Consider the following 288,358-nt stretch of genomic DNA (forward strand, 5'->3'; position numbering starts at 1 on the left):
TTGGAAATGTTCCTTGGGCATAAAAAGAGAAGAATATAAATTCCCTACCTGTAAGATACAAATTTATATTTATAAATATTTTTATTAGGTATTGTCAGTGAATATGGGAGTTTAGTTAAGAGGCCATTGTATAGACAAAAGACGGTTGCTTGGATAAGGCTGGTGGTAGCAGATGAAATGAATTGGATGGAGTGAGAGTTATTTAGGAAGTCAAATCAATAGGACCTCATGATAAATTGTATAAAGCATGTAAAGAAGTGACAAAGATGACTTCTAGGTCTCTAGAAAAAGGTAGAGGATGGTATAGCAATGGCATTAAGAACATAGGCTCTGAAAAGTCAGGCTGCTTTTGTTGAGGGCTAGCCTTTCCTTAAAAGGTGTATGATTTCAACAAGTTTTTTTTTTTTTTTTTTTTTTTTTTGAGACGGAGTCTCGCTCTGTCGCCCAGGCTGGAGTGCAGTGGCCAGATCTCAGCTTACTGCAAGCTCCGCCTCCCGGGTTTATGCCATTCTCCTGCCTCAGCCTCCTGAGTAGCTGGGACTACAGGCACCCACCACCTCACCTGGCTAGTTTTTTTGTATTTTTTTTTTTTTTTTTTTTTTTGAGACAGAGTCTCGCTCTGTCGCCCAGGCTGGAGCTCAGTGGCCGGATCTCGGCTCACTGCAAGCTCCGCCTCCCGGGTTCACGCCATTCTCCTGCCTCAGCCTCCCGAGTAGCTGGGACTACAGGCGCCCGCCACCTCGCCCGGCTAGTTTTTTGTATTTTTTAGTAGAGACGGGGTTTCACCGTGTTAGCCAGGATGGTCTCCATTTCCTGACCTCGTGATCCGCCCGTCTCGGCCTCCCAAAGTGCTGGGATTACAGGCTTGAGCCACTGCGCCCAGCCTCAATAAGTTATTTTACCTTTCCACTTTCTCACTGCAAATGGAAAATAGTATTATCTGAGGTTTTTGTGAGAATTAAGTGAATTAATGGATTAACACTTACTTTAGTCCCAACACACAGTAAACCCTCAATGACTGGAAGCTATCTTTAGTGAGACAGAAAACATTCGCAGATAATCAAATTTAGAAGAAAAGGTAATGAACTCAGTTTTATATTTCAAAGTTGCATTTGAAACGTATGTGTGGAGGTGGTAGGTAAGTAAACAGTAGGATATTCACATCTGGAACTCAGAAAAAGATGTGGGTTGGAGATACAAACTGCCTCTAGTGAAGCATCTGTGTATAGATGCTAACTACACACAAAAGCCATAGGAGTGGAAGAATTCATGGAAAAAAATTAGTGAGGAGAGGGACTGCTATGGATTGTGTCCCCCGAAGTTCTTGTGTTGGAAAATTAATCTTCAATGCAACAGTGTTGGGAGGTAGGGCCTAATTAGAGAATAGATCATGATGGCTCTGTCCTCATGAATAGATTGTTATCATGGGAGTGGGTTCATTATAATGGAATGGGCTTGTAACAAAAGCACCTTTTCTTGCTCTCTCTCTCATGATGTGATGCCTTCCACCATGTTACGATGCAGTTAAGAAGGCCCTCACTAGATGTGGCCCCTTCATCTGCCAGAATTGTGGGCCAATATATTTCCTTTTTTTTTTTTTCTTTTCAGACAAGAGTCTCTCACTGTCACCCAGGCTGGAGGACAATGGCTTGATTGTAGCTCACTGCACTGCAACTTCCACCTCCTGGGTTTAAGCAATTCTCCTGCCTCAGCCTCCCAAGTAGCTGAGATTACAGGGACATGCCACCACGCCCAGCTAGTTTTTGTTATTTTTAGTAGAGACGGGGTTTCACCATGGTGGTCAGGCTGGTCTCGAACTCCTGACCTCGTGATCTGCCCACCTCGGCCTCCCAAAGTGCTGGGATTACAGACGTGAGCCACCGTTCCCAGCCAACATTTGTGCTTTATAAAGTTTCCGGTACTCTGTTAGAGCAGCACAAAATGGACTAAGAGAGGGGCTACTTTTTAAAAATTATTGAAGTAAAATTCACATGACATAAAACTCACCATTTTAACCATTTTACTGTACAATTCAGTGCCTTCCAATACATTCACAATGTTTGCAAGTATCATCACTACCTAAATCTGAATATTTTCATCACTCAAAAAAGAAACCCATTAAGCAGCAACTCCCCATTTCTACATTTCCTAACCCCTAGCATCCACCAATGTTTTCTGTCTCTATGGTTGTGCCTCTTTTATATGTTTCACATAAATAGAATCATATAAATGTGGCTTTTCCTTTCAGTTAGCATGTTTTCAAGGTTGATCCATGTTGCAACATATACTAGTACATAATTTCTTTTTATGGCTGAGTAGTTTTTCATTGTATGAATATACCACAATTTGTCCATTCATCTATTGATGAACATTTGGGTTGTTTCTACTTATTGGCTATTATAATGCTGCTGTATACATTCATGTAGAAGTTTTTGTTTGAATATTTGTTTTCTATCCTCGAGTATATATTTAGGAGAACTGCTGGGTTATATGTTAATTCTGTTTAAAATTTTGATGAACTGTCAAACTATTTTACAGTGACCACACAATTTTATATTCCCGCCAGCAATTTATGAGCTTTCCAATTTCTCCACATCCTTGCCAACACTTGTCTTTTAATAACAGCGCCCTAGTGAGTATAGAAAGTGGTATCTTGTGGTTTTGATTTGCATTTCCCTTAAGGTGGAAGGTTATGAGGCAAAGCATCTTTTCATGTCCTTGGCCATTAGAATATCTCCCTTGGAGAAATGTCTATTCAAGTCCTTTGCCCATTTTTAACTTGGGTTGTCTTTTAACTGATGACTTCTAAGAGTTACTTGACCTTTACCAGGTATATGGCTTGCAAATATTTTCTCTCACTCAGTGGGTTCTCTTTTCTCTTTCTTGATAGTGTCGTTTGATGTGTAAATTTAAGTTTTAGATTGAAATTTTGATCAAGCCCAATTGTATCTATTTTTCATGTTGCTACTTGAGTTCTTGGTATCATATCTAAGAATCCACTGGCAAATCCCAGGTCATGTAGACTTACCCCAATATTTTCTTCCAATAGTTGTACAGTTTCATTCTTATATTTAGGTATTTTATTTCTTTCGACTTAAAGTTTGCATGTGGTGTAAGGTAAGGGTCCAAATCCATACTACTACATGTGGATACCCAGAATCCTCAGAATTTGTTAAAAATACTATTCCACTCCCCAGTGATCTATGTTGACACCTTTGTCAAAAATCAATTGACCACAGATGTATAGGCTTACTTCTGGGCTCTCAATTCTATTTTATTGGCCTATATATCTATCCTTATGTCAGTACCACTCTTTTGATTATTGTACCTTTGTGATAAATTTCAAAATCACAAAATGTGGGTCTTCTAACTTTGTTCTTTTCCAAGACTGTTTTGGCAGCCTTGTAATTTCTTATGAATTTTAGGATCAACCTGCCCATTTCTACATTAATGGCAGTTGGAATTTTGATAGGAATTTCACTGATTCCGTTGGTCAATTTGGGGGAATACTGCCATTTTCAAAGTCTTCCAATACATAGATATAAAATGCCTACTTTATTTAGGTTTTTTAAAATTTATTTCAGCTATGTTTTGTAGTTTTCAGTATACAAGTCTTACATCTTGTTTATTAGTATTTTATTCTTTTTGATGCTATTGTAAATGAGTTTTCTAAATTTCACTTTGAAATGTTCATTGCAAGGATACAGAAATATAACTATTTTTTTGTATGTTGATCCTGGGCATCGTGTGACATTGAGGTATTAGCTCTAACAGTATTTTTTTGTGGATATCCTTGTAATGTGATTCAGGATTCACTTTTGTTAAGGATCTTTCCATCTATATTCATTAGAAATATTGGACTGGAGTTTTATTTTCTTGTGATGTCTTTCTCTGGATTTGGTACTAGGGTAACACTGGCATGATATAATGAGTTAAGAAGTATTCCCTCTTCCCCTACTTCAAGTGTTTGAGGACTGGCACTCTTATTTTACGTCACCAGTAAAGCCACATGGTCTGATCTTTCCTTTCTTGGAAGTTTTTTTTTTTTTTTTTTTTTTACTGGTTTCCTTTTTTTTTTTTTTAACTAGTATGATTAACAGGTTTAGTTTTTTCTTGAGTCAGTTTTGGTAGTTTGTGTGCTTCTAGGAATTTGTCCATTTCATCTACGTTATCTAATTTGTTAGCATATAATTAATAGTATTTCCTTACAATCCGTTTTATTTCTGTAAGATTGGCAGTAATGTCCCCACTTTATTCCTCATTTTAGTAATCTGAATCTTTTTGTCTTGCTCAGTCTTTTTAAGGGTTTGTGAACGTTATTGTTTCAAACAATCCACTTTTGGTCTTGTGGATTCTATTTTCTACTGCGTATTTCATTTATCTCTGCTCCAGTCTTTATTATTTCCTTCCTTTTGCTAGCTTTGGGTTTGATTTCCTCTTTTCTAGCTCCTGAAGATGGAAGGTTAGGTTGCTGATTCTAGGTTTTTTTTTTTTTTTTTTTTTTTGAGACAGAGTCTCGCTCTGTCTCCCAGGCTGGAACGCAGTGGCGCGATCTGGGCTCACTGCAAGCTCCACTTCCCGGGTTCACGCCATTCTCCGGCCTCCGCCTCCCAAGTAGCTGGGACTACAGGCGCCTGCCACCACACCCAGCTAAGTTTTTGTATTTTTAGTGGAGACGGAGTTTCACCGTGTTAGCCGGGATGGTCTCGATCTCCTGACCTCATGATCTGCCTGCCTTGGCCTCCCAAAGTGCTGGGATTACAGGCGTGAGCCACAGTGCCCGGCCAATTCTAGGTATTTTTTAATGTAGGCATGTGCAGCTATAAAATTTCTTTTGAGCACTGCTTTTGCTGCATTCCATACATTTTAGGGTGCTGCATTTTTGTTTTTATTCATTTCAGAGTATTTTCTAATTTCTCTTATTTAATCTTTGAGCCATTGGTTGTTTAAGGATGTGTTATTTTTAGTTTTATACCATTGTAGTCAGAGAAGACACTTTGTAATTCAATCTTTTAAAACTGAGACTTGTGAACTAACATTATTGTGAAGAATGTTTCATGTGAACCTGAGATAAATTGGAATGTCTTTTTCCACTTGCTACGGTTTGAATGTGTGCCCTCCAAAATTCAGATACTGAAACTTAATGGCCAACATGATGGTATTAAGAGGTGAGACTTTTAAGAGGTGGCTAAGTCTTTTGTTTTTTGAGATGGAATCTCACCCAGGCTGGAGTGCATGGCGTGATCTCTGCTCACTGTAAGCTCCGCCTCCTGGCAGGCGCCCGCCACCATGCCTAGCTAATTTTTTGTATTTTTAGTAGAGACGGGCTTTCACCGTGTTCACCAGGATGATCTCGATCTCCTGACCTCGTGATCTGCCCGCCTCAGCCTCCCAAAGTGCTGGGATTACAGGCATAAGCCACTGCGCCCCGCCAGGAAGAGGTGGATAAGTCTTGAGGGCTCCTCCCCTCATGAATGAGATTAAGTGTCCTGATGAGGAATTTCATTCCTTTTTGCCCTTTTACCTTCTGCCATGTTGAGGATATAACATTCCTCCCCCAAGGCTAGGCACGGTGGCTCATGCCTGTAATTCTAACACTTTGGGAGGCCAAGGCGGGTGGATTGCCCGAGCTCAGGAGTTCAAGACCAGCCTGGGCAACACAGTGAAACCTCATCTCTACTAAAATACAACAAATTAGCCACGTGTGGTGGTGTGCGCCTGTAGTCTCAGCTACTCCAGAGGCTGAAATTGCTTGAACCTGGGAGGTGGAGGTTGTAGTGAGTCAAGATCGCGCCACTGCACTCCAGCTGGACAGAGCAACACTCTGTCTCCAAAAACAAAAACAAAACAACATTCCTTCCCTACAGAGGATGCAGCAATAAGGTGTCATCTTGGAAGCAGAAAGCAGCTCTTAGCAGACAACCAAACCTGCCAATGTCATAATTTTGCATTTCTCAGACTCCAAAACTGTGAGAAAATAAATTTCTACTCTATATAAATTACCCAGTCTCAGGTATTCTGGTATGGCAGCACAAGAAAACTAAGGTACCGGCTGGGCATGGTGGTTCACGCCTGTAATTCCAGCACTTTGGGAGGCCAAGGTGGTGGATCTCCTGAGGTTGGGAGTTCAACACACCAGCCTGGCCAACATGGAGAAACCCCATCTCTACTAAAAAATACAAAATTAGCCAGGTGTGGTGGCGCATGCCTGTAATCCCAGCTACTCAGGAGGCAGGAGAATTGCTTGAACCCAGGAGGCGGAGGTCATGGTGAGCCAAGATCGCACCATTGTACTCCAGCCTGGGCAAAAAGAGTGAAACTCCATCTCACACAAACACACACACAAAAAACAACTCCATCTCACACAAAAAAAGAAAACTAAGGTACCACCCTCTCACTTTCAACATACTTCTTTCTTTAGTTCTAAAGTGAGTCTTTTATAAACATGATATAGTTAGAAGATTTAAAAGACTCCATTCTCCCAATCTCTCCATCTGCTAAATGGAGTTTAAAGCATTCACACTTAATGCAATTATAACAAGGAAGGTCATGGCCACTAGCCATTTGTTTTCCCTGTGTCTTCCTCAATTCCTCCCTTATGTCTTTTTTGTGTTAGGTATTTTCTAGCATACCATTTTTATTCCCTTTTCAAAATTTTTAGTTATTTTCTTAGTAGTTGCTCTAGGGATTACCATTAACTCTTTCATTTATAACAATCTATTTCAAATAAATACCAACTTAGTTTCAATAGTACACAAAATTTTTGCTCCTATACTTCATCCTTTCCTCCTTATCATCATGAATCACCTTTATGCATTGTGCTTTCATTGTCACAGATATAATTATTGTTTTCATTTATATTTACCTATGTATTTAAATCTTTATCAGTGGTTTTAATTTATTCATGTGGATCTGAATTACTGTCTAGTGTCTTCACTTCAGGCTGAAGGATCCGTTTAGTATTTCTTGCAGGGCAGGACTACTAGTGACATACTCTCTCAGGTTTTGCTTATCTGTGAATGTCTTAATTTCTCCTTCACTTTTGAAGGGTAGTTTTGCTGAATACAGAATTCTTGACAGTTTTTTCTTTCAGCACTTTGAATATGTTATCCCACTGCCTCCTGGCCTCTGTGGTTTCTAATGAGGAGTCAGCTATTAATCTTATTGAGAATCCTTCGTACGTGAGGAATTGCTTCTCTCTTGCTGCTTGCAGGATTCTTTGTCATTGACTATTCACAGTTTAATTATGATGTGTCTTGCCGTGGGTCTTTTTGAGTTTACCCTATTTAGGGTTCTTTGAGCCTCTTGAATATCTAGATTCATGTATTTCATCAAATCTGGGACATTTTCTACCATTATTTCTTCAAATATTATTTATGTTCCTTTCTCTCTCTCTTCTCCTTCTGGGACTCCCATTATGCATATACTGGTATGCTTGATAGAGTCCCAGAGGTCTTTTATGCTCTGTTCATTTTTCTTCACTCTTTTTCCTTTCTGCTCCTCAGACTGCATAATCTTAATTGAACTATCTTGAAGCCTGTTAATTCTTTCTTCTGACTTCTCCAGTCTGCTGCTAATAGTGGATTTTTAGTTTTAGTTATAATACTTTTCAATTCCAGAATTTCTATTTGGTTCCTTTCTACAATTTCAATCTCTTGATATTTGATGAGACATTGCTTTCCTAATTTTTTTGTTCTCTGTCCACGGTTTCCTTTAGCTCTTCTAGCATATCTAAAAGAGTTGATGAAAAGTCTTTGTTTTGTACATCCAAAGTCTGTGCTTCTTCAAGGGTAGTTTCTATTAATTTCTTTTTTCCCTGTGTATGGGCCATACTTTTTTGGTTTTTCCTTGCCTTGTAATCTTTGCTAAAAATGTGACATTCTGAATAGTATTATAATGTGGTAACTCTGGAAATCAGATTCTCCTCCCTCCCCATAGTTTGTTGTTGGTACTTGTTATGGTTACTATTGTTTGGTAACTTTTCTGAACTTTACAAAGTCTATATTCATTGCTGTGTGTAACCAGTAGAGCTTCCGTTCTATTAGCTTAATTTGCAGCTAGTGATTCAACAGAGAAACAGATTTCCTTAAATGCCTGAAACCAAGACAAAAAGAAAACGCTCTCAGTCTTCACCAGTGGGCTCTGTGTAAGTGTTGGGGCACACCTTCAACATTCAGCTAAGCAACTTACAAATTCACCTTAGTTTTCACTTCCTATTTTTAGTAGAGCCTGATGGTTAGCCAGAGGTGAGAGTTTAAGGCTCTCTCAAGTCTTTTCTGAGTATTTGCTCACCCTGGGTGTGCATGTGGCCTTTTGGGTTCTCAGGTATATGTGGATGTTTTAAAAGCCTTTATTCTCCAAAATATCTTACTTTCTAGCTTTTCCTCCCAGGCTTTTTGGTGTGGCTATTGCTTGTCTTAGCTATTATTCTTTGCCCCAGATGGCAGAGGATAATAAACTTGCCTTTACAAATTTTTGACAAATGCCTGTAATCACCTTTCTTCCTTAGGAGATTTCCAAGTTAGGTGAACTAAAATAAGTCTCCATAATTCTTTTAAAACAAGGTCCATGGCCAGGCATGATGGCTCATGCCTGTAATCCCAGCACTTTTGGAGGCTGAGGTAGGCGGATCACCTGAGGTCAGGAGTTCAAGACCAGCCTGGTCAACATGGCAAAACCCCGTTTCAACTAAAAATACAAAAATTGGCCGGGCGTGGTGGCAGGCGCTTGTGATCCCAGCTACTCGAGAGGCTGAGGCAGGAGAATCGCTTGAAGCCTGGAGGCGGAGGTTGCAGTGAGCCGAGACTGTGCCACTGCTCTCCAGACTAGGCAACATGAGCAAAACTCCATCTCAAAAAAAAAGGAAAGAAAAAAAGAAAACAAGGTCCATTCTGCTCCCTTTGGCACCAGGAACTGATATCAGAAACGCAGGTCGTTGAACAGATATCAGAAATGCAGGTCGTTGTTTTCAAAGCTGGACAGGGAGGTGGCACCAGGGTAAGTTTAAATGATAGAAAGCGCTCCTGAGACTCAGGATTCACACATCTTTTCTTTTCTTTTTTTTTTTTTGAGACAAGAGTCTCGCTCTGTCACCCAGGCTAGAGTGCAGTGACACGATCTTGGCTCACTGCAACCTCCACCTCCTAAGTTCAAGTGATTCTCCTGCCTCAGCCTTCCGAGTATCTGGGATTACAGGTGCTCGCATCCACATCCAGCTAATTTTTTTGCTGGTCTCAAACTCCTGACCTCAAATGATCCGCTCGCTTTGGCTTCCCAAAGTGCTGGGATTACAGGCATGAGCCACCGCAACCAGCCTCAGCCATCTTTTTAAAAAGATGTTTCTTTGGTTACTGTAAACCTTTGACTAATTTCCAGAATTTATATAAAATTGATTCTGACATTTTTTGCCAATGTATTCACTGGTTTTGTGCAGAAATGCGTTCTTGGAGTTTCCTACTCATCATTTTCAATGACATCACCTCCAAAGGACTGATTCTTGAAGAACTTCAACATTTGGTAGTGAAGTAGACGAAGATGAGCCTGTGAAAAATGAGAGAAGCAGTCAGATAAGGAATAAGAAAATACAAAATGTGTTGTGCCACAGAAGGCGAGAGAAAAGGGCGACGCAAAGAGAGTTGCTATCAAGGTCAAATATTCTGAGATCGAGTAAGAAAAAGAATGAAAAAAAAGTTTGTAAAACATAGGCACAAAGAAGTTGTTTGTGACCTTAACACTATTTCTTTTTTTTTTTTTTTTTTTTTTTTGAGACGGAGTCTCACTCTGCCACGACTTTAACACTATTTCTAAATGAGACAACATTGATATTTTGAGCAGGACAAGTCTTAAATATAAAGGACTGTCCTACGCATTGCTACATGTTTAGCATCTTTGACCTCTGGTAACTAAATATCGGTAGCACCCTTCACCCTTAAGTCATACAGAAAATATAGCAGTGATAATAAAAAAAAATACTGCCATACATTTCCAAATGCCCCCTGGAGACTGAGCACTGCCTCTTGAAGAACCACTGCCTTGGGGAAATCTATTTTGCTAATATTATGGGGGCAGATGTCAAACTATAGTGACTTAAAATGTAAATATGAGAATAAAGAGTGAAACACGTGAGGTACCACAAATAAGACTTAGTGGATGTTTGGCTGAAGTAAGCAGTTAAGAGTATAGGGTCAAGAAAGGGTTTTTAGTGGTAGGATTTAGATATGTTTAAAGACCAGTGGAAATAATCCAGATGAAAGAGAGTTTGAATATTCAAAGGGATAATTGATAATATAAGGTGAACTGAAAGCGGGGGGGGGGGGGGGTGGCAAGAAAGGACAAGTAAAGAAAATGACCTTAGATAAGCTTACTTTCTGCTTTGAAACAGTAACCTTAGGCACTCAGGCAATGCAGTAGCATCCTAACTAGCTTCCCTGCTTCTTTCCTTGCAATATAGACTATTTTCAATATAGTAGCCATGTCATTTTCTGCTCATAACTCTTCAATGGCTTCCCAATTAACTCAGAATAAAAGTCAGTATTCTTATAATGGCCTATAAGATCCTTCACAGTCTGTTCCTCCACCACTCCTTTAACCTCACCTCATTTCCTAATATTTTCCCTCTCAGTCACTACCCTTCAACCACAGAGCTTTCCTTATTATTTCTGAACACATTAGGCACAGTCTTTCCTCAGGACCTTTGCTCTTGCTGTTCCCTTTCCCAGAAACATTCCTTTCCAGATACCTGTACAGCTTGCTACCTCACCACTTTCAAGTCTTTGCTCAAATGCCAGGTGCTCAATAACCACTCTACTTGAAAACATTACTCCTCCATCCAACACTTTATCTTACCCCACTATTCTCTGTAGCACTTATTACTTTCTAAATTACTATGTCATTTGATTTTGGTGATGATGGGGCTGAAGTGGCATCAGTATATTCTATTATTTTATAATCTCCTGCAGCGTGCAACTGCTCAGTGGTGCTCAGAACATGAATGGTTGGGTTAACTCAGGCTGAAGTTTCACCAGACACAGGTAAAGGGTTTAGGGTATGCTTCTCAATATTAGCTGAAATTTAGTATCTATTACCTGGCAGAACTTTAAAAAATGGCCAATCTTGAGTCAGTAATTCTCCCAAGATGTGTTGATTGCATCATTTACATCATCCCTGCCTAGAAGGGTACACCATATGTTGATATGGTGACGTCCTGGAGGTTTTTAATCCCCTTTCCTAGACAGTAATTTCTGTTGCAATTTCTTATTTTTCCTCATAATTGAATGAAAGCTTCATATCACAAATCTGAGACCCCAAAGTATCTCCTTTTAGTTATGTATTATACTTAATTAAAATATAAACTCCATAAGAGAAAAATCCAAGTGACTTTGCTTAACACTATGTTCCTAAGACTTGACACACAGAACTTCAATACTATTTTAAAAAAATGAATAACCACCATTAGTAAAACATGTATGTGCCAGGTACCGCTAAATTATTTACACAATTTTGATTACTTTTCACAAACAGCACTATGTCCCATTAAGCCAAGTTTAGAGACAAAGCAGGATAATCCTCAAGACTAGTAATTTGCCCAAGGTGACGTTGCTAGTCAATAATGTAGCCAGAGCTCTATGTAATGTCATACTGATTCTAAAATCCATGCTTTTAATCACTATAGTAGGCTGAGTTTGTGAGGAAGGCAAGGACAGAGAAAAAAGAGATAGAAATGAAGTACGTGAAAATTTTAGGGAATACATCCTTATTTTATGATGTTTTAGAAATTGCAGCAAAGCTTTTAAAAGTCCCTTTTGGCCGGGCGCGGTGGTTCACGCCTGTAATCCCAGCACTTTGGGAGGCTGAGGTGGATGGATCACAAGGTCAGGACATCGAGACCATCCTGGCCAACATGGTGAAATCCCATCTACTAAAAATACAAAAATTAGCTGGGTGTGGTGGCATGTGCCTGTAGTCCCAGCTACCCAGGAGGCTGAGGCAGGAGAATCGCTTGAACCTGGGAGGCGGAGGTTACAGTGAGCCGAGATCACACCACTGCATTCCAGCCTGGTGACAGAGTCAGACTCTGTCTCAAAAAAAAAAAAAGTCCCTTTTTACAACTAGAGGCTTGATGATTTCACTCTTCGGTTCTTCCTTCAACAGAATCACGTTAAAATCTTGCTCAACCTACATATAACCTATGAGTTGACAGTTTCTCCCCTCTATTGGTTGGTATGTGTTCAATCTACAGTTGAAATACGGGTCTTTTATTCATTTGCAAACTTTCACTCATTTGCAAACTCATTGCTATCATTAGATAGCAGTGTAAATAATCTGGTTTAAGATTTGCTATACATGCAAATTCATGTATATTTTTAAATATTATCTATTACAATATTTTGGCTGTATTAGGAATAATATAGCTTTATTCTCCATCTTATTTATGAGAACAGGACTGGATTTATAATTCTTTTATTCTTTTGCAAAGCAAACAGAAACAGAACCTATGCTTTTTCCTCTTGAGAATTCAATTTTGCTATCTTTGTTGTATGTTTCTGCAGGCAAATATCCTTTCATTCAACAAATATTTATGGTACGTCACATGAAGCATTCATTCTAGTGGGAAACAACTAATAAACAAAATATATTGCAAATGGTTTAAGAAAAATAGATCAGGGTTAAGGGAGCAACATGGTGGTAAGGTGCCATCACGTAGAGTTCTGAATTAAACAAGACAAGACTTAAGCAAAGATCTGAAGAAGCGAGGGTATGAGCCAAGCAGGTACTAAGGGGGAAGAGGATTCCAGGCAAAGGGACAGCGGTGCAAAGGTCCTGAGGCAGAGGCATGCTTGGTATATTGGAGAAACAGGGAGGGAGGGTAGAATGGTGAGAAAAGGAGAAAGTAGGGCTGGGCTTGCTGGCTCACGCCTGTAAATCCCAGCATTTTGGGAGGCTGAGGTGGGTAGATCATGAGGTCAAGAGACAGAGACCATCCTGGCCAACACGGTGAAACCCTGTCTCTACTAAAAATACAAAAATTAGCTGGGTGTAGTGGCAAGCGCCTGTAGTCCCAGCTACTCAGGAGGCTGCGGCAGGATAATTGCTTGAACCTGGGAGGCAGAGGTTGCAGTGAGCCAAGATCATGCCACTGCACATTCCAGCCTGGCAACATAGTGAGAATCAGTCTCAAAAAAAAAAAAAAAAGAGCAAGTAGTCAGTGGATAAGAGGCCAGAGGTAACAGGCAGTTTACATATGGCCTAGTGGATCATGGCTAGAACTTTGGCTTTTATTCTTTTTTTTAAGATTGGAATGATACTGTCTGACTTTTTAAGGGATTACTGCACTGTATGAGATAGCAAACAATGTGGAAGCAGGCAGAGAAGGGGAAGATCAGTTAGAAAGTCTTTGCCACGGTCCAGATGTAATGATGGTGGCTTGGACCAGAGTGAATGTGGTGGAGGTGGGTTACAGAGATCAGATTGTGGATACATTTTGAAGATAACGTTGGCAAAATTTGTTGATAGAGTCAATGTGAGATATAAAAGAAACAAAGATGATTCCAAAGTTTTTAGCCTTCACTCAAAGAATGGAGCTGTCACTTCAAGAGATTGGGAAGATCTCAGCAGGACTTGTTTGGGGTGGAGGAGATGAAGAGTTTGGTTTTGAATACATTAAGTTGGTGACGCCTGTTAGAAACTCAAGCAGTGCTATACAGTAGGCACTTAAGTGTTGGCCTTGTGTTCAGAGGAAAGGTGTGGACTGGAGATTCAAATGTGGGTTTCATCCAGCCAGAGATTTGAATGAGATTGCCTAGGGAGAGAGAACAGAGGAGTGCAGGTTGTGGCATTTGAATCTTGGGCCACTCCAGCATTTAGAGGCTAGAAAAGAAGGAGAAACTGGTAAGAAGTCTAAAGGAACAGCCATTTGGGAAGGAAGAGAAGAAAGAAAATGAAATCCTGGTAGGCAAGATAAGGAACTTTAGGGAGAAGAAAGTTATCAGCTGTTTGGTCAAATACTGCTGACAAATGAGATGAAGACTGAGAAATAAAAATCAGGCTTGAAAACATGGACGCCACAGATGATCTTGAACAGGTTCAGGAGTGTGGGAATGAAGTCTGTGGGTTCAAGAGTAGAAGTGAAGATAAAGTATTTCTGTAAAGGAGAGCAGATCAGACTTTTGGTAATGTGATTTCATTTAGAGACAGAGTCTTTCTTTGTCACCTAGACTGGAGTGCAGTGGCGAGATCTTGGTTCACCACAACCTCCGCCTCCTAGGCTCAAGCGATTCTCCTGCCTCAGCCTCCTGAATAACGGGGATTACAGGCGCACACCACCACACATGGCTTTTATATTTTCAGTAGAGATGGGGTTCACTGTGTTGGCCAGGGTAGTCTCAAACACCAGACCTCAAAATGATCCACCCGACTCGGCCTCCCAAAGTGCTGGGATTACAGGCATGAGCTACCACATCCGGGCTATTTATTTTTTGATACAGGGTCTCCCTCTGTCGTCCAGGCCGAGTACACTGGTGTGATCATGACTCACTGCAGTCTCGAACTCCTGCACTAAAGCGATTGTTCAGCCTCAGCCTCTGGAGTAGCCAGGAATACAGGCAGGCATCACCATCCCTGGCTACTTTTGAGCAAATGGTTTATACCGATTTCAGCAGACATCTAGTTATCAAACGAATTAGTAGTAATTTTGCTACCAGTTTTCAAAAAGTTTCTATGTAATATTTGTTATTTGTTGTACTCCTGATGTTTGTCTTCAATGGATTCACTAAAAATGTGTCAGAAATTGCATGTTAAGATGCTACCGAATTTTTTTGTTTTCAACATTTCAGTCACTGGCAATTTTTTTTTTTTTTTTAGTTACTGGTACTTTCATTAAATAGGCTTTTTATTGGTCTGCACATCTCCACAAACAGCAATAAGCTTTACATCTGGCAGGTGGAGATGACAAATAAGATTATGCAATTAAAGTTTTTTTCCAACCAGTTGTGATTTCAGAGGCTTTCTCCCTACATCATTCCCTCTCTTCATTCTATTAGGTCTAGCAGTATTGTAACTTCTTGGATGCCAAATAAGTCAGTCACTTTTTATTACTGTTTATTTGGAGACGGTCTTGTTTCTTCTATTTGCCTCTTCTGTGTTAATCACATATTTACGTTTATCACAATTCTTTTCATTAAACTAATGTTGCCTTACAAAGAGTTTAGTGCCAAAAAAAAGTCAACCAATCACCCGAATACCACCACTCTCAACTAATGGTTGTTTGGTATACTTGACGTTTCTCCTCTCAATGTGCCTGCAGCAGTACATAAAATCAAATTTGTAGCAATTTCATTTAACACACCTCAGGACTTTATTCACATCCAGAACTTGCACATGAATTTTCTTTCGCCAACGGACTTCAGCGAGGAAAAAACAGAGGGAAAAGTGAGAGCTAAAGAGGGTGGGGGCAAGGCACCGATGGGCATGGAAAACGTTGGAAAGGTGTAAAAAGCCCAGCGCTGTGGCTCACGCCTGTAATCCCATTGGGAGGCGGAGGCGTGAGGATCGCTTCAGGCCAAGGGTTCGAGACCAGCCTGGGTAACACAGCGAGACGCTATCTCCGGAAACACTTTTTTAAAAAAATTAGCCGGGCGTGGTGGTGCATCCCCGTGGTCCCAGCTACTCAGAAGGTGTGCACTGGTGTGATCATGACTCACTGCAGTCTCGAACTCCTGCACTAAAGCGATTGTTCAGCCTCAGCCTCTGGGGAAGCCAGGAATAAAGGCAGGCATCACCATCCCTGGCTACTTTTGAGCAAATGGAAGGATCCCTTGAGCCCCCGAGGTCGAGGCTGCAATGTGCCGTGATCGCGTCACTGCGCTCAGCCTGGACCACAGCGCCAGAGCCTGCCTCAAAAAAAAAGGGGGGGGGGGGAAGGTGGGACAGAGAAACGGTTCAGCGCTGTTCCCAAGGAACTCATCTCCCTAAATCTCCAGTCTCAAGCGCCCCTTTCATTCCCTGCCCCGAGCGGCGCTCCTGGATCCCTGCAGGCATCTCCGCTGAGGGCCGCCCTGGCGCACGGCTTTCTGCCTTGGGCACAGAACTCCTCAGCCCTTCCTTTTAGCCGTTTCTGGCCGGGACCGGACGCACTCCTTCCCGCCTCGGGGCCAGGGTGAGACTTACGTCCAAAGGGCGCCCGGCGAGCTCAAAGCAGCCCCTGCCCCGCGGAGGGCCGGTGGCGCGCGCAGCGTCCGGTGAGGGGCAGCGGCTCGGGCTCGGTTCCGCCTTCCAGCAGCGGCCAGAGGGCACCGGAGCACGCTCCCCGCTCCCTACAGCGAGGCTTCCGCGGCTGCAGCCCAGGCAGCTCTTCGGGAAGCGTCCGCCCGTGGTCTCGCCAGGGGGTTTCCGACTTCCCCGCCCGAGAGCGGAGGGGCGGGGGCAGCGGCCGGAGAGCTCGCCCGAGAACACCCCCTCCCGCGGCGCCTCTGGGCGCACGCGCAGCCGCCGCAGCCTCCCTTATTTAGTCCGCGATGGCTTCCCTCGCGCCCCACCGTCCTCTTCCGGAAGGCGGCTCCCTCCCCGCGCAGCCCGGAGCCCCTGGGATCAGCCTCGAGCAGGCGCCCGAGCGAGACTATCCCTAAAGAGGAACGGCGGTGGCCGGACTCGCGAGTGAAGAAAAGAAGGAAAGCGCTGACGGGTCGCAAGGAGGAGAGCCAGGCCTCAGAGGAGGACAGAGGCCGGAGCCAGCCGAGGTTTGCAGAGGGCGGCGTTCCGGACCCGCGCGGGGCGGGGAGGAAGGCCGAGGGTAGGAGAGGAGGGGCGCGGCGGAAACTGCCGAGGTTTCCCGAAGGCGGCAGCGTCCGAGTTGCCCGGATGTAGTTGGTGGAGCGGCAGCGGCGGCACCAGCGGCGGCGGCGGCGGCGGCGGGAGGAGGAGGAGAAGGACCAGGCGGCGGCAGCAGCGGCGGCGGCGGCGGCGGGGGGAGGAGGGGAGGAGGCGGCGGAGCAGGAGGAGGAGAAGGCGGAGGAGACAGTCGCTCTCCGCGGGGCTGAGCCGGACGCGTCGTCTTGCCCCCCTCCCCCCGGTTCGCGCTGCCGCCGTGTAGTTGGCGCCGCTGCCTCGGCTGAGAGTGAGCGTGGTGTCGACGGAGGGAGATGGCCCGGGAGCGCCGGCGCCAGTAACTGGGAGGTGCTGAGAGTCGCCGAGGGCGCGCCGGGCCCAGGTGCCGGGGCTGCCCGCCGCCCGCCGCCGCCGCCGCCTGCGCGCCCGCCCGCCTCTCGCGGCCGCTCTCCCCCCTCCCCGACACACACTCACAGGCCGGGCATTGATGGTAATGTATGCGAGGAAACAGCAGAGACTCAGTGATGGGTAAATTGTCTTTTCGTTTCGGTCCGGGCGGCGGCGGGGGGCGGCGGCGGGGGGGCTGTTCCTCCTTATCTGGAGCTGGCCCGGCCGCCATTTTTGTTGTTAACCCTGATCCGGATTGGGTTGGGGAGGAGGAGCGGCCGCGCGGGCGGGCGGGCGGGAACTGAGTGTGGCGGGGAGTGGGGGCCCGGCTTTGCGGCGTTTCGCCCTCCCCGGCCCTCCCGGAGGCTCCGGGTTTGCGCCGTGTGCGCGCGGGTCTCGGCGCCGGGGCGCTGGGTAGGTCTCCCGCGGGGAGGGGCGGCGGGGGACCCGTTTTCTTCCTCCCCGGCCCCCCCACCCCCGCCGTGTCTTATGTCGCTGTCTTCTCTTCCTGTTTTTCAGCTGTCACGACCGGAGGGGGGACTCGCAGCCTTACCAGGTACCAGCCGAGGCCGGGGTGGAGGGATTGGAAGGGGCCGAAGGGGGAAGGGAGGGACTGCTACTCGAGCGCAGGCCTCAGAAGTCGATACAGGCCCTTCGGTGCAACACATCCGAAACTAGCACCGCGGGTCCCCTTAAAATTCGAGGTTTGGTTTCATTAGTGCTCTCCTGCAAGGTTTAGTGACTTATTTTGACAGGTGACTGGAGGGAGTTCGCTGATTTAGGAAAAAAGAATCATTTGCAGCCAGAAAGACCTGACTGGATTATTTGCGGGTGAAGGAATCGATGGGATGAGATGATAGGTGACTTCCGAGGCTTATTTATTTATTTATTGTCTTGGGGGAACTGAAAGTTAATGTAAAGATACTAAAATGAAGTGAAGGACTTGGGATAAATAGCTAAATGACTTAAAACTTTTAAGTCGGTTATAGAGTACTGTTCTCTTTTTCTTTTTAATATTTTTGGTATACTTGCGTTACAAGTAAAAGATGGTACTTTTGTTTCTGTAAGAATTGAGGTTTTTGGGTACTTGGATAATCATTCTGATGTAGGTGGTTCTAGGTAGGTGGGTTCCTTTTTGTTACTGTGGTCGTTGCGTGTAAAGTTCTAAGGATTATGATAGAAGTGGCCCCAGTTTTCAGGAGGCAAACCTCATAAATGATTGTTAACCGTCAAATAACTACAGAAACACTTTCTACATCTTAAAGGCCCAGAGAACAGGTTTCTACCTGATAGTTGTGTTATACAGCTGAATTTGAAAACATCCTCCTCTGATGTGTAAAACATCGGATATGTCAAAAATTAAACCTTAGTGAATCTGTCCTCCAAAGCATAGCTAATTACACATTGCAACAGACTAGTACATCATAGTTGTCCTAAGATATGTGTTAGAATAAAGAAGCTAAACCATTATTTTGAGTGCATTATGCTTGGTTAGAAATAGTACTCACATTAGTTTATTTTGGTCAATATTTTTATACCTTAAAATTGTTTCCCACACCTGTGAGAGTAAGGAAGTTAGGTCTGAAATGCCTTATTTGAATCAAAGAATTGGAGAAACCAGTGTGTGGATTTTTTTTTTTTTTTTGTAGGTTTGCGAAAATATGCATGTGCTTATTTATACATGTGCTTGTGTGTATCAGCTGTAGAGCAGAAATTGATTATAGTAGTATTGAATTTCTAGCTTTCTTTTGACTGTCAAAAAATGATTTTAAATATTCCTAGCCAAATTTGTTTTCTTTTTTTTCAGAATCAGTGTGCCAAGGTGGTTTGATCTATTTATAAGATAATGGAGTTTTTTTTTTTCTTTTTAAATGTTTAGTATTATGATTTGTAGCAGGAGTCTTATTGTAACACTTAAGCATTAGGTTTTTTGTCTGAGAAACTTTAAAGAGTAAAGCAGAAAGTGGAAATTTTAATTTTATAAGTTCATAAAATTTGATGATAATGCACCAAAATTTATGTTTAAATTAGTTTAGGGAGTTTAAGGTTTCAATTCTTTCTCTCTTTTTTTGGGGGGGTGATGTTTTACAGGCACTTAAGTATTCATCGAAGAGTCACCCCAGTAGCGGTGATCACAGACATGAAAAGATGCGAGACGCCGCAGATCCTTCACCACCAAATAAAATGTTGCGGAGATCTGATAGTCCTGAAAACAAATACAGTGACAGCACAGGTCACAGTAAGGCCAAAAATGTTCATACTCACAGAGTTAGAGAGAGGGATGGTGGTGAGTATCTTTCTTGTTGAAACTTTGACATATATGTTTAACAATAGCTCTATATAAAACAATAGGCGGCAGAGTATTTCTAGCTTGAAAAAGTTACTGTTCGGTTATGTCATTAAAATATTTTAATCCTATCAATTTTTTTTTTTTTTTTACTCCGAACAAGTTACTGTAGAAATAAGATGCTGATGTGAGCATCTAAAAAGTAGACTCTAAGGCCGGGTGCAGTGGCTCACGCCTGTAATCTCAGCACTTGGGAGGCCAAGGTAGGCAGATTACTTGAGGTCAGGAGTTCGAGACCAGCCTGGCCAACAGGTGAAAATCTGTCTCTTAGTAGAAACAAAAGTTAGTTGGGCGTGGTGGTGGTGGCAGGTGCCTATAGTCCCAGCTACTCAGGAGGCTGAGGCAGGGGAATCACTTGAACCTGATTGGTGGAGGTTGCAGTGAGCCTGAGATGGTGCCACTGCACTCCAGCCTGGGTGACAGAGTGAGACTCCATTACAAAAAAAAGTGGACTTAGGCCGGGCGCGGTGGCTCAAGCCTGTAATCCCAGCACTTTGGGAGGCCGAGACGGGCGGATCACGAGGTCAGGAGATCGAGACTATCCTGGCTAACACGGTGAAACCCCGTCTCTATTAAGAAATACAAAAAACTAGCTGGGCGAGGTGGCGGGCGCCTGTAGTCCCAGCTACTCGGGAGGCTGAGGCCGGAGAATGGCGTGAACCCGGGAGGCGGAGCTTGCAGTGAGCTGAGATCCGGCCACTGCACTCCAGCCTGGGCGACAGAGCGAGACTCCGTCTCAAAAAAAAAAAAAAAAAAAAAAAAAAAAAAACAACAACAACAAAAAGTGGACTTTAGTGTTTGATAACAAGGGAATGTATTTATGAATATAGTTTAAAACATGCTTTGTTAAGGATGGGAAAATGCAGGACGTTTTTCCAAGAAAGGAACTTTGGACTTACAAAGATTTAAGTTTGAGATCCTTATTGTTGCTTCAGTTTATTACTTTTTAAGGTGTTCAAATCTGTTTTCTAATTATGATGATAAATTATGAATTTAAAAACTCAGTATGTTTTTTCAGGACAGTTCCTAGATTTAAAAAATTATTCATTACTTAGAGGATACGTTCTTGCTTTTTGTTGTAAACATTTTTTCAGTATTCTCCAGTTTCGGTGATGTGATTTTGATACCTGGTTCATTGAAATACTCTTTTTAAAAGTTAGTCTGATTTCTTTTGCACAGTCATCTATCTTCAATTATAAGTTTGCCTCAAGCTCTTTGTTGTAGGAGGCTGAGAATAAGTAAACAAAACCAATTCTCAGTAACTATTTTCAGAGAGAATTTGCCCTAAATTTGCTAGAATTACATTTCATGTCAGAAGCATGCATTAAGGAACAAAGCAATTTTAGTAAAGACATCTATATTCTTTCCTACTGTAACATGTTGTTCACGTAGATAATATATCTTAAGTAGATTTACAATATTAAAAGCTTCCAAGAAAACTGAGTAAAGTATTATGTGACTTTTTGCCCCATTGGCAACTAGTTCGTCAATATTTTGCTTACTTTAAAAAAATATCTTGCATCTTCTGGTCCTTTTTGTCCTCCTATGATAGCAGTCAGCTTTATTCATTGTGATCATATATTGAGAAACATTGGCTTCCTCTACATAATTACTGGTTTGAGAAAATTAATACTGGTCAGAAGATTGCACTGGGTTTGAATAATTTGGATGAGAAGAAAGTAGTTCTCTATTGAATGTAGTTATAGCTTAGTGCTATTTATGCAGATAAACCACGTTTTCATCTGTAACAGTAGTAGCAGGTGTATTTGATTATTGAAGTGTTACAAGTTATTGGGGTGCAAAATTAAACTTTTAGAGTTACCAGTTTTGTGGGTATGTTTTCCATAGTGTTATATAAAACCCGAGATGGTACTGTCTATCAACCACTCTTCTATAGCAGATTTCATTTCAAATGTTAGCTCTTGGAGAGGAGGTATTGGTTGTACTATACTGTACTTTATTTTGAAAAATTTGGTGATTGTAACAAAATATGACACCTCATCTTCCAGGTTGGCTCTTATTTTAGTGACTGTGATCCAGTATATTCCCAAATGCAAGAAGTCAGTTTTTCATTCAAAGAAACTTACTTTATAAACGCTTTCAATCATTTCCAGCAAACCTTGCTCAGCCAATTCTTTTACAGGTGAAGTAATCCCAGGAACATTCTGTTGCTTATTCATTCAGCAAACGTGGGGCATTTACTGTGTGCCAACATTTGTGTGGTACTCCTGGGAGTCAAGATGTGATCCTGGCCTTGAAGCTATTCTTAAATGCTTTGACTCTTAAGAGCTAGTGGTGTTTTAGCCACTTACTTTTTCTGTACCTATTGTTTCTTCACTTTGTTTTTTTCACTTTTCTGCGTGTGTGAACTCCAGGTACTTGTTAACTTTTCGTTTTTAAAAATTTACATCTTTCCTGATGTTTCTTTAGCTTCATTTGCAAGAAGCTTGATGTTTTTCTGATCTCATCACTTGCTAAGTTAGGCCCCACTTTCTGATTTTCTTTCTAGCTGCTGCTTGTCTTCTGCAGTCTTCCAGCTAATACTGCAATTCCATTCCTGGCTCTACCATCTCTAACAGACCTGGCTGCCATATTCCTTTATATTATATGGGAGTAATAATATGATATATATCTCCATTCTGGAATTGAGAGCAAATCTTTGATATTAACATTATCTTTTAAAAATGTAAAATGGTGATTTTTTCCTCATTTAATACTGAGATATTTAGTCATCATTTGATTTTTGGTGTTTTATTTTTTCTTTTATTGCTAATGATGTGTTTGGCACTAACTTGTTAAAAGTGTATATGTATGATTTTTGTTGCAGGCATTATAAACTACTTTGGATTTTTATCCAAGAATGAGTTCAGGTGGGTTCAGTGGCTCATGCCTGTAATCTCAGCACTTTGGGAGGCTGAGACAGGCAGATCAACTGAGGTCAGGTTTTGAGACCAGCCTGGCCAACATGGTGAAACCCTGTCTCTACTAGAGATATAAAAATTAGCTGGGCACAGTGACGAGTGCCTGTAATCTCAGCTACTAGGGAGGCTGAGGCGGGAGAATCACTTGAACCCAGGAGGTGGAGGTTGCAGTGAGCTGAGATTGTGTCACTGCACTGCAGCATGGGAGACCGATTGAGACCCTGTCTTTAAAAAAAAAAAAAAAAAAAAAAAGGCAGCCGGGCACTGCTTCATCTCTGTAATCCTGGTTGCTTGGGAGGGTCCTTTGAAGCCAGGAGTTTGAGACTAGCCTTGGCAACATAGTAAGACCCTGTCTCTACTTAAAAAAAAAAAAAAAAATTTTTAATTGGCTGTGTGCGGTGATGCCTGCATGTAGTCCTAGTGCCTGTAATCCCAGTTCCTTGGGAGGCTGATGTGGGATAACTGCTTGAGCCCAGGAGTTTGAGGTTAACAGTGAGCTGTGGTTGTGCCACCACGTTCTCGCCTGGGTTGATAGAGTGAGACCCGTCTCTTTTTAAAAAAAAAAAAAAGAAAGAAAAAAGAATTAATGTATATAAGTTCAATACCATTAGCAAAAATCAAATGCAAGTGAGTTGGGTTGTCTAAGCTCTAAGCATGTAAAAAACTTAAGGTTACAGCAGGTTACCTACTATATTCATTGAACTACAAATTTCTTATTTTTTTATTTGAAGATTTAATGATATTCTTTACTGATAATAACCTATATGCTACGATTTGTAACTTGTATTTTACAAAGCAAGTTAAACAAGTGTGGAACTTGTAAAGTGTTTGTTTTCTTTAGGATTAGGCTTTACTGGCATCACAGCATTTTTCAGTAATTACTAGATTTCTTAGCATCTTGGATTTCATTGAAAAATGCTCGTTCGGAAGTAATGTATGAAAGGACTTTCAGGTATACTATAAAAAATGAGAAACCGGGGATTGTGAGAGTTTTTACTCCCAAAAACCTTATTAGTTAAAATAAGACTTGCTGGCCGGGCGCGGTGGCTCACGCCTGTAATCTCAGCACTTTGGGAGGCCGAGGCGGGCGGATCACAAGGTCAGGAGATCGAGACCATGGTGAAACCCTGTCTCTACTAAAAATACAAAAAATTAGCTGGGCACGGTGGTGGGTGCCTGTAGTCCCAGCTACTGAGGCAGGAGAATAGCATGATCCCGGGAGGCGGAGCTTGCAGTGAGCCAAGATCGCGCCACTGCACTCTAGCCAGGGGGACAGAGCGAGACTCTGTCTCAAAAAAAAAAAAAAAAAAAAGACTTTAACATAACGTGTATAAAGAGTTAGAGAGTTTATCCTTTAGGATTTATTAAAGGAAATAATGTGTATTTTAAATTTAAGAGAGGTTATATGAGAGTATAATTAAAAGGTTTCTTTGTGAAAGTAGTTACTGTTATATACTCTGTGATCTGTCTATAAACATATAATTTTTTGTTTAAAGTAACCAAAAGCAAAAACCTTAAGGTACAATCGTTAGGGTTTTTTTGTTTTTTTTGGTTTTTTTTGGAGACGAGTCATTCAGGCTGGAGTGCAGTGGTGTAATGCCGGCTGGCTGCACCCTCTAACTCCTGGGTTCAAACGATGCTTCTGCCTTAATGTCCCAAGTAGCTGGGATTACAAACATGTGCCATCATGCCAGGCTAATTTTTGTATTTTTGGTAGAAACAGGGTTTCACCATGTTTTCCAGGCTGGTCTCAAACTGCTGGCCTCAAGTGATCTGCCTGCCTCGGCCTCCCAAAGTGCTAGGATTACAGGCGTGAGCCACCGCACCTGGCCCATAGTGAAGTTTTTATCTTGTCATTTAGCTATATCTTTGGAAAAATTTGGAAATGTATTTTCATCTCCCTAACTTTCAAACAAAAGTTACTGTTAACATTTTGAAGAAGTTAGTAGGGATTATTTGGTGATAATTTGTCTTTTTTTTTTAATATAATTAGTAAAGTTTGATTCTTTCACATTGAATAATAGACTGGCAGTTGAGCAACATGGGCTTGTCCTTATTTAGATGACTTTGAAATAGACTTTGCGTTAGTAATGTTAGAATTACTAACATTAGAAATGTATAGAAAGTACTATAGAAATTAACAGTTGCTTTTGATATTCATGTTGACATTGGAAGACAACAGGTAGTATCCTTATTTCACAGTTTTACAAATGAGGGAAAATTTAATAAAATTGAAGAGATAGCGACAGAGCTGCATCTAGAAACTAGTTCTCTAACTTTGGTAACCTTTGTACATTGTCAGAGATGAAACGCTTTTGTATTGAAAGCTTATTTGGTGATGGTTACTATGGCATGAATTAGTTTGAAAGTATTTTTGCTTTTATCCTCCTAATATCTTCATCTATCTTCCCTCAGTGGTTACAACGTGCCAAATTACAGTATGCTGATAAAATGTATTTGTGTAGTTCTAGGCCCAGTTGTCACATTAGTGTTTTATTTTCTTTTTTTTTTTTTTTTTTTTTTTTTGAGACGGAGTCTTGCTGTGTCGCCCAGGCTGGAGTGCAGTGGCGGGATCTCGGCTCACTGCAAGCTCCGCCTCCTGGGTTCACGCCATTCTCCTGCCTCAGCCTCCCGAGTAGCTGGGACTACAGGCGCCCGCTACCTCGCCCGGCTAGTTTTTTTGTATTTTTTTAGTAGAGACGGGGTTTCACCGTGTTAGCCAGGATGGTCTCGATCTCCTGACCTCGTGATCCGCCCATCTCGGCCTCCCAAAGTGCTGGGATTACAGACTTGAGCCACCGCGCCCGGCCTAGTGTTTTATTTTCAAAAATAAGTTTTGACATGGAAGCATGACACAAATTTCACTAGGAAAAGTCCATTTTCTCTTAATCCCTCATATCTAAAGACTTGTTTACAAAGTGGAAATATTGTATGTAATCTAATATACTAATGTTTGGATTTTAATACTATTGACTAATGTTAAGTATTTTTTGTCTAGTAAAAATAGTGACACATGACCTTTCTTCATTGATTTATTCTCAGTGATAATACTTTGCAGAAATGTTTGCACTGGATTTCCATTGGTCAATTTAGAAAACACAGGAAACACTCTGTTTCAAGAGAAGTGGAGTAAGATTGAAGGAGTAGCAGTCTTAATGTTCCAACTCTTCAGCGTTTTTTTTAATTTTAGAAAACTGTCTGTGATGTAAGCATCTGTGCATGTAAATTTTTAAATTTGAACACCAGCACCAAGTCATTTGTCTTATGGCTTCTCATCATCACATTTTAACATTTTTTATATTTTTAGACATGGTTATTATGTATTGTTTATGATTTAATGGTATTTCTATTTTACAATCATAAGTATTTTGGAATGAGTTCACTTAGATCCTTTAAGACAGTCTTAATTGAACTGTTTTCTAGTTGTGCAAGAAGTATTTAAAATTTTTGGTGTAACATACTGAGGGTTTTGGTCTGTAAATCATAGGAAATTTATGTATTTTAATTTGTCTCTATTAAGCATCTGTTACCTTATTCTGTTGTGCAGAATTGTTTGGGGGGTAGTGCATCATTTTGTTAAATGATGCTGGAAAGAGTGAAGATGGAAATAAGCTGGGCATTTGGGATGCTATACCAGGCATTAAATATAACTCATTGTCAATTTAATCATACAAAACCAGTTTTTGTGTGTGGTTTTTTTTTTTTTTTTTTTTTTTTTTTTTTTTTTTTGGAGACAGAGTCTCACTTTGTACCCAGGCTGGAATGCAGTGGCACGATCTCAATCTCACCTCACTGCGACCTCCACCTCCTGACAAAACTAGTTATTTGGGGCTTGTAAATATATCGTGTGAACAGTCCTTTTCAGGATTTGTATGATGCTTTATAATTTTCAGAGGGTTTCTATATTGTTTCTCATCTGACTCCACAGTAGCTCTTTGAAATAGGCTGATCAGTATTATTCCTGTTGTACTGATGAAATTATAAAGTATTTAGCCTACTGTTGTTGAAACTGGAAAGGAAGTCTCTTCACATAAAATTTTATCTCTGCCACATTAGTTAAACTTCAAACTCCAAGTTTAACTAATTCTCACTACTTTATCATTTTAGTTCTGGCTACCAGCTTTTCTCAGCTTGAATTCTGCAAGAGCCCCCTGGTGTTCCTGAGTTCATTTTGCTTTATATAATTGTTTCCCCACACAGTAGCCACAGTGATCCAGTTAAAATGCCAGTCACCTCACATCTCTCTCAAGCTCACGGCCCTCCAGTGACTCCTTGTTTCTTAGCAAGACTTAGATCCTGTGTAATGTGGTGTGTGGGTATTTTTTCAGCCTCTTCTACTATCTTCTTGTTTATGCTACTCTCTCCATACTGGCCCTGCAGTCAGAAGTTTGTTCCTGTCTCGGGGGTTCTGCATATTATGCACCTTTATGTTTCTCCTCCTGTGCTCACTCACTTCAGTAATGTGTTCTCTGCTTAGGTGTCACCCTCTCACAGGGCCTTCTCTGCCCATGCTGAACACCGTGAAACAGTCATTCTCATCATTCTTTCCTTGCCCCGCTTGTTCCTTCCTTGTATGAAGGTGACCTGTTTTGATTTACTTATGGTCATTGTGCTATAACATGACATGGGCATTCCTGAAGGTCACTGTGCTGTGCAAAATTGCACCACACCAATTTATGGGGAAAAGGGGGTTAGGAGCACAGTAACCAAAAACATTGTCAGTGACATATTTTAAAAAGATAAGAACCTAATAAAAATTGTAACCTAGTTTTATACATATAAAATAGTTAAGGAATACTTTAGCACCGCAATAAATGGCACTTTACCTTGACCAAAATCTGACTTCTGTGGAAGTGGCCACTCATTGGAAGGGTTGCAGCTCATGAATTACTGTGAAGTGATGGATGGAAGATACCTGATATGAGACAAAAACTTGTAACATCAAATGTGGATGGACCTGACTCATAATTCATGATGATGTTTGAGCTGTGTGTATCTGTGCCTTGCGAATTCCTGTGCAGCTTGATGTAACTAGTGTTTCCCACAGGTGAAAATACACATGGGTGGGAAATTTGCTGTTTTCTGATACATCAGCTTTCAAACAAATTTGTGTATTTGGAAATAATGTTATAGCAGAGCTGACTGTATTTTAGTTTTTGTTTGCTTGCCTTCTGTGGAATATAAGCTCCACCAGAAGAGGAAGTGAGTTTTAATGTTTTAACCACCTTGTATTCCTGTGACCTACAATGGTGCCTGAAACTTCATAGTATTTCACTAAACGGATAGATAAAAAAAATTTGGATTGTTATAATTTAAGGGAATGAAATTACAGTATTTTGGATTAGTGTTCCTCAGACTTGAATGTGTATACTAAGCACCTGGAGATACTATAGTCAGTAATTCTGGAGTGGGTTCCAAAGATCTGCCTTTTAACAGGATCTCGGGTGATGCCAATGCTTCACTCCAGTCACAGGGTTCTATAGCAGCACTGTCCAGTGAAAATATTGTTAGCCACAAATGCAAACTGTATGTGTAGTTTTCTAGTAGCTTTGCTTAAAAAAAGTAAAAATGCATCAATTTAAGTATATTTGACCTAATATATAAAAAATATTTTAACATGTAATTGATATCTTAAAAACTATTAATGACATACTTTATATTCCCTTTTTTGTATAAGATCTTTGAAATCCAGTGTCTGTATAGTATTTACAGCACATTTCTGTTTGGACAAGCCACATTTCATGTATTTAATTGCCACATGTGAATGGTGGTTGTTGACTTGGACAATGCAGTTCTGAAGAATGTGATCGCCCTGTTGGCCTGTCTGACTTTTACATGTATTTTTATTTCTCTAAAGAAAGTTTTTTGTATGCTTGACTTCTGAAATGCCATATTTATGCAAAGCAAGGTTGGAGTTAATGGGTCCTTGAACTATGTATTCTGTAATCTTTCCAGAATTGGTTTTCTTTGGTTTTTTTTTTTTTTTTTTGTAGTAGTAGTTTTAGGCAGGGTCTCTCTCTGTGAACCCAGGCTGGAGTGCAGCGGCTCAGTCTCGGCTCACTGCAAGCTCACCTCCACAGGTCAAGTGATTTTCCTGCCACCCAAATAGCTGAGATTACAGGTGCACACCGCCGTGCCCAGCTAATTTTTGTATTTTTAGTAGAGACGGGGTTTTGTCGTGTTGGCCAGGCTGGTCTCAAACTCTTGGCCTCATGTAATCCATTCGCCTCAGCCTCCTAAAGTGCTGGGATTACAGGCGTGAGCCACTGAGTCCAGCTTCTTTCCAGATTTTTTGGTAAAATTGTTTCACATTGTGTTCCCTTTTTTTAAGCTTGTATTAATATTTGCATAGTGGATTAAACATTCTTGGTGTTGACTCTCCATCTTAGAGGACTGACTAGAAGAAGTTTTTATTTGGGGCTCAGGGAATATTGATACCTACTTTATATTTCTAGCTAATTAGGAAAATGGTTTTTCAGTTAGGTTTGTGTTTTGGTTCAGCACTCACAGCTAAGTGACCTAACATACTACTTAATTTCTGAGCGTTTGTGTCCATCCCTGTAGGATTCTTGCGGGGTTAAATGAGATTGTGTGTATCTAACGCTTCTAAAGCATTTACTTCAGTGCCCAGACTGTGACAGAGTAGATTATTAGGCTTGCTGTTACTCCTGTGATTAAATTTAGTGTCAGATTAGCAACCTCTAGCTACTTCTAAAGCTGCTGCTGCTTGCTTTGTTTAGAATTAGGAAGAAACATGCTGGACACTTTGCCAGATGAGACCTACATGATGTGGGCTCTGGGAACATTCTAACTTGGAACTTGTCCATCTCCAGGACTTTGTGGTTCAGAGATTTTTGAGGATAGATGTAAGGGTTAAAAAACAGAAAACGGCGAGGCGCGATGGCTCACGCCTGTAATGCCAACACTTTGGGGGGCCAAGGTGGGCAGATCACCTGAGCTCAGGAGTTTGAGACCAGCCTGGGCAACATGGTAAAACCCTGTATCTACTAAAAATACAAAAATTAGCTGGAGCCCCGTGGTGCATACCAGTAATCCCAGCTACTCGAGAAGCTGAGACAGGAGAATCGCTTGAACCCAGGATTGCACCACTGCACTCCAGCCTGGGTGACAGAGTGAGACTGTCTCAAAAAAAAAAAAAAGCCGTGCAGGTTTAGAGTAATGGTTCCCAAATTAGGCTGCTTATTAGGCTCCCTTGAGAAACTTTTAAAGTTATAGCTTCCTTGACTCCATCCCCATTACCCAGAATCAAAGCAATAGTCGATGGAGCCTAGAAAACTGAGTTTTTATGCCCGGCGCGATGGCTCATGCCTGTAATCCTGGCACTTTAGGAGGCCGAGGTAGGCGGATCACCTGAGGCTGGGAGAGACTAGCTTGACCAACATGGAGAAACCCCATCTCTACTAAAAAAATACAAAATTAGCGAGTCATGATGGTGCGTGCCTGTAATCCCAGCTGCTCGGGAGGCTGAGGCAGGAGAATTGCTTGAACCCGTGAGGTGGAGGTTGTGGTGAGCTGAGATTACGCCATTTCGTTGCACCCTGGGTAACAAAAGCAAAACTCGGTCTAAAAAAAGAAAAAGGAAAAACAATTTTAAAATAAAACACTGGGTTAATTTAAATATTTATAAACTGCAGATTTAGGGAGAGTACACAGAAGGGAAGAGGAACTCTGAATCGGACATTAAAGAATGTGAGTTTTATCATTAACAGTCTGATTATTAGATTGGTTATTTGGCAAATCGTGTAATGTGTTCTTGTTTCAAAGAATTCTCTATAGCCTTTTAGATTCACAGATAGGATTTGTAAGTGATTGCTATTAAATAGCTAACTTAATATCCTGTGGCAAGGGCATCTAATGCCTAGCAGTAGAGAAGTTTCTAATTGGACAGGCCAGTGAGATATATTGGGTAGTATCTGGAGCCACTGGTGTTACTTTAGATAATATGTACTTAGGTACTACATTTCCACCATAACCCCTCGTCTCTAGCATAAAGCTGTCCTGAGACACATCAGTGGTAAATTTCATTTAGCTTTTATCTCGGTTTGAAAAATAGCCTTTCCCCAAGTTAGTAAAGTATACTTAGGCCAACCTTAGGTGTTAACAAAAGATTTCTTGAAGTTTACCCTTAGGAGTATTTGCATCTTAAAGGAAAATTAGAATGTGTGTGGTTGATATATTTAGATGGTGCTAGTCTTTCTGTGTAGGTTTTAGTTACTTCTGACTTTGTATGAAAGTGTGCCAAAAGAGCATGACCTACTACTATTGGCATCTTCCGAAAGGTTCTGACCTGTTCTATATTCATAGAACTAATCTTTTCTGGTAGCTGAAAAAGCAATACTAGTGAATTACGATATCCTGGGAATACTTAGGATGAGGAGAGGATCATGATAAAATATTTCTGCATTTAATAATTTGTTCTAACTTCATAGAATTGTGTGCCTGTTGATTGTGAAAAGATTCATTGTAATGGAAGAAAGCTGGAGAAGTTGGGGTACAGAGTGACAGGCTGCTAGAAGTACTGTTCTCTGCTGCCTTCAGCCTTTTCTGTGGTTATTGGGGCTGGTTTCTGTTCTGCTGCCTGCTGGGTCCTTGACAGTCTTCTAAGCATTCATATTTAATATATGCACAGATACCTGAATCGCAGTTATGATACTTTGATTTTTTTAAAATAGTAATTAAGTCCCAAAGTACTACTTTCTAAAACTAAAATAATTTTTTATTTTTGCATAGTTATGAGAGTTCCTTTTTTATATAACTGTTAAATAAATGCCAGTGTTAATTATTTTGGAAAAATAGAATGAAATACTTAGACCGTTAAACTCCCCTTTGAGTTTGACCAATTTTATTTATTTAAACATGTAAATTTTGTAAACTTTGCTGCTTTGTTCATATTGCATAGGTTTTGATGGAAAGTTGAAGAGTCATATCTCATTTTTTATTCAAGCCTAAATGTAATTTCAGTTTTGATTTGTCTTTTTTTTTTTTTTTTAAACCCAGATCTCTTAAGAAGTGTATTTTAAAAATCTAAATGAGTCAGTTTTGTAAATGACTGTTAGGCTTTCTGTTTCTAATTTTCTTGGCTTTTTGGAACTAGGATTGTTACTATCTCTGGATACTTTGTCGGTATTTTTCGGATATTTGAAAATAATGTACTTCCTGTTGGGTACAAAGCTCTCTGTCAGTAGATCAAGCTTTTTAATTATGTAATGAATAATTATTTAGTATGTCTTTTGTGTCTGTATTTGATTTAGGATTTTCTGACAGATAGGATAATTTTCTAGCATAGTTGATTTCATTTCTCATTTTTAAAAGCACTTTTTGCTTTATCTGTTACATATGTTTGCTTAAAGACTTAGGGCTTTTGGCCAGGTGCGGTGGCTCACTCCTGTAATCCCAGCACTTTGGGAGGACAAAGTGGGCAGATCACCTGAGGTCAAGAGTTAGAGATCAGCCTGGCCAACATGGTGAAACCTCGTCTCTACTAAAAATACAAAAGTTAGCTGCATGTGGCGGCATGCACCCAGCTATTTGGGAGGCTGAGGTAGGAGAATCACTTGAGCCCAGGAGGCGGAGGATGCAGTGAGCCTGGATCATGCCACTGCACTCCAGACTGCGCAGCAAGAGTGAGACTCCATCTCAAAAAAAGAAAAAAAAAAGACTTACAACTTTTTTTGTGAATTGTAATCTGAGACTTTGCATATTGGGAAATGTCTTCATTTTGTTTTCAGGTCTGAATAAATTATCTTTTGGCTATATTAAAAAACCATTTATCCTTGAATATTTGTTTTTCCTGAAGATATTTCTAAAATGCTGATTACCGTTCAATGTTAGAAACGCGAAGCTGATATCAAACCTAGTTCTTTTTCATAGATAGATACCCATTGGGATGTATGACTCCTAATTTACTCTACCACCCAGCTTGAAAGTTTAGTTTTTCCTTCTTTATCGTTGGATCTGAAACTTCACAAATCTCACTTTGTAAGTGTAGGCCTTTTTTCATTACTTCTAATTAGTGCGTTTTATTTTTTTAATTATATTTTAATTTTCTTTCTTTTTTCTCGAGAGAGAGTTTCGCTCTTGTTGCCCAAGCTGGAGTGCAATGACGCAATCTTGGCTCACTGCAATCTCTGCCTCCCGGGTTCAAGCGATTTCTCCTGCCTCAGCCTCCCGAGTAGCTGGGATTACAGGCGCACGCCACCACACCTGGCTAATTTTTTGTATTTTTAGTAGAAACGGGGTTTTACCATGTTAGCCAGGCTGGTCTCGAACTCTGTACCTCAGGTGATCCAGCTGCCTCGGCCTTCCAAAGTGCTGAGATTACAGGAGTGAGCCACCACGCCTGGCCAACATTTTAATTTTCTAAAGACCCTGGCCAATACCCTGAATGCTTAGTGCCTTTTTGTCTGACACTATCCGTTGGAGAGTCATCTGCCACACTCTTTTTTTCTTCTCTTTTACTTGTTTCTAACTTTTGTCCTTTTGAAACTCCTGTTAGATGTTTTTTGATTCTATTCTTCTGTCTTGCCTGGTAAATTAGTGAGTGCGGTAGTTAGATAATAATTAAATGTACACTGGACTCTGCGGAGAATCTCTTGGCATCTTGTTTCAACTCCCTGATATTTAAAGCTGTGTTAATTTCATCCACCTATTCCAAGTTTTATTTTGGGTGCTGTGCTTTTAATTTTTCATAGCTTTTTGTGATTTTATGACTGATATACTAGAAATATTCTTGAGAATTTGGATTTTTAGTTTTTTTCATGTTAAATATTTTTTTTCTGGTTTGAGTTTAGTGCATCATATCCATGTTACTGGGTTTCTCAGATGCTTGCTGTTTATAGTTGTCTATTTATATTTGGGAATGCAAGACTAGGTTAACTCTTATCAAATAGAGTATGTGGTTGAAAATGTTTGCTGTCTGAGCTGTCCAGTGTGGTAGCCACCAGCCACATGTATATTGAACATTTGAAATGTGGCTAGTACAGCTAAGAAACTCAATTTTTGTAGTTTTTTTTTGGTTTTGTTTTGTTTTTGAGGCAGAGTCTCATCCTGTCACCCAGGCTGGAGTGCACTGCTATGATCATGGCTCACTGCAGCCTCAAAAAAACTCCTGAGCTCAAGTGATCCTACTGCCACAACCTCCCAGGTAGTTGAGCCTACAGGCGCATGCCGTCACTCCTGGCTAATTTTTGCATTTTTTATAGAGACGGAGTTTTGCCATGTTACCCAGGCTGGTCTTGAGCTCCTGGCTTTAAATGATCATCCTGCCTCAGCCTCCTGAAGTGCTGGGATTATAGGTGTGAGCCACCACATCCAGCCAACTTTTTGATTTTTTATGGCGTTGGCTTTCCTTTCTGTACTGCTGTTTTAATCTCATTCTTGAGCTCTGCGACTGAAAATTTACTATTTGCTGAGGTGTTCTGTCTTTGCTGCTTTCTCAGTTTTCAGACCCTACCTGGGTGTAGCTGTGGGTATCTCATGCTTCTGTTACTCCTTTGATTTCCAGGCCTACATCTCTCTTTTTTGCTTGTTAGACAGCCACCACCTAACGTTCTATAGATAATCTTCCTAAATCTTTTTCTAACTTGACTATTCCCTGTCCTGATTAATGCCTGGAGAGTTGTCCTTGATTCTTTTCTTTTAGGGGCAACTTCCAGAACTCATTGCCCTGTTTTAAAATACTGCAATATCTTGTTTACAGATCTATTGTCTCATTCCTTACCCAAAGCTGAGTAAAAATTAACTACAAATTTAAACATATTACTTTCATTAACCCTGAAAGCCTGAATTTTAGAGGTCTTAATTATGTTGTATTGATGTCAGTTGTCCAAATACGAGTTTTTCTCTCCGCTTCCACATATACTTATCAGATGCATTTTGTTATGTACATAAGAGGCTACTGAAATGAAAAGAACTGTTATGTCCATGCCAGAAAGTTAGCATCTCAGACTAGGTTTTTGGCTTGTGTAAATATAACTTGAAGTTTAAAGAGTTTGAGTTATGGCTGGGCGCAGTGTCTCACACCTGTAGTCCCAGCAGTTTGGGGAGCGAGGCAGGCAGATCCACGAGGTCAGGAGTTCAAGACCAGCCAGCCAAACATGGTTGAAACCCCATCTCTACTAAAAATACAAAAAGTTAATCTGGGTGTGGTGACTGGCACCTGTAATCCCAGCTACGTGGAGACTGATGAGACAGGAGAAGTGCTTGAACCTGGGAGGTGGAGGTTGCAGTGAGCAGAGATCATGCCACTCACTGCACTGCAGCCTGGGCGATAGTGCAAGACTTAGTCTCAAAAAAAAAAAAAATTTTTTTTCATGAGCCACCATTACCCAAAGTCCACATTACTCTTTTCTCAGCCACTCTCTGCCTTGTCTGTAATCTAGTCATGTAAAAGCACTTACCCAGTCCTAGACATTTTTTTTTGTATGCTGTTGTCCCATTGTATGTTTTTATAGCCAAAACTGTCCTCTCTCCACTCCTACCTTACTATTTTTTCCTTTGGCAAACCTCTTACTCCTTCAAGGTCCCACTTTATTTTATGAAGCCTTCCTTGGGCTTATCTTTATTATAGCTCTTTTGTAGAGATTTGTAATTATTTACATATGTTGTTTTCCTGCTACACTGTGAGCTCCTAATAGGCAGCGGTTTGTGTGTGTGTGTGGGCGGGGGGTGTGGTGTATATATACATGCTCAGTAAATGTTAAATGTCTTATATGTCATTTGACATATTGAGAAACAGGTGAGTGGCATTAACCTTCAGAGAACTGGTGTCCCTCAAAGTTTCTTTTTTAAGTGCGTTTAAGAGTAAAATCGTAAGAATTTACTACTACAGAGTTCCTGTAGTGTTGGAATTGAAGTTGCTTTTGTATTATTTGTGGAGGAAGCAAATAGTCTATTCAGGCTTTCAGGAAAGTGTGTAAACGATAAACATGTAAACTTAAAAATCGTGTACATAATTGATATGCTAATTCCAAACCATTATCAGTCCCTTAAGTAGCACTACTGGTTAGTGTCTGTTGCATTTGTATAATCCTATAGAAAGCTGTATGTGATTTGAATACTGAAGTGACATTTTAAATTTTGCAGTTCAGACTCTACCAGTTTTATTGTTCCTTTCCCAAATCGTTTCTCAAACCCTCTTAAATTCATATCTCAATAGGAGATTTTTATGGTTTTTCTTTGTAGTAAATTAGGTAGAATAATGGGGATATTTTGGGGTGGTGTTACTGGTGGTCTGTTTTCCAAATATCCTGTATTTGAATATTAAGTAAGCTTTTTGAAGCTACTTGTACATCCCTAAAACTTCTCAGATGTAGTGCTGTATTTCCTGTATCCTTAAGAATGGCTAATTGTTTTGAACTGGTGATTCATTATGTTGTGATTTTATTTTTAACGTGACTATAGTGATGTAAAGTGACTTTCATCACTTTGTATCGGAAAAAAAAAGAATGCAGCTATTACATGGGCATGCTTTAGCTCTTGAGCTTGTGCATTTTGACAGTAAAACTATGACTTTTACAGGTAAACCTATTGAAAGCATATAGCTATTACAATCCAGCAGTGGCTCAGTTGTAAAGTCTTTTTGGGGTTGAATTCACATCTTGTGGAAAAACCAGGGGCCACATAGCAGATCAGTCTTGGTTTCTCTTCAGTCCCATCTTATTTTTGATTTGAAACAATATAAACCAGCTTGCCTTTTATCTTATTTACTGTTATTTTCACTGAATTATTGTTTTTAATAAACCCATCCCCAATGATTAAAGAATTAGCTTAAGATATTGGAGTGAATGATGTAGGATCTGAAATTGTTTTTCAGAAACAATGTTTTGAGAATTGATGTCATTTTAAACAAGTTAAATGCTTTTATGTTTCCTGTCTACTCTCTGTGTGTGTGTGTGCGCGCGCGCGGGTGTTTTCTGAGATGGAGTCTTGCTCTGTTGCCCAGGCTGGAGTGCAGTGGCACGATCTCTGCTCACTGCAACCTTTGCCTTCCGGGTTCAAGTGATTCTCCTGCCTCACGGCCTCCCTAGGAACTGGGATTACAGGCATGCGCCATGATGCCCAACTAATATTTGTTTTTTTTTTTTTTTTTGAGATAGCTCTGTCACCCAGGCTGGAGTGCAGTGGCGTGATCTCAGCTCACTGCAAGCTCCGCCTCCCAGGTCACGCCTTTTCCTGCCTCAGCCTCCAGAGTAGCTGGGACTACAGGCGCCAGCCACCACGCCCGGCTAATTTTTTTGTATTTTTAGTAGAGACGGGGTTTCACCGTGTTAGCCAGGATGGTCTGGATCTCCTGACCTTGTGATCCGCCCGCCTCGGCCTCCCAAAGTGCTGGGATTACGGGCTTGAGCCACCACATCCAGCCCTTGTATGTGTATTGTAATACTGTTTACTTTTCAAAAATCAGCACATTATTTGTTACTTTTCAATTTTTTTTTCCTCTTAGTATTTATTCTTAGGTATATGTGTGGTTTTTTGAAAAGCCATCTTCTGACTTTAAAAAACTTTAATTTTTGTGGATGCTGCAGTGGTGTATCATTATGGCTTTTCTGCCTAGGCTCAGAATTGATCAGAATCAGGTGGTTAAAATTAGGCTTGTTGGTCAGAGTGGTACTTTATATTTTGGTTTGTTAGCCCTGTTTCTTCCTTATGACATTAGATACTACCCCCTCTTTCTATTTTAATTTTTCTTTTTTTTTTTTTTTTTTTTTTTTTTGAGACAGAGTCTTGCTCTGTCGCCTAGGCTGGAGTGCAGTGATGTGGTCTCGGCTCACTGCACCCTCCACCTTCTGGGTTCACGCCATTCTCCTGCCTCAGCCTCCCAAGTAGCGGGGACTACAGGTGTCCGCCACCACACCTGGCTCATTTTTTATATTGTTAGTAGAGATGGGGTTTCACGGTGTTAGCCAGGATTCTCGATCTCCTGACCTTGTGATCCGCCCACCTCGGCCTCCCAGAGTGCTGGGATTATAGGTGTGAGCCACTGCGCCCAGCCTCTGTTGTAATTCTTTCAATATCATTAATGTTGCTATCAATGGAGGGATTCAAAGAAGCGTATAGAGAGCTTGTGTTTTGTGTAGCTTTACTTCAGAAGACCCTTATTGGTTGGCCTTTGGGTTTTTAATGTAAATGTGAAAGCATCATGTTAAGGAGTTACACCAAATAAAATTTAAAACTGAAAATGTTGAATCATATAGTCAGAACTCTTTGAATATTGACTGGATTCTAATGTGTTTGAGGAAGTTCCTTTTTGGGTTTGGATATTACGTATCATTTAGGATTGTATGCTGCTAGAGAGTATTGTTAACTCGATAACAAGAATTGAAGTGAGAATAAAGGTTTTAGAACAGTCTTGTGGTCTGTATGTTGTCATTTTTATTTTGGTTTTTAGTGTTTTGACAGTGAGCAAATCTTAAAACCACTTGGCTGCTATTTTTTTTTTGTTGTTTTTTTTTGGTCTTCCTTGGGTAAAGAACAAGGTTGAATTTGATAATCTTCAAGGTCCTTTTCAGAATAAATGACTTGAGACCTGTACAGGAGAGCCTTTTGATTTTTGTACTTTAATTTCTGTTTTCAAATATTTGTTCTGTGTCCTGCCAGCCCATGGTAACTTTCTCTGCCAGAGGTAGTGTTTATGGCTTCATTTGTTTGTGTGGAGATGAATGGAATATTTTCCCCAGTGTTCATTTAATATTTTCATCAGTATTTAGAGAAGGATAGAACAGGAAAATAGTTATCTCTGGATTTATTAGGTTTAAATTGAGAAATAAGGTTGAAAATTTTCACAACTATTATAAACAGAAATCTTTTATAGTTTTTGGTGTATATACTGTATGTACTATTTGTCTACAAGTAATTTTTGTTTATGTAAAAAGTAATTTACTTTGTGACCTTGTTAATACAGCTTTCAATTTAGTAAATCTTAAGTTGCCCGCCAGATACAGTATTCATTTTCTACCGCCAGATACAGTATTCATTTTCTGCCGCCAGATACAGTATTCATTTTCTGCTTAAGTCAGGAAATACTCATTTTAACTCTTGAAATAGTAGATACTAAGCGTTTTAAACTTAATCCACTGGGCAAATACAATTTTTATTTCTGGTGGGTTTAATTTTTTTTAATTTAAAATGAATTTCATATTTCAGAAATTCTTGTGTATTTGTATTTGAATGTATGACTTTTTCTTTTTTCCTTAAGACACTTATGGTGTTGAGGAACAAAGGCATTATACGATTTTATAGTGCTATATAAGATTGAGGGAAGAGTTATTAAGTTAAAGTTTTAAGATTAAGGTATATAAGGTAGAGTATAAATGTTAATACAGTCAGCCTTCTATATCCATGGATTCCACATCTGTGGTTTCCCCACCCACAGATAGAAAATATTTGGGGAATAAAAGGGTGGTTGTGTCTTTACTGAACATGTACAGACTTCTTTCTTATTCCTTAAGGAATAGGGTATAAGAACTGTTTACATTGTAATAGGTATCATAAGTATTCTAGAGATTTCTTTTTTTCTTTTGAGGCAGAGTCTTGCTCTGTTAACCATGCTGGAGTGCAGTGGCGCTATTTTGGCTCACTGCAGCCTCCACCTCCCAGGTTCAGACAATTCTGCCTCTGTCTCCCAAGTTGCTGGGACTACAGGCACACATCATCACGCCTGGCTAATTTTTGTAATTTTTGTAAGAGATGGGGTTTCGCCATGTTGGCCAGGTTGGTCTCGAATTCCTGACCTTAAGTGATCAGCCCACCTCTGCCTCCCACAGTGCTGGGATTTGTAGACATAAACCACTGCACCCAGCCTCAGAGGTGATTTTAAGTACACAGGATATGCATAGGTTATATGCAAATACTACACTATTTCATATAAGGAAATTGAGCATCTGGAATTTGGTATCAGTGGGAGCATCTTAGAACCAGTCTCCTGTGGATACTGAGACACGACTGTAACTAAATGTGATTTATTTTTTGTGAAAATGGATTTTTTCAAAATGCAGATATCTACAATCAGTAAATATGTGTAAAGTTGTTTGCTTCTGTTGCTGTGGAATGGAAGGAACTACTGAGGTTTAATAAAACTTAGGAGTTGTACTAACTTAAGTTCATTTTTGTATTTTGGTTTCCTTTACTTTGTTTAGCTCATTATTTTCCCTTATCCTCAATAACCACAAATAGCTCATGAATTTGTTCACTTTTTATAGCTTAGGCCATGATTGTCTCTTGCCCTGAGTTAAGAGTCATACTACCCCACCATTCCCTCCCAGTTCTTTCTCTACATTGCAGTCAGAGTCATCTTTTAAGAAAAGCACATTTGCTCTTTCTTTCTGTAAAAATCCTTTATTGTCTTCCCATCGCCCTTAAAGCACAGACATCGCAGTGGTCAACTCCTATGTCTTTCTACTTTTCCACCCCCCCCTTTGCTGTTTTGTTTAAGATGTTCTTTGAAGACCGTACGAGTTCTGACTTACCTTAGGTACCTCACACATGCTTTTTCTTTCTCGCTGGTCAACTCCTTTTGCCTAGTTAATTCCTTATTTTTCAGGCCTCAACTTATATTAAAGTTACTTCCTCTATCCTCTCAACCCCAGTCTAAGTTACTTAGCACATCTGTTGTCACACATAATAGTTTATGATGATAGTATTTTAGTGTCTGAAATGGAATTGTGTGTTTTCCCCTCCCAAACCTGCTTTTCTCAGGTCTTCTGCATTTTGTTAAATAGAAACTACAGTTTCCCAGTTGCCAGGCCAATAATCTTGAGCCTCCTTCTTAACTGGTCTTTCTACTTTCCAACCTTCTGCTCTTCAGTACCTTTATGTAGGAATGAGCTCAAGTTACTCTTCTGCTCAAAACCCTCTCAGATGTCCTTGCAAGTGGCTCATGAGACCCTACACCTTGTTACTCCTGCCTAGCCCCTTTACCTCTCCAGCCTCATGTCTTTGAGTTAAGCTCTTCACTTAGGTTTACTCATTCACATGAACATTGTAGTTCCTTGAGCATTCCAGGCACATTCCTGCCTTATGTTAGAGAATATATTATTCAGTGATACTTGTTTAAACCACAGTAAGGAAGATTTTCTTTTTTCGGGACGATTGCAGTAGATATAAGAACTGCAACCAGGTCTTGGAGTTGGTGGGAGTGTTGGGCTCAACTCTGAATGCATCATGAGCAAGTGGGAATTCATAGCCAAGGAGTAGTGTAGGAGTTAGTGGATGGAAAATTACTAAGAGGAAACATACAGTGGTAAGGGGGGATTTGGCTAAACCAACTGTTGTGGTTTGAGTGTGTTCCTTAAATTTTTATTTGTTGGAAACTTAATTCCCAGATTCATATGTTGATGGTATTTGAAGGTTGGGCGTTTGGGAAGTAAGATTAGATAAGTCACCAGGATAGGGCCCCCATGATGGCATTGGTGGCTTTGTAAGAAGAGGAAAAGAGACCTGAGTTTGTGTGCACTTGACCTCTCGTCATGTGATTGACTGACACCGTGCTATACGACTTTCCAGCTTCCAGAACCATGAACTAAATGAACTTCTTTAAATTACACAATCTGGTATTCAGTTATAGCGACAGAAAACTAAGACACCAGCCGAGCAGGATTCCTGCTGAATATTTGCCAGGGTGATTAGACATCACCTGGGAGATGGTGGAGGATGAGAACACTGATCAGATATTGAGCATATTTCTTTGAGATACTGATTTCCTTTCCTTCGGATATATATCCAGTTGTAGGTGTGCTGGATCATATGGTAGTTCTATTATTAGTTTTCAAAGAAGCCTTTATGCTGATTTCCATTACTCCCACCAATAGCGTACAAAGGTTCCCTCTTCTGCACCCTCACCAACACTTATCTCTTGTTTTTTCCATAATAGCCATTCTAAGAGGTGTGAGCTAATAGATCATTGCAGTTTTATTTGCATTTCTCTGATGATTAGTGATGCTAAGCACTTTTTAATATACTCGTCAACCATTTGTATGTTTTAAAAATGGCAAATCGAATGTCTTTGCCCATTAAAACTTTTTTTTTTTTTTTTTTTTTAAACCATCAAGCTGGTGAGCTCCTTACAGATTTTGGATACTTAACCCCTTATCAGATACGTGGTTTGCAAATATTTTCTACTGTTCATACGTTGTCTTTTCGTTTTGTTGATTTTTTTCTTTTTTGGCGAAAGAAGCTTTTTAGTGTGATATAGTCACACGTATTTTTGCTTTTGTTGCCTGTACCTTTGGTGTAATATTCAAAAAGTTATTGCCAAGACCAAAGTCAAAGAGCTGTTTCGTCCCCTATGTTTTCTTGTGGGAGTTCTACAGTCTCGGACCTTATATTTTCAGTTGTTATTCATTTTGAGTTACTGATTGTATATGGTGTATGACAAGGATCCAATTTCATTCTTCTGCATGCAGATATCTAGTTTTCCCAGCAGCATTTTTTGAAGAGACTTCCCATTTCCATTTCTCATTGTGTATTGTTGTCACAGATTAGTTGACCGTGGAAGCATGGGTTTATTTTGGCATTCTGTTCTGTTGCATTGTTGTGTGTTTCTGTTTTTATGCCAGAACCATACTTCTTTTTATTATTACCATAGCTTTGTAAGACAGTTTTAAATCAAGAATTGTGATACCTCCAGCTTTGTTCTTTCTCAAAATGCTTAGCTATTTGTGGTCTTTTTATGTTCCATACAAACTTTTGAATTTTTTTTGTGTGTGTGTTAAAAATTTCATTGGAATTTTGATAGGTTTAAGTCACAATTATTTAAGTTGAACAGCCCTTTTCTAATAACTGGTAATGTAGGTGTTTATATCCTGACTCAGGTTCCTGTACCAGATTTTTAAAGATAAATTTGAGTGCCTTGTAATATTGACTAATAAACTGTTAGGCATAATTTAATGCATTGTCAGTGCCAATAAAAATCACCTGTTGAAGCAATGTAATATAAAACTGTCAATATTATACAGTATCATTAGCTATATAAAGGATATGAGATTTTCTTTTGTATAAACAGTCAAAATTGAAAAATAAAGGAATAGCTGTAGGCTGAGTGTGATGGCTTACACCTGTAATCCTAGCATATGGGGAGGCCAAGGTGGGAGAATCACCTGAAGTCAGGTGTTCAAGACCCACCTGAATATAGTGAGACCTTGTCTCTACAAAAAATTTTTAAAATTGGCGTGGTGGGGTGCCCCTGTGGTCTTAGCTATTTGAGAGGCTGAGGCAGGAGGATTGCTTGAGCCTAGGAGGTTGAGGCTGCGTGAGCCATCATTGTGCCACTGCACTCCAGCCGGGGAGACAGAATGAGACCTTGTGTCTTTAGAAAAAGGAATAGCTTTATTAAAATGGTCCTGGAATGTGGAAAAATGTCTCTGGATAGATTTTGATAGATGTTAAGAAAATACTCTTAGGGGTCGGGCTCAGTGCCTCACGCCTGTAATCCCAGCACTTTGGGAGGCCGAGGTGGGCAGATCACGAGGTCAGGAGATCGAGACTATCCTGGCTAACACGGTGAAACCCCGTCTCTACTAAAAATACAAAAAATTAGCCAGACGTGGTGGTGGGCACCTGTAGTCCCAGCGACTAAAGAGGCTGAGGCAAGAGAATTGCTTGAACCCAGGTGGCAGAAGTTGCAGTGAGCCAAGATCGTGCCACTGCATTCCAGCCTGGGTGACAGAGCAAGACTCTGTCTCAAAAAAAAAGAAAATAGTCTGATGGTCATTTGAAACACTTTGAGAAATTCCTTCTGTGTCATCTTTTGGCCTAGCTCTTTCCTTATGAAATAGCTACAAGAAAACTCAATTTTTAGAGAGAAAACTTTGTGAAATTATTTTGCTCCTTTTTTTTTTCTGTTGCCACTTTGTTCAGTAATGTTTAAATTTTAAAGATTTTATTGATGAGAGTGATTTACACTCAGACCTTAAGCAGTTAGGGAGCTCAGCCTGCAGTGTTTGAGGGAAAAGCTTATATAGGGTAAATGCAGAAGCAGAACAAAGAAATTATTTGATTTCTTAATGTTTGAGCAGTTGCCTTACTTGGACTGTCCAAGTGGGAAGTTCAAGACACTGTTAAGTAATACCTGTTTGGCCACCTGTGATTGGCTGAGTGTGTTTCATTTTCATTAGGAAGCCGGGTTTATTTCATTTTAATTTTAATTATTTTGAGTTATGTGTAGCAGTCTATTTGTATAAATATAAATTGTAAAAAACAATTAAGTGAGCCACCTGTGTATGTTCCAGAATTTTCTATTTTTTACTTTGTTCCTCATTGCCTTCATTGTATCAGAGACTAACATCGTGGGTATTAATGAAGGCAACTAAAATAATAGTGAGTTTGCTTTACAATGAATCAATAAAGTCTGGTGCACTCAAGTAATTCCAGGAATCCAAAGGTGGTGCTGTCCTGTAATAAAGATACATTGCAAAGAGTAGAATGTAATTTTTGGGCACTGTAGGTTTTTTACTTGATAACATTGGCAGGCCCTTAGAAGTCAAATATTGCTTTAGGTGTTATTGGAATGTTGGAAAATATCAGAAAATCCTGGAATGACGAATATGTATAGTTCATTTGGTGCAAATCAACCCCGCTCAATTTGTTAATATAAGAAATAGAATGTGTAAAATAAAGCTTTGGAGGTGGGTGTAATATTTTCCATCAGATACTAATGTAGTACATACATATGTCAAGCAGCCTAGTGTGTCAAGTACTGTGGGTATGGTAGACAACAGATCAGTTAAATCTCTGCTCTCGAGAAACCTGATGTATGTGTGTTTAAGTCTGATGTTCTTTTGGGTGCAATAGCATATGAGTTGGTGATAGTGCTGTCTTGTAGAAAAATAAAGCTAAGTAAAGGAAGTAGTAAGATATGCTTGGGAAGTAGGAGTTGCTTTTCTACGTAAAACGAGGAAGCTAAGCCTATGGATATGGGAGTGAGGGAAGTGTGTTCTAGGCAGAGAACAGTAAATGTCCAGGCCTTATGGTGAGAGTGTTTGTTTAAACAAGATTGCTACCAGTGTCTTTCTGGTGGGAAAGTATTAGATGAGTTCAGGGAAGGGGTAACAAGAGTTGACCTAAGAAGAAAATGGAGGCAAAATGAATACAGAGATTTCCTTTGGACCAAGGTTGAGGACTGCAGCCCCAAAAACACTGGGAGGTGCTCCATTGGCATTTGTGACAAGCAGGTTTGTAAAGACAAGGAAACAAGGAGTGGGCTGATACAAAGATGTTTGATGGTAGTTCCCATTGGTTTACAGAAATAACATTGATTATTATTATACATCGTTAATGATAAGGGATAAGTTAAGGTGTCCAGCGTATCAGTGTTAGGTTAATTTATGGCTCCTTGGTGTCAGTCTAGAACCCCCATAGCAGGAAACTTCAAGAGGTGATTACTTAACTTGAGCAGGGAGAGAGACGTGACTTCATGTCAAATATCATTGCCTCTCCGGGCCTGATGAAAGGGTTCACATTCCTCAGATAGATGTTTCTTTTCTTTCTCACAAGGGCTAGATCATGTAAGGTCTTGTAGGCTTTTGGAAAGGATTTTGGTTTTTCCTCTGAATAGAATGACTTGGATTAGGGTAATGACAATAGATGTAATGTGATTCTGGATATATTTTGAAAGAATCAACTGATTGATGAACTGGAAGTTAAGAAGGAAGAATAAGGCTGGGAGTTATGGCTCATGCTTGCAATCCCAGCACTTTGGGAGGCTGACGTGGGAGGACTGCTTGAGCCCAGGAGTTCGAGACCAGGCTGGGCAACATAGTGAGACTCTGTCTCTATGAAAAATAAAATAAAAAATTTAAAAATCAGCCAGGCATGGTGGTATGCACCTGTAGTACCAGCTGCTAGGGGATGGGAGGTACCTGAGGGGCAATCACAGACAGTTTGAGACTAGGAGGTCTAACGAGCTGTCCTGACGCCACTGTACTCCAGCCTGGGCAACACAGCGAGATCCTGTTGGGAGTGGGAGTGTGTGTTGGAGGAAAGATTTTAAGCCGAAGCAGGCATTAGCTGGAATTGTTTATTGGGATGAGGAAAACTATAGACAAAATGTTTGTGGTGTGAGGAGAATCGGGAGTTTTGGTGTTTTTTTTGTTGTCTTATGCCTGAGATTCTGGTTTAGACACCAAACAGATGTTGAGTAGGCAAATAAGTAGGTAGTCCAGAGTTGAAGGCACGGATTTGGGCTGAGGTTATCTGCATGTAAATGGAATTTAAAACCGTGAAACTAGTATATTCCACCCAGACTCTTAAATCGAGTGAAGACCAGGAGCCTGCAGGCTCTGTAAAAGACACATGTAAATATTTTTGGCTTTGCTGCTATAGAGTCTCTTGCAAACGCAGTAGTATTCAAGTTTGCCTATATAGTGTAAAAGCAGCCACAGGCAAGATGAAGTGAAGGGGTGTTGCCAGCTTTGACCAGTAGGCAGATTTTCCTAATTTGTACACTTCTGTAGACAGAGGAAGTTATTAAGGCTTTGGGGTGATCCCTGTGTTACTACGATGTTGAGGAGTCGAGGATATGAGGAGAGACTAGCAAATTTGAGACCGAGGAGTGGCATGTGAGGTAGAAAGAGAATCTAGAGAGTCTACTGAATGCCAGATGAAGAGGATGTCTCAAAAATATGTGAGTGTATACTGTGTCTAGGTCTGCCAGTAGATCAGATAATGTAATAACTGAGAATCTGCAACCTAGAGGGCATTGACATTGATGGAGAGCAGTATCAGTGGATTTGGGGATATTTCAAAATATTTTAGCTTATGTTCTATCTTTTAACATGAAATATTGATGTCCAAGTTACACGAACATACAAGGTGATGATCTGCTACAGCTCTCCAGAACTGGGTACTCGCCACTCAATTACACATAAAGAAAGCTCGTATGTACTACTACCCTTTCTCAGTCGTTTTATTCTCTAACCCTTCTTTTCCTAGAATTGTCCTGATTTTGTTGTTTGTCATTCCCATTAATTTGACTTTCTTGTCTCTATTTTGGATTTATCCAAAATGCAGTTTTACAGATTTTCCTTTGACAAGAATTTAACCCAAAATGAAAAGTTCACTTTTAAATGTTTTGTTTTTTAAAGATGTCATAAACAATTTACATTAGAGCATGTGTGTATTTAATGGAATTTGACCCTGTGGGGAAAAAATAAGGATTATGGAGCTCTGAAGTTTTTTCACTAGGTGGGATAATGGGTGAAATAATATAGGGTCTTTGAAACCAGGGGATCTTTAACCCCTGGGCCACAGACTGGCACCTTTCTGTGGCCTGTTAGTAACCAGGCTTCACAGCAGGAGTTGAGCAAGCATTGCATCCGGAGCTCCATCTCCTGTCAGATCAACCACAGCATTAGATTCTCATAGGAGCATGAGAACCTTATTGTGAACTGTGCATGTGAGGAATCTAGGTTGTATATGCCTTATGAGAATCTAATGCCTTATCTGAGGTGGAATCGTTTTACCCCAAAACCATCAATACCTTCCCGGCCACCCTCTACCCCCATTGAATTGGAATAGTTGGGATGAGAAGCAGGTAGGGTGCAGAGACCAGGAGGTGATTATGATCTATGATATGCTACAGACAGCTGAGATTAGTTCTGTTTTCTAATAGAATTTCTTTTTGAGATGGAGTCGCGCTGTGTCACCCAGGCTGGAGTGCAGTGGCGCCATCTTGGTTCACTGCAACCTTTGCCTCCCGGGTTCAAATGATTCTCTTGCCTCAGCTTCTTGAGTAGTTGGGATTGCAGGTGTGCGCAACCACGTCTGGCTAATTTTTGTATTTTTAGTAGAGTCGGGGTTTCGCCCTGTTAGCTAGGCTGGTCTCAAACTCGGACCTCAAGTAATCCGCCCACTTCAGCCTCCCAAAGTGCTGAGATTACAGGCATCAGCCACCAGGCCCAGCCAGTTTTCTAATAGATTTTCCATGTGTTTTTTTCCAGTTTCTTAAGAGCAGTGACAATATTTGAAGATTTGTTGCAAATACAATGATTGATCTGATCATTTTACAAGCATGATATTTGGTCTGATACGGTGATTGATCTAATATTTTACAACATGATTTTTGGTCTGATATGTGTTGTCCTTGCACGTAGTAGATGCTGAATGATATGGTGATTTAGTAAGTGTTATTGTTTCTGAATTTGAATATATTTTCAGAACATTTTTATGAGATAATAAAGGTAGTAAACATTAACTCATTCTGTGCTTATTTGAAGAGGTTAAACTAATTACACTGAGGCTGTCCTGTAACCAAATATCAGATGTTGTGTAAGTTGTAGTGCATTAATGACAGTGACAGAATGAAAATAATAAAGTTAGCATTAGGGCAAAAACTCTAACCTGTGGTTGTCTTCCCACTTAGTAGCTTTGGGCTTTTTCTTTTTTTTTAAATGCTGTTTTCAGACTGGAAAAATGTATTTTTTACTACGTTCTGCAAAGATTTTCTTGAAGAATAAATGAAATGGTGAAATCTGTGACAATTACTAGTGTGTAATAAAATCAAAAATTTTATTTTGTGTTTTATGTTTGAGTAAAATTCTTTGGAGTTAGGTACAAAGAACTATATTACTCTTTCAGGATGACTCTTATTCATTTTTATTTTATTTTATTTTTAGTAGAGGTGGAGTTTCACCATGTTGGCCAGGGTGGTCTCGAACTCCTGACCTAAAGTGAACTGCCTGCCTCAGCCTCCCAAAGTGCTGGGATTACAGGTGTGAGTCACCACATCTGACCGAGCATTTTAGCATTACTCTTTCCAAGTAATTTGATTCTTTTCCTTCTAGTTGGTAAGTTTAGTAATACCCAGTGTTCCTGTCTTTTCTTAATTTTCACTTAATGGCCCACCTTAGTGATTATGTTCTAGGAGGTAGAACAAGTGAGATTTTGGAGGAAAAACAAAAGAGCTAATAGTTTTCTATTTTAGGAAATATTACTACAATTCTTAAAACGCTATATTTTGTAACAGTAATCAATTAAGTTTGGGAATTTTTATAGTATATTTTGACATATGGTATTTTTAGTCTTTTTAGTTCTTCAACATGTTTTAGATTTATGGCAATTTAATGATAGCAACACAAGAGATTTAGTATGCAGTATTTTATTTTATTTTATTTTATTTTATTTTGAGATGGACTTTCGCTCTGTCACCCGGGCTGGAGTGCAGTGGCACAATCTTGGCTCACTGCAGCCTCTGCCTCCCGGGTTCAAGCAATTCTCCTGCCTCAGCCTCCTGAGTAGCTGGGACTACAGGTGCATGCTGCCTACACCCAGCAAATTTTTTTTTTTTTGTATTTTTAGTAGAGACTGGGTTTCACCATGTTGGCCAGGATGGTCTTGATCTCCTGACCTCGTGATCCACTGCCTTGGCCCCCCAAAGTGCTGGGATTACAGGCGTGAGCCACTGGGCCTGGCCTAGTAGGCAGTATTTTTAATGAGAATTATAGTAAAATACTCTTTGAATAGAGGTTTGTTTTCTGAAACACCATCCAATCTGAAAGTAGAAGAAAAAGACTGGGTGTGGTGGCTCACACCTGTAATTCCAGCACTTCGGGCAACTGAGGTGGGCAGATCCATTGAGCTCAGTTTGAGACCAGCCTGGGCAACTTCATCTCTACTGAAAAATACAAAAATAAGCCAGGCATGGTGGTGTACACCGGTAGTCCCAGCAACTCAGGAGGCTGAGGTGGGAGGAAGGCTTGAGCCTAGGAGGTGGAGGTTGCAGTGAGCCAAGATTGTGCCGCTGCACGATAGAGCCAGACCTTGTTTCAAAAAAAAAAAAAAAACAAACCCTAGGAACAAGAACAATGGGAAGGGAAAATGTCCTGTGGGCAGATAATATTGTTGTAACTAGAAGGCGAAAATGAATTTTTTGGATTAATTTTTGATGCTGACTGAAGTCGTAGAGATGGAAGAAGAGAAGACAGAGAAAAGGCCATGGTGGTTAGAGGAGGAGTGGGAGTGATGAAACACATTAGTGGAGATTAAGGAATGTTAGTGGCGATACTGAGGAGCAGTGACAAAAGAACATCCACTAACAATGTCTTTGTCATTAGGGACAAGGAGAACAAAACCACACTATTCATGCTTGTTAATAGGCAGGAGAGTAGACATAAAAGGGTTATACTTGGATTTAAACTTCACCTATTTATATTTAGCTAGTTTTTTAGGGGAAAAAATCCATTTTGAGATAGTTGTAGATTTTCCTGCAATTACGAAATAATCAGAGAAATTCAATATACCCTTCATCCAGTTTGCCACAGTGGTAACACCTTGCATAGCTATAGTATGACAGCCTCAAAATTGATAGTGATAATCCCCATTGACCCTATTGAGATTTTACTAGATTTGCATGCACTGTGTGTCCGTGTTTGTATTTTGTTCCATGCAGGGTTGAGTTTGTTGTTGTTGTTGCTTGAATAGGTAAAGGCGACTACTGCCACAGTCAAGATACAGAGCAGTTCCATCACAGGAATTCTTTGTGCTACTTTTTTAAAGGCACAGCCAAACCTCCCATAACCGCTAGTAACTATTAATCTGTTCTGTCTCTCTAGTTTTGTCATTTCAGGAATGTGTTATGTATAAATGGTATAGTATTACCCTTTTGAAATGTGCTTTTTTCACTCAGCAAAATTCTGTTGAAAACCATCCAAGTTGTTACACGTTCCTGTTTTACTGCTGATTTGAGTATACCACAGTTTGTTTAACCATACGCCATTGAAGGAAATGTGGATGATTTTCAGATTAAGGCTGTTAGCAGTACAGCTCTTATGACATTCATGTACAGATTCTTGTGTCAGCCTAACTTTTTGTATCTCTGTGATAAATTCCCAAGAGTGCAATTGCAAAATTCATATGACAGGTTAGCTGCTTAACATTTTTTACTTTTGTTCTAAAGAGATAGGGTCTTGCTCTTTTACCCAGGCTGGAGGGTAGTGGCTCAGTCATAACTCACTGCATTCTGAAACTCCTGGGCTCAAGCAATCCTCCTGCCTCAGCCTCTGGAGTAGCTGGGACTACAAGTGTACACCACCCCGCCCAGCTCTGCTTAATGTTCTAGTGACAGTTATAAGCAGAATAATCTTCGCTTATTGTCATCAATTATCAAATAGTATTATTATAAATTGTTACTGTTTTTATCTGTTGTCCTCTCATTAAATTATTTTGTAGGTTATTACACTAATACCTGAACTTTTAAAAGGAATTTGCTAGATGCTAATTTTTAAATGTACCAAATTAGCTTTTCATTTTGCTCATAAAATAATACAAGCAACTCTTTCTGTACAACCTGCACTTTAATTTTGGTCAGTACAGACTATAACAAATACACTTCTTGTTTAATGTATTTCAGGTAATTCATTTTGAGCCTGTCAAACTCTTGAGCTAGTATGTTTACACAGGTTATTTTGCTGCCACTCTGTATTTTCGAGATGTTTAAAAATACTAAAGAGTGTGCAGAAAGCAGTGGCACAATCTAGAATCTGACATTTATACTTATAGTACTGCCATTGTGTTGAAAAAAATTAGAGTAAAATACAGTACCGAAGGTACTTACTTTGCCTTAGACGATATAGGAGATCTGAAGAGGTTGTAGTATATGTTGTAGCTATTGCAGATCTGTGGTTCCTAAACCTGGCTGTCAGAATCACCTGAGAGGTTAAAGATATCTGAAAATCTGCTGATTATTAAAAGTGGTGGTATGGAACTAGGAATCTTAAAAAGCACTTCAGTTTTGTTCGATGCCTAATAAAGCTTGGAAAGTCAGACAAAGCTCCAGGGAAGAATAATTTCTGTCTTACTCTTTTGTTGTCTTATACCAGCTTTGCTATATAGTAAATGTTCAGTAAATTAAATGTTTGTTAAATGATTATTGTGTGTGCACGTTTGTATGTGCATATGCTGGGAGTAGGGTGGGGCAAGTGTTGACTGTTTTTATAAAAAAATAGAAAAAGTGTAAAGAATGTATTTACTGTATAATGTCAGTCCTTGGACACAAAACAAATTAAATTGTCAAAATAAGCACATGGTAATCAGTGGCTGTTGATCTCAGACAGTAAGCAGGTGAGTTTAGCTGGATTTGGGGTACACTGCCAGTCCTCAAAGTACAGCTACTCCATTTGCAAATGTATGTTGATTTTTCTTATGATTGTCTGTATTCTGTAGTTTCCTCTTCCCCAGTGTATTTGAGAATGTCTTCCTATTGCTTTTACTCATGAATGACATCTCAGATTGAAAAATAATTTTCTGGGTCACATCCGATATTTTTCTCTTAGCATAAGACATTACTCCATTGTCTTCTGGCATTAAGTGTTGCTGTGGAAAAGTCCAAGATCAGCCCATTTTTGTTTTGTAAGTGACATGCTTCTGCTGGGTTGCTTTTAGACTTTTTTTTTAATGGGTAAAATTCAGCAGCTCCACCAGGATATGAGGACATGTGTCAGTTTTTTTTGGTTCTTTGTTTTTGCTGGTATGTGGTGAGTCTTTTTCAGTCTGCAGATTCAGATCTTCTTTTATTTCAGGGAAGTTTTGTTTTATTATCCCCTTGAATGTCCCCCCTGTTTTTTTTTCCAGGACCTTCAGTTTTGCATATATTGACTTCATCTTTCATATTGGACATCTTATCTCTAAGTACTTTATATTTTTGTCCGACGTGCTTTGTGGTATTTCTGTGTTCTGTTTCCTTGTGATTGACATTGCTTTCAGCCATGTTATTCTTTTGCTACTTCTAATGTGGTTTTAATTTTTTAAATACTTTCATCTTTTTCCTTAAGTGCCTCTAAATTCCAGCTCCTTTTTTTTTTCCCCCTGTGTGGGGGGGCTTTGTTTGCCTAAAGTTTTTGGTTTCCTGAAATTTCTTTTGAAGTATTTTATGTTGTATACCCCCACTTCCATGTCTGTACAGGCTTTGTGCGTGTGTGTTTTGAGTGGATCATGTGTGTGGATAGTATGAATACTCTCTGATTCTGCTTGTTACTCTTTTGGACACTATTTTAATTGTGCCCTTAAAATTTGGTGTTTGTAATCTGAGACCAGGTTAAGGAAAGAGGTACGAAAGGCATATATTTGGAAGAGAGCAATAAAGTGAGGAGGTTACATATTTACTCTGAAGGTTTACAGTATTTGATGAAGTCTCTTTTCAGAGATTGCACCTGGGGATCCAGGCAAAGATGTAGAGTGGCGGCAGGGCTCCCTTCTGAGAATTCTCTACATCATTGGGCCAAAAAAAGGCAGTTTATTGGTACAGATGACCCTTCTCTCCCACCTCTTCTGCCTGCCGTAAGTTTTCAGAGTATGTAGTCTTGACAAGATTTGGAATTTGTACCTTCCTGCATTTCAGTATGGGCTTTTCTTCTTTTTCTTTCTTTCTTTAAATGGAAATGAGGTCTCGCTTTATTGCCCAAGCTGGAGTGAGTGCAGTGCACCATCATGGCTCACTGCAGCCTTGACCTTCTCGGCTTAAGTGATCCTCTCACTCCAGCCTCCCAAGTAGCTGGGACTAAAGGCAGGTACCACCACACCATTGTAGAGATGGGGGTGTCTCACTATGTTGCCCAAGCTGGTCTCGAACTCCAGGGCTCAAGTGATTCGCCAACCCTGGCCTCCCAAAGCTCTGGGATTACAGGCCTGAGCCACCTCGCTCGGCCTCAGTGTGGATTTAATTTGTCTCTTGAAACCATATGTCAGAGACGGTTTGTTGAGTTACGACTTGCCTTGTTAGATTTGATTACATTTTCTTTTTAGTCCCTTTAGTTTTGATAGGTGTTATAGAGGGCAAATACAGAAACATGTTCTCAAACTGTCATCTTTTTGAAAGTTTACTTTTAATGTAATTTTCAGTGTCAATTTGATGTCTGATTCTTCTGAGTTGTTTGCAAAAATACATTATTCCGGTTGCTGAGTTAATGGCTTTTTAAGTCAGTTGGAAATAGGTCTTTTAAGATAACTTTCATATGATTATTTCAATATTAGATACTGCTAAGTTCTTTTTTTTTTTTTTTTTTTTTTTTTTTTTTGAGATAGAGTCTCGCACTGTCACCCGGGCTGGAGTGCAGTAGCATCATCTTGGCTCGCTGCAGCCTCTGCCTCCCAGGTTCAAGCGATTCTCCTATCTCAGCCTCCTGAGTAGCTAGGATTACAGGCACCTGCCACCACGCGAGGCTAATTTTTATAGAGACGGGGTTTCACTATGTTGGCCAGGTTGGTCTTGAACTCCCGACCTCTTGATCCGCCCACCTCGACCTCCCAAAGTGCTGGGATTACAGGCATGAGCCACTGTGCCCGGCCTAAGTTCTTTTTATATGAGTTGGGAATTCCAACACTCAGATAAATAGTAATTAGAGAACACATATGTCACAGTGATTACTTTCAGTATATGCATTGTACATGTGGAGTATAATGTTGCTGTTAAAAACAATGGTGTAGAGGCACATTTATTGATGAATGAAGAAGTTCCTGGATACTAAATAGAAAAATCCCCACACAAAGTAGCATGATTCTATTTTTGGTTACAATATGTACATACAGAAAAACCATAAGGAAACTTACCTTTTCTAAGTGTTTTTCTGTAGCCTCTTGATACTAATAACTGTTCTTTATAGAAAATCAGATAAAATAATACTGCAGTTTTAAAAAATAATGGTAAAACTAGACTTATGAGAATTTCATTCTTGTTCCTGGTGGTAAATGATTATTGTGCAAAAACTTTTTCATATTGAGGAAACCTTCATCTATTCCTACAATTAGTTGTTAATGCTTTGTTGGAAATCTGTTTGAATTTTATCAGCTGCTCTCATTTGATAGCATATCTTAAAGACATTAACATTTAAGAATTATATTTTTGCCAGTCTGATTATTCAGACATTTTGTATTCCTGTGCTAAGGGGTGTATATAGTTGTGAATTCTCTTATTCTGTTATTTGTCAGCATTTTGCAGTTGATTACTTTTATGATTGAATCTGTTTCTGGTGCGTATATACACTGAGAATTAATCTCTGAATGTTTGAAATCGTTCCTCAATGAACTTCTATAATCTCAGTTTGGCTAGAGCTGTGGTTGGGCACGGAGGTTGGTGGGGAATGGAAAGATTGGGACTGAAGGGAGAGTGAAGAGATGTCTAGAGCATGTTGTCGTAAAATTGGTATGTAGATTGAACATGAACAAGTGTGATTTTTTGGGGCTTCCCCTCCAGTAATCATGGAGATTGTTTTTATTTTTAGTACAGTATCCTTATAGTAAGTAACATTTCCATCTGTTTCTTTTTGTGTATAAAATTGGTTTAGGCAGTGCGGCAATATGTACTTTCCCTTGAATAAACAACCATTTCATAGTTCAACAGCACCAAAAGTGTCCAATATTAGGTTATCAATGGCTCTATCCAAAAATGCACCTCTGGTTGCCTCAGCTCAAAAGCAGGATGACTAAGCACCCAAAACAGATGGAGTTTTAGAATAAATACTGCTTTGTGTACACATGTCTCAGCTAAGACACATGAGCAGCATTGAAATTGTCTTATCTGTAAGGGAGAATTTACTTAAAGTTTTCCTTGAAGTAACTCTGCTGTAATATGCTACCTTTTTTCTCTCTTTAATACCACATATTTTTAGGAAAAATACTATTCCAGTTTATTTTATTTTGTACAGATAAATAGAGTGGAGGCTAGAGTAATTTTAAAGTTACTGATTACCAACTTTTATTCTAAGTATTTTTAGTGGGTATTACAGGTATTGTGTGTTGTCTTAAAACTTTTTTGGTATGCTGTAACAGTTGTATTTAATAGATGATGTTTATATTCTTGGATATGACCCTAAGATTCGTTATCACCAGTCTTTGGCAGCTCATCTGCAGAGCTTCTCTGTATCCCTTATTATTAAATGATGCTGTATGGATCCCAGAGGTTCTAAGAACAGACTGAACTAAGAGTTGATCCTTAATCACCCACTATCCTTGTTGCAATAGGAGCATCTCCACTTTTAAGTATTGGACTTTCATTCATGCATTTATTTTATTTTGGAGTCTACTGTCAGACCTGGGCTCTGTTGTAATTATGAAATTATTGCAATGGTATGTCAGGAAGATCCCTGTGCCCTTCTAGTGGAAGGACAGACAATATAAAATATATAAAAAGGATAATTATGTGATAAGGAAATAGTGATTCAAACAGTAGTGACAGTGAGGTAGGCAGAGTAGTTATTGGTCAGGGAAAGGCTGACATACGAATTAACATCTGACAGATGAACAACCAGCCATATAAGGAAAGAACTCTGTGGCTTTAAATAGTTGGGGAAAAATTAGATAACTGTTTTTCTAGAAAGACTCTTCTTCTTTAGTTGTGGTATCCTTAAAGATACACTTTTTCTTTTCTTTTTTTTTTTGGCGATGGAGTCTTGCTCTGTCACCCAGGCTGGAGTTCAGTGGTGCGATCTCGGCTCACTGCAACCTCCATCTTCTGGGTTCGGATGATTCTCCTGCCTTGGCCTCCCCGAGTAGCTGGGACTATAGACGCTTGCCACCACACCTGGGATTTTGCCATGTTGGCTAGGCTGGTCTTGAACTCCTGACCTCAGATGATCCACCCACCTCGGCCTCCCAAAGTGCTGGAATTACAGGCATGAGCCACCATGCCCAGCCCTTCAATATGTACTTTTAATGTGCTTTTTCGAGATGCCACTAGTACTATTCAGAAGCATCGAAAAATGCTTAAAAGTGAAAAGTAAATACTTTTGGAATTTGTTATTCAGAAGATGAGATCTGTTCTTTCTTTAGTTTAGTATCCAAGGCCCCTTAGTAGTCTAGCATAATAGCTTTACACATACGTTACATCGCAAGTGCAGTAACCATGTTACTGTCAGACTGCTTGTGCTTTGCCCTCTGAATCTTTATCACCATGTACTTTTCCTACTTTTATGCTGTTAATAATAATGTGTCCCTTGACTGAAGGTTGTTGTCTACTGTACCAAGTTGAAATCTCCTGTGTGAGATGATTTTTGTAGCTTGCCGTACTATCTTAATGTAACTGAGACAGATGAAAGCACAGTATGTACTTGAAGATTCCTTTGTGCTCATTTTCACTCCTCCTCAGATTGAGAAGTGAGTTCCATGTGGCTTCCAAAGTTGAAATCCACTTCTTAATTAGGGTCAGGAGGTAAAATTACTTGAAGACACCTGTGTGTGTGCAGGTACCTGCCTCTGTTTCTTTTTGCTTTCTGTTCTTGTAACTCTAATCAGTCAGCTTGGAAAAGGGATAATACTAAGTTTTTAAACTATATTACTTGCTCACCCTTTAGCATCTTATTATAATTTGATAATTTTTTTATAAAACTTACTGTTTTACACTAACTTGTGTTTTTTCTCTCAGAGGAATGCTTTCCTTCTTTAGAATAACTACTTAGCTAATTTAAAAACAAGAAAATGGAGCAATATGGGATGTAGTGTAATTACACTGCATAAAAGTAGCTATTGTCCAGGTGCAGTGGCTCAGGCCTGTAATCCCAGCACTTTGGGAGGCCGAGGAGGGTGGATCACGAGGTCAGGAGTTCAAGACCAGCCTAGCCAAGATGGTGAAACCCCATCTCTACAAAAGTTACAAAAATTAGCTGGGCGTGGTGGCAGGTGCGTGTAATCCCAGCTACTCTAGAGGCTGAGGCAAGAGAACTGCTCTAACCTAGGTGGCAGATTTTGCAGTGGGCCGAGATACTACCACTACACTCTGGGCCTGGGCAACAGAGTGAGACTCCGTCTCAAAAAAAACAAAAAAAGCTCTTAAGGAGAGATGTGTGCTATGATGGGGGCTTGCTTTAAATTGGGTGGTCAAGAAAGGCTTTTCTGAGGATGTAGCATTTAAGCTGAGAAATCAAACACGACCAAGAAATAGAGTGGGAGATAGAGGAGAGGAGATACAGAATGTATAAAGGATCTAAAAATCTTACTTTTGGCTGGGTGTGGTGGCTCACGCCTGTAATCCCAGCACTTTGGGAGGCGGAGACAGGCTGATCACTTGAGGTCAGAAGTTCTAGACCAGCCAGGGTCGCACCATTGCAATCCAGACTTGATGACCAGAGCGAATCTCAGTCTCAAACAAACAAAAAAACACCTTACTCTTGAAATCTTAGCTAATTCCTTAGTGAAAAGTCAGATGGCAGGAGTCAAAAGGAGTTAGTAACATTTGTAAGTATCTCATTTCAGACTTTGTTGTGATTATTGCAGCCCTGTACAGTGTCAGGCAGTATCTTACTTGACAGGTGACCAAAGGTGGGCCCCCACCTAGGTAGAGGCAAAGTCTGAACTGAAGCCCAGATTGCCTGATTGCTAATGTCACTGAAGGGAGTGGCTCTTAACTTGGTTAGACCAGCCATCTCACCTTTTAAAAAATATTTTCTGTGGCTATTTTTTTCTATTTTTAAGGTATTTGTTACTATTATTGTAGGGACAAAATCTCTCCCTATATTGCTCCAGGGTAGTCTGGAATTCCTGGTGATTTTTAAAAATTGAGATGAAATTCACATACCAATTATCATCTCTCCACCCAAAGTTACTCTATACCTGTTAGCAATCACTTTCATTTTTCTTCTCAATGCCCAACTCTCCAGTTACTGATCTGCTTTCTGTCTCTCTAGATTTTTGTTTTCTGGATATGTCATATAAATCGATTACACAGTGTGGTCTTCTGTGACTGGCTTCTTTCACTTAGTGTTTTCAAGGCTCACCCATGTTGTGTTATATATCAGTACTTAGGCTTTCACTTCCTGGGTTAAAATTTTCCTCCAGTAATTCTCAGAGCATGTAAGGTACATTTAAGCCATAAGAGAATGTCAATACAGCTTATTCCAGATTCACAATTGTGCACCACTTTATATTCAAAGCATCCCATGGGATTAGGTGTCGAGAACTGATGAATTAAGGTCTGTGTCTAAGCTAGACAAATTAAAGTCACACGTAAAGTACAGTAGATTGCTTTTTTTGGTGGGGGCATAAGTTTTATTTATGTGTAATTCACATACCATACCATTCAGCCATTTGAAGTGTATAGTTCACTGATTTTTAATATATTCACAATTAGTAGTCACCAGTGTTCCAATACATTACTTACCCTGTAACTGTCATCCCCCAATACTCCCCTCGCCCTCACCTCTAAGAAAGTATTACTGTATTTTCTGTCTTGACAGATTTGTCTGTTCTTAATGTTTTTTTTTTTTTTTAAATTTATTATTATTATACTTTAAGTTGTAGGGTACATGTGCACAACGTGCAGGTTTGCTACATATGTATACTTGTGCCATGTTGGTGTGCTGCACCCATCAACTCGTCATTTACATCAGGTATAACTCCCAATGCAATCCCTCCCCCCTCCCCCCTCCCCATGGTAGGCCCCGGTGTGTGATGTTCCACTTCCCGAGTCCAAGTGATCTCATTGTTCAGTTCCCACCTATGAGTGAGAACATGCGGTGTTTGGTTTTCTGTTCTTGTGATAGTTTGCTAAGAATGATGGTTTCCAGCTGCATCCATGTCCCTACAAAGGACACAAACTTATCCTTTTTTATGGCTGCATAGTATTCCATGGTGTATATGTGCCACATTTTCTTAATCCAATCTGTCACTGATGGACATTTGGGTTGATTCCAAGTCTTTGCTATTGTGAATAGTGCTGCAATAAACATACGTGTGCATGTGTCTTTATAGCAGCATAATTTATAATCCTTTGGGTATATACCCAGTAATGGGATGGCTGGGTCATATGGTACATCTAGTTCTAGATCCTTGAGGAATCGCCATACTGTTTTCCATAATGGTTGAACTAGTTTACAATCCAATGTTTTGAATAAATGGACTCATGCCATATATGATCTTTGGTGACTGGGGTATTTCACTTAGCATATTTTTGAGATTCATTCACGTTGTAGCATGCATTAGTATTCATTTGTTTTTATTGCTAAATGATATTGTATGATTATGCCACGTTTTCTTATCAATTGTAAACACTTGATTTGTTTTTATTTTTGACTGTTAAGAATAATGCATTATTCTTATTATTTATTTATTTATTTATTTATTTATTTTGAGACAGAGTCTCGCTCTGTCCCCCAGGCTGGAGTACAGTGACATGATCTCGGCTCACTACAACCTCTGCCTCCCAGGTTCCAGTGATTCTCCTGCCTCTGCCTCCCGAGTAACTGGGTTTACAGTCACGCGTCACCACACCTGGCTTATTTTTGTATTTTTAGTAGAGGTGGGGTTTCCCCATGTTGGCCAGGCTGGTCTCAAACTCCTGACCTCAGGCAGTCCACCTGCCTTGGCTGCACAAAGTACTGGGCTTACAGGCGTGAGCCACTGCGCACGGCCTGTTGCTGTTTTTGAGACAGTGTGTCACTCTGTTGCCCAGGCTGGAGTGCAGTGGTGCAGTCTCAGCTCACTGCAGCCTCCCCCTCCTGGGTTCAAGTGATTCTCCTGTCTCAGCCTCCTCAGTAGCTGGGACTCCAGGCACACAGCACCACACCTGGCTAATTTTTGGTATTTTTAGTAGAGACGGGGTTTCGCCATGTTGCCCAAGCTGGTCTCGAACTCCTGAGCTCAGGCAATCAACTTGCTTCAGCCTCCCAAAGTGCTAGGATTACAAGTGTGAGCCACTGTGCCTGGCCAAGAATAATGCATTATGAACATTCGTGTACTAGTGTTTGGGCCTATGTTTTCATTTCTTCCGAATATATACGTAGGCATGGAATTGCTGGCTCATGTAACTGATTGGTTGGTTGGTGGTGGTTTTTTTGGTCTCTTTTTCACTGCTTTATTCTTGTTTGCCAGTATAATGCCAGTACATTTTAGGTACACAAGTAGATGTTTGAATGAATGAATGAATGAATGAAAGAAAAAGTTACATTAATGGTGCCTAGAGCTTATTATTTGGTAAACATTGATGTTCTGTTTAACCCAGGAATATAGCACTTATTTGTTATTAGTATTTTGTATATATCTTCAACTAATAGAGGATATCCTGTTTTTAAGTTTTTGTTTGTTTAAGATTTAGTTGGGTACATTTGAAGATTTGTTACTTGGGTATATTGAGTGATGCTGAGGTTTGGGATACGAATGATCCCATCACCCAGGTAGTGAGCATAGTACCCAACAGTTAATTTTTCAACCCTTATCTCCTCCTTTCCTCCCCTTCTAGTAGTCCCGTTTCTGTTGGTTGCTATCTTTATGTCCCTGAGTACCCAGTGTTCTGTTTGTATATATGATATGATTTTGTTCTTTTGTATGGCTACAGATAACTATGCTTAACATTTTCAGGAACTACCAGACTGTTTTCCAAAGTAGCTGCAGTATTTTACTTTCACATTAGCAGTGTGTATGAGAGGGTTCCTTCCAGTTTCTCTGCATCCTCACCAATACTTGTTTTTGCCTGTCCTTTTGGCTATACTTATTCTAGTGGGTGTGAAGTGTTACTTCCCTGCAGGTTTGGTTTGCATTTCCCCAATGGCTAGTGCCATTGTTCGTCTTTGATACACACTTTGATAGTTTGTATGTCATCTTTGAGGAAATGTTTGTTCAGATTTTTTACTCATTCTTAATCAGATTATTTTTATTGAGCTCTGGAGTTCTTACTGGTAGAATTAGATAAAAGTCTTATGGATGTATGATTAGCAACATTCTACATGTTGTCTTTTCACTTTTTGATAGTGTCTTTTCAAACACAGAAGTTTTAATTTTTAAACTCTCGTGTTGCATAATGATGTTTCCATAAATGAAGGACTGTATATGTGAAGGCAATCCCATAATATATTTTTACTGTACCTTCTCTGTGTTTAGATATGCTCAGATACACAAATACTAACAGTGTATTATAGTTGCCTACAGTCTTCAGTACAGTTACAGACTGTATAGGTTTATGGCTTAGGAGCAGTAGGTTGTACCACATAGCCAAGGTGTGTAGTAGACTACACCATCTAGGTTTGCGTCAGTGCACTGTTAGGATGTTTGCAAGACAAAATTGCTTCACATGTTGCTCAGAACGTAACCTTGTCTTTAAGCAACACATAACTGTATGGTAGAAAATCGCCATAGTAATACACACATAATAACGTATATTACCTGCTACTACCTGCACATAGAATGAATGTTATGTGTAATTTTCACAAACTCTTTGTAGCACTGTGCTAAAAATATGTAGCCCCATATATATATATATATATATATGTTTAAGATAAGCTATGGCAGTGCTGTTTTTTAAAGGATGAAATTTGTTCACTGTATCATCTTGTGTTTATGTCCGCCCCTTCAATGGTTGGACCTAACTGTTAACAAAGGAATCTACTTAATGTCATTTGTTTGTGACAGATATAAGGCAGATGTATTATATATATGTAGCATTATTGTCAGTGGTGAGATTTTTCCAGGTAGTGAACATTTTGATAAAAATGTTCCCAAAAATGACGTTATTATAAACTAAAGTTGTATTGATTCGTGTGTAAAAATGAGTTAAGTTTTATACAGTACAATCTGCATAGCAGCTATATTCCTGGAAGATTCAGCATGCTGTGCTAAGCAGATTTTGGTTCTAGACTCAGTTAATTACAAGCAGCTTATTTTCAGACATTAGACAGTTCTTTGGGAGACATGTATAATGTACAGTAGGCATCCCTGGCCCCCTTTCACTAAGTATTAGCGCACCTTCATCTAGAGCAGTGCTTTCCAGTAAGTCAGATACGCAGTTTTAAGTTTTTTTAGTAGCCAATATCTGGAATTTTAATTATATTTATTATTTAACCAAATATAGCTAAAATACTTCATGTAATCAATATAAACATATTAGTGTGATATTTTTCATTTGTTTTTCCCTAAGTCTTGGAATCTAGTATATATTTTACACATACAGAAAATCCCAATTCATATTAGCAATGTTTCAAGTGTTCAATAGCTATGTGTGGCCAGTGACCGTCATTGAATAGCACAAATGTAGAGGGAGTAACTGTACAGCCAACTGTCAAATTGTTGATACTTCTTGTGATCCACTTTTCCCTCCCCCGAGAGACAAAGCCTCGTTAGCTGTAAGTTTTGCTTTTCACCACCAGGTTTCTTGATATACAGTTGGTAAATTGCAGGATGCCATTATTATAAGCTAAAGTTGTATTACTGGTTCATGTGTAAAGATTTTTTTTTGGTCAAGGATAATGCTTAGAACTTCATTTCCATTTCCATGTTCTTACCCCCAAATAGCTGCATTTTTATCCTAATGGGTTTTTTTTTTTTTTGCATTATTATCTCTTGAAAGTAACTGATAACCGTGCTGAGCTGCTTGCCTGTGCTATTCAAGTTATTAGTACTCTGATAATAAAGTTGCATAATTTTGAATGTCTTTGTTCCTATTTTTCCCATAAGACTTTTTATTTTTAATATGCAGTTTTGCAGAATTCAAGATTTTTCAAGGAAAACATTTATCGTGTTATAGCAAAGAATACCGTATAGTACAGATATGTGGCTCTCTTGGTGATCCCTTTTTAAGTACTCTGGCTGCTGGTTAGGAGTGATGAAAGGCCAAGGACCCTGAAAGGTAGTACAGCATTCAAAGTAACAGAGGCGGATCTTTGGAAGGTACTGGAAAAGGCTTAGGAAGAGAGCTGTAGAGTATAATCATCTCTGTAAGTGAAGAGGGTATGATCATCAGTTTATTTTTAGCATATTGCCTTCTCAGGGGAGATTTTTGAGTGTCCTCTACTATTTGACTTTGTAAACCTGTGTTTCCCAAAGTGTGGCCTGGGTGCTAACTACACTAGAGACATCCTGGGAATGCCTGTTAAAAATTCAGGTATTAAGCCAGGCGTGGTGGCTCATGCCTGCAGTCCCAGCACTTTGGGAAACCAAGGCAGGTGGATCACTTGAGGACAGGAGTTCGAGAACAGCCTGGCCAACATAGCGAACGTCTCTACTAAAAATACAAAAATTAGTGGCACGTGGTAGCGTCCACCTGTGGTGCCAGCTACTTGGGAGGCCCTGAGGTGCAAGGGTCTCTTGAGCCCGGGAGGCAGAGGTTACAGTGAGCCAAGATCGTGCCACGGCACTCCATCTTGGGTAACTGAGAGATCCTGTCTCAAAACAAAACAATTTAAAAAAAATTAAAAATGACTGTGAATTAGAATCTCTGAGAAAGACCACCTTGAAATCTATAATTTTTAATATACTAAAGATTCAGATCCACTACTGAGTTTTATTCATTGCTACCTATTTTTGCTTTTGTTTGAAAGCAGTGTGGGATGGTAGATGTCCTTGAATTATTTCATTTAGTATACAGATATGCCTGTTCCTTCCTTAGTGTCTTAAAAAGAATTAAGACTTCTAAGTCTGTGGATCTGGTAATATATTCTGGTGGTTGTCATGGTCTGAATAAGGACATAAGCAATATTTTGCTCCTGAGTAGACTGAAAACTGTTGTTCCACCTTTTCGAAAGCTGATGGCCGTTCCCACTGTCATTTAATTGTATAGAGTTGTATATCCTCCCTCTGCTTTCCCTACTCCTAATGTCCTGGTTCCCTTTTGTAAATGGAAGGGCATTGTAATTGCTTCATGTCCATTTCTTGCTGAGTCAGGTATGTTTTGATCAATTTTTTTGGACCATTTTCTGATTATTCTCCTAGGCCTTCACTCTTTGAAACTATAAGTTATAAGTTGTAGTCCTTCTCACACTTAAATTTTAGCTTCTGAAGTTTTAGAAGATGCCAGATAGGGATTATTCTGTCAGAAATACTGCAGATTTTGTCAGGGAAAGTGTCATTCTCTTGTACCGACCCTTGGACTCTGGTCTGAAACTAGCATCCAGTCATGTTGTTACATCTCCATTTTATAATCTGCCATGGTTAAGCACTGGAAGGGAGAATTTTGCTCACCATTTAAGTTCTTCGAGTTGCAAGCTTAAGTATAGAACCCCTTTATCTGTCCTGCCCTTCTCCCAAAACCGAGTCATTTCCAATAGCATGTTTTCTTAGACTCTTCTAAGACTTAACTTTATCAGTCCTAGCTTTAATTTCTTGAGATTGGTTTAAATGTACAGCATTTAAAAACATTTTTATCCCAGTTATTCACTGATACAGTGTTTCTTGGGTAGATGATTTTTTTTGTCGTTAAATAACGAGCTTTTCCTTGGTAATATACACAGTGCGTAAAGGTACTTGACTGTATAAACAGCGCTACCTCCGTTGCTTCTTTGGGTCAGTGTGTGACCCGATGAAGGAATGGAGGCAATGCTGTTTATACAGTAAAAAGTAACCTTTATGTACTCTCTCACCAGCACTCTCTCACCAGCATGTATATATTATCTTCCTTTGTGTACTTGAATACTCACTGGATTTGGGATTGAAATTCTGAGTTCAAGTTTTATGCATCGGTTCTTCTCTTACTGGATATGTTCAGAAGTCTTACTGTATTCTTTCTCTTAGCCTTAGATTCTGTATTGTAATAAGAGAAATCTAAAACTTGTGGGGTCGCATATAAAAATTCATGTGATATTTTAAGATAGATTTAAAAGGAATTTTGTGTTGTAGCACTTCTTTTCGGTATGGCACTAGAAAATCATAACCACCATTACCCCAGCCCTGGGGAGGATGCACACAATCACTTTGTTGTTCTGCTTGTGTATTACTTCAGTTTGGAATGAGTTAAGTAAAAGTCTCAAATGAAATACCAAAAAAAGTATGTAAGGTAATATAAGCTGAAGCTTTTATTATGAGACAGTTAATTTTGTTTACCTTATTATTGGCATTTTATTCAGGGGCAAATCTGCGCTACCTTCAGGTCCAAAGGGCATCCTTCTGGTTGGAATCTAAAGATGTATTGCCTGCCATGCTTTGTATAAAACCTCTTATGTAAATTTGAAATCTGTTTAAGAATGTTAGTTTATTCTTAGTCTTTTACAAAAATGTCTTTATCTTCTCACCCATTTGAAGTTTTGTTTTTGGTAAGCAGTTTTAGTAAATCTCCATAGAATGTGGAATCTGGTCCCTATCCAAAAAACTCCTGTCTTTGAAAATAATTTCCCCATCAACAACTGATTCTATTTTCTCTTTTAGAGAAGTCTTAGGCCGGTGTGCCTTGATGCTTATAAAGACTTTTGATTATTATGCTGTGCCTTCTGAGGACGCATATACTAGATCTAAAAGTTAGTTGGTAACTTCCATCAGGCTGGTGGAAAGCATACCGTTTCTTTAGAAGTATAATTAATTGGAATGTTTGTCAGTATTTGAGTTTTCATTGACTTTAGGAATAGTTACTAAAGTGGAGTGAATTCCTGGATCTTAACCTCATGAGAGGTCAGTGGACCTCATTTATAATACACCTTATGTTTGTAGAAAACCTGTTATGTGTTTCAGTAAACCTTTAATGTGGCACTTCCATTTCGTAGATTTAAGCATAGAACATACTGTTCAAGAATGTGTGCAAATAAATGTCAGGGTGGGGTATCTAAACCAGGCTTTTTAATGGATTGCTCTGGGGTTTATTTCAGTCAGTAAGATTAGCTTTTTTTCCATCACTGTCGACAAACTTAGGGAAATTTCAGGGAAATCTCAACTCCGCGAGTAGTGCATATATATTCTAGTAATCCATATTACTAGTTCTACTTCTTTCTTATATTCAGTTGTAAATCTGATTTTTAAAAAATCTTTGGAGTTATATCTGAAAAGTAGAAATTTCAGCATAGATCTCATATTTTCTTTAAAACTTGAAGTGTTCATTTTTCTTTGTTACTAAGCATTTTGGGATCCTAAAACCATTTGTGAGGTTTGGTGAGTCTCTTAGACTCTCAGGACTCAACATAGTCATTATTATGACTGTGACTACAGTGGACAGGTGCAAAGAGAAAAGGCACACGGGGCAAAATCTGAAGGAATCCAGGTGTAAGCTTCCAAGAATTCTTGCCTAAGAGAGTCATACAGGATGTACTTAATTCCTCCAGCAACAAATTGACACACTTGTGGAATGTTGTCTACCAGGGAAGCTCACTAGAGATTTAGTGCGCACCGCTTTTACTGGATTTGGTGAGTTATATATGTACTCTTCGCCTTGCATGTACCAAAATTTCAGACACCAGTAGGAAAGCAGCTGTTCAGTACAAAACATACTATATACCCAAACAGCTTAGGTACAATGAACAATTCTTTTTTTTTTTTCCTTTGAAAACAGGTTCTCATTATGTCACCCAGGCTGGTCTTGAATTCCTGGACTCAAGGGATTCCCCTGCCTCTGCCTAGTCTGAGACTACAGGTGCAAGCCACTGTGCTTGGCCTCAGTGAGCACCTCTTTCACATCTTTATCAGTTACGATTGTGAGATCCCTCCGGAAATTTAGCTTCCCACATGTCTGTCAAGGGCCAGCTGTGCCAGAAAGCCTTTCTAAAGATAGCAGTCTCTGGGCTTCTGCTAACTTTTCCTGCATACTCAGTCTTTCCCACCCCCCCCCTTTTTTCTTTTCTTTTTTCTTTCTTTCTTTTTTTTTTTTTTTTTTTGAGACAGAGTCTTGCTCTGTCGCCCAGGCTGGAGTGCAGTGGCACGATCTCAGCTCACTGCAACCTACCCGCCAGGTTCAAATGATTCTCCTGCCTCAGCCTGCCGAGTAGCTGGGACTGCAGGCACATAACCACCACGTCCAGCTAACTTGTATATTTTTAGTAGAGATGGGGTTTTACCATGTTGGTCAGGCTGGTCTCGAAATCCTGGACCTCAGGTAATCCACCCACCTCGGCCTCCCAAAGTGTTCACCTTATTTTTGACTGATTTCTTCTTGATTGTGTTCATTCTTAGAGCTTTTATTGAGAATTTATTTCTTGCTTTCTGTTATTATAAGGGGGTTTTAGGGTGTTCTCTCTATATAAATACAATACTGTACAGCAAGATAAATCAAAATAAGTAGAAGAACCCATCAGGCGTCTCAAGCATCAGGCTTCTTAGGAAATGTCCTCTGTCATACCACCTACCTTGTTCTTAAGTAACCATTGTAGTTAGGTAATTCTCTTTGATAGTGTGTGACGTAATTCTCTTTGATAGCGTGTGACATAACTAGTTTTCTTGGGTCTTTGAATCTGCTTGTAGTTTCCATTGTAAGCAGACCTTTATCTGAGGGTAAATCTTGGCCATTGCCTTTTTTCCTTCCATACTCTTACTTCATCCATGAACTTTTAGTGCTTGCTGCTTACATACAAAGCAGTTAGTCCCTCTCCTACCTTTGACCTGTAACAGAAAACACTTCCCAGTCCACATCTACTTAATCCTTTTCTTCTGAATTCCTAGTTCTATATTTATCTGCGGACCATTTTCACTTGGATATCTAAAACCTTATAGTCATCATCTATCTGAGTTCACCTTTGCTCTTACGAGCATTTAGTTGTTTCTGTTGATTGAAATAATATTCCTAACTCATTTCTACATTTATCCACCCTGGTTCTCACTAATAATTCCTGGACCACTGGAGCATTTAAATTGCTCTCTGCACTTTTTGTTTTTGTTCATAATAGTGTAGCCTCCATGCCACTCCCAGATGACTTATTAAAAAAAAATACCAGTTCGATTATGTTACTTTGTTGCTGAAAAATCTAGAATTATGTGGAATGAAATTGAAATACTAACATTAGACTTCTGTGGTGAACCTTTTTGTGTCATTCGTCAAAGTGTTTTTGCAAGTCTGGTTTTTCTTAAAGCAAGAGAAACTTTTTTCTCTGGTCACTGGCATATACAGATTTTCATAAAACCTGAGTTACTCTTAAGCAATTTTTAGATAGAGTTGGACCTGTTAGGAAAAGACTCTTGATCATCTTTATCATCTTATAAGTGAGCACCTTCCCTAAGACTCTTTAACTTCTTGAAAAAAGTCGATGCTGTTTTATTTGAAAAATTGGCAAAGCTATTAAAAGGCAAATAGGGGAAACTATTAGGAAATTGAAATACAGTTGCAAAAACATGCTGATAACAGTAACTTTTAGTTCTGTATCATTTGAGTTCTTGTGCCTTTTTTCTGTGAACGTTGTACTTCTATTTTTCTCCAATAAAACTTTAAGAAAACCCAGAAGTTGCTACAAATGATAAAGATAAGGTTTTGTTTCTCTCAAAAAGGTTTTGTTATATGCTGTTCCAGGGCATATAAAGCCACTTCTTTAGTAGGTTCACAGATATTTTATATACTATAAAAAGTATGACTATGTATATATTCCTAATGCTTATGTAAGGTGTTCATTTAGAGATACACAATAATGTATGATAGAAAACAGATTAAACATTAAATACAGTTTACTTGTAATTCACTGTATTGTTTATTTTCTTAAGGGACCAGTTACTCTCCACAAGAAAATTCACACAACCACAGTGCTCTTCATAGTTCAAATTCACATTCTTCTAATCCAAGCAATAACCCAAGCAAAACTTCAGATGCAGTAAGTATTATAAACATGTCCAGTATTTTTTCTTTGGAATTTATTGCCAAAACAAAACAAAACCCATGGGAAGTCTTATAAAATCTAATGTCTTTAAAAAAAAAGTTTGAATCACAGTCTTAATGTGTTTACTTGATATTATTATCCTATTTTAAACCAATGAGCCAGTCTTTTTAATGGAACTGAGCGTTGTGAGAAGCTAGTATCTTTGGTATTACTTAATTAGGATTCCTGTACAAAGCAATGTTTTTCCGTTGTGATATCTGAGATAAAAAGAACTTCAGGCTGAAACTTCTTATAAAGTGGTCTAACTTAAGCTTTCTTTCCATAGTGTGTAAACTCCTTATAGGATATATTTATTATCTACTGTGTCTTACACACTCTCCTAGACACTAGGGATACACAGTTACCTGTCCACAAGGGCGTGAAACCCAATGAGGGATTTTAAATATTTTCAGAAGGTTAGGTTAATGACATTAACTTATTTTGAATTTTTTAAGTCGTAGGTTTCAATGAAATTTTTAATTCACCATAGAATAAGGTTTTAATTCACCAGGCATATGCTAAGCTGAATATATTATAGAATGTGGCCCGTCTTAAAGGAAATTTGGGACCTGCGGTAGAGACAGAAAAGTAAACAACAGTGCCTGTTAAAATTGCTTTGGGGTGGCACTCAACACAGGACTCCCAGCTTGGGTGAGGAAGATAGTAAACTATAACTAATGCTTCCCAATAGTCTGACTATAACTTAGGCAGTAAAAGAGCTCTGGAATTCATAGCATACAAAGGAATAGAGCTCCTAACGATGTAGAAGTGTAAAATAGTGTAGCACATTTAGAGAACTTCTGGGATTTTGACGGTGTGGGAAAATGGCAGGAGCTAAATTTACAGAGGCAAGTGGGAGGCATATCATGAGAAGTTCTATGTCATGCCAAGGAATATTAATTAGACATGTATAAGGCAGTGGAGAGGTATTGAAGGATATTATCAGTAAAATAAGATCATATTTGCAATTTAAAAAATTATCTCAGGCAACAGTATGGAAAATACATGATAGGGAAAGAACGAACAATGAGAAGGCTGTCAGAGGTGTAGGTTGAGTCCAACAGATTTTGCTTTGAGTATTTGAGTGATCATCGTGTCTTAATTGACGTTGAAAAACCTTCAGATTGTTTGTTTCTTTTTGAAGCGGTGTGAATAGTACATTTCCATAGAAAATTGAGACATTAGGATAATATTTGGATAAAAATAGATAGTATTAGTGTTCATTTAGAAAATTATACTGTTGGCCAGGCACTTCACTAGTGGCCAGGCACGGTGGCTCACTCCTGTAATCCCAGCACTTGGGAGGCCAAGGCGGGTGGATCACTTGAGGTCAATAGTTCAAGACTAGCCTGGCCAACCTGGTGAAACCCCATCTCTACTATAATTACAAAAATTATCCTGGTGTGGTGGCAAGCACCTGGAATCCCAGCTACTTGGGAGGCTGAGGCAGGAGAATTACTTGAACCTGGGAGGCGGAGGTTGCAGTGAGCCAAGATCACGCCATTGCATTCCAGTCTGGGCGACAGAACAAAACTCTGTCTCAAAAAAGAAAAGAAAATCATGTTGTTGTAACACAGAATTTAATATATGGGATTGGTTAAGCAGATAACTGAAAAAAAAGGAGGAACCCTGAGGTAACACAGTAATCACCACTCAGGGCTATGGAACAACAGGATGAATTTGGGGTTTTAGAACCTAATAGTCTAGAGGAGGAGCCCCACAGAGCTCGTGGTAATACCTCTGAGGGTATGGTGAAGCTAGTTCTAGTGGTGGGATGGTAGCCCAGAGCTGGTAACAACTGTGGCTGATCCTTTCTCCTACCTTTCATTCATCTAATTAATGCTTCTAACAGGAAGGAAGCCACCTGGCTAAATAGAGAGTAATTTGTACCATCCCAGCCCTAGCATCACAGAGTGGACTATCCTAGGGGGTAGGATTGGGACTGAGAAAACAGTCTTGCTAAGTACTTCATGCATACTATCGTCAAACTATTTGTGATGAGGCATTTCCTTTTTCCTTTTTTTTTCCTTCAAGTAGGGGAGGGAGGATTAGGCCGAGTGGGGAGAAAGGGGAGCAAATCATTTTCAGTGAGATGTATATTCAGGATTTTAGAATGAATCTGCCTGTTTTCCTGGAAAACATTCTATTAATTTACAAAGTAACACCTGAAGTTCCACTTGTCATTGACAGTTTAGGTTTGCTATTTGTCTACTCTTACAGCAGCAGCCCTTGTGGGCATTGTTTTTTTCGTAAAACACAAATGCAAACAAAACAAACACCTCATTCAGGGAAGACAGATTTTGATTATTTGGATTTTAGAGCAGTGGGTTTAACCCATTGAAATCAGAAAGAATAAATAGTGGGCATCAGAGAAGCTTGAATGATTCAAATCATAAGGGTGTCAGGGAACTTAATTATGTGAGTGAAAGTTGAAGACCATTACTAGAACAGATAAAATGTTTTGTGTTTCTGGAATCCGGGTTTTGGTTTCTGTTGATTTCACCTGTAGGTACATAATTAACTTACAAGTAGTGGTCTTTTGTATTATAATGTACATAGTGGGAATGACACAAACAGCCCTTACAAACTGTAAATTTAATCTTACTTGAAAAGTTGGCTTTAGAGTTATCTACACAGATACTTGGGTATGTGGGTGAATTTTTTTTTTTTTTTAATCAAGTTAACTATTAAAAGCCAAGTTGAAATTATCTTTTATTTTCAGTATCAGATTAAGGCGTTGACATTTAATGTAAGTCCTATGACAAACATTTATTGTGGGGTGTTTACCACAGAGCCTGACTTCTGGTAAAGATCAGGAAAAGGTTGGTGAATGCCTCCTTCACAATAAAAATCATGGGAATGTTGTTGCAGTGGCTCACAACTGTAATCCCAGCACTTTGGAATGCCAAGGCAGGAGGGTCACTGGAGGCTTGGAGTTTAAAACCAGCCTGGGCAACATAGGAAGCTGCTGTCTCTTTTTTTAAAAAAAAAAAAAAAAAAAGCTAAGTGTGGTGGTGTGTTCCTGTGGTCCCAACTACTTGGAAGGCTGAAGCAAAGCATTGCTTGAGCCCAGAAGGTTGAGGCTGCTGCAGTGAGCTATGATTGCACCACTGCACTTCGAGCCTGGCCGACAGCAAGACCCTGTCTCAAAAAAAAAAAAAAAAAAAAAAAAAAGGTAAAATAAAAAATCATGGTATGACTGGTAGACTAAATTAGTCATGCATATTTGATTTTTGAAAGGGGGCTCTGAATTGTTGAAAAAATACTGCTTATTTTTATTTAAAAACACTGTAATTGAGATTTTCCCTTCTAAATACTCTATGCCAATTTTAATTTGCCGAGATGTGCTTAAGTTCAGTCCTGTATGAGTTTGCATTCATATTCCAGCTCCTTTTGTTATCAACTAAGTATCTGCATACTTTGAAGCTTTTGAGTCTTGAGCCAGGAGAGGTGCTTGTCACTTGTAGTCCTGGCTACTCAGGAGACTGAGGAGGGAAGCTCACTTGAGCCCAGGAGTTAAAAACCAGCCTGGGCAGAGTATAGCAAGACCTCATCTTGGGGAAAAACGGAAAGAAAAAGTTTGAGTCTCATCAATATCTACCATATTAAAAATTAAAACTGTGAAATTTAAATATTTCATTTAAAATATCAATTGTAAACCCATTATATGGTAACATATGTAACATCTTTATGAAAAGTAACTAATTTTTAAAAAAATAGATATTGAACATCTTGGTAATATTTGACTTAATAGAAAAAGACACTTAGAATTTCATAGCTTCCTATCTGCTGCTTCATTCAATCTGTTGTGATACATCCAGTGTTATGTTAAGCCTCTGGGTAAACTTCACTGTATGCTTGTGATAAAATGAGGAAGAAAAAAATCATGTTAGTATTATTATGAAAATAGTTTTGGTCTTGTGAAAGGGTCTTGGGGTTCCCCAAGGTTTCCTGGATAACACTTGGAGAGCTGCTTTAGAGCGTATGTTGGCAACCATCCCAGGCCAAATCTAGAAAACTTTAAATGTTTGCAGGCCTTTTGTTTAAGTTCTCAATGTTAGATATTCTTTTTGTGAAGTTAAGAAATTTGACACCTGCTGTTACACATCAGCATTGTAAAAGTTATCCCATAATTTGAAGGGTTTCTTTTTCCTTAACCGCTTGAGGATGGCAGTGGGGTGGAGAAAATAAAGTTATTGATATGTGATTGTATGCTTTACCCTGGAATTTTGTTAAGTGTAAGACATCAGCTTGAACTAATCTACAATTTGATAGGCAAAATCAATGTAGCGTGGTAGACCAGTGCTCTGATTGTGAACTTTCTGTCCTGGAGGTTGTGCCAGAATGTTAATCACTTACATACAATGTTTAGTTCAGCTGACTTTTTTTTTTTTTCTTAAAGCACAACTTCTGTGAAAGAAACAGTATGTTTATATATTCAAATGCAAACTCCTTATTTCCTCCAGGATAAGTTGGCAAACCATCACTTGGAAGAGCACTGGCCTAGACCATGCTGACCTCTGGTGTCCTCTGTCCTCTAGTCTCAAATCTCATTGTAGCTCTTCAATCCAGTAATTCCACATAACCACTTGGCAAGCAAACCAAGTCTTCCAGATAACATCCGTAGAAGGGATCAGTTGCATAATAATTTATGTATAGGGAGGAGGGGGTGGTAGAGAAGAACTTTCTGAATTTGGCCCTTTGTGATTGGGTTCCTAAAGCTTGATTGTAGGCTTCTGGAAGCTAGTGGGATTGAGAATTAACTCTCCACTGCTTTTTGAGGTGTGGGGGTACAGGGCTGCTTTGCCACCCTCATTATTTTGAGATGTAAACGTGAGCATATAAATATATGACAGAGTCTGTGATCTTTTTCCAACTACCTTGAGAATTATTAGGGGAATTTCCAGAATTTGGTGTTAATTTAGTGGAAATAATAGGCCTTTGGAAACCAGAGTCTTTTGTCCTTTGATAAATCACTATTTTTGTGAGCTATAGACAGCTCTTAAGTTCTCTCAGCTTGTTTCCTAGTTGTTAAAATTAAAGCTGGGCCAAGGGTAAGGCAGTGAATAAGACTTTGTTTCCTCAGGCTTGAAAATTGTATCACAATACAGTGAACCCGGAAGGATAGGCTATGATAGTATAGTACATTATTTCATTTTACTTTTTTCAAGTGGTTTAATATTTTTAAATTTTTTTTATTTTTCTAAATTGACAATTGTACATACTTATGGGATATATGGTGATGTTTCGATACATTCAGTATATTTAATGTTCAAATCAGTAATTTGTGTGTCTGTCGTCTTCAACATTTGTGTTGGGAACACTCAAAATCCTCTTTTCTAGCTATTTGACAAAATATAATCAATGTTGTTTCAGTAAGCTCCTTTGAAAAACTAATTAAGGAATTCAACCAAGGTTCTTGAGATTCTACCAGATTTCCTGGGGCCAATCAGAAACTTAACTAATCTTTGTGAGATTCTTTTCATGGAAACTGGGCCTTTCTGATACTTTCTAATTTCATTATGATGTTACATTGCCTGTAAAAATACCTGGAAGAGACTGTATCTGAGAATGTTTGAAAGACCATTTTTAGTTATGGGAATATGAGTGATACTGCTAATCCTGTATATTACATGAGAACAATATTTTAGTTATGTGTACTTGATCCATCTTGTCGATTTTGAAGGTGAAACAAATTTATAGCTTTTAATTAGCTTTCTGTTTATGTTTACATATTTTGGTTCCTTTTGTCACTGAGTAACAGTTAATACAGGCAAGATTGTTCTCTTTTATACCATATGTAATTACTATTGTGCCTTAGAATTTAGAACTGACGATCTCACACCATCATCTAGTCTAGAGTGCATTCCTCACCCCCATGTTACTGGATTTCAACAGTTAAAATTGTGGGGGATTTTGTCATGCTTTCTAAAATCAAGGTGATGTTAATTTCAGTTTTCTTTGTCTAACAATCTAATTTTTATGCTACTTAATTTTGGTATTTTATGAAGTTCTGTTCTTTGAAGCCTTTCATAAACTAAGGTCTTATAAATACTTATGCAGATAATTGCATTCTAGTTCAGAGTACCTTTATCTCATAAATGTTTTCCTGTATGTGTGCTTTGATGTTCTTGATACTTCATGTGATTACATAGTATTAACATTTTCTAATTGTAAAAAATATATTTTTAAGCCTTATGATTCTGCAGATGACTGGTCTGAGCATATTAGCTCTTCTGGGAAAAAGTACTACTACAATTGTCGAACAGAAGTTTCACAATGGGAAAAACCAAAAGAGTGGCTTGAAAGGTAATTAGCTTTTAATCTAATTAAACGTTATTTCTCTAGCTTGGTTCTACGGGTTAACGTCTTACAGCATTAAACATTCTAATTTAGCTTTTTTGTGGTGCTACCCATCTATACTTTTTAGTTGCAGTGGTTGGTTGCCCCATCATGTTTTCCATAATTTGTCTTTACTTTTAAAAACAAAAACCTGGCCGGGTGCAGTGGCTCGTGCCAGTAATCCCAGCACTTTGGGAGGCCAAGACTGGAGGATTGATTGAGCCCAGGAGTTTGAGGCAAGCCCTGGCAACATAGTGAGACCCTGTCTCTACAAAAAGTTAGCTGTGAGTGGTAGCATGCACTTGTAGTTCCAGCTACTGAGGAGGCTGAGGTGGGAGAATGGCTTCAGCCTAGGAAGCCACAGCTGCAGTGAGCCATGGTGGTGCCACTGCACTCCAACCTGAGCAATAGAGCAAGATACTATCTCCAAAAAAAAAGAAAAATTTTAGGACAGCTAGGCAGCTGTCCACAAAGGCCTTTTGAATAGTCAGTATAGTTAATAAAATACTTACCTACATTTATGCATCTTTAATTTTGATGGAAATATTAATAGCTTAATAAGACCATAATGTTTCTTTCACATGTAGAATTAAAATTGATGAGATTTGGTTATGGCGTTAGTGGTATAATTAATTGGTATAGTTTTGCCATTAGTGAGAAACATTAGTGTTTCTGTTTGCCACGTTCCATCTCCCACACCAGTTAAATTATGACCATGTTCACTGCTTTTGTTTTTTATATAACGTTTGTTAGGCATTTGGCCAGAGCTGTTTATTATGGAAACTCATGCCCTCAATGTAATTTTTATGTGTTTATCTTATTTTTTTTATTTTTAGAGAACAGAGACAAAAAGAAGCAAACAAGATGGCAGTCAACAGCTTCCCAAAAGATAGAGATTACAGAAGAGAGGTGATGCAAGCAACAGCCACTAGTGGGTTTGCCAGTGGAAGTAAGTATTAATTTTTTTCTTTGAAATGTATGTTTGATTTATTCGTATTATTTATTTTTCAAATCTGTGTCCATCGCCATCTACATATGTAAATTAAAATAAATAGAAACATGAAGAGATTCTTTTATGTTGGATTTATTATCCCCTACCCGCCACCATTTTGGTCCCTGAAAAGGGAAAAGATACATGGTAGAGTAGCATACGTATGTGTTTCCTGCTGCGCATTATGGCTATAATGGAGCTGAATTGCAAACAGTAGAATTTTGTTTTAGATTGGTTTCCCCTGATCCTCCCAAACAGGAGCTTCCTCTCCCACCCTACCTGCCTGCCCTTAAGTTGTGTCCTATTAAACTGGACACAGATCTTATCAGGTTTTAGTCTAATAATTGAATCGTAGCCACACACAAGTGACATCAGAGTAGCTACTGTTTTTTGTTTGTTTGTTTATGTTACCAGTGAGTAACTTGTTTATCCTTGTATTTAGAAACAAATTTCACCATGATCATAGATCTGTGTAACATCTCTAGTTTGAATTTGCACACAATTTAAAAATGTCTAATAGAAAACTTAAGCGTTTTTGTTCTAAGGTGGTCTTCATCTATAAATCAAACTGTGGGCATACTTCATTGTTCTTCTGAGGCCAGATTTTGTGCTAGTGGGACAATTTTGTATCCCATACATTTGTTTTGTAATTCATTCTCCAAATTTGAAGCTTTATTAAAGGTACTCTATTTCCACTGGCTTCCCTTACCTTGAATAAAATTTACTCCCGGTGCTGTGGCTCATGCCTGCTGCAATCCCAGCCCTTTGGGAGGCCGAGGCAGGAGGATGGCTTGAGGCCAAGAGTTTGAGACTGGCCTGTGCAACATGGCAAGACCCAGTGTCCACAGAATTAAAAATTAACCACTCAGCTGTAGTCCCAGCCACTTGGGAGGCTGAGGCAAGAAGATGACTTGAGCCTTGGAGTTTGGGTCTTCAGAGAGCTATGATCTTGCCACTGCACTCTAGCCTGGCAACAGAGTCAGACTATGTCTCAAAAAAAAAAAAAAAAATTTAAAAATATTTAACTTATAAAAATATAAGTCACATAGACTTCTCGGATTCGTTTTGCAATTTTGGGAGGAATTTCAAGGTGATGTTTTCTGGGAATTCTTAAACTTCAGCGTTTCAGTTCTGCTCCTGTAACTCAAACCAAAAAGTTGGGGGTGTGTTTGGTCTCAGAGGGATTACTGAGTTTTTGATGGGAGACAATATTTAAGATGAAACAGTAACATCTGCAGGATTAAGTGTGAAATATTAAATTTTTAAATCAGTGAAATTGTATGTAATTTTTTAAATGATATAAAGTACTAAAGTTGGCATATTGAAGAACATTGAATTTTGAGGTGGAAGAATTAGATTCTAGTTCCATTTCTTTTTATATCTTAATTAACTGACTTTTGTCAATTAAAAATGAGAGAGAGGTTTTCCTTTAGACATAAACAAGTTACACCCAGCTTGTGAGTTTTTTGAACATATTGCAGGGTAGGGGATGCATAGAAAATGAGTGACAGATGGCTGAGTGCGGTGGCTCATGCCTGTAATCCCAGCACTTTGGGAGGCCGAGGCAGGCGCATCACGAAGTCAAGAGATCGAGCCCATCCTGGCCAACATGGTGAAACCCCGTCTCTACTAAAATACAAAAATTAGCTGGGTGTGGTGGCGCGCCCTGTAATCCCAGCCACTCAGGAGGCTGAGTCGGGAGAATCGATTGAACCCAGGAGGCGGAGGTTGCTGTGAGCTGAGATTTCACCACTGTACTCTAGCTTGGGCAACAGAGCAAGACTCTGAGTCTACAAAAAAAAAAAGTATTAGATAAGTATAAAAATAGTAACTTGTTTTTCTTCATGATTTCAAAAGTATGCCATGTTTGTAAATAATTAGGTAAAACGTTTAAATTCCATGACCCTGAAACATTTTGGAATATATACTTTTTTCTGTATGCTTATAAATGTGTATACAAATTACATATGTATGTATTTCAAAAATGGGATTCTATATTACTGTTTTTTACCTGTTATTCAGTAATGTATCAGAAATATGTTTTTATGTCTGTTTATAATTCTGCATTTGTTATATTGATTGCATAGGTAAACTTTCATCAATAAATAATCCCCTATCAATGAATACTTGGGAAGTTTTCAGCCTTTCCCTACTATAAACAAGATTATGATTCATAATCTTATGAAACAAGATTATGATTCCCACTTGTCTGATTACTGCCTTCACTTAAATTCCTAGATAGGTAAATGATGAGTCATTGTGTCTGTGCTTGTGTTGAAATGTAGTCATGTATCACACTTTTTTGAGTTTAGGTAGTGTTTGAGAAAGAACCTTAGCTGTGTTGCTTTTTTTGAAGATTGGTCAACTTAGTAATAAAGTCAATAAGCCATTCAAGTGTTTAACTTAGTCTATCAGAAACATGTTGGCAGAGTGTTCCCTTGTGTTGAGTATATTGGTATTTGTGTAGAGTGTGGCTTAAAGCTTGTTCTTGACTACCAATAAAAAAACCTTTAGGGGATGGCAGAGGGGGAAGGATTGGGAAGATTTTTACATGTAAAGAGATAAAATAGGTTTTAATGAGGTTTTTGTTATTGTTTTTGTTTTTTTGCAATATATTAAGTGTTTGTAAAGCACTAAAATATTTTAACAAAGGCTGGGCATGGTGGCTTATGCCTGTAATCCCAGCATTTTGGGAGGCCGAGTCGGGTAGATCATCTGAGGTCGAGTTTGAGACCAGCCTGGCTGATGTGGCGAAACCCCGTCTGTACTAAAAATACAAAAATTAGCTGAGTATGGTGGTGCACACCTGTAGTCCCAGCCACTTGGGAGGCTAAGGCAGGCAGAGATTTCGGTGAGGCGAGATTCGTGCTGTTGCACTACAGCCTAGGTGACAGAGTGAGACTGTCTCAAAAAAAAAAAACAAAAAACATAAAATATTTTATCAAATGTTAATATTCTCCACAACCTGATGCTAAAAATTATATGGATAAAATTTTTGATTTGCTATTAACTGCTACTAATTTTTATTTTTGCGAATCTGTGCTTTATATGTTGATGGCTCTATGTTTAGAGACACCTTTCTCAACAGAAGCACTAATGACGTTTTGGGTGAAGTAATTGTTTGTTATGGAAGGCTTTCCTGTTTTATAGGTTATTGAACACCAAAACTGGCCTCTCCTCACTAGATGCCAGTAGCATACCTCCCCTCTCTCCAGTCAGGACAAGCAAAGCACTGCGCTCTGGGAGGGTGGCAAATAGGCACTGCTTTAACTGTGTTTATTTAGAGTTGTAAGTATAGAAAACTGTTACAGCTATAGCTTCCCCCGTTCCTGTAATGCTGCTGCCCTTTTTGCTTTTTAACTTAAAAATGTTAGAAGTATCATCCTTAATTTCCATTGGAGTACCTATGCTTGATACATTTTGACTAGCCCTATAGAACTGAAAGGAAGTTTTCTTGGTTGAGGAAATAAAAATTGTATACAGGGTTGGGCATGATATTACCCTATTATGTCTGTCCCTAAAGGTTTCTGTCTTAGTAGTATCCTCATTGCACGTAGAAACTGTAGAATAAAATTTTTAAAATTTTATATTCATGCAAGTTGATAGCTTACTGATATATTACTGTCATACAACGGATGTTTGTATTCTGTTCATTTTTGTAGATTTTTATATTGTATCCTTTATAACACTAAATTTTATATATCAAGTCATTGTCAGAAGACCTTGTGCTTTGATGTGATTGTTTTTTTGGGTGGTATTCCGGTACTTTTTGTTGTGGTGTACCATGTAGCGGTTGTGTACTGACAACTTTGAAACTGACTTCTAGTTTGAATGTTCCTCCTTCGTTGTTTTGTCTTGGTCTTTATAATTGGAGGAGCTGTGAATTGGAAAAAACAATGCAATAATCAACAGAGAGGGTATACTTTAGTGAAATTATTGTACATCACATGCTTGGATTTTAGGTCATTTCTCTCCTTGGAGGTTATTTCTCTCCTTGGAGGTTATTTTAGTTCTTTAGTTATTGTTGGGAATATTGTAATTTAGATTGAACACTTCGAATGAACTTTAACATGATCGTTGAAATTTTCCTTCTTTTGTACTGTTTTGAGGAATCATGGTGTTAGAATTTAAATTGTTGATAGATTTTAAACTGTTTTCAGTATTTCTGAGCTTAAAGTATTTTTGTGGCTATTTAAATTGTTGATAGATTTTAAACTGTTTTCAGTATTTCTGAGCTTAAAGTATTTTTGTGGCTTTAAATTGAAAGAGGATTTGTTTTTAATACACCTAGCGATAAGTAGATTGTTCTGACTGTGCTGCGGGTGTTGGACTTCTATTTTCAAATAGCATTATGCATCATGATTTTATTACTAACTCTCTGGTTATTTGTAACATTACTAAAAATACTACAGATTGGTTTACTTACTGTATTCACAGTTCATCATAACTTCAGTCATCTTAAAATGATTTCATTTAAGCCTTCGTATAAACTGCTTTAGAGGCAACTAATTAGCTAATGTAGTATTTAGAAAGACCAGGCTAATAAAGCCTAATATTCCTTTGCAGTCGAACCACTGTGAATAATTCAGTTATTAAAATCTGTGACCCATAGTGTAAAACAATGAAGCATTTATTTTTTCTGCTTTTAAAACAATTTAAAAATTTGTATGACACGGTATTATAACTCCATATGTTGATTTTTTTTTTTTTTGTATGTTTTGTTTGAACTACAGTGTAATTCTAAGGAATCCTTAAAAAATGTGTAGCCCCCTTTGAAGTATGAGTATAGATGAATATTTATAGTTGAGCAAAAACTCCTCTTCTTCCAGTATTGCATATTTACATGCCAGTGGTAAACTGCAGACACTAACTGGGCTTGCAGTTTTATAAAAGAATATGTAAGTACAAGTATGTTGCTGAATTAGCTGATGTTAAAGGTAGGATTCTAATGTAATCTTTTTTCTTCCCCCTTCTGTCATTCCAACATCTGTTTTTTCGAACTGTGAACTAAAGTGGAAGACAAGCATTCCAGTGATGCCAGTAGTTTGCTCCCACAGAATATTTTGTCTCAAACAAGCAGACACAATGACAGAGACTACAGACTGCCAAGAGCAGAGACTCACAGTAGTTCTACGCCAGTACAGCACCCCATCAAACCAGTGGTTCATCCAACTGCTACCCCAAGCACTGTTCCTTCTAGTCCATTTACGCTACAGTCTGATCACCAGCCAAAGAAATCATTTGATGCTAATGGAGCATCTACTTTATCAAAACTGCCTACACCCACATCTTCTGTCCCTGCACAGAAAACAGAAAGAAAAGGTATGCCATTATTACTAGATGCTGCACGTTGAACTATAGTTTCTAAGTTTCTTATATATTACATTATTTCCTTTGGCTTTTATAAGTCTCCGAATTATAAATTTTTAAAAAAGTCTTTTAGAATGTTTCTGTGTAGAGTTAGGTGTAGAGTTAGCAATATTTAGCTTTTTTCTTTAATTTATAATTATCCAGCCTCAGAACTGTTTCTTGCCTCTGGATTCAGGTGCTTAATGTGTAACAATAATGGTTTAAGTAATTTGTTAAAGTCAAATAACTGTCTCTTCAATTTTCTGTTTTTGTGATCATTGTCTTGACAGTTTATAAATCGTCTCAGTTTTCTCTTAATATGAATAGAGATATTTTAAAACTAATTCTGTATAACATTTCATTATTGGTTTCAATTTGCGATTAGAAAATTAAGTTGTGGGCCATAAGATAAGGAGTGTTAATGTCTGAATTGGACCTTAAGTCTGAAGAGTGGAAGTTAAACATTGCAACCCAAATTGTGTTTATCCAACTCAGTGTCAATAATCATAGCATGTTAAAAAAGTTACGGAAAAATTTTAAGAACAGCTACTTGGAAGGTGTGACACAACATAAGCAGTGTGATGAAATTTGCATAGACCATTCACAGTCCGAAACTTGTACTTCATAGTATGTTTTAAGAGTCTAAGGAAATTAAAACGCAGTAAATAAATTGTCACAGGTAAATCCATTAGCAGACCATTAGTAAGTGTTGATGCACTTTTAAATGTCCTGTGGGTTTAGGAGAGGCTTGATACGTTAATTCACATTGATTTAATTTGTTGACAAAGGGCTCAAATAGTTGAATTTCTTTTGTTTCTGATTTCCCCTCTCCTTGAACTACAGTGTGATTTTAAAGAATCCTAAAAAAGAACTTGTAGCCCCCTTAAAATCTAGATTAATATAGATTAATATTTATAGTTGAGCAGAAACTAAACTATCAATACATGTTGTTTGAGATTTTCGTATATTACATGTTATATGTTTGTAATACATGCGTATGTACTATGCATGTTATTTGAATTTTCCTTGTTATTCAGCCATATACTTTATATATCATACAGTACATAATGTGTCAGATTAGTGCTTGTTCCAGATGTCAAATTCGGTCAAGATGGTTTGTACCAACATTTATAAATAATGTGTCAGATTTACCCTGTGACAGAATTAAATTTGCAAAGAGAAATACTGAGAGATGAAATCTGAATTAATGCTATAGTTATTATGTTTTCCATAGGACATTTTGGTTTTTTAAGTTCCTATAATTTTGACAATTTGCTCACAGAAAACTTTTATTTTAAAAATCCTTGTCAGTTAGAATTCTGATGGCCCTTTGAAAGTATTTATCCCATGTCACCTTTGTACATTTAACACTTTTTAACTCCTTTTTGAAATTCCTCCTCTGGCTTCTGTGATACTACCCTCCTTCAGTTGCCTATTTCTGTTCCTTCCTGCTTCTTACATATCAGCATCTCAGCCTTTTTTTCTCTGTTTGGTTCTTTTTCTTGTTCACCATATTCCTTGGTAGTCATTTTGTTACTGTTATGACTACCAAATCTTTAGTTCTAGTTCAGACTTATATGTCTACGTGTAAACTCTCAGTATTTGTTACATATCCTCATATACAATGTGTCCCTAATTTCTCCCTTTCCCACAATTTATTCCTAGATTTGCAGTAATTGACAACACTGTTCTCCCTAACTTTGCCTTATTCTTAAACATTCTCACCCACCCACCCATTGACAAATCTTGGGCTCTCTCTCTTAGCACTCATTGAAATTCAGATTCTCTCTTTTAATTGTAAAAATCTTTCGTGGAGATTTCACTTACTGAAATTCAGATCATCTCTGTTTGTTTATTAATTTGTAAAAATCACTGTGTTGCTTAGACTGGTCTCAAACTTTTGGCCTCAAGCAGTCCTCTGGCCTAGGCCTCCCAACATGCTGGGATTACAGGTGCAAGCCACAGTGCCTGGCCAGGTTCTCTTGAAATATTCTTCTGATTATCTTCTTACCCAGTCTATCCACTTAACAATGGCATCATTATACAATTTAAATTGAATTGTGTCAGCTCCTTGCTTAGAAACTTCTAGTGGTTTTTTAAACATCCAAATGATAAAGTCCATACTTAGTAAGATTATAGCAAGCACTTGACAGGATGGTTGCAGTCTGTTTTGCTAGCTTGATCTCCACCCATTTCACTCTTAATTCTCTAATTCATCTGTTGCAAACTTGGACATTTCTTAGGACTTGCCATTATCTTTCCTGTCCTGAGCTTTTGCTAAATAGAACATGTTCTTTCTTTGATTGCTGTCCTGTTGAATCCAGTACTCTATTGTTACAAAACTTAAACATTGTAATTTCAGTTTTTTCAATTAGATTATATCCCCTTTAGGGCTCAACGTTATGTTTTACTGTATTTCATACTTTATTCATCTTCTAACCCTTCCCTATGCAGTTTGATGCTAATTGTCTTATGTTCATTTTAGTTTATTCCTTAAAACAACACTGTAAGGGAAGGTGGTAATATCTCTGTCTTAGAAATGAAGAGCCTAAACATTACCCCAGTTCAAACATGTAGTGTTAGAGGCAGCTTCTCCACAACCCTGTTCTTTCCTCAAAACCAAATATAATGAAAGACTAACATACAGCACATCTATGTCAGTTCGGACACTCGTAATGTAAAATTTCTGACAGAGTAGATTCAAGTTTAAATTTCACGAAGTGTGTTTGCTAATCATAAGCATTATGTACCTAATTTATATGTAGTATTCTTAAACTTGTAGGAAGAAACTTGATTACCTACCATGGAATTATCTGTTTATATAGGGGAAATTGTGCAGCCTTTCCAAGTACTTCTCCTTGTATGTTAATTGAAGACTGTTACATCCTTAGATAAGTTTTATAGCAACTTTAATCTTTACAGATTGTTTTCCATTTAGTCTGTTTAGATTGTTCATTTAGATTGTTCTCTGTGTTTCTGAAGTGTCTATTTGACATTTTTTTTTTTTTCCTCAACGGGGACATCCATGTTATTTAAATTAAGCTTTCTATTGACTCTTCTCATCAACTTAGTGATTTTACTTGTTTAGGTTTTTCTTAACAATTAAATAATTTATGTTAAACACTGATGGTTCAAATCAGGTTGGCCTGTTGGTCTTAATAGTATAGCTGAGCTGTGTCTAAAGTTGTCAGTGGTGGATGCTGTGTACAAGAGCAGAGTCTTTGTCTTTCTTAACCACTGCTCTATTCCTAGTGCTTGACAGATAATAGGCAGTGTGTAAATGTTTGTTGTAGATGCCTATACAACAGTGTGTAAATGTTGGATGGATGCCTATACAACGTGTGTAATGGATGTTGTATAGGCATCCATGTTGTATGTGTAAATATTTGTCGTAGATGGATGCTATAAGAACAGGTGTTGAGAGTTGGGAGCACTTGCACTGGTCATGGTTTAAAAAAGTATTTGAAGAAAAAGAAGTTTGTGTATGTGTTGTGCATCCGATTAAAGCATACCAGCAATGGATTTAGATCTGTTTGATGCCAATGTGTCATTTGAGAGAAAGAACCTAAGGTGAACTCAAGGTTTGTGCCTGTGTGAGTGGTCAGAAGGGTAGAGAAAGCTGCAGAGCTCTTTACTTTTGCAGAGAACAGTCTTGATGTTAGGTAGAGTGAAACAAGGGAGTGAGGTGACCCCATTTAGGTCTATATTTGTTTGTTAGGGAACATTTGAACATCTATATATGATCACTTTATTGGACAACCATAAAAAGAGAAACTCTGATACACCAAAAAAAAATGTAACACTGAGTTTTATCAGTTGGCTCCCCAGTGGCCATTTTAAACCTGCTCTAACTCTGCCATCCCTTCCAGATTTGTGAAATGACAAAAGAGGACATGGGTCCTTATTGTTTGCTATGACCAAGTTGTCAGGAGAGTTTAATAACCTTATTCAATAAGTTCCTTATTTAGTGATTTAGAATTACGATTTATTAGCAGAGATAAATGTGAAAACAAAACAAAGTAGCCATAGGATTAGACCTATTTAGTAACCTCAAGCTAGCTCTCAGTATGAACATATGTAAATAATCACATACTCACATGCTGGTGCCATATGTAATGGGCAGGACAGACTAGTCATGTTAATATGAGGTGTGAGTCAGTCACTTGAAATAAAATTCCCTTCTGTTTTTATGCTATCTGTAGACTAAATGACAATTGAATGAAGTCAGAAACTTCAGTATGTGTTAAAGCTAGGCTCTTATAGCTGATGTAGATGGTCATTAACTGGCAGTGGTAGCACTCAGTTGATTTGCTTTAAAATAATTTTTAGGGTTACTGCTCATGAAAAGTTACAAAGATTGGCCATAGTTATTCAAATATTTATTGAATAATCGAATACATTGGTGTAGGAATTTAGTCTTAGTCATTAAGTTTAACTAGGTTTAGTCAACTTAATGAAGAAATAACTGATCAAAAGAGTATTAGGAAATATTGTTTGTAATTTGAGGGTAAGGAAAATATGCATCAAGACCCAAATGGATTTGTCTTTTTAAAAATTAATAAATTTGACCACAAATAACACATTTAAAACTTCTTTATGGAAAGTTAATAACAATAAACTAAGGTTGAAAGATAAGTATCAGACAGGAGAAAATACTTGAAACATAGGTAACAAGATATGTTGAAGATACATAAAAAGATACAAAGCATTATGAAAAAGACAATCCAATGGAACAATAGACAAAGACTATGAACAGAAAATAAGAAAAGGGCAATTGCACCAAATACAAAATTCACTGAGAATGGATCAAAGACCTAAAGTTAAGAACTAAAACACTAAGACACTTGGAAGAAAACAAAATCTAAATGGTATTGGAGTTGGCCATGATTTCTTGAAATATAATACCAAAGCACAGGCAACAAAAGAAAAAAACAGGCACATTGGACTTCATCAGTATTAAAAAACTTGCACATCAAAGGGAGTGAAAATGCAATTCATAGAATGAAATAAAATATTTGTAAATCATACATGTTGATAAGGTATGAATGAATATACGTAGAAGTCCAGCTCAACCACATAAAACAACATAGTTCATAAATGGGCAAAGGACTCGAATAAACATTTCTGCAAACAAGACATTCTGGTGGCCAGTAAGCACATGAAGAGATGCTCAACCTCATTAGTCATTAGGGAAATGCAATTCAAAAACCATAATGAAATAACACTTAATACCCGTTAGGAAGACTATTATAATTAGAAAATGGAAATAGGTGTTTCGGAAGATGTGGAAAAATTGAAACCCTTGTACTCTTGGTGAGAATGTAAAATGATGCAGCTACTCTGGAATATAGTTTGTAAGTTCTTCAAAAAGTTAAACATAGGATTATGTGTAGGATCCGGCGATTCCATTTCTAGATACATACCCAAAAGAAAGGCAGAGACTCAAACGTGCTTACATGTGGTTGTTCCTAGTAATTCACAGCAGACAAACATTAGAAATAATCAAGTGTTCATCAGCAGAGTGAAATTCTGATACATGCTACATACAACATGGATGAACCTTAAGAATATTACATGAAATAAGCCAGGAGGAGGAGGACACATTTTATGATTCCACATATACAAGGGTACCTAGAATGGGCAAATTCATACAGACAGAAACTGGAATAGTAGTTACCAGGGACTGTTCGGTGGTGTCCGGGATGGGAGTGGGTGTTAAGTTTCTGTTTGGGAAGACGAAAATGTTCCGGAGACGTATAGTCATGAGATAGCTGCACAGAAATGTGGATGTACTTAATGACATTGCCTTATACTTGTAAAATGGTTAAAATAGTAAGTTTGATGCTGTGTATACTTTACCAGGATAAAAACAATGCAAGAGAAAGATTGCTAGTGCATGTTGAAAATTAAGATTATTGTGAGGATATTTTTCACTCTTGAGACTAGTGACAACAATGGAATGTTTCTGGGAAGCACAGTATGTGTAAGTGGGTCTTGCTAGTATGGGATGTCACTTTAGCAATGTCTGTTGGAAATTGCTATGTATTAACATGAAGATTTTCTCAGTTGAATAAAACAAGTTAAAAAAGGATACTGTCTTCATTATAAAACATCAGTGTATTTATGTACATTTATAAATGCATTGAGATCTAGAAGGATACATGAGTAAAAATACTCATGAATTTAAAAATTAAAGTCACAGATTTAGGTGTTGTCACCTACCTACTTTATGTTTTTTTCCTACTACACTTACATACATCTTCATAATTTGCTCTGTGTCTCCCATGTAACACCACTATTACAAAATAAAGCAGGCTGCCTTTGTAGCAGTAATTTGAGTTTCACGTGTTCCCTTGTCCTGCTCAGTATTAGAGCAACTGTCAAAACACAACAGGAAAGTAATGATTAGAAGTGCACTTATTACCAGTATCATTTTAGATCTTCCGTGTATTGAAAAGGATTTGAGATACCAGAAAAATTCAGCTCAGAAATAAAGTTTGGCTTTATGCTCTTTACAGTAGTTTGCAAGCGTACCTATAAGAAGAGTTGAAGTGATAATTTAAACCCTAGAAAGAGGTTATAGCAACAGATTTTTGTGTGTCTAGTCTTTGGTAAGCTGCCACCCCCCACCCCCCACCCCAGCCGAATTTGGAAATATGAGTGAATTATTTATAATTACAAAGCATTAAGAAGTGTTGTCTCTTAAAGCAAATACCTACAACTTAAAATTGAAGGGTGACATTTATAGCACATACCAAATAATTGGTCAGAGATACACAAGGCACAGAAATATCAAATGGGAGAGTGAAGGAAGGTTTAAAATAGCTTAGGAAGAGATCACAAAATATCCTTTGAAAGATCTTAGGCACACACAAGACAACACTAGAGCTAAAACCAGGTATTCCATTACCAAAGAGTGATTATGAAAGACCATTTAAAGTAGGAGTGTCCAATCTTTTGGCTTCCCTGGGCTGCATTAGAAGAAGAAGAATTGTCTTGGTCCACACATAAAATACGCTAATGAAAGCTGATGAGCTTTTTTAAAAATTGCATGTTTTAAGAAAGTTTACAAATTTGTGTTGAGCCACATTCAAAGCTGTCCTAGGCCTCACGGACGAGCTTGATCTGTAGTCTAGGTTTCCTGAATGCTTGGAAGAGTTTGCATTGAAGCAATGAGAGTCAGGCTGATACTCTTCAAGAGCAGAAGAACGCATTGAACTGAGTTGTGAATGAGAAACACTGCATTCTCTCATGTAAATTCATTTGTGTTTAGCTGTTTTCAAAGATGTGGATTTTGTATTTATGTTCAGTTTGTTGCAAACATGTAAAACATGTTATTAAGCATGTTAGCCTCATATCCTAACAAATTAAGCCTAAAAGGTTTCAGACAAATGAAAGTGTTAATGAAAATTAGGTATTTGTATACTAAAAATACACTAATTTTTAAAAAATTATTCCAAAGTTTTGTTGCCTTTGTGTTTACAAAAGGTGGTTTGAGTTATTTTTATAAGATTATTTAAAATAACTTAAATTTGTCTTTAGTGTTACTTAGCTTTATGAATATAGCATAAAATGAGCTGTTCATCATTTTCTTTGACTGTTACATCGATGGAATCGTAAGGCCTACCTTCCCAGCATTATCAAGTTTTTGTTTGTTTGTTTAGCATTATCAGTTTTGAGGCCAATAAAGATGATTGGCCTAGAAGTTAAATGCAAATGCACGTGTACATGCTCCTGTTACCTGTATTGAAGAATGCTGTCATTAACTGGCATCCAGGCAACAAGTTTATGTTGATGCCATTTTGGTGCCAAGTCCTGTTTTCTACAAGGGCTACAGAGAAGAGTACAACAGGCCGGGCACAGTGGCTCATGCCTGTAATCCCAGCACTTTGGGAGGCCGAGATGAGCAGAGATAGTTGAGGCGAGGAGTTCAAGACCAGCCTGGCCAACATGACACAATCCCATCTCTACTAAAAATACAAAAAATGTGCTGGGTGTGGTGACATGCATCTGTAATCCCAGCTGAGGCAGGAGAATCACTTGAACCTGGGAGGCAGAGATTGCAGTGAGCCAAGATCGCGGCACTGCATTCCAGCCTGGGTGACAGAGAATGACTATATCTCAGAAAAATAAAAAAGTACAACACAGTTCCTCTCCTGAGGAAACTCATGTTCCTAGTACAAAGGAGGGATAATAAATGTTACGTAATAGAGGATACTGAGTAATATGCTAGATTTTGGAGTAAGGGCACTCCGAACCAAAGGGAAGGGGCACCCAACCAACACTTTAAATATAAAACTTCTACCTTTTATAATATTTCAGTGATAAAACTATAAAAACTACCTCTCAGAATAGCATTTTATGTTTGTATTATGAAACTCAGTCCGCTATTAGTATTATTTATGTAGATTGAGGCATGTGACATAAGAAATATGTAAATAACTTGCAACATGCTATGGAAGGACGTTTGTATGTGTGTCTTTGGTTGAGTGAGTGGAGCAATAAAGTGTAAATACAGCATGCTGAAGACCTGCATGCATGGATAAAAGATTTTGCTTCTGTCCTTGATTGTATCCTTATTCAACTCAGTTCCCCACGTTGCACTATATTTTTTCTTTTTTGCTTTGTTTTTCTTTTGTTTTTAAAGTTAAAAGGAACCTTGGAGGTTCTCCAGTCTATTTTTGCATAAACAGCAAGTAGTGCCAGAATCACACATAGAACTTTTACAAGTTGTTAGATATGCCCAGGCTTCCGTTCAGTAGATGTGGCTTGGAGCCCAGGTATCTGTTTCGTTTAGTTTTTTAACTTTAAAAGTGATTCCGATGAGCAGTCTGTTGAGGACTAACACCTTTATTAGAAGGTTTAATAAAACCAAACCTTTTCATAGAGAAGTTCTGGCCTTCAGAGATGTCACTTGCCCAAGAGTCCCATAAATACTAAGTAAGATCAACTGATTTCCACACTACTCACCTATAATTCCCCAAAACTGCAAAAGAAGTTTATTGTTGGGGTAAATAAACTTATTAAATAGAAATTAAGGATGTTTTTGCTATTTTTTGTTGATGATGATGTGTATTTGTTTTTGATTTTGGAGTATTTTCCCTTTTGCTTGTCTTGATGAGCAACACTGAAGGAGTTTTAAGCCCTTCTGTTAATTTTTCATGTCTCGTAGATTTGGTAGCATCAAATAAAGTTGTAAACACCTTGCACTTTCTTCTCCAACTTGTTTCTGTTAAAAGCAGAAGAAAATTTACAGAAATAACAAAGAATGAAGATAATTTCAGGGGGATATTAATACTAGTTTAATTCATGCAATAAGTAGAAATAGTGTATTTCATTATTAATATTAATCAGGATGCCCCCAAATTGTGTGTGAAAGAACCTTTAAGAGGGATGCGATCTGGAGAATACTGCTAATAGGCTCTAATTGATTGCCGCATAAAATACAATAGCTGACAGCAGTGGGTTTTTTTGGTTTTTTTTTTGTTTTTTTTTTGTTTTTTGTTTTTTTGTTTTTTTCTTACTTAAAGACCGGGTCTCACTCCCATTGCCCAGACTAGATAGCAGAGGCTCGATCACGGCTTACTGCAGCCACGACTTCGTGGCTCAGGTGATTCTCCCACCACCACAGGCGCAGGCCACCACACCTGGCTAATTTTTTGTATTTTTAGTAGAGACAGAGTTTTCCCATGTTGCCCAGGCTGGTCTTTGAAATCCTGGGCTCAAGCAATCACCTGCCTCAGCCTCACAAAATGCTGGGATTAGAGGCATGAGCCACCACATCCATCTGACAGCAGAATTTTCACAAGGAAAACTTTTATCGTTTTATTCGAGTTTCTTTATGCTTGTCTATGAATCCAGAACTGCAAAGCTGAAAATAATAGGCAGTCTGCTGGATTCAAGCACCCTCTTTTAAAAGTGTATACCCTTACACAAATAAAAATATCTTAGTCCTTCTGAGTTCATCATGGTTAATCAACACATTTTTGAACTGTACTTAAATCAGCTATAAGATCCACACTTTATAGAGCTATTATCCCTAGTTCTTTTGAGCATTCTAGTAGTGTAAAAAGACTCATAGGCAAGTCTGTTTTCAGTAAGCTTGCTATTACTGTATATATGATCTTGAAAATCTTAAATAGATTGTTTCTAGTTTTGTGCTAAAATAAAGCAAACAATGCTGTTCTGATAGTCTTTGAATATTTCTCCTGATTCACATATATCTGAGTTTCTCTGAGGATGTGTACCTAAAGGGGAATTACTGGGTCATGTAGTGTTTGTCTCTTCAACTTTTCTAAATAATGCCAAATTACTTTCCAGTGTGGTTGTATCAATTTATTATCCACCAGAAATGTTAAGTAAATGTTCTCATTACTCTTTGCCAACATTTGGTATTGTCTAACTTTTAAATTTTTGCATTATGGTGAGTGTAAAGGGTTATGTTGCTTTATTTTACATTTTCCTGATAATGAAGTTGAGCATCTTTTCTTGAATTTCCTGGGCATTCAAGTTCCTTCTTTGAAATAATGTCTTCTCTACATTTTTCTATTGGACAGTTTGTCTTTTTTGACTTATGGATAAGTTCTTTAAATATTCTGATTACCACTTTGAATATAATTGTTTTGCTTTTTGTAACTTGACACGTCTTCTGCTTGGGGTTATAGATACCTTTCTGTGTTTTCCTCTAATAGTTTTAAAGACTTAAATACCTACACAAAAGTTCAGTCTACCTTTAACTGGCTTTGTTTTAAATGTAAGTTTTAAAAAATTTGGCAGGACTTGTCCTGCTGGCAGTGTTCTTTTTCTTCAGGATATGGAATCTTCAGGATTTATGTTACTAGCTTGTCAAATACTATTAACAGTGCTCTTGGGGCTTTGATTACAGGTACATTAAATCTATATAAATAATTGAAACAACAGCCTTCAAATAATTTTCCATGCATATTTTATACATCCTTTATTTCTAAATACTGTAAGGTGGGTTTTTTTTTACTATGAAAGTGTCCCTTTAAATTTTAATAATCTTTAATTGAAACAAATAGCTCATTGCCTTATATATTGAATTACAGAAGGGAAGTATGTAGTTACAAAACTCAGTTATTAAGTATAAAAGTCTTTTCTCATCATGTCTTTAGCCCATTCTGGTTGTAACCACCTTGGTACCTATCCTGATTTGTGTTAAGACCAATGTCATATTTAGGTAGGTTGTTATTGTGGCCATAAACATTTTTCACCTTATTTTATGAGATATAAATTAAATTCTGTAGAATTATATTGTCCCTTTATCCTAATGGAAGCTTACTTGAATATGTGGTTAATAAATAATTGTCTTTGAGATAGCGTTGCTAGTGGACAGATTGGTACTTTTCAAATCAGATATGGGTATGATTTACCAGGTTTTATGGCTTCAGGTTTATCTGACTTTTGTTGTTCAGCTTTCTTACCTACGAAGTAGGGTGAGAAATGTTTAAATCATTATTCTAGTCACTTGAACGTTTACTGAGCATCCTCTGCGCCAATGTAAGGGTTAAATGAGATTACTTGTGTTAGGCGCCTGGCACATGAGAGATGTTCTTTTGATGATCTAATTTTCTCTATTCAAGTAAATTTTCAGGCTTCTTATTGTCTTTTTATTTAGAATCTACATCAGGAGACAAATCCGTATCACATTCTTGCACAACTCCTTCCACATCTTCTGCCTCTGGACTGAACCCCACATCTGCACCTCCAACATCTGCTTCAGCGGTCCCTGTTTCTCCTGTTCCACAGTCACCGATACCTCCCTTACTTCAGGACCCAAATCTTCTTAGACAATTGCTTCCTGCTTTGCAAGCCACGCTGCAGCTTAATAATTCTAATGTGGACATATCTAAAATAAATGAAGGTAAATCTTCGTAAGTTTTTAAAAATTTATTTGCATTGTGCAAAGTTATGTAAGTAGTAAAATCCTCAGTTTAGGAATGGTCTTTGTTTTCTTTTGAAATTTATAGTTGAGTATTGTGTTTTTTTGGTTTGAGTTTGGAAATTTATATCCATTGTAGTTTAAGACCATTGGTAGTATAATTGAGTTAGTGGTGCTTGGATCTTGTGTATATTTTTCAATACTTGTTATGCGTCTGGTAGTTACTGGAGATAAGCCATTCAATGTGCGTAATGTTTATGGTGAAATTTTACATCAAAACAGTAGAGCATTTGTTGAAATTGGTATAAAAACTTCTGGTATGTTTCTAAAAAATCTGTATAAATAATTACTCAGAATATTTAAAATATGCTAATTACTAGAAAAGTAGGAATTCGGGTAGCTACTTAAAACACTTTTAAAAAATTCTGAGAAGGGAGGAGATGGGTACTAGATAAAATACTGCCATTTTTTTCTGGTGAATTGCATTATTTAATTCCAGCCTTGCTTTTCAGTAATGCTATTTATGTTTCAGAATATTTAGGCAGCCACTTTGAAAAAGTCTGAATAAAAATAGATGCGGTTTAATTGCAAACTATTCAGAGTCACACGTTAATTCCTAAGAGCATTGCAAAATTTTCTGTTGAGAATGATCAATTTTTAGGCCAAGGCTGGATCACCTGAGGTCAGGAGTTTGAGACCAGCCTGACCAAGATGGTGAAATGCTGTCTCTACTAAAAATACAGAAGTTAACCAGGCGTGATGGCACATGCCTGTAAATCCCAGCTACTCAGGAGGCTGAGGTACGAGAATCGCTTGAACCCAGGAGACGCAGGTTGCAGTGAGCTGAGATGATGCTTCTGCACTCTAACCTAGCTGACAGAGCAAGACTCCTTCTCAAAATAAATAAAAATAAAATGATCAATTTTTTTGTGTACATTTTCACATAATATACTTAAAAGTAGTGTTAAGTGGTTAAGTTCTTATCCTAAAAATAAAGCTGTCAGGCTAGTTGGTCATTAGTCTGTTCTTACTGTCCTTAATTTCTTTGTATTTTTATTTTATTCTCTAACCACACAGTTCTCTTGTATGGTAGGTAAATGTTTCATTTAGGCAAAGTGGGGCTTTTAGATAGTTTGAGGAGGCCAGATGCCATGGCTCATGCCTGTTATCCCAGCACTTGCCGAGACTGGTGGACCACTTAAGCCCAGGTGTTTGAGACCAGCCTGGGCAACATGGTGAAACCCCATCTCTACTAAAAATACAAAAACATAGCCAGGCGTGGTGGTGAACGCCTGTAGTTGCAGCTACTTGGGAGGCTGAGGTGGGAGAATAACTTAAGCCTGGAAGGTGAAGGCTGTGGTGAGCTGTGATTGCACAACCCTGTCTCCAGAATAAATGCTTAAAGAAATAATAGTTAATGTCAATAATAAAATATCTTACACATCAAAAATACATGGTATTTCTAAATACGTGGGGTTTTTTTTGTTTTTTTGTTTTTTTGCTTTTTTGTTTTTTGAGATGGAGTTTTTGCTCTTGTTGCCCAGGCTGGAGTGCAATGGCACAATCTTCGCTCACTGCAACCTCTGCCTCCTTGCAACCTCCGCCTCCTAGGTTCAAGCTATTCTCCTGCCCTAGCCTCCCTAGTAGCTGGGATTACAGGCACCTGCCACGATACCCAGCTAATTTTTTGCATTTTTAATAGAGACAGCGTTTCACTATGTTGGGCAGGCTGCTCTCGAACTCCTCACCTTAGGTGATCCACCTGCCTCAGCCTCCCAAAGTGCTGGGTGTGAGCTAACCATGTCCAGCCAATACTCCCTTTTTTTAAATCCATTTTTAGATTATTAGGGTGGATCTTGATGTAGGATTTGAATGGCCAGCTTGTCTAAAAAGGCAGTCATATGAAATAGCAATCGTTTATCCAGTTAATTTCATATAACATACTGAACACTCACATACAAATAGGTTTCTGACGTAATCGGAAGTTCCTATGAACACTCATTAAATTTTGTAGAGAGACTTTGTTCAGGTGATCATCTTAATTTATTAGTGTAAAAGAAACTCTGTTGGTTTACCTTTATTGTAAACCCATTTTCTTTGTTCTCTGCCTCAGATTGTTTCAAATCTTGGGACCCATTGTATTACTCCCAGTAGGCTTTTATTTTGAGAGTTGTAGGTTGAAATATTCCAGTTTCTTGTGGGTTCTCTTATTTGTCAAGTTGTTACTAATGCCACATAAGCCTCTTGTTTTTATATGAATGTATGAAATAATGTGTTTTTAGTTCTTACAGCAGCTGTGACACAAGCCTCTCTGCAGTCTATAATTCATAAGTTTCTTACTGCTGGACCATCTGCTTTCAACATAACGTCTCTGATTTCTCAAGCTGCTCAGCTCTCTACACAAGGTATTCTTACTCATCTTAGATATCTCTACAGTGGTATCTTGATTTTGTTTTGGAATTAATAGCCCTTTTTGTATGTAGTTTTTTTCTTCTGGTTTTTTTTTTTTTTTTTTTTTTTTTTTTTTTGGTTTTTTAAGAGATTAGCTACAATAATTTTTTTTTTGGTAACACTGGCATATACAGTAGTATTTTTATTTCCTTTCTTTTTAGATGAAGCAAGTTTTGACATTTGTCTTAAGGTATTGCCATCAAATCTGTAATTATTTAATACAGCATTTAATTCAGACTTTGTTAAGAGTTTTTTTATGCCAAAGCTGAAAGTAAACTATGATATGCCATATGTCGTTGTGAACATTGCATGTATTTGAAGAGTTGAAGTTTGGTTCAGATTGACGTTAGATGTTTTTTGACTGGATAATATGGAAATGCTCATTTTCTGCCTTGAATTAGATATCCCTCTTCATGAAGGTATCCAAATGGAGAGAGATACACGTAGGAGCAAATGGGAAGTGAAAGGGTCACTTTGTCAGAAAGCTGATAAACAGCAGGAATGCCTTGTCTGGAATGGAAGTATAATGGTGCAAAGACTCTTGCAACCCTCTGGCTAGCCTCATGAGCAGGAGACTGCGTGGGATACCTGGGCCTAAATGTAGAATAAGAAAGAAGAAATAAGGATGGTGAGGAGGCCTTCCATGTGAGAATAGGTTCAGGCCTAGCTTCCTGTTCCAGCCACATAAAGGAGAGTGGGCCACACTGGGTGTGCTTACCTCTGAACACACAGCTCACTTAGTCAGTGTGGCCCAGTGAGAAGGTCAGATTCTGATTTATTCCGATAAGTGTTCTCTGGGTAATACGGGGGTGGGGGGTTTAGAGTGATACAAAGATTGTTACCACATATATTACAAAGGACTTAGTTTTTTTGTTTTGTTTTGTTTTTCTTTAAAATTAATTGCTTCCCTCTTTTACAGCCCAGCCATCTAATCAGTCTCCGATGTCTTTAACGTCTGATGCGTCATCCCCAAGATCATATGTTTCTCCAAGAATAAGCACACCTCAAACTAACACAGTCCCTATCAAACCCTTGATCAGTACTCCTCCTGTTTCATCACAGCCAAAGGTATGTCACCTTTGAGGGATATTTGGGAAAGAAACTACTTTTGGAAAATCAATAACATTTTAGAATCTGTTACAGAAAAAGCTCTATGAGAATGAGGTGTAGTGGTGGAATGGATGACAGGTATGATAGTAGATGCAGCCTACAATTTCTCAGTTCACTGAGGGATAGAGGGGGGCTTTGAATCTGTGCTGCTTTAATACACCATCTGAGTCTGTTCCCTAATGGTTTTGGGATTTGTCACATGGAGAGTGAGATAAAGAGGGTATACTGTGAGTCTTAATATTTGTAGAATTTTCAGACTCCAAAAGACATGAGTGAACATATTTTCCAGCAACTTTGCCATATTTGTATTTCAAAAATGAGGCAGTTTTTGTGCTAAGAACTTAATGTATGTTCAACTTTCACATCATGAGCATCACTTGCTTCATTTAATAGATAAGAAAATCAGACTCTCAGTTAAGTCTAGTTTTTGTGGTAGAGTCAGAATTTGAAATCTAGGTGTTTGTGAATACAGGGACTCATTTTACTAAGCTTATATTGCCTGTATTTGTCCCAGCAGAATCTCACATGGTTGGCTCCATAGGTGCAGTTAGAAAATTGCTGGGCTAAATGGTAAATATAGGGGGAATTTCTTTTGAGTAGTTTTGAAACAGTGGGCTGTTTCAAACTTTTTAATGCTAAATAATTATTTGTAAGATCTTAAGCAGCAGCCCAAAAATAAAAATGCATTGAAAGACAACTTGAAAGAGGTGGTTGGTCAGCTTTTAAGTCTTCCTGTTTGTTCATCCCTTCCCTACCTTGGCCATTAATCAATGCATGTTTTAGGGTCAATTTAGATTGATTTTTAAAATTCTAAGTTACAGTTGTTAGTTTGTCATGCAGTTCCTTATCATTCACCAGTATTTTAAGGAGGAAAGAATTAAAATGTGAGTTTCAGCAAAAGATACGTTATTTTTGGAGCTTAGAACTTGTCTTCAAGGTGCTATTTTAAGAGTATAGTAAATAGTGGTTAAAAGTGAAATAAGTGGCAGTATTGGTTTTATAGTCACTTGTAAACTGAGCATTTCAACTCCTTTAAGCAGGCTGGGCGCAGTGGCTCACACCTATAATGACAGCACTTAGGAGGCCAAGGCAGGAGGATTCAGTTAGGCCCTGGGCAATACAGCAAGACCCCATCTCTACAAAAATAATTTGAAAATTTGCTGGGGGAGGCCGAGTCAGGTAGATCACTTGAGGCCAGGAGTTTGAAAAAAGCCTGGCCAACAGGCAAAACCCAGTCTCTACTAAAAGTACCAAAATTAGCTGGGCGTGGTGGCACAGACTTACAATCCCAGCTACTCAGGAGGCTGAGGCATGAGAATCACTTGACCTGGAAAGTGGAGGTGCAGTTGAGCCAAGATCACGCCACTGCACTCCAGCCTAGGCGAGAGAGCGAAACTCTGTCTTTAAAAAACAACAACAACAAAAACTTAATTGGGCATGGCAATTTGTACTACTCAGGAGGCTGGGGTGGGGGAATCACCTGAGCCTGGGAATTCGAGGTTGGAGTGAGCCAAGATCACGTCACTCTGCACTCCAGACTAGGCAACCAGACTAAGACCCTGTCTCGAAGAAAAAAAAAAAAGTCCTTTAAACAGATAGCTATCAGTTTTTTGTGTTCCGAAAACTTCTTCAAGTTGTTTTTAAAATAATTGAACATTTGAGCTTTTAGTGCTTACTAAAATGTTCTTTATAAGACTTGACTAGAATTGATAGGTAATATTCAGAAGTTAAGCAGGACGTTCCAGATTTGTTAGGGAGAATTATTAATCATATCCCCTCACCCCACCAAAAGAAAAACAGCAGTGAGGTGTGGCTTAATCACAAAGGACTCCATCTGCCTTTGTGCCTCAATTTAGAGGTTATATTTTAAACTGCTTATTTTCTCTCTGTGGCTTCTGAATATAATATGTATCCTGATTGGCAATCATGGACTTCAGTCTACCTCTGTAGAGTAACATCTCTTTGAAAAACACTCATGATGAACTTTATATGGGCCATAACTCATTTTCTGATAGCCGAATCACATTGTTTCTCCATGTCATTAAAATCTAAGCATCCATATGTGTATGATGTGGTAGCATACATATTTACTTTTATTGATATAAAAGTAACAAATCAGAAGAGATAATAATGTATTGGAAAGAAAACAGAGCTGTAAAGGAGGAGAGCTAGTTTCTTACACTGATTTGATAGGGAAGTAATTTTATGACCTTGGGCCATTTTTACAAAGAAATGAGATATCGAAGTTTTAGAACTTGACAGTCTTCTTTAAAACACCATATTTTACATGTTCTAAGACGATTACCTAGATTTTGGGGGGGAGAGATGTGGATTAGATTTGGAGACCATCTCACCAGATTTTGACATTTCAGGTTAGTACTCCAGTAGTTAAGCAAGGACCAGTGTCACAGTCAGCCACACAGCAGCCTGTAACTGCTGACAAGCAGCAAGGTCATGAACCTGTCTCTCCTCGAAGTCTTCAGCGCTCAAGGTAGGTCGATATTATATATTGAGACCACATTGTTTTGTTTAATGATAGTATACTGGTATATTGCATTGTTTGAATATATATCTGTAAAATATAACAACTTTAAACTCCGTGAATACTCTAAAGTAGGCTTATATGTTGTAAAATTTACAAAGACAAACCTGTATACAAGAGGTAGGTTATTGTCTCTAGTAGTAAAGCCCGGGTTATTTTGAAGAAAGTGGCTCTTTAAAATTTTACACAGTGGAATATGATGGGGTAAAGATTTGTGATACTTGTACCAGAAAGGCACATGATTTTACAATATTTGTTGGAATTACATTGCTTTGTAACCTCCTCATAGCAGTTTTGGTTTGAGTATATTGATGAAAGCCAAAGTCTCCTATCTAAAACTTGGGCCGATGTTTCCCGTGTATGTCAGGCTTTCCCAGTAGCTTAACGGTGACCCTATACAGATGACTTTTAGATAGTTCTGTACTGCTGTATTGTGTTAGCACTTTTCTCTGTTCATTAACAACACAACTTTAAATGACATTTGTTGAATGAATGGTTTTCATTTGATTGATTTTCCTATTTTTTATTTCATGCTATGAGGTAGCAAAATAATTGAACTGTTGTTTTTATTGTTGTTTTCTAAACAAGCATTTCAGAACTTATACCTCCAAATGAGAGTTGTTCCCTTCAAACTAATCACCTTGGGAAGCTGTCTACTTACTCCAGCAATGTTGCCATTGCTCAGAACATTTTTGGGAAATTCTTCTTTTAAATTGTTTTTAGAGGCTGCAGTATTATTTTAAATATCCTCAGTGATGAAAACTCTTCATCCTTTGGGAGATTTAGTTTTTGGAAATAACTGAAATTCATTCAGAGCCAAGTCTGGTGAAGCAGGTAGGAGATCAACTTGGGTGATTAAATTTTTTGGTTCTCGCCACCATATCCCCAACCCTGGCCCAAACCATTCAGTTTTAAAAGAAGATAAACAATCTCAGAGTGTTATTTTTTTGGTTTTGTTTTGCCACTATGCTTGCTCAGTGCTATCCAACAAAATGTTTGTATTTTGCTTCACATTATTTCACCCTCTGATTCAGCAGTTCTGACGTTGAACAAAGGCAATATATATTTTCCCCTTACCTAGATGTATATGAGACAGTCTTCAGATGTGCATTATATCTATAGCTGTTAAAATGTGACCATTTTTTAGTTATATTCTTATTAGTGTTTGTGGTACACAAAGTTAACAGGTTCTGCTCTCAGATTTGGAGAGTACAGTTTACATTAGACTCTGACAGTCGTGTTAAAAAGGATTTTTCCCCCTAAAGTGTTTTGAGGAATAATATACTTTGGATTGTTAATTCTCTTTATTTGATGTTAAAATAACAAATTTTTCTTAGGAATTTGGATATGTTTAAGTTAATAAAAGGTACTAACATGCAGTTTCTAGGATAAGGATACCCAGAAACTACTTTTAAACATATTACACATTCAATTCTGTTTTCTAGTAGCCAGAGAAGTCCATCACCTGGTCCCAATCATACTTCTAATAGTAGTAATGCATCAAATGCAACAGTTGTACCACAGAATTCTTCTGCCCGATCCACGTGTTCATTAACGCCTGCACTAGCAGCACACTTCAGTGAAAATCTCATAAAACACGTTCAAGGATGGCCTGCAGATCATGCAGAGAAGCAGGTATGTTAACGTACAACCTAGATTTTACCTTTGGGTGATTAGCAAAACAGAACTTAATCAACTTCTAGAAAATCTAATGTAGACCACTGAATTCAAGCAATACTTAAAATAACAAATCTCTAACTTTGTAGTCATTTAAAAAATATTTGACATATAAGGTAACTTTTTTGGTTTTACAAAATATTTTAACATAATTATAGCCCCTGTCGTCAGGTACTCAGCAGTTAGCTCAGTGCTTAGTGCCTTATATTTATTTTCTCTACTTCTTAAAACAGCTAAACAGTGTAGATAGAGTTTTCTTATTTTGCCATTGAAGTCCTTAAGACCAAATAGTCCATAAAACCTCGATCCCAAGGTCACCCCATTAACACAGTGATGTGGCTCAAAGCCAGTGTACTTTTTCCACTCAGCTGCTCTGATAGTTTCAGAATCCATTAGCACCGTTAATCTACTGGCCAAGTGCAGTGGCTCATACCTGTAATCCCAACACTTTGGGAGGCCGAGGCAAGTGGATCACTTGCGGCCAGCCAGGAGTTCAAGACCAGCTTGGCCAACATTGGTGAAACTCCATCTCTAACCATAAGTACAAAAATTAGCCAGGCGTGGTGGCATGCACCTGTAATTCCAGCTACTCGGGAGCCTGAGGCACCAGGATTACTTGACCCCAGGAGACAGAAGTTGCAGTGAGCTGAGATTGCGCCACTGCACTCCAGCCTGGGTGACAGAGTGAGACTCTGTCCCTCCGCCCCCAAAAAATGTTTTATTTTGCTTTGGGGTGAGACACCTTAGGACATTCCAGTTACTATCGATTTGCCTCTTTTTATCAGATAACTGACCATCTGGGGTGTTCAAAAGTTTACAGAGAATATGTCGTGTGTCTTACCATAGAGAGGAGTATAGTGAGGCTCTTGAATCAATACCTAATTCCTGAACTTGCAGAAATGACAGTCTCTTTGGCTGACCCAGCATCTTTTATTAACCACAAATTACGCGTCATTCTTTCTTAGTGCTGTATTAGCTTCAGATTGGAAATACTTTTTTCTCCAACTTGGAAGAGAAATACTAAAATAAGTACCTTCCACCCTTATAGACAGTTTCTTAAAAGAAATTAATTTTCCCCATTAGGTTCACCAGCATTTTTGTGTATTTAAGGGAGAAGGATTATTCTCTAATCTTAAATATAAAATTTTACTCAGAAATGTTATGTTTTATTTTGTGTATGTTAATGTTTATATTTTATGTTTTGTTCATTAATTACAGGCATCAAGATTACGTGAAGAAGCGCATAACATGGGAACTATTCACATGTCAGAAATTTGTACTGAATTAAAAAATTTAAGATCTTTAGTCCGAGTATGTGAAATTCAAGCAACTTTGCGAGAGCAAAGGTAAGTCTTTCACTGAAATACATTTTTATGTTGCTCAGGATTATGATTCTTAAATCGAACTAAAGAATGTAAATGACGTTTTATTTATGAAATATAAAGTTCTCTTTGATACATTGATTACATTCTATCTTTGCATTTTCATAAGTTATTAATATTCCTCGTGATGGATAAAGCCTGTCGATTTTCTCTTAACCCATGATGAATGCTTCATTAGACTTTTCTCATAACTCCATAAGCTGCAATAATATATTTAAAAAATGAAATATTGACCACAGCTAATTATAAATGTTCTCTCTTGCTGAGGGTGTTTCCAGTGAAATTTCTGATTATTTGTCCTTGCATCACCAATAGATCTCTTGAAAAGTATAGAAAGAATTTGTCTAGCAAGTTTAGTGTATCTGCTGTCTCAGTATTTTTCACCTGAACTCTTGTGTCGCATTTCTTGATCTAGTGTTTCACTCAAGTAGAATATCTACGTCACAATAATAATAGCATAGGTATTTTTTTTTTTAATGCCTATTACAGAATTGAGGACAGACTTGGCAGTGGCTTTATGTCCTGTCTGTGCATGCCACAGAGTTACAGGTAGAGTTAATCTTGTCAAGAAACCATAAATATTTAGTAAATACCAAATGGAGTTTATAGTACAACTTGAAAAAGTAAGTTTATTTACAGTTACTAAAATATCTAGAGGTACTCTTTGAGTAACAACTTGGGTTCTTGTACTCTCAGATTGCTCTGAAAGTAATTCTAACATAAACTTCATTTTGGCTTGTTACATCATTCTACTTTTAGGAATTCATTATTGCATCTTAGGAAACAGTATATACAGTCAAATATCAAGCCAGCCTGATTATGCCTAATTCATGTCTACAGGCAATAAATATTATAGTTCCCAGAAGAGAGGAATAAAAACAGGAAATATTTTTACATTCATGGGAATCTGGGTAACTGTGGGGTTTGTGTGTTTCAATTTTTGGTTTTTGGGTTCATTTTTATGTACCTACATCTACATTGAGAATTGCTCTTCTAAATGATTAATCTTTTACACCTGGTTAATTCTACTCTTTACTATATAGTGGGCCAGAAAACGTGCAGTGTAGGTTTATTTCATGTATAATAGCTACTGCTTTCTTTGTGATGATACGGTTTATAAAGTAATAAATTTTAAGTCTATATACCCAAAGGAATTATTAAGAAATTGTTAGAAAAGGCCGGGCGCGGTGGCTCACGCCTGTAACCCCAGCACTTTGGGGAGCTAAGGCGGGCGAATCACCTGAGGTCAGGAGTTCAAGACCAGCCTGGCCAACATGTTGAAATCCTGTCTCTACTAAAAATACAAAAACTAGCTGGGTGTGGTGGTGTGTGCCTGTAATCCCAGCTACTCGGGAGGCTGAGGCAGGGAGAATTGCTTGAACCCAGGAGGCGGAGGTTGCAGTGAGCCAAGATCGTGCCACTGCACTCCAGCCTGGGCGACAGAGCAAGACTCTGTCTCTAAATAAATAAATAAATAAATAAATAAATAAATAGATAGATAGATAGATAGAAAACTAAAACATCCGTTCACCATCCTGATACTTTAATAGATATTATGTATTAAATATTTACTTTGTCTTAACTATAAACTAATTTATAGTTAAATTATAAAAAAAAATTTTGCCTCAATTAGAAATCACTTATTTTAATTTAAAAAATTGTAATTATAAAAGTTTGGGTTTTCAGTAATATTTGTATATTGTAATTATAAAAGTTTGGGTTTTCAGTAATATTTGTATATATACACAGATTCTAATGTCTGCTTTTATTTTTCAGGATACTATTTTTGAGACAACAAATTAAGGAACTTGAAAAGCTAAAAAATCAGAATTCCTTCATGGTGTGAAGATGTGAATAATTGCACATGGTTTTGAGAACAGGAACTGTAAATCTGTTGCCCAATCTTAACATTTTTGAGCTGCATTTAAGTAGACTTTGGACCGTTAAGCTGGGCAAAGGAAATGACAAGGGGATGGGGTCTGTGAGAGTCAATTCAGGGGAAAGATACAAGATTGATTTGTAAAACCCTTGAAATGTAGATTTCTTGTAGATGTATCCTTCACGTTGTAAATATGTTTTGTAGAGTGAAGCCATGGGAAGCCATGTGTAACAGAGCTTAGACATCCAAAACTAATCAATGCTGAGGTGGCTAAATACCTAGCCTTTTACATGTAAACCTGTCTGCAAAATTAGCTTTTTTTAAAAAAAAAAATTGGGGGGGTTAATTTATCATTCAGAAATCTTGCATTTTCAAAAATTCAGTGCAAGCGCCAGGCGATCTGTGTCTAAGGATACGATTTTTGAACCATATGGGCAGTGTACAAAATATGAAACAACTGTTTCCACACTTGCACCTGATCAAGAGCAGTGCTTCTCCATTTGTTTTGCAGAGAAATGTTTTTCATTTCCCGTGTGTTCCATTTCCCTCTGAAATTCTGATTTTATCCATTTTTTTAAGGCTCTTTATCTCCTTTCTTAAGGCACTGTTGCTATGGCACTTTTCTATAACCTTTTCATTCCTGTGTACAGTAGCTTAAATTGCAGTGATTGAGCATAACCTACTTGTTTGTATAAATTATTGAAATCCATTTGCACCCCGTAAGAATGGACTTAAAAGTACTGCTGGACAGGCATGTGTGCTTAAAGTACATTGATTGCTCAAATATAAGGAAATGGCCCAATGAACATGGTTGTGGGAGGGGAAAGAGGAAACAGAGCTAGTCAGATGTGAATTGTATCTGTTGTAATAAACATGTTAAAACAAACAAAAATTGTTATTTTTCTTTTCCTTCGGTCAATGCACATTAGAATTTGAACTACCTGGGGATTCTTTATCCGAACTGTTCTTGTTGAATATTTATACTTTATTGAAATAATTCCTTAAGGGAGGTTTTGTTTAAAACGTATTAACAGGAAATTGTGTATAAGATATTTAATGAAATAAGAAATTCAACAAGAATGATTAAGTCACTTCCCAAGTGGTTGTCATTTGTTAAACCCTGGTTTACCTGTCTTGCTATTACATTTCATTTGGAAGGATGTTTGTGTTGTAGCTAACTGTTCAAGTCTGGTGCTGACTGCTGTTCTTAGCCATCACAAAACGCTAAATTTGTGTAATTGGAGCTTCCTGCTGTTAACTGAAAATAGCAGGAAAGCGCAGCTTTGTATATTGTTTCCTAAAGTATATTAAAATAAAAAAAGAAACTATTGCTACTATAAAATTACCTGACTTTTTTTTTCCTTTGCTAAAATATTAGTCACATGGCCTTAGCTTCACACTGCCAGTAATGTATCAAATCACAAGGGTTTCTGCATGAAAAAAAAAATACTTAATCACCCACAAAAAATCTTTTACCCTCAAAATCTTGCCATCTGATTTAGAAAGGTGTTTTTTCTTTTCTTTTCTTTTTTTAGTAGGTTTAGAGTTTTCTGGTGATTTTTTTGTTTTTTCTGTAGGGGCAGATAAGTGCTTCCAAAACTGCCAGCACCAAGGGCTTATTTTTTGTGTTAGGTATCAGTGTCAATGTTACTACATTCTCAGATGCTAACATAAATTTTGAAATTGTTCTTGTGCTTTAAGCATATATTTAAAGTATGGAAGTTAAATGTTGAGGCTTTTCAGTAACTCAAAAAGTTAACTGCAAGCGATAGTGTTGTTTTCTAAAATACAAAAATGTTCCAGTGTAATTAAAAGGAATTAAAATCTTACACTGGAAGCTGATATTTTCCTATAATTTAAGAGTACTTTGTAAGACAAATGTCATTAATTTATTGTCATGTTCATACCTCTGTGAGATTGTTAACATATGTTGAATTGAATTAGTGCATGTAAATGAAACCCCAAAGAGCTGTGTTAAGCTAGAAACCTTATTGTATCTTTTCTGGAAAGAAGTGAGCAGCTTGTTGTAATAGGCAAATGTTTCCTGATCAAATGGCAATGTGATTTAGGTAAATTTGAATTTGATTTGCTAATAGTCTACTGGTCTGTGTAGCTATGTTTTTTTTTTTTTTAAGTTTACATCCCTAAATGTATTAGTCACGTACATTTAGGAGAAAACGCCTAATTTGACATTTCTTAGTAGTGAATTATTATTATTATTGTTTTTTGAGACAGAGTTTCACTCTTGTTGCCCAGGCTGGAGTGCAATGGTGTGATCTCGGCTCACTGCAGCCTCCACCTCCTGGGTTCAAGTGATTCTGCTGTCTCAGCATTCCGAGTAGCTGGGATTACAGGCATGTACCACCACACCTGGCTAATACTGTATTTTTAGTAGAGGTGGGGTTTCTCCATGTTGGTCAGGCTGGTCTCGAACTCCCAACCTCAGGCGATCTGCCTGCCTTGGCCTCCCAAAGTGCTGGGATTACAGGCGTGAGCCACTGCGCCCGGCCAGTAGTGAATTTTTAAACACAGAAAACAAAATTTTGTGGAAATATTTTAAATGTTGCACGTTAATACAGACATGGTATCCAGCTCCTAACCTTAACAAGGGAATAGGAATAACTATTAAAAGAAGCATAATGTTCTGGACTGGAATATTCCTTATCTAGTTGGCCATGGATTTCAACATGTACCTTGGTTCAGATAATTAGAAATACTGAATAGCCTCTAGGGAGCTTCTTGAGTGGCTTTTTTTCCCTCCCATTTTGAAAGATTAGTAGTCTCTAGTCAAACTTCTAAAATGTCGTGGTATTGTAACAATATGTTTGATGAAAGAAGGTTAGAGACTCCCCTGAAGATCCAGCTTTCCTACGCTTTTTGTTTTTCTAACTTGTCTAACCTGATTTTAAAACGACTGTAATTCCAGACTGAAAACATGTTTGAGCCCTGTTTCAAGACATTATGCTTCTTTTAACAGCCCAAATGAGTAGTTTTATTTTCCTTCTAAATCTTACGTTTCACACTTGTAAAATCTTGGGAAGGAGGTTCTTGAAAGTTTGCCAGGAATTGTTACCCATTTCCAAAACAGTTTATTATGTTCAAAAACCACCGTGTCTTTGAGGGACTGTTTTAAAGGGGAGAGGGCAATGCGGGAAATAATTCACTCTGCGCACCGGAACTATTGTAGTTCAGGACTTCCAGCTACTGTATTTAGATGTTGGGTTTGAATATACAGATTTCTTTTCAATACCTGTAAATACAGCTATATTCTTGTATTTGTACGGGAGTGTACAAAATGACACTGAAAAGTAATAAATATGTTTTGACTATATTGTGCAGTTATTTCAGAACTGTTTTGAAAGTCTTAGAATGCATAATTTGTATTTGAGTAAGGAAATTTAAAATACAGATTACTGCTAAAATTTTAATCAGTCGGTGTGTTTCAGTAGTCAAACATTTTAGTGAAAATTGTGGCATAAAGTTGGGACTCTTTAGGTCCTGCTCTAATTTGCGGTACCCTGCTTTTCCTGATCATGACCTTTGATAGTGCCCTGATGTGCAGCCTGCCTGGATGATCTCATCTAGGCTCTTGGCTCTAAAAATCCCATTCGTGTGCTACTTTATACTTTACATCCAGATTATCTCCAGCCCTGATCTCTTTGAGTTCCCAAAAACAGTCCACTTAGATGCTTTCCTTAACACGGCATGTGCTTCAAAAAGAACTCATGGTTTGTGCTTAGATTATTGTCGACTTTCAGTTTTTTAGTGATTGACACTGTCATTGTTAAAGTTGCCCAAAACCCAAATCAAGTCATCCTTTATTTTTTTCTAACACTCCATATTTAATCCATCAAGACCCACAAGCTGTCTTTGAAAATGTTTCCTTAATGTTTACCTCTCTAGTCCAATCCACGATCATTGAAGCAACTCCCTGCCACAACCTCCTAACCTTTCTGCTTCTACTCAGATCTTCCAAGGTTCTCTCCACCCCACCTTCACACATACACAATCTGTTCTCCAGCCAACAGAGTGAAATGTAGACACCAGGCCGTTCTGTACGTAATCCTGCAATTATTCACACTCAGAACAAAACCCAGAGCTCATACCATGGCTTGCACGTTCAAGCCCCTGATTATTGCCACGTTTTCATCACTGCAGTCTCTTGCGGGTTTGCATTTCTTCTGCCTAGAAAGCTCGTGATAGAAATTGGTACAGCTTGCTGCCTCTTTATCAGTCTCCTTAAAGAGGCCTTTCCTGGGCCAGGTACAGTGGGTTACCCTTGTAATCCTAGCACTTGGGAGGTCAAGGTGGAAGGATTGCTTGAGCTCGAGTTCGAGACAGCCTTAGTGACACTTTTTTGGGGGGTTTCTTTGCCTGCCTTGATGGCTCGGACCATCTAAAAGCACCCTCCATCACTCTTCACTGACGTTTTCTTCAAAACAACACCAGATGTGTTGAGTGAATTGTGAATGTTTATAAAGGGCTTTGAACAGAATCTGAACCTGTGAAGATGTAAAAGGGTTAATGAATTTTTTTTCGTTTTGATTTTGGTCCCCTCACCTTGAGAGATGGAAAAGGAACAGCAAGTAGCATTTTTTAAAAAAAATGATTACAATTGGTCACCAAAACCTAACTGCAAACCTGTCCTAAATTGTTAGCATTAATGAAACATAGTCTCTAAGCAAGGGTAACCAACTGAACCAGTAATCATAGCCTCTTAGGAACATTTAGGGGTAAAGCCAATGAGAAATGAGATGATGCTTCTGATGTGACAATCTTGGGGAGATGGACTGGTAGGAAGTGACCCTGCTTCTAAGGCCAGGATTGGGTGAGGCATGGGGATTGGGGATTGTCCTGGTTTCACTAGGTAGGACTGAAACTGGTTCAGAAGATGCCTTGACATCCAGCTAGCCCCTTTTGGCTTTTAGAACAGGAACCAGGCACTCATCACATTCTAAGCTGTGTCACTAATAGAACATCTGTACTACCCATATCCATCTTAAAAGGCTAGGATGTAAGAATTGCCTGCCTTTGCAATGGATGGGAAGATTAAGATTGAACAGATACTTCATGCCACTGTTTTCCCCATAAATGAGCTTCCTTTTTTAAGGTGCCTTCTGTTAATTGCCCGATTTGGTCAGCGTATGTAAGTGTGCTAGTATGAACTGTTTCTTACACTTTTAAGTAGTTCAAGGGCTTTATTTTGGGACAACAGAATGTATGGACAGTGATTTTTGTCATTTTTAGGTCTTATGTATCCCCATCACCTAGAAGAATCAACACATGTTGGAGAATCAACAGATGTTTGTCAATAAGTCTTTTAAAGTTCATGTTTTGCCCCACATTTTGATGCCTTAACATTGTATTACCTTTATAAACTGTTAAAGTGATAAACTGAAAATACTACCATGGTTGGTGAGGGCTCACTTTTAAAATGTCAGAGTAGTTTCAGGCTCCACTTGTCTGTATCTGTTTCACAAGCACGAGAGTTCCAAAGATACTATCTAAAATACAGTGGTATGAAAAATGCTCAATACCATTAATCAGGGAAATGGAAATCAAAACCACGAGATATCAACTCCACTTTTGACTATTACCAGATGAAAAATAACATGCTGGCAAGGATTGGAGAAAAGGGAACTCAATCACTGTTGGTGGGAATATGATGCTAGTACAGCCATTATGGAGAGCAGTATGGAGTTTCCTTAAGAAACTACAAATAGGGCCAGGCACAGTGGTGCATGCCTGTAATCTCAGCTACTCCGGAGGCTAAGGCAAGAGAATCACTTGAACCCGGGAGGTGAAGATTGCAGTGGGCTAAGATCACGCCACTGCACTCCAGCCTGGACGAAACAGTAAGTTTGTCTTAAACAAACAAATAAAAAACACTACAAATAGAATGACCATATGATCCAGCAATTCCATTAGCAGCATTTCCTATACCTAAAGAAAAGCATATGTCAAAGAGATATCTGCAACCCCATGTTTATTGCAGCAAGCACTATTCACAATAGCCAAGATAGGGAATCGAGTGTCTATCAGTGGATGGATAAAAGTGTGGTACGTATACACAATGGAATACTATTTGGCCATTAAGAAAATGAAAGGCTGTCATTCCCTGGAGGACATTATGTTAAGTGAAATAAGCCAGGAACAGATACTTCTCATATGCAGAACCTAAACAAGTTGACATCATAGAAATAGAAAGTGGTTACTAGAGGCTGGGAAGGGAAGAGGGAATAGGGAGAAATTGATTAATTGGTTAAAGGATATAAAATTACAGCTAGATGGGAGAAATAAAAGTATTCTATAGCACTGTAGGCTGTCTAGTTAAACTAATGAGATATGTGTGTATATATATATATTTATTTATTTTTATTTTTATTTTTTTTTGAGATGGAATCTCATTCTGTTGCCCAGGCTGGAGTACAGCCTGGGCTCACTGCAACCTCTGCTTCCCAGGTTCAAGCTCACTGCAACCATCTCAACTCATTGCACCTGCACCTCCCAGGTTCAAGCAATTCTCCTGCCTCAGCCTCCTGAGTAGCCAGGATTACAGGTACCCGCCATTATGCCCAGCTAAATTTTTGTGATTTGTAGAGATGGAGTTTCACCGTGTTGGTCAGGCTGGTCTTGAACTCCTGACCTCAGGTGATCTACCCGCCTTGGCCTACCAAAGTGCTGGGATTACAGGTGTGAGCCACCGCGCCCAGCCGAGGGTCCTCTTTTAAATGTGCAAAAAACTATTTCCAGTTTGAACACAGTGTGAATTGCCTTCAAGAAATCTCACAGGTATGAGGTCATAATGGTGGAGCCCTGCAGGCAGCCCTGGGACAAAAAGATGCAGATCTGGGGAAAGAGAGGCTTCATTACAAAATCCTTTTCACTGCTTTCTTTAGTGGGGTTTCCATTATGTGAACGAATTGCAAATTTTTTTCAACATTTACTTGGGTTAAATGCATGTCTCCCAGAAGAATTTGTCAGATGACTGGAGCGATTAACTTCAGAAATGGTGGCACTTTCTGGTTCCCACAATCCTGGTGAGATCTTTTCATTCTACTTCTTCCACACACGCCCATTCCCCCTCTGCCCTAACCCCTCAAGACAAGATATCAACTAGCACTTTGGGAACTTTAATCGAGTCTCTTCACCTATTGTTATTTTCCATGTGGGCTTTGCTAGGAGCTAGCATTTCCTGCTTCAGTGTAAAAACACAAAAGTGTTAGAAAAGCTGCTGGTAGAGAATGAAGGTGAGAACCTAGGAAGAGAAATGTGTCTGTGTCCAGCACTAGAGGAAGGAACTGAGCTGTTCCAATGTAGTTGAACCAGGAAAGAGGAAAACTGTGCCTGGGGACAAGGTCAGCACAAACTGCAGAGCAAATGCCAAGCCTTTGCATTGATGCCTTGGCAGTCATTCATCATGGGGACCCCCTTGTCTGCATCCTCTCTGCTTCCAAAGAATCACTGATGGTGGTCCTAATAGGAGGTTCTTGCTGCAAATCACTCTGGTGCATTGCATTTAATGCCGTGTAAAGTTTACCATGTTTTGTTTGGTTGGGGCCACTGAGCTGCTCAGGCAGGGGAAGACTGCATATCTCCAAGAAGGTTTAATGCTACCATTGAGGTTCTTGGCTGGAATCCATCCCACATCATTCAGCTTGCTTGTTAGCACCATGCAGCGCCTAGGAGTCCCACTCATATGGAAGGGCACTCATGTCAGCTTTCCTAAGTGTGGATGTTTGACATTCCAGCTGTCTTTCCTCTGTCCTCACTCAACAGTGATGCTGTGACTTCTTATTTTGAAAAATATCAAATGTATAAAAAGTTGAAAGAACTTACACAGTGAGCACCTACTCGTATATTCCTCATTGAGATTCAGTGATTAACGTGGTCCTATTTCTCTACCTCTTTCTCTGTCTCTGTATGCTCTCTTGTTTGAACCATTTGAAAGCCAATTGCAGACATGGTGGGACGTATCCCTGCACACTTTAGTGTGACTCTCCTAAGAATAAGGCTGTTTATCCTACATAACTATAATAGGCTGGGCATGGTGGCTCACACCTGTAATCACAGCATTTTGGGAGGCCAAAGCAGGCAGATCACTTGAGGTCAGGGGTTCAAGACCAGACTGGGCAACATGGGAAAACCCCGTCTCTACTGAAAATACAAAAATTAGCCAGGCGTGGCGGTGCATGCCTGTAGTCCCCGCCACTCGCGAGACTGAGGCACAAGAATCGCTTGAACCTGGGAGGTGGAGGTTGCAGTGAGCCGAGATCGCCCCATTGCATTCCAGCCTGAGTGACAGAGCAAGACAGTCTCAAAAAAAAAAAAAAATTAGTGTCATCACAAAAGCAAACACAATTTGATGGAATTTGGGGATAGGAATAATTAGAGAAATAGCCCTATGGAGGTCAAAGCAGAGTAGGTTTCACGTTCTATTGTGCAAGCAGGATTTTCCACTTACTCCTTACAAGCATACTTAAATGTTTTACAATAAGCATGTTCTTTTGGAGTCAGAACGAAAAAAAATACAAAACCCTTTAAAGCAGCGGTCAGGACCGCTGGGTCTCAGCCATGTCTGTGGTGGTCACTGGGCTTGTCATGGGCCTTCAACACCAGGTGGCGGTGTTGGGCTACATTCAGCAAGCCAGTACTAACCCTTGAGAAGCCTCCCGGGGAAACTAGGGATGGGGCAAGAGAAGGGTGGTTGCACTTTCAAAAGTAAATGTCAGAACTTCAAGTAAACCCCTAAAGACATAGGAAGTGGGAAATGACAGAGAACTTATCTTAATGAACATACCTCTTTTGGGGGAAGATGTTCTGTACATTGTCTCAGGAGGTGATCTACTGAACTCAAACCCTCATTCTGTCCCCTCCTAGTTGACTTGCCACAGACAAGCAACTTGACCCAGAGAATGCTGCGTTTTGTTTTATCCTATGTAGGATGACTGGCAGGGATATGGGTGACGAAAGCCCTGAGCACAGGGCCTGACACCGTGCGAGTGCATACAACGTGCTGGCTACTTAACTACGATGACTCACTTCTCTCCACAACTGAGCCACTGCTGGCTTTGTCCTCTCGAAAACCTCTTCTGCCTCTGCTCTAGTCACCTTGCTTGCAGAGCTACCTGGGTAGGGGTGGGCAGTGGCTTCTTTTGCAGAGTCAGGGAGGTGGACAGCACCCACGTGTTGAGAGCACGACTGCATCACAGGCTGCAAGCACAGGAGAGTTCTCCATTGGCCTCCAGAGTCCATCCTGTAGCGTAAGTGTACTTACACGTGATGGACAAAGAATCTTGATTTTGGGTTCAGAATATATTGGCACAAAGCCACCCTAGAATGGAAACATTCAGGCCCTCAGCCGGCTTTGCCAAACTCCCTCCGGAGCATGCACAGTAGCTGCTTTGCTTCATAGGACAGCATCAGCCTTCTCCTGAGAAGCAGGTTGGAGAGGACTCGGGGTCACTGGGTGGCTCATCTCAGCCGGTAAGCTGACCCAGAGCCTTCCCTGACAGCTCTTGCCACTGCCCACCTCCACCCTACGTTGCACTGATTTCTTCTACCTGCTGCCGGTGTGTGCCCTCCCTTGTCACAGCTCCTCTCGCCCCTTTCTCCTGGGAATGCTCGCCTCTTCCTCTAGGTATCTGTACCCAGCATTGTTCAAGGGCTGCGCAAACGCCCCTTCTTAGTGCAGATCCACTCTGCTATCTCCAGCTGTTTCCTCTGCCTGGAATGATCCCCCCAAGAGTCTCACATGATTGGTTTCTTCACACCTCCACCTCCTAGGTCTCGGCTGCAGTGCCCCTCCCCGGGGGGCCTTCCCTTCCTAGTCTCACTATCCTGTCACTCTGGGTATTTTCTTCTCTTTTCTTTTTTTTTTGATGGAGTTTTGCTCTGTCATCCAGGCTGGAGTGCAGTGGCACAATCTCGGCTCACTGCAACCTCCAACTCCCGGGTTCAAGCAATTCTGCCTCAGCCTCCCAAGTAGCTGGGACTACAGGCTCCCGCCACCATGCCCAGCTAATTTTTGTATTTTTAGTAGAGACGGGATTTCACCATGTTGTGCAGGCTGGTCTCCAACTCCCGACCTCAGGTTTGGCCTTGGCCTCCCAAAGTGCTGGGATTACAGACATGAGCCACCGCCGTACCTGGCCCACTCTGTATTTTCTTCATGGCATGTGGCCCTCTCTAAGCTCACACTAATTTATCTGTGAGCATGAGGAAAGGTCATTTTATTTTTTACGTATTTATGATTTCTTTCCTGCTACTCGAGTAATAAATAAACTCCCCAAGGGCAGGGACATAGTCTTGTTCATTGACTGCTCGGTCCCCAACACCTAGAGTAGGGCCTGGCACATGAGACATGCGCCATAGGCCAGACACGGTGGCTCACACCTGTCATCCCAGCACTTTGGGAGGCCGAGGTGGGAGGATTACTTGAGGCCAGGAGTTCAAGACCCTGTCTCTACCAAAATCAAAAATTATCTGGGCACAGTGGTACCCACCTGTAGTCCCAGTTCCTTGGGAGGCTGAGGCAGGGGGATTGCTTGAGCCCTGGAGTCCAAGGCTGCAGTGAGTCATGACTGTGCCACTGCAGTCCAGCCTTGGTGACAGAGCAAGAGCCGATCTCTAAAAAAAAGTGCTTGGTAAAAATTACTGAATGAATAAACACCCCGGCCCCCAAACTGGAAGCAGTCGTACACTCTGGCAAACTCGCTCTCGCTCTTTGTCTGAACCTCTCTCATCCTGTGGAAGCTGATAGCTCTGAGGCTCTTCTGTCCAGACAAGCTGGAAGTGAGATGCAAAACGGCAGCCCCAGCACACTCAGCTTTGTGTCCTTGAGAATGCTTGCCTTGTGTATCATTCCTTGGCTGGTTTTGGCTGTCTTTTGGCCTCAGGTTTATCATTTGGTGTTTATAAGAGTTTCTGAGCTGGGGAGGATCCTCAAGGCTACCATTCTGGTGACCCTATGCACATGCCACTCATATCTGCATTTATCCATGAGCAGTGGCAGCAGTCTAGACCGTGCCTAGGACATAGGAAGGGAATAAAGGAGCAAACTGTTTAGCAACATGGAAGCTGAAGGAATCATCTGCCTACCCTATTCTAACCACTCTGAAAAACCCAAAGCCTTGTGGCTGGAAGGATCTGCTTCCCATTCACTGTCATGGTGTAAACCGACTTGGCTTCTGTACCTCCATGCCATGGACTGGCTTAGAGGAGAAGGACATAGAGCTGCTGCGGGTGGAACAGGGTTAGCAGTGCAGGTGAGCAACAGCCCAAAGTGCACAGCGACTCTTTTTGTTTGTTTGTTTTGAGACAGGGTCTTGCTCTGTCGCCCAGGCTGGAGTGCAGTGAGATAGTCATAGCTCACTGTAGCCTTGAACTCTTGGGCTCAAGTGGTTCTCCCACCTAAACCTCCCGAGTAGCTGGGACTACAGTTATGTGCCATCATGCCCAGCTAATTTCTTAATTTTTTATAGAGACGGGATCTCACTCTATTGCCCAGGCTGGTCTGGAACTCCTGGCCTCCCTCAAGCAGTGCTCCCACCTTGGACTCCTAAGTACATGGGATTAGAGGTGTAAGCCACCATGCCCAGCTAACAGTGATCGATCTGTACAGGAAGATGGCAGCCAGAGGCTGACAGCAAGTGAGAGGGCAAAAGCCTGTACAGACTAGGAAAGGGCTTAGGTCATGGGTGAGGAGACAACTATAGTTCAACAACTATGGACACAATAGGCACCTAGTAGAGGGGCACAAACGTTCACATGGAACTCAGCTCACATGGAACTCACAGCATGGATTTGTGCAAAACTCTATTCTCAACAGAGCCTGGGTTGGAAGGCAGAGAAACTAAGAAAGGTGAGTGCCCTGAGAGGCTTGGGGACAAGCTGGAACTCAGCTGGCACAGGAGGACCTGGGCTTGCTCTACACGTTGAGTTTATAGTACAGGGCAAGGTGGAATTAATCTCCAAAGTGAGCACCAAGTTGTCAGCCAAGACAATCAGTGAAAAGAAATGCAGTGGCCAGGAGTTCAAGACCAGCCTGGGCAGCATAGCAAGACCCCATCTCTACAAAAAAAATTAAAAAATTAGCGGGGCAAGGTGGTGCACCTATAGTCCCAGCTACTCTGGAGGCTGAGGTGGGAGGATTTCTTGAGCCCAGGAATGAGGTTGAGGTTACAGTGACAGTGAGCCATAATTATGCCACTGCATTCCAGCCTGGGTGACCAAGCAAGACCCTGCCTCTCTCTCTCTAAAAAAACAAGAAAGAAAAAAAAAGAAAAAAAAAAGACATTCAGGTGAACCTGAGTTCAAATGTCAACCCTGCTCATTTCTAGCTGTGAGACTGCACAAATCGGCTCTCAGAGTGCATATGATTTCCTCTTGCCTCACCAGGGGATTGGGTGACCTTCTCCAGCTTTTTTTTTTTTTTGAGACAGGGTTTTGCTTTGTCACCCAGGCTGGAGTGCAGTGGCATGATCTGTGCTCACTGCAACCTCCCAGGCTAAAGCGACCCTCCTATCTCAGCCTCCTGAGTAGCTGGGATGACAGCTACTGTCATTTTTGTATTTTTAGTAAAGACAGGTTTCATCGTGTTGCCCAGGCTGGTATTGAACTCCCGAGCTCAAGCGATCCATCCACCTCAACCCCTCAAAGTGCTGTGATTACAGGCATGAGCCACAGTGCCCAGCTGTGTAATCTTCTCTGAATGGTGGCTGTAAAAACTAAATGAGATCATGTAGGTAATGCCCCAGCCCAGTCTGGCCCATAGAAAGTGCTCAAGAAATTATATTTATTATAGCTATGATACTTGGATGAAAAGCAGGCATTAGTAAGATAGTAAAGTTTATATTTCTAAGGAGTTAGCAAAAATTAAAACAGAAAAACACGCATAAAGAGACTGATGATGTTCATATGGGCCTGCTTAACTCTGAGCTTTACTATTTTACTCAGATCACGTAGAGGAATAAAAAGAAGCAGAATTCAGCCGGGAGAAGCCAAGTCTACTGAATGACACATCATTCTTCTCTTTGCCAGACAGATGCCAGTTAGTGGGTTGAGCACTCACCAGTGAGTAAATGCTCCTTTATCTCCGCAGAACTGCAAGCAATATTAATGACTGCTTTGTAACCAACGCCCGGGAGCTTTTTTTTTTTTGAACCTTAAGAGGAGGAAACTTGAAAAATCCTCCTGAGAGAAAAGGTAATATAAATTGATTCCACACTTAACACCTGAGAGTGTTTAATTTGAACCAGGAATGTATGCATGTGTGTATTTGTGTGTGTATACGTATGTGTGTGTGTGTTTGGCTCCCTAATGCATCTTCATTTGTTGCTTTCTACAATTAGAAATCATGAAGAGGGGCTGGGAGCAGTGGCTCATGCCTGTAATCCCAGCATTTTGGGAGGCCGAGGCGGGTAGATCACCTGAGGTCAGGAGTTCGAGACCAGCCTGACCAGCATGGAGAAACCCCATCTTTACTAAAATTACAAAATTAACCGGGCGTGGTGGTGGGTGCCTGTAATCCCGGGTACTCGGGAGTCTGAGGCAGGAGAATCGCTTGACCCCAGGAGGCGGAGGTTGCAGTGAGGTGAGATGGCGCCATTGCACTCCAACCTGGGCAACAAAAGCGAAATCCGAAACTTCGTCTCAAAAAAAATAAAAAATACAAATAAAGAGAAGTCATGAAGAGAATTAACATCATTAACTAGTCACTTGTTTTTGCATCAATGACTGTGTGTTAGGCCGTTCCTACATTGCTGTAAAGAAAAACCTGATACTGGGTAACTTATCAAGAAAAGAGGTTTCACTGGCTCACGGTTCTGCAGGCTGTATAGGAAGCGTGATGCCGACATCTTCTCGACTTCTGGGAAGGCCTCACGAATCTTATAACCATGGCGGAAGGTGAAGCGGGGGGGCAGGCATGTCACACGGAAAAGCAGGAGCAAATGAGATTGACAGTGGAGGCAGGGGGAGGGCCCACACACTTTTAAATGACCAGATCTCACATGAACTCAGAGCGAGAGCTCACTTGTCACCAAGGGGATAGCCCAAGCCATTCATGAGGAATCCACCTCCATGATCGAAACACCTCCCACCACGCCCCACCTCCAACGTTGGGAATTACATTTCAGCATGAGATTTGGGCCACGACAAATATCAAAACTATATCATACTGCTTCACGCACTACATTTCTCTTACCTTTCAGCTTTCCATTCCAGGTCAGTTAATTTATGTAGCCAGGGCTACGAGACATGACTCACATAGAAGTAGTTATCAAGCAAGCTGGTGGTGCCCAGTCAATGGTAATGAGCCTCGGAAATGCTCAACCACCTTGTAATGGCAATTACAAACATGTTTCTTGGGCTAAAAAGGCAGATAAAAAGGTTCAATCATTTATCAAATACCCACCATATAATAATCTCTATAACCAAAAAAAGCCACAACCCCGTGGTGTTGTCATTCATCTGCCCAAGCAGTCATTGGGTGGTTGGGAGGTTAAGTCCAGATTTTACCGCCTATGTGTTCTCTGATACGGAGCCACATCGGAGAGGCTGCATTCAGGGAGTTCTCCTGTTTTCTTCCATCTCTGGGATGAGTTTAATTTCAGGCGTGCAATTATCTCTGAAATTCAGATGTGCCTATGAATTAGGAGGAAGGAAGATTTTCACAAGAGACTCTAGGACTCACAGGCAGGAGCACAAGCATGGTGGCTTCAATGCCCAAGTGACAAGGTGTCATGCCTATTCGTAAAGAGAGATGGTCTTTTTGCTCATTCATTCAACAATTTTTTTTTTTGAGACAAAGTCTCATTCTGTTGCCCAGGCTGGAGTTCAATGGTGCCATCTTGGTTCACTACAGTTCAAGATCAAGCGATTCTCTTGCCTCAGCCTCTTGAGTAGCTGGAATCACAGGCACGCGCCACCATGCCTGGCTAATTTTTGTATTTTTAGTAGAGATGGACTTTTACCATGTTGTCCAGGCTGGTCTCGAACTCCTGACCTCAAGTGATCCACCCGCTTTGACTTCCCAAAGTGCTGGGATTACAGGTATGAGCCACTGCACTCAACCCATTCATTCAACAAATATTAATGGAGCAACTACTTATGTGCCAGAAACTGTCCTAGGTACTTAGGATACATCAGTGAACAACAACAGTAACAAACCTCTGCCGTCATGAAACCCACAAGCTTCCACGGGTGGGGGGGGGATTAGACAATAAATGGTAAATATAATAGATAAGTAAATTATGTGGTCATTTAGGAGGTGGGAAGTGATATGGAGTGGGACAGATAAGAAAATCCAGACATGCATGTTGCCAGAAGAACCAACCGCCGTTTTAAATGGAGTGGTCAGAATAGACTTGGTTGAGAGGTGACACTAATGCCAAGAGTTGATTTGACCATTGCTAAGGGAGTGTCACTAAGACGAAACTGCTTGGCACAGTGGCTCGTGCCTGTAATTCCAGCACTTTGGGAGGCCGAGGTGGGAGGATTACCTGAACCCAGGAGTTCAAGACCAGCCTGGGCAACACAGCAAGGCCCCATCTCTACAAAAAATTTTAAGAAAAAAAAATCAGCTAGGCATGCCTGTAGTCCTAGCTACTGAGGATGCTGAAATGGGAGGATTGCTTGAGCCCAGGAGTTCGAGGATGCAGTGAGCTCAGATTGCACCACTGCTCTCCGGTGTGAGTGACAGAGGGAGATGCTGTCTCTAAAAATAAATATATAAATACATACATACATACATAAGAAGAAGAGACTGCTGGCACAAAGGTCCCCAGGTTAGAGCAGGACTACTAGTGTGTGGAGGAATGGAGTGACCAGTGTGGAGACAAGGAGGAGAGAAGGAGAGAAACGTAACAGGGCACACATGGTGCAGATGGTACAGGGCCTGGAGGCCTGGTAAGAACGTTGGCTTTCACCCTACGCGAGATGTGTCCATTGGAGGGTTTTGGTCATGGCATTAACGTGATCTAACTTACATTTCCAAGGGCTATGTCTTGAGAACGGATTGAATGGGGGGTGGTGGTGAGGAGAGAGGCAGGGATACCCTTCAGGAGGCTACCGCCATAACCGAGGTACACCTGCTGGTAGCTTGGACCAGGGCAAGGCAGCAACATGGTGACAAGAGGCAGGGTCCTGGGAGATTTTAAAGGCAGTTCAATAGAACTGCCTGATGAATGGGATGTATGGTTTCAGAGAAAGAGAGGAGTTGAGGATGACTCCAAGGTTTTTAGAAGAATAAAGTTGGCAGTGAGTGAGATGGGTGGTTACCCAGTTCTGCACAGGGTACCTTATAGCTTTGGTGCATTGGAGGGTGTGGATGGCACAGGTTGCTCTTGGCACCTTGCAGCACCATGGGCTATGGGGGGCAGCACAGCATCCATGAAGGGCCCAATGATCCAATGGAGGGACCCTATTTCCACCTCTAGTCTTGGTATCCCTCAAGTCATTGGGAGGAGCAGTGATGTTAGTCTTTCAGAGAAGCTCCTTTAGAAAATGACTGAGTGTGGCCAGGTGCGGTGGCTCATGCCTGTAATCCCAGCACTTTAGGAGGCTAAGGAGGGTGGATCACTTGATGTCAGGAGTTTGAGACCAGCCTGGCCAACATGGTGAAACCCGGTCTTTAGTAAAAATACAAAATCAGCCAGGCATGTTGGCAGGCGCCTGTAATCCTAGCTACACAGGAGGCTGAGGCAGGAGACTTGCCTGAACCTGGGAGGTAGAGGTTGCAGTGAGCCAAGATCGTGCCACTGCACTCCAGCCTGGGCAACAGAGCAAGACTCTATCTCAAAAAAAAAAAAAAAAAAAGGAAAGAAAAAAAGAAAGTGACTGAGTGAGGTTTCAGAGAGCAGGGTCCAGCCTCAGACTGGAGATAACAGCGCCCAGGAAGCTGCAGGAGTGACCTCCCAAGCGGCCCTGTCTGTGCCTGCAGGCCTGCAAGGACTCAGGTTTCTCTATCCAGGCATGCTACTGGGCTATTCCACTCAGGGGGTTTCTGCAACATCTGCCAAACACGCAAAACCAGGCTTGTGAAATAAGAAAGTAAGAACATCCAGCAGTGTGAAGAAGAAGAGGCGAGAAGACCCCCGGACCGACCAAAGCCCGCGCGCGCTGCATCCCGCGTCCAGCACCTACGTACCGCCGCCGTCGCCACCACGCCCAAGAGAAGGGCTGAAGGGGATGCTAAAGAAGATAAAGTCAAGGTGAAGGACGAACCACAGAGAAGATCCGCGAGGTTGTCTGCTAAACCTGCTCCTCCAAAGCCAGAGCCCAAGCCTAAAATGGCCCCTGCCAAGAAGGGAGAGAAGGTACCCAACGGGAAAAAGGGAAAAGCTGATGCTGGCAAGGAGGGGAATAACCCTGCAGAAAACGGAGATGCCAAACAGACCAGGCACAGAAAGCTGAAGGTGCTGGAGATGCCAAGTGACGTGTGTGCATTTTTGATAACTGTGTACTCCTGGTGACTGTACAGTTTGAAATACTATTTTTTATCAAGTTTTATAAAAATGTAGAATTTTGTTTTACTTTTTTTTTTTTTTTTTAAAGCTATATTGTTAGCACACAGAACACTTCGTTGTTGTTTTTGAGGGAAGGGGCATATGTCACTAATAGAATGTCTCAAAGCTGGATTGATGTGGGGAAAACACCTTTCCCTTCTAGTTTTGAGAGACTTGCTCTTGGTTCCCAGGAGGAGGGACTCCCTGACTTTGACACACATGGCCATCTTGGCACAAAAGCCTTGTGCTATGGAAAAACAAATTTGTTTTTATGTCCTCTTCTCCCTTTCCATCTTTCAGCATAGACTTAACTCCCTTAAGCCCAGATATCTGTTGGGAACTGACCCCTAGTCATTGGTTACCAGTGTGTCCGGCAATCTGGAGTTCCCAGTGATGCCACTGAGATGGCACCTGTCAAAACAGCAGTGGTTCCATTTCTAGATTGTGGATCTTCAGATAAATTCTGCCATTTTCATTTCACTTCCTGAAAGTCAGGGTCGGCTTGTGAAAAGTTGTTAAACAACATGCTAAATATGAAATGTCAACCCTCACTCTAAACTTTCCCTGTTCGGAGCATCAGATGAAGACTTCATTGGGTTTTACAGTGGCTTTCTGATTTTTGGTAGTCCATTGAAGAAGGGAGTTTGAAAGTTGTTGTATACTGTTAACGATTGTCTGCCCATGTCCTGCCTGAAATACCATGATTGTTTATGGAAAGTATCTTTAATAAAGCTGGATACAGTTTGGCTTGGAAAAAAAAGAAAAAAAAAAAAAAAAGAAAGAACCCACCTTTGTTTTCTGAGCTCTTTTTCAGCCCTCCCTGTTAGACCCTACAGTCACCCATAAATCCAGTGAAGCTGACTGCTCTTATTTCTCAGGAATTCCTGAGTAGGGCAGAGCAGGTGGAACTGTGCTTCTGTAGGTGCTGACCGCAGGCCTCCATCTCAGCTTAAAAGCCAATGAGCACCTTGGGGAGGGCGACCCTACAGCCTGGTTTGCTTGGCAATGTTCTACTTATGTTTGTTGAACTGGCACCTCAAGTAACCCTAAATATCCCTCTCAAAAGTGTTTCTATGCTGGGTGAGGTGGCTCACGCCTATCATCCCAGCACTTTGGGAGGCTGAGGCGGGCAGATCACCCGAGGTCAGGAGTTCAAGACCAGCCTGACATGGTGAAACCCTGTCTCTACTAAAAATACAAAACTTAGCCAGAATGGTGGCACATACCTGTAAGCCGAGGTCATGCCACTATACTCCAGCCTGGGTGACAGAGCAAGACTGTCTCAAGAAAAAAAAAAAAAAAAGAGTCTCTGTTTGAATGATAAATTACATGGCCACTGTAAGGTTACTAGTACCATATGTTACTCGCTGGGGTCCCAGGGTCCTGGCCAGACACATGCGTCCTTGCCCATCCGGCTGCTAGCCTGAGCTGATCGCCTGGTCCACACCAGCGAGGATTTCATTGATTGGAAGAAGATCTGAATTAAGCTGTGACTTGTCTTTGCTTCCAGAGGAATTAGTTTATTTATAAGATTAAACTAATCTGCACCTTCTGCTCCAAGGACTTAACTTAGAGTCAAACTAGCTGATTGTTATTTAGGTTGAACCAAGCCAACCTGTTCAGAAGGGCTGGGGAGAAGACGCAGGGGAACTCAGGGAATATAGCCTCTGCCAGAAGCATTGTGGACAAAACAGAGCTTTCTGTCTTAGGGGGAAAATGCAAAACCAAAATTGGACTTTTGGTAACTGTTCAGTCATTTCATGTAGAAGGATCACAACTATTTTATTATGTTTTTGTGAAATGTTTTTTTCAAAGTGGAAAGTTACCACTACTGCAACCACCCCCAATTTAAAGTTAACACATGCTCATTAAAAAAAAAAAAAAAAAAAGCCAGCTGCAGTGGTTCACACCTGTAATCCCAACACTTTGAGAGGCCAAGGCAGGAGGATCGTTTGAGCTCAGAAATTTGAGACCAGCCTGGAAAACATAATTAGACCCCATCTCTACAAAAATAAAAAATTGGACATAGTGGTGCATGCCTTTAGTCCCAGCTACTCAGGAGGCTGAGGTGGGAGGATCACTTTAGCCTGGAGTTCGAGGCTAAAGTGAGCCATGATAGTGCCATTGAACTCTAGCCTGGGCAACAGAGCAGGATCCCTGTATCAACAAAGAAAAAAAAATCCTTGGAAAATATTGAAATGTAAGGAGGAAAATAAAATATCCTTTATTTATTCTATTCAAGGATAACCACTGTTTATATATGTATGTATACACACACACACACACACACACATCTCTCTCCAGATTTTTTTAATTAGTTAACTTATACAAACAAAATATATCTTTACAAAACTAGTATCATCCCATTCATATTGTTTTGTTAACTTCTCTTTACACTTAACATATAGATGGATATCATTGCATGTCAAGGAACATAGAACCACATGATTATTTTTACTGCCCACATATTATTCTAAGTACAGCAATATCATCATTTATTTCCTGATAACCATCTGTTGTTAGACATCAAGTTTGGGGGTTTTTTTAAGTTTTTTAATTTAAAAAAATTTTTTGGCCTACTTCAATAAGCTGGTCTGGAGGCTTTTCTTAATTTTTATAGTCCTTTGATAACATTCTTGTACCTGTAACATTACTTGATTGTTTAATATTTACAAGAAATTCTGAGATGCAAAATTGCTGGGCCAAAAGAATATCTATTTTTAAGACTTTTGACAATGCCAAACTGACCTCCAACATTATGGACCAGTTAATCTGGCCAGCAACATTGAAGAGAATGCCCTTTGTCACACCCTTTCTGGCCCAGGCACTGTCATTCTTATTATATATTGGTAATCTGATGAGTGAAAAATGATCATATAAAATATTGATTTTTAGGAAACTCTTTCTATAGGGAAGATCCTCTTTTTTATTGATGTGTGTATTACAAACATTACTTCACAATTTATGACTTGTTTGTTTTGTTTTCCAAGATATTTAATGACAAGAAGAAAATTGCTTACAATTCAATAATAAGGGGAAAATAGGTGAAAAATTAGGTATTCAAGCTAACCCTCATTATTGTATTGTGATTTAAAAAAGAACACCTAACGTGAAATCTGCCTTCTTAACACACTTTTTTTTTTTTTTTTTTTTTCTGAGATGGAGTTTTTGCTCTTGTTGCCCAGGCTGGAGTACTGTGGTGGGATCTCAGCTCACTGCAACCTTTCCCTCCAGGGTTCAAGCAATTCTCCTGCCCCAGCCTCCCAAGTAGCTGGGATTACAAGCGCCCACCACCATGCCTGGTTAATTTTTGTATTTTTAGTAGAGACAGGGTTTCACCATGTTGGCCAGGCTGCGCTTGAACTCCTGACCTCAGGTGATCTACCTGCCTAGTCTTCCCAAAGTGTTGGGATTACAGGCATGAGCCACCACACCTGTAATCCCAGCACTTTGGGAGGCCAAGGCGGTTGCATCACTTGAGCCCAGGAGTTCGAGACCAGCCTGCGCTGCATGGCAAGACCTTGTCTCTTCAAAAAAATACCAATATTAGCCAGGTGTGGTGACGCGTGCCTGTAGTCCCAGCTACCATGAGGCTGAGGCGGGAAGAGGAGGCTGTAGTGAGCTGTGATTATGCCACTGCACTTCAGCCTGGGCAACAGAGTGAAATCCTGTCTCTAATAATAATAATAAATAGTAAATAAAAAGGAAATTAGTATTTGGAAGTAAAATAAGATGGCAGGAGAACCCTTTACTGAGCCTAGGGTGCTCCCAGAGGGAGTTTGGGTGCAGAACTGGGGGTCCCTCCCTTTACTTCCTGGCTGTAGGGGGTGGAGGGTGAGTCCTGCTGCATTCACTCTTCTTGCTGTGAAGTTTGGTGGGTGAAGGATCCTTAGCCATGGGTTGGAGTGCCAAGCAAGTAAATTCTCTCCCCGTCAACACCCAGCTCCTCTCCTCCTGCGGAATGGCGGGGCCCAGGCTGAGGTGGATGACACTGGCAGAGAGAGGCAGGCTGCCCATGTGCTCCATCCTTCCTGCCTTGTCTCCTGGAGCCCCTTCCAGGCCCTGCCTTGTGCATCTGGAGTCTCCACATTGAACCCGAGGTGGTGGCCCTGAGGCTGCTGCTGCAGCTGGGGAAGAGCCCTGTCTTGTGAGTAGAAGAGGCACACTCTGAGATGAACATGGTGCAAGAAGTTCTTCTCACAAAAGTTAAGGTCTGGGTCTGGGCGCGGTGGCTCATGCCTGTAATCCCAGCACTTTGGGAAGCCGAGGCAGGTGGATCACGAGGTCAGGAGATGGAGACCATGCTGGCTAACACGGTGAAACCCCATCTCTACTAAAAAATACAAAAAATTGGCCGGGTGTGGTGGCGGGCGCCTGTAATGCCAGCGGCTCGGGAGGCTGAGGCAGGGGAATGGCTTGAACCCGGGAGGTGGAGCTTGTAGTGAGCCGAGATCGCGCCACTGCACTCCCGCCTGGGCGACAGAGCGAGACTCCGTCTCAAAACAAAAACAAAAACAAAACAACACAAAAAACAAAAGTTAAGGTCTGGGCATTTATTCTTGGCAGAGGAGGCAGAGGCAGCTACGGAAGCCGTCTTGCCCCATCCAGCGTGCCAAGGAGTGACACAGATGCGATCAGTGCTGTTTGCCACATGTAGGGTCCCCGCCTTTCAAGCCCTGCCATAAGCTCCGCTTCTCAATGCTCTGCGAAAGCAGAGTCACCAAGGGAGGTGGCATGGAGGAAGGAACAGCAGCACACAGCCTAGGCTCAGAACTGCTAGGGAACTGAGGAGTGAGCTGAGGGCTGCCAGTGTGCTGTCTTGGTCAGGCCCTCAGCAGACTGAACATTCAGGGCTGACCTTGGCAAAAAGGGAGCAGTACCCAGAGATGGAAGAGAGGCCATGGGACAGCTACATTGGTGACTAATCTTGGGAAAGGAACTCGAGTGACTAATGTCATTAATAGGGCTAGTCCATGTCATACAAGGGTCCTCAAATACATGAAGGATTGGCTGGGTGCACTGGCTCATGCCTGTAATCCCAGCACTTTGAGAGGCCAAGGCAGGAGGATCGCTCAAGGCCAAGCGTTCAAGACCAGCTTGGGAAACACAGAAAGACTCCATCTCGACCAAAAAACAAAAATAAAAATTAGCTGGATGTGGTGGTGCACATCTATAGTCCCAGTTACTAGGGAGGCTGAGGTGGGAGGATCACTTGAGCCTGGGAGGTAGAGGGTGCAGTGAGCCATGGTTGTGACACTGCCCTCCAGCCTGGGGGACAGAAGAAGACCCCCATCATGAAAAAAAAAATACACAAAGGAGTATCATGGGAGGAATGGAAGTCAACTCTCTCTGTCTCAGCTAAGGCTGATTCAACGGGAATTTTTTTTTTTTTGTTCTTGTTGAGACAGAGTGTTGTTCCATCTCCCAGCCTGGAGTGCAGTGGTGCGATCTTGGCTCACGGCAACCTCCACCTCCCAGGTTCAAGCAATTCTCCTGCCCCAGCCTCCCAAGTAACTGGGATTACAGGAGTGCACCACCACGTCCGGCTAATTTTTGCATTTTTTGTAGAGACAGGGTTTCTCCATGTTGCCCAGGCTGGTCTCGAACTTGTGGCCTCAAGTGATCTGCCCGCCTCATCCTCCCAGAGTACTAGGATTACAGGTGTGAGCCACTGTGCCCGGCTGGGAAATGAAATTTTAAAACTTTGCAAAATGTATGGGTTTGACAAAGGGAAGGCTTCCCAGATAGTGGGGGTCACTAAGCCCAAAGGAACACAGAGGGAAGTGGGGCCTTCTTGACGCAGCCTCAAGACTGGTCCTGGTGTGAGTGTGGACTGTTGAAGCGAGGAGCCTCTCTCTAGCCTGGGGGAGGGGAGTGTCTGTGATCTGAGTTAACCAAGAAATGGGTTCAGGGAACAGAAGAACATGGAGACCAACAGGCAGCTGCAAAATGAGAGTTCAGGTGTGTGAGGTGGCAAAATGAGTTTCAACACTGACACCTGTCAATCAAGAGAGAAGTGAGAGCTACTTCTCTTGCCATGCTACTGTGATTATAAACTATTCATGCTTTGGCAAATGACTTTTACTGGTGACACGTAAGCAGAACTCTTGTTGAGCCCCTCAACCGTCTTTTTTTAGCAAAAAAAAAAAAAAAAAGAGGCTTGGAGGTACCTGAGCAAATACCAGCTCAGGCCTCAGTCAAGAAGTTTTTACGCTGGCAGACCTTCCATTGACGTCGAATGACGTCCACTCGGGCGAAGCTACAGAATCAGGTCTTGGGAGGGTTTATTTATCTAGAAAACTGAATCAGAGTTGGACTGAAAAGCAGAAGACTGTGACGTATCTACACGGGAGTGGGGAAAAATTATCTTTCCAGTTTTCAGCACCTTATTGGGGCATCTCCTCATGTAGTTTATTCAGAATGGTGATGTTTAAAGTGCTCGGACTTGGCAGAAACCAGCTGTCTTTTATGGCCTTTGATCACGGATCTTTTGTAAATCTGTACCACAGCCAGCCTGCTCCTTTCTCCTTCCGCTCCGAGGCCTCCTGTAAAAGAGGGTGTGTACCTGAAGAAGCTTTGGCTTTGCAGAGCTCCAGGCATTCAGTGAGACCTTCTCCCTGGTTGAGGCAGGATTAAAAGGTCAGGAATATTCAAAATATAGACTAGGGTGAGCTATGCTGGGCATCTAGATTCTAAGCATGGCTTCAGCTGTATTTCACATTTTTTATTTTTATTTTTATTTTTTTTTAGAGTTAGGATCTTGCTCTATCACCCAGGCTGAAGCACAGTGGTACAATAATAGCTCACTGCAGCCTCAAACTCCTGGGTTCAAGTGAGCCTCCCCACTCAGCCTCCCGAGTAGCTGAGACTATAGGCACACTTGGCTAATTTTTTTTTCTTATTTTTTTGTAGAGACAGTATCTCACTATGTTGCCCAGACTAGTCTTGGAACTCCTGGCTTCAAGCAATCCTCTGACCTCAACCTCCCAAATTGCTGGGGTTACAGACGTGAAACACTCTGCCTGGTTTATTTTGATTATCATTTAGTTGGAAATCTTTTCTAATTTCTCTGATAATGTTTTCTTTTGACCCATAGATTTTTCAGAAGCGTGTTTTTTGTTTCTTTTTGTTGTTGTTTTTTTGTTTTTGTTTTTGTTTGTTTGTTGTTGTTGTTGTTATTGTTTTTGAGATGGAGTCAAACTCTTGTTGCCCAGGCTGGAGTGCAATGGTGTGATCTCAGCTCACCACAACCTCCGCCTCCCAGGTTCAAGTGATTCTCCTGCCTCAACCTCCCGAGTAGCTGGAATTACAGACATGTGCAACCACGCCTGGCTAATTTTGTATTTTTAGTAGAAATGGGGTTTCTCCATGTTGGTCAGGCTGGTCTTGAACTCCCAACCTTAGGTGATCCGCCCACCTCGTCCCCCCAGAGTGCTGGGATTACAGGCGTGAGCCACCACACCCAGCCTGTGTTTAATTTTCAAATATTTGTGGCTTTCCTAATTATTTTACTGTTACTAATTTCTGATTTAATTCCATTATAGTCAGAGAATATACTTTACATACTTTCAATATTTTAAAATTTATTGAGGCTTTTTTTTTTATAACCCAGCATATATATATATATATATATAGAGAGAGAGAGAGAGAGAGAGAGAGAGAGAGAGAGAGTCTATCCTGGTAAGTATCATACATACTTGAAAATAATCTGTATTCTGTTCTTATTAGATATAGTGTTCTAGGAAGGTAGTCAATGGTGTTCAGAACTTCTAAGTATTATTTATTTCTTTATAATGATGGGATCTTGCTAAGTTGCCCAGGCTGGTTTCAAACTGCTGGCTTCAAGCAATCCTCCTGTGTAGCTGAGATTACAGGCATGAGCCACCATGCGTGGTCTTTCTGTGTATTTTCTATTCTTTACCTAGTTGTTCTGTTAATTGCTGAGAGATATTAAAACCTCTAACTATAATTGTGAAAATGCCTCTCTTCTCTTTAACTATATCAATATTTGCTTCATGTGTTTCAAACACCTATTATTAGATATATATACACACATATGGTTATGTCTTCCTGATGAATGGACAATTTTAAAATTTAGTTTATTTTTTAAATTGGCAAATAATAATTGCACATACCTATGGGGTACATAGTGATATTTTGATACATACAATTTATAGTGATCAGATCAGGGCAATTAGCATATCCATCTTCGCAAACATTTATCATTTCTTTGTGGTAGGAACATTCAATATTTTCCATCTAGCTATTTGAAACTATGTAATATTAATATATTATTGTTAACTCTAGTCATCCTATAGTGCTATAGAACACTAGAATTTATTCCTCCTTCCTAGTGTAATTATGTATCCTTTAACAAATCTCCATATCCCTCTCTTTCCCCTACCCTTCCCAGCTTCTAGTAGGCTCTGTTCTACTTTTTACTTCTATGTGATCAACTTTTATTAGCTTCTACCTGTGAGTGAGAACATGCAGTGTTTAACTTTCTGTTCCTGGATGATTTAACTTAACATAATGTCTTCTAGTTCTTTCCATGTTGCCTCAAATGACAACATTTCATTTTTTTTTTTTATGGCCGAATTGTATTCCATGGTGTATAAATATCACAGTTTCTTTATCCATTTATCTGGTGTTGGACATTTAGGTTGATTCCATATCTTGACTATTGTGAATAGTACTGCAATAAACATGGAGTACGGGTGTCTCTTCGATCTAATGATTTCCTTGACTTTGGATACATTTCCAGTAGTAGGACTGCTGGATCATATGGTAGTTCCATTTGTAGCTTTTTGAAGGACCTTCATACAATCCGCCATAGTGGCTGTACTAGTTTGCTTTCCCACCAACAATGTGTAAAGAGTTCCCCTTTCTCTACATCCTCGTCAGCATTTGTTACTTTTTGTCATTTTGATAATAGTCCTCCTAACTGGGGTGAGATGATATCTCTTGGTGGTTTTGATTTGCATTTCCTTGATGGTTAGTGATACTGAGCATTTTTTTCATATCTTTGTTGACCATTCGTATGTCTTCTTTTGAGAAATGTCTGTTCAGATAATTTGCCCCTTTTTTAATCAGAATTTTTTTTTTTTTTTTTTTTTTTTTTGAGATGGTATCTCACTCTGTAGCCCAGGCTGGAAAGCAATGGTGCAAGCTTGGCTCACTACAACCTCTGCCTCCTGGGTTCAAGTGATTCTCCTGCCTCAGCCTCCCGAGTAGCTGGGATTGCAGGTGTGTGCCACCACGCCCGGCTAATTTTGTATTTTTAGTAGAGACAGGGTTTCACCACGTTGCCCAGGCTGGTCTCAAACTCCTGATCTCAGGTGATGCACCTGCCTCAGCCTCCCAAAGTGCTGGGATTACAGGCGTGAGCCCCTGCACCTGACCTCAGATTATTTTTTGCTGTTGAGATGTTAGAATTCCTTGTATATTCTGGATATTAATTACCTGTTGGATAAGTTGTTTGCAAATATTTTTCCCATTCTGTAGGCTGCTTTTTCACTCTGTTGATTGCTTCCCTTGCTGTGCAGAAGCATTCTAGTTTGATATATCCCATTTGTTTAATTTTGTTTTTGTTGCCTGTGTTTTGGGGGTCTTATTCATAAAATCTTTTCCTGATCAGTGTCCTGGAGAATTTTCCCTATGCGTTCTTCTAGTATTTTTATTGTTTCTTCAGAGACACTTAGGTCTCTGATCCATTATTTTTATTTTTATGTTTTTATGCACCCCTTCCACCTGCTTTGATCCATTTTGAGTTGACTTTTATATAGGCTGAGAGGTGGTGGTCTGGTTTTATTCTTCTGCATATAATATTCAGTTTTCTCAGCACCATTCATTGAACAGACTGTCCTTTCCCCAATGAGTGTTCTTGGCACTCTTGCCAAAAATTAGTTGCCTGTAGATATGCATATTAATTTCTGAGTTTTCTATTTTGTTATATTGGTCTGTGTGTCTGTTTTTATGCCTCTACCATGCTGTTTGGGTTACTACAGCTTTGTAGTATATTTTGGGGTCTGGCAGTGTTCTGACTCCAGCTTCGTTCTTTTTGCTAGGATTGCTTCAGGGTCTTTTGTGGTTCCACACAAATAATAGGATTTTTTCTCCCTATTTCTGTGAAGAATGGCATTGGTATTTTGATAGAGATTGCATTAAATCTGTAAATTGCTTTAGGTAGTATTGTCATTTTAACAATATTAATTCTTTCCATCCATGAGCTTGGGGTGTTTTTCCATTTGTATCCTTGGCAATTTCTGTCATCAGTGTTTTGTAGTTTTCCTTGTAGGGGTCTTTCACCTCCTTGGTTAAATTTATTTCTAGACACTTTCCTGTAGCTATTGGAAATCGAATTGCCTTCTTGATTTTCTCCTTCAGCTAGTTCATTGTTTGTGTATAGAAATGCCACTGATTTCTGTATAAAAATTTTGTATCCTGCAATTTTCCTGAATTTATCAATTCAAATAGTTTTTTGGTAGAGCATTTAGGTTTTTCTACATATAAGATCAAGTCATCTGCAAAAAGGGACAATTTTACTTCCTGCTTTCCTGTTTGGATGCCCTTTATTCCTTTCTTTTGCTTAGTTGCTATGGCTAGAAATTCCATTAATAATACTGTATTGAATAAGAGTGATGAGAGTGGGTATACTTGTCTTGTTCCAGTTTTTAGAGGCAAAGCTTTCAGTTTTTCCTCATTCAATAAAATATTAGCTGTGCAATAATTTTAATTATAATTAAATGTCCCTCTTCCTCTCTAGAAATATTTTTTTCTTGAAGTCTATTTTATCTGGCCTTAATACAGCCACTCAAACCCTGTTATGCTTACTGTTTGCATGGTACATCTTTTTCCATTTGCTTTTAGCCTATGTATGTGTTTCTATATTTAAACTGCATTTCTTTTAGAAAAAAATAGAGTAAGTTTCCATTCTGACAATTTCTGCCTTTTAATTGTAGTGTTTAGTTCATTCATCTTTAATATAATTATTGGTATGTCTGGGTTTGGATCATTCATTTGATTAGTTTTCTCTTTTTGCTCCTCTATTCCTCTTTTCCTGCACCCCTTCTTTTAATGTTATACCCACTCTCATCACTCTTATTCAATATAGTATTATTAATAGAAGTTCTAGCCATAGCAACTAAGCAAGAGAAAGGAATAAAGGACATCCAAATAGGAAAGTAGGAAGTAAAACTGTCCCTTTTTGCAGATGACATGATCTTATATATAGAAAAACCTAAATGCTCTACCAAAAAACTATTTGAATTGATAAATTCAGGAAAATTGCAGGATACAAAATTTTTATACAGAAATCAGCGGCATTTCTATACACAAGCAATGAACTAGCTGAAGGAGAAAATCAAGAAGGCAATTCTATTTCCAATAGCTACAGGAAAGTGTCTAGAAATAAATTCAACCAAGGAGGTGAAAGACCCCTACAAGGAAAACTACAAAACACTGGTGACATAAATTGCCGAGGATACAAACAAATGGAAAAACACACCAAGCTCATGGATGGAAAGAATTAATATTGTTAAAATGACAATACTACCTAAAGCAATTTACAGATTTAATGTCTCATGCATAACACTCAGATTTGTGTCTCCAGCCTGAGTCTCTCCCCTGAACTCCAGACTCCTGCATTCAATTGCTTACTCAGCATCTGTGTTTGGATATGTACTAGGCACCTCAAACTTAACACACCAGACTTGAACTCCTGACAGTCCTCTCCCTACTCTTCTCCCAATGGTCTCCATCTAAGTCAATGACGGCTCCATCCTTCTAGTTCTTCTGGCCAAACTTGGAGTCATACTCAATTCTTCTCTTTCTTTTATTCCCCAGATTCAATACATGCATATCCCATCAGCGTTATCTTCAAAATATAGATGGAGTCCACCACTTCTCACCACCTCCACCTCTACCACTGCAGACCAAGCTTCATCATCTTCCACCTGGGATACAGCAATCACCTCCTACTGGTCTCTTTACAGTCTATGCTCAGCATAGCAGCCAGAGGGATGCTATTAAAATCTCAATTAAGTCACATCCCTGCTCTGTTAAAAATCTTGCAATCATCCCCAGTGTTACTCAGAATAAAAGCCACTTCCCAATATTTTTTTGCCCTCTTCTATACTTTCCCTTGCTCACTTCATTGTGGCCACTTTGGCTTCCCTACTATTTCCCTAACTCAGTGTTTTCCAATCTTTTTAAATTATCACTCCTGTCAGGGGCAAGATATTTTAATACCATGAATATATGATGTTTGGTTATCTACTGAATCTATATCTGTGCTATATACATTAAAAGAGTAAGTTTTGGTAGGATGCGGTGTCTCATGCCTGTAATCCCAGTACTTTGGGAGGCTGAGGCAGGTGGATCACTTGAGGTCAGGAGTTGGAGACCAGCCTGGCCAACATGGTGAAACCCATCTCTACCAAAAATACAAAAAATGGCCAGGTGTGGTGGCGTGTGCTTGTGGTCCCAGCTACTCAGGTGGCCAAGGCACAAGAATCACTTGAACCGGGAGGCAGAGGTTGCAGTGAGCCAAGATGACGCCACTGCACTCCAGCCTGGGTAACAGAGTGAGACGCTGTCCAAGAAAAAAAAGGCCTGGTGTGATGGCTCATGCCTGTAATCCCAGCATTTTGGGAGGCCAAGGCGGGAGGATCATGGGGTCAAGAGATAGAGACCATCCTGGCTAACACGGTGAAACCCCATCTCTACTAAAAATACAAAAAATTAGTCGGGCGTGATGGCATGTGCCTGTAATCCTAGCTGCTAGGGAGGCTGAGGCAGGAGAATCGCTTGAACCCGGGAGGCAGGGCTTGCAGTGAGTCAAGATCGCACCACTGCACTCCAGCCTGGGTGACAGAGCGAGACTCCGTCTCAAAAAAAAAAAGAGTAAGTTTTTCTTCATCTTCCAAGAATGAATTTTCACTCCCTCGGGATGCTGTCTGCCCTGTTGAGAATGCATGCTTTCTCTGTTTGAGCATAGCTCTACCACAGGGCGTTTACACTCACTGCAGAACACTTCCTCCTTATAGCTGGACAACCCACTCTCTTAACTCCTTGTGGTCTTACTAAAATGGTCACTTTATCAGAGAGGCATCACCGGATCACTCTGTTTTAACTCACTCGGGACCCCCATCCCCCTTCCTAGCTCTATTCTCTATTGGACCTATTACCATCTGTAACCTCTACATGTTACTTGTCCGTTGTGTGTCTCCCTCCGTGACCATGTAAGTTCCAGGAGATATTTGTATTCACGGATGTATCCTAGCATCTAGTCCAGGTCCTGGCACATGGTTCATGCACTATTTTTCTTTTTCTTTTTCTTTTTTCTTTTTTTTTTTTTGGAGACGGAGTTTCACTCTTGTTGCCCAGGCTGGAGTGAAATGGTGTGATCTCAGCTCACTGCAACCTCTGCCTCCTGGCTTCAAGCAATTCTCCTGCTTCAGCCTCCCAAGTAGCTGGGATCACAGATGTGCGCCACCAGGTCCAGCTAATTTTTTTGGTATTTTTAGTAGAGACGGGGTTTCTCCATGTTGGTCAGGCTGATCTCCAACTCCCAACCTCAAGTAATCCACTCACCTCAGCCTCCCAAAATGCTGGGATTACAGGCGTGAGCCACCGCACCCGGCCAGCTCATGCACTATTAATGTTTGTTGAGTGCATGCGTGGCACTCTCACTTGTGCTGTCCTGCCTTCACTCTCTCTCTTTTTAAATCTTCCGTTCCTGCTTTAAGGTCCAAGTCAAGTACCAGCTTCTCCCTGGCCCCTTTCCTGGTTTTATGTCTTCAAGAATATTATAAAGTTCAGGCTGGGCACAGTGGCTCACGCCTGTAATCCCAGCACTTTGGGAGGCAGAGGCAGGTGGGTTACTTGAGGTCAGGAGTTCGAGACCAGCTTGGCCCACATGGTGAAACCCTGCCTCTACTAAAAATACAAAAATTAGCTGGACCTGGTGGCGCATGTCTGTAATCCCAGCTACTCGGGAAGCTGAGGCAAGATTATCGCTTGAAACTGGGAGGCGAAGGTTGCAGTGAGCCAAGATTGCTCCACTGCACTCCGGACTAGACAGCAAGAGTGAAACTCCATCTCAAAAAAAGAAAAAATTGTAAAGTTCTTATGCTCCACACTCCTGGCAGGAGTTACAAAATTAATATTAATCATTGAAGAATAAACCTTGTTTCTCCTTGGCCTAATCTGCCTCAAAACTATTCAGAAACCTCCATATGCACTCACTATTAACACCACCTTTTAGCTTGCAGACATGCTTGTTTAGTCCTGAAATTGTGTAGGTTGATATGCCATTGCAAAACCAAGGGGCTTCTTAATTGAATGTGTGGGCACTAAGAAAGGAGAGAAAATCATTTAGCGTGCAGGCTTATTAACGCTGTTTAGGTATGCTTTGGGTAGATTCAATTGGCCTTGTGCTCCTGGAAATAAAGAACAAATATAGATTTTTGCTAGTTTTTATTGCATTAGATCATGTTGTTTTAACCCAAGAACCCCAGGAAGTGCAGAGTAAATTGAAACACTCAATCAAATAAAATAAGTATGCTTAAACTGAGTTATAGTTGATTGTGTCACAAGCGCTAAAGTTCAAGTTGACATTTCAGCCTGAGCTCATAAAGTTATTAGTGGGGAACCCGTAGCAGGAAGGAGGAATCCAGAGTGTATCAGACTTCAGCATGCACGTTGTGACTCTTGTTACTTTAGAAGAAGATGAACCTCACTATGCAATAACCTAACTCTGTTATGTTTATTCATTTTCTTCTTTTTTCTTTTTATGTGTTTTCATTTTCTTCTCAGTTCAAAGGTCATTTCTGGGTAGGAGAGCAAATGTCCTTATGTTTTTTCCAAACAGACGGTTTGCTTGGTGGACCTCAACCCGGTGGAATGGAAGTACATTAGCGGCAACCGCCATCCTTTACTTGGGGTTGTGTTATTATCCAATGAGCGCACGGTGACGGTGGAACTGCAAGCGTCTACACAACACGCCTGCATCAACTACAGCTTTGCTTTATCTTCGTGCAACTTTTTTAAAAAAGAAAAAGCCAAAAGCAGTGCATGAGGGGCAATTCCTTCCCCTGCCTCCTCTCTCCAGTGCTGATGAGCTGGGGGTGGGGAAAGACGGCTCCCTAGCATGGGCGGGGACCCGGTAGCCTAGTGGCCTTGCATCCCAAGTGCTGGTAGCATCTGGGATTATCTGTAGGTTGTTTGTCCGCAACCCAGGGAACATGAGCAGGGAGTCTGCAACATTTCAGTTTAGAGTAAGTCATACTGAAATGCTGCCTATAGAACACACCAAACACCAGCAATAGAACTGTATTTGAGGAGCTGGATATTCCAAAGACAGCTATGGTGGCCTTTAGGCACGACTGTGAGCAGGAGAAGTCTGTGTTCAACATCTTCCCGTTGTTCTTCCTTTGAGCTCATTCTCCCATTCACGGTCCCTTCTAGGATACGCATCCCATAGAATACCAGTAATGGATCTTCACAGCTTGCCAAATGGTTTTTGTTTTGTTTTTGAGACAGTCTTGCTCTGTCACCCAGGCTGGAGTGCAGTGGCGCAATCTCAGCTCACTGCAACCTCTGCCTCCCAGGTTCAGCAATTCTCCTGTCTAAGCCTCCCGAGTAGCTGGGACTACAGGTGCCCGCCACCATGCCTGGCTAATTTTTTGTATTTTTAGTAGACACAGGGTTTCACCATGTTGGCCAGGCTGGTCTTGAACTCCTGACCCCAGGTGATCTGCCCGTCTCGGCCTCCCAAAGTGCTGAGATTACAGGTGTAGCCACTGCGCCCAGACTCCAAATGGTTTTTAAAATCAATTAAATTAATTACTTTTAATTTTTAGAGACAGTGCCTCCCTCTGTCACCCAGGCTGGAGGGCAATGCTACAATCATAGCTCACCGTGTCCTTGAATTCCTGCGCTCAAGTGATCCTCTCACGTCAGCCTCCCATGTAACTGGGACCACAGGTGCACGTCATCATATTTGGCTAATTTTTAAATTTTTTTGTAGAGATGAGATCTCGCTATGTTGCCCAGGCTGATCTCAAACTCCTGGCCTCAAGCAATTCTCCTGCCTCAGCCTCCCAAAGCGCTAGGGATTACAGGTGTGATGTGAGTCACTACGCTCAGACACAAATATGTAAATATCAACCTGTCTTTGGAGTTTAAGGTAATGGATATTGTAGTCCATCTGAATTTTCCTCACTCTTATTCCCATAATTCCGAAATTTCTTCAGAATGTGGTGCATTTTATTGTGCTACTATGTAAGATGAAGAATTAGGTATTAAAATGATTTTGTCACTGAAGGAGAGGCCTTTCACCAAAGCTATGCAACCAAATTTAGGTGAGAAGGTAGTTGATTGAGTGCATAAAATACAAGAATGGGGCCAGGCGTGTTGGCTCATGCCTGTAATCCCAGCACTTTGGGAGCCCGAGGTGGGTAGATCACCTGAGGTCAGGAGTTCGAGACCAGCCTGGCCAACATGGTGAAACCCCGTCTCTGTACTAAAAACACAAAAAAATTAGCCAGTCGTGGTGGTGAGCACTTGTAATCTCAGCTACTCAGGAGGCTGAGACAGGAGAGTCACTTGAACCCGGGAGGTGGAGGTTACAGTGAGCTGAGATCACACCACTGCACTCCAGCCTGGGTGACACAGTGAGACTCCATCTCAAAAAAAAAAAAAAAAAAAAAAAAAAAAAATTCAAGCGAGGAAGATATCAAGGGAGAATCATCCTGCTCTGAATGACTCTCAACCAGTTTACTAAAAAACGTATTCTGTCAACTCACTGAGGACTTTGGGAAAGTTTGGTTCCTGCCCCTGGCCCTGGTGCCCCTGTCCATGCCCTCATCATGCATCAGGGTGGCCTTTGTCCTTCCCCCTCCCTCTGCTCAGCCACTACTGTCATTCTAGGCTCATCTCTGTCTAGCTGCTGCTCAAGACCAACTGTCCAAACTGCACATCGTCCAGAGGGCTTGAGGCCACAGCATTTCCCCTTTCCTCTCTCCTTAGAGTCTGGTCTCAGGGAAATAGGCCTGGGAGGATAGGGTTTTGACTGTAAGACCAGAAAGCCCAATGGTCTCCATCCCTTGTGGCTTGGGAGACTCCCATTGGTCAGAACTGACGCCCTATGCCCCACTCCTCTCTCAGCATCACTGATGAGGAATGTAGGACCCTGTGATGGGGGGACAATCTCAGGATGAATGAGCATGGTTTTTAATTTCTCATTCCAAAAGCCAATGTTGGCCAGGCGTAGTGGCTCACGCCTGTAACCCCAACACTTTGAGAGGCTGAGGCAGGTGGATCACCTGAGTCAGGAGTTTGAGACCAGCCTGGCCAACATGGTGAAACCCCATCTCTACTAAAAATACAAAAAAATTAGCCGGCTGATTAGCCAGGTATGGTGGCAGGTGCCTGTAATCCCAGCTACTCAGGAGGCTGAGGCAGGAGAATTGCTTGAACCCAGGAGGCGGAGGTTACAGTGAACCAAGATTCCACCACTGCACTCCAGCCTGAGCGACAGAGCAAAACTGTCTCCAAAAGAAAAACAAACAAACAAACATAAAACCTATGTCAAGAGACAATGTTTCACCATAGGACAAGCATAGTTAAGTCATTGTAAGATAGCCCATTTGTCCTAAAGTAGAAACATTTAAGGTGACAGGTGATTGTGAGTGTGTTTGTGTGAGTGTGTGTGTGTGTGTCCATCCTACTGAATAGGCCTGAATTCCCTTTAACTGCACTGAGTCATTCATCATGAAAGGCAGCAACAGCATCCTCTCCACAGCTGGCATTCCCTGAAGGACTGATCGAGAATGAGCCCGACACATCACTTAAGTAATATTATTTAGGAAGTTCCTAATAGTCAATGCAGAAGAGTTACCTACAGAGGAGAATGACCTTATTCTGCTTGCAGTCATCACTTTATGTTAACTCTCTGCCAAATATGTCTAAGAACTTGCTGTTCATTATGTTTGCTGCGGACAGAAAGGAATTAAGAAAGTAATCAGGGCCAGATGCAGTGACTTATGCCTGTAATCCCAGCACTTCAGGAGGCCAAAGTGGGTGGATCACTGGATCCCAGGAGTTCAAGATCAGCCTGGGCAACAGGGCGAGACCCCATCTCTAAAAAAATAAAAAGCCTATAATCCCAGCACTTTGGGAGGCCGAGGCAGGCGGATCACCTGAGGTTGGGAGTTCGGGGCCAGCCTGACCAACATGAAGAAACCGTGTCTCAACTAAAAATACAACATTAGCTGGGTGTGGTGGCGCATGCCTAAAATCCCAACTACTTGGGATGCTGAGGCAGCAGAATCGCTTGAAGCTGGGAGGTGGAGGTTGAGGTGAGCTGAGATTGCGCCATTGCATTCCAGGCTGGGCAATAAGAGCAAAACTCTGTCTCAAAAAATAAAAAAAAAGAACAAAAGAAAAAAGAAAGTGATCAGAGATTTGAAAAATCAAAACTGAGAACTAAGTATCAAAATTTATCTTTGGACAATCCTATCCAGAGAGTCCTTCTCCAGCACATTGGACAGTACAGGAAAACTGATACCACTGACGACAATGACTGAAACACAATGAAAATTAATTCACTATTTCACCAGATCATTTCCATGCCATGTTCTAATGCAGGAGTACGGTCTTCCAACTCAGATTTCTACTGGGTTTTGCGACGGAACCAGGAAAAAATGGCAATCTGAATAACACAGTTTTGCACGTGTTAAAATGATCCCTAATTAGCACTTCCAGAAGGAATTTTCTAGTTTGAAACAGTGCCCCAGGGCTGGGCGCAGTGGCTCACGCCTGTAATCTCAGCACTTTGGGAGGCAGAGGTGGGGTGGATCACCTGAGGTCAGGAGTTTGAGACCAGCCTGGCCAACATGGTGAAACCCCATCTCTAGTAAAAATACAAAAATTAGCCAGACGTGGTGGCGCATGCCTGTAATCCCAGCTACTCGGGAGGCTGAGGCAGGAGAATTGCTTGAACCTGGGAGGCAGAGGTTGCAGTGAGCTGAGATTGTGCCATTTCACTCCAGCCTGAGCAACAAGAAAGAAACTCTGTCTCACAAAACAAACAAAACAAAAAAAAAAAAAAAGAAAGAAAGAAAAGAAAAGAAAAGAAACAGTGCCACAGCCTGGGCACAGTGATTCATGTCTGTAATCCCAGCACTTTGGGAGGCTGAGGCGGGCAGATCACTTGAGTCCAGGAGTTCAAGACCAACCTGGCCAACATGGTAAAACCCTGTCTCTACTAAAAATATAAAAAAATTAGCGGGGTGTGGTGGCACACACCTGTGAGCCCAGCTACTTGGCAGGCTGAGGCAGGAGAATCACTTGAACCTGGAGGTGGAGGTTGCAGTGAGCTGAGATGGTGACACTGTACTCCAGCCTGGGTGAAAGAGCAAGACTCCATCTCAATAAAAAAACAAAACAACAACAACAAAAAACCCAGTGCTCCAATAAACCAGAAGAGTAGATGGAAGTGCAGCTTGGTAAAGTACAGAGATCACGGAAGACTGAAAAGACCTGGGTGAGTCCTGGGTCCCCACTCCACCTCTTTGTAGCTGCATGACACTCATCAAAGTCTTGACCACGACATTCATCAAAGACTTGACTTGACTTTTTTTCCTTCAAAAATGAAGATACGGTATCCATATCATAGAATTGTGAGCAGAAACAAATGAAGTAAAGTGAAGCTTTCTGAAAACTGTAACACACTCTGTGAATATTGGTTATCATTGAACGGTCTCCATGAGACCGACCCTAGGAAACAGGTTATGTCGGAATCTGTCGTCAGGTATAGGGTTAGGTGTCTGCCTGTAGGAGCCTTCTTATTGCTGGCAGAGTAGGGTTCCAATCTCTTGGCATGTCTTGTAAGAACTGGAGAATACTTGGTGTCTCTAGCTGTAGACCAAAGGTTCTCAAAGGGTGGTCCCCAGTTGGCAGCATCAACATCACCTGGGAACTTATAAGACATGCAGGAGATGCAACAGAGACTGGACGGGTAACTGTTCTTTTATTTTTTTGAGACGGAGTCTCACTCTGTCACCAGGCTGGAGTGCAGTGGCACCATCTCGGCTCACTGCAACCTCTGCCTCCTGGATTCAAGCAACTTTCCTGCCTCAGCCTTTTGAGTAGCTGGGACTACAGGCACATGCCACTATGTGCAGCTAGGTTTTGTATTTTTAGTAGAAATGGGGTTTCACCATGTTGGCCAGGCTGGTCTCGAGCTCCTGACCCCAGGTAATCCACCCGCCTCAGCCTCCCAAAGTGCTGGGATTACAGGTGTGAGCCACTGTGCTCAGCCTGTTTTTTTTTTTGTTGTTGTTGTTTTTAAGACAGAGTCTCACTCTGTCACCCAGGCTGGAATGCAGTGGCCTGATCTCAGCTCAGTGCAACCTCTGCCTCCCGGGTTCAAGTGAGTCTCGTGCCTCAGCCTCCCAAGTAGCTGGGATCACAGGCATGTGTCACTACGCCTGGCTAATTTTTGTATTTTCAATAGAGCTGGGGTTTCACCATGTTGGCAGGGTTGGTCTCGAACTCCTGACCTCAGTTGATCCACCCGCCTCAGCCTCCCAAATTGCTGGGATTACAGGAGTGAGTCACCGTGCCCGGCCGACTCTTCTATTAATATTATTTAAAGATGTAAAAAATGCGGGGAACTTGAGAAAGAAAGCCATGGAAGGTATCATTGATGGCTCACTGATACATCCTGCAGTGACTGTCAATCCATTTGAGATATTTGCCGCCACAAAGAAAGCAGTTTGCTTCTACAAACTGGGAGAAATGAAGTCAAGAGCTCTATCTACTAAAATTATTTTCAACCTTTCCCCAAATAGCAATATTTCAGAGGCATTGAAAAAATGTGGTATCTCAGCAAATGAGCCTTAAATTCTAATTGTTTATACTAACGAGGGAGCAAAACAAATAAATCAAGGATATCTAATATCTCAAGTGGAAGGCCAGCAGGTTTCTCTGAAAAATCTTCCTGAAATAATAAATATCACAAAAGTCAAAAAGAAACATAAATTCCCTCCACAAGAAGAAAATACTGGGAACACTGTGGGATGGTATATGTAGAATGTCAACAAAGGATGTTTTGTGAAAAGAATTATTAGCAGAAATTTTCAGCATTAAAGAAAACACTGGGCCTGTAATCCCAGCACTTTGGGAGACCAAGGTGGGCAGATCACCTGAACTCAGGCATTCAAGACCAGTCTGGGCAACATGGTGAAACCCTATCTCTATAAAAATACAAAAAATTGGCTGGGTGTACTGGTGGCACATCTGTAATCATAGCTACTTGAGAGAAGTGCTTGAACCCGGGAGGAGGAGGTTGCAGTGAGCCCAGATCGTGCCACTGCATTCCAGCCTGGGTGACGGAGTAAGCCTCCATCTCAAAAACAAAACAAATTTATTTTCTGTTGCTTATTAAAATGTTATTTTTATTATTTTTTTGTAGTGACGGCATCTCGCTATGTTGCCCAGACTGGTCTCAAACTCCTGACCTCAAGCGATCCTCCTACCTCAGCCTCCTAAAGCACTAGGATTACAGGCATGAGCCACCATGCCTTGGCCCCACCTCTTTTATTATTTTAAAAGATAACCACTGTTGCTATTATTTGTTAGTGCCTTCTAGTCTTCTACTTCTATTCAAATATATTTTATTTTTATGTAATTGGAATAAAAATTGCAAACACTTTTTAAAAAGAAGAAATGCAAACTCGCAGGCCCTACCTCAACCCTACTAAATCATACACTGTGGGACAGGGCCCATGAATCTGTTTTTCCAAGCGCTCCAGATGATTCTAAAGCATGCCGAAGTTGGAGAATCACTGACCTAGGTCTCTGGAGCCTCTGCAAGAACCAAGAACAAGGACTGCACTATAACAGCCTTTTCAGTATCTTGCACAGTGTGAGCAAGCCGCACAAAACAGGCTTCAAATCCTAGAGCCAGGAGGGACTTGAGAAGCCATTTCAAAGGTCAGTTTGTCTTGTAGCTGAGGAGCTGGCAACCCACGGGGCTAAGTGAAATCTGACCCAGAGCCAGGCCAACAGCTGAAGTCAAGGCGACTCTCAGCCCAGGGCCCTTCCTTGTGTGTCCACTTCCTCTCTTGTATCCAGAGCAAAAGCAGCATGCAGTTGTGATTTGAAAGCAGTAGAGCTTGAAGGAACAAGGTCGGCTGGAGAAGCTGGGTTATGATAGACCCACTTAGTTCTAGCCCAGAGGGCAGGGCCCCAGGGGAAGTCACAGCTACCTTCCTTGTTCTTGGGCTTGTAAATTGCCTGATGGGTTCTTCCTGCCTGCTACAGACAAAACCAGTTCACTAAGACTGTGGTATTTGCAGTAAAGAAAGAGTTTAAGCCGTGTGCGGTGGCTCACGCCTGTAATCCCAGCACTTTGGGAGGCTGAGGCGGGTAGATCAATTGAGGTCAGGAGTTTGAGACCAGCCTGGCCAACATGGTAAAACTCTGTCTCTACTAAAAATACAAAAATTAGCCAGGCGTAGTGGCTTGCACCTGTAATCTCAGTTACTAGACAGGCTGAGGAAGGAGAATTGCTTGAACCCAGAAGGCAGAGGTTGCAGTGAGCCAAAATCACGCCACCGTACGCCACCTTGGCGACAGAGCAAAAGCAAGAGTTGAACTGACTTGAGGCTGGCCCCATGAAAGAACTGGAGCTGTCACTCAAATCCATTTCCCAGAAGACTTGGGGTTAGGGTTTTTCAAGGATAGTATGGTGGGCTGGGGACTAGGGAATGGGTGCTGCTAACTGGTTGGTGATGAAATCATAGTGTGTGGAAAAATGGTTCTTGTTCACCGAGTCTGCCTCTGGTTGATAGCCACAGGACTGGTTGAGTCATGAGTCACGATCTTGTTTGGGGCCAGTCGGTTGCCAGAATGCAAATATCTGAAAAATATCTCAAAAGACCAATCTGAGGTACTACACCAGTGGTGTTATCTATAGGAGCAATTGGGGAAGTCACAAATCTTGTGGCTTCTGGCCACAGGACTCCTGAGCAGTAAGGGATTATAGAAACTATTCCTACATTTTAGCAGAGTTCAGGACCCTCCCATAATTTTAATCTCATTGCCTTTATTAGTTTTTGGTCCCTGAGCAAGGAAGGGGTTACTTTGAGGGAGGGACTATTATCATTCTTGCTTCCAACTTAAACTATAAACTAAATTCCTCCCATGGTTAACTTGGCCTATGTCAAGGTGTGAGCAAAGAGAGTCAGCCTGTGAGACTGGAAGCAAGATGGAGTCAGCCATGCTAGACTTCCTCACTGTCGTCATCTTTCTAAGGCAGTTTCAGCCTGGAAGATAAAATCATCTCCAGGTCCTTAGTGATTGGTGGGTCTCCCATTTATGGTCCTTGAAATGGAACCAGGTATGGACCCCAGGGGCCCTGGGGCATGCCTTCCATGGAAGCTGTTTCCCTGACTAGTGTGAGGGTCAGGAACTTCCCATAGAGCATTTTTCCATAGGAGAAGGCCAAACTCTGAACAGAAGGACCTTGCAAATAAAATGAAGCATTGGAGAAAGTAGTCACTGACAGTTCCCTAGACAGGTTGCTTCCTGTAACTGAAAGTTGAAATCCAAGCATGACCTAAAACTAATTCCCAGAATCGCTTACTTTAGGCTCATAGAAACTGAGAGAAGTTTGGGAGTGGTAGTTATTTAATCAACTCAAAAACAGCCCATATTTTCAGCTAAAAAGGCTCTCCCCTTCCTCTCCTTCCCTTCTCCTCCCTCTCTTAACAATTTCTTGCCACATCCTGTTCAAGGAGAAACAAACCACTGTTTGCCAGTGACAAGCCCTTCACAGCTTCCCAGCCTTTGAGATGGAGGGTGGTGTCCTGAACTCAGAGCTTTGGTGCAGTTGGTGTGACCTTGAGGAAGCCATTTAACCTAGTCTTGGTCCCCTCAATTGTAAAATCAGAGACAGATTTGATCTTTCTTTTTTCTGAGATGGAGTCTCACTCTGTCACCTAGGCTGGAGTGCAATGGCGCAATCTCTGCTCCCTGCAACCTCCGCCTCCTGGGTTCAAACTATTCTCCTGCCTCAGTCTCCTGAGTAGCTGGGATTACAGGCTCCCACCACCACGCCTGGCTAACTTTTTGTATTTTTAGTAGAGACAGGGTTTCACCATGTTGGCCAGGCTGGTCTTGAACTCCTGACCTCAAGTGATCCACCTGCCTCAGCCTCCCAAAGTGCTGGGATTACAGGTGCAAACCACCATGTCCAGCTTCGCTTTTATTAATTAATTAATTAATTTTTGTTTGTTTGTTTTTTGAGAGAGAGTCTCGCTCTGTTGCCCAGTCTGGAGTATAGTGGCATGATTATGGCTCAATGCAGCCTCAATCTCCATGACTCAAGCAATCCTCCCACCTCAGCCTCATAGGGATTTGGGACCATAGGCACATGCCACCATTCCTGGCTAATTTTTGTGTTTTTTGTAGAGACAGTGTTTCACCATGTTGTCCAGGCTGATCTCAAACTCCTGGGCTCAAGTGATCCACATGCCCCAGCCTCCCAAAGTGCTAAGATTACAGGTGTGAGCCACCACATCCAGCCCCCATTATTTAATTTAAAGAGTGGCTTATGTGGTCTCACATAGCTCTTAGCATCCACATGAACTATTGATTAATATGACTAGTATAGACTGGTGATTAATGTAGAGTTGGAGGTTGATTTTTCCTGTTAGTCTCTTGGCTTTGGTCTCCAACTGGATAAGAGTTCATGCCAATACAATGCTGTCAGGTTCGGTTAGGGACAAAAATTCAGTCACCTATCATGTGGTGTTATATAGATCAGGAAAGGAGGGGATCATTTCTTAATTCATCTGTTTGGGGGCTTCCTGTATGTTTGCTTTTTAAAGTCAGAGTCCGCCGGGTGCGGTGGCTCACGCCTGTAATCCCAGCACTTTGGGAGGCTGAGGTGGGCAGATCATGAGGTCAGGAGTTTGAGACCAGCCTGACCAACATGTTGAAACCCCATCTCTACTAAAAATAGAAAAATTAGCCAGGCTGTGGTGGCACATGCCTGTAATCCCAGCTACTCAGGAGGCTGAGGCAGGAGAATCACTTGAACCCGGGAGGTGGAGGTTGCAGTGAGCCAAAATTGAGCCACTGCACTCCACCCTGGGTGACAGAGTGAGACTCTGTCTAAAAAAAGAAAATAAAAATAAATAAATAAATAAATAAATAAAATAAAGTCAGAGTCAGTCAAAAGAGTTTGTTACCAAGACCAGCCTGGCCAACATGGTGAAATCCCATCTCTACCAAAAATACAAAAATTAGCTGGGCGTGGTGGCTAATCCCAGCTACTTGAGAGGCTAACGCAGGAGAATCACTTGAACCCGGGAGGCAGAGGTTTCAGAGAGCCAAGATCACATCACTGCACTGCACTCCAGCCTGGGCGACAAGAGTGAAATTCCATCTCGAAGCAAACAAACAAAAAGGTTTGTAAATTTGTAGGAAAAAAAAAAAAAAAAGCCCATGTTTAGATCATAGAGATTAGGAGTGATGCCTTGTCCTGTTCAGTTAGCACATTTCCATTCAAAAATATTAAGACCCAGAAATGAACTTGGATGGCCCAGAATAGAAACTCTCCTTTCTGGTGGGTGACACACACTCTGAGGCAAGGGGGATTTGTTTAGAACAACGGTCACTGCTGCAATTCACGGCATATATGCACCCGCTGGAGGTAACACCACCTCCTCTCAGTCTTATGTACAAAGGGAATCCGGCTTATTATTGTTTGAAGCCTTAAAAAGACTCTGGGAACAGGACTCACAGTCCTCTTTTACTGAGATCATTGCATGACATGGAGACAGAGTCATTAAAATATCGAGTCTAAATATTCCCTAGAACGACCTTGCTTCTTGCATCAACAGCAAACAGCAGCTGCTGTCTTCCCAGCTGAGCGCTGCTTCCCTCTCACCACAAGAGGGCGAGAAAGACCCGCGACAGGACCTCTCCCTCTCTGCGGGAGGATGGAAGAGAAAGCTCTGGGCTGCCATTAAGAGGCCGAGACGGGCGGATCACGAGGTCAGGAGATCGAGACCATCCTGGCTAACACAGTGAAACCCCGTCTCTACTAAAAACACACACACAAAAAAACTAGCCGGGCGAGGTGGCGGGCTCCTGTAGTCCCCGCTACTCGGGAGGCTGAGGCAGGAGAATGGCGTAAACCCGGGAGGCGGAGCTTGCAGTGAGCTGAGATCCGGCCACTGCACTCCAGCCCGGGCGACAGAGCAAGACTCCGTCTCAAAAAAAAAAAAAAAAAAAAGAAGGCATTTTAGCCGGGGGCGGTGGCTCACGCCTGCAGTCCCAGCACTTTGGGAGGTCGAGGCGGGCGGATCACGAGGTCAGGAGATCGAGATCATCCTGGCTAACATGGTGAAACCCTGTCTCTATTAAAAGTACAAAAAAAATTAGCTGGGTGTGGTGGCGGGCGCCTGTAGTCCCAGCTACTTGGGAGGCTGAGGCAGGAGAATGGCGTGAACCCGGGAGGCGGAGCTTGCAGTGAGCCGAGATCACGCCACTGCACTCCAGCCTGGGCGACAGAGCAAGACTCCGCCTCAAAAAAAAAAAATAAAAAAAAAGAAGGCATTTTATGCTCTGGAAAACAAAAGTAATAAGAGATGCTAAAGTTCCAGTGCTGGCTTAACAGTGGCTACCCTGATGGGCTTTTTGTTTGTTTGCTTGCTTCCCCCCACCCCAATCTTTTAGAGCTTGGAACATAATTATTCTCTAGAGAATGAACACAGCATTATTATTTATTATTGTTATTATTTAGAAACAGGGCCTCACTGTGTTGCCCAGGCTGGAAGGCAGTAGTTTGAGCATAACTCACTGCAGCCTTGAACTCCTGGGCTCAAACAATCTTCCTGTCTCAGCCTCCCAACTGAGGGGCTACAGGAATGCACCACTATGCCTGGGTAAGTTTTATATTTTTTGCAGAGATGGGGTCTTGCTATGTTGCCCAGTCTGGTCTTTAACTCTTGGCCTCAAGCAATTCCCCAGCCCAACCTCCCAAAGCTCTGGGAATACAGGCATGAATCACCAGGCCTGGCCTGAACACATTAAGTAACTTGAATGATGTACGTGTAAGAATCCAAACATTTGATAAAAGAGGGTTTGAGGCCGGGCACAACGGCTCACACCTATAATCCCAGCATTTTGGGAGGCCAAGACGGGTGGATCATGGGGTCAGGAGTTCGAGACCAGCCTGGCCAACATGGTAAAATCCTGTCTCTACTAAAAATACAAAAGAAATCAGCTGGGCATGGTGGTGCGTGCCTGTAGTCCCTGCTACTGGGGAGGCTGAGGCAGGAGAATCGCTTGAACCTGGGAGGTGGAGGTTGCAGTGAACCGAGATTGTGCCAGTGCATTCCAGCTTGGGCAACAGAGTGAGACTCTGTCTCAAAAAAAAAAAAAAAAAAAAAAAGAGGGTTTGATGGTTTGGAGCATGAGTTGCTTTTCTTGCTACCAGCCTATGTGATGTGCAGAAAACTGGGGAGGGGACTGGGGAGGTGACTGGGGAGGATGGTGTTTTCAAGAGAAGAAAAGCCAAGAGGCTGAGATATGGTGATTCTATTCCTGGTACTGGAGGGTCCAGTACACCTCCAGGAGGCACACCTCAAGAGGTACTTACCAAGGAACAGTATTAGCAAAAGCTGGGAAAATAAACTATGACTGCTCCTTAAAGAAAGATATCAGATCTGCTTGGGTTTTCCTTCCTCTCTCTCCCACCTCTTTCCTCTGCCTTTTTTGTCTGGAATTATAATATGATATGAAATGACTTTTTTTTTTTTTAGATGAAGATTCGCTCTTATTGCTCAGGCTTGAGAGCAGTGGCACGATCTCCCCTCACTAGAACCTCTGCCTCCCATGTTCAAGCGATTCTCCTGCCTCAGTCCCTCGAGTAGCTAGGATTATAGGTGCCCACCACCATGCCCGGTGAATTTTTGTATTTTTAGTAGAAACAGGGTTTCACCATGTTGGCCAGGCTGGTCTTGAACTCCTGACCTCAAGTGATCCACCTGCCTCGGCCTCCCAAAGTGCTGGGATTACAGGTGTGAGCCACTACACCTGGCCCTGATATGAAGTGACTTACAAGGAAGGTTGGTAGAGCCTGCCAAACACGATTTACCTTTAATCCCACCAAAAGTTAAATCTGTCCAGTTGTTGACCAAAACAAAATGGACATGAGGCATTGTTTAGAGACTGTTCAGAAAAGAGAGATAGAAAGTGCCTTTCAGTCATACAGAATACAGGTTTGGGAGACTCCCTATTGGTTTAAAATGGATCTTAAATGTGAATCAAGATCCTGCTTATGGACTGGGTGCCGTGGCTCACGCCTGTGATGCCAACACTTTGGGAGGCCAAGGTGGGTAGATCGTGAGGTCGGGAGATCAAGACCATCCTGGCCAACATGGTGAAATCCCGTCTCTACCAAAAATACAAAAATTAGCTGGGCATAATGGTGCATGCCTGTAATCCCAGCTACTCAGGAGGCTGAGGCAGGAGAATTGCTTGAACCAGGGATTTGGAGGTTGCAGTGAGCCGAGATTACACCACTGCACTCCAGCCTGGGCAACAAGAGCGAAACTCCGTCTCAAAAAAAAAAAAAAGATCCTGCTTACAGCTGTCTTCTGTGGCCCCTCTGCCCTCTGCAGCCCTTCCCATAATTATTCACTCATGAGCAGGCCTGCTAGGTTAGGGAGGGCTGGGTCATAGGAATGTGATGGCCCCATCCCATGCTTTTTTTTGTTTCTCTTAAGCAGTCGCAGCCAGCCCTGGTGCTCAGCCTGTTCTGAAGTGAGTTGCGCACCTGCCCTCATTTTTCTCTATTTGGGCATCTTTGGTCTTGAACAGCTCAGGAAAGTCCGAGTTGACACTCAGGTTCTTACTCCTTAGATGAGATCCAGTGCGCAGCATTTTCCCTAGTTGTGAAAAATCATACAGCATTGTCATCTCTAATATTAAAGGAAATGGTAACCAGAAGTTGTCTCTGTTATGACAATATCTTGACACTGAGATTTTATATGGTCACTTGGTTCAACAATTAGTCCATGCGTCCCTTGCTGGACTTCTCCTGCTGCTTGGGAACCACAGCCTGTGCTGCCTTCAGACAGAATTAATTCCTGGAAGTTCTTCCTTATCTTAAACCTATGTGGCGCCTTTTCCCTGGCACCCACTAGTCCTTGTTGTGACCTCTGCAATTACACAAAGCAAGTCTCCTTTCCTATCGTGTTAAGTCCCTCCTTCACATTCCCAGTTTGAATGTGGTATTAAATGCTTTTACCAACTTGATCACTCTGTTTCATCACAGAACTTTGAAAGATGCCACACTTCCCACTGGGTTGACTGTTCTAGAATGGTCTGATCAGAACGGTCATCACCTTGAGCTGGACTTTTAACATGTATTGGCACCTGCCAAATATTTGTATTATTATTCACATCTGTTTTTAAGAGACAGTGCTCCTGAAAGACAGATGGAGTCATAGATCTGCTTTTGAAGGGCTTTCTTAAAGCATTTCTAGAAAATAGTAATTCCACTTTATTTGGAGAAGCTAATGACACTTGTTTTGGCCTCAGAGTTTATTTCTGAGGCTGCCTTTCACAGAGCTGAGAAGGAATCTTAGAGGCCATTTTATTAGTCATATTTTACAGGTGACAAAATGATGTCGAGAGAGGTTTAACAACGTTTGCCCGAAGTCACACACTGGTAAGTGACTGAGCCCCAGGCTAATGCTGGACCCCAGGTGCAGGAGCCCACCTCACCACTGCTTCCTTGTGTCTGGTTCTGCCTCAGGAACTGGCCTAGAAACAGACTCCCTGCCACCTGCCGCAGCCACAGACGTTTTCATAATTCTTTTTTGTATTTTCCAAGTTTTCTACAGTGATCCATTACTTTTACAATCAGAAAACAATCAGTTGGGCCGGACAAGGTGGCTCACGCCTGTAATTCCAGCACTTTGGGAGTACCAGGCGGGCAGACTATTTGAGGTTGGGAGTTTGAGACCAGCCTGACCAACACGGCAAAAACCTGTCTCTACTAAAAATACAAAACTTAGCTGGGTGTGGTGGCCTATGCCTGTAATCCCTGCTTCTCAGGAGACTGAGGCGGAAGAATCGCTTGAACCCAGGCAGAAGTTGCAGTGAGCTGAGATTGCACTACTGCACTCCATCCTGGGCAACAGAGTGAGGCACCATCTCAAAAATAAAAAAAAGCAAGCAAGCAATCAGTTGGTCAGATAGGGTGGCTCAAGCCCGTAATTGCAGGGCTTTGGGAGGCTTAGGCAGGAGGATCACTTGAAGCCAGGAGTTTGAGACCAGGCAGGGCATAATAGTGAGACCCTGTCTCCATTAAAAAAAAAAAAAAAAGGCCGGGTTCGGTGGCTCAAGCCTGTAATCCCAGCACTTTGGGAGGCCGAGGCGGGCGGATCACGAGGTCAGGAGATCGAGATCATCCTGGCTAACACGGTGAAACCCCGTCTCTACTAAAAATACAAAAAACTAGCCAGGCGTGGTGGGGGGCGCCTGTAGACCCAGCTACTCGGGGAGGCGGAGGCAGGAGAGTGGTGTGAACCCAGGGGGCGGAGCTTGCAGTGAGCCTAGATCGCGCCACTGCACTCCAGCCTGGGGGACAGAGCGAGACTCAAAAAAAAAAAAAAAAAAAAAAAAGGGTGCTCGCTTCAGCAGCACATATACTAAAATTGGAACGATACACAGAAGATTAGCAAGGCCCCTGCACAAGAATGACACGCAAAGTCGTGAAGCGTTCCATATTTTTATCTGCCAGCCACGACCACGCGATTTTGATTGTATCCTTCCTACCATCCTTTAATCTGTTCATTGCTCTGTCTGGGGCAGGTGGGGCAGCTGGCTCAGACCTTGAAGTTTGTTCTTTGACGGATGAGGGAACACTCCAGTTTTCTTTCCCCTGAAGTTTGTTTCAGCTACAAACCACTTCATTTTGCTGTTTCAATTTCAAAATAAAAGGAAACATATTGAAAGAGAAGAAAAAGAGAGAAAGAAAAGAAAAGAAAGAAAGAAAGAGAGAGAGGGGAAGGAAGGAAGGAAGGAAGGAAGGAAGGAAGGAAGGAAGGAAGGAAGGAAGGAAGGAAGGAAGGAAATCATTCAAACAAACAAAACCCGGTAGCTTTGAAAAACACACCTCACTCATACCGAGGCCAGCCCCTAAAGTCCCTGGGTCTCTTCTCTGAACCTCTAGGTCGGGGAAACTGCTGTTCCATCTCTCCTGACTCCTTAAAATTCAGTGACTCAAAGATCCCATTTTGGTCAGAAGTTGAACAACAATAAAATCTTTTCCAATCCTGTCCGCCACATTCACGAACTCCCGGGCTCCCACGCGGCTTATTTTTAAGACGCTGGTTTAAATTTCCCGAGTTACAGGGGAAAGGGGGAAGGAGGTTACGGTGGAAGTGAGACTGAGAACCACAGCGCAAACAGGGGCGCATTGGTACCAGGATCGGGACAGGGATGTCTCCAGTCCCTACAGACTCTAGCCTGGGGGAAGTCTGTCCAGACCACAAGTGTCTGTGCCCCTGTTTTATTTTGCGACAAGTCGGGGTCGCTCCATAAGTCAGCACAGAGGAGGCGGTAGGGGAAACAGACAGCGGCTGGGACGCGCGGGGCACCCGAATTGCCCGGGGCCGGCCCGGGGCAGGGGCCCCAGAGAGCCCGGGAGAGCGTGGGCACGGCCGGGGAGGGGCGGGCTCGGGCGCGTCTGGGTTGGAGCTGGATGATGTAAAACAGCGCGGAGCTCCTTGGCGCCTCAGCACCATTACCTTCAATTATCATAATTGGTGCCTCTCTCCAGCGTTTGCATTTCCCCCGAGGGATCTCTCGCTGGTTCCCGTTCCTTCTCCTCGCCCTCTCTCGCTCACTCGCTCTCGGCTCCCGATCGCTCTCCCAGCCTCGCCCTCCCCTCGGTATCGATCTTTTTGGATGTTCTCCCTGCCTAAAACGGATGCTAATATCTCTTCGATTGAACCGAAGTGGCGCTGCGGCTGCTGTTTTGCTATTGTCAATAGAAACTTAGAGGGACCCGGGGATCAGCATTTATCTTATACTTAAACTAATTTCTCTAAGTACTTTTCTACATGTATTCCAACGAACCGGGAATCAGTAACGATTGGAGTGGAGCCTGGAGTACATTTTCCCGAAACTTCCTAATCTGTCAATAGGAAGGTGAATCTTCCTGGACACTCCCTTCTCCCTCTTCCCTCTCTCTTCGCTGGAGTCGTACTGGCTGATGAGAAGGAAAATACTTCAGATGTGAAAAGGCTTTGATTGTACCTTGATAAATCACCTCTGACAAAAATGCAAAAACATAGGCTCTTCTCTCTGCACTGTCTGCCTCTTTCAGGGGCTGGACCTCACCTGTCTCCAGAAAAACAGTGCGAATCTTCAGGGATGACTTGAAGGATTAGGAAAGAGAGAAGTACCAGTGCCCCTTCCCATCATTCCTACAGACCTCTGTTAAAATTAAGCAGTCACCTGAAAAAGAAAAAAAAAAAAGGCAGGTGGATTAGAAGCATTTTGAGGGCAGGAGCCGTTTCAGAAATCTCTTGATTATCCCTTAAAAAAAAAAAAAGGACGGCTCATGAGTACAGTTCATGGCAAGTGTATCCATAATTAATCAGGATTTTCTTAGGAAATGCTTCCGTTTGAAAGTGAGTAAGCAACATCAGACTTCTTCGAAAAATGCCATCGGACTGGAGATGGGTTATCTAAAGGTGTCATGCTGCAGGGTGGAAGATACTTCTTGTGTTTTTCCAGCAGACTAGAGGCACGAGTTATGGTTCCATGAGAGCAGCTAAGTTTCCTGCGTAATGATAAGTTAGCCAACCAATTTGCCTCGGCTGATTCTTGGACTATCACCAGTCATGGGAGCAAACCTTTGTTGGCAAGATTCCTGCGTTTTCAGAGAGATACCATCACCCTGCCCAGGCCACGGGCTGACTTGGCATTAACATTATTTGCACTTCAAATCTTCACCTCCAGGGAGGAGAAGATCCTGAAACCACCTGGGAAGTCCTGAAGTCATCATAAATACTTTCAAATATTACAAATTTTTCCTTAGACCAATTTCTAAGGAAAATTGGTCACCATTTCTATAGAGATTCACAGTTAACAAAACTTACACGAAGACCTCAAGTTACACTAGTAGCAATCTCTGGAGCAGGCAGGCTACCAAACACTCTTGTTCTCATTTTTATGGGCAAGAAAACTGAGTACCAAGGGGCCAATTGATTGGCTCATAAAAACTCATTGAGTATACTGGGCATGGAGGTTCATGCCTGTGATCCCAGTACTTTGGGAGGCTGAGGCAGGTGAATCACTTGAAGCCAGGAGTTTGAGACCAGCCTGGCCAAAATGGTGAAACCCTGCCTCTATCAAAAATACAAAAATTAGCCAGGCATGGTGGCAAACATCTGTAATCCTAGCCACGCAGGAGGGTGAGGCACAAGAATGGCTTGAACTCGGGAGGCAGAGGCTGCAGTGAGCTTGCTCCACTGCACTTCAGCCTGGGCAATGGAGTGAGACTCCATCTCAATAATAATAATAATAATAATAAAATAAACAACCAGCTTGGGCAACGTGATAAGACCCTGTCTCTATAAAATATTTAAAAATTAGCGGGGTGTGGTGGCATGCACCTGTAGTCCTAGCTACTGGGGAGTCTGAGGTGGAAGGATCACTTGAGCCATGGTGGTGGAGGCTGCAGTGAGCTGAGATTGTGCCACTGCACTCCAACCTGGGTGACAGAGCGAGGCCCTGTCTCAAAAAACAAACAAACAAATAAACAAAATATTGAGTAATGGAGTGTGGATACAAATGCAGGACTTCAGTTTCTTACTTGAGTGTTACTTCTTCCTTGCTCTGTTACCCAGGCTGGAGTGCAGTGGTGCAATCTTGGCTCACTGCAGCCTCCCCATCTCTGGCTCAAGCGATCCTCCAGCCTCAGCCTCCTGATTGGCTGGGATTACAGGCATGCACCACCACACCCAGCTAATTTTTGTATTTTTAGTAGAGATGGGGTTTCACCATGTTGCCCCGGATGGTCTTGAGCTCCTGGATTCAAGTGATCCACCCTCCTTGGCCTCGCAAAGTGCTGGGTTTATAGGCACGAGCCACCATGCCAGGCCCAGAGAACTCTTTTCATATACTCCTATGATTTAATGAGGAACAACTAAGTGGTACGGGGTGGAGCCGAGTGGATGGACCTCCAAGGAAACAAGTGACTACTTTGACTCTTTGGCTGTAATGTTGATGGATTTTGCTCATGTATTCCGTACAGACTGGCAAGCAATGTCATTGCTCATAGACATTGCATCACAGGCATCTTGCCTGCTCCTTCCCCCTCCACTATATGTGGAAAATGCCAGGTTGACTATTCACTCCAAATACTCATCTTTCTCAAGAAGCTAATAAAAACTCTGCTCGTTGCCATGGCCCCACTAAGAAGACGAGCTGTTCAAGTTTGTTGTATATTAAAAATGATCCAGGAGTTCAAAATGGTCCTGGACTCTGCAAGGTTCTGAGTCTTCAGTCTGTTTAAAATGGGCTGTCTTCAAATGGCTACATTATTTTAGATGATAGCAAACACTCAAGTGATAAAGTCACACAGAAGTAATAATTTGAAGGAATGATTTCTTTTCTTTTTTTTTTTTTTGAGACAGAGTCTCACTTTGTTGCCCAGGCTGGAGTGCAGTGGCGCTATCTCGGCTCACAGCAACCTCTGCCTCCTGGAGATTCTCCTGCTTCAGCCTCCCTAATAGCTGAGATTACAGGTGTGCACCACGATGCCCGGCTAATTTTTATATTTTTAGTAGAGATGGGGTTTCACCATATTGGCCAGGTTGTTCTCAAACTCCTGACCTCAAGTGATCCACCTGCCTCGGCTTCCCAAAGTGCTGGGATTACAGGCATGAGCCACCGCGCCTGACTTGGAGGACTGATCTTAATTCCACTCACTAATCACTTCTCAGCCTTTTGGCGAAGGTCAAAATTCACTCACTAACATTTTTCTTTTATTTTGAGACGGTCTCTCTCTCTTGCCTAGACTGAAGTGTGGTGGTGTGATCATAGCTCACTGCAACCTGGAACTCCTGGGCTCAAGTAATCCTACTTTAGGCTGCCAAGTAGCTGAGACTACAGGCATCTGCTACTGGGCCTGCTGGTCTCGAACTCTTGAACTCATGTGATCCTCCCACCTCAGCCTCTCAAAGTGCTGGAATTACAGGTGTGAGCCTCTGAGCCTGGCCTACTTTATTTTTCCTTATAGGTGAATTAACTTTATATAATATGGCATGCTTTGTGGTGCCAGCCTGCCCATACCTCTTTCCGTGTGTTCTTTCTGGCTCACACCCTTGCTGAGAGCAGTACCCAGGTTTCATATCAGCCAGAACCCTACCCAAGCTAAAGAGGTTAAAAGTCACAGACTGAGTATTTGGGGATGGTGTCTCCGTAAGCTGAACAAACGACTGTGATAGTTTGCAGTAGTGATAGAAGGTGAAACCATCTCTTGGGCAGTATCTCTCTGTATAGGGGACTTATGATTGGACAAAAACAAGCAGAAATTATGAAAGTAAAACCTACAAATAAGGAGAGGATGACAGCCCAATGGCAGAGAGGCGAGAAGCAAAGACAACCCTGAGAGAAAGAGGCCCAAGTCTCTGGCTTCGGCCCCAGGAAGGTTGGCTCCCTGAGGTGATAAGCGGTGCTTGTCAATCACCAGTTAGTAGTAACCATACCGTAAGCCTATTGTGTCCACACCACAAATCCCTCCTAAATTAATCTTTAGTGTCTCTTTCTTCCAACAAGTTGACTAACGTTGTACTATAAATGTTTTATTTCTACTTATTTATTTATTTCAGACAGGGTCTCACTCTGTGGCCTAGGCTGGAGTGCCGTGGTGCAATCACGGCTCACTGCAACCTCTACCTCCCTGGCTCAAGAGATCCTCCCAGCTCAGCCTCCCAAGTAGCTGGGACTGCAGGTGCAAGCCACCAAGCCTGACTAATTTTTTAATTTTCTTGTAGAGATAGGGGTCTCCCTATGTTACCTAGGCTGGTCTCAAAATTCCTGGGCTCAAGCAATCCTCCTGCCTGAGCCTCCCAAAGTGCTGGGATTACAGGTGTGACCCATCATGCCGGCCACATAGATGTTTTAAAGGATTTTAAATGATGTCTTTGAAAGTATAGGCTAAACATGTAACTAAATGGCACTAAATTGTGAATGGGACAGTAGAGAGTTACTTGGTTTTGCTTTTGCTTTTTTAGAGACCAGGGTCTCACTCTGTTACTCAGGCTGGAGTACAGTGCTACAATCATAGCTCACTGTAACCTCGAACCACTGGCCCCAGCCTCCCAAGTAGCTAAGACCATAGGTGCTCCCCACTACATGGGGCTAATTGCTATACTTTTTGTTGAGACAGAGTCTCCTTATGTTATCCAGGCTGGTCCCAAACTCCTAGCTTCAAGTGACCCTCCCACCTTAGCCTCCCAAGTAGCTGGGATTATAGGTGTGAGCCGGCCTACCTTATCAGAGAGTTCTTTGTGTTTAAGGGATTCATAGCAGAATAGGAGATCATTTGTTAGGTGACCAGATAGAACAAAGGAAGATTATTCAATCTGAGAAAAATGCATAAGAAGTTCTTTCCTTAATACCAAGGATAAGAACAAGAATTCTGTTCATTGATGACCTCACTTAGGGTGTACTCTCTTTATAACCTCTGCCCACAAATCTCGTTGAAATGCATTAAATATTTGAAGATATGCACGTTTGGCTGGCATTTTATTTCATGGCTTGAACTCACACATCAAATATAATGTGTGTCTTGATACTTTGTAAATGATAAAACAAATACTATATAGTTAGTTATTTTCTCAGGAATTATTATGAAGTAAAAACAGTGACCGTGGCCAGAACATAATAGCAAATAGAATACTGAAGTTCCGCTGCAAAATACCTTATTCAATTGGGTCAATGAGATTTGAGTTTGAGATTCTAAAGGACAGGATAGGATAATAGGAGCCATTACTGGACCATCAAAGGCAGCGAGAGTGGGGAGAGGGAGAAGCATGGGTGGGTGCTGAGGAAGGAGGAAAGATTTCATCCCATTTCAAGGAAAGGTCTAAATATTTGGTTCTCTAATAAAAATATCAAAGCTTCTGGATTTCAATGGTTTGTACATTAATAATAATAATTATTATTTTTTAAAATACGTTAGGTCTTACTATGTTGCTCAGGCTGGTCTTGAACCCTAGCAATCCTTCCACCTCAGACACCCAAAGTGCAGGGATTACAGGCTCTAACTACCATGACTGGCTGAATTTCTAACTACCATGACATTTTTTTTTTATTCTAAAAAATTAAGTGAGGTCTTATCAGCTAAGGGGAAAAAACTAAAAAATACTTTTGCATTGCATTCCTGAATAGCATTCTGTTAGGCAGAAATTTGCTTAAGATAATTTGTCAACTTTAAAAGATTAATTCATCATTTTAGTTAAAGCAAAACAAAGAGAATCAAACTGGTAATTTGGCATCAGCTAGGCAAAACTAGCAGCTACTGAGTAATTTTTTAAAGTTCTGCTGGCCTAATTGGGGGTTATATTACACAACTTAATAGAACAAAGACTTATGCAGAAGCCAAGGATGACACAGAATGTATCCGATACTATCTGCTTATAAATAATGCCCATTGTCAAGTTCCTAAAGTAATGATCTTTAACTAGGGAAGACTCTTACTGTATTCCAAATTTGTAGCTTTACAAACTTTTTTTTTTTTTGAGACAGAGTCTCACTCCGTTGCCCAGGCTGGAGTGCAGTGGTGTGATCTCAGCTCACTGCAACTTCCACCTCCCTGTTCAAGTGATTTTCCTGCCTCAACTTCCAGAGTAACTGGAACTACAGGCACCCACCACCACGCCCGGTTAATTTTGTAACTTGTAGTAGAGATGGGGTTTCACCATGTTGGCCAGGCTGGTCTCGAACTCCTGACCTCAAGTGATCTGCCCTCCTTAGCCTCCCAAAGTGCTGGGATTACAGGTGTGAGCCACCGTGCCCGGCCTACAGTTTTTTTATTTTTCTTTTTTAGAGATAGGGTCTCACTCTGTCACCCAGGCTGGAGTGCAGTGGTGCAATCTCAGGACTCAGTGCAACCTCCGCCTCCTGGGTTCAAGAGCCTCTTGTGCCTCAGCCTCTCGAGTAACTGGGGTCACAGGCGTGCACCACCATGTCCAGCTAATCTTTTTGTTGTGCTTAGTAGAGACGGGGTTTTACCATGTTGGCCAGGCTGGTTTCGAACTCCTAGGCTCAAGCGATCCTCCCACCTCAGCCTCCCAAACTGCTGAGATTACATGTGTGAGGCACCACGCCCAGCCACCGGCCTACAAATTCTTAAGACAGCTTCAACTCAACAACTATTATGGTTTATTTGCATGACCCCATAGCATTTTGGCGCATCTGTGGGAAGATGGGCATTTTGGAAGGTGAGCTTCAGTCTTGTCCTTCCTTTTCAAGTTCTATCTCCCTACCTTCCAGGTGCTGCAGTCAATCTTTATCTCCTTCTCCATTTTAGAGGAAAACCAAAAACAAACAAACAAAAGAAAACCAAACCAAAAAACCCCCCAACTAGACAGGCATTCCTTTGGGATGTGCTAATCCCTTATCTTTGGCCTATTCCAATGAAAGTAAGTTTTAGATCTGAACTCCCAACTTCTACGGAAAACAATTGACTTTTTAGAAAGAAACAAAAGCTGCTACTGGAAATTCAAAGTGTTACCTAACCTCTGTGGATTGTTAGTTGGTAGATTTGTATAACAGGCAGAAATGTTAGATCCTATCAATAGACTGCAATAGTTGTTTGTAAGCTAGCCAGGAACCTGAACACAACTGCCTTCTCTATGAACAAAATGTACTCAGAGCAATTTTTTTTTATTGTCATTGTGAAGACAGAAGTAGTGCTGAAAAGAGGGTCATCTACAACTTTGGGAAACAATGGCATTATCTGGGTAAGCAGAGATTGGTAGAGCATTTGCAGCTTTGTTAACAGAATGGGTTTTGTGGTGGAGAACAACTATAAAAATGTATCACTGACTGAGCGCAGAGGCTCACACCTGTAATCCCACCACTTTGGGAGGCCAAGGTGGGCGGATCACTTGAGGTCAGGAGTTCCAGACCAGCCTGGCCAACATGGCGAAACCCCATCTCTATTAAAAACACAAAAATTAGCTGGGCATGGTGGTGGGCACCTCTGGAGGCTGAGACAGGAGAACTGCTTGAACCCAGGAGACAGAGATTGCAATGAGCTGAGATCATGCCACTGCACTCCAGCCTGGGTGACAGAGCAAGACTCCATCTCAAAAAAAAAAAAAAAAAAAAAATATATATATATATATATGTATATGTATATGTGTGTGTGTGTGTGTGTGTGTGTATATCCCGTGGATAAATTATATCTTGAATGCTGTTTGAAGGTAATAAAAAACTATTATACTGTTTAAACGTTTCAGTTAGGTGTAGAATCAGTTTTCTGTTCTCGGGTATAGATAGCTTGTTCCCAGGTATTTTCAGAATCCTTTTGTAGGTGTAAAAAGAATTTTGGTCATTGATTTCACTTCTTGCTTTAAACTTCAAAAGGACAGTAGATTGTACTATTTTTTTCCCCTCTACTTATCAACCTACATGTAGGAAAGTAATAACTGAATTATGTGCAAAGCATAAGTAAAATTCTCTAGAGAAGCAATTTTCCTTAAGAGTCTTAAATTGAATTAAAATTGTTGCCTATTCTCTCAGCTATTGATATGGCCTCATAATTGACACATTATCCCTAAAATGATTTTGATATTCTACATTGATTCAAACACTGTGATTCATTTAGTTGAAAAGTCCGTGTCTTCCCCAGAACCATTAGACAAAGTGCACACTTGTTTCTCTTTAATTTCTGGTCATTTAGAAAGTTTGCCCATTAATAATAAAAACAAAATAGTTGAAATCATTGTCTAAAAAATGGATCCCAAGTTCCTATTCAGAACTGGACTTGGAACAAAAAAATATATACAACCTGGAGTGCTCAAAGTCAACATTAATTCAATAAAATACAAATATCTTAGTTTGGTTTCTTTGGGTTGCAAGGAAAAGAACCTTAAGTAAAAAGGGGACTTCATTAAGGTTACTGAGTTAACCTAAGGACAAGAAGTGAGGCCGAGTGACTAGAAATCCATTTGGATTTAAGTCTTTGCCACTTTGCGTATCTTCATCATTTTTCTTTCTTTGCAGACAGGTGGACTACAGCTGCCACAAAGCAAAATTTTTGTGTCTCCCATGAAATGATCTTGAGGGGCTGAGCAGCATGTCTGTTCAAAGACACAGAAGAGAGACTCTAACTGACCTAACCTGGGTCATGTGACTAGTTATGGCTAGAGGGTCAGAGTCTCTGAATCAGGTTGCAACGCCCACTCCAGGGAAAAGGCACATTCTCTGAATTGGGCTGGGAGACACTCAAAGTGTCTATTAGAATGCAGCTTTCACCAACACGTTCCCCAGACCTCTTCCATTAAACAAGTATTTATCTGCATCAAAGGGAAATATAGTCCATTTCTGATGCCTCTCTGTTCACTTCTTCACATTTTATGCTGCAATCACAAAGACGTGCTTGTCATCCCAACTACCTGTTCGCTACTTACCACCCCTACTACCCTACACAATCAAATAATTTCTTGCCTAAATTCCTGTGGTCCTCTGTGCTTGTAATGGTCTTCTAATCTTTAGTATCGTTGCTTCTAGGAGACTTTACTGGCTCTCTTTACCTTCCTAGGCTAGTTATCCTCTTTCTTTTAGGCATCGTAACATTATGCACATGAATCTCTATCATTGTCCAGCTCCATTGTTTTGAGATTTACTATCTAGTTTCTGACAATTTTATAACCCCAGACACTGCAAGCCTGGCCTACCGTGGGAGGCCAGGCTGAACGAATATACCCTGAAAGTTTCCTTTTAGCTAATAATTGACTCTCTAAAAGAAAGTGTATCATTACATAAAATGTATTGTCCTCCGGGGCGCGGTGGCTCACGCCTGTAATCTCAGCACTTTGGAAGGCCGAGGCGGGCAGATCACGAGGTCAGGAGTTCGAGACCAGCCTGATCAACATGGTGAAACCTTGTCTCTACTAAAAATACAAAAATTAGCCTGGCGTGGTGGCGCGCGCCTGTAATCCCACCTACTCGGAGGCTGAGGCAGGAGAATCGCTTGAACCGGGGAGGTGGAAGGTTGCAGTGGGCCGAGATAGTGCCACCGCACTCTGCCCTGGGCGACAGAGCCAGACTCCGTCTCAGGAAAAAAAAGTATTGCCTGCATAAAAACCTTACAATTGTTAACTTGTCAAGGTTCTAGTAGCCAGGAAGTTCTAATCAAACTCGGCCCCAGGACTGACTTGTCAGCACGCCCCTTAAGAAACTTGTCTGAGAAACCTGCTGTTTACCTGGTGCCCTAACCAGTTTAATTTTCTTTTAAAAGTTCTGCTGGGCTTCTCCTTCTCTCCTTTCAGATGCAATTTTGATCTAGAGAAGTAATGGTCTGAGCATCAGTTTATGAAATTATTTTATTTTTCTGCACATAAACATTATTTTTCAAAGGCAATTTCATTAAGTACATCCTGCAGCTCTGCAGACTTTCAACAGCTTTAAAAGGTTAGGCGTTTGAGATATGTTCGCCTTGACTTTCAGTCCTCAAGACATATATACATTTTTCTTAGTCTTAAAGCTCATGTCTGCACTCTAGTCCTAAAGGATTTGACTTTATAATTCTCACCTTAGCACGAAATGTGCTTCTCTTTCTTTCCCCACCCCGCCCCACCCCTTTTTGACATATCGGGTAGGGAAGCTCTGGCAGATTCTCAAGAAGAATTTTGCAAATGGTTGACTTTTGTTCATCTCAGGTTTTGGAGGGAGAGGATAAAAGAACATTCCCTCAGATAATGAGTTTTAAGCTTAATTCCTTCCAGAGCCGAGGGAAGAAAAAACTACAGCAAGACCACCTTGAGTACCTTGGGAAGGGCAGCCCCGCGATCCCTAATAAATGAATTAGCATCTCAAGGAGGAGATCACTGCGGGGTTGATATTGATCAGGGTCAGCCGGCGTGTTTGCCAGCGATTGTTTGGGGGGTGGTTAATTGAGTGTCAGTCTCGGCCAGTGTCGTCTCGCTGGCGCCGGGTGCTTTTGGATTTGCTAATTTTCGTTAAGTGTCTCTAGCCGGCTACTCGTCCCGTGTACCCGGGAGAACCTAGCGGCTCCTAACTGATCAACAATCGGTCTGTCTGGGCTTTATTGATCCCCTGGCGGGCAGCTCGAGGCGGACACGCTAAGGGGGTCGGGGGCGAAGGCTGAACGCAGACCTCAGCGCTGGGCCGCCTCGTCCAGGTTCCCACCCGAACCCTCTTCCGCCACCTGCACAGGCCGGAGCGTCGTCATTCGCCCCTGGGGGGCTCCAGAAAACGCAGTGCCGCCGGGGAGGACCACCACGCAGCCCTCCTGCGTGTTTTGGGGGGCACCCAAAAGAAGCCCCGGGCTGGGGGACGCTGACCGCCCGAGACTGAGCCGTCAGGGTCTCGGAGGCGGGTTCCCGAGCGGGTCCCGGGGCTGGGCTCCCCCGGAGCCTCGCGAAGGTCATGGACGCGCAGGCCTCCGCAAGGGGGAGCGCGGGAGACGGCAGCGCCCCAGCCGGGCGCCCCAGACGCCGGCGCCGCTCGGAGCCGCGGGGCAGGTCCCTCAGCGCTCGCGTCTGGGCCCGCCCCCAGCTGCGGGGTGGATTGACAGGAGCCCGGCGGCCAATCGGACGCCGCGGGGCGGGGCGAGGCGGGGCCGTCCGGGCTGGCTCCCCGCGCGGGGAGCTATTTACGGCGCGGAGCCGGCGGGATCTGGGCTGGCGCTGGCGGGAGTTGCGGTAAATGCGCTAGCGCGCTGGTGATCCCCTGCTCTCTTCGCGGAGAGTGGCCGCTAGCGGGGACTGAAGGCCGGGCGCCCAGCCTGGCCCGCGTCGGTGCCCGGGTCTAGCGTGCGGCCCTAGAGTCGAGTGGGGCAAGGGAGCCGGTGGCCGCCGAGGCGGGACCGGGAAACTTTTCTGGGCTCCTGGGCGCGCCCTGTAGCCGCGCTCCATGCTCCGGCCGCGGCCCGAACCCCAGCCCCGCCGCTGACGGCGCCCGCCGCTCCGGGCAGGGCCCATGCCCTGCGCGCTCCGGGGGTAGTAGGCTGCCGCCGAGCCGGGGCTCCGGGAGCCGGCGGGGGCGCCGCGGCTGTGCGGGGCGTCAATGGATCGCCACTCCAGCTACATCTTCATCTGGCTGCAGCTGGAGCTCTGCGCCATGGCCGTGCTGCTCACCAAAGGTGGGTGCCGGGGGCGCAAGGGCCCGGGGTCCCGTACCCGCCGCGGGGCTTTGGAGCCGGCTGCAGAGTCTTTGTTAGCGGTGGGCGAGGCTCCCTCCCGCGCCGGAGCCGCAGGTCACGACAAGTTAACTGTGTTCTTAGAAGTCGCGGCGGTGGCCTGGCGCGTGGATGCGGACTCCGATCTCAGGGCAGTCGACGATCAGAGGGTCCTCTTGGCTCTGCCTGCGGGGAGTGGCGCGTTTGCAGCCCAGCGGGGAGTGAGGCCGGAGTCTCGGCTCGACGCCGCCGCCTCCTCACCCCGGGGACCCGGGCGACCGGGAGGAATCGCAGACCCCGGCCCGTAGCTGCCGCGTGCCCGCAGTGTGTCTGTGTGAGTGCCTCAGGATGTATTTCTGTGCGTGTGTCTCTGAGCCTCAGTATCTCTGAAAGCATTTGTGTCTCTCTGAGTGTTGTGTCACTGAATGTGTGTTTGAACCTTTGTATCACTCAGTGTATCTCTGTCTCTGAGTATGTCTCTGAATTTATCTCTGAATGCACTTCTGTGTCTCTTTCTCCGAGTCTTTGTGTCTCTGAATGTCTGAGTCTCCGTATTTCTTAATGTATCTCTGTGACCCTGAGTGTCTTTCTGAATGCATTTCTATGCCTGTCTCTAAGTGTCTTTGTATCTCTGAATGTGTATCTGAGTCTCTGTGTGAATGTGTCTCTGCGTACATCTCTCTGAGTGTGTGCGAGCGAGTGTTTGGGTTTCCCTGGGAGTTAAGGTGTCCGAGGTGTGCAGGAGTGTGTTGTGTTGCTTTTCAGTAGCCGGGAGGAGTAGGCTCTGTCAGCGTCTCATTTCCTACTCACCTCATATTTTACAAACAAGACCAAAAAAAAAAAAAAAAAAAGGCAAAGGCAGCGGGTCAGTTCCTTCTTTCCTCTGCAGGCTTTCACCTTTTAGATAGAAATAACCCGAACTTCCTCTGAATTTCAAGGTTCCCCTCACCTCCCTGCTATGAAATCTACCTTCTGTTCTGTGAACAGATAATTTTTTTTTTAAGTAGGAAGCACTGTTTAGCCTTTGCACCCCCCTACTTCTCTCTAATTGCTATGTAGCAGGCATGAGGTTAAAGCATAAGCTAGCCCAGCGAGGATGATGTGCTACAGTATTTATTTATTTTGGAAGGAAGGGTGTAATTAACCCTAAATAACAGCCCTTGCAGCTTGCAGAGGGGAGCCTCCTGGCCCTATCAAAGGCGGGCAGAACAGGGAAGGACTGAGGCTGACATGAAGTCACAGATACCGAAACTATGTGCCTGATAATGATATAATTAGGGGATCAGAGATTTCTGACGGCTGCGGACTTCAAAAGCTTTAAAAGAAGCCAGCAGTCTCTCCTGTAGCCATCTTGACTAAAGCAGACATTTTTGTTTAATCACTACATACAGTAACGAGAAGGGGGCAGAAACAGAAGGGCATTGTTGCACAGTTTCAAAATACCAGTCCCCTTTCTGGCCTTTTGCATGCCACAGGAAGAAACTTTATGAACGACAGAAATATAGTTTTAATACAGTGGTACAAAAGTCCATTCTCCTTGCTTAAAATGTGGCTCCAATTAAAAAAAAAAAGTAGTTAGAACTTTCCCAGTTACCTGTCAAAATTTTATTAGGCTGTTTTTAGGTCATTGAAAATATAGTATTTTAAATAGGCTCTCATAAACATTTAAGCAGCATTTTACTTGTATTCAGTCTTCCTTTTCTGTACAAGGTCTGAAACTAATAGGGTCAAAATGGGCTTTTAATCTGTTTTATTTATACTTTAAATCTGTATATGGAATTTGTCAAACTAGGAATATGTAGTCATCACCCCAGAAGACTGGTGAGCTTTATGTGGAAAATAAAGTGAGCTTGGAGCGAGGAGGAGAAAGAGCAGAGAAGTGATTCTGCAAAGCGAGGTTCTTACTTGAAGCAGAGAAGGAACTTGGGCCCAACCTCAGGATGGCGAGTGCAGATTTAGGAGCGAGAACCCCAGCTTTGGACTGTTAGGGGTTGCTAAAGATCTGTGTTTAGTGGGCTGGTTTTTCTTAGAACCGAAGCACTGGCAGTGTCTGGTGAAAGCAGAGCATACCATCCCGTGGTCTGGAATTTGGACAGATAATTAAATGAGACACCTTACTCGGCATTCAGAGAGGGGGAAGAAAGGTAAGGGTGGGAAGAGGTTTGTAAAACAGCAGATCCTGGTGTTTAATTTCAGAGTGGAGGTTTCGGATCTTCAGACGGGAAACTGGAAGAGGCTTGTGCATTAGTTCAGTTTACTTGCTGTGGCATGTGACAGCGACCAGGGTCCACTAGGTGGATATCGTATTAGTGATAACTTTAAGACCCAGATTATTTCAACTAGAAACTGATATTAAAGCCTCCAATCTTGCCCTGTGACAAAATGTGAACCGAGCCATGCAACTCACAAAATAAGTTTTTATAAAGGAAACTTTTAATCACTTCCTGTAGAAAATTTGAGGTTTCCTTAAGGATTTTTCATTCAACCAGCAGAGGATTTTCAGTTTCAATGTTTCCCCTTTTAGATCACATGTCGAATTACATGTAAAACTTGTGAGGAGGAGGAGGAGAAGTTAGCCTTGCAGTTTTATACTCCCCCCACCTTTTATGACTTTCCATTTGGGCTGAAAGAAATTGACTTTGGCAAGCAAACCACTAATTGTAAACTGCCTAGTTCCTGTTTTACAATATACTGACTAAAAGCTCCTCTGCATGAAAAGATCTTTATAGGCAAAAAGTTTGCCTTTTCTAGAGAGGTTGCAAATAGCTGCCTAGTTTCATAGTTTTAAAACCTCCTGACCTGGGCAATTTCTAGATTGTTGTGTTTCTAGTTACTAACTTTATAAGGTGTTAGCTAAAGCTCTTAACTCTTGGCACAGTCCTGTGGGATAGTAAACAATTCAGTAGTTCCGATCAAATATTTATACTGACAAAATCAAAAAGCCTAGCATTTTATGTTGTATGGTCATGTAGGATTAAAACGAATAAATAACGTGATTTACGTTATGGTAGGAGAAATTATACTCATTACTATTTCCTTCAAAAAGCAAGTTTTTTAAAAATGACTCTCTAAACTCCTCCGAAACCTGCTATTGGGATTACTACATTGCCAAAAGTACATTTAACTGGATTGAAACTTACCTACTGGCTGCAAGGAAGGGCTTCCCCAGGCTCCATGGACTGGAGCCCTGAGCTTGGATGATCTAAAAGTTCCGTGCCTTTGAATATGGGATTTAGCAGCTGCCTAAATAGTTGCTTTATCTGGTTTCTGGAGCAGAGTTTGATGTGATTTCTCATTGTTTTCAGGTGAAATTCGATGCTACTGTGATGCTGCCCACTGTGTAGCCACTGGTTATATGTGTAAATCTGAGCTCAGCGCCTGCTTCTCTAGACTTCTTGATCCTCAGAACTCAAATTCCCCACTCACCCATGGCTGCCTGGACTCTCTTGCAAGCACGGCAGACATCTGCCAAGCCAAACAGGCCCGAAACCACTCTGGCACCACCATGCCCACATTGGAATGCTGTCATGAAGACATGTGCAATTACCGAGGGTTGCATGATGTTCTCTCTCCTCCCAAGGGTGAGGCCTCAGGTAGGTAGAAGCCGTTTCTAACCAGAATGCCTGCCTATCTATAGACTTGTGACAGCCACCACTTCGTGTGTCTGCTATTGATTTTGTTGTTAATGTAATTAGAGACACCAGAGGGAGAAGCCTGGCTGGATACAAAGATGCATCTTGATTGAGTGGCTTTTATGTCTGCCTGAGCATTAGATGTCTGTCTACATAATAGGTTTTGCCTGTTTTTTCAACATTTTGAAGACATTAAAAGGCCATTACATCTCCGTAATGACAGTCTGTAAACAAATGCGTTTGTAAGCTTCTTTAGATAGTTTTGCAATATTTTCTAAATATCGTTGATTTAATTGTAAGCTGCTTTTTAATGGAATTCCTGGATAAAATGAATTGATGATTATGAATATATCCCTAGGAGGAGTTAACATGGAGTTTGATCATTTTCTTTGTACTCCTTTAGGACAAGGAAACAGGTATCAGCATGATGGTAGCAGAAACCTTATCACCAAGGTGCAGGAGCTGACTTCTTCCAAAGAGCTGTGGTTCCGGGCCGCAGTCATTGCCGTGCCCATTGCTGGAGGGCTGATTTTAGTGTTGCTTATTATGTTGGCCCTAAGGATGCTTAGAAGTGAAAACAAGAGGCTGCAGGATCAGCGGCAACAGATGCTCTCCCGTTTGCACTACAGCTTTCACGGACACCATTCCAAAAAGGGGCAGGTTGCAAAGTTAGACTTGGAATGCATGGTACCGGTCAGTGGGCACGAGAACTGCTGTCTGACCTGTGATAAAATGAGACAAGCAGACCTCAGCAATGATAAGATCCTCTCGCTCGTTCACTGGGGCATGTACAGTGGGCACGGGAAGCTGGAATTCGTATGACCGAGTCTTATCTGAACTACACTTCTTGAACGCTTGAAGGCCTTTTTGAGTTCTGCTGGACAGGAGCACTTTATCTGAAGACAAACTCATTTAATCATCTTTGAGAGACAAAATGACCTCTGCAAACAGAATCTTGGATATTTCTTCTGAAGGATTATTTGCACAGACTTAAATACAGTCAAATGTGTTATTTGCTTTAAAATTATAGAAAACAAAGAGAAGACTTTGTACACACTGTCACCAGGGTTATTTGCATCCAAGGGAGATGGAATTGAGTACCTAAATAAACAAAAATGTGCCCTATGTAAGCTTCTACATCTTGATTTATTGTAAAGATTTAAAAGAAATATATATATTTTGTCTGAAATTTAATAGTGTCTTCCATAAATTTAACTGGGAAGCGTGAGACAGTACATGTTAATTACACTAATGGCCATTTGCTGTTGTTCACTTGTTGTCAACTCCAGGATGTGGCTTGATTTTTTTTTTTTTTTTCTTTTTTCTTTTTTAAACAAGACCAAGATCTTGCTTATTCTTCCACGTGCCTGTGTAATCTTACAGTATGGAGTTTCTAAATGTATACTGACCATCTTTTAGTGTCTTACCCACATTTCTGGTTATAGGATAAAATTCTGGTTCTAGCTTTCATCTAAGAAGGAGATCTGAAATTTGTGTGTACCAGGTCAGATATGATTGATCAGTTTCTAGAGTTAGCAAAGGTCATTTTGATCCAGGTGTTCTGGAATACCTTTTCCAGTGTGTCTACCTCCACCCAAAAAAGAAAAAAAACCCAACTAAACAAAACTTTTTTTTGTTCAAGTTAATCACTGTCTCCTTTTACTGTTAATTAATTGGCCAGTTTATTTTGTCCTAAGCCAAATTGAGTATTTTGGCTCCCCAGTTAGCCGAACCCTACCGTACAACACTCTTAATTTTAAACCTTGCACTTCAACAGTGTGATGCTTTTTTTTTTTTTTAACTTCCTCCTTAGAAAGGTTTTCTGTAGTAAACATGATATACCAGTTGATTTAAATAACTGCTACTAGGTTTCCTCCTCCGAAATGATCCTTTACGGAACCAAATAGATACTGGCTTTTGCCAGTAACACAGCTAGGAAACAGTGTTTCCTCCTATAAGACTTTCGGTCCTGGTGACATTGCCCAGCCTGAATTTAAACGTATGACTTATTTGTGTACTTCCCTTGCCCCCAGTGGATCTTTCCTATTTTAAATGTGAGAATAATATGCCATGGAGAGTATCTTCTCAATTCCTTTGTATATTTGAAATTTTTGCTTAAAAGTTAACCTGTAGGCCAGGTGTGGTGGCTCACACCTGTAATCCTAGCACTTTGGGAGGCCAAGGCAGGTGGATCACAAGGTAAGGAGTTCGAGACCAGCCTGGCCAATATAGTGAAACCCCGTTTCTACTAAAAATACAAAAATTAGCTTGGCATGGTGGCGTGCATCTGTAGTCCCAGCTACTTGGGAGGCTTAGGCAGGAGAATTGCTTGAACCTGGGAGGTGGAGGTTGTGGTGAGCTGAGATTGTGCTACTGCACTCCAGTCTGGGGAACAGAGCTAGACTCGGTCTCAAAAAAAAACAAAAAACCTACAGCCTGCATATTTGAGTATGGGGGTTTTCTTTTATTAATATTAATTGACCACATGCCCTAGAAAACTAGGCTGTGGAATAAACATTTTAATAAAAGCATTCATATTGTCCCTTTTAAGATGAAGCTCTTGCATGCATGCCTTATATTTTATAAAAGATGTTATTAAGCTTTATGTACGTCAGTTTTTTAGGAAGCCGAATTGTTTGTTGAACGCAACCCTTCAAACCTGTCAAGAGAATTGATCAAAGTTGTTCGTTGGTGAAATTTCCACCTTCCACCTCTGGCTCTTTTTTTTTTTTTTTTTTTTTGAGTCTCACTGTCACCCAGGCTGGAGTCTGGTGGCGCCATCCATATCACTACAACCTCCACCCCCTTCCCCACACCCGCTGTGCCCCTCCTCCGTCCCCCCGCAACGTTCAAGCAATTCTCCTGCCTCAGTCTCTGAAGCAGCTGGGATTATAGGCACCCACCACCATGCCCGACTAATTTTTGTATTTGTAGTAGAGACAAGGTTTTCACCATGTTGGCCAAGCTGGTCTCAAACTCCTGACCTCAAGTGATCCTCCTGCCTCAGCCTCCTAAAGTGCTGGGATTAAGGTGTGAGCCACTCTGCCCAGCCCCACTCTGGCTCTTGATCACATTATAGTAGTTCGTAGTTTGGAGATTAAAGGACTTCTTGCTCCTTGTACTTTCTCATTTCCCGTACGCCATTATGCAAGCTCCGCAGTTCTTCAAGTGGCCAGTTTTTGTATCTGTTACGTGTAGTCGAAGTTTCTTTTCTCTGCTTGCCGTTATGAGGGCCTGTTCACCTCATATCTTCTAAGTACAGGTTAACTAGGAACTCCGCAGTTCTTTAGGAGATAAAACAATGAAGGATTTAAAGTCATGTGCTTTGAAACACTTTGAAATCAGTGAACCCCTTCCTCCCAGAGAGGCCTATGTCTGGGCTGGTGTTACCACAAACTTCATGGAGGATGCATGCACAGCCTCTCCACTTGATCTTGTGCCTTTGTTCTTCCTATTGTATATTCACGAGGCTGTTTACAGCTCCCTGTACTGTGGGGAGGTGGCACTGTGCCCAAGGCCTCTCAGAGTTTTCTGGGGCTCAGCTTCTAGCCACATAATAGGCCAGCCCTACCCCTTTTCCTAAAATAATCCTCTCCCTTTTGATACTCATTTAGTTTTTACACATGTCCTCACTGCCAGTCTTAAAGTCAGGCCCGCACATAAAGTCAGATCTGCCGCCTTATGAAAATATTGCCAGCAGCTCAACTTTGGATGTAACTAAAAACTACCTATAGATTTCACTTTTGCTTCCCTGTGAGGGTGTAGAAGTTGCCGGGAGCCAGAGATAAGGACTAAGATAAGGTCCAGGGTCTACCTGATACAGTGATGTCAGAAATGGTGGTGGTGACTGGTTTGTTTTTCCGTCTTCGAGATGTTTACTGTTACTTTGAGGTGTCACAGGGCCAGGCTAACCAGAACAACCCTTGCTTAATACTGTCATAGAACGCCCCCCAAAAGGAATCTTCCTTTCTGAGTGGAAATTTGCCCGAACTAGAGACATGGGACCAAATTTGCCAAGATGATTTTGTATCGACAACTCCTTACATTCTAGCACTGTTGAAAAAATTGATCTGTGCATGGTTGTGTCTTTTATGTTATTTTTTTTTCCTTTTATTTTGAATGGCTTAGAGGCTTCCTAGAAATTGACTGGTGTGTCTCTAATTTCTGCTGAACTGATTTTATTAAAAACACTGCACCACAGGGGGTTTGACCTTATAAAATACCAAACATGTCTGCTTTAGAAAATCACAAAGCTTTCCTCTGAAGGGCTCGTAAATCTGGTTTCAATATGGGTTGATTATAGGCTAAAAGCTTGAAAGCAGTGGCATCTAGTATCATGACTCGGGAACTGGCTCTTTTGGGGCCAGGATAGCTTTTTTTTCCCCTTACAACCTCTAATTGGTCCTCTTCTCTGCCTCTCAGCCCAAATGTCTTTAAACCTCTACAGCTGTGGGAACTTGGGCAAATTAGGTCAGCTCTTTGAATATTCAGTTTTGTTGCCTGTGGATTGGGGGCCATAGTAAAACGTTGTAGGATTATCGTGAAGAGACATTGTAGCTATTTTCATTAATATACACAACAGTCTTGTCTGAACTGCCCCCACATAATATTCCTTAAAATCTGAGAACTTGTGCCCATTATTTGTACTGTACATTAAAATTACTTTTTAATATTTAAGATCTTTGCATACTTGAGACTTGCAGACCTGCCAGTCACCTGCAGACAGGATTTAGCATTTTAAATATTCATTTTCAATGTATTATTTTTGGCCTCTCATGTCTATTAGATAGGTTCATTTGTAATTGTTTCCTTCTGGAATAATACAGATGGCTACTGATGAGAATGTTTTAATCATATAAACTTACTTCAACTTCTAGTCGTTGATAGAATGAAGTTCCCTTGGAGTTTCAGCTGCTCTGAATGGTCTATCCATTGAGAAAATCAATGGATTTGACAGGTAGCAGATAATGTGTCCATATTGTTTGCGTGGCTTATGTCAGAACTGGTACATTCTCCATAATTGATTCTCAATGCCATAATCAATTACAACCTGCCCCACAGGTGCTCCCAACAAAATACAAATACTTCCAGAATTAGTTTTTAGAACGTTGTGAATTTGGAAGTGGAGGAGCTAGTTAAAAATCATTTAATTATCCTGGATGAAATTAATTTAGTTACTCTGTGGGTCACAGTTATAATAAAAAAATTAAATGCTCCAGATACCAACATTTATAACAGAAACATTGACTGCTCCAGATACCAACGGACTCCCCTTCCCTCTACCCAATTCATTCTGTCAATATGACTATCTGCTACCTTAAAAAAGCAGATTATTGATGTTTTTTGGGAGTTAGAGATCCCATAGAATGACAAAAACTCTCAAATTTTGGCAACTCTTTATTTGGAGTACGGTTTACACTCGGGACATGTCCTTGTTAATCTGCTAACATTGCATCGTTTTGCAGCGTGGTGGTGTAATTCATTTGTCTGCCATTCCAGGAATTTGAGGATAGAATCAAGAAGGTGGCACAGCTGAGATTAACCAGTTGGGGTTTACTTCTTCCAGCAAGGCAGCAGTTTTCCAAGGGATGTGCTTTTTTAGAGTTTCAAAGTATTTATTGCTAGGGAAGGTCTACCAGCCAAACTTCTGCAAACTTTTCCCATTCTTTGAATATGAAAAGGGGAACAGGAAAGGCATTGATAAGCAATCTGGGGAGATACCTTGGGTAAGCAGTGAGATAGTATCTCAAGGCATTTGTCATTCCTCAAGACTTTTAGGACATTCCTTCTATCTAGGAGCTAATGGCCAGCTGACCTCTCCTGGGCAATTTCAAATGGTGTTTAGCTCCCGGTATCTTGCAGATTAGATTGGTGTTGGACTAAGTCTGAATAGAACTCAGGAAAGATCAGCTGAAAACTACGCATGCCGTGTGTGTGTGTGTGTGTGTGTGTGTGTGTGTGTGTACACACGCGCACGCATGTGTGTTTGTATGCCATGTTAATTGAATAGACTTCGTAATCCTGGAATAATTTTACATTTAACAATTTTCGAGGCGTTGCATAAGTAGTTTGGAACTTGCGAGAAGTCAGCAATTTGTTTTTAGACACGTGAAGACTAAGTTAGTTGTGATGAATTAATAAACTCAGAGGCTGTTGTGTCAATTCACTCTGAAAGATCTCGCATTACAAACCTAATGGAACAAAAATTGTTTTAGCAGTTAAAACCAAGAGAAATACAAAAAGCTCTTTATCCCTGCTTTCTTCCCCTTGGAATTTCCCTAGGGAGCCCATGAGGACAGTGGAAAAACACCACACTTCTCAAAGCAAGTTTCTTACTTTTTAAGTGTTACAAGTTCACGGCAGAGTGTTTTTTTCCCCCAAAATTTAGTGGATGTGGTTTTGATACCATAGCTTTAATTCACAGTTGCCTTGGCAAATGAGGGCATTTCTCACCTAGATTTAGGGCTGAAACTGTGAACTACCCGTGGGAAGGAGCCGTGATCAATAACCTTTGGACACATCCAAAACCCAAAGGAGAGAATTAGATGAAGGACAGATTAAGGCCTTTTGTCTTCAGGCACCTGTTTCTGGTTTTTAGTAAGTAAATGTTGTCTTTCTCTTTTATTTCTCTATCCTAACTGATTGTTTTACAGATTTATAATTTTTGTACGGAAAGCCTAAACGAAAACAAATTGCTAGTGAAGGAAGTTGAGAAAAAATTCCAATGGGCCTGAACATTAACGAAACATTGCTAAGGTCAAATATCGAAGTCTACCTTTTATATTTGGTGCAGGCTCTAAGCTCATTTAAGGACACTAATTCTTACCTAGAATTTTTTTTTTTTTTTGAGACGGAGTCTAGCTCTGTCGCTCAGGCTGGAGTGCAGTGGCCGGATCTCTGCTCACTGCAAGCTCCGCCTCCCGGGTTCGCGCAATTCTCCTGCCTCAGCCTCCCGAGCAGCTGGGACTACAGGCGCCCGCCACCTCGCCCGGCTTATTTTTTTGTATTTTTAGTAGAGACGGGGTTTCACCGTGTTGGCTTATTTTTTTGTATTTTTAGTAGAGACGGGGTTTCACCATGTTAGCCAGGATGGTCTCGATCTCCTGACCTCGTGATCCGCCCGTCTCGGCCTCCCAAAGTGCTGGGATTACAGGCTTGAGCCACCGCGCCCGGCCAACCTTACCCAGAATTTTATCACTATTCTCCTTTGAACTAAGAGTTGTACTTTCATTTTAGTATTTAAAGATAATCCAGAGTTTTCACCATTGCCTCTCCAAGGAGTTAAGAACAAGCCACTGAGAGTTTTGTTGATCACAAAGGTTGAGAACCTGGAATGCGCTACCTGATTTAGTATTTCATCCTCAATGGCTTGATAGGCCCTGCTACACCAGGGCAACTCTGGCAAATTCTCTTTTCTTCTCATGGAAATGAACCTCTGCCCAGAGGCTGGAATAAAAGCAAAAAATAGCTCACGTCTTTCATTCAAGGACACACCAAGTTGTAGATTCCCTTCCCTTCACAAACACTTAGCATCTTCATGAAGAGTTTACCTTTAACTTCAAAATCCAAATACCTCTTGTGAATCCATTGCAGTTTTATAATTTAGGCTTTTATATGTTTCTTTTTTTTTTTTTTTTTGAGACGGAGTTTCACTCTTGTTGCCCAGGCTGGAATGCAATGGCACGATCTCGGCTCACCGCAACCTCCGCCTCCCAGGTTTGAGCGATTATCCTGCCTCAAACTCCCGAGGAGCTGGGATGACAGGCATGTGCCACCATGCCCGGCTAATTTTATATTTTTAGTAGAGACGGGGTTTCTCCATGTTGGTCAGGCTGGTCCCAAACTTCTGATCTCAGGTAATCCACCCGCCTCGGCCTCTCAAAGCGCTGAGATTACAGGCATGAACCACCACGCCCGGCCCATATTTATTTTATCACATTATTATACAGTGCTCTTTTATAAAAATGACTTATTTTCGTAAGCCCAGCCTGTAGGTCAGGCTGCAGTGCACTGGTGGGATCATAGCTCACTGTAGCCTTGAACTCCTGGACTCAGTGATCCTCCTGCTTCAGCCTCCAAATAGCTGGGACTACAGGCATATGCCACCACGCCTGGCCTTTTCTCATTTTTTGGTAGAAGTGGAGTCTCCAGGCTGGTCTCAAACTTCTGGGCTTAAGCAATCCTCCCACCTCAGCTTCCTGAGTAACTGGGACTACAGCTGTGCACCACCATGCGCAGCTAATTAAAACAACTTTTTGTAGAGATGAGGCTCTCACTCTGACGTCCGCCCTGGTCTCAAACTCCTGGCCTTAAGTGAACCTCCCTCCATAGCCTCCGAAAGTGCAAAGATAAATTTTGAGAAAAGAATGTATATGTTGGGCAGGGGTGGCAGGAGCGGGAGGGAAGGGAAGGTCATTCTTGACTTCACAATCCTTTTACAGTCTTTTTTCTAGTTTCCTGTGTTCCATTTATTTATTTATTTAAAAATATTATACATATCTTTATATTTTCTGAGTCCTGGCTCAAACCTGCTTCCTGCTTTTTTTTTTTTTTTAAATGTTGTAGATTTAAAAAAATTGATACACAATAGATGTACATATTTTGGGGAGCACATGTGATAATTTAATACATTCATATAATTTGTACAGATCAAAGCAGTTTAATTAGATATCTATCACTTTAAATATTTGTCTTTGTTGTATACTAGAAACATCTGAATTATTCTCTTCTAGTTATTTTGAAATATATAATAGATTACTGTAAACTATAGTCACCGCACTGATCTGTCAAACACTAAATCTTATTTTTTTTCTATCAAACTATCTATTGGTACCTACTAATCAAGCTCTCTTCATCCCCCTCCAGTGGTGCTTACTAAAAATTGAATAAATGTGGGAAAGAGAAAATCTCCCTCTTTAAAAGCAACACTGTTGCGGACATTTTAAAATGCAAACGTTTTGGCTGAAAGTCAGAAATCTCATTCTCTCTGCTAAACCTGGTGTAGCATTTATCACGCTTGAAGTGGAGGCATCTGGTCACCAATTTCACAGCCTGGACAGAGCAAGAAGGTACGGCTGGTTTAGGAGGCGGCCTGTGGGGGTGATCAGGATCGTCTGTCCATGTGGGCTTGGTAAATGTCAAGGGTCATTTCCCTGTCCTGACACTTGATTGTGAAGCAGGTTGTGAGGTAGTTCTTTCAAGGGACTGGATTGTGACAATCACCATAGTTGGACAATAAAACCTGAACATCCTTCACCATGTCCTTTAACAATGGGAGGTTGTTTGTTGGCATTTGTATGCAAATTAGCATGAGTAACTAACAGGTTGCTTTGAAATCCTCAATTTGTTTATCCCAACCTGGGAGGCCCGACCTTTTCTTCAGAGGCAGATTTATGGAGCTGTTTTTCATGGCTCTCAGCAATGAATTGGGTTCAACAGGGTCGCCAGGATTTTCATTAACTCAAGTAGGCTTCAGAAGCAGAAGAGCTCTCTGCTGGTTCCCTGGACTGACACAGACAGTGGTGACCTATTGTGAAGCCACTCACCACGTCCTGCAGTTCCTCTAGGGCTCTGCTGGCTAGTCCTGAGCATGTGACAGCAAACAACTGCCAGGGGGAAAAAGAAAACCCTTTCTTCAGAATATTCATACACAAATACCTCATCTGGAGAAAAATACATTGACCATTTTTTTTGGTCTTCCCGTTTCTTCTGGGAAGTCACACCTTCGCACCTGGCCTAAAGAAGAACCTGCCCTTTTTTCTGAAGCTTCTTCTGAAAGTGCTTATCCTAATTTCTTTTTTCTTTTTGAGACAGGATCTCCCTCTATCGCCCAGGTTGGAGTGCAGTGATGCGATCTTGGCTCACTGCAGCCTCAACCTTCCAGGCTGAAGCCATTCTCACACCTCACTCGTATGAGTAGCTGGGACTACAGGTGCGCACCACCACACTCAGCTAATTTTAAACAATTTTTTGTAGAGATGGGGAGTCTCACTATGTTGCCCAGGTTGATCTTGAATTCCTGGGCTCCAGTGATCCTTCCACCTTGTCCCCCCAATGTGCTGGGATTATAGGTGTGTGCTACCACACCTAGCCCACATCCTAATGTTTTTATAAGCCTTCATAGCTGTGATATGGTTTGGCTCTATGTCCCTACCCATATCTCATGTCAAATTGTAATCCCCACCTGTCAGCGAGGGACCTGGTAGAAGGTAATTGTATCATGGGGGTGGATTTCCCCCTTGCTGTTCTCATGATAGTGATTGAGTTCTCACGAGATCTGGTTATTTAAAAGTGTGTGGCACCTCTCCCTTTCTCTCCCTCCCTCTCTCTCCCTCTCCCTACCTCCTTCTCCCTCCCATTCCCTATCTAAAAGTGTGTGGCACCTCTCTCTCCCTCCCTCTCTCCCTTCCTCCCCCTCCCTCTCTCTTTCCCTCTTCCCCTCTCTCCCCTTCTCCATCCCCCTCTCTCTCCACCCCCTCTCTCCCTCTCCCTCCCTCTCTCCCTCCCTCTGTCTCCATCTCTGTCTCTCTCTCTGTCTCTCTCTCTCTCTTTCTGTCTCTCTCTCTCTTTCTGTCTCTCTCTCTGTCTCTCTCTCTCTCTCTCTCTCGCCACCATGAGAAGAAAGTGCTTGCTTCCCCTTCACCGTCTGCCTTGATTGTAAGTTTCCTGAGGCCTCCAAGCCATGCTTCCTTTTAAGCCTGTGGAACTGAGTCAATTAAACCTCTTTTCTTCATAAATCCCCAGTCTCAAGTAGTTCTTTACAGCAGTGTGAGAATGAACTAAAACAAGCTGCTATGGATATGTATGGTTCCGGCCTCTGAGAGACCTGGGTTCAAGTTCAGACTTAGCCTGTTACTAGTGGTGTGACCTTGGGCTAATTAACCTCTCAACTTCCTCACTTACATAAGGTAATAATATTATCAGCACTTTATTTTTTAAAGTTTTTATTTATTTATTTTTAGAGAAAGAGTCTTGCTCTGTTGCCCAGGTTGGAGTGCACTAGTGCAATCATGGCTCACTACAGCCTCGAACTCCCGGCTCAATTGATCCTCCCACCACAGCCTCCCAAGTAGCTGGGACTACAGGTTTGTGCCACCATCCTGGGCTTTATTAGCGCTTTGGGTTGTTGTGAGGATTAAATGAGATAATACAAATAAAGATTTAGCACAGTTCCTAAAAACACTATGAAAGTTAGCCATTCCCATTAAGTATCATTCCTTCATGAGCCCTCACGATGCCTAGGAAACACACACAGATGATAGAGGTCACCACGCTGACTCTACAAATGGAAGAACTGGACTTCAGGTAGACCCAAAGATCCAGGCCGGGCGCGGTGGCTCTCAGCATTTTTGGAAGGCCGAGGTGGGTGGATCACCTGAGGTCAGGAGTTCGAGACCAGCCTGGCCAACATGGTGAAACCCCGTCTCTACTAAGCACAACAAAAAGATTAGCTAGGCGTGGTGACGTGTACCTGTAATCCCAGCTACTTGGGAGGCTGAGGCTGGAAAATCGCTTGAACTGGGGAGGTGGAGGTTGTAGTGAGCCAAGATAATGCCACTGCACTGTAGCCTGGGCGACAGAGCGAGATTCTGTCTCAAAAAAAAAAAAAAAAAAAAAAAGATCCAGTGATGTTTAGGCTTTTTCATTTGTGAATGTGAGTGTCTTGAATTCGCTTTAACTTTCCACGATTATATTTTGCTGAACACAGTAGGAAAGTACTTAATTTTTATTTAAACATATTGAAACTACCATATCCCTTACAGGAAAATGTTACATATTAGGAACAGTTACAACGTGCGGTATCAGCACAGAACAGTTTAACACTCTTCAGGAAGGACATGCTATCTGCTCCATGTTACAACAGATACCTGTTTTTGCACATCCTATTAATGAATACACAGCTGTTGAGTGTGCTTGTTTGCTCTACTGATGGGGCCAAGTCACGGTTCCAGGCGACAGCTGTGCCTGGAGCACAGGTGGTATGAGCTCCTGGCATTGCCACTGTCTTTCTGCTTGGGGGTCCAGGTGAGGGGCTGGCAAAGTTTGTCTCACAGGGAGGAAAGAGGCAAATTAAAATTTTGTCCCAGGCCGGGAATGGTGGCTCACGCCTGTAATCCCAGCATTTTGGGAGGCTGAGGCAAGAGGATTGCTTGAGCCCAGGAGTTGGAGACCAGCCTGGGCAACATGGTGAAACCCCATCTATACAAAAAAAATTTAAAATTAGCTAGGCATGGTGGTGCATGCCTGTGGTCTCAGTTGCTTAGGAGGCTGAGGTAGGAGGATTGCTTGGACCTGAGAGATTGAGGCTGCAGTGAGATATGATGATGCCACTGCTCTCCCTCCTAAGCAACAGAGGGAGATCTTCTCTTAAATTTGTTGTTGTTGTTGTTTTTCTAGAGCATGCTTGTAATTCATAAACCGAGTGAGGTCTGTTTTCATAAGAATCTGGGCTTCTAATAAATTTGCCAGACTAGCCGGGCATGGTCGCTCATGCCTGTAATCCTAGCACTTTGGGAGGCTGAGGCAGGTGGATCAGCTGAGGTCAGGAGTTCGAGACCAGCCTGGCCAACATGGTGAAATCCCGTCTCTAGTAAAAAGTACAGAAAGTAGCTGGGTGTTGTGGCATGTGCCTCTAATCCTAGCTACCTGGGAAGCTGAGGTGGGATAATTGCTTGAACCCGGGAGGTGGAGGCTGCATTGAGCCAAGACCGTGCCACTGCACTCCAGCCTGGGCAACAGAGCAAGATGCTGTCTCAAAAAAAAAAAAAAAAAAAAAAAAAAAAAAAAAAAAAAAAAAAAAAAAAAAAAATTACTAGACTAAAAACACAATACAGCTTTAACAATCATAGTATAAATCATAAACCCAACACCTAGTCATTTATTATTCCTTACTAAGAAATGCTGGAGCTGGGCACAGTGGTTCACACCTATAATCCCAACACTTTGGGAGGCTGAGGCAGGAGGATCACTTGAAGCTGGGAGTTTAAGATCAGCCTGGGCAACATAGTAAGACCCTGTCCCTACAAAAAACAAAAATTAAAAAATTAGCCAAGTGTGGCAGCATGCACCTGTAATTTCAGTTACTCAGGAGGCTGAGACAGGAGGACTGCTTGAGCCCAGGAGTTTGAGGCTGCAGTGAGCTATGATTGTGCCACTGCACTCCAGCCTGGGTGACAAAGCAAGACCCTAAAAAAAAAAAATGCTGAGACATAACTGCTTCTGTGATTTAGTGTTCATGTATCAGGCTAATGTGTATGTTACTTAAGATATCGACAAATCCATGGGTTTCCCCAAGTCCAGGAATTGATCTGTGTGTCCCACATCTGTCCAGCACCTTTAAGGAGCCACCAGCCCCTTCCTGCACGCACTTGCAGCGTGAGACCCAGAAGACAGTTCCAGCACATTTTGCATTAGCAGAGCAGCTTGTGAACCTTTCTTTCCATCCTGGGTTTTGTTCTTAACCCCATTTCTTCTGCTCCCTCGAAATGACCTTTGTTGCTGATGATAGTATTTTACCCTCAACTCTGCCTGTTGACTTGATATTTCCTGCCCATCTGCAAGTCTCCATAGCTCAGGCCGTCTCTGGGGTTCCACCTCCGGCTGACTCTGCCTCCCTTTGCTCTGACTTCATGTCCTTCTTCTCTTTCTGTTATTTATTGTTATTATTACTTTTTGAGACAGAGTCTTGCTCTGTTGGCCAGGCTGAAGTGCAGTGGTACCATCTCAGCTCACTGTAACCTCCACTTCCCGGGTTCAAGCGATTCTCCTGCCTCATGCTCCCTAGTAGTTGGGATTACAGGTGCATGCCACCACACTTGGCTAATTTTTGTATTTTAGTAGAGATGGAGTTTCACCATGTTGGCCAGGTTGGTCTCGAACTCCTGACCTCAAGTGATCTGCCCACCTCGGCCTCCCAATGTGCTGGGATTACAGGCGTGAGCCACCACACCCGTCCTCTTTCTTTAAAAAAAAATAAATTGTTATCGTTATTTTTGAAACAGGATCTCTCTGTCACCCAGGCTGGAGTGCAATGACACGATCACAGCTCACTACGGCCTTGACTTCCCAGGCTCAATCCATCTTCCTGCCTCAGCCTCCTGAGTAGCTGGGACCACAGGCACATGCCACCACATCCGGCTAATTTTTTTAAAAAGCAATTTATTCTAAGATTCTATACTGAGTAGTGAGATTTAGTGAACCAAGTCATCTTTCACTTTCATCTTTTTCATTTGTAAAGTGAGAGTTAGAGGATCACAATGCTTTCTTTCAACCTCAAATGCATGTTATTAAAATTCTACAGTGCCCTGAAGTCCCTTTGATCTCCTTGGGGAAGGCATTATAAAATGGGAATTATTATTAAAATGCTATTTTGAAATAAAGGTAAACTTTTTCTCATGTATTTATATATTTTTATTTCTTTCATACTTTTCGTTCTCATTCCTTTGTAAATACAGGTTTGAATCGTGTCTGCTTTCTCTCATGTTTATAACCAATAAAGTTTGCTTTAAGAAGATGGAAAATGGCATATACGCAGTTACATGCTTGAGGCCATCTTTCCTTTTTCAACCAATAAAACCACTACCTATTTGGAACGTTGTTCGTAATTGAATTTACTTTACAATAAGCCTCAGACTTAGAGCTAAAGAATGAAGGGAGAGAAAGACAAGTCCAAACATTGTAATTAACAAAAGCAGTAGCAACATTATTGTATACAGCTTAAAACAAACGCATTAATTTTTTTGAGCCTCCGGAATAAAGATGAAATGAAACAAAACAAAGTTCAACCAAAAAACCCTGAAAACAAAGAACCTTAGAGACAATCCTGCTTAAAAATAAGTTTAAAAATAACCTTGTGTTTTTCTTCCTACTTAAGATGAGTATTACACAGCAATGAAATTGCCCTTTGTTTTTGAAATTTTTCTACAATAAGTTGAAATGTTAAGATGAGTGCACTGTGTCTTGGTTAGAAACATCACAAAGGACTTGATGTGGTGGTTCACGTCTGTAGTTCCAGCACTTTGGGAGGCCAAGGCAGATGGATGGCTTGAGCCCAGGAGTTCAAGATCAGCCTGGGCGAAATCATGAGACTCTGTCTCTACAAAAGATAAAAAATTAGTCAGACATGGTGGTGTGTGCCTGTGGTCCCAGCTACTTGGGAGGCTGAGGTGGGAGGATCACTGGAGCCCAGGAGTTCAGGACTGCAGAGTCGTGATGGCGCCACTGCACTCCAGCCTGAATAACAAGGCGAGACCCTGTCTCTGAAAAACAAAAACAAACCCAAAATAAATAAACAAAAGAAACAGCAAGAAAGAATATTTATGCTTCTTTTTATTTATTTTTGTTATTATTTTAATAGAGATGGAATCTCACCTTGTTGGCCAGGCTGGTCTTGAATCCTTGGCCTCAAGTGATCTTCCTGCCTTGGCCTCCCAAAGTGCTGAGACTGCAGGTGTGAGCCACTGTGTCTGGCCAAATAATTATATTTCTTATTGGCCTAAATGTTTAATACTTAAATGGTGCAAAAATATTGCAAATTTGGGCATTCTCCCTCCCTCCTAGTTGGAAAACACTGGCAAAGTGACTCGCTCAAGGCCATGCTGTGAGCAGGGACTCAGACCTGGGATTTCTTGCCGGGATTAAATCACTGAGACACATTCACTACAAAGGATACTGAAAACTTGTGAGAACAATAATATTAAATTTTCAAGGTTTTATATCCGAATGGAAACCATACAATGACACTTTGTCTCATACAGGGTCTTCTCTGCTTTTCAGGAGGCAAAGCCATGCTAAACCCCCAATCACACTATTTCTTCTTCTTTTTTTTTTTAGATGGAGTTTCGCTCTTGTTGCCCAGCCTGGAGTGCAATGGCGTGATCTCGGCTCACTGCAACCTGTGCCTCCCAGATTTAAGCAATTCTCCTGCCTCAACCTCCTGAGTAGCTGGGATTACAGGCATGTGCCAAAACGCCTGGCTGATTTTTTATGTGTTTAGTAGAGATGGGGTTTCTCCATGTTGGTCAGGCTAATCTTGAATTCCCAACCTCAGATGATCTGCCCCCGTCTCGGCCTCCCAAAGTGCTGGGATTACAGGCGTGAGCTACCGTGCCCTGCCTCAATTGCACTATATCTGCCGAGACACACCCCATCCTACCTATGGAACTGGGAAGGAATTCTTGGTGTAGTTATTTCTGGGATGCAGTTTGGGAGATCAGAAGAAATTTCTCCTCTTCTCTCCAAGTTTGACTCCTTGGGGGAAGATTTCACGTGTTATGTGTCATTCTGGAACATTCTGGAATCTATGAGAAACAATTATTATTATTATTTTTTTGACAGTGTCTCGTTCTGTCGCTTAGGCTGGAGTACAGTGATGCCATCTTGGCTCACTGCAACCTCTGCCTCCCGGGTTCAGGCGATTCTCCTGCCTCAGTCTCCCAAGTAGCTGGGAGTACAGGTCCACATCACCATGCCTGGCTAATTTTTGTATTTTTAATAGAGATGGGGTTTCATCATGTTGGCCAGGCTGGTCTCCAGCTTCTGACCTCAAGTGATCTGCCCATTTCGGCCTCCCAAAGTGCTGGGATTACACGTGTGAGCCACTGTGCCCATCTGAGAAACAAATTTTTATTCTCCTCTTTCATGACCTGCTTACTCTAGAGATAAGGAGAGACCACTGTCAACTAACTTTCCCCCCCTTTTTTGGGGGATGAAAAATGGGGGAAAAAACACAATCTCATCCTTTCACTTCTTGTTGCCCATTTCCTTACAAACCACCCTTGAGACCAAAAGAAGCAGAAATCCATCTATTCTGATTCTTTTTTGTGGTTTGTATTAGTGAAGCATTCTGAAATACCTTTTTTTTAAAGTAAGTAATTTTTCCCTTGGAAACATATAGAATTACCTGTAAGGGAAAAAAAAAAAAATGATGTATTGAATTTACTCTTTCAATAGCCTTGATTTTTAATTCCTCACTAAGAACAGGAGATCCCTGGTGCAATTTCAGTGACTAGCATCAGCATATAGTTCGTAAAGTCGCAAAATGTCAAACTCCATGTAAATTGTATTTCTAAATCCTCAGCAGCACTTAGACACTGTAATCATATCCTGACAGTGTCTTACTCACAAAACAAGACTCAAGCAACGTCTTTCAAAACCATGCTTTGACAGCTCATTCACTTTATCCATAACACTATCTTAAAAGAATTTCCTTTCAGAAAACAGTCAATGAGCGCAAGGCAGGGGGAATTTTCTCCTTGATTGAATTCATGGAAGAGCGGAGTTCTATTTCCAAAATAATCAGCCGGCCCAGAGACACTCAGCTTCTCACTGAGCAGTGAATATTTGATATTTCAGAACTAAAGTAAGCAGCTTAATGGAACTTGTCAGGCACTGATAAAATGGTAGAATAAGAAAATTAAGACTTCAGGTTACTTCAGAATAACGAGCGTATCAAAGGTCAACGTTTACCTTTTCGAAGTTTTGCTTAAATGAAATGTATGAGAGAGAGCAAGAGGGAGAGAGGGAGGGAAAAATCATTCTGGATTGGTTATTTCAACACATTAAAAGGTGCCCTGGGCAGGGTATTGGAAGAAAGTTTTAACAAGTTTTTTCTTTTTTTTTGTGGAGACAGAGTCTGGCTCTGTTGCCCAGGCTGGAGTGCAGTGGTGCAATTACAGCTCACTGTAGCCTTGAACTGCTGGGCTCAAGCAATCATCCTCCCTCAGCTTCCTGAGTAGCTAGGACTATATAGATGTACACCCCACCACACTGGCTAATTATTTTGTTTATTTATTTATTTTTTGGTAGAGATGGGGTCTTGCTATATTGCCCAGGCTGGTCTTGGACTTCTGGCCTCAAGTGATTCTCCTGCCTCAGTCTCCCAAAGTGTTGGAATTACAGGCGTGAGGCACCATGCCTGGCCAGTTTTAACAATTTTCAAGAAGTCTTTATGTAGTGTGCATACCTGAGTAATCTTGATTTTCTTTTCTTTCTGTCACCCAGGCTGGAGTGCAGTGGCGTGATCTCTGTTCACTGCAACCTCTGCCTCCTGGGCTGAAGCAATTCTACAATTCTCTTGCTTCAGCCTCCAGAGTAGCTGGGATTACAAGTGCCTGCCATCATGCTTAGCTCTTTTTTTTTTTTTTTTTGAGATGGAGTTTCGCTCTGTCACCCAGGCTGGAGTGCAGTGGTGCCATCTCGGCTCACTGCAAGCTCCGCCTCCCAGGTTCACGCCATTCTCCTGCCTCAGCCTCCCGAGTAGCTGGGAAGACAAGCGCCCGCCACCACGCCTGGCTAATTTTTGTAATTTTAGTAGAGACAGGGTTTCACTGTGTTAGCCAGGATGGTCTCGATCTCCTGACCTCGTGATCCGGGCTCCTCATTTTTAATAGCTCCCCACACCGTCTTTGGCCTTGCTGGCAAAACTCCAGGGTGGGGTGACTTGAGATAAGGCCCACAGATTGAGTCTACTGCACAAACCGTTTTGTACTTGTTCATGAGGAGGTAAGCACAACATTGTTGTTGTTATGTTGGTGCAAAAGTAATTGTGGGGCTTGCCATTAAAAGTCATTGCAAAAACTGCAATTACTTTTGCTCCTACCTAATAATTTTTTTTTCTTTTTTTGAGACCGGCTGTCACCCAGGCTAGAGTGTAGTGGTGCACTCTCAGCTCACTGCAGCTTATACCTCCTGGGCTCCATTGATCCTCCTGCCTCAGCCTCCGGAGTAGCTGGGACTACAAGTGTGTACCATCACGCCCAGCGAATAAGCATAAAAAATAAAGGAAAGCATTTAGATACTTTTACAGCAATTTGATGGAGTCATTTTATGTCTGTTGAATCTAATAATAAATATTGTTAAAATGGGGCTTCATTTTGTGTATCTTTGTCCTTAATTTCATTTCTGCTAGTACTGTCTTTAATTTAATGTATTTTATAAAACATCAGTTTGTGAGAGATTCGGAGAAAACTCGCCTTCTATCATAAACAGTTCGAGAAACATTGCTCTAGAGAACCAGGGGATAAACCAGAAGTATTTTTGGGAAAGAGGTATCAGCCTCTGCCAAACATAGATGGAGTTTATGAAGCAAAGGTTCAAAGGTTCCTCACCATAAAGAGAGTGGTCCAAACCAATGATCTCTAGTGAGTGGTGTTCTTCAGAGCAATGCTTCTCAAACACATTTGTCTTATGACTCCCTGTACACTTAAAAAAACTCAATTTCCAGTTTTTCATTGGTAGGATATAGAAATGCAATTGGTTTTTTTTTTTTTTGTTTGTTTGTTTTTGTTTTTTTTTTGTTTTGTTTTTTTGAGACGGAGTCTCACTGTATCGCCCAGGCTGGAGTGCAGTGGCCGGATCTCAGCTCACTGCAAGCTCCGCCTCCCGGGTTTTTACGCCATTCTCCTGCCTCAGCCTCCCGAGTAGCCGGGACTACAGGCGCCCGCCACCTCGCCCGGCTAGTTTTTTGTATTTTTTAGTAGAGACGGGGTTTCACCGTGTTAGCCAGGATGGTCTCGAACTCCTGACCTCGTGATCCGCCCGTCTCGGCCTCCCAAAGTGCTGGGATTACAGGCTTGAGCCACCGCGCCCGGCCAATGCAATTGGTTTTTAAAACATTTTTTCTTTCTTTCTTTCTTTCTTTCTTTCTTTCTTTCTTCCTTCCTTCCTTCCTTCCTTCCTTCCTTCCTTCCTTCCTTCCTTCCTTCCTTCCTTCCTTCCTTCCTTCCTTCCTTCCTTCCTTCCTTTCTTTCTTTCTTTCTTTCTTTCTTTCTTTCTTTCTTTCTTTCTTTCTTTCTTTCTTTCTTTCTCTCTCTCTTTTCTTTCCCTTCCTTCCTTCCTTCCTTCCTTCCTTCCTTCCTTCCTTCCTTCCTTCCTTCCTTCCTTCCTTCCTTCCTTCCTTCCTTCCTTCCTTCCTTCCTTCTTTCTTTCCTTTCTTTTTTGAGATGAAGTCTTGCTCTGTCGCCAGGCTGGAGTAGAGTGGCACAATCTCAGCTCACTGCAACCTCCGCCTCCCAGGTTCAAGCAATTCTCCTGCCTCAGCTTCCTGAGTAGCTGGGACTATAGGCATGTGACACCACGCCCAGCTAACTTTTGTGTTGTTAGTAAAGACAGGGTTTCACCATGTGGGCCAGGCTGGTCTCAAACTCCTGACCGCAAGTGATCTGCCCACCTCGGCCTCCCAAAGTGCTGGGATTACAGGCATGAGCTACCATGCTTGGCCAGGATGGCTATTATTTAAAAATCAAATCACAACAAAAAACCCAGAATATAACAAACGTGGGTGAGGATGTGAAGAATTGTAACCCTAGTGCATTGCTTCTGGGAATGTAAAATAATGCCATTGCCATAGGAAACCGTTTTGTGGTTCCTCAAAAAGTTAAAATAGAATTATCACGTGATCAAGCAGTTCTACCCCTAGGTACGTACCCAAAGTAATTGAAATCAAGGACTCAAACAGATATTTGTACACCAATGTTCATAGCAGCATTATTCACAATAGTCAAAAGGTGGAAACAAGCCGCATGTCCATCAACAAACAAATGGATAAACAATAGCCAGTACATACATACAACAGAATATTATCCACGAAAAATGAAATTCAGACACGTGCTACAACATGGAATGAACCTTGAAAATATTACATTGAGTGAAATAAGCCATACACAAATGGACAAATATTGTGTAATTCCATTTATATGAAGTATTCGGAGGGGGCAAATTCACGGGGACAGAAGTATAATAGGGGCTACCAGCGACTGGGGAAAGGAAAGTGGGAAGTTATTGGTTTAATGGGTAGGGACTTTCAGTCTGGGATGATGAAAAAGTTCTGTGAATGAATTGTGGTAATGATTGCCCAACAACGTGAATGTACTCCATGCCATTGAACTAGACACTTAAAAGTGGTGAAAATGGTAATTTTTTTTTTTTTTTTTTTTTTTTTTTGAGATGGAATCTCATTCTGTTACCCAGGCTGGAGTGCAGTGGCCTGATATCAGCTCACTGCAACCTCTGTCTCCCGGGTTCAAGCGATTCTCCTGCCTAAGCCTCCCGAGTAGCTGGGATTACAGGCATGCGCCACCATGCCCAGCTAATTTTTGTATTTTTAGTAGAGACAGGGTTTCACCATGTTGGCCAGGCTGGTCTCAAATGCCTGACCTCAAGAGATCCATCTGCCTTGGCCTCCCAAAGTGCTGGGATTACAGGCGTGAGCCGCCGTGCCTGGCCTTAAAATGGTAAATTTTATGCTGTGTGTGCGTGTGTGTGTATATGTATATGTATAATAATAATAATAATTATTATTATTATTATTTTTAAAGAAAGGGTCACTCTCTGTTGCCCAGGCTGGAATGCAATGGCACAGTCATGGTTCACTGCAGCCTTGAATACCTGGGCTCAAGTGATCCTCCCATCCCAGCCTCCTCAGTAGCCGAGACCACCACAGTTGTGTGCCACTGCACCTGGCTAATGTTTTTTTTTTTTTTTTGAGATGGAGTCTTGCTCTTGTCACCCAGGCTGGAGTGCAATACACGATCTGGCTCACTGCAACCTTCACCTGCTGGGTCCAAGTGATTCTCCTGCCTCAGCCTCCCAAGTAGCTGGGATTACAGGTGTCCACCACCATGCCTGGCTAATTTTCTTTTTTTTTTTTGAGACAGAGTCTCACTCTATTGCCCAGGCTGGAGTGCAGTGGTACTATCTTGGCTCACTGCAACCTTTGCCTCCTCGGTTCAAATGATTCTTCTGCCTCAGCCTCCCGAGTAGCTGGGACTACAGGTGTGCGCCACCACACCCAGCTAATTTCTGTATTTTTAGTAAAGACGGGGTTTCACCATGTTGGCCAGGCTGGTCTCGAACTCCTGACTTCAGGTGATCCACCCACCTCAGTTTCCCAAAGTGCTGGAATTACAGGCGTGAGCCACTGTGCCCAGCTGGGAATCGCATTTCAACATGATATTTGGAGGGGACAAACATCCAAACCAGGTCTTGTTCTTCCTAGTTCTTATCAAATAACTCCTGGGTGGTCAGGATTTATCATATCTTCAGCTGGTTTGGAGGCCACAGACCTGATATCTCCATGGTACCACAGAAGAGGGAGGAAATCAGGCCTTCGTGGGGTTGGTCCAAAGGGACATTGGCAGCACACATGTCCCTTGAGTGAGATGACCGGTGGAGAGCTGAGGCCTGTGTGGCCTGATCTGAGCTGGGGTTTTTGCCGAGGGGACAAGAGCCTTGAACATAGGCAGGAGGCAGGCAGCGCCTTGGAGCTGAGTGGTCACCCCATTCTGATCCAGACTTCATCGGGGCTACACATGCAACATTCATTCAGCCCATGGTGACAGAAGATTAACAAGTACTATGAAAGGCTTCTGGCTTGGGGTTTGGGTTCACCTTTCCAGTCCTTTAGAGAGAATTGTGCAACTAACTTGAATTTGAAGGACACAGCCACTTGGACACTGTTGTAAGGTGTACTTGGCTGTAAATGTCCTCCAGGTCACGAGTGCAAAGTGAATTCCAGATTCTAACTGCTGCTGAATGGGGCTATCAAGGGGGACCTTGTCCTGGTCAGGCTGGGTCAGAGACAGCAAGAGGCCAGCAGCCACAGCCCTGACTGATCTAGGCAGAGCAAGGACTGATAGAATGGGACACGAATGTGCTGTGGATGCAGTTTAGTGTCACACAACCTCATGTGTTCCAGAAGAGGGGTTATTTACATTACATTCTCAATTACTACATTATTACATTTAATCTTATTCCTCTTTATTGAATTAGTTTAATGAATTTATCAGCAACTTCTTTTTCTTAGATATAGGGTCTTACTCTGTTGCCAGGCTGAAGTGAAGTGGGACTATCATAGCTCACTGCCGCCTCAAACTCCTGGGGTCAAGTGATCCTCCTACCTCAGCCTCCAATGTAACTGGGACTACAATAGGTGTGTACCACCACACCTGGCTAATTAAATTTTTTATTTTTTAGAAACAAGGTCTTTCTATGTTGCCCAGGCTGGACTTAAACTCCTGGCCTCAAGCGATCCTCCTGCCTTAGCCTCCCACCGTGTTCAGATTAAAGGTGTGAACCACTGTGTCAGCTATTATCAGTAACTTCTAACTTCTAATATACTGGTCTAGTAGGAGTCTATGGTAATTCTTCTCCACTTCATGTTCCACCTTCTTCTTTTTTTTTTTTTTTGAGATGCAGCCTCACTCTGACACCTAGGCTGGAGTGTAGTGGTGCAAACTCCACCTCCCAGGTTCAAGCGATACTCATGCCTCAGCCGCCTGAGTAGCTGGGATTACAGATATGTGTCATCATGCCCGGCTAATTTTGTTGTTGTTGTTGTTAATTTTTAGTAGAGATGGGGTTTCACCATGTTGGCCAGGCTGGTCTTGAACTCCTGACCTCAAGCAATCCACCTGCCTCGGCCTCCCAGAGTGCTGGTGTTACAGACATGAGCCACCGTGCTCGGCCCATGTTCCACCTTCTTGTCCAAGCTTCAAGTCAGCAGTTTTGATGAGTATAGTTTTAGACGTGGGTGATTTTATAGTTCTGACTTGGGTCCTGCTCTTGGATGCTGCATGTCTCTTTCAGAGAAGCCCCACTTACGTGTCCAGCTTTGGAATTCTAGGAACAGGAAGACTCCAGGGATGCTGAGTTTCCCTTTGCTTCTTCTGACTGATGTTCTTCAATCTCTTAACAGGAACTAAACCTGTTCCTGAAAAACTAGAGGTTGCTAAAGGCAGTATCTTTTTTTTTTTTTTTTTTTTTTTTGAGACAAAGTCTTGCTGTCGCCAGGCTGGAGTGCAGTGGTGTGATCTTGGCTCACTGCAAACTCTGCCTCCCGGGTTCAAGTGCTTCTCCTGCCTCAGCCTCCTGAGAAGCTGGGGCTACAGACTACAGGTTAGTGCCACCACGCCCAGCTAATTTTTATATTTTTAGTAGAGATGGGGTTTCTCTCCCCATCTCTATGTTGCCCAGATGGTCTCGACCATGTTGGCCCGATCTCTTGACCTTGTGATCCGCCCACCTCGGCCTCCTAAAATGCTGGGATTACCGGTGTGAGCCACCACGCCCGGCCACTAAAGGCAGTATCTTATTCAATACTTCAAATTTGGGAATTTTATTAATTGTTGTTCTCTCTCCTCTGAAAATCAGGGAGCTCTGTAGACTGTACCCTAAGAGGCTGAGTCGGAGATGGCTTTCCTGTAATTGCTTATTTTCCTCATGCAGGAAAAGCACCCTGCTTTGGACCGAAGATTCTCTGTTTGTTGCAGTGTATCCATTCTTCTTGCTTTTTGAGTTGCTCCTGAAGTTTCGTTTTCTCTAGGAGCTGGATATCAGTTTGGGCAGTGATCTTGTTCTGGAATGCCTTCTTCTTTTCTGGTTGTTGTTGCCTTTAAACATATTTTTTTGTTGTTTGGTTTTTCTTGAGACAGGATCTCACTCTGTTGTCCAGGTTGGAGTGCAGTGGTGTGATCATAGTTCACTGCAACCTCGAACTCCTGAGCTTAATTAAGCGATCTTCCTCTGCCTCCCTATCCTGAGCAGCTGAGACTACATGAATGCACCACCATGCCAGGCTAATGTTTTAATTTTGAATTTTTGTAGACACAAGGTCTTGCTGTGTTGCCCAGGCTGGTCTTGAACTCCTGGCTTCAAGTGATCTTCTTGACTTGGCCTTCTAACGTGCTGGGATTACAAGTGTGAGCCACTGGGCCTGGCCTAAACAGATTTTTGACAAAGCTTCACCCCAAAGAAAGAAGCCAGGGTGTGTCTTCCTGGTGGTAAGGGGGGGCACTGCAGTGGCATCTTACAAGTGGCATTTCTGGGCCAGGTGTGGTGGCTCACGCCTGTAATCCCAGCACACTGGCAGGCCAAGGCAGGTGTATGCCTGAGGTCAGGAGCTCGAGACCAGCCTGGCTAACATGGTGAAACCCTGTCTCTTCTAAAAAAACAAAAATTAGCTGGACATGGTGATGCACACCTCTAGTCCCAGCTGCTGGGGAGGCTGAGGCAGGAGAATCGCTTGAACATGGGAGGCAGAGGTTTCAGTGAGCCAAGATCATGCCACTGTACTCCAGCCTGGGTGACAGAGCGAGATTCTGTCTCAAAAAAAAAAAAAAAAAGTCAACTGCAGTGGCTCATGTCTATAATCCCAGCACTTTGAGAGTCCAAGGCAGGAGGATCACTTGAGGTCAGGAGTTCCAGACCAGCCTGGCCAACATGGCGAAAACCCATCTCTACTAAAAATACAAAAATGAGCTAGGCGTGGTGGCACACGCCTGTAATCCCAGCTACTCAGGAGACTGAGGCAGGAAAATCACTTTAACCTGGGAGGCAGAGGTTGCAGTAAGCCAAGATCGGGCCATTGCACTCCAGCCTGGGCAACAAGAGTGAAACTCCGTCTCAGACAAAAAAAAAAAAAAAGCAGTCAGTCAGGGCCACTAGGCAACAAGAAGGCTTACTTCACTTGCTTGGAGTGAGTTTCATAGGAACTCCATTTTCCCTTCGAGTGAGACCCCCCTGGATCCTCCCACCTAGGTCCTTACCTCAGGCAGAAAGACAAAACAAAAACGTGCCTGCTGCAGTGGCTGGCACCTGTAATCCCAGCACTTTGGGAAGCCAAGGTGGGAGGATCCCTTGAGTCCAGGAGATCGAGACCAGTCTGGGCAATAAAGGACGGTGCTGTTTCTACAAACAATTAAAAAATTAGCTGGGTGTGGTGGTGCATGCCTGTAATCCCAGCTACTTGTGGGGGCTGAGGGGGCAGGATTGCTTGAGCCTGGGAGGATGAGGCTGCAGTGAACCTTGATGACACCACTGTGCTCTGGGCTGGGTGAAAAAGCGAGACACTGTTTCAAAAACACAAAAACAACACTGCAAAACGTAACAAAACAAAAACCTGAAAACCAAACCAAAACGTAAAACCCCTGCAACCTCCATAAAGAAGCCATTAAAATACTGTCCAATCTCTCTGCTTTTAGTCCCAAAGTCAGAAAAGAAATGCATTCGGGCATGGGATGGATTGTCACTGGTGGCCTAAGGCCTCGGGGCAATTTTAAGATATAACTCTTCTAGCCGAAAAGCTGCTGAGAAAAGAGAGGAGAGGAATTCGCAAAAGGGGAAAATAAATCAGACAGCTGACCGTGAGCGTGAAGGGAATGTAGCTATCTTTCTCCTTGTTCCAAGCCTAGGATTGAAAAAACAGTCGTCTCGGGAATAAATAATTTATCACTGGAATTGATGAAATGGAGGTGGTTTGGGGAGGAGGGAGAGTGCAAAGCCAGATGCCTCCACGCAGATAATAAAATGTTAATAATAAAACGTTCTCCCTTGCTGTTGTCTAAGTGGTGAATGAAAAAGGATCCAGGGATAAGACAAAGTCCTGAAGGGGTTATAGGGGAAATGAGTGCCCATTAAAGTCGCAGTAATAACGATAACAACCGAACATTTATAGAATGTACTTCATGCCTGGGATTCCACTGGGCTTTGAAACGGGAGGATCTGATTCACACCCACTCCCAAGAAAATGAATTAGGTTCCAGCGCGCAGGGGTGCGTGAGGGACTTCCCAAAAGGGCTTAAATTCATTAGATGAGAGAGTTAAGTGTGGTCAGAGGTGATCTAGTCCAGTGTCCTTTTCTGAGGAGTCCAGAGACGTTGAAGGATTGGTCCCGGGTCACATCTGTCCTTAATGGAATTCCTGTGGATTGTACTCAAGTGTATGTCCTTTGGGTCCCAGCTGTCACTTCCCAGCTATGTGCCTTTGGGAAAGTCACCTAACCTCTCTCAGCCTCAGTTTCATTATAAAATGTGGATAATCAGAGCATCTACATCAAAGGATTGCTGTGATGATGAAATAGGTTAATGCACGCTTAGGACAGAGCCTGGCACATGGTAAGTATTAAATACATGTTATTTATCATTAGCTATTATTTCTTTTAAGGGTAACATCATAAAAAAAGCGGGGGGGCTCATTGCTTCTTCTCATTTGCCGTAGTTTTAGAACAACCAACTGGAAGGGAATGGCAGGTAGCAGTGGCGGTCTGCATCCCTTTTGGCCCCATATCCCCGGCCAACCAGGCTGCTGGATGACCATGGGCCTGCAGCAGTCCTGGCTGTGTGGCCCACTTGGGTTGTGGGGCAGTTGGAGACTCTGAGGGAGCATCAGGACTGACTCCTGGTGGTGGGGTGGGATCTGGAAGGGAGATGAAGCACAGATGCTCGGGTTTGCTTCAGGACTGTCTGACCTGACGAGAGGCAAATCACTGGACGGCACTAGAAAGCACGCCCAGGAGCTGTGTTCTTTTTCTTTTTGAGATGGAGGCTTGCTGTCGCCCAGACTGGAGTGCAGTGGCATGATCTGGGCTCACTGCAACCTCTGCCTCCTGGGTTCAAGTGATTCTCCTGCCTCAGCCTCCCGAGTAGCTGGGATTACAGGCACCCACCACTATGGCTGGCTAATTTTTGTATTATTTTTAGTAGAGACGGGGTTTCACCATGTTGTCCAGGCTGGTCTCAAACTCCAGACCTCAGGTGAACTGCCTCCCTCGGCCTCCCAGAGTGCTGGGATTACAGGTGTGAGCCACTGTGCCCGGCCGAAATTGTGTGTTTTCTAATTCCAGAAGCTCTGCTGCTCTCTCGCTGCCATTTCTCCCTACCCATCAGCTAACGTCTGAACTTTGGAACTATGCCTTTCGATAAGACCTTGAATCCTTATGGATAAAAATGCCGTGGCAAGAGTTAACATTTTGATCTGTTCTCAGTTATTATACTTTAGCGCATGCAACTAGGTTCTATTCTTTTTTTTTGCTTTTGCTTCTTTTAAGAGACAGAATCTTGCATCACCATGACCAGTCAATTTCTCAATTTCTTTTCTTTTCTTTTTTTCTTTTTTTTTTTGTAGAGATGAGTGGGGGCCTTGCTATGCTGCCCATGTTGGTCTCGAACTCCTGGCCTCAAGTGATCCTCCTACCTTGGTCTCCCAAAGCACTGGGATTACAGGTGTAAGCCATTGCTCCTGGCCCTATTTTTTTCTTGAAAATGAGGAGTAGAGGATAAAGAAAGGAATTGGGTGGGATAAATATTGGAGATTCAAGCGAGGGGAGAAAAAGGCAGATGTGTTGGAAAATGATAACTTCTTCACCCTTCAGCCTAATATAGGAGCTTCTGGAAACCAAAATACTATACAATCAAGTGACAGTGTAACCAGGTTGGTTTTTCTTTTCTTTTTTTGAGACGGAGTCTTGCTCTGTTACCCAGGCTGGTATGCATTGGCGTGACCTTGGCTCACTGCAACCCCTACCTCCCAGGTTCAAGCTATTCTCCCACCTCAGCCTCCTGAGTAGCTGAGATTACAGGTGCCCACCACCACGCTGGACTAACTTTTATACTTTTAGTAAAGACAAGTTTTCATCATGTTGGCCAGGCTGGTCTCAAACTCTTGACCTTAAGTGATCTACCCACCTCAGCCTCCCAAAGTGCTGGGATTGCAGGTGTGAACCACTGCACTTGGCCTAAATAATTTTATTATTAATTAACCAATTAGTTTAATTTTTAATTTTATTTATTTATTTTTTTTCCCCAGAGTCTCTTATCTGTCACCCAGGCTAGAGGGCAATGGTGCGATCTCGGCTCATTGCAACCTCCACCTCCCAGGTTCAAGCGATTCTCCTGCCTCAGCCTCCTGAGTAGCTGAGATTACAGATGCCCACCACCATGCCTGGCTAACTTTTTGTATTTTTAGTAGAGATGGGGTTTCACCATGTTGGCCAAGCTGGTCTTAAACTCCCGACCTTGTGATCTGCCCACCTCAGCCTCCCAAAGTGCTGGGATTACAGGTATGAGCCACCAAGCCTGGTCAATTTTTAAATTTTTAAATTAAATTAAATTAATTTTTTTTTTTTTTTTGAGACAGGGTCTCACTTTGTCAATCAGGCTGGAGTGCAGAGGTGTGATCACAGCTCATGGCAGCCTCAACCTGGCGGGCTCAAGTGATCCTCCAGTCTCAGTGCCCCCAAGTAGCTGGGACTACAGGCATGAGCCACCATGCTCAGCATTTTTTTTTATAGAGATACATATGTTGGCCGGGCGCAGTGGCTCAAGCCTGTAATCCCAGCACTTTGGGAGGCCGAGACGGGCGGATCACAAGGTCAGGAGATCGAGACCATCCTGGCTAACACGGTGAAACCCCGTCTCTACTAAAAAATACAAAAAACTAGCTGGACGAGGTGGCGGGCACCTGTAGTCTGAGCTACACGGGAGGCTGAGGCAGGAGAATGGCATAAACCTGGGAGGCGGAGCTTGCAGTGAGCTGAGATCCGGCCACTGCACTCCAGCCCGGGCGACAGAGCAAGACTGTCTCAAAAAAAAAAAAAGAGAGATACATATGTTGTATTGCTATGTTGCCCAGGCTGGTCTTGAACTCCTGGACTCAAGCAATCCTCTTGCCTTGGCTTCCCGAAGTGCTGGGATTAAGGTCATGAGCCATCACGCCCAGCCTTAAATAATTTATCTTTCTCCCTCCTCCCTCTGCCTAAGGTAATTATCAAATGACATAATTCATCAGAAAGAGTTCTGTGACATGTAAGCCCTGTAATAATGTGTTGGTAATACTATGGTGATAATGGATATTTTTCACAATGGGTATGCATGTGAAATGGTGAGTTATGGAGGTATGGACTCAAGGACAAGGAGTGAAATTGCTACATGTCTCAGGTTGGGGTGGGGCCTTGGGGTGGCAACCAGGATCAGGGCACTTGGGGTGGTGGTTGTGGTCAGGGCGAAGGTTGAGGAGAGGGATCTAGGCAGCCTGGCCATATTGTTTTTGGAAATGTTAATTTCTTCACTGATGAGTCAATGGATGAATGAAAGGATGTCTTCTTTGAACTGCTGCACGTGGGTGGGTAAGCAAATCTGCCCAAGGTAGACGGGAGACTGAAGAGTCAGGGAGGTCAATCTGGGGATGGGCAGGGGGACCCATAAGTCAGGCAAGCCTAAGTCTGCTCCTTGGACAGGTTGCTCAGCCTCTGTGTGGCTCATATCAGCTATCTCAGAGGGTTAAATAAGAAGACATATGCAAAGTGCCTGGCACAATTTTTTGCACAGAGTAGCTACGCAACGAGTGGCTATTACTGTTACCACTGAGGCAGAGTTTACACATCATCTCAACTAACTCAGATCTCAAGCTGTCACAAACAGACACGATTAGCCTCTTGTGAAGGAATCTCAACTTCCCATTTATTTTCCTTTTTTCCTCCTTTATTGAAACTTGGACTTTTAAGAATTTTGATGCATGGATAATTTGGGGTCCATCTGACACAAGGAAAGTTCTGACAGTCGCTTTGAGTCTTGTTCTGTACGAACCCACAGTGGTAGCGATGTGCTCCCCTGATGATAAAGCAAGAAACATGGTGCATTCCATTAAAGGAAAAAGGCATTAACTTTCCTCCCAGCCTGGTTACTCGGGACATTAATCAGCCCATAAAAATGGGATTAAGTCAAGTCTCAATTTAGCTCTGCAGTTCACCTTTAAAATGTAACCGCTCTTTGTGTTTTAATATCGGGTGATCACATTTTAGATGTAATGAAAGAGCAAGGATATTTTCCCACAAATTTTCATGGGGATTCGTGACTACAGATGGAAGCCTCCCTGAAGACATAATGAACAATTATGCAATCTGGGGAATGGCTTTGGAGAAGCAATTCCAGCTGGGGGTATATAAAGTAAGTTTCCTAAAAGCTGTGTAAGTGAGGGGCTCCAAACCTGCAGTCATGTATTTTACCCTTTATGACCTAATGAATATGTTATATTATCACGAGCCTATCAGCTTGAAACTTTGCTTTTGTTCTGAGTCCCCCAAGGCAAACAGATGGATTTTTAAATCCTTCCTCTTAAAGTCTTACTGGATGGCAAAGCCTTTGCTTAAATGTGGAGCCTGAAATTATCCCGAGTTCTAAAGCATCCTTCTTGGCTTTGAAGGAGCTGCTTTGACTCTGTCCTAAAGGTTTGCTTTTTTCCCCCTTTTTAATTTTTCCTTCTCTAGGATATGATGCTAGAAGGGACCTCAGGGATGATTCCAGGCCAGAATGTCGACGGCTCCCAACCAAAAAGAAAAATTCAGATTATAGTGAGTTTTCTTAAGAAACATTTATTCATTTAAATGACCGATCTTTATTCTGAGGTTTTGTTTTTTCTCCCTTTTTGGTATAAAATATCTTACTATTATTGTTTAATTAATTAATTAATTTTTTTTGAGCCAGAGTCTTGTCCTATGGCCCAGGCTGGGGTGCAGTGGCACCATCTTGGCTCACTGCAACCTCTGCCTCCTGGGTTCAAGCAATTCTTCTGCCTCAACCTCCCAGGTAGCTGGGATTACAGGTGCCTGCCACCACACCTGGCTACTTTTTGTATTTTTAGTAGCGATGGAGTTCACTATGTTGGCCAGGCTGGTCTCGAACTCCTGACCTCAAATGATTTGCCCACCTTGGCCTCCCAAAGTGCTGGGATTATAGGTGTGAGCCACTGCGCCTGACCCATTTTTTTTATTAGACAATATATTTAAAAGTATTTTTTAAAAGATAAAGCTAAAACATTTTTGAAAAAAGCTTTATTTTAAGCATTTCGTTACAAAATCCAAGAGCCTGGGAAGCAGTGGTTTAGTGTAATCTCTCCATTTTACAGATGAAGAAGCTAAGGGGGCGAGGCCACTGTGCTTCCCCAAGGTTGCTGCATGAGTTGGGGTGGAAATGGGCCAGCTCCAGCCTTCTGCCTCCCAGCCTGGCCTCTTGTCCTCCACCAGCTGTCACTCAGAAAGTGAACGGAGAAGCCCTTGCCACTATAGTGGATAAGGGAAACTGTGGATACAGATTCCAGCAGTGAGAAAGGTCATTAGAGTTCTCCAAGGGCACAGCTTTGCAGCATGTCATGTCAAAAGCAGGGTTAGCCTCTTATGCAGGTGAGGCTGCAGCTCTGAATTACACTCTAGGGTTCTGGAAATGCGCAGGCTTGCAAATGTTTCCTCTACCAGCCTGCAGTACCCATGATTACAACACTGCCACTCCTCTCCTTGGACTTCTCTCTCTAATTTTCTTTTTTTCCACCCTTCCAAGGGCATGTTTTCCTGGGATATGCTCTCATAAATCTGTATCAATCACTAACAATCTCGGAATGAACAAGTTCACTACTGTGAAATCTCTGTGAGTGGGAGACTTTCAGAACACTTGACTCTGTCCCCAGAGGGACTCCCACGTTCATCAGCTTAGAGCAGGGGGCTCAGGCCCAGCTTTGCTGAGATTGTCAAATGCTTTTTTTATTGAAAGACATCCTGAAGGCAATCAAACACACCCTATGAGTAATTCATTATGGCAGAAGTCAAGGCCAATCTACACATGTATCTCTGATTCGAATGACTGTTGTCATTTGGGAATAGAGACAAATGAAAGGGAAGGACAACAACATCTTGTCACTAGACTTGCTTTAATGCTTGATAATGGCATTCAATGCCATTAATAAAGCTTCTCTACCAAAAACGAAGTACCCTCCAACCCCCATTAAAAGAGCAGTTCTCAACCGGGCTCAGTGGCTCATGCCTATAATTCCAGCACTTTGGGAGGCTGAGGTGGGCCCATCACTTGAGGTCATGAGTTCGAGACCAGCATGACCAACATGATGAAACCCCGTCTCTACTAAAAATACAAAACTTAGCTGGGCATGGTGGCAAGTGCCTGTAATCCCAGCTACTCAGGAGGCTGAGGCAGGAGAATCGCTTGAACCCAGACGTTGCAGTGAGCTGAAATCATGGCACTGTACTCCAGCCTGGGCAACAGAACGAGAGTCTGTCTTAAAATAAAAAAAAAAAAAAAAAGAGCAGTTCTGCTGGAGCAGACCTTTTGGGGATCTAAAATAAAGATTTTCAAAGGTTATCTACAGGTGCTCAGTTTTAGTTGTTTTTTTTTTTTTCAGAGGCAGGGTCTCGCTTTGTCACCCAGGCCAGAATGCCATGGCGTGGTCATAGTTCAGCCTCCTGAGCAGCTAGGACTACAGGCATGCACCACCATGCCTGACTAATTTTTTGTGGAGATTGCATCTCACTATGTTGCCCAGGTTGGTCCTGAACTCCTGGACTCAAGTGATCCTTCCAACTCAGGCCTCACAAAGTGCTAGAATGACAGGTGTGAGCCACTGAACCAGGCCCCAGTTCTCTTTTAAGTATCATAGATCCACTAGGCAGAAACTCCATGCTATAGATATTCTTCAATATATTCCAAACTTTCTTCTTACTACATGAGCATTTGAGCAACATTAGAAACTCCAGATAAATAAAAAGAATATAAAAAACCACTGTAATGTCAACACCCAGAAAACTTACTACCCAGGGGCAACCACTGATAACACCTTGGTACTTGTCCATTAGTATCTTTTTATAGACTTAGAGATATGAAGACAAATGTATCTTATAGCACCTAAATCCCTGCTATGATCTGAATGTTTGTGTCCCTCTAAGTTTTTGTTTTAATTTAGGTCTGGGATCTCGCTCTGTCACCCAGGCTGGAACTGTCATGGCAGCCTCGAACTCCTGGGCGCAAGTGATTTGCCCACTTCAGCCTCCTAAGTAGCTGGGACTACAGGTGCACACTACCTTGCCTGGCTTTTTTAGAGATGGCGGTCTCACTGCTTTGACCAGGCTAGTCTTGAACTCCTGAGCTCAAGCAACCCTTCTGCCTGCACATCCCAAAGAGCTGGGATAACAGGTATGAGCCCCTTCACTATTCATGTATTGAAATGGAATCCCCAGTGTGTAATCATATTGAGAGATGGGGCTTTTGGGGAAGCGATTAGGACACATGGGCTCCACCCTCGTGCCTGGGATTAGTGCCCTTATAAAAGAAGCTTAAGAGAGGTGTTGGCCCCTTTCCCCTTCTGCCCTGTGAGGACACGTAGAAGCCACCATCTATGAGGAACAGGCCCTCAAGAGACACCGAATCTGCCAGTGCCTTCATCTTGGACTTCTCAGCCTCCAGAACTATGAACAGTCAATTTCTGTTGTGTGTTAATTACCCAGTCTAAGGCATTTTGTTGTAGCAACCTGAATGGACTGAGACAGTCCCTGGTGTTTTTTTTTGTTTTGTTTTGTTTTTTAAGATAGGGTCTCACTCTGTCACCCAGGCTACAGTACAGGGGCACGAGCATACCTCACTGCAGCCTCGATCTCCTCAGCTCAAGCAATCCTCCCATCTCAGCCTTTCCAGTACCTGGGACTACAGGCGAGCACCACCACACCCAGCTAAGTATTTTGTTTTTTGGTAAAAGAGGGGCTTCACCATATTGCCCATGCTGGTCTTGAACTCCTGGACTCAAGCAATCCTCCTGCCTCAACCTCCTAAAGTGCTGGGATTATAGGCCTGAGCCACTATGCCCGGCCCAACAATCCCCGATCTTAATGGATTTTGTTTGCTGACAGCGCAGCCCCTACAGAATACCATGTTGCTGCTCACCTCTGCAGCCACTGCCGGATGGCCTGTACTGGAAGGGTAAGGCCTGTGGTGGTGGAGGATCTAAGCTGGAGTCCCAGTTCCTCCAGTCCCCAGCTCTGTGATCTCAGGGGTGGGTCTCCATCATCACAGCTACCATTTATTAAGGACCCATTATGGCCAGGAGCAGTGGCTCACGCATGTAATCCCAGCACTTTGGGAGGCCCAAGTGGGCAGATCATGATGCCAGGAGTTCAAGACTAGCCTGACCAACGTGGTGAAACCCTGTCTCTACTAAAAATACAAAAGTTAGCCTGATGTGGTAAAGAAAGGCTCCCGAGTGAACAGAATTAATGCTGCTTTGCAAGCATGAATTACAATCCTTGTCATGATTCAGCAGGGCTCAGGCTGCTGAGCTCGGTGATGAGCACTCCTTCCCTTCCTGCTCCTTCCCTCCTCCACCCTTTTCCCTGTGCTGTCCAGCACATCTTTATTCTGCGTTGATTGGGACCAGGGTCACCTGGTATACAGGTGAACAGGACCCGGGCAGGCATGCTGATCCCCATCAGAGAGGATTTTCAGAGACCCCGTGGAACAGGGAGATGTCCACAGCAGCAAGAATCACATGGGAGAAAGGTGCCACTTAGATTTCGTGTTGGCTGAGTGGGCCACTAGATGAAAGGGAAAGGCATCCGATTATTGAGTTCAGACAAGCCCAGGGTGGATTTTCAGGACAAACTTTCATCTCATTTGATGTGTTTGATTTTTTTTTTTTTTTTTTGGGATAGGTTCTTGCTCTGTTGCCCAGCTGGAGTGCAGTGGTTCGATCACAGCTCACTGCAGCCTTGACCTCTCAGGCTCAGATGATTCTCTCGCCTTAGCCTCCCAAGCAGCTGGGACTATAGGTGTGCATCATCATGCCTAGTTTTTTTTGTATTTTTTGTAGAGACAGGGTTTTGCCGTATTGTCCAGGCTATGTCTTCAATTTTTAATGCAAAATTCTGATGTACCTGGGAAAAGTTCTCTAAAACCCAGTGTGGGTCCTGGAGAGGTAGAGACCAAAGATGGAAGAGTTGCTACTCTTCAGGCTACATAGTGAATTTCTTTTAAGATATGACTTCCGATTCAGACAGCTAGACCAGTCATCTATATTAGGGTATTCTGGATAGAGAGCTATTTTTTGTTTTAAAGGAATGCTACTTAGAAAGGTCATCAAAAGGTCATCAAACCTCTTGTTTATTTACTGGTTTTGAAGATCAACTTTCCTGTTAATAGATGTTGGACTCCAGCAGAGGGCAAGACTCTCAGTCTAGTCCCCAAAAAGAGGATTGAAATTGGCAAAACAGGTTGAAAGGAAAGGGTAGTTTCTCCTTTAAGTGGAATGAAACATACGTGAGCAGAATTTAATTGCTTACAGTTCCCAAGGTCTTTTCCCCGCTTTTTTATAGAGCTGAAATCCCTCAGAAATGGTCCAAGATCCAAATAATGTTCTTATCTGTGGTTTTCTTTGGAACTCGTTCAGCAGTAGACACAGATATCCAGACACGTACCCAGCTCTGTTGCAGGGAGCTCTATATGTGGAGTGGGCAGGTGTTGCCAAATGGTAAAACGCTGCTCGCCTGCCCCACTGTCACTCTCAAAATGGAAAACTTCTTTTATTCACAAATGTGACCTTAAAAATGCCACATTCCAAGATGCCGATATACATTTGATATATTTTGAACAAAGCACACCCAAATTACTCTTTGATCACACTTTATCTTTTCAGCGAAGATGGGAACTCCAGCATGGAGTACCAGAAAATGGACTACAAGACATCATCTGTATTCAGCAGCCAACATAGTGTTTCATGAAGCCCACTTACCTGAACGGGGTGCATCTAATTGAATCATTTAGCCTTCAGTATGGGCTTGTACTTAACAGCATCCAAATGGTTGTTCTTTCTAGTTTTATTAAAGAAGCCGGATCCTTCTCATAAGTTTTCCATTAATGGGATTATAAATTGATATAATTTTAAGTCTAAGAATGCAGAACTGGTATGTGGTAAACATAAACATGTGTTTGGTGTTAGATGTAAACTAGTGTGTAGCCAAAGTGGGCAAGTGTTGTAAACTTCAAACATAAAACAGATGTAAGGTAATTAGAGGCATGAAAGTGATGACAACAGCAGTGAACTGTAGCAATAAATGGATTGTTAGTTTAGGCAGGCATCACTGTGGCCCTGGTGGATTTATCACGTTTCTAGCTGCTGTGTGAACTTGATGTTACCCTTCTCTCTGAGAGCACAAGAGTTGCTTTTTTAAAATTCAAAGGCAGGAAGTACAATTCAGAAGGATGCAAATGACAGGCTTCGTTTTCTAAGTATGTTTGAAAAAGTTGATTGGCATTGCCTATTTTAAAATCGATTAACTAGTTGGTGGGCAATTTAAAATTTTTATTTCAACTCATTCTCTAATCTTAGAAGCAAACACTTAGACACCTTCTGGAGAAGTTGAATTGGATTGTAGGCAAAAGGCACAGCCTAGCTTCCTCCTGGTAATTTCTTTAAAAAAATTTTTTTTTGGAGACAGGGTCTCATACTGTCGCTCAGACTGTAGTGCAGTGGTACAATCCCAGTTCACGACAGCCTTGACCTCCTGAGCTCAATGTAGTCCTCCCACCTTAGCCTCCCAAGTAGCTGGGACTACAGATGCATGCCACCATGCTCAACTAACTTTTTGTATTTTTAATAGAGATGTGGTTTCACTATGTTGCCCAAGCTGGTCTTGAACTCCTGAGCTCAAGCAATCTGCCCACCTTGGCCTCCCACCTATGTGCAGGTGACAGGGGTATATTTTAAGGAATACTTTTAGCTTTGGAACAAGTTTTATAGTTGAGTATGACCAACGTGGAAGAAAACTCTTTCTGTGCTTTTCTGATACCCAACAAGTAAAAAGCTAGATGTCTTGGATCTGGTGGGGGATGAGACCTATGGTATTTTCCTCCTGAGGTACCAAGTGAGAAGAACAACACTGTTGGATCGAGCTCTTTGTCACTGGAAATCACTGTTGTCCTCTGTGGCAAGTTCCTTTTAAGTTAGTGGGACCCAAATCAAACCAACTCTAATACCATTAATGTGTATTAAATTCAAGTTTTAAAAATCATACACCAGCACAATGGATAAAGATCTTAATTCATTTTTGCATCAATTGATATAAAAGTGTGTCCTTTGTCCATGTGTCAAGCTTTGAAGGCATGGAAGGAAGATGGCTGTTTAATGATGAAGATAAAGAAGAGCCTGAAAATGCTGAAGAGGAAGAAAGTGATGGATGATAACAGCCTGTTATTGGCAGGACAAAGGGGCCCAAACAAAGGAAGGCATTGCTATGGTTTGAATGTGTACCCCGAAGTTCTTGTGCTGGGAACTTGATCCTCAGTGCCGTGGTGCTGAGAGGTGGAGCCTAATGAGAGGTGTTTGGTTTATGTGGGTACTGCCCTCATGGACAACTTAATGCTGCTATTATGGGAGTTGGTTCACTATAAAAGGGTGAATTTTTCCTTCCCCACCTTTTCTTTTCCATGGGTGACACAGCAAGAAAGCCCTCACCAAATGCCAGAGCCTTGACCTTGGACTTCCCAGCCTCCAGAACTGTGACAACATAAATTTCTGTTCATGATAAATTACCCGGTCTCAGGTATTCTGTTGTAGGAACACCAAATGGACCAAGACAGGCATGGAGTTCAAACCACTTTTTATTTTAAAGTGCAGCCCCTTCTGGGAAAATGAACGCATTGTGTGGTTTGTTTGTTTTTTTCTTTCCTTTTGTCTTGTTTTATAGAATTGGGGTCTTGCTATGTTGGCCGGGCTTAACTCAAACTTCTAGCCTCAAGCAATCCTCCCACCTTGGTCTCTCAAAGTGCTGGGATTACAGGTGTGAGCCACTGAGCCCACCCTGAGAGCACTGTTGATGAAGTGGCCCTCTCTTCTTTTATGACACCTGGATTGAAAGGAGACATAGCTATCACATCCAACCAGAACCTTCAACTCTCAACCTGCAGCCATAACATCATTAAGTCTCATAAAATTATGAATGCTCACCACTCCTTCCACCATTGCCAGTTTCCAATTTTAAAACAAGTAAAATACTCCTTTCAGGAGCAGTATTTCCTCCACTTTTCAGGGGCTGGTGACTATCTTAGACAGAAGGGAGCTGGACTTGGAGTCAAATGACCTGCAACTACTAATTTTCAGGAAAGTGAAATGCTCTGAGCCTCAGCTTCTATCTTTGTAAAACAGGGATAATATGTGTCCTACCTACCCTCAAGTTACTGAATGAAATGATGAACAAGAACATGCTTTGTTAGTGTTATTCTTGCTGTGTGTTCATGTTGTTATCTGTGTGGAAGGCTCTTCTTTCCTGCTCTACCCAGCCAACTGCTATAGTGCCTTCGAGACCCGGTTAAAATGTCACTTCTGCTGTTTCTTGACTTCTCTCCAGGGCTTTCAGGACATTGTTTTTATGTTTCTAGCTGTTATTGTGCCTACCACATTGTGTTGTCATTGTCTATTTACACGTTCACCTCTCCAATTGGACTGTGAGTTCTTTGAGCTCACGGCCAGTGTCTTACTCATTTTTTCCCCTATTTTTCCTTCCCTCCCTTCCTCCCTCCCTCCCTTCTTTCCTTCCTTCCTTCCTTCCCTCCCTCCCTCTCTCTTTTCTTTCTTTCTTTCCCTTCCTTCCTTCTTCCTTCCTTCCTTCCTTCCTTCCTTCCTTCCTTCCTTCCTTCCTTCCTTTCTTTTATTTTCTCTTCTTCTTCCTCTTCCTCTTCCTCTCCTTCTCCTTCCTTCCTTCCTTCCTTCCTTCCTTCCTTCCTTCCTTCCTTCCTTCCTTCCTTCCCTCCCTCCCTCTCTCCCTCTCTCTCTCTCTCCTTCCTTCCTTCCTCTTCCCTCCCTCCCTCCCTCCTTTCTTTCTTTCTTTTCTTTTTTTGTCAAGGTCACTGTTGCCTAAGCTGATGTGCAGTGGTGCCATCATAGCTCATTGCAGCCTCCAACTCCTAGGGTCAATGGATTCTCCCACCTCAGCTTCCTGAGTAGCTAAGACTACAGGCACACACTACTGTGCCAGGCTAATTTTTTCCATTTTTTTTTTTTTTTTTTGAGACGGAGTCTCGCTCTGTCGCCCAGGCTGGAGTACAGTGGCGCGATCTCGGCTCACTGCAAGCTCCGCCTCCCGGGTTTACGTCATTCTCCTGCCTCAGCCTCCCGAGTAGCTGGGACTACAGGCGCCCGCCACCACGCCCGGCTAGTTTTTTATATTTTTTAGTAGAGACGGGGTTTCACCATGTTAGCCAGGATGGTCTCGATCTCCTGACCTCGTGATCCGCCCGTCCCGGCCTCCCAAAGTGCTGGGATTACAGGCTTGAGCCACCGCGCCCGGCCTCCATTTTGTTTTTTGACACGGGTTTGTTCTGTTGCCCAGCTGGAGTGCAGTGGTGTGATCACAGCTCACTATAACCTTGACCTCCAGGGCTCAAGTGATCCTCCCACTTCAGTCTTCTGAGTAGCTGGGACCACAGGTGTGAGCCACCATGGATGGCCTATTTTATTTTATTTTATGATGGAGTCTTGCTCTGTCACCCAGGCTGAAATGCAGTGGTGTGATCTCAGCTTACTGCAACCTCTGCCTCTGGGGGTCAAGCGATTCTCATGCCTCAGCCTCCCAAGTAGCTGGGATTACAGGTGTGCACCACCATGACTGGCTAATTTTTGTATTTTTTCGTAGAGATGGGGTTTCACCATGTTGGCCAGGCTGGTCTTGAACTCCTGACTGCAGGTGAATCACCCGTCTTGGCCTCCCAAAGTGCTGGGATTATAGGCATGAGCCACTGTGCCTGGCCCCCAATTTTATTTTTTGTAGAGACAGGGTCTCCCTATGTTAAACAGGCTGGTCTTGGACTTCTGGGCTCAAATGATCCTCCCTCCTTGGCCTCTCAAAGTGCTGAGATTATAGGCATGAGCCACTGTGCCTGGCTCCTAATTTTATTTTTTGTATAGACAGGGTCTCCCTATGTTGAACAGGCTGGTCTCAGGCTCCTGGGCTCAACTGATCCTCCCTCCTTGGCCTCTCAAAGTGCTGGGATTACAGGTGTGTACCACCATGCCCAGTCCATATCTTTTTCTTTTTCTTTTTTTTTTTTTTTTTGTTAAAGAGTCTTTCTCTGTTGCTCGGGCTGGAGTGCAGTGGCGAGATCTTGGCTTACTGCAACCTCTGCCTCTTGGGTCCAAGTGATTCTCTTGCCTCAGCCTCCCGAATAGCTGGGATTACAGGCATCCACCACCATGCCCAGCTATTTTTTTTTTTTTTTTTTCTGTATTTTTAGTAGAGATGGGATTTTACCATGTTGGCCAGGCTGGTCTTGAACTCCTCACCTCCAGTGATTCATCCGCCTTGGCCTCCCAAAGTGGTGGGATTACAGGTGTAAACCACCAGGCCTGGCCACCAGTCCCTTTTTTAACCTTCTTTGTAACACCTTCAGTGTGGAAGACACGATAATCAGTGCTTATATATTGAATAAATAGGTCCTTACCTTTACCATAATAATTTTCCTTCCTTTTTAACCACTATAATATTGCAGGGCAACATCAAATATATAGTGCTCCCTTTTCTGCATTTATGTTCATATAAATCAGTTGTTTAAAAAATTTCACTTATAAAGTATGGCTGTGGATGCCACTTCTGGCACCTATTTGTAGTTGAGAAGTCATGGGACCATTATGTCTCCTGCCCCATATTAGTCTAAGAAATTATTGACCTGGTGTGGTGACTCACACCTGGAATCCCAGCACTTTGGGAGGCTAAAGAGGGCAGATCACTTGAGCCTAAAAGTTTGAGACCAGCCTGGGCAAGATGGTGAGACCCCGTATCTACAGAAAGCTGAAAAATCAGCTGAGCGTGGTGATGCATACCTGTGGCCACAGCTACTTGGGAGGCTGAGGTGGGAGAATTGCTTGAACCCAGGAGACTGAAGCTGCAGTGAGCTGTGTTCATGCCACTGCACTCCAGTCTGGGTGTCAGAATGAGACCCTATTTCCAAAAAAGAAAGAAATTTCATCATTTAATTCAAACATTGAAGTTTTTATTTTTGGTTTTTGTTTTTGTTTTTGAGAGTCTCTGCCACTGGCGCCACATGGCAAAGATATTGTGAAGCTGTGTTTATTTTTAATATCTGGGTATGTTACAATTTTTTGGATGAAAAGAACATGGTGAATAATGCCTTGTATTGGCACTCAATATGTATTTGTTAATTCATTTTGAACTTAATTAATGCATACTATCTATAGCACTCCTCCTGATGTTAAAGGGCAAACCGTGAGGGGATACAAACTGAATAGATATGGTGTGGTTATAGAGGAGCTTAAAGTATAATTTTGGAGATAAGAAACACACATAAAACATAACTTGCAATAAAACTCTATGTCAATCAAACGCTCTAGCTATAAATTGTGAGATGCAGTAAATCTCTTTGAGGGAAAATAACAATCCTTAGGTTCTAACAATGGGGCATTTGTATGAGGTTTATTATTTAAGACATACAACATTATACATATATTTATATGCACAAGATAAGACAGAGGAAGAGGTAGGGAGGGAGACAAAGAGAGGAATGTTTTGATGAAATAACAGGCTGTTGAGTCACGTTTCCTGAGTTTAAATCCCACTTCTGTTACTGGCTGTGTGACCTTGGGCACAGTTTTTTAATCTCTTTAATTCTCAGTTTTTGGTGAAATGTCAATAAGAATAGCTTTCTTCATGGTATTATTGTAAATATGAAATAAGATGAATATAAAGTACTGGACACACAACTCATATGCACGGAATTTTAAGGTTCTTTTGTTTTGTTTTGTTTTTTTTGAGACAGGGTCTCCCTGTGTTGTCCAGGCTGGAGTGCAGTGGTGCGATCATAGCTCCCTGTAGCCTCAAACTCCTGGGCTCAAGTCATCCTCCTGGCTTAGCCTTCTGAGTAACTGGAACTACAGGTGTGCACCACCATGCCTGGCTAATTTAAAATTTTTTAGAGACAGAGTCTCCTTTGGGAGGGCGAGGCGGGTGGATTATTTGAGGTCAGGAGTTCAAGACCAGCCTGACCAATATGGTGAAACCCAGTCTGTACTAAAAATACAAAAAATTAGCAGGGCATGGTGGCAGGCGCTTGTAGTCCCAACTACTGGAGAGACTGAGACAAGATAATTGCTTGAACTTGGGAGGTGGAGGTTGCAGTGAGCTGAGATCGTGCCACTGCACTCCAGACTGGGCGATAGAGTGAGACTCCATCTCAAAAAAAACCCAGAAAAATAAAATAAAGAAATAAAAAAAGTGTCCCACTATGTTGCTCAGGCTTGAATCTTAAGTATTAATATCTAATATTTGCTGAACACCTGCTGTGTCAGGCAGTGTTCAAGGTTTTATTATCATTATTATTAATTTTTTTCATTTTATTGTTTTATTGAGACGAGGTCTTGCTCTGTTGCCTAAGCTGGAGTGCAGTGGTTTGATCACTGCTCACCGTAGCTTCAATCTTCTGGGCTCAAGTGATCTCCTACCTCAGCCTCCCAAGTGGCTGGGACTACAGGCATGTACCACCACACCTGGCTAATTTTTAAATGTTTTATAGAGATGGGGTTTTTCCATGTTGTCCATGGTTTGTCTTGAACTCCTGGGCTCAGGTGATCTGCCCACCTTGGCCTCCCAAAGTGCTGGGATTACAGGCATGAGCCACCGTACCTGGTCATTATTGTTTATTATCTTGTTCAATCCTCTCAGCAATCCTTGAGTCGGTGTTTGTTTCACAGATGAACTAACATATGTGACTCTTTGCACAATGGTACCCATGTGAGTAGTTTTTTCTCAGTAAATTACTCAATTGTTCATTAATTGAATTGTGCAAATGATATGAGTTACATATCTAACGTACTGAGCACAAAAATACTGGTATGTTAAACCGAGTGCAGCTCTAATGTTTGTTGTCATGCGTTTGTACATGCCTGGTGCCTCTCCCATTTCGGAAGTGGGGCAGAGAACCCAGGGGAACAGTCTGAGGTAGGCTCTGGATTTGGGGCAAAGGCTGCCATTGTCATCTAATGACAGTGTTCCACAGTTAGAGCTGCAGTTGCTGGAAAGCAGCTTCTCCCTTGTAATTAACCGTTTGGCTGCTGAGCCTAGGGTAGCTTTGAAAGACACCCAGGTGACAGTGGGGTGCTTGTGGTCCCAGACTGTGGAATTACACGGAGTCAAGAGCTAAATAGCCTCCCCCATCTACTCATTTTCTCTTAAATTACATGTGATTAGGAATATAATTACCACTCCTTACTCTTCCCCCTTAAAACACTATTTTCCTTTCTTCGCACAGCGCTTTGATAGGGGAAAGACAAACTAAGGTTGTGCTCAGCGGTGGGAAAGGCTGAGGATGGGAGCGGGAAGCCAGGCGGTGACAGAGGGGATGGAGCCCACCCTCTGAGGCACTGGCGAGCTTGGAAGTTCAAAAACAAAAAAATCCAAGGGCAAGAGTGGTAATTAGAAAATGTATGCAAAACGCTTTGATTATTGAAATCGTACCTGCCTAGGGGTCCTGGGAGAGCCTGAAATGATATGTGTGCTCACGTTAGAATTATAAAGCTCAGCTGTTGATCTTCTTATTTTGGGAATGTCTATCCCTCTAATTATTTACAGTCCAAATGATTAAAAAAAAAGAAAAAAAAAAAAAAAAAAAAAAGAGCAGGGAGCAACAGACGAGCCCAAATTGCTGTGTTTAAAGGAGCAGGGCTGTCTGTTTGCGTGGGGCTGTCTCCCTGTAATGAGAACCACCGCTGGGAGCTGTTTAGACAAAACCGACTCAGCGCTCCGGAGCCGCGCGGGCCTCCAAATGCAAAGGTTTGTTCTGCTGGGGCAGCATCTGTCGCGAAAGCAGCGGCGGGGAGGAAGCGCAGAGCTGTGTTTTGAATTAATGGGTTCAGCTTCATGTTGAGCACAAGTGGGAGGCTATTTCAGAGAAACCTTCCCAGGCCGGCCGTCACTGATGTGGCAAACTCAGCCTCTGGGCAGACAGTCTGGAAATAGAAACGTCTCCGCGTCCGACGTCCCCTTCCGAGCGCGGGTCCCCTTTGTCCCCCGAGGCCCCGCCGCCCAGTGTCATGTCCCTGCCTCGCTCTGGGTTCACTGATATCCGGATGCATGTGTCCCGTCAGCAGCCGAAAGAGGGTGCTCGGGCGGGAGTGAAATCCCTGTGAAATGTGATGAAGAACACAAAATTCTGAGGCAGCTCCAGCTAACATCAGCGCTCGGTCTCGCCGCCCAGGTGAGATCCTCCAAGCGCCTCATCGCACCGCCCATCCCGGTGCCAGGTGTAAATGCGCCCCAGCAACACGTGGCTCCAGGAGCCGCAGGGATGGCATCCCCTTGCTGCAGAAGACTCAGCCACGTGAGGTCAATGTTCATATCCGCAGAGGTGCCTCTCTCTGGGGGGCCTATATGCAAACCCATCTAAGAGGGGCTCGCTGAAGAATTGGCGTTATTAAAGATAGCTTAGCTCGAGCAGATTTCCTCACGTCTCTAAGCGACTCGAAGAGGACTTACACCAAAGGCATTTCGCTTTTGCATTGATTTCTTAATTAAAAAATATCTTTCTTTTTCCTTTGGCCCAGGCTGAATGACCTTGGAATTTCTTGTTAAAGTACTGGGCGGGGGAGGGGGCGGCGTTCAGAGCGTTGAAATCGCTTTTCTCAGATAACTTGAAAGAGGCTCCCAACTTCTTGATGACTACATGGACAGACGGATTCCTTATTTGCAAAATCTTGAGTGTTTCTGACTTGTTCTGGAGAAGGAATAGCAGATGCAGTCAATACAACCCAGGCACATGAGTTAATTTTCCAAGTTGATGAACTTGGCCGCATTTCTACATCATTAAGGCTCCCCTTTGATGCTTGAAGAATTAATTCCCGCCCCCCACCTCCCACCATGTAAAACATCTACACAGATTATTTTTTACTGTTGTTGCTGTTAAGGGAAATTTTTTGACCTAGTAAATTTAAAATCCAAAGGAGTGATATGATAGTGTATACGTACGATACAAAGAATTCTCTATGATACAGTTGTATTAATCCATATTCTCAACTGTGATGAGGAAATACATAAATCCTTCCATTTTTTCCCCCATACAAAGTCATGTTTTTTTGTTTGTTTGCTTGTTTTTGAGACGGAGTTTTGCTCTTGTTGCCCAGACTAGAGTGCGATGGTGTGATCTTGGCTCACCGCAACCTCTGCCTTCTGGGTTCAAGCGATTCTTCTGCCTCAGCCTCCCAAGTAGCTGGGATTACAGACATGCACCATCATACTTGGCTAATTTTGTGTTTTTAGTAGAGACGGGGTTTCTCCATGTTGGTCAGGCTGGTCTTGAACTCCCAACCTCAGGTGATCTGCCTGTCTTGGCCTCCCAAAGTGCTGGGATTACAGGCATGAGCCACTGTGCCTGGCCTAACAAAGTAATTTTTTTGTTTTTACTTTTTTGCCTTTTTTTTTTTGAGACCGGGTCTTGCCCTGTTGTCCAGGCTGGAGTGTAGTGGTGTGATCATAGCTCACTGCAGCCTTGACCTCCCTGGCCAAGAAATCCTCCCACCTCGGCCTCCTGAGTATCTGAGACTATAGGCACATGTCACCACACCTGGTTAATTTTAAAATTTTATTTTAGTAGAGATGAGGTTTCATTATCTTGCCCAGGCTGGTCTTGAGGTCCTGAGCTCAAGCGGTCATCCCACCTCAGCCTCCCAAAGTGCTGGGATTCTGGGCGTAAGCCACCACATCCGGCCTGTAATATTTTTGGTATTTATACAGTGTCATGCTTTGCAAAGAGCAATCATATTTAATAATTTAACTTCTTGCCTTCCTGCTTAATCCTTTGGAGAAGTTGGACTGCTTATGTGGTAAATTCCAGTTTATAAGTGGGCAAGATTGTTGCATGTTGTTACCCTCACGTGGGCCAATGGAAAAGAGGTTGGAAACCACCTATTGATTGTGTCTAATTTGTGCGTATTTCCACGGACCTGTGTTGCCAACCCTGACACAGGCCAGGCTGTGAACCAATTATACCTGAGATCAGTAGCAGCTCTTCATATAGTGGGTGTTCTTGCCAGACTGACAGTCTGTTAAAGGCAGATATAATGGCTGGATGCAGAGTCTAGTCAAGAAAGGATTTTGCAGCACTGTATGTTGGTTCATTAAATGTTTGGCATAAGAGAAAGTTAAACTTACAAGATGGTAGCATTACCTCTTGGGGCTAGGCAGAAATTTAATGGATTTTTGCAGAATACCAGAAAGTGGAAAATTTGAAGTCAAATTTGATTTATATATTGAATTTTAAGACTGATAGAATATAACTTTTTCTCTCTTTCCTCCTATCTTTCCCCAAAACCAAATTAAAATGAATGATGATAACAACTGGGCTTTTAAATTATGGTAAGGTCTATGGCCATACCACCCTGAAAATGAACCCTATCTTTTCTGATAAATGAGGGTAAGAAGAAAACAAATTAAGACATTATATTGGGAACTTTAGACTTAGGACATTGAAGAATCCTACAAAATGAACCAAAAGATGCTTCTATCATCTGATCAACTTCAGGCTTGGCCCTATGTAGAGAGGCACACTCTTTCCATTAATATTTTATGGTGGATTTTTTTTTTTTTTTTGAGATGGAGTCTTGCTCTGTTGCCTAGACTGGAATGCAGTGACATGATCTCAGACCACTGCAACCTCTGCCTCCCAGGTTCAAGTGATTTTTCTGCCTCAGCCTCCCAAGTAGCTGGGATTACAGGCATGTGCCACCACGCCTGGCTAATTTTTGTATTTTTAGTAGAGATGGGGTTTCACCATGTGGGTCATGATGATCTTGAATGTCTGACCTCAAATGATCCACCCACCTTTGCCTCTCAAAGTGCTGGAATTACAGGTGTGAGTCATCATGCCGAGCTAATTTTGAATTAAAAAAAAAAAAATGTTCTGGGCTGGGCATGGTGACTCATGCTTGTAATTCCAACTCTTTGGGAAGCTGAGGCAGGGAGATCACTTGCGGCCAGGTGTTAGAGACCAGCCTGGACAACACAGAGAGATAACAACAAATTTCAAGAAATTAGCAGGGCATGGTGGCACACAACTGTAGTCCCAGCCACTTGGGAGACAGGCAGGAGGATTGCTTGAGTCCCGGAGTTCAGGTTACAGTGAGCTATGATCATACCACTGCATTCCTGCCTGGGAGATGGAGCCAGACCCCGTCTCTAAGAAAATAACAAACAAACAAAATTTCTAGATAGTTGCATTATGCCCCATTTTCTGGGAAGTAATTTGATCCTCATTTACATATTCTAGAGGTACAAATCTGACCCTTTCCCAGCTCCTTTCACTCCACCCCGCCCCACATAAAGGTTTACCTAGACACAGCCGTCAATCACAGCCCTCCCTTCAGGAATTTTGAGTTTTTTATCCATAAGAGAACAGAGTATATTGTGGCAAATATGAACTCAGGTCAATCCACCATAATGTCTGTGTTTGTAGGATTTGGGCCATCAAGTAAAGAAAATGCCGGCACGGATGATTAGAAATGGCGTGTAAGCTCTGTATTCAAAACCAGGCATCAGGGGATAATTGTGACAGGGGCCAATGCAGTAGAAAATGATTTTTCTTGTGCCACATATTGTAGTCAAAGGATAATTTGGCTTTTGTTTTGTTTTTCCCCAGGGGGACCCCGTGAATGTGAAGATATTTGGAAAGTCTTCACTACAGAACGTGATTTCGGGAATGATGGAACAATAAATGAGAATCTGGTATTAATAATCTGTGGGTTTTAAATTTTATACCATTCAAAGATGTGAGGACTAGTCATTTCATGTATCCTACAAAGTGGAACATGCTGTGGGACACACAGATTCATGATTCATGAGGAGGTTGGGCGTCTGTCGGTAAACATCCACACACACTTTGAGTCTTTGGTGCTTACTGGCTGTACTAGGATAATACCTCACTAATTCAAACCTCTCAAAGCCAGATTCTGGAATGAAACAGGTTGAAAAGACTGAGAGCTGAAGCTTGCCTTTGCATAGTTGACAGCCTTTGCTCAGCAAACTAAGAGTTGCTCATAGTTGATGACCAAAGAAAATGCACAGGATTTGAGAAGCACAAAATAGGGAGGAAGAAACCATCAAGAGGCTAAATATGATTTATTTAAGTTCCCCATCAGAACAGACGTCCTACAGGCCTCAACAGAGTAATGTGTTTTTAACCCACAGTGTGCTCTAGAAAGCGCATGTGAACTGCCTTTCTTGTCAAATATTGTCTTCTTCCAGAGCGCCCCACCCATTCATCTTTTGTAAAGATCAGAATTGGAATAAAACTGTGTGAAGAGATTTTTGTTTTTGTTTTTAGAGACAGAGTCTCACTCTGTCATCCAGGCTGGAGTGCCTTGGTGTGATCTTGGCTCACTGCAACCTCCGCTTCCTGGGTTCAAGCAATTCTTGTGCCTCAGCCTCCCAAGTAGCTGGGATTACAGGCACGCGCCACCATGCCTGATTACTTTTTGTATTTTTAGGAGAGATGGGGTTTCACCATGCTGGCTAGGCTGGTCTTGAACTCCTGGCCTCAGGCGATCTGCCCACCTCCGCCTCCCAAAGTGCTGGGATTACAGGCATGAGCCACTGTGCCTGGCCCGCAAAGAGATATTTTAATAAAGACGGTACAGGAAAGTTTCTCTATTATCTCAGTTAAGAAGGAAAGAAGGAAGAGGAACAGTTTTTTTTTTCCCATGGGCAGACAAAGTATTTCTGCTAGGAAGACTTCAGACTACATCTCTCCGCTTGTCCTAAGTAGGCCTTCTCTCCACAACTACTTACCCTTGCAACTATCTGATTGTAGAGATGGCGTGATGAACTTCGACTCTGTGTCCCCACCAAAATCTCATCTTGAATTGTAATCCCCACGTGTGGAAGGAGGGAAGTGACTGGATCATGGGCACAGTTTCCCCCATGCTGTTCTTGGGATAGTGAGTTCTCACAAGATCTGATGGTTTTATAAGTGTCTGGCATTTCCACTGCTTGCACTTCTCTCTCCTGCTGCCATGTGAAGAAGGTCCTTGCTTCCCCTTCACCTTCCACCACGATTGTAAGTTTCCTAGGCTTCCCCAGCCATGCGGAACTGTGAGTCAATGAAATCTCTTTCCTTTATAAATGAGCCAGTCTTGGGCATGTCTTTATGGCAGTGTGGAAACGGACTAATACGTGGAGCATGATGAATGTGGCTGAAACATTCTGCATCTTGTACTTCGATAAATTTACCTGTATGTCAGGCAGAATGTTCTCTGGTCGGACCAGTACTTGGACCAAAAGAGTGAAGAGGAAAGGTTCACCTGGGCCCTGATGTCCTGGGATACACAGCTTGGTGGCCTGGTGGCCTGGCTTATGCCTGCCTCCTCCCCAGAGGTAATTTGTTATTGTGTCTGGTCTCGTTCTCAAGAAATGTAAGTGCTGTAGTGAAAAGCTGCTGCCCAATGCACACCAGTGTGTGTGCTTTCAGGCTGACGCTGGACACACCAAGGCCATGAAGTATCCTGAACAGAAGAGTGTTCAGCACAGCACCAAGAAGCCAGGGACTTGGTCTCCAACAAGACTTCTGAACATTTGGAACATGGTTCCCTTCCCTCTTATGGCATAAATGGGACTGCAAAATGCTTCTCAATGAATATGTGCCACTCTTCCTCCTTTGCTCTGTGATGGCAGTATTTCATGGAAAAGAATTCTGTCATATCATATATCTATGTGGATCTTTCCAGTGAATTAATTGTGCAAATTCCTTCTCTGCTGGAGAAATAAATACTTCTGCAAAACATTTACCTTACCTAATAGTCTAATCTTAGGCCAACAGAGCAGCAACATCTGCCAAACAGAAAACCCCTGATAATCCAGGATTAAATAACATTAATATTATTTTTTGTAGGCCAGCAGGATTGTCCAGAGGACCAGTGATAATAAGGATTTATGAGGGAGGAGAGACCCTGCAGAAGATAACACTACAATAACATTCTGTGTTTATATTGGGCAAAGGGGACAGGACACATTTTCAACAAGCACAAACTTCAGGATGGAAAATGTTAATACCTTGTATTTGTAGAGTGCATTGTAGCTTATGAGTCACCTTCATACATGAGAAGTTATCTCTTAGGCTCCTCATCTGTGAAGGTTCCTGGGTGGGTATTATTCTCATGCATGAGACAATGGAGGTTCAGCAAGGTGAAGTGACTCAGCTAGCAGGTACGAGGAGAACTGGGTTTAAAATCTAGGTGTTTAGGTTGGTCACGGTGGCTCACACTTGTAATCCCCACACTTTGAGTGGCTGAGGCAGGAGGATCACTTGAGGTCAGAAGTTCAAGATCAGCCCCAGCAACATAGTGAGATCACCATCGCTACTTAAGATTTTAAAAATACATATTTTGCCAGGTGTGGTGGTGTATCCTGTAGTCCCGGCCATTTGGGAGGTCAAGGGTTGGGGGGAGGATTGCTTGAGCCCAGGAGTTAAAGGCTGTGGTGAGCTATGATTGCGCCACTGCATTCCAGCTTGGGTGACAGAGTGAAACCCTGTCTCTAAAAAAGTAAATAAATTCAAATAAAATAAAATCTAGGCCGGGTGCAGTGGCTCACGCCTGTAATCCCAGCACTTTGTGAGGCTGAAGTAGGTGGATCACAAGGTCAAGAGTTCGAGACCAGCCTGGCCAATATGATGAACCCCTGTCTGTACTAAAAATACAAAAATTAGCCGGGAGTAGTGGCAGGTGCCTGTAGTCCCAGCTGTTCAGGAGTGTGAGGCAGGAGAATTGCTTGAACCCGGGAGGTGGAGGTTGCAGTGAGCTGAAATCATGCCGTTGCACTCCAGCCTGGGTGACAGAGTGAGACTGGTCTCAAACAAAAAACAAAACAAAAAACAAACAAAAACAAAACAAAACAAAATATAGGTGCTTTAATTCCTACTTCAATATTATTTTTCCTACATTTCCAACAATAAGGAGTATCTAGAATGGATTGGTGATGCTGAATGAGTCTCTGGTTAAGATTTTCAAAATAAAATCTGTAGCACAGAATGAAACATTGAGTTTGTCCACAGGAACACGGCTCCAAGGAAACGGGACCTTTTCCTTGAAACATCTCTGGAATGTTCACTTGCCCGAAGAAGGAACATCTCTGTTGCTTGTACATTAAGAAAAGAAGAAAAGGAAAGAGGAGGCCAGGTGCTGGGGCTCACGCCTGTAATCCCAGCACTTTGGGAGGCCGCGGCAGGCGAGTTACCTGAGGTCAGGAGTTCAAGACCAGCCTGGCCAACATGGCGAAACTCCATCTCTACCAAAAATACAAAAATTAGCTGAATATGGTGGCACAATTACAGCCTGTAATGCCAGCTACTTGGGAGGCTGAGGAATGAGAATCGCTTGAATCTGGGAGGCAGAGGTTGCATGAGTCAAGATCACGCCATTTCATTCAAGCCTAGGCGATAAAAGTGAGAAAAAAAAAAAGGTCATGGTTCAAGGCAAGATCGGGTGGTAAATAAGAGTTGATCCAGATTTAGAGCTAAGGTCTTTTTGAGAATTTTCTCCCTGAGGCAGCAGTTGAAGATTCACTTTGGGGTTACCCTGTTCAGCAAGGGGGCTCTGAAGAGTGCAACGGTGTGGGGACTTCTAAGAATGTGTTTTTTGAGTCAAAATAGAAACTTTTCCTTACATTCTGACTCACAGGGGATTAGAAGGTAGTGCATGGATTAGACGAAAATGCCTCAGTTAAGAATTTAATCCTGTTAGGCAACAGTAAGTCACTTTTTTTTTAAGTCTCTTGTGCCAAAAAGGAGAAAGGAAAAAAAAGTGGCATCCACATTTTGTAGGAGATAATTGTTTCTAAAGAACTGCTTGCCTGAGGCCTCTTAAATGCTACTTTTTCTTCCAGGTTGCATGAGTTTCTCTTCTAAAGGGAACAATGGGTTTTAAATTGGGGGTGTGAGAGGTGCCTTGGCTAGGGGTTACCAGCAGGGCTGTTTTGGTTCCAGGTGATGTCCAGGGATGGAGCTGGAAGAGATGAGAGGGAGCCAGGAGTGAGGGACTCTGGCTTCCTATCCTGTTGTCAGAGTTCAGTTATGCAGAGGAATGAGACAGAAAAGGAAACCAAATGGTTACACTGACTTTGACTTTGTAGACTTGACAGTCGATTAAAACCTCTCTGCCCCTTTCCTTTCCTTTCCTTTCCTTTCCTTTCCTTTCCTTTCCTTTCCTTTCCTTTCCTTTCCTTTCCTTTCCTTTCCTTTCCTTCCCCCTTTCCTTCTCCGTTCTCCTTCTCCCTCTCCTTCTCCTTCTTCTTCTTCTTTTTTTGACAGAGTCTTGCTCTGTTGCCCAGGCTGGAGTGCAATAGTGAGATCTCAGCTCACTGTAACCTCTGCCTCCCGAGTTCAAGCATTCTCCTGCCTCAGTCTCCTGAGTAGTTGGGATTACAGGCACCTGCCACTGCCCAGCAAATTTTTGCATTTTTAGTGGAGATGGGTTTTCGCCATGTTGGTCAGGCTGGTCTCGAACTCCTGACCTCAGGTGATCCACCTGCCTCAGCCTCCCAAACTGCTGGGATTACAGGCATGAGCCACCGTGCCTGGCCTGTTTTCTTTTCCTCCCTCCCTCCCTCCCTCCCTCCCTCCCTCCCTCCCTTCCTTCCTTCCTTCCTTCCTTCCTTCCTTCCTTCCTTCCTTCCTTCCTTCCTTCCCTCTCCTCCCTCTTTCTTTCTTTCTCTCTCTCTCTCTTTCTTTCTTTCTTTCTTTCTTTCTTTCTTTCTTTCTTTCTTTCTTTCTTTCTTTCTTTCTTTCTTTCTTTCTTTCTTTCTTTCTCTTTCTTCTTTCTTTCTCTCTCTGTTCTTTTCTTTTCTTTTCTTTCTAGACAGAGTCTCACTGTTGCCCAGGCTGTAGTGCAGTGGCATGATCTCAGCTCAGTGCAACCTCTGCCTCCCAGATTAAAGCAATTCTTGTGTGTCAGCCTTCTGAGTAGCTGGGATTATTTATTTATTTATTTATTTATTTATTTATTTAGAGACAGAACTCTTGCTCTGTCACCCAGGCAGGAGTGCAGTGGCATGGATCTCAGCTCACTGCAACCTCTGCCTCCTGGGTTGAAGCGATCCTCCCACCTCTGCCTCCCAAGCGGCTGTGGTTACAGGTGCACACCACCTTGCCTGCTAATTTTTGTCATTTTTTTGTCGAGACAGGGGTCTCGCCATGTTGCCCAGGCTGATCTTGAACTCCTGGGCTCAAATGATCCTCCGGCCTGGGTCTCCTTAAGTGCTGGAATTACAGGTGTGAGCAACCTTACTCAGCCTCAGTGGTATTCTTGCTTTCAGCACCACAGATACATTCATTCATTCATTCATTCATTTGTTCATTTACTCTTAATTTAGTAAGTACCTCAAATGTGCCAGAAATGGTTCTAGGCACTGGGGACACAGTGACCAAGACACATCTAATCTCTGCCTCGGGGAAATTATATTGTAATGGAAGGAGCTAAAAAATGAGTGAGCAAATGCAGTAACTGGTAAGTCTAAGTCCTGCCGAGGGAAATAGGCAGGGAAAGTTTTGACTGGCTGGGCATGTGTGTAGCCAGGAGAGTAAGGTTGCTATTTTAAGTAAGTGATCAGGAAAGGCCTCACTGATAACCTATTTCTCACCAAGAGCCAAAGGATATGAGGGAATTGTGTGCTGTCTGGGGGGAAACAGTTCCAGGCAAGAGAAACCCCAAGAGCACAGGCATTTACATGGGAACATGTGACGGGGGCCGGTGTTCAGAGCTCAGTGAGTGCTTAGGAGTAGGGGATGCAGTTGGTGTGGGATGCTTGTGTGTTGTGAGGTAGATTATCAAAGGCCTTGTAGGCCTTGAAAGGGCTTGGATATTTACTCTGAAGGAGGTGGGAAGCCTCTAGGGGATTTTGGATAGAAGAATGCCATGACTGACCTGTTATAAAAAGACCACTCTGGCCACTGTGTTGAGAGAAAAACTGCAAGAGATGATGGAAATATTGGTTAGGAGGCTGTTAATAATTCAGGTGAGAGATGAGGAGGCTTAGATCAGTGTGGCTGGGGTGGAGGTGTGAGAAGTGTTGGATTCTGATCTATTCTTTTTTTTTTTGGGGGGGGAGGTGTGGGGACAGAGTCTTGCTCTGTCGCCCGGGCTGGAGTGCAGTGGCTCAATCTTGGCTCACTGCAACCTCCACCTCCTGAGTTCAAGCAATTCTTCTGCCTCAGCCTCCCAAGTAGCTGGAATTATAGGCACCCGCCATCACACCTGGCTAATTTTTTGCATTTTTAGTAGAGATAGGGTTTTGCCATGTTGGCCAGGCTGGTCTCAAACTCCTGACCTCAGGTGATCTGCCCACCTTGGCCTCCCAAAGTGCTGGAATTACAGGTGTGAGCCACTGAGCCTGGCCTGATCTATTCTTAATGTAGAAAAAAAAGATTTGTTGATAGATTGGATGTGGGCATAAGAGGAAAAAAAAGTGGAGGGAAGTTGGGCGTGCCATCCCATTAAGTGGGGACCCAAGAGAGCCATTCTCCTGACAAAATGAGTTTCTGCTGGCAAGCTCAGGGGACAGCAGTATGGTGCCCAGGAATAAGACAGGACCTCCCTTCCTTACTACTGACTTCTTTCTAGGGAGCTAAGACAGGGTGGGTCCCCAGCTCTGTGACTATTCTTTCTATCTATCTATCTATCTATCTATCTATCTATCTATCTATCTATCTATCTATCATCTATCTATCTATCTATCTATCATCTTATAACAATTTTTGAGTATGTAATCCATTCACACCCAACAGGTATGGAAAAGAAAGGTATTTTTTCCTACGATTAGCTCTTTGATATACTTACTCGTTTTATCATTCTTTCTTTCAAATTTATTTCTGCTTTTACTTGCTGTTTCTTCTGCCTGCTTTTTCCTATGATTAGTTCTGTGATATACTTATTAGTTTTATAATTCTTTCTTTCAAATTTATTTCTGCTTTTATTTACTGTTTCTTCTGCCTGTTTTTTTCCTGATTTAGATGCTTTATTTATTTCAATTCTTTTTGTACGTGTTTAAGGCTACACCTTTCCCTTGTAGCACTGCTTTGGATGTCCTTTGTGCATATCATATGTCTTCATTAGCTCTTTAGAATCATTCAGAAAGCCTGTTTTCTAGGCATCAGCCTGTCACCAGGCTAAATCAGGACAGATTTAAGTCATGAACCAGGGTCAATTCTCATCTTGTTCCTTAGCCCTTACCTAGGGAGTTACCTGTGTGTGTCTCCGTCTACCCTCAGGGAGAGTTCTCTCTCAGGGACCTCATTGTCCTGTACTCTGTGTAATCAGGCCTTGGTTGGTGCTTTTAAGCCCATCAGACATATTTTAATGATTTTGAAGAGCATAGGGAAAAGATCTGTTTCTCTGAAAGAGTCTTCCTGTTCCTATGTAAATTCCTGGGGCAAATAGGTGAATGGGCAGAAGAACTCTGTCCAACTCCACTCACAGCACTCATAGTCCAAATCCCAGTGGGTTGGAGTAGTGGCTGTTGAAGAACCCCCCCCTCACCCCTAGAGCTGCTGCCCATGTATCCTCTTGCACTTATATTATTTCCATTTAAGCTTCATGATGATTTTGCAAGGTAGTAATTTCAATCCCCATTTTCACAGACAGACATAGGTGTTTAGGAAGATAAAACACCTTACATGCGTTTACACAGCAAGCACCAGAAATGGGATTCCAACTAAGGTCTGCTTTCAAATATGAACCTTTTCCACTCTACCAGGATGCCTCCCCAGAAGTCTTTTTTTTTTTTTTTTTGAGACGGAGTTTCACTCTTGTTGCCCACGCTGGAGTGCAATGGTGCGAGCTCTGCTTATTGCAACCTCTGCCTCCCGGTTTCAAGTGATTCTCCTGCCTCAGCCTCCTGAGTAGCTGGAACTACAGGTGTGCACCACCACGCCTGGCTAATTTTTGTATTTTTAATAGAGACAGGGTTTCACCACGTTGACCAGTCTGGTCCTGAACTCCTGACCTCAGGTGATCTACCTGCCTCGGCCTCCCAAAGTGCTGGGAGTACAGGCGTGAGCCACCGCACCCAGCCAACCTCCCCAAAAGTTTTAATACTCATGCTTCAGTTATACAATTGTGTCAGGAAGTGATGCATCCTTTCTAAATTATATTTTGAGATAATCAAAGCTTAGCCTTTTAAGTACCATCATTTTGTAAACTTTTGTAGATAAAAATATTTGTAGACTGTGTTACATATTTTTCACTTTTTTAAACAGAGCATGCTGGACAGATTTTAAACTTTGCTTAATGATTCATGTCATGTTTATGAGCATCAATTATTATGTAATGCCACATTATAGGGAGTTTAAGTATCTTGCCCAAGGCTAGACAGCTGTTAAATGGGGAAACTGTTCAAATGCAGGCAGTCTGGCTACTGAGCCCATGTTCTTAGCAACTATGCTATGATGCCTCATCAAGGGCTCAAAAGAATTAGAGATCGCTGTGGGCTGGAGATGACTCGTCCCAATAGTGAAGAGCAGGGAGGCAGAATCTGAAGGCATCGAGCAAGCTTAGCAGGGGTGGAGATCTGGGTCCATTTTGCTGACATTTCAGAATAGAGAAATGCCGTGTCATAGCGAAAGTCCGGGAAGAACCAGATCAGAGATAGAAGGGTGTTTTATTATGAAACAAAAAGTGGATATTGGCCAAGTGTGGTGACTCATGCCTCTAATCCCAGTGCTTTGGAGGCTGAACTGGGAGCATTGCTTGAGGCTAGGAGTTCAAGACCAGCTTGGGCAACATGATGAGACCCTGTCTCTATAAACAATTTTTAGAAAGAAAACATTAGCCAGGCATGCTAGCATGCACCTGTTGTCCCAACTACTCAGGATCCTGAGGCAGGAGGATCACTTGAGCCCAGGAGTTTGAGGCTGCAGTAAGCCATGATTATGCCACTGCACTCCAACCTGTGTGACAGAGTGAGACCCTGTCTCTAAAACAAAACAAAACAAAACAAAACAAACAAACAAACAAAACCCAAAGCATGACTATCAAGGAATCTATGCATAAGAACCTGAGATGAAAATCACATGTTAGAGTTTCTTGTGGGAGGATGAGTACTGATAAATGGCACCTGTTTTTCCTGCTCAAGTTCAGAAAAACCTGACAGGTCCAAAGTAGCAGATGGGGCCACAATTTTCCTTTATTTTTGTTCAAGGTTAAATTGGAAGCCGTAGTTCATTGCAAGGACCACATGGACCTGTGAAGTAATTCCAAAATTCAACATACTTACCCCACACTCATGCAGGCAGTGGACCAGGTAAGACGTAGAGCAGGGAGAAACAGAGAACTTTTGGTGCTTTCAGTTAAGTTCACTACCAAGAGGGACTTTTCCCTAGCTGATCCAAGAATGCCTACGGCTATGAGAAGTACATTGCCTGATGTGCAGCAAGTCAATATACCAACACTGAGGGTTGCAGAAAAAGAGGTTTAATCATAAGGCTGCTGAACAAGGAGACAGGAGGAAACCTCAAGTCCATCTCCCCAAGGAGTTTGGGGCTAGGAATATATATATATATATATATATATATATATATATATATAAAATGCAGGTATAGGCCTTGCATTTATATATATATTTCTATATTCCTATATTTGCATATATGTATAATATATATATTATATATATAAATGCAAGTTAGGACTCTCTCTCTCTCTCTGTAGGTCTTGCCATCCGCCATCCTCCCACTTCAGTCTCCCGAGTAGCTGGGACTACAGGTGTGCACCAGCATGTCTGGCTAATTTTTTGTTTTTTGTAGAGATAGGGATCTCACTACGTTGTCCTGGCTGGGGTGCCAGAGATTTTAACGGGTTTAGAGTGGATTGAGGTGTAGGGATTTTTGATGGGTCGAAGAGTGCAGGGTGAAGTCATAGGATGGGGTGATGAAGAAGCTATTTTCATGCGGACTCCGTTCCTCTGTGGGGTCTTCACACTGGTTTGTGTCAGCCATTTCACTAGAACGCAGGGTCTGAAAAGTATCTTAAGAAATTCTTAAACAAAAGCCTTATGATTCTATCATCAGGGATCCTATCTACAGGAACAGTGGGGATGCAAAAGGTCTGCATCTGATGCTATGTGACTTTCAGTTACTTGGAAGTGGGCAAAGTGCAGCCTGACGAATGCTTCATTGTAACCTTATTTCTGTCCAGAACCTGCCATGCAATTCTTGTTAACCCTGTGATGATAGTTTCATGCCCAGTATATTCTTCTCAGAAAAGTGTTTCTGCCTTCTCTTAGACAGAGTGAATAAGAGATGGTGAGAGGCCAGAGGTTATATTAATGTCTTGATGGTCATTCTTTTCATGGAGGAAGCACCACAAATTCCCCTTGTGGAGTCCTAATTAGAGAAAAGGAGTTGGGCTGGTAGGACCAAAGGAGAGCAAAAAGAAGAGGCAGATAAACTACAAATCTGCCCTTCTTCATGATCCAAGACACATAACCCTCCTGCACAAGTAACTTACAATCTTCCTGCACCCAGCTATCACCAGACCCTCAGCTGACAGAAAAATGCAAGTTAGCTCGCTGCAACCTTGGCATTATCAGTACTGCATAAAGCCCTCTTCAGCACAAGCACAAACACTGTTGTATAAAATCCCCAGCAAGCCTTTGTCTCCTGACAGTCAGCTCCTCTTTGCTGGCCTGCCTGTTGCTCCCTTGCAACGTATTTTTCTACTTTCTCTAATAAATCTGCCTTTCTTTACCTACAACTGTCTTGGTTAATGCTTTTATCACTGGCACCACTGCTCTAGAGAGTCACCACTCATCTATGACAACCCCTACCTTATAGTGAATGGATTTTAGCTGTGTATCCTGTAAATTTTCCGTTATGCCATGGTTCACTAGAATTGATAATACTTTTCAACCCTATCCTGATAGTGGTTGTCAGGAAATGCTAGTGAAAGAGGTTGGAATTAAACTGGCATCCTAGCCGAGCATGGTGGCTCACATCTGTAGTCCCAGCTAATAGGAAGGCTGAGGCAGGACGATCAATTAAATCCAGGAGTTCAAGTCTGTAGTGAGCTATGATTGTGCCACTGAACTCCAGCATGGGTGACAGAGCAAGATACCATCTCTAACAACAGGAAAAAAAAGCAAAATAAAAAAACTGAGATTCCAAAGATGGGTTTGATTTAAATAAGTAGAAAGAGCAAGATCATTATTCTAGACAGAAGGAAACAATTTGAGCCAAGAAATATTCATTCTGCATTTAGGGGACAAATATATGAGCTGAGTAATTTGAGGAGCTTTTAGAAAGCTAAGTTTGTGCAAGCCACGCCTGGCGAAGAAGTTGAAGATTTCCAGAGATCACATGTGGAATCAGATGGTCCGATTACTGAGCTTTCTATCTTTGAAAAAACCCTATGAATGTATAAATGTTCTACACTTTTATGCCAGTCATTTGCCTGTTTGCTGTCAGATTCATTCTCTACCCTTCCTTTGCTCTGGTCTGTATTGTAGGAAAATCATTTCCTAGAATTTCCATAATTGCCTTCTGGCTGGGTTTGGCCAATGGGAGGCACTGGTATGAAATTGGAGGGTAAGTGGTAGGACGAGATCAAGGCACGTTTTTTCCCCCCTCTCTGGCATCTCCAATAGTAATCGTGTCTCTTCTAGGTTCCTGATCCCAAAAGATGTCCCTGCGGTGGTTCTACCTTCCACCAGCTTCCGCCAGATCCTGGACTCCAGGAACACTGCCTCCTTCAGGCCAACTTTTTGGACTTCCTCACTGTCTTCTGAGCCCCCAGATCTTCCAACACTTTTGCAGTCACTTCCCTGTATTAAATGCCCTCTGTTTGAAACATCTAGAATAATTTTCATTTTCATGGTTGGACTGATTCACCATTTTCCCTCCCACTCAAATTCAGTACGATTGACTATCTTATGACAGATCTCTACCCACACATTGCTTCCCGATGCAGACATAAAGTTGGATCCCAGGCTGTGGAAGAGCAGGTCAAGGTTTGCTCCTTAGAATTATTGCTTTGGTAACATGTGGAGAAGGAAGGTGGATGCTGAGACTAGAAGGGACTTGTTGAGAGACAGTTGCAATGATCCAGGAGAGAGAGGACAAGGGCGTAAAGCCAGATTGTTTCACTGCAGAGGTAGAGTGGGGAAAGTGACACGAGAGACGCAGAGGAGGCAGAATCAGGTCCCTGATTGGTTGGGGCATTTTGGGAAGAGGAAGGAGGCTGGAATGATTCCCAGGTTCCTCTAGAGTGAATGGGTGGCACTTGTGTTCTTGACTGAGCTTGAGGACACAAGAAGAGGGGCAGCAGACCTAGATGGCTGGGAAGATCATGAGTTTGTGGCACGTTGAGTTCGGGTGGCATGTTGTACTCAGGAAAGGGCGGGAGAGAGATGGTTTAACGTCACAGCATAGGTGATAAGAAATCTATGGATATATAGGTGAAATCCCCTGGAGATGTGGATAGAAAGGAGTTAAAGGCAGAACTTGGAAGAGCCTCAACATGGACAGAGAAGGCAGAGGACTGAACTGGAACAGCCCAAGAGCTCAGAGGAGAGCCAGGGAAGCGCAACACCATGGAGACCAAGGAAGAGCATGGTTCAAGAAGGGAATGGTCACTGTGTCAAAGCCTGCTTTTAAAGCAAACTAAATATGGCCTGAGAAGGACTTCATATGTCTATATTTGAGTCCTTGTGGATGAACTGTAACCTAGCTTAATAGGCAGATAAAATTGAAAACCTAACTTCATAGTATGCACCTGTAACAGTAGCTAAGTCTTGGCCAATCCCAGCGGCCATACTTCAACCATTCATACACTGCTGAGTGTTCAAACTGTGTTCAAACAAGTCAAACGCCAGCCTGTAACCAATCCAACCGCTCTGTACCTCACTTCCAATTTCTGTGTGTCATTTCTGTCTTTTTTGTCTGTAAATCTTCTTCCATTTGCTTTGCTGGAGTCTCTGTGAATCTGCTGTGATTCTGGGGGTTGCCCGATTCACAAATCATTCATTGCTCAGTTAAACTCTTTTAAATTTAATTCGGCTGAAGTTTTTCTTTTATCACTGCACAATGGCCAAGAAGGACCAGTCATTGGAATTGACTGCTAGGAGGATATGTACAGACGTGGGTAAGTGACAGATGTAGATACTCAAGCTTGAAGAAGTTTATGCCTGATGGCTACACACACACACTCTCTCTCTCTCTCACCTTTTTAGAGTTATATTTTAGGCAAGAAAGATGGTATCTATTATACATCATCTGGTTGCTCTAGTCTAGAGGAAAAAAGTGAGCAGATTTTGGCTGGCTTTTTCATTTTCTTCTCTACACACATGTAACACAGGGGTCTCATCAAGAGATCAGGAGAACCTCAAGGGGTCAGACCTTTGGTCCCAGTCTGCAGAGAAAATGAGGAGCTGTTGGTTAAAGTTCCAGTTGATAAGGCCAGAGCTGTTAGGCTACAAAACCTCCCTCCCACCCTTCCTTCCCTCCTTCCCTCCCTCCCTCCCTCCCTCCCTCCCTCCCTCCTTTCTTTCCTTCCTTCCTTCCTTCCTTCCTTCCTTCCTTCCTTCCTTCCTTCCTCTCTCTCTCTTTCTCTCTTTCTTTATTTCTCTCTTTCTTCTGACTCTGTCTCCCAGGCTGGAGTGCAGTGGTGCGATCTTGGCTCACTGCAACCTCTGCCTCCTGGGTTCAAGCGATTCTCCTACCTCAGCCTCCCAAGTTACGGGGATAAAAGGTACATACCACCATACCTGGCTAATTTTTGTATTTTTAGTAGAGATGAGGTTTCACCATGTTGGACAGGCTGGTCTCGAACTCCTGACCTCAGGTGACCCTCCCACCTTGGCCTCCCAAAGTGCTGGGATTACAGGCATGAGCTACTGCTCTGGGCACCATTTTCTCCTGTATGATGCTTTGAATAATTTGATGTCTCTAAGAGTTCTGAGAGTTGTCTGGGCTTTAATTTTTGGTTCACCAAAGCAGCACTGATGAACACAGGGCCATTCAGGTGACGGGACTTCCTGGTGTCACGTGGGAAGATGCTGCTGATGCTCACACAGACACACGGAGAGGCTGATTAGTGTCACCACTCAGATGGTTTTCAACATCATTTTACCACCAAGACGGCAGGCCCAGATTCTCCTGCGCAAAGAGAGGTGAGGGGTGGGGTGGTGGGTGTGGAGGAGTTTGTGGGGGGCTAGTAAAGGACAAACAACAAGTGACATCTGCTGGCTTAGAGTCCTCTCAGATATCTGAAACGATATTGCTTGGAGCCTCCTTACCGTTATATTGCCCCTTAGTCTACTAGGTAGAGCAGAGGTGCCAAGATATAGAGTGGAGGACAGTTTGGGGGCACAAGGGGTTTACTGGAGTCATGAACGAGAGCATTGATCCTTTATAGGTGGAGGTGGCTATATCCCCAGGAATCCCAGAGAGCCTGTCATAGATGCTTCTTTGTTGCAGTGGTCAGGGTTCTCACCTGGGCTGTAAATTGGACTCCTCTGGGGAGCTTAGACAACACCAGGCCTGACGCCCATACCCCGCCTCATACCCCTCTCTGCCCCTGATTTGTGCTTCTGTTGGTCTGGACAAGGCCTAAGCATCAGAGTTTTTAAAAAGCTGCCCAGGCCGGGCTCGGTGGCTCAAGCCTGTAATCCCAGCACTTTGGGAGGCCGAGACGGGCGGATCACGAGGTCAGGAGATCGAGACCATCCTGGCTAACACGGTGAAACCCCGTCTCTACTAAAAAAATACAAAAAAACTAGCCGGGCGAGGTGGCGGGTGCCTGTAGTCCCAGCTACTTGGGAGGCTGAGGCAGGAGAATGGCGTAAACCCGGGAGGCGGAGCTTGCAGTGAGCTGAGATCCGGCCACTGCACTCCAGCCTGGGCGACAGAGCCAGACTCTGTCTCAAAAAACAAACAAACAAACAAAAAAAAATGCTGCCCAAGTGCAGCCAGGGTGAAGAATTTTTGAGTTCTAGGTTATTCCTTTGGGCTTTTAAAGGGTATGAATTTCCTACACAACAAAGGAAACAATCATTGAAGTGAAAAGGCAATGTATGGAATGCGAGAAAATATTTGCAAATTATCCATTTGGTAGGAAGTGAATAGCCACAATATATAAGGAACTCATACAGTTCAGAAGCCAAAAAAGAAACCATTAAAAAGTGGGTAAAAACATTTCCCCAAAGAATTAATACAAATGGCCAACAAGTACATGAAATGTGCTTAATTAATATCACTAACCATCAGGAAAATGCAAATCAAAACCAGAGTGAACTAAACATGTTAGAGTGACTATCACCAAAAAGACAAAAGATCAGCATTGGCAAGAATGTGTGGAAAGGGGAAACTTGCACAGTCTTGATGGGAATGTCAATTAGTACAGCCATTATGGAAAACAGTATGGAGGCTCCTCAAAACACTCAAAATAAAACACCCATATGATCCAGCAATCTCAAATCTGAGTATATATCCAAAAGAAAGAAAATCACTATCTCAAAGAGATATCTGCACTTCCAAGTTCATTGCAGTGTTATTCACAATAGCCATGATAAAAACTACCTACATGTCCATCAATGGATGAGTGGATAAAGAAAATGTCATAAACACACACACACATTGTGAAGTATTAATTACTTTATTATTATTATTCCTATTATTATGTTTTGAGATGGAGTCTCACTCTGTCACCCAGGCTGGAGTCAGTGACATCATCTCGGCTCACTGTAACCTCTGCCTCCTGGGTTCAAGCGATTCTCCTGCCTCCACCTCCCAAGTAGCTGGGACTACAGGTGCACACCACCACGCCTGGCTAATTTTTGTATTTTTAGTAGAGACAGGGTTTCACCATGTTGGCCAGGCTGGTTTCAAACTCCTGACCTCATGATCCACCTGCCTCAGCCTCCCAAAGTGCTGGGGATACAGACATGAGCCATCACGCCTGGCTCAATTAATTTTTTTGAGACAGCGTTTCACTCTGTCAGACAGACTGGAGTGCAGTGGCATGATCTTGGCTCACTGCAACCTCCACCTCCCAGGTACAAGCAATTCTTGTACCTCAGCCTCCGAGTAGCTGAGACTACAGGGGCACACCACCACGCCTGCCTAATTTTTGTAATTTTAGTAGAAACTGGGTTTCACCGTGTTGGCCAGGCTGGTCTCGAACTCCTGACTTCAAATGATCCGCCTGCCTTGGCTTCCCAAAGTGCTGGAATTACAGGCATGAACCACCATGTCTGGCCTATTATTTAATCTTTAAAAGAAAGAAATCTTGTCATTTGTGACAACGTTGAACCTGGAGGACATTTTGTGAAGTGAAATAAGACAGGCACAGAGAGACAAATGCTGATGTCACTTATATATGGAATCTTAAAAAGTCAAACTCATGGAAACAGAGAGTAGGGGGTTGTTACCAGAGGTCGGACCAATGGGAAGGTAGGGGAAATGAGGAGTTGTTGGTTAAGGGGCACACACTTTCAGTTATAAGATGAATAAGTGCTGGAGATCCGAGGTACAGCATGGTGACTATAGGTTTAATAATAATATATTCTATGTTTGAAATTTGCTAAGAGGTTAGCTCTTAAGTTATCTCACCCCCTCCCCCCCCCACACACACCACACACCATACAAAGGTAGCTGTGAAGCAATGGATACGCTAATTAGCTTAATTGTGATAATCATTTCACAGTGTATACATATATCAAAACATTATGTTGTGTATCTTAACTATATACCTTTTTTGTTGTTCTTTTAGAGACATGGGTCCCATTCTGTCGCCCAGGCTGGAGTGCAGTGGTGCCATCATAGCTTACTGCAGCCTTGAGCCCCTGGGCTCAAGTGATCCTTCTCCCCAGGCACCTGAATGGCTAAGGTGTGCATCACCACAGCCAGCCAATTTTTGTATTTTATGTAGAGATGAGGTCTCACTATATTGCCCAGGCTGGTCTCAAACTCTTGACCTCCAGTGATCCTCCCACCTTGGCTCCCCAAAATGTTGGGATTACAGACGTGAGCCACTGCACGTGTCCTTATTTGTTAATTATACTTCAATGAACCTGTAGAGGGTAAGAGCATAAGCCTTCTGAGGAGGTTTGGCACTTGGCTGTGATGCAGGCCTTCTGACTTTTTTTTCTTTCTTTCTTCAATAATTAAAATAGAGATGGGGGTCTCACAAGTCCAGGCTGGTCTCAAACTCCTGGTCTCAAGTGATCCTCCCACCTCAGCCTCCGAAAGTGCTGGGATTACAGGTGTGAGCCATGGTGCCCAGCCATGACTTTGTGACTCAGCTCATCTTTGCCTCACACTGGCTGATGTCAGCTGCTGCGATAGGTGAGGTTTTAAGGGGAGAGGAGCGGGATTGGCAGGGGGCAGTTTTGCCATCAGAGTGGAGGCGAGGGGCTGTTGTGGTAGCAGTCAGCGGCTGCCTGAGGATCTGGGAGAGACCCAGCAGGCAGTGAGGACAGTGGGTGGCAAAGGGCCTCAGAGTCCCAGCTCTGTGACATAATTTTCCTGTGGGACCACAAAAGTGGCTTCCACAGGACAGAGTGGTTATCAGCTGTGTCTCCCTCTTAGAGGTCCTCGGACACAATGAAGCAGGGGTGAGACCGGCCCCTTTCTCCCATGCCTTAGATGGGGCTCCAGGGACTGCTTCAGGGAGATGTCAGAGGGCAGCCCGGACCCGGAAAGGAGGAAGAAAGCAGAGTGACAGTGGAAAGGGGAAAAGTACAAGAGGAATTGTTTGTGCACTTACATCTGGACTTTCAGAACTGGTCAGGACCTGACAGATCCTCCAGCTCAGTTCTCCCTGCTCTCAAACACTGGCATCATTTATAATTCCCTGGAAAATCACCAGCAGGTAATGAAGGAGAAGAGAAAAGAACAAAATCCACTGGGAACCAGAGACTTCCACGCTCCGAAGACGGTCAATCTCCACCAGGAAGTAAGTTCAGTATAGAATCAAGTTACAGTACTTCTTTCTTTAGCACTTAAAATGGATTTTATCTGATTAATGTCCAACGGAGACAAGGGCAACTCATGGAGGAGCTGTTTCCTCACCCTGTATGGCAGCTAGTTCCTCATTTGTCCTTCAGAGGGATCTAGAATCGTTCATTCACTTAATATTTATTGAGCATCTACTCTGCGCCAAGCACTGTTCTAGATGCTCAAACAGAGTGGTGAACATATCAGGTGAGGGAGGATCCTAGCCAGCTGGAGTTTACAGCGTCCTGCTTGAGGGGGCTCAGGACATGCCACCCCAAACTGTGACTGTAGGAGATTAGCATATGCCATCCCCAAATATACCTCTTTGGCTTAAAGGATTATGTTGATTTGATTATTCTGAGAAACTGCAGACACAGGAGAAGCCCTGAAATGTTAGCCTTCTGGAAGATAAATTTACATCTACAAAGGAAATCTCCATTTGTAAGTGTGTCTTCCTCTGCACTAGAAAGAGAAGGATGACTGAATCAGAGAAGTCTCTTGGCAGAGAAAGCACAGACTTCAGTCTGCAGACTGGAGAGAACATACCTTTGTTTTATGATGATTTTTCTGGCCATCTCATCTTAACTGGGTCCTTCCCTACACTTTCTTTCTTTGTAGTTTAAATTACCCCTTTGAGATGTATTCTAGAGATTACTCATGTCTCTGATTTATCTCCCATGGATACAAGAGGTATATATGCTATTAAACTACTGTTTGTTTTTCTCTTGTTAATCTGTCTTTTGTTACAGAGAAGCCCAGCTAAGAACTCAGGAAGGGTGGAGGAGAAAATTATTTTTCCTGCCCTGCATGGATGAGATGGATGGCAAACAAATGCTTAACTGGCAATGCTAAGTGGCATGGAGAACATGAAGTTGAGAGCAGCTCGGGAAGGCTGGTGTGTGCGAGTGGGGTCACTATTTTCAGTAGAGTGATGGGGAAGGGGCTGGCTAGCCGGGGAATCCTGAGCAGAGACCTGGAAGATCTGGAGGAGCCCATGTATGCACAGGTGGAATAGGGGTGGCACTCAGAGGGAACGGCAAGTACGAAAGCCCTAACTGGGGTTTCCTGAATGTATTGGACTAGCAAGGAGGCTGGTGTGGCTGGAGAGAAGTTGTAACACTGATAAGTTCATTGCCCCATGCACACAGCATGTCGCCAGGTTGCAGCAGAGAAAGGGGTTCAATTCTAGGGTCACTGAACAAGGAGATGGGAGGAAATCTCAAGTCTATCTCCCCAAGGAGTTTGGAAGTTAGGGTTTTCAAAGGTTTTGGAGTGGGTTGAAGTGTGGAGATTGTTGATTGGTAGAAGAGTGAAGGGCGAAGTCACGAGATAGGGAGATGAAGAAGCGGTGTTCTCAGGCTCACCCTGTTCCTCTGTGGGGATCTTCAAGCTGGCTGCTAGAATTCGGGTCCGAAAAACATCTTAAGCAATCCTTAACCAAAAGCATTATGATTCTAATGTTAGAGATCCTGTCTATAGGAACAATGAGGATGCAAATGGGAAGGATCTAGTGCCAGCTGACTTTCAGCAACAAGGAAATGGGCCTGAGTGCAGCCTGATGAGTCCTTGATTGTAATTATATTTTTGTCCAGAATCACGGCATGAAACCATCCCTCTGGGATTGGTTTCAAAGTGACAACTTTGAAAAGAGAAAATGGGAGAACGTTGGCCAATGAGGCCACAGAGAGCCTGACCTCACAGGGCCTTGCGTAGTAAAGGGTTAATCTTACCCAAAGAGAGGTCTGGCCTTGGTTTTCTGCTCCTGGGAAGTGATCTCTGTGGCCTTGCAATGTCCTGCCTGGTGAAAGTGTTTTGTTTTGTTCTTTTTTACCTTGGGGCCTGGGGGTACACTGGATTGTGAAACAATATGATGGGGACCTTACGTCATACCATATCAGCTTGATTTCTGGAGGAAAACAAAACATCAGCCATGAAGACAGTCGACCATATCTATGTAGTGAGCCCCAAGAAAAGCTCTGGCCACCAAGGCTCAGATGACCTTTCCAGGTTGGCCACACTCTGTGTGCACCATTATGCATCACTGCTGGGAGAAGTCAGTGCTATCTGTTGCTCTACTGGGAAAGGACCCCTGGGAGCTCCATCTCTTGCACTTGGCCCCATGCGTGTCTTCTCTTGGTGAATTTAATCTGTATCCTTTCCCTGTAAGAAACCATAACCATGGGTATAATAGCTGTCAGTGAGCTCTGTGAATATTTTCAATGAGTTATCAAAAATTGAGGGTGGTCTTGGGGACCCCAGAACTTTCAACTGGTGTCAGAAGTGAGAGTTGTCTTGGGACCACCTCCTAACTTTACAGGCTTGTAGAATGTCTAATGGACTTTGGCTCTTACTTTATATGAGTTGAGGGCCATTGTTTTTCAGGCTTTGAGCAGAGGAGTGACATAAGCTGACTATAGATGTATATTTTTTATTATTATACTTCAAGTTCTGGGATACATGTGCAGAACACACAGCTTTGTTACATAGGTATACATGTGCCATAGTAGTTCCCTGCACCCATCAACCCATCATCTACTTAGGTATTTCTCTGAATGCTATCCCTTCCCTTGCCCCCCAACCCCTCGACAGGCCCCAGTGTGTGATGTTCCCCTCCCTGTGTTCATGTGTTCTCATTGTCAACTCACACTTATGAGTGAGAACATGCAGTGTTTGGTTCTCTGTTCCTGTGTTAGTTTGCTGAGAATGATAGTTTCCAACTTCATCCATGTCTCTGCAAAGGACATTAAATTATTCTTTTTTATGGCCGCATAGTATTCCATTGTATATATATGCCACATTTTCTTTATTCAGTCTATCATTGATGGGCATTTGGGTTGGTTCCAAGTCTTTGCTATTGTGAATGAATAGTGCTGCAATAAACATACGTGTGCATGTGTCTTTTTTTTTTTTTTTTTTTTGAGATAGAGTCTCCTTCTGTCACCAGGCTGGAGTGCAGTGGCAGGATCTCGGCTCACTGCAACCTACAACTCGCTACGGTTCAAGCAATTCTTCTGCCTCAGCCTCCTGAGTAGCTGGGATTATAGGCATGTGCCACCATGCTCAGCTAATTTTTGTATTTTTAGTAGAGACAGGGTTTCACCATGTTGGCCAGGATGGTCTCAATCTCCTGACCTTGTGATCCATCTGCCTCAGCCTCCCAAAGTGCTGAGATTACAGGCACGAACCACCATGCCTGGTGCTGGCATATGTGTCTTTATAGTAGAATGATTTATAATCCTTTGGGTATATACCCAGTAATGGGATTGCTGGGTCAAATGGTATTTCTGGTTCTAGATGCTTGAGGAATCGCCACACTGTCTGCCACGATGGTTGAACTAATTTATACTCCCACCAACAGTGTAAAAGCATTCCTATTTCTCCACATCCTCTCCAGGATCTGTTGTTTCCTGACTTTTTAGTGATCACCATTCTAACTGGCATGAGATGGTATCTCATTGTGGTTTTGATTTGCAATTCTTTAATGACCAGTGATGATGAACTTTTTTTCATGTTTGTTGGCTGCATAAATGTCTTCTTTTGAGAAGTGCCTGTTCATATCCTTCACCCACTTTTTGGTGGGGTTGTTTGTTTTTCTGTTGTAAATTTGTTTAAGTTCCTTGTAGATTCTGGATATTAGACCTTGTCAGATGGATAGATTGCAAAAATTTTCTCCCATTCTGTATAGTAGCTTGATGGGAATAGCATTGAATCTATAAATTACTTTGGGGAGTATGGCCATTTTCACAATATTTATTCTTCCTATCTATGAGCATGGAATGTTCTTCCATTTGTTTGTGTCCTCTCTTATTTCCTTGAGCAGTGGTTTGTAGTTCTCCTTGAAGAGGTCCTTCACATCTCTTGTAAGTTGTATTCCTAGGTATTTTATTCTCTTTGTAGCAACTGTGAATGGGAGTTCACTCATGATTTGGCTCTCTATTATTGGTGTATAGAAGTGCTTGTGATTTTTGCACATTTATTTTGTATTCTGAGACTGCCAAAGTTGCTTATCAGCTTAAGGAGTTTTTGGGCTGAGAAGATGGGGTTTTCTAAATATACAATCATGTCATCTGAAAACAGACACAATTTAACTTCCTCTCTTCCTATTTGAATACCCTTTAATTCTTTCTCTTCTCTGATTACCCTGGCCAGAACTTCCAATACTATGTTGAATAGGAGTGGTGAGAGAGGGCATCCTTGTCTTGTGCTGCTTTTCAAAGGGAATGCTTCCAGCTTTTGCCCATTCAGTATGATATTGGCTGTGGGTTTGTCATAAATAGCTCTTATTATTTTGAGATATGTTCCATCAATGCCTAGTTTATTGAGTGTTTTTAACATGAAGGGGTGTTGAATTTTATCGAAGGCCTTTTCTGCATCTATTGAGATAATCATGTGGTTTTTGTCATTGGTTCTGTGTATGTGATGGATTATGTTTATTGTTTTGTGTATGTTGAACCAGCCTTGCATCCCATGGATGAAACTGACTTGATCATGGTGGATAAGCTTTTTAATGTGCTGCTGGATTCGGTTTGCCAGTATTTTATTGAGGATTTTCGCATCAATGTTCATCAGGGATATTGGCCTGAAATTTTCTTTTTTTGTTGTGTCTCTGCCAGGCTTTGGTATGAGGATGATGCTGGCCTCATAAAATGAGTTAAGGAGGAGCCCCTCTTTTCCTATTGTTTGGAATAGTTTCAGAAGGAATGGTACCAGCTGCTCTTTGTACTTCTGGTAGAATTCAGCTATGAATCTGTCTGGTCCCGGGCTTTTTTTTTTTTTTTTTTTGGTTGGTAGCCTATTAATTACTGCCTCAATTTCAGAACTTGTTTTTGATCCATTCGAGGATTCAACTCCTTCCTGGTTTAGTATTGGTAGGGTGTATGTGCCAGGAATTTATCCATTTCTTCTAGATTTTCTAGTTTATTTGCATAGAGGTGTGTATAGTATTCTCTGATGGTAGTTTATATTTTGGTGGGATCAGTGGTGATATCCCCTTTATCATTTTTTATTTTGTTTATTTGATTCTTCTCTCTTTTCTTCTTTATTAGTCTGGCTAGCAGTCTATCTATTTTGTTAATCTTTTCAAAAAAACAGTTCCTGGATTCATTGATTTTTTGAAGGGTTTTTCGTGTCTCTATCTCCTTCAGTTCTGCTTTGATGTTAGTTATTTCTTGTCTTCTGCTAGTTTTTGAGTTTGTTTGCTCTTGCGTCTCTAGTTCTTTTATTTGTGATGTTAGGGTGTCAATTTTAGATCTTTTCTGCTTTCTCAGGTGGGCATTTAGTCCTATAAATTTCCCTCTAAACACTGCCTTATCTGTGTCCCAGAGATTCTGGTACATTGTCCTCTTTGTTCTCATTGGTTTCAAAGAACTTATTTATTTCTGCCTTAATTTTGTTATTTACCCAATTCAGGAGCAGGTTGTTCAGTTTCCATGTAGTTGTGTTGTGTTGAGTGAGTTTCTTAATCCTGAGTTCTAATTTGATTGCACTGTGGTCTAAGAGTCTGTTTGTTATGATTTCTGTTCTTTTACATTTGCTGAGGAGTGTTTTATTTCCAATTATGTGGTCAATTTTAGAAAAAGTGCGATGTGGTGCTGAGAAGAATATATATTCTGTTGATTTGAGGTGGAGAGTTCTATAGATGTCTGTTAGGTCCGCTTGGTCCAGAGCTGAGTTCAAGTCCTGGGTATCCTTGTTAATTTTCTGTCTCATTGATCTGTAATATTGACAGTGGGGTGTTAAAGTCCCCCACTATTATTGTGTGGGAGTCTAAATCTCTTTGTAGGTCTCTAAGGACTTGCTTTACGAATCTGGGTGTTCCTGTATTGGGTGCATATATATTTAGGATAGCTAGCTCTTCTTGTTGCATTGATCACCTTACCATTATGTAATGCCCTTCTTTGTCTCTTTTGATCTTTGTTGGTTTAATGTCTGTTTTATCAGACACGAGGATTGCAACCCCTGCTCTTTTTTTTTTTGGTGTCCATTTGCTTGGTAAATCTTCCTCCATACCTTTATTTTGAGCCTATGTGTGTCTTTGCATGTGAGATGGGTCTCATGAATACAGCACACTGATAGGTCTTGACTCTTTATCTAATTTGCCAGTCTCTGTCTTTTAATTGGGGCATTTAACCCATTTACTTTTTTTTTTTTTTTTGAGACAGAGTTTTGCTCTTGTTGCCCAGGCTGGAGTGCAATGGCCTGGTCTTGGCTCACTGCAACCTCCACCTCCCAGGTTCATGCCATTCTCCTGCCTTAGCATCCCGAGTAGCTGGGATTACAGGCACCCGCCACCACACCTGGCTAATTTTTGTATTTTTAGTAAAGATGAAGTTTCACCATGTTGGTCATGCTAGTCTTGAACTCCTGATCTCAGGCAATCTGCCTGCCTCAGCCTCCCAAAGTGCTGGGATTATAGGCATGAGCCCAGCTGCCCATTTATATTTAAGGTTAATATTGTTATGTGTGAATTTGATCCTGTCATCATGATGGTAGCTGGTTATTTTGCACATTAGTTGATGCAGTTCTTCATAGTGTCGTTGGTCTTTATATTTTGGTGTGGTTTTGCGGTGACTGGTACTGGTTTTTCCTTCCCATATTTAGTGCTTCCTTCAGGAGCTCTTGTAAGGCAGGCCTGGTGGTGACCAAATCCCTCAGCATTTGCTTGTCTGTAAAGGATTTTATTTCTTCTTTGCTTATGAAGATTAGTTTGGCAGGATATGAAATTCTGGGTTGAAAATTCTTTTCTTTAGGAATGTTGAATATTGGCCCCTGCTCTCTTCTGCAGAGAGATCCACTGTTAGTCTGATGGGCTTCCCTTTGTGGGTAACCTGACCTTTCTCTCTGGCTGCCCTTAACATTTTTTCCTTTGTTTCAACCTTGGTAAATCTGATGATTATGTGTCTTGGGGTTGCTCCTCTGAAGGAGTATCTTTGTGGTGTTCTCTGTATTTCCTGAATTTGAATGTTGGCCTGTCTTGCTAGTTTGGGGAATTTCTCCTGGATAATATCCTGAAGTGTGTTTTCAAACTTGGTTCCATTCTCTCCATCATTTTCATGTACACAATCAATTGTAAATTTAGTCTTTTCACATAGTTCCATATTTCTCGGAGGCTTTGTTCATTCCTTTTCATTCTTTTTCTCTAATCTTGTCTTCACATTTTATTTTATTAAGTTGATTTTCAATCTCAGATATCTTTTCTTCCGCTTGATCGATTTGACTATTGATACTTGTATGTGCTTCACGAAGTTCTCATGCCGTGTTTCCTCAGCTCCATCAGGTCATTTATGTTCTCAATTAGGTAATTTATCTTCCTCTCTAAAGTACTTATTCTAATTAGCAGTTCCTGTAACTTTTTATCAAGGTTCTTAGCCTCCTTGCATTGCATTAGAACATGCTTCTTTAGCTCAGAGGAGTTTGTTATTACCCACCTTCTGAAGCCTACTTCTGTCAATTCGTCAAACTCATTCTCCCTCCAGTTTTGTTCCCTTGGTGGCGAGGAGTTGTGATCCTTTGGAGGAGAAGAGGCATTCTGGTTTTTTGGATTTTCAGCATTTTTGTGCTGGTTTTTCCTCATCTTCGTGGATTTATCTACCTTTGATCTTTGATGATGACCTTTGGATGATGTTTTTGCGTGGGCGTCTTTTGTTGATGTTGATGTTATTTCTTTCTGTTTCTAGGCCCCTCTTCTGCAGGTCTGCTGGAGTTTGCTGGAGGTCCACTGCAGACACTGTTTGCCTGGGTATTACCAGAGGAGGCTCAGTTGGAAACGAAGAAATCACCCACCTTCTGCGTTGGTCTAACTGGGAGCTGCAGACCAGAGCTGGTCTTATTTGGCCATCTTGCCCAGTGAATTTGTTTTGTTTTTTTAAAGACAGGGTTTTGCTCTGTTGCCCAGGCTGGAGTGCAGTGGTGTGATTATAGCTTACTGCAGCCTCAAACTCCTGGGCTCAAGCAATCCACCAGCCCTAGCCTCCCAAATAACTGAGACTACAGGTGCATGCCACCATAACTGGCTAATTTTTTATTTTTATTTTATTTTTGTAGAGATGGGTTCTTGCTTTGTTGCCCAGGCTGGTCTCAAACTCCTGGGCTCAAGCAATTCTCCTGCCCTGGTCTTCCAAAGTGCTGGGATTACTGGCATGAGTCACTGCACCTGGCCTGCCTTTTATTTTAATAAGATTGTACAAGCTGCTGTGTTGAGAATGGGCTAAAACAGAGGTGAGGGTAGAGGCAATGAGAATATTTAGAAAGTGATTCAAATACAGTTCAGGGGAAGGATGATGTTGGTTTGGACCAGGGTGGTGAGAACTGTCATATTTAGGTCTCTTTGAAGGTAGAGCTCATAGGACTTGCTAATGGAAAAGGCATGATGTATGAGAGAAAGAGAAATTGGGGAGGATTCCAGCTTTGGAGCCTAAATAATTGGAAGACAGGAGGCAGCCTTTACATGATGGGAGACAGGCAAGTAGGGAGTGGGAAGAATTAGTAAATATCATTAGATTGTAAAAATTTTGATTTTTAAAAGTTTTAGGTTTTTTTTTTTTTTGTAGAGGTGGGTCTTGCTATGTTGTTCAGGGTGGTGTTAAACTCCTGGCTTCAAGCAATTCTCCTGCCTCGGCCCCTCAAAGCACTGGCATTGCAGGCAGGAGCCACTGCGCCCGGCCTTAGATGTTTTTATAAAATTCCCACTTAAGGCAATTGTTAAATGGCTACAAAGCTGAGTTTAGTCCAAAGGCACCGCCTTTGCCTCTAGGAAAGTAGTAGGAAAAAAATACACATATTCATGCATACATACATAAATATATATGTGTGCATATGCGTGTCTGGAAAATGTTTCCTATGGCTTAAAAGTCAGAGCTATGATTTCATCTTGTTAGCAACTATTTATCCCCACAAGTGATGAGAGATGAATATGGAATCCTAGAACAGTGACTGGAAGAGGGACCAGGCCAGCTTTTCTGATGCCTGTCTGGCCTTAGCTGTGGCTGGGTCCCCTGCACACTTCCCAACACTTAGCGAGTGAGTACCTTCTTGTGTGATGCACAACTCTAGATGTGCAGACTGGGTTGATGATCTGAGGCTGTGAGTAGAAAAGAGCAAAAGAAATAAAGTCCTAGTTCAGTTGTGGGTGGAGACAAAATATCCACAGAAAAGGAAAAAGCAACTTCCTCAATTGCCAAATGATGTGTAGGTAATATTCTACGATGATGATAAAAACCATTACGTATTTTTTGAAAATATCTAAGTTCCAAATGACATCCTGTTTTTTTGTTTTGTTTTGTTTTTTTGTTTTGTTTTGAGATAGGGTCTCACTCTGTCATCCAGGCTGGAGCACAGTGGTGTGATCATGGTTCACTGCAGCCTCGACCTCCTGGGCTCAAGCAACCCTCAGGCTTTACTTAACCTCTTGAGTAGTGGGACTATAGGCATATGCCACCATGCCCAGTTAATTTTTAATTTTTTTGTAGAGACGGGTTTTTCCATGTTTCCTAGGCTGGGACATCCTTTTAAAATAGCAGTCTTGAGGCCGGGCGCGGTGGCTCAAGCCTGTAATCCCAGCACTTTGGGAGGCCGAGATGGGTGGATCACGAGGTCAGGAGATCGAGACCATCCTGGCTAACACGGTGAAACCCCGTCTCTACTAAAAAATACAAAAAACTAACCGGGCGAGGTGGCGGGCGCCTGTAGTCCCAGCTACTCGGGAGGCTGAGGCAGGAGACTGGCGTAAACCCAGGAGGCAGAGCTTTCAGTGAGCTGAGATCCGGCCACTGCACCCCAGCCTGGGCGACAGAGCAAGACTCCTTCTCAAAAAAAATAAAATAAAATAAAATAAAATAAAATAGCAGTCTTATTACAGCAAAGTAACAGTTGTACAGTTTTTCTCTTTTTCTTTGTAAAGGGGAATTTTTTTGAGATGAGGTCTTGTTATGTTGCTCAGGCTGGCCTTGAACTCTGGGGCTCAAGAAATCCTCCTGCCTCAGCCTCCTGAGTAGCTGAGACTACAGGAGCACAGAACCGCATCTGGCTTGTAAAGGAGATTTGACAGTGCCAGTTGTATACCATGTTCATCAACATCTTGCTGTTGAAGGGAGGTGGAGTAATGGTGTGATGGGAGGCAACCTAAGTAGGTACAGTTAATGAATGGAAGTCCTGGGAGCAGAATGAGCACCTTACACATGGAGTGACAGCAACAGGGAAGCTTGGATCTGGGGGAGGGGATATAGTTGGTGAAGGGCAGGGAAGGAGGGAGAAGATGGACAGCCTTGAATGTAACCCCAAGGGGAATTTCCAATAAACGTTAATAAAATAGAAATGGAAAGGGAACAGCTGAGGAGTTGAAATGATGGCAGAAGAAGTTGTAGTTTGTTGTTCAGGCAGATGATGTGATGGAATTGGAATTTGCGAGGGCTTAATAGAGTTTATATTTCTATCATATAAAACGTTCAAAGGTTGGGAAATCAATGTAGTATTTACTCATCATCACACTGAGACTGCTGATAGATTAGTGTCTTAGCCTGGGTTCTCTGGAAAGCTGATATATGGCCACATAGTTAAGGCTTAAGGTCATATTTCACATGCTTTATTTTAGCATATGACCTAGGAGCAGGAGTGAAGGATGGGAGTGAAAGCAAAGAAGGAAAGAGAGTTGATTACAGAGCTGTTTTGTTGAGCTGGGCACAGCTCCTGTGTCCAATCTTGTGGGGCTGCCGGAGATGTGTCTTGAAGTCATAAACCCAGGGAAAGAACAGAGGGGATGCCTTTATCCACTGGATCCATTTTTCCCATGATCAAAGGTTTGTCCTGTAGAGTATTAATGATTAGAATATTAATACTCTATGGGGATTATTGGAAAGATGATAATTTAATAGTTATCATCATCTGGGAGCACCAAGCTGGTTCCCATGTGTCAACTACCCTACCACGGCTGGCAGTGGGGGCCCTGGTCTGGGTGCTGTTAGGTTGCACCTGCTGGTCAGCTCCTACACAGTACTAGTCCCAATAGCAATGGATGCAAAGGGAAACAGGTGAGGCTGAGCAGGTGTGGAGTGGTGCCCAAGGGGCATCTTGACCTAGCCAAGGTATCTGATACAAGTAATAACTTCAGGAAACCTCTTTCCTTGGAAATATTACCGATATTACTGATGGAATATTATCCCCATCAATATTATTATATATCGTTTTATAAATTTATAAATTATTTTTAATTATAAATTATAAATACAAATCTATATAAATGATAAAATTCAATATAAATTATTTTATAAATTTTATAAATTATTTATATTATATATTATTTTATAAATTTATAAATTTTCTAAATATTTTATTATATTATTAGTATATCTATATTATTATAATAAATACTATTCCCATTTACAATAATGTTAGAAATTTCTACATTTCCAATAATGTTAGAAATACTATTGATGGGAATTTAGCCTGTGGGTTTCCCTCAAGTCTGTTGGTAATATTTGTAGTCTACTGGAAAGTAATTCCTGTAATGGAGCGCTATTGTCTGCCATGGGCCATACGTTGAAGTAGACTTTGTCCAGCAGGATGAAGGACTTTACGGTTTGTGTTCTGTCACAGGGCTGGAGTGCAGCTGAGGTTTGGCTTTAGCCAAGGAAATCACCTTGAAACCTGGCAGAGAATTACAGTGAACCAGAAGACTAAGTGAAGCATGAACTGGCATAATGTGGGAATCATGGCAGATTCCTATACCCCTCTTATAGGTTCTTTGGTTGGGGGACCTGGTTCTAAATAAAAAGTCCTTCTGCTGAACCACATGAGAAAAATGGACCCAGAGAAACAAGAGTTCAACAACGAGAAGGAGTTTTGCTCTTTCCCCCAGGCTAGAGAGCAGTGGCGCAATCTCAGCTCACTGTTACCTCTGCCTTCCGGTTTCAAGCGATTCTCCCGGCTCAGCCTCCTGAGTAGCTGGGATTACAGGTGCCCACCACCACACCCAGCTAATTTTTGTATTTTTAGTAGAGTTGGGGTTTCACCATATTGGCCAGGCTGGTCTCAAACTCCTGACCTTGTGATCCACCCACCTCGGCCCCCCAAAGTGCTGGGATTACAGGCGTGAGCCACTGCGCCCGGCCCATCCTCAGTATTTTTTATTCATCCTTGCCTCCATTGCACTGACACAGATCAAACTAGGTTAAAATAAATACCTAAGGGTGGAAAGGAAGATAGCAGACAAGGGCAGAAATGAGTACCTTATGATACATATTTGCAAATCGTCTGATTCTGCCACCACCTTCTTCCCTTCTGCCTGCACCTTAGCATTCTTGAGACAATAGATAGAAGAAAATGACTTGTTCCTAGGCAACTTGGAAGTTCTGCCCCGGAGGCTGCGGAAAACCTTCCTGTGTCCCTGAGTTGGTTCTGTCCTTAAATTTTGCAGCAGGAGAATTACTGAGTTGTTCTTGGGATGATTTTTGGGCTATGTATGTCTCTACACTTAGGAGGCTGACATCTTATAAATGCATATGGTTTTGTTCAGATGAATACGTAGTTGACAAATACTTGGCTAGAAGTTATAATGACAAATTTAATAGCCCTACTATAGCCTGAACTGTCATCTTTATTTGGGTTAAGCTTGCTAAATGTCCACTGGAATTTTGTACCATAATAACCTGCAACTTGGTTCCAAAATCAGCCATGTTTTTGACAGATTTAAGTAAATTCAGCTGTCTAGAGAGGCTCATGTGCTATGGAGTGATTAAGGAGTGGTCTTTCATTGTGATTATTTAACCCCAAGTCTGATAACAGTGTCCTGCTTTTTCATTTCTGTAGCTGCTTTGCTGGCTGGAAAACGTGAATGACCCAGAATAGTTCCTATCTTTGGAAGATCCTTATTTTGCTTGTAAAAGAAAGTCATGCATTTGGAATAATACCATGAAATGATGTGAATGGTAGAGACTCAAAAACTTTCTCTTCCAAAAATATTCTACAGATTCATGCTCAGGAAAGCCACCAAATGCTCTACAATAGGAAGAAATGGCGCCAGGAGAGTTCTGTTTACTACTTTAATAAGTGATTGTTTTCTAAATGTATGGTATTTACGCATATGAAATTGGCTTAACTAGGACATCTCATTTTCTAGCCTTTGTAGTTAAATGAGAATTGGCAGTAATTCAGGTTAACTCAAAATGTATCATTTAGGCCGGGTGCGGTGGCTCACGCCTGTAATCCCAGCACTTTGGGAGGCCAAGTTGGGCGGATCACGAGGTCAGGAGATGGAGACCATCCTGGCTAACACTGTGAAACCCTGTCTCTACTAAAAATACAAAAAAAATTTGCCGGGCATGGTGGCGGGCACCTGTAGTCCCAGCTACTCGGGAGGCTGAGGCAGGAGAATGGCGTGAACCTGGGGGGCGGAGCTTGCAGTGAGCCGAGATCGTGCCACTGCACTCCAGCCTGGGCGACAGAGCGAGACTCCATCTCAAAAAACAAACAAACAAAAAAAGTATCATTTAATTGTCTTTGTCCCATATGACTAGTAAGTAGGTCACTAGCCCCTTTTTTTTTTTTTTTTTTGAGAGAGTCTTGGCTCACTGCAACCTCCAACTCCTAGGTTCAAGCGATTCTCCTGCCTCAGCCTCACTAATAGCTGGGATTACAGGCATGTGCCACCATGCCAGGCTAATTTTTTTTATTTTTAGAAGAGACAGGGTTTCACCATATTTGCCAAGCTGGTATCGAACCCCTGACCTCAGTGATCCACCCATTTCGGCCTCCAAAAGTGCTAGAATTACAGGCATGAGCCACTGTGCCCAGTCACTAGCCACTTGTAACCCTACTCTCTCTTGAAAGTTTTGAGTTGTATGAACACTCAGTCCTCTGCTTTCCGAGTTTATCAGTTTTGACCTAATCCTTTTTCTATGTATTTAACTTTTGTTGTAGTTCTTTTGGATCATATAGTAAGATTGCCAAGTGAAAAACTCCTGATGTGTGTTCAAGTCATAGATTCCATTTCTAAACCTCCAAATTCATATGTTTCATTTCTTGTCACCTTCTCCTTCCTCCTTCTGTCTCTACTTCTATTATTCTGTTCCTGCTTATCTCATTGGTCCTGTCTTAAGTTATCCCTTGGATTAAAAATAATAATAATAACACTTTTTATTATAGAAAATCTCAAATATGTACCAAAGTCTTTAATAATGTAATGTGCCCTCATGTATTTATCACTTAACTTCTACAATTATTAATTCATGGCCAATCTGATTTCTGCAATATTTCAGTCCTTAAGCAGTACTGGGTATAACGGAAAATACTGATACATTGAACTGAAAATCAAGAACTCCCGTTTATCAAAGTGTATTAGAAAGGGCACAAAAAGCAGATGACTCATTCTGGAAAATATAAAGGGCTGCTAATTATCACTAAGAAAAAAAACCAAACAACCCAGAAGAAGAAAAATGGTAAGAGACTTGAACAGGTACTTTATAAAAGAGGATATCCAAGTAGTTAACACACTTATGTAAAGGTGCTCTTCTATTACTTATCCAAGAATTGCTAATAGCCACATCCACTAGAATGGCTGACATTAAAGAGCCTGGCAATGCCAAATTCTGACAAGGCTATGAAGGAACTCAAATTCTCACTCATCATTTGTTGTAGTATAAATTGACATAATCGGTTGGTTCCTGTGGGTCACGTCTGTAATCCTAGCACTTTGGGAAGCTGAAGTGGGAGGATCACTTGAGCTCAGGAGTTTGAATCCATCCTGGACAACATGGCAAAACCCTGTCTCTATGAAAATACCAAAAATTACCTGGGAATGGTGGTGTGTGCCTGGAGTCCCAGCTACTTGGGAGGCTGAGGTGGGAGGATCACTTGTGCTTGGAAGGCCAAGGCTGCAGTGAGTTGAGATTGCACCACTGTGTTCCAGCCTGAGTGATAAAGTGAGAGCCTGTCTCAAAGCAAAACGAAACAAACCCATAAATTCAATTCTGGCTATATATACAATAACGAGTACATTTTCCAATGCTTAGGTTTTTTTTAAAAGCAAGGCAACAGCAGCCAGGCGCTGTGGCTCACGCCTGTAATCCCAGCACTTTGGGAGGCCTAGGCAGTTGGATCACCCGAGGTCAGGAGTTTGAGACCAGTCTGGCCAACACGGCAAAACCCCGTCTGTACTAAAAACATAAAAATTAGTTGGGCATGGTAGCGGGCCCCTGTAGTCCCAGCTACTCAGGAGGCTGAGGCAGGAGAATCACTTGAACTTGGGATGTAGAGGTTGCAGTGAGCTGAGATCGTGCCATTGCACTCCAGCCTGGATAACAAGAGCAAAACTCTGTCTCAAAATAAATTAATAAATAAAAATTAAAAGATTAAAAAAAGCAAGACAACAAAGCATATATACAAATTACTTCATGGAGAATGGCAGAGCAGGATACTCAAATAATCAGTCTCTCTAATGAAACAACCATTAAGCTGGGAACAACTGACACGCTACTTTTTTGGAACTGTGGAATCTAATGAGAAATGTATAGAAACCAGAGGAATGCTTAATGAAGAAGGCAGCTGAATATATATAAATATATATGTATATACACACACACATATATATTCTTTGTTTTCAATGTGATTTAGAGGTAAATGCCTAAAATAAATCTATGTCAAGGAACTCACAATGAAAATGAGGGCAGATCTGTATAGAAGCAGAGTTTTTATTTGTTATTGAAGCTAAGTTGGTAACCTTTCAAAGTAGATTGTTATAAATGTAGGATATCAAGAGCAGTAACCACTAAGACTGTAACTAAAATATATATATAGAAAAGAAAATGAAGGCTGGGTGCAGGGGCTCACGCCTGTAATCCTAGCACTTTCAGAGGCTGAGGTGGGCAGATCACTTGAGGTCAGGAGTTCAAGACCTGCCTGGCCAACATGGCAAAAACCCATCTCTACTAAAAATATAAAAATTAGCCTGTCGTGGTGGCATGCACCTGTTGTCCCAGCTACTCAGAAGGCTGAGGCAGGAGAATCGTTTGAATCTGGGAGATGGAGGTTGCAGTGAGCCGAGATCATGCCTCTGCACTCCAGCCTGGGTGACAGATTGAGACTTTGTCTAGGGAAAAAAAAAAAAAAAAGAAAGAAAGAAAGAAAGAAAGAAAAAGAAAATGAGGAGGAATAAAATGGTACACTAGAAAAAAATCAAACTCTTAACCTCACCTGAGCCTGTTGAGAACTGAGTGTGGTATAATACTGACCCAAATGAGGTCACACTATGCGGTGACCAATGCCTAGGAGAGACTGATGAATTGGTTACATTCTGTAACCAATGTAAAAGTTCTTCTGAAGTAATATTAGCTACGAAGCCCTGCTAATTAAAATTGTTTTGTGTGTGTGGAGGCGGGGTCTTTCTATGTTGCCCAGGCTGGTCTCAAACTCCCGGACTCAAGTGATCTTCCTGCCTTGGCCTCTCAAAGCATTGAGATTGCAGACGTGAGCCACTGAGCCTGCCTCCAAGTTTATTTAAAAAAAGAAAAAAACAAAACTAAAACAGAAACAGTATAGAACAAACGAGCTTCAGATCTTCTGAAAACCTGGGTGACCTGATTCCTAATTTATTGCTTGTTTCTTTATGACTCAAGTTCCAAGGTGATTTTTTGCAAGCCCTAAAGAAAACACAATACTCACAATGACCCTTTGTTTTTGGTTCATGTCACCTTCTTTCTTGTCCATCTTATGAATTTTTCTCCTATTTGGTTAGTGTATGCTACATTTTTTTTTTTGCATAGATGATTAATTAAATCATTCAAACAATGTTTATTTATCATTTGCTTTTGCCCTAGGTGTTTAGATAGGAACGAGAGATTCCAAAGATATTAAAGTTCTTATTCTCAAGAATTGTATAATTATAATTTTTTTTTTTTTTTTTTTGAGACAGAGTCGTGCTCTGTTGCCAGGCTGGAGTGCAGTGGTGCGATCTTGGCTTACTGCAACCTCTGCCTCCTGGGTTCAAGCGATTCTCTTGCCTCAGTCCCCCGAGTAGCTGGAACTACAGGCGTGTGCCACCACACCCAGTTAATTTTAGTAGAGACAAGGTTTCACCATGTTGGCCAGATGGTCTCAATCTCTTGACCTCGTGATCTGCCTGCCTCGGCCTCCCAAAGTGCTGGGATTACAGGCATGAGCCACCGCACCCAGCCAAGTATAGCTATAATTTTGGCATCAATGCTTATTTTGAGTGAGGAGGAAAAACATGTTAAGGCATTACTTGTCCTAAAGTACCTGCCTTATAATTTCCCTTCTGTTTTTCCATCTTGAGAGTTATGCCTTTGATTTAGACAATAAGAGCAAGGGCATTGTCTCTAGAAGTTTACTTTTGAATGCAGCCAGTGGATCAGGAGAGGAGAAAAAGGGCAAAAGTAGAAATTAGAATAGAAATTGAATTGTCTCTTGCTTTCATCTATTAGAGCATCTGAGAAGGCCTATTATTTTTCTTGAGAAAATGAGGCAAGCTGTGGTCCTTTTTAAGCAGGTAAAGAGTAGAAGAAAATATGGCAGGCAATATAGCTGCAAGAGCTGCCTATGAATGACAGATGTGATTTAAGAATCTGATTTATGAACTTAGTCCATGAGTGTCCCACTCAAAGTAGCTCTGAGCGAATGAAGCTCAGGAACCACTGAAAAGTTGGAAGTTTAGCAAGGGAGAAGGCAGAAAAGGGAGAGGAGGACTAAGAACAAAAAAAGCAGGAAAAAAAGAAAGGGAGAAAAATTGGCCGGGCACAGTGGATGACACCTGTAATCTCAGTACTTTGGGAGGCCAAGGCAGGCGGATCAATTGAGGTCAGGAGTTCATGACCAGCCTGGGCAATATGGTGAAACCCTGTCTCTACGGAAAATACAAAAATTAGCCGGACATGGTGGTGGGCGCCTGTCCCAGCTACCTGGGAGGCTGAGGCAAGGGAATCGCTTGAACCTGGGAGGCAGAGGTTGCAGTGAGCTGAGATCATGCCACTGCACTCCAGCCTCGGTGCCAGAGCCGGACTCCACCTCAAAAAACAAAGAAAGGAAGAAAAATAGAGTATAAGCTTCGATCTGTCTGTTTTACCACAGGTTCTTCTTATTTGAAGGAACATTGAGTTGAACTTTCTGTAGTTACTGCAAACTCGCTACGAGGTGAAGGGTCTGACTGGGTCTTTTCCAGGCCATGGAAATAGCACAAGGGGATAATTTCAATGAATCTGATTACTACAAATTAATGTTTTGGTTTCTTGATGATTGAAGTCTGTTGAAGAATAGGGGCTTTCCATTTGGGTGGAATCATTTGAATTACAGATTGATATGTTGAGTAGATTTATTTTTAGTTTTCCACTGTAGGGAGACACAGCATAGCAACATGAATGCCACGTAGACCTCCAGGAACACAACTGGAATTGAACAAATTGGTGTTACTCACTGCGATGAGAGAGAGCACACACAATCGGAAACTGTGAATGTCTCTGTAGGAGAGTGTCAAAAAGGACTTACAGGATTTAAGCTGTGTGGGGTGATTTGGGAAAGGATTCAAGGAAGCGGGACTTTGGTCTGAATTGGATGCTGTCAGGAAGTGGAATTAATTCTATAATTGGGCATCTTATCTAGAAAGTGAGAGGAAGGAAGCTAGGTTAGAGCTTTAATTGCTAAATCGGCAGTCACTCATATTAGCTAGGATGGGTGGGGAGTTGGTATTTTGTGGCTTGGACAATGTTCATATTTTGTCTGTGTTCACACATGATATGGAATAATATTATTAAAAATGAAACGTTTCATGAATTTGTGTCATTCTTGCACAGAGGTCATGCCAACCTTCTCTGTATCATTCCAATTTTAGTATATGTATTGCTGAAGCGAGCACGGAATGATCTTATTTTTGTCAGGAGCTCTCATGGTCACAAAGTGGCCTTGTCTGATGCTGATGTTTTGTGCAGTTGTTTATGTTCAACTGGACAATATCAAGACCTAACTGTGAAGACCAGAACAGTTTTTAACAATGCCATTGTGCATTGCTGATTGTACGAGGACAGCTCCTGGCTGCCAGTACTGGTTTTCTCTTTCTCAGCTAGCTATAGCCTAAAGGAGAGCCCTCAAAATCAGGGCATATGTTAGGACTAGATTTTGTCACATTAAGCAAACCAACATCCTAAAATAACAGTGGCTCAAACAATAAAGATGTTTATCTCTCTTTCATATAGAAAATAATTCTGGAGGTAAGTCTTCCATTGCTGGGCAGGGACCCAGGCTCCTGCTAGCTCAGTGCTCTGTCTTCCTTAGCTTTTCGTTCCTTGGAATTAAGGTCCAAGATGGCTGCTCAGGTTCCAGCCATCACACTAAAATTCCATTCGACCGAAAGAGGATAGGAAGAAGAAGGTGCCCTGGCTCACTTTTTTGGAGACTTCCTGAAGGCACCATTCAACATATTTACATGTATTTCATTTGCCAGCACTCGATTACAGAGCAAAGCTGTTTGTGAAATGCTTGAATAACTGGGGTTCTGTTTTCAAAAGAAAGGTAATAATTACTCTTGAGGGGCTACAACCATCTGGAGTTAGAATAATACAACCGCCACACTGAATTCTATGAAAGGCAATTCTATTGGCTATTGCTGTATGCAAATATCCCTCTCTTTGGTGAAAGAGCAAGCAGCTAATTATGTTAAAGGATGCCTTCTTTTTGGTTTCTTTCTTTTGTAACAATCTCAAGAGTTCAAGTTTCCAAAGTGAACTCTCTTTTTCAGTCTCTTGGAGCTTTGTAGCTTGATTGAAAAGAATGCTGTGATTCAGCTGGCCACGTTGCTAGGCTGCCTGACAATTTACCTCTAGCAGTGGGGAGGAAACAGTCGTGTTGTTGGAAATACTTAACTTAAAAATGGGTAAAAATCATTCTTCAAGTTTTTTTTAATAAAATTATTTTGCTTTAGAAGAGCTAAAACATTTCTGTGTGTTCCTCTTTCTGTTTTTTTTTTTTTTTTTTTTTTTAAGGAGGTAATAAATAAGGTGAATCAAATTGTAAACAAAAAGTTCATGTTGTCCCTATAACTACGTGCAGACATCTGGGCTGGAAACGTGAGAAAATTGTAAAGAATTTGAAAAGGTTCAAAGGCTCAGGTTATTAAAGTTTTAATAATCTTCTTTTCTGCAGCGCTAACCCCCTGCTATTCTTTCAATGCAGTAGAAAAACAAAATATGGACAAAATTGTAGTTAATTAGAACTGAATCTTCGTTGGAAAACCTATAGCAATCACTGGGATTTTTATAGAGGCTGAGAGTTGGGAGCCACTAGTCTGAAAAGATACAACATCATTTCACTTAAGGAATTTGGAGGATATTAGATTTTAACAAAATAGGATATAGTTTTTCTTTTTAAAAAACCTGTCAGAATTCAAATAGTTGATTGCATAACACTATTTTGCAAGAATTGCCTATGAAAATAATCTCATTTAGCATTTTAACGTTTTCCCATTGCTCAATCAGAGCAAAATGAAATATTTATATGAACAAAATGCCTATAGTGATGATGATGGACAAATGACATGTTTTTGGATTAAAGGAACAGCATTCCCTTATACCTGAAATAAGGTGAAAAATGATAAAAGTGATTTTTCTTCGGAGTAAAATACAATTTATTTTTGCTACAGCCATGTAATGCCAGTGTTGCGATTTTTCTTTTTGAAATTGGTTTTTTTAAAAAGGCATCTTACAAATATATACCATGCCAACACAAAATACAGTATGCATTTTAGTATATGTTGTAGAAGACCATACCTATGTATGAAATTTTTATGATTGTGATGGACATATGTATGAAGATATGCATGCGTGAAGTCACATTTGTGTATTTGAAATATACAGACACAAAGAATACTTTAAATTATGTTGTATTGAGGATGGTGATTTTACTCAGTAAGCTGCAGCCATGAGCACTGAAATATGGTTTCAGAGAGAAGATGTTTGGAATTGTTCTAATAGGCTAAGTGATTCCAAATGCACGTCCATATCGCAGACTCCGAGGCTCTTTGTGAGTCTAATTGACTTTGCTGTAGAGTTTTGGCAAAGCTCTTATTATTTTTACTACATTTTCCTTTTTAATAATGTAAAATTGAACTAACTTCTAAAATTCAAGTTCCCCTTTATGAGTTTGTTAGCCCTTCCTTCACCAAATTAATGACCAACTGGGCAAGACAGCCAAAAATGTTTTACCACTCTGGGCATTTGTTAATTAGTTGTTCGTTGGACTATATATGAGGAAAAATTATTGCTACTATAAACCAAAGAGTGTAAAGGAAAAGTAGTGATATAAATATGGAACTGGATTGGGCAGGGAAAGCTAGTGATGTAAAAGTTCTGTTTTTCTGTTAGATGGTTCCCCTAGGAAGACGGCAAATACCAAAAATAAAATGCAGCAGACCAAATCATAATGTAGAAGTTCATTTGGGTGACTCTTGGCCAAGAAGATTCGTTGTTTTGCTTTGCTTTTAAAGCCCTTATGATAACTGTCCTTTTTTTTTCTCTTTTCTTTTCTTTTTTTTTTTTTTTAATGTGGGCTCACTGAACAAATCATAAGTAGTAAAATCTATTTCACCTTGAAAGTTGCTGCAAAAGTAGTTTGATCCTCTGGACTGGGAGAGTGATTAGGAAGAAATAAAAATTCCAAGACTGGAATTTCTGACCCTTCAAGAATGTGAGGTGTACATTAATTCCACTTCTCTAGGCCTGACATTCCTTGGAAATTTCCCTTGGATTATCCTGGGGAAAAACCACAGACACAGAGACAGAACCCCCAGCTTACTCTCTCTTTGTCCACCTTTGTCCCCATGCAGTGTTCTCTGCTAATTCTCTTTATAAATGCCAATCAGACACTGTTTTAACTCATGTTTTGAGCTAGGGAAGAAATCCAGGGGTCTGGCTCATGTTGCAAAGGTTTCCAACAGTATCAGGTAATTCACTATTAGCTGGGTTCCATTCAGAATGGTAACCATTCTGAAAGGTTGCACGACTCATTACCAATTACCAATTCCCAGGGCCATCCGGTTCCCTGGCAGAAAAGCTTCCGATGAATTTGTGTTGCAAATTGAAAACATACTGTCAATAGCAACAAGTCCAAAAGATGTTTACCTTAATTTTTCCAAGGCAGGCTTTTATATGTGGATGTTTTTGTTTAAGGACCAGCATTCTCAATTTCCTGCTGTTTCTGGGGTTGGTGCTGTTGTTACAAAAGCGTTGTCACAATCTCATGATGGAGAGGAGAAATGAAGTGGCTATGTGAAGATTTGCTGGCATTCTTGTCTGTGTTCTGCCTGTGCCTTTCCAGTGGAGCCTGAGACATAACTTTGCATGGGGCACGGGTTGGCAGATGTCACGGCTGACACAGAGCCATTCAATTTTCCTAAGGGTTTAGGCACCTGGGACATGATCCTGTTGAAGGGCTACCTTTGCAGATAAGGAAAGTGAGGTTCAGATTGAAATGTCACTTTTCCAAGGAAACCCCCATAGGTAGCATCGTGGTTGAGTCTAGAAGTTCATATTTTCTTGGAAGCCCCATGCTTTTCCATAGGTTATGTGCTCAGGCTAAATACTTGATGTGTATACAATAAAGCATTATAAATTCATGTTTATGGCTGGGTGTGGTGGCTCATGCCTGTAATCCCAGCACTTTCGGAGGCCAAAGCAGGTGGATCACTTGAGGTCAGGAGCTTGAGACCAGCCTGGCCAACATGGAGAAACCCCGTCTCTACTAAAAATACAAAAATTAGCTGGTGTGGTGGCGCATCCCTGTAGACCCAGCTACTCAGGAGGCTGAGGCATGAGAATCATTTGAACCCAGGAGGCAGAGGTTGCGGTGAGCTGAGATCGCACCACTGCACTCCAGCCTGAGTGACAAAGCAAGACTCTGTCTCAAAAAAAGAAAAAAAAAGAAATTAATTTATAAGTTTCTCTTGAATCTGAGAGCATCGGGATATAGGACCTTGAGGGCCAAATATTTAACCCTTTGAACCCTGTTTGCCAAGTGATACCCAACTGCTTCTAAAAGTACTTACTGTTGGAGCCTGGGCAACACGGGAAAACCTCATCTCTACAAAAAATCCAAAAATTAGCTGGAGGTGGTGGTGCATGCCTGCGGTCCCAGCAACTTGGGAGGCTGAGGCTGGAGGGTCCCTTGAGCCTGGGAGGTTGAGACTGTAGTGAGCCGTGATGGTGCCATTGCCCTTCAGCCTGGGTGATAAAGGAGCACCCTATCAATCAATCAATCAATCAATAAGAGTACTGTTGGGAGTAGCCTGTGAGTTGGCCAGTGTGGAGGCGTGTTTTAATCTTAGATTAATGTCCCGATGCTTCTGTTCCATGGGAGGTCTATTCAGGACAAGCAGGAGTTGGCCTGTAGAAAAGTGGAAAACAGAGGCAGTTGGAGCAAAACCCTGGGGAATGCATATTGGGAAGCCTCTATTTTTATTTTAATGCCTTGTTTTAAATTCTGAATCTCCCTCTTCACCCATAAATTAGAGTTGAATGTATTTACTTAGATTACATGTCATCAAATCACAAGTCCTGCTCAGAGACCAGACAAGTATTTGGAGCAAGTCTGAAAAAGAAAGTTAACCCATTGTAAACTTTGGGTGAAAAAACACCCATGTTTCCATGGCTGCCAAGAGGAAGGGAGCTTGGCTTCAGCCGGGGCGGAAAGTAGGAGTCCCACTCATGGTAGGCTGGTTTCACAGAGGGCTTCCCACATCTGTAAACCAAGGGAGTTTTGCTAAGTGGGTCGCTCAGCCAGGTACATACGTGATGAAACTCAACACGCTGAGAGTATCCAGTGAAGTCTGCAAGAAATAAGCAACACAGAGAATGTTCCAAAGACACAGGAAATGAAAACGGTTGTTCAGGCTGGGCTGTACAGGCTCACGCCTGTAATCCCAGCACTTTGGGAGGCTGAGGCGGGCAAATCATGAGGTCAGGAGATCGAGACCATCCCGGTTAACATGGTGAAACCCTGTCTCTACTAAAAATACAAAAAAATAGCCAGGCGTGGTGGCGGGCGCCTGTAGTCCCAGCTCCTCAGGAGGCTGAGGCAGGAGAATGGCATGAATCCGGGAAGCGAAACTTGCAATGAGCTGAGAGCGCGCCACTGCACTCTAGCCTAGGTGACAGAGCAAGACTCTGTATCCAAAAAACAAACAAAAAACAAAAATAAAACGGTTGTTCAGAAGTCCAGACTTAACTAGAGGTGGACTCCCAGAGGTAATGGAATGAGAGTGAAGATGGGACTTCAGGGCATAAATTGGGAGGGCTGGAGCTGGGAGCTTCTTTTGTTGCATCAGAGGGGGATGCTCTCATCATCCTTTCTGCTCTACCTTCAGCCTCCTTAAAGAGCTCCATGTGATCATGACTTTACCAAACAAAGAACACATGGCTATAGCTGTTTCACATTTACTTTGTGACTCTAGTAAGTTATTTAAAACTTTTGGAAGCTTGCTTTTGTCCCTGTGTATGGGAAGCAATAAAATCCTCCTAATCACCAGGCAAGTATCTTTCAAAAGGATTTCCCATAGCAGGTAATTAATTGAGAGGCAGTGAGAGAAGATCTTGGGTATTGAACTTGTCTTACTCCATTCTGGCTGCTATAACACATGACCGCAGACTCATGGCTTACACGCAACAGAAATTTATTTCTTATGGTTCTGGTGGCTGGGAATTCCAGATCACAGCACTCAGATATGTGGTATCTGGTGATGGGCTGCTTCCTGGTTCGTGGATGTTCATCTCCTTGCTGGGTCCATACATAGTGGAAGGGGTGAAGGGCTTCTCTGGGGTCCCTTTTATAAGGGCACAAATCCCATTCATGATGGCTCCACCCTCATGACCCAATGACCTCCCAAAGACCCCACATCCAAATAGCATCACATTGGGGATTAGGTTCCAACATATGAGTTTTTTTGGGACACATTCAGTCTATTGCAGGAGTCAAACAGATTTGGGACTGTCACAAAGAAAACATCCTGTTTGCCGCTATTATTGGAACTTCATTTTCTGGATTAAAAAAATTCAAAGTTTTTTTTTTTTTTGAGACAGAGTCTTGCTCTGTCGCCCAGGCTGCAGTGCAGTGGTATGATCTCAGCTCACTGCAACCTCTGGCTCCCGGGTTAAAGCGATTCTCCTGCCTCAGCCTCCCTAGTAGCTGGGATTATAGGTGCATGGCCACCACACCTGGCTAATTTTTTGTATTTTTAGTAGAGATGGGGTTTCACCATGTTAGCCAGGATGGTCTCAATCTCCTGACCTCGTGATCTGCCCACCTCGGCCTCCCAAAGTGCTGGGATTAGAGGCATGAGCCATTGCACCTGTCCAAAAATTCAAAGTTTGTGCTAGGAAAAAAGAATCAAAATGGGACAGCAGTATACCCAAGAGATGAGAAAAAGACCAGAAAGCAAGACCTTGGGGCTAACTTACAGTGATCAAAGAACTGATTTCTATTCTTCTTGTATGAAAATGACACAAGACATTTTTACTGGAGGTAACAACATTGTATGAGTAGGAAGTGAGCTTTTAGGTAATGTCTATTCTCTAGCTAGTTTGCACATCATAAAATCTGACCGGGGCTGCTTGATGAAGTGTGGCTCTTGGGAAAGAGGGGTTTACTGGTTCTATCCTCAAGAGGATATTTGTCATCTAGAGCAAACACTAGAGGAAAGTATGTCACCTTAGAGAACTTGAGTCTGGGTTTGACTTCTGTTTCACCCAATCAGCTACAACATGTCAGTATTAGGTGGCTCAGAACTTATGATTGGAAAGCTTGAAACATTTTTTACTTTTGGAAACGGAAGGGTTTGAGAGTCAGGATGTCGGCATTGGCTAGAGTTGAGCTCAGGGTTTTAGAATACTGCATCTTAGCTTTCATCAGCCTGCCTTGAGTCAGGGCCGGGGGCCTTGAGAATGTATTGTTGGGGTGCTACTTGGATCCTGTCAAAATATGTTAGGAGTGAGTGTCAGATCCCGGGATAAGTCATTTAGGATAGTGACCTTCTCAGAAGGGTCAATAGGAAGTAAAAAGTGGAAAGGAGAGTCATGTCAGAGATGCTTTGAACAAAGGAATAAGAGCAGAATCCAGTAAACGCTGAGAGAGAGTGTAGATTGTAAGGCTGTACAGCAACTTCCACTTTGTCCTGGTTTTGCTGTTCTTGTGGATATACGTGGCATAAATCAAGGAGCTAACTTACATTCAGTAATTCTCTGAAGGTACCTAGTGGTGAACCTCTCAAGACCTGTACTCAGCAGTTCATTTCCTACCAACCTAATTACAAGTGTTCTATTATAAAGTTTATGGAAATGAGACATAAGACATTCCGGAGGCTGCAGTTCCTGTATTTCCATTTTTGAGAAGAGTTATACTGGTAGTTGCCATCTAATGTGGTCTTTGGAAAGTTCTGCATCAAAGCCCAGGGTATCCTGGGGTTGTTCTAGTTCTCTGTGAGGCAAAGCTTGGAGACTTGTATTTTAAGTAGCTCTTCGTTTTTACTGAGCCACAAGGGCAGTGGCTCACAAGGATTTTATTGAATATTTCTATCTAGCTTCTTCTAAACAGCATTGAAAGTGGTAGTAACATGCCATAAAAGGGGTCACCTTGAGGCCTGCTCTGATTTTTGAGAACATGGAACTGGTGATGTACAGAGGTGAGAAAGCGGACACCAGAACAAACAAGAGTCCAGGCTCCTTCCTCATGCCTTGGTTGTGTCTATTGTGGAGCCGCTGGCATCTTTTATTTTGGGGACAAAGGACAGCTCTGTTTAATCCTCCTGTTCCCTTGCCAAACCCCAAAGGGGATAATTACATTCTGACTTCTAAAATTCCCTTTGCAATTTTATGTGGATGAAGTAGTTGTAATGGCCTGGGATGCCCTGTGCACTGGAAGACAGCTGCCCTGCTTCGTTTCCAGGGGAGTACTTCGGGCAGAGCCAGCGTTGGTACTGCACCGTTTGACTCGGTCCCAGCATAGAAATTGGACTAGGGTCTCTTGCTGTAAAATGCATTGAACAGGGCATCAAATCCCACCTCACTAGAGAATTAAGTTATCCTTGACTGTCCTCTGTGTGTAACTGGTCTAACTGGAGTGTCTAAAACGTCCAGTCATTTAGCTAATCCTGTTTTTTTCCCAAAAAGAACTAATTTAGAGCACCTTTTTGATAGGTAAATATAGTACAAAATAATGGTTTTGTGCTCAGGTGAAACACTGAGTTCAGACAAAATGTCTTGACCCCACTAAAATTATTAAAACTAATTGGAATTCTACATGCCAGTCCCAAAATAAGACAGTTTGATTCCCTGACATATAATTATTCTTTGCTAAATAGCACTGATAGCAACATCATTGTAAATGGGATAAAAAAATTCTTATGTTTGTTTAAATTCATGGAACCGATCTTTATAATATAAGGAAAATGAACCAAGCTTCCTAGAATGAAATCTAGGTGAATATGTAATTGTTATATTACTTTTTGAATTTTTGGAGACATAGATACAAAAATTATTGTTTCAATTCCCCAAGGGAACTAGTAAAACCTGGATAAGCTGTTGGTTTTTATATTGGTACTGTAAGCTGTTCCCAACCTTAATTGTAGTAGAAAATGAAACTGTAGCCATGGAGTGGTGTGTTTAAAACCCACCAAGAGGTTTCAGCAGGAGAGCGGAACCGAAAAAGGAGGGAATCATTAACCACAAAAGTGACTGAAGTGGTTTAATAATTATGTTATTTCAAGAGGAAAAAAGGATCTGCCTAAAGTAGAAGGGGAAGGGAAGGATTGATAAATAGAACTTATTTCTATCCTAGGTAGTCAGTTGATAGGACTACTAGTGGGAATGGCCTATTAACTAATTGATCTGCTAGACTCAATAGAGAACTCCAGCTGGAGATCAAAGAAAATTCTCTGCTACGAAGGCAAACCTTGGACCAGATGTTTTTCTTCCAGCTCTGTCATGTTTGATAACTGTAGAGCATGGCTGAATCTGGCCATAGGCCTCATCTATCCAACCGTTGAGATGAAAAGCAAGGACTATGTGTGTACATGCATGTGAACCTATATATACACACATGCACGCATGTACACACACATGCTTGAAAAAGATAGACAAGCAGCTTCAAAGTCGAAAGGATTTGGACTACAAGCTAACTTTGGGAGCTGAGAAATTTGTTTCTGTCTACTTATTTGCAAAGTGAAGAGCACCAAATGCCAACTTTTATTTTTTATTTTTATTTTCTTAGAGACAAGAGTCTCGCTCTCTCAGGCTGGTGTGTAGTGGTAAGACCATAGCTCACTGTAGCATTGAACTCCTGGGCTCAAGTGATCCTCTTGCCTCAGCCTCTTGAGCAGATGGAACTACAGGCACATGCCATTGCACCTGGCTAATTTTTAAAATTTTGTAGAGATGGAGGTCTCGCTATGTTGCCCAGGCTGGTGTTGAACTCCTGGTTTCAAACAATCCTCCTACCTCTGCCTTCCAAAGTGCTGGGATGACAGGTGAGAGCTACCACACCCAGCCCAAATGCCAGCTTTTAAAAAGATTCCCATACCATAATCATTCTACAATTGCCATTTATAATAATGTATACTCATGCATTGTAATACACATATGTTATGATAAAATGAATTGGATATTCTGAGTAATGAACGACTTTACAGAAATTCAACTAATTAGTGTTAGCCTATCTGGTTTTAATTTTTTTTTTTTTTTTGAGATGGAATTTCACTCTTGTGGCCCAGGCTGGAGTGAGATGGTGCGATCTTGGTTCACTGCAACCTCCGCCTCTTGCATTCACGTGATCCTCCTGCCTCAACCTCCCGAGTAGCTGGGATTACAGGCACCCGCCATCATGCCCAGATAATTTTTGTATTTTTAGTAGAGATGGGGTTTCACCATGTTGGACAGGCGGGTCTTGAACTCCTGATCTCAGGTGATCTGCCTGCCTTGGCCTCCCAAAGTGATGGGATTACAGGCATGAGCCACCGCGCGCAGCCTTTAAATGTTTAGAATAATAGTGAGAGTTGAAAATCCAAACATAATGTTTCCTTTAGTCATTACCCTAGATTGTTTGTTTACATATGTTACCCACCTTTGTCTTTTCCAGTTTTAACTATGTGTTCTTGTTCTTGTTCTCTTTTTTTTTTCCCCTACATCTGGACAAAGTATTATTTATGACGAGGCAAAATATTTGATTTAGAAGTTTCTTTGAAATATACATAGATTTATCAATACTTCCTTTCTATAAACTTTCAAAGATTCCTGCAGTCATAGACATTTTGAAAAATGAGATGTATAGATTTACCTTGATGTGGTTAGTTTGGTTTGGTCTATCGCCTTTCTTAAAAATAGCACATTGCTTTCTCAGCTGGTCACCAAATAGCACCAGAAAGTTATTAGTTCATCTGATTGGTAGATTTATTAGGGCTCAGAGATGTTCAGATTCACCCTTAATTGACCTCATGCATTTAAATTCCCCATAAAAGGAAAATGTCCATAAAATATTTCAATGTTTGTACTTTCATGATACCTGAAATTCTCAAATGGTAATTTTTTTTTAAGCTAGGCTTTTGTTTCTACTACAATTTGGCTTCTAATATTTCCCATTTTGTTCATCTGTGTCTGTGTGTATGTACTTAAAGAAGTATCAAGGCCAGGCACGGTGGCTTATGTCTGTAATCCCAGCACTTTGGGAGGCTGAGACAGTAGGAACACTTGAGGCCAGGAGTTCGAGACCAGCCTGGTCAACATAGTGAGACCCTTGTCTCTAAAAAAATTTTTAAAAAATTACCCAGGTGATATGGTTTGACTGTGCCCCCACCCAAATCTCGCATTGTAGCTCCCAGAATTCCCATGTGTCATGGGAGGGACCTGGTGGGAGGTAATTGAATCATAGGGGCAGTCTTTCCTAGGTTGCTCTCGTGATAGTGAATAAGTCTCATGAGATCTGATGGTTTTTATGAAGGGCAGTTCTCCTACACATGCTCCCTCTCTTGCCTGCCACCATGTAAGATGTGACTTTGCTCCTCCTTTGCCTTCTGCCATGGCTGTGAGACCTCCCCAGCCACATGGAACTGCGAGCCCATCAAACCTCTTTTTCATTATAAATTACCCAGTCTCAGGTATGTCTTTATTAGCAGTGTAAGAACAGACAAATACACCAGGCATGGTGGTGTGTGCCTGTAGTGCCAGCTACTCAGGAGGATGAGGTAGGACAATTATTTGAACCTAGGAGTTAGAGGCTGCAGTGAGCTAGGATCATGCCACTTCACCCCAGCCTGGGTGACAGAGTGAGATCCTATCTCAAAATAAAGAAATAATAAATAAAATAAAATAAATATTTGCTAGCTGATGTATTTATTATATATATATTTATCTGATAATTTTCTGAACATATAATTTGATAGGGTGGGAGGAGGAAAAGGTAAAGATGACTTCTAAAATGAAAAATTCTGTATGCTGCAATCTTTGCTGAGTATCTTCTTGTTTAAGAAGGGAGAGTGAGCAACATATCAACCTTCAGACTTTCTCAAGGTCCCACTGAAATGACTGAAATGCTTACCCATCTGTTGTCTGTCTGTCTGTCTATCAGTCTATCCAATGAAACCACAGTGCTGGACATCAATAAAGGATTCACAGAGCGTGAAATACATGCTGGTAGAAAGAAAGCAGATGGACAAATATGAAAAGCAAACAAAAGTAAAAACAGAGGAGGAGATTCCAGAGATAAGAGAGGGCTGGAGAAGCTCCAAAGCTCAGAGTCATCCAACACAAAGGACAGGGATGGGTCAGAAGGCACCCATCAGAGTGTTTATTTAAAGTTCTGAATTCAGGACTTTGGAACCCCCTTCTTCAACTAGAGTTTTTCCTTCTCCTCTCTTCCTTCTCTAGTCCACTGTGCAATTTCAAAGCAAACATGGGCAAATTATGGCAAGTGGACAAAACCAAATAATCTCTAAACAACCCTAACCCTTCAGAGTAAGGAGCTATAGATGCTGGACCTAAAGAGAAAAGCTGGAGGTAACCCTGGGCCTGTAGAGCAAAGGCTAAGTAAGGCAGCTTTGCTCAGGTGTGAACTACGCCAAAGTTCTTTATTCCCTAACAGTCTTGGGGATCTCTAGGTTGCCTGGTCTATACAATAGAGAAGGCTGCCTGACAGCACTCCCACTCACGTGGCGTATGCACAGAACTCCCTCACTTAAGAAAGAGTCCTGAGAAACCCATGCTATCTGTGCTAATCAGCTTTGCCCTTGAGCCATAGGTATTGACATGGTTTGGCTCTGTTCGGCTCTCCCAAATCTCATGTTGAATTGTAATCCCTGTGGATTAGAGGGGAGGACCTGGTGGGAGGTGATTGGATCATGGGGGCAGATTTCCCCCTTGCTGTTCTTGGGATAGTTAATGAGCTCTCATGAGATCTGGTGGTTTTAAAAGTGTATGGCACTTCCCCCTGTACGCTTTCTCTCTTCTGCTTTGTGTAAAGAAGGTCCTAGCTTCCCTTTTGCCATCTGCCACGATTGTAAGTTTCCTGAGGCCTCCCAGTCATGCTTCCTGTACAGCCTGCAGAACTGTGAGTCAAACCTCTTTTCTTCATAAATTACCCAGTCTTGGGTAGTTTTTTATAGCAGTGTGAGAATGGACTGATACAGATATAACACTAGATATTTGATTATGCCAATTCCAGAAAAGGGAAGGATTAATATGAACAAATAGAACAACTGACTGTGAAGAAAATAGATATAACTCAGGTAACTAAAAAGAACTAAAAAAAACCCCTTTTCTAGAGTTCTCAGAACAATTTAGGATGATATGGATGACATTACATTCCGAAAATAAGAACAAGTTGTCGTGACCCAAGAAAAATCAGAGAACAAGAAGAGCTCCTGATAATTAAAACATGAACTTTTACTTTAAGACAGGGTCTCGCTTTGTCACCCAGGCTGGAGTGCAGTAGCACAATCATGGCTTACTGCACCCTTGACCACCCAGCCACTAGGCCTGGCTAATTTTATTATTTCTATTTTTTATAGAGATGGTATATTAGTTGTTATCTCACTGTCATAAAGAAATACCAAAGACTGGGTGATTTATAAAGAAAAGAGGTTTAATTGGTTCACAGTTGCACAGGCTCTATAGCAAGCATGGCTGGGGAGGCCTCAGGAAACAAGGTTATCACAGAAGGCGAAGGGAAGCAAGCATGTCTTACAAGGTTAGAGCAGGAGGAAGAGAGAGGGGCAGCTGCTACACACTTGTAAACAACCAGATCTCAGAATAACTCACTGTCTTGAGAAGAGCACAGAGGGGATGGTGCTGTACCCTTCATGAGAACTCTACCCCCATGATCCAAACACCTCCCACCAGGTCCCCCCTCCAACACTGGGAATTACAATTCAACCTGAGATTTGGGTGGCGACACAGAGCCAAACCATATAAGATGGGGTCTTGCTATATTGCCCAGGCTGGTCTCAAACTCCTGGCCTCAAGCAATCCATCTGTCTCAGCCTCCCAAAGTGTTGTAATTACAGGCATCAGACACTGTGCCCAGACTCTGAAGACCTTTTTAAACTACAGATTGCTGGGCCCCGATTTCAGGGCTTCTGACGCAGTAAATCTACGGAGGGACTGGGGATTTTGCATTTTTAACAAGTCCCCAGGTGGTACCAGTGCTGCTGGTCTAGGGACCACACTTTGAGTAGCAAGAGGTAAACAAAGCTGATTTGAATTTTGGCTTTACCCACTGCAGGTTGTATGAGTCGGGCAAGTTACTCAATCTGTATGCCCCGTGGTTTGTTCAACCTATGACATAAGAGTTATTGTAGTTCCTGTCTTTTTCAATTATTGTGGATATTAGATGAGATAAGGTATGCAATTTATACACTTAACACAGTATCTAGCACATAGTGAGAAGTCAATGAGTGTTTACTGTAATTATGATGAAACCATACTTTTCTAAGAGCTGACCACGTTTGAGAGGCTGGGATAGAATGTCAGCTGCTGGGAAAATAAGATTCTAATCATTTCTTCTAGATCTCATTCTTGCATGAAAATTTCCCTTAATACTGGACCAACAGAAAAAAATAACTAGCTGGCTAGCTTTAAATCATGTTTCTCACCTGGTGCAGTGGCTCATGCCTATAATCCCAGCACTTTTGCAGGCCAGGCAGGCAGATCACTTGAGCCCAGGAGTTCAAGACAAGCCTGGGCAACGTGGCCAATCTCTACAAAAAGTACAAATATTAGCTGGGCATGGTGGCCTGCACCTGAAGTCCCAGCTACTCCAGAGGCTGAGGTGGGAGGATCACCTGAGCCCAGGGAGGGTTGAGGCTGCAATGAGCCACGATCATGCCACTCCACTCCAGCCTGGACAACTGCGTTGGAAAAAAAAAAAATCGTGTTCTTAGGAATGAAGTACACACTAAAACGGATGCAAAGAGAGGGTTATAGGAACATTTTTGTGTTAATTGCTCTTGTTTGGAGTAATTTCAAGTTCTTAAAAGAAATGTGGAAATTTTCACACATGACATCTGGGTTTGCCTCTTTTTCAAGTCCTCGGCCTATCATCAATTGAATTCAGCACATTTTCACTTTGCGCTGTTATCCCTCAGCACAGAGGGATCATGATAATTGATAGGAGGCAGTTATGGATGAGCAGGGACATACGCATGTGAAAGAGGTGAAAAATGAATATTTTGTTATCAAGAAATGGATAATTTCAGATAACATAGCCCTTCATGAAATAGTGACATGAAATGCCAGGCAGGGTGTAGCTACGCTGTATAGGAAATTTGTATTAGATTATTCACAGTCTAGAAGATTCAAGGATCACTTGACAATCAGGTGGGATTGCTCGTGAATGGATGGAAACTGCCTCCACTTTCCTGCTACCCTCACATAGTAGAAAACATGTTTTAAAAAGGTATGATGAGGAGGCTCACTTTGGGAGGCCAAGATGGGAGGATCCATTGAACCCCGGAGTTGGGGAGCAGCCTGAGCAACACAGTGAAACCCTGGTCTGTACAAAAAATACAAAAATTAGCCAGGTGTTGTGGTGCATACCTGTAGTCTTAGGTACTCTGGAGACTGAGGCGAGAGGATCACTTAAGCCCGGGAGGTCAAGGCTGTGGTGAACTGTGATAATGTCACTGCACCTCCAGCCTGGGTGACAAAGCGAGACTCTTTCAAAAAAAAAAAAAAAAAAAGCAAGTATGAAAATGAAATTGGCCGGGCGCGGTGGCTCATGCCTGTAATCCCAGCACTTTGGGAGGCCGAGGCGGGCGGATCACAAGGTCAGGAGATCGAGACCATGGTGAAACCCCGTCTCTACTAAAAAATAGAAAAAAATTAGCCGGGCGCAGTGGCGGGCACCTGTAGTCCCAGCTACTGGGGAGGCTGAGGTAGGAGAATGGCGTGAACCCGGGAGGCGGAGCTTGCAGTGAGCCGAGATTGCGCCACTGCACTCCAGCCTGGGCGACAGAGCGAGACTCCGTCTCAAAAAAAAAAAGAAAAAAAAAAGAAAAAAAAAAAGAAAATGAAATTAACACAGCATGAGTTAAATTTAACTAGAAGTTCAGGAATAAGTCACTGTTGAAAACAATGCTGGCAAGTAGCTCTTTGAAGAGCAAACTCTGTTTTTCAAGTATGCATGTTGTGATGCTTTTGATTTTGCAAGTGACACTGAAAATGCTAAAGTTCAATAATAGTGACTGATAGGGAGACTGCTCAAAAAAAAAAAAAAACAAAAAAACACAAACCCTGCTAACTTTGACAACTCAGTCAGCAGATTCAATGCATTCTGTATGCAGGATGGTAAACCTTCTGACCTTGAAGTCATCAGAGGGGACGAGCTGGACAGAACAGGAATTTTCCTCATCTTTTCCTCTCAAGGCAACAAGGCTGAGACAGACCACATTTGTGGCCAGGGAGTGAGATGTGCAGGGAAACTTGGCTTCGGGTCCTGGATCTTGCAGAGGGCAGGTATTCATCATTTAGACTGTGGTTAAACATGAGTTTTTCCTGAGGGTCAGCAGGGAACAAGTGAGAAGAGCAGTTTTTTTTTTTTGTTTTTTTTTTTTGAGACAGGGTCTCACTCTGTTACCAAGGCTGGAGTACAGTGGCATGATCTCAGCTCACTGCAGCCTCGAACTCCTGGGCTCTAGCCATCCCCCTGCTTCAGGCTTCCAAGTAGCTAGGATTAAAGGAGTGTCCCACTGCGTCCAGTGAGAACATGATGATGGATCCATCTACCTCCTTGTGACCGGGTGCACAATGAAGAAAACTGTTTCCTCTACCATGGGATGGAGGGGCTCCTGCCCATCTGAAAGCTGGAATTTGGAGTTGAGTTCAAGCATGTTCACCCCCAAAAGCACTGGTGATTATATGTTTGATGCAAAGTGAGACCGTGCCACACCCAATCTCTCCCTGAAACAGAATCACAATGACATCAGATGATAATACTGGAGTGACTAATGATTGTGACCTCATTAAAAGAAAAAAAAGACTACTTCCTGCTGATTAGAGGGATGGTAGCCATGGATTAGTCATGGCAAAGACAGGCACGGTTGGATCTGTCACTCATTTATCTCTTTCTGGTTTTTAAATTGCCATAAGAGAAGATTTATGAAAAATGTCTGTGACTTCTCATTCTCCCTGGGAGATAATCTGGTTCTCAGCCTCCCTCCCCAGCACCCCACTCCTAGTTAATTTCCTTCACAGCCAGACAGGATTACTGGAGACCCTGTTTCTTGGAGTAGTCTTCATAAAATAACACTGTAAAGTTTGGGTTCATTTTGTCTTCTCTGTGCTGTGCAAATTAACTTTGATTTTAGACATTTTTGTAGACGGAGGACTGGGGTGATTAGAATAAAAACCACAAAAGCACTTCAGTGTCAACTTCTTAATTGTATGTAACTTTCACAAGCAATGACTGCAGGTGAACCCCACCTCTTTCTAGCTAGGTCTACATGGTCCTCCCTGAGCCTGAGATTGGCCATCTTCCCTCATGTCCAACCAAAGTGATTGCCTGTCCTTTGAAACATTTGCTCTTAGTTATTCTCACTGACTTCTCCACCAACAGAATGGATCACCAGGGATGTCTGTATTTCATGAGTTTATCAAAAAGCCTCACTCATTTAAATTGTTCATGTTTCATTTCAATTAAGATCCTCAGAGAGAGAGAGACCTAATACCTTAGTAAAGTTTTACCAATAGGCATATTAGAGAAAACTCATCCATAGCTCTGGTGCCCACCCAGACTGAGTATGGGTCTGCCTCTCCAAGTCCATTGACCCAAATGTTATTCTCCTTTGACAACACTCTCACAGACACACCCAGGAACAGTACTTCGCATCCTTCAATCCAATCAAGTTGACACTCAGTATTAACCATCACGGGGAAGCATCCATTTCTTTGTCTTTTCTTGCTTCTAAAGGTTACCTTCTCTTAGTTTCTGCCTGTCTTTAAAGCCAGCAGCAAAGATTTGTTCTCTGACTTCTGCTTCCATCATCATGTCTCATTCTCCACCTCCCTTTTGTAAGGACCCTTGTGATTACATTGGGCCACTAGATAATCCGGGATAATCCAGGATAGCCTCTCCTTCTCATGATCCTTCACTCAATCACAACTGCAAAGTCCCTCTTCCCATGTAAGATTTATGGGATCCAGGAATTAGGATGTGAACATCTTTAGGGGGCCACCCTTCAGTGTACCACTCTAGAATATACTTTTCGGCAAAATAGCAAGGTACGAGGTTGGCGCAAAAGTAATTGCGGTTTTGTCATTACTTTCAATGGCAAAAACCACAATTACTTTTGCCATTACTTTCAATGGCCAAAACCACAATTACTTTTACACTAGCATAGTACACTACAGCATGAATAGAATGCTATCATTCGTGTAAAAAAGGGGGAGAGGATAGATATCTAGTATATGTTCTTATATACATAAAATATCTCTGGAAAGAGACACAGTAACTTGGTAACAGTGATTTTGGCCAAGTATGGTGGCTCATGCCTGTAATCCCAGCACTTTCGGAGACCAAGGCAGGCACATCTCCTGAGCCCAGGAGTTTGAGATCAGCCTGGGAAACATGGCAAAACCCTGTCCCTACCAAAAAAAAAAAAAAAAAAAAAAAAAATTAGCCAGGAGTGATTATGTGCACCTGTAATCCCAGCTACTCGGGACATTGAGGAAAGAGAACCGCTTGAGACCAGGAGGCGGAGGTTGCAGTGAGCTAAGATTGCACCACTGCACTCCAGCCTGGGTGATAGAATGAGACCCCATCTCAAACAAAACAAAACAAAACAAAACACCAAAAACAGTGATTCTGAGGTGGACTGCGTTTATGAATGGGAAAAGAATTTATATGTTGGTTTTTAATTTTATGTTATTTATTTTTTACGTTTTTGAGACAGGGTCTGTTTCTGTCACACAGGCTGGAATGCAGTGGCATGATCATAGCTCACTGCAGCCTCCAACTTCCGGGATCAAGTGATCCTTCTGCCTCAGCTTCCTGAGTAGCTGGGATTACAGGTGCATTCCACCACACCTGGCTAATTTTTAAATTTTGTTTTTTCCTGGAAACAGGGTCTTGCTATGTTGTCCCAGCTGGTCTCAAACTCCTGGCCTCAGGCCATCCTCCCTTCTCAGCTTTCCAGAGCACTGAGATTACAGGTGTGACCTGCTGCTCCTGGCCTTTTTCCTTTTAAAATAGAATAAGGATCTACTATAAAAAAGCTAAGCCATGCTACCACCACCTTCCTTACCAAACCTTCACAAGAGTTTTGATTGGCAGACTTTTGCCTATGGTGTGAAAAAGAGAGAATACAAATGACAGGTAGAGAAACCAGGTTTAATGCTCATCCCCAAATTAGCTTTTCAGCACCAGGCTGGTTGAACATTGACTTGCCCTTCACAGCCAGGCCTCTGTAAGAGATTCTGCTAATTTATCCCTGCTCCCTAGCTTAGGCTCTCAAAAAAAGCTCTTGGCAAAGACTCACGGGAAATAAAAGACACCTATCTCCTGAGCTCTGAGACAGTACTGCTTCTTGAAATTCTTTGAGGAGACATAGGCAAGAAATTTTCTGCTAGCATTCCATCTTGAACTCTGCTTCTCATAGAACAATATACCTTCAGGGCTTAACAATCATTGGGTTAAAATTTGTCCTAAAGATGAGCAAACTGAGACCTAACCAGATTGATACAGATGAGTGTTACAGTTTGATACTGATGATTGTTATAGTTGTACAGATGATACAGAGACTTAGAGACTGATACAGATGATTCATACAGAAGTCACCTTTGGCAACAAATGCAATATGTATTTACTTATTATTAAATAATTATTTCTTTGTAATTTGGTAATGATTGCTTTATTTATTGTTGCATGTTGACAATGTTTCAGGCCACCTACCGGGCTACAGGGAGGATAAGATGCTGCAGCCTGCTCCCAGGAAGCTTCCAGTTGAGCTGGAATTTGCAGACCAAGTGACACTTGCCATTGATACGGGTGGACACAGTGTCCTATCTGGAGAGGCCGGGTTCTTAAGTATATAAATGACAAGACTCACACAGTATGCAGTCAGTGAGCTGAAGCTTGACTAATGAGTTCACATTTGTGGGGAGCCTGGCATTCCAGGATAAAGGAAGAGGACAGCAGGAGAAATGAGAATGCCTAGCGTATTTTGGGTTCCATAGCTGCGGAGGATAAACTTCCAGCAGGAGGGGATGAGGACAGGAAGCTGAGAGGCAGGCAGGCAAGATTAAAAAACATCTCATATATCTTCTTATGTTTAGATTTTTTGTTCCCTACTCAAATCATAGGGGTGACAAACTTTCTAAAAAGGTTACAATAGTAAACATTTTAAGCTTTGCAGGTGACCTACCTCTCTGTCACATACTGTTTATCTATCTATCTATCTATCTATCTATCTATCTATCTATCTATCTATCTAGAGACAGGGTGTCCTTCTGTGGCCCAGGCTGGAGTGCAGTGGTGGGATCACAGCTCACTGGAGCCTTGAACTCCTGGGCTCTAGTGATCTTCCTGACTCAGCCTCCCAAATAGCTGGGACCACTGGTGCATACCCCCTTGCCAGGCTAATTTTATTTATTCTTTTACAGAGATGAGGTCTTGCTATGTTGCCCAGGCTGGCCTTGAACTCCTAGTCTCAAGTGATCTTCCTGCCTTAGCCTTCCAAAGTGCTGAGATGATAGTTGTGAGCCACTGTGCCTGCTCACATATTTCTTTTTAAGTTAAGTTGAATTTTGTACAACCCTTTACACATGTAAAAACCATTCTTCGTTCACGGGCCAGATTTGGCCCCCAAGTCATAGTTTGCTGACAGCCACAGGTGATGGGAAACCACTGGAGGTTTTTAAGAGGGAAATAGACATGATCGGATTTGGGTTTGGAAAGATCATTCCGGTGGCAGCTGTGCAGCAGAGAGACTGGGGGTGTGGGATGAGTTGAGGGGCTAGGGATATGTAGAAGAAGACCTCTAAGGAAGTTATTGCAACAGTCCAGGGAAAAATAATGAGGACCAGGTCCAGGTGGTGGCTGTGACCTAGTTTCTTGATAGCTGGGTTGAAGAGAGATTGAAGCAAAGAATGAGAACGCCTTTGCACATATAATGGTGTTACCGCTCTCTCCTCCTCCTTCCCACCAATCCCATGGGACATTCTACTTGTCCGTTTGGGGTGGGGGTGACAAGTGGTGGAAGGACACAGTTAGCTGAGGCTCCCTCTTTCTAGCCGTGGCTCTACCCCATTGAGCCCCCCAAGATCTAGGAGCAGGACTCTCCTTTTCCATGGGCCCACTCTGCCAACTTCTCTGCAGCCAGCCTCCTGGGTAAGACCTGGCGTGCTACCTCCTTCTCAGTCTGCAAGCTAAGATATGTTGACTCTCCTGTCTTTGGGGATCAAAGAGTCTCATTTTCTCTCTCAAATAAGCATCTGCACAGAGCATTTGACTGCATCTGCCAGCCCCAGGTCTTAGCCCCAGCTAACTTTATTCTAATGGCCCAGAGTGAAAACTATTATACTTTCCACCCCATTTCTTTTGTTCACCCCGAAGAACAGTCTCCTGTTTCAGGTGTAAAAGGCCGGCAAGGCAAAAGTGATTCTGGGTAGGGGTGAAGTCATTTCTTATCCTCAGCCCATGCTGATTACATCTTCTGTTCTTGTGGGAAAAGGGCTGCCTCCCAGCGATGTGTGTACATCCCTTTGAATATTTCTTGTCAGTTAGATTTCTTACGCTATTTACCGACCTGGCTCCCCGCGCCCATCTCCCTTGCCTTATCTGTGAGTCCTGTTTCTCTGTTAAGAGTCTCTTTCATCTCCTCGGGGGTTATCTTTTCCCTGCCAGGACATGAATACTTTTTTTTCTTTTTTTTTTCTTTTTTGTTTTCTTGCAGTTCCCATGGTAGAATTCATGCTCTCTTAACTTTGGTTTCCTTCTGAAATACTTCATTGCAATTTCTTGAATTACTTACTTCATAGTGCGTTTCTCAGTCTGATGCGTACTTATGCATTCAGATGCTCCAAATACATGACGACAAACTCAGTTTTCTACTTTCCTCTCTTTTGCTATTTTGCTTGATGAAAATTTGTTGCTGAGTTTTGGGGATATAAGTGGCTTCTCTTCAGCTGCGTTTGGAAGGGGTGAAGGTCCCACGTGATATTGTGTCTAGTCCTTGTTTAGACAACTCTGTTTTGGGGGTGTGTCACCCCCATTTGAATAATACTCAGCAGTGTTTTCCACAGAGAATGCTTTCTCTTTTTCCCATAGCTGCTTTAGAGAGTAGCTCTGTTGTCTGGGTTTTTCTTTACGTTCTTTATTGGTTGCATACATTGTGTTATTCTTTGAATCACTGGCCGATTGTCTTATGAATCCATCTAAACATTAAGAGTCAGATAATTATAGTTGGACCTTAAACTCTTGATCAGAGATGATGTGAATGTGGCAAGAGACCTCTTGGATTATCCATGTTGGTTCCAAATTAGACCATTTTGCTCTGTCGTCTTCATGGGTAGCAGCGATGACAGTGATGATGGTGGTCTGAACAATTTTTAGCTCATGTTTATTTACCCGGTGTTTACCATATGCCAGCTACGGGGCTACGTTCTTTATTTATATTTCTCCATTTAGTCCTCATAAGAGCCCTCTGGATTACAGGTGTTCATCATCTCATTTTACAAATGAGGAAACCGACAGAGACTTTAATGCACTTCCCTAGGACTGGATGATAGCACCGGGCTTCGACCGTACCTATCAGCTCATGTGTCACTAACTGGAGTAATCATACATACAGGTACATTTTATTTAGGCATCACCAAAGGATGTGTGGACGCATGCGAATATGAGTTACAATACTTGGGTTTGTGTTGTTTTATGGTCTCACCCCTCACTGCTCCCTAAAAGTGTAGATGAGGAGTTTCACTGTTTCTGGGATTAGACTTTCCTTAATGTATAGGAGACAACACCCCCTTCCCGCCACCAACCACCAAATGGAGACTTCGTACAACCAGAAGTCAGAGCCCACAGCCTGCATGTCCTATAGGAGGCAAAGTGCCCAAGGCCCCCGTGGTTTTTAGGGACCTGCAATAATGTTTTAATTTCTTTCAAAATTAGAAGAAAGCCAGGTGCAGTGCTCGTACCTATAAGCCTGATGAGACTCTCATGCCATTTCCCCCCTTGTTTATCTATGGATTCCCTGCTTTCTGCGTCTGACATTTACCCATCATGTTGGAGACACCAGCTTTTGCCCACTCTGCCACTGCCAACCCCTGGAACAGGGAGTGTAAGACGCAGCTCTGGGAGATCAGGTCAGAAGACCAGGACAAAGGTTTCCTTGAGCGTTGTAGCTTCACAGGTCTTTGAAATGCTACAGGGATTTTCCTGTGATTTATACTTAAAATCCAGTGTTTCTCAGGACAATATAAATTTTGAGCAGAACGGAGATTTTAGAGATGATCAAATCTCAAGTTCATTTCATAGATGTGGAAATAAAAACAAACACAGGGGACTTGAATGACTTGTTCAAGGTCATACATTGTATGACGTCCAGAGCAAGACTTGAAACCTACATCCCTGACTCCCAATAGCATGCTTTTTACCTGAAGCCATTAATAAAATGAAGTCTAGATTGTCCCCTCTTCTTTTCGTTCATTGGATAATTTGTTTGTCTCCAAACCTTTTTTCCGAACACTCCTATGTGCCTGTGGATGTTCCAGACTTCAGATGACCTGTTCTCTTTGAGATGTCACACCTTTTATTGACCATATTTTGTGGCATTTCTGATTTTATTAGTAAATTGAAACACTAGAACCATCATCTTTCCTAACTAGAACTTTTAAAAATGAAAATAAGGATAATAATAGTCTGTGTTTGCAGTTCTGGTTTTGTTAGAAAACCAGAACTTTATTGAGACCCTGTCTCAATAATAATAATAATAATAGCCTCTAACTGCATCCATGTTGCTGCAAAGGACAGCTTTGTTCTGGTTTTGGACACTTTTAGATGTGTTTCCTGGGGAGTTTCTTTCCCCATTTATTGAGCTCTATGTAAGCTCTTTTAATTTCAAAAATTTTATTTGAATTTTGAATTTCAATTATTAAAAACAAATATTTTATTTTTAATAATTTCCACTTTTATTTTAGCTTCAGGGGTACACGTGCAGGCTTATTACCTGGGTAGACTGCATGATGCTGAGGCGCGGCGTACAACTGATTCTGTCACTCAGGTACTGAGTATAATACCCGATAGTTCACTTTGCCTCCTGTTCTTCCTCCTCCTATAGGAGTCCTCAGTGCCTGTTGTTCCCATCTTTCTGTCCATGTGTACCCAATGTTCAGGTCCCATTTATGAGTGAGAACATGTGTTATTTGGTTTTCTGTTCCTGCATTAGTTTGCTTAAGATAATGGCCTCTGGTCGTGGTGGCTCACACCTGTAATCCTTTGGGAGGATTTTGGGAGGCTAAGGCAAACAGATTGAGCTCAGGAGTTTGAGACCAGTGTGGGTAACATGGGGAAATCCTATCTCTAAAAAAAAACCAAAAAATCTGCCGGGCATGGCAGTGTGTGCCTATAGTCCCAGCTACTTGGGGGGCTGAGGTGGGAGGATTGCTTGAACCCAGGAGGTTCAGGCTGCAGTGAGCTGACATTGTACCACTGCACTCCAGCCTGGGTGACAAAGTGAGACCCTGTCTTAATAATAATAATAATAATAATAGCCTCTGGTTGCATCCATGTTACTGCAAAGGACAAGATTTCATTCCCTTTTATGGCTTTGTAGTATACCATGGTGTATACGTACCACATTTTCTTTATCCAGTCTACCACTGATGGGCACCTGGGTCGATTCCATGTCTTTGCTATTATGAATAGTGCTGCAATACACATGCAAGCACAGGTGGCTTTTTGGCAGAATGATTTATTTTCTTTTGGCTATATATCTAGTAATGGGATTGTTGGATAGAACGGTATTTTGACTCTTTCTTTTAAAAATAGAATGTGCTGGGTGCAGTGTGGCACTTGAGCTGTTGTGGTCTTTACTGTGGTCTTTACTCTGAATGTCATACTGTCTCAAGGGTGTCGTGAGATGATTCAGCTTCAGGCTGCCAACTAGTAACTCCTTGGTACTAAAGCTTTGCCCAACCACCTGCCTACTTTCAGGGGCTGTCCCAGATCACAAGATTATGTCAGTCTCATGCTGGTTAAATCTTCTGTTCTGAATTCAACAAAATAGAAAGCAGAGGCGTAAGGCTCTAGACTAGGGCAATAATTTGGGTGGTATCATAGACAGGGGACTGTTTTACTGAGTCAAAGGTGATGTGTAGGGCTAGCTAATTTCTTAAAACCATGCAGACTTGGCTTAAAGGTCTTTTTCTGGTCTGGCTGCTGTATCCTAAGGCACTGGATTGTGGAGCTGATGGGAGACTTGGGTTTACTGAGGTCGGCTCCTGGGATGTGGAGTTAGGTGTACGAGAGACTCGCTAAAGCCTAAGGAATAGATTTCAGGTGATTTCCAGGAATACATATTCAATGTGCCACTTTTTGTTGAAAAATGAATAAACAGAGCATCTGGGAATGAATAAAGCACTTAGCAGAGCGTTTCCCCATTGGCAGAGAGTGCGCAGCCTATGTGTGCTTGGAGCCTTTGGGAGATGCCAGAACAAGGAACGTTTTGTTGGGATTCAAGAACACTGGGATGCTTTCTGTGCATCACACAAGCCTCTGCACCATCACTCTGAATTCAGCACGGAGATCGTTTCATTTAGAGGGTTATTTTTTTTTTTTCTAAACTCGTCACAGCCCTTTGACTTGATTTTAGACCTCACTTTCATGGCCAAAGCATACATCCAGGAGGAATAGTTACCTTTTCTTTTCTTAAAACAGGGACAACAACAGGGTACTGGCTGAATCTTGTATTTATAAAGCAACATTCCCACATCTGCCTTGTGAATTTCTTAGTCAAGTGGTCATAAAAAAGAGGAAGATAAAAACAAATGAAAAGAAAGGGGAGTAATTTAAGTCAAGAATAACTTCCTTTTTATTAGGTTTAACTTGAAACCAAGTATCATATTTATATAAATACTGTGGAAAATATTTAACCTATTCATAAAGGTTAAGTAACTAACTGATAAGCTTTGTAGGAAAAGTATGTTTAAATGCTCCCATTAAACTATAACCGTGCCAGGCAATTTTTCAAGTTTTCAAATACATACCTTTAGGAAACTGAATAGAAATGTGAGGAAAAGGAAGAATTTCTCCTGAACAAATACAATGGTTCATTGTAGAAATTATTGCTACTTTGTGTATCAGAGGGCACAGAGTGAGTCAAAAAGTCAAAACAACAGGACTTAAAGAAGAAAGTCTTACTGATACAATTCAGTCTTCAGTAAAGACTAAGATAAATTCCTTCAGCAGCTGGCTGAAGAAATCCAAGGGGCAAGATATTTTAGCTGGTGCTCTTTTCCTATAAATAATACATAAAATGATTAGAAAATCATGGGGTTCGGAGAGGTACACAGAACCGTAAGACTGGAAAATCTGTTTATATGAATACAGGTTAGATGATGTCACCTTTGTAGATTTCCTCTTTGCATAGAATGAAATCAAATTTATCCTCCAAACCAGGACAGTCTAAGAGTGAAAGGGGACAGGATTAATAACTATGCCAGGATAACAGGCATAACCCAGGACTATTATGAGAAAAGTGGAACATGTGTCCACCCTTTCTCCCAATCTATTTTTAGAGCTAGCAATTTAAATATGTAGCGAATTACACAGGCCATCATGTTTGTTTTTGTGGGAGCTGAGAGATCCCACATTTTTAAGGACTTGTGCTATTTCTGTTGCATTACAGAGAAAAATGCTCACAAAATGATCAATTAAAAAAAAAAAAGTACAACTAAAAATGGAATCCTAGAGTGGCCGCAGCCGCCTGGTGGGAGAGGGTGAAGGGAAGCCTAGAAGCCGGTCTGGGGAAGAGCTTGCAGTGCTACACGGGGAAGGAGAGAGAGGTCGGGTCACTCTGCTCATCGCCAGAGGCTGGCACTCTGCCTTTCTAACAGGACCGTCCAGCTCTCAGCCCTCACCGTCACCAGACAGCGGCTGCCGAGCAGATGGAGCCCGCACCTGCGCATACTCTGTCAAATACACTTCCAGAAGCTGTTGTGTCAATAGCGAAGTCTAGAAAAATACATACCCCACAAAAACACCCACACTAAAGATCATTCTTGAATCTGATTTGAAAACTAGGGTCCAGTTCTGCAGAGGCATTCAAGTGGCCAGATGCCACCCTCACAGCCAGATCCATAGGTCCCCTCCATCATCCTGGGGAAAATGCTCCACTCACCACACTCAGCTTCTGCTTCCGGTTTCAGTGTTCTCTCTGTGTGGAGGGGCTTTAAAGCTAGAGGGGCCTTCACCCACTTAACTCTTATTCACAAATCTGAATATGGAGATCAAGAGGGGAAGGCAACATGCCCTAAGTCAGAGTAGAGTCAACAAGAAAACAAGACAAGCAATGACTGAGCCCCTAGTGTATAAGGGTCTCTGGCGAGCTACTGGGGTTACAGAGATGAAGAAAACATAGTCCCATAGTTCAATCTAGCAAGGTAGACAGCCTCTTTGTAGGCGGGACTAGGCTTCCCTGCAGCAGAAGGAAACCTGAAATCAGGGTAATGAGCCCCACCAGGCATAGGCCATCACACTGCCCTGAGAGGATCGTGCCTGGACACGGGGCTGTGGCATGACCAGCTTTGACCCTCTAGCTATGCTGTAAGGCCAGGTGGCACCTGGAGTGGCCTGAGCTGGGGGCTGCCGTGAACTCTTTCCACTCTTCTAAGGCACTGCGTTAAGTAATGTCACTTTCTATTTGCACAGCAAAATCAGGGACATAGTTTTCTAGAACATGCGATGCCTTTCCTCCCCCAGCAGAATGGATGGTTTACCCTGGTTGGCGGGCCCTTGTGTTAGAGGTGGAACACTCTGCAGGGCTCCGAGTGGTCAGCTGTGGCCCACATGCCAGTGGAGAATGGAGGCAGAGCTGTGGAGCCCTCGAGAGCCACGGAGGGCCTGCTGCTCACAGTGAAATGCCTCCTCAACTGCTGCTGGCCCACCTGTGGGCAGCGGTAATTAGTGATGTACAGAATCCTGGGACCAGTGCCAGCGACCCTAGGGATACTCTGAGTGAGCCGGGTGGGCACCGCTGTGATGGCCTCTCTGGTCAGGAGACGACACGCAGTGAGATGGAGGGAAGGGCTGGCCCAAAGGGCTTATCTAAGGTGAGGTCCACAGAAAGGGCGGCGCCAAGATGCAACCAGCAGCCCACACCAGTGGTAGCTACCTGTTATCCATGCACGGGCCAGTCCTTGATTGCTCCAAACACTCTGCTTGAAGGTTCTAATGGAAATGAGCAGGTCTTCCGATCACGACTTAACCAAGGTGAGCTTCTGAAAAAAGCATGAAAAAGCAGCCTCCTGAACTTCCCAAGTGACTGATGTGAAGCGCATCCGGCACGCTTCACAGCATGGAGATCTTCCGGTGCACACCACGGACGATGTGAATGACAGCACGGACCATCAGCAACCCGCAGAGCTGCCTGACCAAGAAGTTGTGAATCAGATGCCACAAAAAAAAAAAAAAAAGACAAGAAGGCCTCAAGTCCCGAATATTCGAACGGGAGTAGGCGAGTGACTTCCCTGGCCCATGCTCTGCTGAGTACCCTTCATCTGCACCAGGAAAGACCACATGGAAAATGAGGACGTGGCAGTGGAGGGCAACAGGGAAGCAGAACAGGGTGGTCCCCCAGCGCAGAGGTGGCAAGTCCCTCTGAAAGCGTGGATGACAATGGTGATTTAGGTGCTTCCTTCGAATGTCCTGAGGGAAAGACTGGTAAAGCAGACATACAATTGTGGGAAGAAACCCAAAGGAGTACAGAACTCACAGCACAAGTCCAAGGTCTGCTCAGTGAGCAGGTCTCTCTGCAGGGTGCAAGGGACGTCCGGAAGCTGCAGCCGACGCTTTCCGCCCTGCCTGAACTGTCCTGAAAACACGTGAAGGAGCCTCAGGGGGAGTCCATGGAAAAGGATGTCTACTGCCTGCACCGTAGAGACTTCGTAAAGTGCAGGAAAATGGGAACTGCACTTGTCATACCCGCAAGCGTTAAGAAAAGATGTGTCCCAAGAGTTGGCCCAGGAATTGAAGAATGACACAGTTTTCAGAGGGAGCTCCTCTTCTATGAGAAAACAGCCCAGGACAGCTGGATGACCTCCATGTCCACTGAGATAGCAAGACCTCTGGAAAGAAGATGACCATAATAGGCAGAAGCCAGCTGACTGCGAGGCCAAGTTCCACCCTTTGCTGAGCGGCCCTTTGGCTCCTGGGGCTCCACGTGCAGCCCACAGGTGCTTGGAAGTGCCGGGGGACCGTGGTTCTGAACACCCAGAGACTCAGCAGAACATCAGCTGATGCTGCTGCCTTTAAAACACTTTTGACTGCTCTCTGGTTTAGCTACTGTTCATTAGTTGACGCTGAAACTGTTCTTACTGAAGTTTGATTGATAGCCTTAGACTGTAAGGTACAAGTAAAGCTTGTGAAATATACAAAGAAAAAATTTTTAAGTGAAAGGAACTTGGTGGTGCAGGAAACCTGAAAAACAAAACAAACAAAAAAACAATCTTTTTTGGGTTAGCCAAGAAGGGAAAATCACATACAAACCTATCACCTAGAGGCAACCATGATCGCCTTTTGTTTTTTACCAATTAAAAAATTTCGATTCTTATTAGATGTATACAGTTTTATATCAGTGTGATTCTACCATATGGGTTGCTTAACAGCCTGCTTTTGGTCACTTCAATATTGTTAATTTGTTAGTATTATTAATGTTGTGAATATCTTTGCATTCAATGAGTACGTTATTTGTAGTGGCTGTGCAGTATTCCATCTGGTTCAAAAGTATTATAATCTATTTAACTGATTCCCAATTTGTGGTTATTTGTTCCCAATGAAATATAAACAACACTCCATTATATGTGTAGAGCACTTTTTAATATATTCATTTGGTTATTTCTGTAGAATTTCTTCCTAGAAATGAAATTTTGAATTATAGAGCATACATATTTAAATATGGATATATGTTTTATATCGATTACAAATATACTTACATGCATTACTATTTTAATGTAAATGATTTTATATGTATTTAAAATGCCAATGTGAATGTACTACTATTTCAATGTAAATGATTTTATATGTACTTAAAATGCCAATGTGATTGTTAGTTTTCTGGGTCAACTTAACTGGGTTAAAGGATACCCAGACAGCTGGTAAAATATTATTTCTGGGGGTGTACACAGGGTGTTTCGGGAAGAGATTAGCATTTGAATCAGGAGACTGAGTGAGGAAGATTCGCCCTTACCAGTGTAGATGGCCATCATTCAATCACTTTAGGGCCCTGATACAACAAAAAGGCCTAGGAAAGACAAATTTGCTCTCTTCTGCAGCAGGAACATCCATGTTTTTCCCCCATCTTTGGACATCAGAACTCTAGGTTGTCTGGCCTTCAGACTCCAGACTTGTGCCAGCGCCCCCTGAGCCCTATTCTCCTCTCATTCTCAGGCCTTCTGCTTCAAATTGAGGGTGACACCATTGACTCTCCTGGTTCTCAGACCTCTGGATATGACAGACCTCTGGTGTAACTCATCACTGCCTTGCACCAAACATTCTTAAAATGTTTATTGGGGTCAGGTGCAATGGCTCGCACTTGTAATCCCAGCGCTTTGGGAGGCCAAGGCAACACTGCCTGAGGCCAGGAGTTCAAGACCAGCCTGTTCAACAAGGTATGACCCCATCTCTACCAAAAAAAAAAAAATTTATTCATTTATTTTTGAGACGGAGTCTTGCTCTGTCACCCAGGCTGGAGTGCAATGGCACTATTTTGGCTCACTGCAATCTCCACCTCCCAGGTTGAAGCAATTCTCCTGCCTCAGCCTCCCAAGTGCCCACCACCATGCCTATTTAATTTTTGTATTTTTAGTACAGACAGGGTTTCACCATGTTGGCCAGGCTGGTCTCGAACTCCTGACTTCAGGTGATCTGCTCATCTCAGCCTCCCAGAGTGCTGGGATTACAGATGTGAGCCATCACGCCCGGCCCGCAAAAAATTTTAAAACTTAGTTTGGCGTGGTGGTGTGCACCTATTGTCCTACCTACTTGGGAGGCTGAGGCCAGAAGATCACTTGAGCCTGGGGGGTCGTTTGCCGTGAGTTATGATCTTACTGCTGCACTCCAGCTTGGGCAACAGAGTGAGACTCCGACCAAAAAAAAAAAAAAAAAAAAAAAAAAAAAAAAGACAGTTTATTGGAGTTTATTGGCTGTTGGCAATTTTTATGTGAGTTGCTTGTACCTATCCTGTAGGAATTTGATATTTACTCTCTCAAAAAGAAAATCATGCAAGACAGTCCTCTAAGTCAGTTGCTTCTCCTGCATTTTCCTATTAGCAGCATTATCTGGGCAGTTGCCCAGGATAAAGATCTCAGTTTTGGTTTTCACTGCTCTCAACTTCTACATCCACTCCAACACTCAGCCTGGTTCATTTCATTTCTGAGATGTTTCTCAAGTAGGTCCTCTTTTCAAGGTCTTCAATCCCTGCTCTAGCTCAGGCCCTTCTCTTGCTTTAATTTAGGAGGCTCATGGGGATAAAGACCTGAGGCCAGAATTTGAGTCTCCCCAGGTCCCATAAAGGTACTTCTTATTTCCCTTGCTGGACTCTTACTCATCTTTGAATCCAGAGTGCCTGATACATGATCAAGCACACATAACAGGTCCTTGATAAACAAAGCATGAAATTGTGTTTCTCATCTCCTCTCTCTCTCTTCAGTGAATCCTCCATGTTGTTATAATTATCTAACACACAAAGATGGCTACTTTCCTTTTAAGAATTGCTGTGACTGGGCTTGATGGCTCACACCTGTAATCCCAGTACTTTGGGAGGCCAGGGTGGGAGGATTGCTTGAGCCCAGGAGTTCAAGACCAGCCTGGGCAACAGCAGGAGACCCTGACTCCAGCTTAAAAAAAGAAGAATTGTTGCTAGTGTCTCACTGCATACAGCAGGGTTTCTCAATCTCAGTACTACTGATATTTGACCCAGGTAATTCCTTGATGGGGAAGGCTGTCCTGTGCATTGTAGGATGTTGAGCAGCGTCCTTGGCTTCAACCCATGGATGTCAGTAGCACTTTCCTCCCTCCTCCCCTTGGTGAAGACAACCAAATATGTTTCTAGACTTTGACAAATGTTCCCTGGAAGGCAAAGTTGCCGCTGGGTGAGAACCACTGACCTACAAGAAAAAGTCAAAACTTAGTTATCATGTCATTCAAGACCTGGCCCTAGGCCCCCTTTCCCGTCTCATTTCTTGCCTCTCCTGTACCTTTCGTTAATGTGCCATGTACCTTAGCTCTGTGTCTTTTCATGTCCTGTGCTCTCGGCACTTCCTTGGTTAGGTGGACCAACTGCTACAACCCATAGACAAACAGGTGGTGGCTCAGACACAGCTGGTTTGTTTTTGCTCACCTAACAGCGCTCTGTGGTTGCACGTGGTCATGAAACTGACCCCTTCCTAGTCTTTCAGCAGTTAAGCGGCCCGTCTCTACCGCCTTCAAAAACTGCTTCCAAGATGGGCCTGGGGATCATCTCCATTTTACCTAATGAAAGGAGAAAGGACATTGAGAAGCGCAGGAAGGAGAATGTTATGGCCAGGATTGAAAAAGCTACACATCCCTTGCCGTCTCATTCTAATTGGTTAGAACTCAGTCACATGACCACACTTAACGGCAAAAAACGGATGGAAAACACAGTTTAGCTGCCTGTTTAGGAGAAGAGAGGTTTTCCTCATCAGCTAGCACTCTCTTCCACAACCTACTTAATTAGTTCAGCAGAATTACGGTTATTCTTTCAGGCCCGGCTTACATGTCACTCCTAGACTTATAAATTCAAATGTCCCCAAGATATCCTATTTTAAGTTCTTTGCTTATTCTAGTGCATATTACGATATGATTAGTTAATGGCATAAAAATCATTTTTTCCTCATCAATTTCTGGGACAGTTCCTGGTAGGTGGTGGGTATGTATTTGTGAGAAAAAACAATGAATAGTATTTATATATTTAATATTATCTCATGAGAATGCCTCAAGGACACACTGAATTTTATTGTCGTCGTTGTTGCTCTTCTAGGCTTTCGTCTGCTCTAATATAAAAGTGAGCCAGAATTATTTGCAATTTCTGGTAGGACTCTAGCATCATCTGAGGCCTAGGAGAAAAGGGATGAAGTTCCTTTTAGAGACCTGCTCTCCCAGTCTCCCCAAGCCTGGGGCATCTGCCCTACAGGCTATGCACAGATTTGCTTTCCACTGGCTTTCCACACCCTTCACTTCCCCTCCCAGCACAGTTCCCTGGGGGCTCCGTGACTTAATCCTCCCACAGAAGATTTGCATTTAAAAGGGAGTGGGCTGGGAGCGGTGGCTCATGCCTGTAATCCCAGCACTTTGAGAGGCTGAAGTGGGTGAATAGTGATGTCAGGAGTTCGAGACCAGCCTGGCCAATATAGTGAAACCCCGTTTCTACTAAACATACAAAAATTAGCCTGGCATGGTGACGCGTACCTATAGTCCCAGCTACTCCGGAGACTGAGGCAGAAGAATCGCTTGAACCCGGGAGGCGGAGGTAGCAGTGAGCCAAGATGGCGCCACTGCACTCCAGCCTGGGTGACAGAGTGAGACTCCGTATCGAAAAGACAAAAAAAAAAAGAAAAAAGGGAGGTGAGTGAGGAATCACTGGCTGGTTAGTTATATTGGGAAAGACCTAGGGGTCCTGATTTTAAAAAGGGCTAAAATGTTGCAGAAAATGTTTTTTCAAAAATCTACATTTGCGGGGGCTGGTATGGTGGCTCATGCATATAATCCCAGCACTTTGGGAGGCTGAGGTGGGCGGATGGCTTGAGTCCAGGAGATCAAGTTTGCAGTGAGCTGTGAGAGTGTCACTGCACTCCAGCCTGGGAGTGTCACTGCACTCCAGTCACTGCACGGAGTGAGACCTTGTCTCAAAATAAAAACAAACAAACAA

General features: G+C 41.9%; 3 protein-coding genes, 2 non-coding genes and 1 pseudogene across 14 annotated transcripts; 4 read left to right on the forward strand and 2 right to left on the reverse strand.

Moving 5' to 3' along the window:
* Positions 1 to 2,003: 2,003 nt before the first annotated feature.
* Positions 2,004 to 17,306, reverse strand: LOC140712455 (uncharacterized). Its single transcript, XM_073019515.1, has 3 exons — positions 17,300 to 17,306; positions 16,165 to 17,239; positions 2,004 to 9,540 (listed from the first exon to the last, which is right to left on the reverse strand). The coding sequence occupies exons 1-2, from the start codon at positions 17,304 to 17,306 to the stop codon at positions 16,311 to 16,313; spliced, it is 936 nt and encodes a 311-aa protein (XP_072875616.1). The 3' UTR covers positions 2,004 to 9,540; positions 16,165 to 16,310.
* On the forward strand, positions 16,629 to 107,886 carry WAC (WW domain containing adaptor with coiled-coil). Of its 10 annotated transcripts, none has more exons than XM_008002659.3 (14): positions 16,629 to 16,733; positions 17,728 to 17,764; positions 19,300 to 19,495; positions 68,779 to 68,885; positions 75,124 to 75,239; positions 76,109 to 76,221; positions 81,277 to 81,585; positions 93,251 to 93,496; positions 95,797 to 95,919; positions 96,885 to 97,033; positions 99,448 to 99,566; positions 101,063 to 101,252; positions 102,513 to 102,640; positions 104,453 to 107,886. In XM_008002659.3, exons 3-14 carry the CDS (start codon positions 19,357 to 19,359, stop codon positions 104,520 to 104,522), a joined length of 1,809 nt encoding a protein of 602 aa, XP_008000850.1. In that variant the 5' UTR covers positions 16,629 to 16,733; positions 17,728 to 17,764; positions 19,300 to 19,356; the 3' UTR covers positions 104,523 to 107,886. The 10 variants fall into 10 exon arrangements, with proteins under 10 accessions (XP_008000850.1, XP_072874931.1, XP_008000844.1 ...); XM_073018830.1 differs by having other exon boundaries at positions 17,728 to 17,763; positions 19,281 to 19,495; XM_008002653.3 differs by lacking the exon at positions 16,629 to 16,733 and adding an exon at positions 16,843 to 17,349.
* Positions 107,887 to 141,858: 33,972 nt separating this feature from the next.
* LOC103238054 (EKC/KEOPS complex subunit TPRKB pseudogene) lies at positions 141,859 to 143,186 on the forward strand (annotated as a pseudogene).
* A 9,595-nt stretch (positions 143,187 to 152,781) lies between these two features.
* Positions 152,782 to 152,888, forward strand: LOC119618833 (U6 spliceosomal RNA). Its single transcript, XR_005235198.1, has one exon. It is a non-coding gene; the product is annotated as a U6 spliceosomal RNA (small nuclear RNA).
* A 12,157-nt stretch (positions 152,889 to 165,045) lies between these two features.
* BAMBI (BMP and activin membrane bound inhibitor) lies at positions 165,046 to 170,302 on the forward strand. Its single transcript, XM_008002666.3, has 3 exons — positions 165,046 to 165,509; positions 168,851 to 169,138; positions 169,581 to 170,302. The coding sequence occupies exons 1-3, from the start codon at positions 165,434 to 165,436 to the stop codon at positions 169,997 to 169,999; spliced, it is 783 nt and encodes a 260-aa protein (XP_008000857.1). The 5' UTR covers positions 165,046 to 165,433; the 3' UTR covers positions 170,000 to 170,302.
* An 84,183-nt stretch (positions 170,303 to 254,485) lies between these two features.
* Positions 254,486 to 254,590, reverse strand: LOC119618842 (U6 spliceosomal RNA). Its single transcript, XR_005235207.1, has one exon. It is a non-coding gene; the product is annotated as a U6 spliceosomal RNA (small nuclear RNA).
* Between the last annotated feature and the right edge of the window lie 33,768 nt (positions 254,591 to 288,358).

The sequence above is a fragment of the Chlorocebus sabaeus genome, chromosome 9 (genome assembly GCF_047675955.1).
Source record: "Chlorocebus sabaeus isolate Y175 chromosome 9, mChlSab1.0.hap1, whole genome shotgun sequence".
Taxonomy (NCBI): Eukaryota; Metazoa; Chordata; class Mammalia; order Primates; family Cercopithecidae; genus Chlorocebus; species Chlorocebus sabaeus.

Excerpts from the sequence above, each read along its gene's own strand:
- WAC (XM_073018826.1), top strand. The coding sequence starts at position 17,309 with ATGGTAATGTATGCGAGGAAACAGCAGAGACTCAGTGATGG. Across the intron at positions 76,222-81,276 it reads TAGTGGGTTTGCCAGTGGAA|TGGAAGACAAGCATTCCAGT; the intron begins GTAAGTATTAAT and ends TGTGAACTAAAG. Across the intron at positions 93,497-95,796 it reads CATATCTAAAATAAATGAAG|TTCTTACAGCAGCTGTGACA; the intron begins GTAAATCTTCGT and ends ATGTGTTTTTAG.
- BAMBI (XM_008002666.3), top strand. The coding sequence starts at position 165,434 with ATGGATCGCCACTCCAGCTACATCTTCATCTGGCTGCAGCTGGAGCTC. Across the intron at positions 165,510-168,850 it reads GGCCGTGCTGCTCACCAAAG|GTGAAATTCGATGCTACTGT; the intron begins GTGGGTGCCGGG and ends CATTGTTTTCAG. Across the intron at positions 169,139-169,580 it reads TCCCAAGGGTGAGGCCTCAG|GACAAGGAAACAGGTATCAG; the intron begins GTAGGTAGAAGC and ends GTACTCCTTTAG.